Source organism: Perognathus longimembris, chromosome 10 (genome assembly GCF_023159225.1).
Source record: "Perognathus longimembris pacificus isolate PPM17 chromosome 10, ASM2315922v1, whole genome shotgun sequence".
Classification (NCBI taxonomy): domain Eukaryota; kingdom Metazoa; phylum Chordata; class Mammalia; order Rodentia; family Heteromyidae; genus Perognathus; species Perognathus longimembris.
The window spans coordinates 55,964,075-56,252,432 of record NC_063170.1 but is presented as its reverse complement, the minus strand read 5'-3'; the positions used below and the strand labels follow the sequence as shown (position 1 = coordinate 56,252,432).

At 37.9% G+C, this 288,358-nt stretch overlaps 1 protein-coding gene across 1 annotated transcript; it reads left to right on the top strand.

The window, feature by feature from the left end:
• The first annotated feature begins 46,296 nt into the window (after positions 1-46,296).
• Positions 46,297-285,416, top strand: Suclg2 (succinate-CoA ligase GDP-forming subunit beta). Its single transcript, XM_048356121.1, has 11 exons — positions 46,297-46,451; positions 99,154-99,295; positions 157,212-157,311; positions 158,153-158,243; positions 164,182-164,334; positions 166,271-166,360; positions 174,800-174,896; positions 183,319-183,480; positions 185,408-185,550; positions 263,109-263,229; positions 285,129-285,416. Exons 1-11 carry the CDS (start codon positions 46,368-46,370, stop codon positions 285,242-285,244), a joined length of 1,299 nt encoding a protein of 432 aa, XP_048212078.1. The 5' UTR covers positions 46,297-46,367; the 3' UTR covers positions 285,245-285,416.
• The last annotated feature ends 2,942 nt before the right edge of the window (positions 285,417-288,358 follow it).

The following is a 288,358-nucleotide window of genomic DNA, read 5'->3' as shown; positions in this document are numbered from 1 at the left end:
GGCTCTGGCTCCAAGTGAGCTGGTCATTTACATGTCAGCATTTGGACTCTTAATTAAGAGAGGCTGCCATGGAAGGGGCAGAGATGTTGCATCCTACCTAGCTTCAAGAGACTGGAGTTGGTCCATTTTCAGCAGGGAAAGAGAATGAAAGGTGACCAAAAACGTTCAAGTGAGTTCTTAAAGACAATGATTGCACTTGTCCATTAGAGCTAAGAGTGTGAAGTGGTGCCACATACTGGGTAGCCTGAATAACAGTTTATTTTCTCACTGCTCTAGAGGCTGAAAGTTGAAGATAGGGACAGAGTGGGTTCTGACGGCTCTAAGGAAAAATGTGTTCAATGCCTGTCCCGCAATCTCTCTATATCTCTATCTCTTGCTATTTCTCTCTGTATCTGTCTCTCTGCTTCTGTCTCTCCTTTTCTCTTTCTCACTCATTCTATCTATCTCTATCTCTGTCTTATTCTCACTTCTGGTAGTTTGATGACAACTTGCTGCACATTGTTTAGAGAAGCACCACCCTGCTCTCTGTTTTTCTGATCATGCGTGCACGAGTCCCTATCCAAACTTCTTTTTATAAGGACACAGTCATACAAAATTAGAATCCATCCTAATGATTACCTCTGCAACAGCCCTATTTCCAATTACAGTCACATCTTCTATTACACTATAGATTAGGACACTTCAACATGTGAATGGAAGGGGAACACACAACTCACCAATCACAGTTATGTCATCAGAAGTGTGATTTAGTTCTGTCTTGGACACCACCTCACAATATGCTGGAGGAGGGTCTTAAGCAGCTGCACCTTGGTTCAACTTCACTGACTGTGTGATTTCATTGGTCTGAGGTTAGGACCCTTCAGTGTATGTTTAAGTAGCATCTCAGGTGGCTCTAAATTAAGACCCACTCATTAAATGCCTTGTTCAAGAGGCAGTTTAATAAAGGAGAAACTTTAAAGTGCATCAGCTATTGTAGGCAGTATGTGGACAGGCTGGATCTGCATTGTTCGCAAATCTATCTATCCCCAGGGCTATACTATCTAAACATGGTATCTATACTGGACAGACTGCCTCATAAATACAAATATAAGGATGAAAGGATGCACACAGTTTAAGCCAACATGTATTCTCCGTGTGTGTGTGTGTGTGTGTGTGTGTGTGTGTGTGTGTGTGTGTGTGTGTTACTGAGGATTGAACTCAGGGCCTAGTATTTGTTTGGCAGATACTCTACCGTGAGAGTCACACCCAGCTCTTTTGTTTTCAGTCTCAAGATAACTTTATCCAGGCTTGTCTTGGACTGTGAGCCTTCTACCTCTGCCCCCTGAGTAGGTGAGATTACGATGTAGACTACCGGGCTTGTGGTTTTAAACAAGACAGAACATTGCTAAACTTGTTGGCCCTTGAGCCATAAGCTGCCTCCACCTTTCAAATGCTGAGATTACAGGTTTGAACTATACCTGGACAACATAACATTGTTTTTGTGTTAAGCATTATATTAGGCATTGGAGAAATAAATAATCATTTATCAAATGAATGAATGATATTATATTCCCTCCTGATCTACTGGCATTGTGTACTCAAGTGTTATAGGGTAAAATTTAATATGTTCAATGTACTAGAACAAATACATTCGTCAGTCATGGGGTTTGTACTCAGGGCCTAGGCACTGTCCCTGAGCTCCTTTTGTTCAATGTTAGTGTTCTACACTTTGAACCACAGCTCCACTGCTGGTTTTTTTGGTGGTTAATTTGAGATAAGAGTCTCATGAACTTTCCTGTCTGGGCTGGCTTTGAACTGTGATCTTCAGAGCTCAGTCTCCTGAGTAGCTAGGATTACAGGTGTGAGCCATTAGTGCCCTGCTCAAGAAAAACTAGTTTTAAACTTAGCAAATCACCTGAGTTTGCCTAAACGTTTTCATTATTTTATGTAATCATTTTTACATAGCTAAGACCTTAAGACTATCCTTTTTTTAAAGTCTGGAAGAGATTTACAGAACAGACCATGAACCATTTGTGGGCGAAGTTCAGTATGCAGACAGAATGTCCATGAGGTGCTGCCAATCTGTGAACAGAAAGATATGGAGTATAGTCAACACAAATGAAATACTTACATTCAACATAACACTATGTAGATGTCATTGCCAATAGAAATATCCAACCTAGGATGTCGATCGGAAGATGCCTTCACAGAGTCATATTGAAAAGCACAGACAGCAGTTCATTGGCTATGGAATTTGGTCTGTTTTGACAACTGAGCCAGGTGGTCTTCGTCTAGTAAACAGCTTAGCTTGCATCATTTTTTAAATTCTGCAATAGCTCCCAGTGATTAGAAGAAACTTCATTACTTGTTTGTTTATACATCTATCTAGTAAAATTTGTGTTATATATTAGCATGGAGTAAGCTTCTATGTAAATTTCAAAAAACAGAAGGGTTTTTTTTTTGGATTAGCTGATTACAAAACAGATACACCTTTCTTAAGAATGATGTAGGTCCACACCAAAATACTCACCATTTCTAGATGTAACTCGGGACTTTGCCCTTTCAGTCAGTGTCAATGTATACAATACTGACAACCACAGACAGCAGTCCTGTAGCCAACAAACATCAATGAGGCACCTACTACATGCACCAAGATGGTACTGATCCCTGAAATTTAAAAAAAAAAAATGAGCTATGGTCCTGTCCTTCATGAAGTCCCCAGTCTGCCTACGGAGAAACAAATATGCCAAATGAATACCCATAGGGTGATGTGAATGATGATGGCAAGAGTAAAATGCCTGAGAGGAGAGAGGCCAAGAAATGTTTTTGCAAGAAGGATGAGTAGGACTTTATCATACAGCAAAAGCCAACAAAACAGTCAATAGTGAAGGGCCAACATGCAGAGTCTGGTGTGGTCCCTGGAAGCAAAAAGTCCTGGAGACCAGGAGGAAGAACAAGGGGAAGAGCTCGGTAATTAGTCTGGCACTAGACAACTCAGATGAGCTAGCTTTTGATGAAAAAGGACCAAGTTAAGATGGGGAAATAAAATGTGGACAGCCAGGGTAATGTTAGGAAGCAAGCAGACAAAAGTGCTAAGGAATATTCTATTGACTAGCCATCTTTCACTGATAACTCCCATAATCATTTGGCCCCTGTTCTTGAGCTCATGTTATCTACATGGGTCATTTCTGCACATTAATTGACTTTCTGCAGACTGATTGACTTTCAAGTTCTCATACAGAGAAGCCACATTTTGAGAGGTCAATCAGGAGCCTTTATTAGGAAGCCAGTGACTGCAGATGGACACATAACACAGTTAGAAAATTGAGCCATGAGGATAATAAAGGAAAGAAAGAGCAGAAAAGCATTTCCAACAAACCAGATCAACTCCTAGTGTAGAGCTGAAGTGGGACCAGGGTGACCTGAGGAGAGCCAGGAGACACAGGCAAGGCACAAAATGGCAGCTGAAATAGTGGAGCCTAAATAAGGTCATGGTCAGGGGGCAAAGTCACAAGAAGCTTGAGAGTCTCCTGGGTTTATGGCACAAAACTGACAGGTCCAGTAACCCATCATCCAATTCTCTGCCCCTGCCTCTAGGAATTCAGGCATGCCCATTACCTGAGGGTGGGACTTCACCATCCGCCACCAAGAAGACAAGGTGGTGCCAGTTAAACCCAATTCCTTATCATCCACCATGGTGCCAAGATGTTACCAGTTAAACCAGTATCCTTATTTCAGTTATGCACCTCATGATGACGTTTCAGTTAGTGATAGACCATATACACAGCAGTGGTCCCATAAAATGGAGCTGTAAAAGTCCTACCATTTAGTGACATTGTGGCCTATGATATCATGTCACAGCACATGGATGACTTGCTGGTGGTGATATTCAGGTAAACAGACCTACCGCATAGCCAGTTTTAAGAAAATATGCCAGAATAATGTATAATGCACTACCTTTAAAGTAGTAAATTATAGCCTTATCTGTTTATCATACTATCTATTCCTATTTATAAAAATTAAGTTACTATGGTATGGTATTTATGTCTTATCATGTAACCTCATATACCTCATGTTTACACTTGATTGTACCATTCTTCTCTTGTGCTTGATTTAGTCTCATGTTTTGTTTATTCTGGACTCAGAACTATAGGCCATCATAGATCTATACATATGTATATTTGTCTACATGATGTACAGCGTGGGTTGTAGTGGGATATACTATATACATTTGCATAAATACACTCTGCTGGTTGCTTGATGACACTGCCTAATGATGCATTTTTCAGAATGCATCCCCATTGATAAGAGGCAGATACCATTTAAAATATGTATTCACTAAAGGGAAACTGAAGTATTAACCCCAATTGATCAAGCCAATTTTAGCTTTGTGTTTTAAAACTCAACGTACATGAAAATGTTCTAATATTATCTCACAAATAAAGAACTGAAACTATGTGGCTTCTCCATCAAGTACTAGTGGTGAATAAAGATGAAGTTAATTCCAGGGGTGGGACAGAGATAGCGTTGCCTTTGTCCTGAAGCCAGCAAATATTTTACAGTAGAACTGAAAGCACCGCTCTGAGTCTTTTCGATTATCACATTTTTACTCCCCAATTTGACCCCTGCCAGGAGTAAGAGGTTATAATAATTAACAAATTCCATTTATTGTCAATATTGATTTGGAATTATGTGGCATCATAACAATATGCGGCTGACCCATTTCTGTTCATTTCAAATTGGATGGCTTTGGGGGAAGACTGTCAGTATTTCTATGTTTGAGGTTTTCAGTTGTTTTTTGTTTTGTTTATTTGTCGTTGGTGCTTATGATTTCTGAGTGCCTTGAGGCCCTGTAAGTTCATACTCAGCTGAAATAACATGGAATCTAATTTGAAAAAAATCCAGTGGAGTTTCAATATATATTGTTCTGTTATACTCAAAGGCTAGAGGTCTATTAAATTGATCACATCAGCAATGCTTGGCTCTAATTGCATTAGGTTTCTTGACAATGTCCTAATATGCAACTTCTGCAGAGTGTTATATGAAAGATTATTTTTTGGAATGAATGGAGTCTTCAAACATTGAACCTGAAAAGAAGCTGAATTGTTTGAAAGTGTCACCATTGCATATATAGCCACATAAAATGCTCTCTCTGACTATGTATTGGATGTATATTGCTACAAGTGTGTGGACTGGAAAATTCTGAAAACCTGTCATTTTTTTCCATAATCTACCCTGTAGTCTGAAAACATTTTTTTACCATCTTTGGTGATCCTCTAAAGTAAATTAAGTAGGATCAATTCTTCATATCTCCAGCATTTGGCCTATGCCCAATACATGGTAGGTATTCAGAGATATTTAACCAATGACTGAATACTGTGGATGACACTCTTCCTGAATAGCAGACTGCATGCAAACTAATCCATGTACATTTCCCCATTGGTGTCCTGAGGATACTATGAACTCTTACAACTGTTGATTTTGCAGCTCAAAAACTGAACCTTGGTAAGTTTAACTTTGTGGCCAAAACAGATCAGCTGGGTGCTGGTGGCTCATATCTGTAATACTAGCTACTCAAGAAACTGAGATCTCTTATCTCCAATTAACTACCAAAAAGCCAGTAGTGGAACTGCGGCTCAGTGGTAGAGTGCTAGCCTTATGTGAAAAAGTTAAAGGATAAAGCTCTAATAATGACACAAAAACAAAAGTCAAACAAAATGATAACAAAGAAACAAACGGCAAAGATTTGGGCGTTCTAAATTCCCTGTTCTTCTGTGTTATACTAGGTGAGTGCATAGAATGTGTGAGCAAATAGTAATTGGCACAAGTAAATACTTGTCCAGCGTGGCCAGTGTCAATGCAGAAAGATGTACATACCCCACAACCCTAGGTTGTGATGAGAGGCTGCTAGTACAACTGATAATTGTTGTTAAAAGAAATCTAGGCTGGGATCAGACTAACTAGGTGTCATTATTCACAGAAGTAATAGGAAAGTCTGTGATTCTGAACCATCACATCCACTTTTTCTATTGAAGGCAAAAGTCATTCATCTATTCTATCCACTTAGAAAATAACCATGTCAAATTATGAGGGAGGGGTTCTAATATGCCTTATATTAAATAAGTATGGACTTCAAAAGACTTGAGTCAAATTTTCCTTGGCAATAGGTGGATGAACGTGCTAAATTATATTGAATTACCAAAATAAAATTGACTCAGTTGTTCCTTTTTCATAAATCAAAATCCTAGAATCTTATCTGTATAGAATTTAGTCTGTATAGTCACAAATTTTACAAATTGGGTACATATGGATATAGCTAACAGCATGCCCATGTCAGAAATTTTGACACTCTCTACAGACAGGAATTTGCCTTACTGATAATTTTGTCTATAAAACTGAGCAAAATAAAAAAGAATGCTCTAGCTTGCAAACAACCAAATCTTAATGGAAACTCTGGCTCTGCTACTCCTAGCTATATGTCTCCATGTCCCCTAAAGTCCCATTAAATCTCCATAGATGCATTAGTCACATTAATCCAAAGAGTGTAGTAAGCAGTGGTAATAAATAATAATAATAATAGTAATAATAAAAAAGTTTTGATAGCTTTCCATTGACGAGAAACTCACCCAATAAACAAATACATTTTTACCTCATCATCAGCGTAAGCTATTATTATAACTGTTTATGATAGGCAAATTCAGATTTATATCTCAAGCAAGTAACTAACTTACCTAAGATCACCCAGATGGTAAACAATTCAACTGGGATTAGAACTCATACTGTCACATCAACAAGTCAGCCTCTGAAAAAAATAATATTGGTTACATTAAGAAAGGTAGGAGGGAGAGAGCAAAAAAGAAAGAAAAAGGGAAGAATAAAGAAGAATGGACAAGGCAAAGGGAAGGTAAAACAAGAAGGAAAGGATGTGGGAAGAAGGACAAGGAGAAAATAAAAAAGATGAAAAAAGGTCGAGAAAGGAAGAGAGAAAACATTCCAGTGTTCTATGAGAACTAGATGAAATGTGAACATGAAACTGCTTGACAATCCATGAAGCAAGTTAAACACAAAAGGAAATACCACATAGTAGACACCAGTAAGCCTTAGAGACTAAATGTCAATATCAGTAAAAAAAAAAAAAAAAAAAAAAAAAAACTGCTGTAAATAAAGCATCAACAAAGCAAAACAAAATAGTAAGAACAACTTGCTAGAGTTCTAAGTGCATTGTCTTCTACAGAGTCCCTCAGCAGAACAGCAGTGACATCCTCCCCATCCGAAGGAATGTACAATGCGACCACTCTGTCATGAAGGGAAGTCTCCGTCCCCAGCTTCATTCTCAGCAGCTTCGGCGCTTCATGTGTGACAGCACTGAGGACCTTGCACCAGGTGGATCTTAACGTTCTAATGTCATCAATAGCCAAGGAAGATAGACACTCAGACAAGCTTACCACCAAGTCACTTTAACTTTGCATCACTGCAAGAGCCCTCTTCTTTCCTCTCTGCCATTCAGAAGAAGGAAAGAAACAGCTGAGTTTCAGTCACTTGGAGATACAGTAGATGTCTACAAGTGAATGAGTATATTTCACACAAAATGGTTTGCCACCCACAGCGCATATTCACTATGGAGGAGATGAGCCACTTGAAAGCAGTAATTAGTAACAAGAAAGGCAGCCTCAGAAGAACATGAGCAACTGGCTTAGTGCCCAGGGATCTAAACAAAATTCCAGAAGAGATCATGGAACTGGTTGGATTCACCAAAGCACCTTAAGTGCCTTGGAAGAAAGAATCTAAAAAAAAAAAAAAAAAAAAACCCTTTCATCCTTTAAACCATGACTTGAAAGCCATTTCATCAGAAGAGTCTTTTTTGATCTCTGACTGGGCTTGGTTTCCCAAAAGACACTCAGATCACTCTATTTTACAGTCCTTGAAATAATTTCAACCTGTTAAACTTTTGTTCTAGCAACTTTAAAAAGTACTCCACAACATTCTGCCATTCAACAATGAGATTCAACCATTATCCAATTTTCCCCACCTTTGTTTCATCTACCCTTCTTTCTCTTTCCTTTCTGATGTTAGTGAGATATTTGAAGCAAAACTCAGTCTCTCTCTCTCTCTCTCTCTCTCTCTCTCTCTCTCTCTCTCTCTCTCTCATATCAGTTATGGGGCTTGAACTCAGGGCCTGGGCACTTTCCCTAAGCTTTTTTGCTCAAGGCTAGCTTTCTCCCACTTTGAGCCACAGAGCCACTTCCAGTTTTCTTTTGTATACCTGCCTTTTAAAAGATCAGTTTCTTCCCTAAACATTGTCCCCCCCCCCTCCCCAAAGCAGAGTCTGAATAAGAGCTTGCATGTGGCTTATTCTGAGAAGCCATCCTAAGGAGTGGAGATAGGGCGGGGCCATGTGAAGCAGGAAAGGCCAAAGAGGTTCTCTAGGGATGTTTGCTGAACATCATCTGCCCTGTGGATAGCTGGGCTGGATTCTGCACTGGACCCGCCAGGAGCTCATAAGAAAATTCAGATTACGTATTAAGTGACCACGATGGGAAGAGTGTGTCTACTGGTTCCCATAGCCTATAATGATAATGGACCCATGGGGCATGTACTCTATTATGCAAAGATTTGCAATGGAATGTATCAGAAGGAAAAGAGTAGCTGTAGAGGTTTCCACTGATATCTGCCCTACAAGGTACAACAGCAGCAAAAATGAAATCTGTGGTACAGTTTGGGTGACACTTGTGCTTTATGCGGAGGGGATAGATTCCACCTGCACAATTTTAGATCCCACAGCAGTGGCTAGAGTGAAACAATGGCCCGAGGGAATGGGGCACAGGACATTGGAGGCACCTGATGCAACTTGTCTATTTTTTTAATCAAGAAAGAGTGAAATTACTTGAGGGAATATTTTTCCCCAGCCCTGAAGCAAAGAGGCAAAACCCTCAGAGACAGCATAAGGAACTCATTGTGAGGAGACCCAGGTTTGAAAGGCAGGGGGAGTCTCAGGACTACTTACAGGGTTCTTGGCCTGCTTTATTTCTCCAAAATACTCTTGTCCTAATGTTAGAGTGGGGGACGGATCTAGCAATCATCTAGTCAAACCCTTTTGAACTCTACAAATTCAAAGCAGCTACTATTACAAGAATAACAACAGTAGTAATAATCATCAGTATATACCAATCCCCAGGCTAACACATTCAACATGTCCAAAAACAAGCTTAGAAGTCTACACGGAAAACTCTGGGTAATTTGGACATAAATTGTATCCAACCTGGCTTGAAAAGTACTACTATTATAAGGCTGATATTTAGTAACAAAACTGTTAGGAAAACCTCTATAGGTCCCTGTTATGTTATAAAAATGAATTTAATCTAAAAGTACTGAAAGCCTGCTAAATTACAAGGGCTCCTTGAGAAACAGGGTATGCCACAGAATACATAAAATGGGAAGGTCTCTGTACTCATGGGTTAACATTGAGAGGGAAGCTGCACAGAATAAACAAAAATCTGAAAGTGAACAAACATGTACAGCACAATGGCACCTCATGCTGATTGTTGTGGTACACACCTGTAATCCCAACACTTAGGCTGAGTCAGGAAGACTGTGAGTGCCAATCTAAAGAAAGTGAACTCTTTCCCAAAAGAAAAAAATCTAGGCACGGGCTCATTTTTGTAACCTAACTTCTTGGAGGGGGAGATCAGGAGGATATCAGTCCAATATCAGTCTTGGAAAATAGGAAGACCCCATCTAAATCAATAAGCTGACTACCTACCTAGTAATTGTGAGTTCAAACCTCAGTAATGCCACCCCAAAAAACAAAGAAGCTACTCACGTTTTTCTTACAAATCTGAGGCTTCTTGTGAAAAGTTTCCAAAGATGTATGTTTTTTACAAGTCAATGGAGGTGCAAAAACATAAAATCGCCCAGTTTGCAAAGACCTTTGAATTCTGTCTCCACTTGAGTTCACCCTCACATGAAGGAAACTGGATAATTTGTATGGTTGGCTTTATTTCACCAGGTAGTGATACTTGGGAGGGCAAAATTACTACTAGGGTACAGGAGAAAGATACAAGAAACATCCACACAAATAGCCTTAGGTACATTATCTAGGAGACACAGCTGTTCCAATGGCCTGAGTGATAGCTGTTCCATGGAACTCAGACTTTCACATCTGCCTTTTGGAGGACTTGAACTAGATCAGTATGACCTAAAAACACTCTTCAAAATACTGCTCCAAGGAATTTGTCCCTATATCATCTTATTAAGAGAGATGACAGTACAGCCTAGGATGCAAATTTTTATGAATCACTGGATCCAAGGGTGTTCTTTTGTTTTTGTTTTTAGCACAAGCAATCAAAAATGAATGTTATAGGTAACTTAAGGTCAAAAATAAAATGTTTTGGGGGATTATATTGTGGCTCACAGGATCAAAGAAAATATTGAAAATTCAGGTCTTAAAAAAAAACAAACAAGAACTGAAATAATTCCAGAGGTGCAGGGAGTAAAACTTTCAAGATCATTTCTCCATAGGACATAGTCAGAGAGAACTGGTCCCTAGCGTTAGGCATGCCTGCATCACTTTATTAAAGATTACATTCCAAAGAAAAAGAGTACAACTATCCCAAATTGGGTTAGGGAAAATTTCTGAGCCACCTGTCTCTTTGAAACTGTAAATAAAAGCATGAGAAGGAGCTGGAAAGTCACAGGTCAACTTCCACTTTCTAGTTGATAATGGGCACAGCCAGGATTGAAAAACAATGGTTTAGCCAACCCCCAATTAGATACTTGAACTCTCCGTACAATAGACATACCACTGTACTTAAAACAGCCTTACTTGGATGGCTCAAAGTTTCATCTTCTTCTTTCTACATCCATTGCTTTTCCGAAAGAGTCTGTCCTTCCTGCTAGGGCTCATTCTGTCTGCATGAGACACCATTCTTCCAGAGCCCACATGCCTGTTCTCTCCCTTCCTTCATTCAGTTCTTTGCTTTAATGTCATCTATTTAAAAACCATCCTTACCTTCAGCCTCAGACCTCCCTCATCCTTTCCTCCTTGTTATTTCCTCTCCATCATTTATCACTTACATACCCTAAGTTTTCCTGATGTATTAAATGACAAGATCCTCTCTAGATTACAATATTCTAAAAGGCAAGAAGCTGTTGTGGTTTATTCACATCTGTATCCTCACCAGTGCCTAGCATAGTGTCCATGCTCAATAAATCTCTGATGAATAAAGGGGAGAAAAGCCATACGAATAAAGTCCACACAACACCTGTCTCAGGCCAGTTTTATGTCCCACCTCCCACAGGCTCAATGAAAACCTCCAGAAGTAGAGCCTAGGGATTTATTTGCATTCACAATCCTCCCAAGTGAAACTAACAAGCCCTAATGCTGGCAAATTGCTCCTTGAACATTCTCTAAAACTGGTTTATACTTTCTTCCTGAGTGTGGTACATTTGAGGCAATCTTTTTCTTCTTTATGTAAATTTTTTGGATGTGTTGAGGTTCAAAACCAGGATGTCATCTATGCTAGGTAAGTCTTCTACCAGTGGGCTACACCCCCAGCCTTCCATTGGAGGTTTAATCACCACCTTCTGCCATTCTCTTCTTCTCAGCATCCTCTGCATCTTCATTGTCTTAGACTAAACAGCTCCACTCCAATCTCAACCCTCCTTAAAGGGTTCTCACCACAATATCAGGTCACTTCTGCTCTGTAAATGCTTTTCCATTTCTTCTTCCATTTAGAGTGACCTGGGCTCCAACCATCAACTCTCTAGAGACCATATGGAGCTTTTGGAAAATTCATTCTTACACAAAAATGAAAATCTGCCCTTCTTTGACACAGTCCCATGGGAATGTGTTCAGAAAGACCATAAGGTCATGTTCTTCTGGTGTGATCTCAGACAGGAGAATGCACCCAGCTGTGTGCCTCTTTCCTGTGTGTTTTTGCTCTGTTATAGGGCAGATGGGGCACTTGTTACAAGCCTCTAACAACCCTGTGAACATTGATATGTGAGGAGAAACAAAGGAGTTTGTCAACTGAAAATAGAGGACATAAAGGAACAATGGTTGCAGTGTCTTTTGCATAAGAAACAAATATCAAAATAAATAATATATTTTAGGCCAGGCATGTTGGTACACACCTATAGACACCTATAATTTCAGTACTTAGGAGGCTGAGTCAGGAACATCTCAAGTTCAAAGCCAGCCTGGGCTACAAAGTAAGACCTTGTCTCAAAAGTCCAAAGCGGGGGGGGAAAAAGGTCTAGTACTAACACTGTGCATAGCATACAGTGTACACGAACCTGAGTGGGCTGAGTTTTGTTTCATTAAACCGCAAGGGGAAATGGCACACTGTGTATAAATATACATGTTCATTATAGAACTCCATTATGTGTATGATCAATGCTGCCTAACTGATTATGCTATGGTGTTTTCTTCCAATATTTTCAAAAATTCAAAAAAATGCAAAGTTAACAAAATCCCTGAGTTCAGCTCTGCTAAAATTAAAGTGTTTGCTGATTGGCTTGCAGGACCCGTGTGCTTAGCATACTAATAGCACCCTCTATTATTCACATTTTAACCCTCACAGTCTTGGATAAATTACAATGAAAAAGGCAAATGTAGTTAAATTAAGAACCTTAAAAAACGAAAAGAAGAAAAACTTAAAGGAGGAATAGAATATCTTGCATTACATGGTATGTTCAGTCTAATACCATTATTCTGTAAAAAACAAAACTCTTAGCTAGGTAGGCTAAAGTGGCTCACACCTATAATCTGTGCTGCACAAGAGACTAGAATTGCAATTCAAAGCCAGTCCGGGCAGAAAGGTCCATGGTATTTCATTGCCAACTAACTAGCAAAATGCTGGGCTGGAGATGTTTCTAGTAGTAACTACCAATATTTTTGGCGTCAACTTGTTGGAGAACTTTAATTTTTCTTCTTCAATACTTTTCCATATTTTCAGCATTTCTTCAATATACACTTACTTTTTTAGTGCTTTTATAATTATGAAAAAAATTATTTATTTGTATGTTTATTATCAATCTTGGAGCTTGAACTCGGGGCCTGGGAGCTGTCCCTAAGCATTTTTGTGCTCAAGGCTAGCACTCTACCACTTGAGCCACAGCACCACTTCTGGCTTTTTCTAAGTAGCTGATTGGAGAAAAGCAATACTTGCAAAACTATTCGGTGTAAACAACTGTACAACTCATGGGGGAGGTGTGGAGGAAAAGGGAAGGGGGAGGGGAGGAAGTGAGGGAGGAGAGGTAACAAGTTGGATAAGAAATGTACTCACTGCCTTACATATGAAACTGTAACCCTTCTGTACTTCACTTTGACAATAAATAAATAAATAAATAAATAAATAAATAAATAAATAAATAAATAAATAAATAAATAAATAAATGTCTCACGGGGTCTGGGAATGTGGCTTAGTGGTAGAGTGCTCACCTAGCATGCATCAAGCTCTGGGTTCAATTCCTCAGCGCCACATATACAGAAAAGATCAAAGGTAGCTCTGTGGCTCAAGAGGTAGAATGCTAGCCTTGAGCAAAAAGAAGCCAAGGACAGTGGTCAGGCCCTGAGTCCCAAGCCCCAGGACTGGTAACAAAAAAAAAAAAAGTCTCACGGACTTTCCTTCCTGGGCTGGCTTCAAACCTCGACCATGACCCTGTTATTTCAGCCTCCTGTGTAGCTATGATTTACAGAGAAGAGGAACGGGCACCCGGCTTGAAGGAATTTTTTTTTTTTTAATGAAGATTTACCAAGAGAAAATCTACAGGATTCAATACTACCATACCGTGTTTTTGTGTTGTTTGGGTTGATTTGTTGTAGTTGATGTGGGGGATGGGAGGGTTTTCGTTTCTTTGTGTGAGGCAGTGTCTCACTCTAGCCCTGGCTGGCCTAGAACTTGTTTTGTAACTTTGAACTCCTGATCCTTCTGAGTGCTGAAATTATGTGTGTGCCGTTCTATCTGGCTTCTACCAGATTTTCTGAACAAACAAATATCAAGGTGGTGATTGGGGTGGGGGGGGGGCAAAACAAAAACTTACAGATTAAAGAAGAATGAGGTGATAGTAATTAGTTGCAATTTATGGACCTCACTTAAGCCTCAAATCAAGCAAACTGTGAATTAATTAGTTAATTATGGTTATACATTGAAATGTCGTGAGACAATTAGAAACTTGAGTGCTGAACACGAACTGGATATTAATGAACTGTTGACTGAACTGGGGCATAAAAATGGCACTGAAGATTTTTTAAATGCCATTGACTCTTACGTCTACATGTGGAAATATTTATGGAAGAGGAAATTTTCACATGTAGGTCTGCAGTGGTGCTTTGGTATGCCTCTCAGCTGAGCCCACTTCCCTTCTGGGATTGAAGGACTCATTGTTCCTCCAGCTATGGGGGCATTGGTCACTGAGAGCACACAGCTCAGACCCCACTAGAAATCCTTTTCTAATCAGTTCTATTTCTTTCTCGTCCTTGTAAGCATTGATTCTAAGAACAGCTCCTAATAAATGTCTTGCATCCTAATTTTTCTAAATCTGTCTACCTGACAACCCAACCATCAACAATATCAGTAATGGCAATGTTAATAATAGCAAAAATGCTAAACAAATACTATAATCTGGGTTGGAGGGTATACCACAGGAGTTCCACATTGATTTCCAGTTTTCTTTTTGTAGTGCTGGAGTAGGGATGGTGGTTAAACCCACAGCCCCACACATGATAGGCAAACATACAAGTTTTCTTGCATTACTACATCTTTTTCTTTGGCCAGTCCTGGAGCTTGAACTAAGGCCTGAGCACTGTCCCTGGCTTCTTTTTGCTCGAGGCTAGCACTCTACCTCTTGAGCCACAGCACCCTTTCTGGCTTTTTCTGTATATGATATGTGGTGCTGAGGAATCAAATCCAGGGCTTCATGTATACTAGACAAACACTCTACCACTTGGCCATATTCCCAGCCTTACTAGATCACTTTTGACAGTAACTAATACCACCAAAGCAAAAGCTTTCAAGCCAAATTTCACATCTACTAGACTGGGAAAGGGTGTGGTTCAAGTGGTACAGGAAGCCCAGAGTTCAAACCCTAGTACCACGAAGCCAAACAAATCTTTTGACCTACAAAACTGGCATCCAAATTTATGACTGCAGTCAATGGTTTTTCTTTTTCTTTCTTTTTTGTCTTACTGAGAATATATGTGAATAGCAACCAGGCAGGGTCTTGTCTTTGAGGCTAGATATACTTAAAGCAACCATCACACAAGTGCTTGTGGAAGTCAACATCCAGCTCACCAGTCAGTGAACCCATATGGACATGGTCTTTATAGATGGCACATAATCCAGTGGAATTAGCATGACTAGGAACTTGATTAAAACTCCAATTCTCAGATCCTACACTTGCTCCATTGACTGGGATGTCCAGGAATGAGATCCACCCATGTGTTTTAACCACAGGTGACTTGGTTGCATGTGCAAGTTTGAGAAGCACTGAGCTAAATCAGAATGGTCTGTACTGGTTTTTTATTTATTTATTTATTTTTTTTTGGCCAGTCCTGGGCCTTGGACTCAGGGCCTGAGCACTGTCCCTGGCTTCTTCCCGCTCAAGGCTAGCACTCTGCCACTTGAGCCACAGCGCCGCTTCTGGCTGTTTTCTGTATATGTGGTGCTGGGGAATCGAACCTAGGGCCTCGTGTATCCGAGGCAGGCACTCTTGCCACTAGGCTATATCCCCAGCCCCTGTACTAGTTATTTTTTTGAACTCAGTATGAGAAATGTGGTAGTTCTAATGCACATGTTAGAAATATATCAACCATCTTGCTCTCCTATGCATTTATTTTTTAAATACTTCTAGTAGATCAAAAGTCATAATACATTGTAGAATACATATGTTGCATTGTGTATGCAGAACAGAGTTAGGCATGGTAGCAAGTGCTGAGGAAATGGAACCTTGTCAGTAAAAAGAACATGAACTTGTGGCATCATATCCATATATTCCAGAGACACAAATACCCTACACTACTCTTGTGAGCCATAGTTGACCTGTCGCAACTATTCAACTCTAGTATTGTCATACAGAAGCAGCATATTTATAAGCAATATGAAAATAACAGGGCATAACTATTGCAATTAAACTCAATAAGAATAGGTGGCAGGCTCAGGAGTTGCACCTCCTTGCCCCTGTCAATAATCATCACATGCTACATTCTATCACACATCACATGGTAGATGATGTCATCAGAGATTTCATTATTTAAACGTTTTACATAATTCTTATAATTTGTCCTATCTAATCACCTAACTTTGACCTTCAAAATCTCTACTACAAAAAGTGTTTAGAATGATGACCTTTGATGTAGATTCTTAGCCCCAATGAGCAAATATAATTCTCATATTTAGTATCACTTTCTTTTAGCTACTAGGTGCCAGTGTCTCATCCCTGTAATCCTAGCTACTCAGATGGCTGAGATCTGAGTATCTCTGAAGAGTCAATGCCAGGTAGGATAGAAAACTTTACTAGACACCCATCTCCAGAATAATCAGCAAACAGCAGAAAAGAAGTTCAAACTCAATTGTAGCGTGCTGTCTAACCAAGTTCAAGGCCCTGAGTTCAAACCTTGGTACCACAAAATAAAAAAAGCCCAAGGTTGATTTAACAGTCTTAGAAATGAGAAAGTAAGATTTTAAAGAAGTTAAACAGTTACTAAAGTTAATACAAAAAATTGGTTTTGGAGCCAGATCTCACCAACCCTTTTTCCATTTCCAATTGTTGCCATCCTGTACATCAAATAGCAGGCTGTGAGTTCAGGTGCAACATGGCACTCAAGTGGATTGGCGGTTTCTTTTATTAAGTCTGTTCTATAGCTATGATCCTAGTTTCAGAGCAATTAATATCTTAAGTTTCAAGGCAATTACACTGGGATTAAACATGGTTCATAACACAAAATCCTAAGTACACAACTAGTTAAGTAGTGCTAGGAAAAGGAAACATTGCTTCTTCACCTTGCTAACATGATATCCTTTACAACATGGTTGGAGAGTCTAGCTATGTGATCATTAGCAACCCTCTCCCTTCATTTACTTTTAGATTTTAATTTTCTCATCTGCAGCCAAAGATCGTGGTCTATATATTATCAACAAGACTATGTTTGGCTCCCAAGTTCTGGTTATATAACAATATGATATTCTTCCTCCAAGTTTTCCCTCTTGTATTTTCCATAGTTACAGAATGTATATTTCTGCTACTGATACATAAATTGAACCAAATGTCCAACTTCAAAGGATTTACACCTCCAAAGAATAAAAGAAAAGATCATTGTCAACAATGGAAGAGAAGTGAGTGCCTGAGGCCATTCTCATTTCTAAAGAAATCACAAACCAAACCAAAGATGATAATGTTTTCAGATAAATGTGTGCAGATGCTAACATAAGTGAATAAGCAGCCATGCATGTTTTCAGGTCTGATGGAAAGCCACTGAAAAATAGATCAGATAGCAATACAGCTACAAAAGACCAGACTACATTCATGGACAAGAAGGCTCACCATCATCCCATTATCTCAATAGAAAAGGATCCGGTACCTTAGTCATTCAGAAAATAAGAGGAGCCCAAAGGAGGAAAATATGACTTTGGAAAAACACATCAAGAAGGAAAGAGGTTCTAGCCTTTTTGGAGTGCTCATCAAGTCAACCAACACCTGCTGGGAAAGTGAAAAATAATAGCTTTTTGTGGAGCTTTACTTGTTCAATTTTAGAATTATTGTAGATGGTTATTGTTTAGATTGGTTTGATTTTTGTTGCTAAAAATCCTTTCTTTTTCAGAAATGATGTGAGTAAATGATAATGGCTTTGCTGTTTCCTTTATTTCCTTCCATTAAAAAATTAAAAGTTGGAAACTTACTCCCAATTCCTTAAAAAATACAACTTGAACTTATTTTGGCTCATGAAATCCTAAGTACTCAATATCCTGACTTATTGTGTAACACTTGGATCCTGTTACTTTGAGGGTTCTCAGGAGAGCTGTATTGTTGTGGGTATTTTACTTCTTTTCTTTGTCTTTCTTCATTTCTTCTTTTCTTTCTCTCTCTCTTTAATTTTTGCACTTTGCAACCTAACAAACCAAGCCTCCAACTTGAGATCAATCTGTTTCAAGCTCCTTAGTACTGAGATTATAGGTGGGTGCCAACACACCAGACTTGCTGCGGGTCTTCCAACTTAGTGTCTTGTGAGTATTACTGTTCCATTGGTTCACCCTATGTCCTATGTTTCACCAGTTTGTTATTCCTTGTCCCTTACCCAAACCAGATAAACCTATATGTAAGACACAGGGTACCAGAATCAAACACAGTGACTATAGGGATACACCAAAGGGGAAAAAAAAATTTTTAAGAAAGAATTTCATACAGTACATTAAAAACAACATCAATAGCAACAACAACAAAAAAAAATCCTCTTCTTTCTGTATCTTGGAGTTTATTTCGATTAGCATCATTTGGCCATGTGAACATAGCTATTGAGCTATTGTGATCCTCTGCTAGGACTATCCTACACATAGACTAATTGTTACAAGTGAGGGAAACCATGGAGCCTATGTTTCTTTGGGTCTGGCTTACTACATTTTTTTTTTCCAAGTCTTCTCATTTCCTTATGAATGGGGCAATGTCATTCTTCCTGATGGAAGCATTGAGTCCCATTGTGAATATATACCGAAAGCTTAGCACATCAAACAGCTATTAAAATGGCTGTTCTGGAAACTGTCCTTTTTCAAAAGAAATGCAGCCTCTGATACCTGATTGTGAATGACAGGAATCTTAACAGTGCTCATTAAAAATTAGCAAAACTCTCTCCTGACTCCAAAAGATCCACAATCTACATTCATCCTGACAGGCACTAAAATGTCAACATTTCCTAGAAACAATTTTTTAAAGAAAGAAAAAAAGTTGTAAGAAATGTTAAATGTTTATATATCTTAATATGACTCAATCTACCAGGATGCGAGGAAACATTTTTGGATATACTCCATTTTGGAAGAATTGGAAAAAATCAGTTGGCTGTGTTTTATGTGTTTTATTTTAATTGAGAAGGGGCCACTTGAGGTCTGCAATTAAAAAGAGGTTTGGTTTGGTTTTTATGAACTGACGTAACTCACAATTTAAAGTCACTTTGGGGGAAATAATAACAGTCACATTTGCCAAGGGGAAATGGAATGAATAACATATGGGAGTGTAAGAGATTGTGAATAGTACCACAAAATCTAGAGATGATCACTCACAATGCACAGTACTCTACAATGAACTCTAATCTGACACCTTATGAAAGAGAATGGAGCCTTCTCTTAGTAGTATTTTGATTCTTTTATTAGCATACATTAATTGTACTATATATATATATATATATATATATATATATATATATAATGTATACCAATCATCCCCTGTATTCTCTTATCCTCTTTATCCCTTACCCCACTCACCCCATTATTAAAACAATTTCCTCAGGCTTCATTGTTCTATTTTCATATACACAAACTACTTTGACTATATTCATTTTCATTTACCCTCTTCTATTAGCCCCCCATCTGCTAATACCTGCCCCCTAGCGGAGCTTGCTTTACTTTCCTGTCATTCACTTTTTTGTGTGTATCAATTGTACCAAGGTATTTTAGAAATGGTATTTCAGGGGCTGGGAATATTGTCTAGTGGCAAGAGTGCTTGCCTTGTATACATTAATCCCTGGGTTCAATTCCCCAGCACCACATATATAGAAAACAGCCAGAAGTGGCACTGTGACTCAAGTGGCAGAGTGCTAGCCTTGAGCAAAAAGAGGCCAGGGACAGTGCTCAGGCCCTGAGTCCAAGCCCAGGACTGGAAAAAAAAAAAAAGAAGAATGGTTTCAGATATGCCTATATTTTGATCAGAATAATCCTCTAGATTGCTTTTTCTTTCCTGTCCTCCAACCCCCTGCTAACCAACACCTTTCACTTAGATTCCTCCTGTCATCTTCACACATAATTGTAATGTATTTTGAAATTATTATCCTTCCACCTTTCTTTTTCTCTCTCTTATGTGTGTGTGATGTGTATATGTGCATGTCATACGTGTGTGTGTCTGTGTGTGTGTGTAGGATTAACCCAGAAAGCTTTGCTAATGATAGACTATCAACACTTCCAACTCACTAATAAGTTGAGTATTGAAAGAAGGAAAATTTGCAAGTAAATTGTTACAGGATATAAGCTGGAGTCCTAAAGGCAAGAAATATATGGAACTGTTCATCATTAAGGGAAATCCCCTCATTACATCCTTTTACTGGGAGGAAACATCTTAGAATACTTAATGTTTGAGATCTCAAATTCTGGGAAAATTGTAAATAGCTAGATTTACTCAAGGAGTTGTGCTGCGTTGGTAAAATTAATATTTACTTATTAAGTGATGGTTCAAGAAAGCCCACATTCTTGTGAGGCTCACTGAAACATCTGCTCTCTGAAGCATCCTCTCTACTCTTCAGAGTAATGAGACAGTAATGTAATGTGATTTTCTTCCATGCATCTGAGCCATGGAAAGGAGAATATGGTTGAAGGGTATTTCCCATGAGATGAACTGCAATTATAGCTCAATGTTTTAAATTTTTCATTTAATCAATAAATATATCTATGGAGAAATGATAGTTTGAAATATCAAACTGCATTTCATCTCTTGGAGGAAGTTGATTTCCCTGCCTTTGCAACCGTTCTGCCATGAAGATCAGGCCAAGCGGTGGAGGCCAGTTGCTCTGGGGAAGACAGAAATGATGGGAAGCTAAATCTTTCCAGACCAAAAAAAAAAAAAACAAACTGGAAACCTTGGGATCCTTGAAAGAGAAAAGGAAAAAGAAGACAATGTAATCCTGTGTTCTTCCCTCCATGAGTCCTAGATCCACTAGCCAACACTAGGTATTCAGATCATACTAGATGTGGGTGAAAGCAGCTGAAAGATGTTCTACTCCAATTACTAGAAGAACATAGGAGCCCCAAGGAGTTGCCCCCAAATGAAGGGCCAGAGAGAGGGGAAAAACAAAAAATCTAGAGTGGAAAAAAATGAGGGAGGGGGTAACAAGTTGGACAAAAAACATGCTCACTACCTAACATATATAACTGTAACCCCTCTGTACATAACCTTGACAATAAAAAAGAAAGAAATAGATATAATGGAAGCCACACACATAAAACATTTTGAGTGGCCACATTTATTTTGGTGTAAGTGATTACTAGGGCTTGAATTCAGGGTCTAGAACTCTCTCAACTTTCTTGCTCATGAGCCACTCCTCCAGTCTGGCATTTTGCTGGTTAATTGGAGATGGACCCCCACAAACCTCTTGGCCTCAACATTCTCAGTAGCTAGTTATAGGCATGAGCCACCACTACCTGAATTAAGTAGTCATAAACACACACACACACACACACACACACACACACACACACACACAACCACTGACAATAGCTGGGCCTAGGGCCTAGTGATACACAATTGTAATTGAGACTGAAGATCATGAATTTCAAGCCAGCCTGGGCTACATAGTGAGACTTTTTTTTTAAGCAAGAAAACAAAGTAAAAATAAACAAGTATTGAACGCAATATAATCAGAATATTGTTGTTTAAGTATGTGCTCAATCTAAGAGTGCAAATTAGATATTTTACATTTTTTTGAAATCTACTATATAATTTGTGGGATTTAATTTACAGTGTATCTCAATTTAGTGTGACCATATCTTAAGCATTAATAACCACATATATAGAAAAATTCTCATGACCATAGATCTAGAATAAATGGTTTTAATACTGGGGCATTTTAGTAAACCAAGATTTACCAAGCTAAGTCTGAAGATTGACAAACATGAATCTGAAGCAACTTTACAGAGAACCAAGAGGTCAATGTTTAAAAAAAGACGGGCATTATCAATTTATTTCAATTTATTCACTAAATTCTTCTGAATGAACATATAAAACATATAATCTTATATGTCATATCTTATAATCTTATATTGAGTATCTGGTTAGTAGGGAGCCCTGGATGGGGCTGCAAAAACAAAGTCCAATAGATGATGGAGAAGCAGAATACAAAATAAAATCAGAATACAAATGCATAGACATATCAATAGTTTGTATTAGAATGTAATGAGTTTGTAAATTATAGCATAAATGTTGGTCAATGCTGTTCTAAATAGTTTTACAGTGACCGATTTACTTGTTTTAATATTATTTTATTACTACTTTATTGTTATTATTTAACATCATTTACTTATTTTAATTCAATAAAAAGGTTATAAAATGCAAAGAAACCAAATATAACTAGATACCAAAACCAAAAACAAAACATCTTAGGAACCCAGAAAAGGCAATAGTTCATCTTTTTAGATTCTTGTAGAACCATATCTGTCATATGTGCTACTTTGTTAAGAGCACCTGGCTTAGGGCTAAATGCAAATCTATTCAGTGAATGAGTAAACAAGCAAATGATTGCTGGTAAGAGAAAAGCCTCACATTTGAAATGGTGCCTGATTTTGGTTTTTGAAGAACAAACTAGTTTTACCTAGGAAAGCTGGATATTCAAAGGCAAAACATCTGAATATTCTATAAAGTGAATCTTTAGGGCACATTCAGTCAATGATAAATGATCTCATGAGACAGGACTATACATGGGGACAAAAGATGGGCAAGGTAGGTTGGGGTCAGATGATAGGAAACATGGAAGGGTTTTTCAAGTTATCTGCGAGTTAAGTCTCTTCTAGCCACCTGCTGGTAGCACTGTAGTGTGGTATAATTCCCCACAAGGCTAAAATAGACTTTTGCAGATTATTGATCTCCTGTTTTTAGAGCTTTCAGAAAGCAATCAACCATCAGACAGCCAAATGGTGGTAAACGACAGTAGACGTTCTTTAAAGCCTACTCTACATTGCTATTGAATTTTCCCCATCTTACTTTCCCCGTTCACTGCTACAAAGAGCACAAAATCAGTAAATAAAATGAAAATTTCCTGGGTTATACTTTCCAAAAAATAATAGAGATTTTTTTTTAATGAGAAGTAGCAATCTTGGCTTACTATGATCATCAAATATCCCTTCAAGGATTTCCTATATGCTGAAATAATATCAAACACACCATCTAACTAGAGGTACTAATTCATAAATCCAAGGAATACATTTGAAAATATTTTGCCATGAAATGGAATGCTCCAGCCTAATATGGTACTTTACAAATTCAATGTACATACAACAGTAGGAAGCTTAGAGAGAGGCCATAAACAAGAAAAAAGAATGAGGGAGGGAAGATAATTTATGAAGCTTCCCCAGCATTTTAATAATTGGAAATTTGATTACAGCCAACACGATTTGAGTCTATGTTACAACAGGGATGGCTCAGTGTTACAATTAATAAAATGAATATTAGAGTTAAGCAAGCAAGTGTTCCTGTACCAGTTCCTTTTCTTACTAGTAAGTGACTTGCCTCTCTAATTCTTGTCCACTTCATCTGGAAAATGAGCTGATAATAATAGCCCTAACTGAGGAATTGTATGAACGAACATAAAGTGAAATACTAAATAAATACCTAACACATGGGAAGAGCTCACTCAGTGATAGCTATTAATTTTGTCCTTTGTTGATTGAACAATCATTGACCGTCTATCACATGATAGGTTTTACAAATCAGAGTCTGTATAATTTAACAAATATTTTCTATGAAAGTGTTCATCCTCACATAGCTTAGAACCTACGTTTTAAACCAGAATAGCAATGTCTTCCTCAGGCTGTTACACATAGCTCAAGACTGCATTTAGGGCTGGATAATTTTTGTTATAATGGTCAATCTTGTGCATAGTATGATAGTTAACCACATTGTTGTTCTCTTCCACCAAGAACCCCATAGCATACCCCTATGCAATAACCAAGACTATCTCCAGACATTGCTAAATGTCTCATCAGGCAGGTTATCATTGAGGAACACTGTCACATTCTGGTGGCAAACATATCCTGGTCTTTATAAATGCATTGGTGTCAACTGACAGAGCTGAACAGGGAAAATAGTTTATTATCGAGGTCACCATTTTTAATGTGCTGTTGCTCCCCCAAATCAGTTAGCACAGTGAAGATTTTTATGTACTTTCATGACCTCTGGTTGGTGATAGAATTGCCCAGGACTATAACAACCTCTGCGAGGTATCGGCCACTCTTTTCCAACAGTCTCTATTCTAATACAGTACCCCCACATCTCCAGAGCCATGGTGCAACTTGAACTCTCTTCCCTACAAACAGTAAGCAGGTTGATTTATCCAGTGCCACGCTCTGCCTAGAACTCCATCTTTCTTTGTCTCTCTTTATAAGCTGCCCTTTTCATCACTATGACAAGATTCCTGACCAGAACAACTTAAAAGGAGGAAAGATTTATTTGGGCTTGTAGTTTCTGGGATTTTAGTCCACAGTCTTTGGCTCTGCTGATTCAGGATGTGTGGGGAGGCAATGTGGCCCCGGCCATCTATCTCATGGAGGACAGAGCGAACATGGATGGTGACTCACACCTGTGATCTCAATATCCAGGAGGCTAAGGAAGAAGCATCATGAGTATCAGGTCAGCTTAGGCTACATAGTGAGACCTGATCTCAACATACAAGCAACAATGAAAAGGAAGTGGAGAGAATGAGACAGAATTCAGGTATAACCTTCAAAGGCACTCCCACATTGACCTATTTCCTCTAGCTAGGCCCATCCTCCTGAAGTTTCCACCACCTTCTGAAATAAAACCAGCAACGGCGGACCAAGTATTCATCACATGAGCCTATAAAGGGTGCTTCACACTCAGTCTATAACACCTTCCACGGGCACTGACAGAGTGGGCTGGACCACACCGTTTTGCTTGGGACATCTTCAGTTGTAGCATTTTAGTCCTGAAAGACCTGGAGAGCCCTAGGTTGGGAGGCTGACCACCAGCATCAAGTGAGTCCAATTAATTTCCAGATACCTTGTCTGCAAATCTCCATCAAGTACCTGGCAAGTCCAAATTATGAACCCCAAACTGAAGTGAGTGAAAAGTGCCCTTTCTTTATGTTTATTATTTTAGAAATGACGACTTAATTCTTGACCGATGCACTTTTTTTTTTCTAGAAGGGAAAGCAAATGCATCTTATACTGGGAACTCCCTGTTGTTTCCAGGGTACTGATACCAATGACTCAAGTTTGATGGAGGGGTTTTCCTGATCCTCAGTCAAGTGGAAGTCCTAGAAGGTAGCTAAAAAGCTACTCAGTTGCTTTCATGCTGTGTCTGCTCTACATGGCCAGTGTGCTGAATCCTTGTTACCACCCATAATGCCATGATGGGCATATTAAGGACCTTTCTAAATTGTTCCTTTGACCCCTTTCCTCCTAGTCCTCCTCAAGAGTAGTCTCCCTTGATCTTGATGGAGGGGTTATTATAATCCCCTCCCTACTTCTTTAACACATTTTGGCATGCTCAAACATTTCATGCCTTTTCATTTTCAGCTGCCTCCTTCATCAAATTCTTGGAAAATTGAGTCCATGAGCCATAATCAGGTGTCCTTGGGATGACTACAATCTACATATAAATTCTGGAAGGATTGCATTGTCCTGCGTTTCATTTTAAGCATGCTCTCCCCTTGGCCTCAAACACCACCACTCTCTGATTCTCCTGTATTCTGTCCACCAGGCCCGGTCACCACAGTTCCTGCCTGATTCTCCTGTATCCTGTCCACCAGGCCTGGTCACAGTTCCTGCCTGATCTTTGTAGGCAATGTGAGTTTTCAGCACCAGATTCATGATGGGAAAACAAAAACAGGCTCAGAACACAGAGAAAGCATCTGTTTGCACTGAGCTGCAAATAATACTGATTCATATCTATGACTAAAAATTACAAACATTCATACCTCAAGGTATTCTGTTAGCCATACATGAAAAGATAAAACAAGCCAAAAAAAAAAAAACCCAACCAAAGGACTTCAGGTAATTAACAGGTCTGATGTCCACAGCCCTCACAGCTGCCTTATCAAGTTTAAAAACAATGGGTCCGCTTAGCTGATACTGATTTTGATAGCATTCTAGACAGCTTTTCATATGACAACCACATCCTCTTTTAGACCTGTCTCCAACTCAGCCTCAGCCATCAAATTTATGCACCTTGCTCTTGCCTTTACTTGCCTTGCTCACCTTGTTATGAATGATTTAGCTCATTATCTTCCCTTCATTTTTGAATGTCCTTCCTGCTGATTTCTATAGTTGGAGCCTAATTATTCTTCAAGTAGGAGCTCAAACTCTATATTCTCATGCTTTTACAAAAGGCTCTTGACACTTCTTCAGGCTTGTCTTCCTCTATCAGCCCATTAGCTGAAGGAGTTCTTCCAAGATCCTAGTTCTTTTCAGTGTGGGCCCCTTCCTGGACAATTTCATTTGTGATCATAGGTTCAATAATGACTTTTATACAAGTGGATCACATTATGTCTGTGTCTAGCCCAAAGGCAACTACCTATTTAATTGCTCTTTTTTTGACAACTCCTTTTTAGATCACAAAGACATTTCAAATGCAATACAACTTAACTAATGATGTTTCTCTGTGAAACCTGAATTCTTTTCTCAGTGATGGACATCATCAATCCTGTTAGCAAGGCAGACATCTAGGAGTTATTTGGTGTGTGCCTTTCTCCTTTCTTTTTGGTATCTCCACTATAGATAGACATAGATAGATGGATGGATAGATATAGATATTATAACATACATATATACACATATATAGATATATACATATATACCTATGTGTATATATAGATACATGCATAGATAGTACATATATAATACACACACATATATACATATCTATGTATGTATGTGTGTATATGTATATACATAATATCTATGTATCTATCTGTCTGTCTGTCTATCTAGGCCATCATTAATAAGGCTTTTTATATGAGAAGATGGCCCAATCATATACACTAAAATGATCAGTCATCTGACATGTCATAAGTTGTTGGCATTTGGGTTTCTTCGTTTTTTTATAAGATGTCATTCATTGACTTTGGAATAGTGACAGAATTGTAGAATCAGTCAAGCTGAGAATGGAAGTGCCTTGGACTATAATGATTCTGTAATGATACTATAATGCCTCCTCAGTATAAATGTCACTGTGTAAAGATTGTCTGAGTACCCCACCTACTTCTTCAGGTCCCATGATCCCTACTACTCTTTTTTTTTTTTTTTTGGCCAGTCCTGGGGCTTGGACTCAGGGCCTGAGCACTGTCCCTGGCTTCTTTTTGCTCAAGGCTAGCACTCTGCTGCTTGAGCCACAGCGCCACTCCTGGCCATTTTCTGTATATGTGGTGCTGGGGAATCGAACCCAGGGCCTCACGTATATGAGGCGAGCGCTCTTGCCACTAGGCCATATCCCCAGCCCCCCCTACTACTCTTTGTCACTGGAAATTCAGCTCTCTGAAGTCTGGGTTCCGCTACAAAGAAATAGAGTTAAAACAAGAACACACTCACATATACATACATGCATGGAATATATATATATATATATATATATATATATATATTCATGTGATTATAACTGTTGCAAAATCCAACATCTACAGTCACAATGCTGAGAATGCTATAGATATATAACAGCCAATGCTATTGTTCTAATATAAGCCCAAGTCTACAGCAATACCACCCTGAACACGCCCGATCTAGTCTAATATAAGCCCAACTCCACAAAAAAGACTCACATTCCAGTTCAGAATCAGTCTGACAGAGAGAAAAAATTCTGTTTGGATGTTTGGTTGTTACAGCTTGCTAGGTCACCTAGGCTGATCTCAAACTCAAGGTTTGCCTGCCTATCACGTAACGGATTACAGGATTGTGCCCTCAAGTCGGGTGGAAAATTCTTTCTTGGGTCAATCTTTTGTCCTCCTTGGGATTTCAATAAATCGGGTAAGACTTGCACAATCAGATAGGCAATATGCTTTATTCAATTTACTAATTGAAATACACTCTCATACAGAATCACTCTTACAGACACTAAGGTACAATGTTGAGCTGAATGTCTAAGCACTATATAGCCTAGACTGGTTGACACATTAAATTAACCATCACACTGGTTGACCATTGCCATTTGCTTTTTTAAAGCCTGGTCTTGCCTTCTTAATCACCAGCTTTAGTCTTTATCTCACACCAAATATCCACCCACTAAAGGAGCATGCATCCAATTCTCCTGAACACAAGAAGATCTGTCCATTTCTGGCAACAAATGATATATCTGACAATTACCCCTATGTCTAATCAGTCATTATGTTCATCTCTTCTCTTACAGAGAGAAGAATGTCAGAAAAACAACAACAAACACAATGGGCATGATGGCACATACCTGTAACCCCAGTCACCAGGAAACTGCGGATCAGAAATTAAAGGAAAACAGTAGGTGCTTGTGGCTCATGCCTATAATACTAACTAATCAGGAAGCTGAGGTCTGAGGATTACAGTTTAGAGCCAACCTGAGCAGACAAATCTTTAAGATTCTTTTCTAGCAAAAAGCTAGAAATAGAAGCATGGCTCAAGTGGTAGAACACAAACCAAAAGGAAAAAAAGCCAAACAAGAGTATAAGGCCATAAGTTCAAGTCCTAGTACTAACACACACACACACACACACACACACACACACACACACACACACACACACAGAGCTAAAGCAAACCACCAAGAGCTCATGCTTGTAATCCTAGCAACTTGGAAGGCTGATATTGGGAGGATTACACTTAGAGATGAAACTGGACACAATAGTTCACAAGACTTCATCTCAACAAAGAGCTGGGCCTAGTGGTATTACACATGTAGTCCCAGCAATGATGGGAAGTCTAACATAGACAAACTGTGCTTAAGTGTGCACTGGTGAAAGAATTGAGATCCTATCTCAAAAACAACCAGTGAAAAACAGGAATAGAGGCATGACTCAGTGGTAAGACTGCCAGCCTTACAAATGTGGGACCCTGAGTTAAAAATCTCAGTCACATACACACACACAAAAATAAATCCAAAAGTTCTTTCTGTGGAACATCAGTGCCAAATAGTACTCTGAGATTAAGAGAATAAAGAAAAGATTTCTTGACCCTTCTATATGAGTTTTCTAACCTGCATATTATCAGAAACCTAGCAGTTAGTGACAGCACACCAATCCCATGGCTCAGGAGTTGAAGCTAGGTGATCTGCCTCCTCTTCACATACTCTCACAGGACAAATTCCTGGTGTTGGCTGTTCTTTTCTAAACTGCAGGGTCCCCTCCAAGTTTACCTGTTTGTTGACATACTTTTCTTTTAGCTACTGAACTGAGGACATTGGCAAGTGGAGGTGGCGTTCTCCATAGGTAATGGCATTCAGCTGACTGTTCTTCAAAGTCAGCAGGAAGAGCAGGATATTGAGTGGCTCATGCCTATAATCCTCGCTACTTAGGATTCTGAAACTAAAAGGTCAAGTTTCCAAGCCAGGCAGAAAAGTTTGAAAGACTTTAGCTCCAATTATCCAGTAAAAAATCATGGGTGGATGTATGGCTCAAGAGTTTAAAGCACCAGCTGAGAAAGGAAGGGAGGAAGGGCCCCGAGTTCAGCCCTTGGTACTAGAAAAAACAGATCAGCAAGAAGAATCTTGTCTAGCAAATAATGAGTTTTCATACGTAATTCAAGAATTTTCTTGAGCAATTGATTTGCAATCCATCATGCACTCAAGAGCTGGGGACTTATAAACTATTATTATTTTTACTATATAATGTAGCCTAATCATAAGTATGGTAGCTCATTGATGTTTGCAGATCCCATGCTTGCTTAAAGGAAGGAAATTATAGGATATATTAGAGCTTGGGACCTTGAAAGACTGCTACAATTCAGACTCAGTCTGTAAATTAAAATGCTAACTAAGGGCTCTGAGAAATCCTTTTTAAAGAAATCTGACTACCTTTTCTACCCCGTTTGTTTTCCCCCAGATTAATTTTCTACCTATGAATGCCTCCAGTCTGATACATGGAGTTACATAGTCCAGGACTCAATCTTTCTACTTTCTAGCAGCTTTAGCTTGGGAAATTTCTTTGACTTTGTAGAGTCTTGGTAAAAATAAAAATAAAAATTAGTTCGGAATTTCAAGACTGTTAGCACAATTGAATGAAAATTATTAGCATCTTAGACATGCTTAACACAGACTAGAAGTCCCACATGATAAAAATACATAAATAAGTATTGGCCCTCTGTAATCTTCTTGTTCATGTAGAGATTTATAGATAATTTTAAATGATTCTTGATTGATTTTCATATGAGTAGGCTTTCTAGATGTGAGACCTGAAACATCACAACATTCTTAAGCCAGACATTTTTAAGTTATAATTCTAAGGAAATGAGCCCTTGATAATTAATTGAAAGGTCTTTTCATTTGCAATATCAGAGCACAATAAATATAAAAATGAACCATCAGCATACATATGTGAATATTTTCTGTGCTTTTCTAAACCATCAGAACAAAAGCATGAACAACCAAAAGATATTGTTTATGTTGAATTGGCTGCTGTTAATTCAGATCTCACAATGTTAACGTGGCCTTTCTTTTAGTTCCAGTGAAGTAATACGGAAAGCTTTCAAAGACATAATATAAAGCTTAAATATAAAGAATCTGGGTTAACCTACAAGGCCAAGTCTATATATAGCAAGTCTAAATAGTCTTCACTAAAAAAGTATAAAAATTATAAAACTTATAAAAACTATAATAAACACTGTTATAATTGCATGACCTTCAGCAAAGTATCTATATTCTTTAAGCTTATTTCAAAATAAGAAAACAGCAACACCTCTATCATAGGACTATTTCAAAGATAAAAGTTAAAAATAGAGTATGTGCTATTTACTGAGCACAAAATTAGTTATCATACAGTTTAAGCTGCAATGACGATTTCAATTTTTGCTGTATATTGTGCTTTCAAATCCTTGAAGAAGCGGGGTCCCTCTCCTGAAATCCTAGCCCTGTGGGAAGCAGAGATCAAAGGATCTTGGTTTGTGACCAGCCCAGCTAGAAAAGTTTGTAAGACTCCAACTCATTCAGTGGTTGGGCATGGTAGTGTGTGCCTATTATTCCAACTAAGGGGAAAGCAAAGTAACAGGGGCCAGTGATGCTTGTCCGTCATTCTCAGGGACATATGGAAGCACAAGTAGAAGGATCACAGCCTAGGCTGACCTTGGCATAAATCAAACCCCATCCCCAAAATAATCAAGACAAAAATGGATTACTCTAACAAGAAGGCCCTGAATTTAATCCTTTACCACCTCAAAAAAAAAAAAAAGAAAAAAAAGAAAGTTCTTAGCCGGGAGCTAGTGGCTCACACCTATAATTCTAGCTACTCAGGAGGCTGACGTCTGAGGATTGTAGTTCAAAGCCAGCCCTGGCAGAAAAGTCCATGAGACTCTTATCTCCAATTAACCACCAGAAAACAGGGTAGAATTGTGTTTCAAAGTGGTAGAATGCTGGCCTTGAGCAAAAGAGCTTGGGGACAAGCTGCATGAACAACAGAGAAAGAAAAGAAAAAGAAAATCCTTGAAGAAAAAGTTAGTGCTGAATTTTGAAAAGCCCAGCGAACCTGACTAAAGTTTGCATTGGGTGGAGAAGTGATACAGTATGATTGTATTATATGTCATTAGCTATTCCCAGAGAGGAGAAAGGGGGCATAGAACATGTTACTCATAAACAAAGTTCTTTCTAAATGGAATATTTTGCAGTGTATCCCATGAGGCATCTGTAGGTCTTTAGGCATACAAACAATTCCTTGAAATGTCAGTGCAAATTGGAACTCGTATTTAGAGTCAGGCATTAAGAGTGTGCAGACCATTTCTGCATGATCCTCACTGATGGAAGGACACAGATTATATTTATTACACAAATGCTCCCTCAGTGATTAAATTTTTTCTCTCTGACATATGAATGCGGAAGGAATAAAAGCAAGTGAATAAGAAATGTAACTTGCTCTGATAGGTAAACTGCATATATTCACTAACAAGCAAAAGTGTGTGAGAGAGTTATTATATTAAAAAAATATATATTAGGAGCTGCTTGAATTTCCTTCTTCAATAACGAGAGGCCCAGAATAAGAACATTCACTTCCAGTAATTTTATCAGCATATCACCAGTGAGTTCAGAATGAATGGTAGATATTACTCTCTCTGAGACATGAATAGAGCATCATTTTGCTATTCTGCAAACACAGCTAGGAGAGCTAATGCTCATTTTAAATGGCATGTCGGGCTTTCACTAGAGTAACAACAAATAAAGAAAAAATCCTTGCAATTTTGCTAGTTTTTACTAGGAGCTACAGTATACCCACTCATTTCCTGAGGTCTATCAAAGGTACGAGAAAAAGATGTTGATACGCCTGAGCCCCACAAGGTGAGGCTGGGTTGAATGGGTACCCTGCAGCTCCAAGCATTTTGATCTTGTATAAAAGTATAACAGTGCTGGGGACACTTAAAGTTAGGAAAAACCTGACTCTTGCACTTAATATATAAATTCAAGAATGTTCTTTAATTTTCTCAAAAATTTCCAATTTCTTCACCTGTCAAATGGAAACAAAAGAAAGCGCTTGGGAATTGAGTGGGTTAATGTATCTGAGTTCTTTTTTTTTTTTTTTTTTTTTTGGCCAGTCCCGGGGCGTGGACTCTGGGCCTGAGCACTGTCCCTGGCTTCTTTTTGCTCAAGGCTAGCACTCTGCCACTTGAGCCACAGCGCCACTTCTGGCCATTTTCTGTATATGTCGTGCTGGGGAATCGAACCCAGGGCCTCATGTATATGAGGCAGGCACTCTTGCCACTAGGCCATATCCCCAGCCCTGAGTTCTTTAATTCAGAGCATCGTAGACAAGGAATGGCCAGTTGCTGTTGCTACTTTGCAAGTTAATGTCCCTTTACTTGGCTTCTCCGAACAGAACCACAAGACAATTTTTGGTGCCTGTATGTTTACTGGGGAAATGGTTCCAGAAACCTCAAGTAGAAAAGTTGGAAAAAAGAGACCTACAGTGGTGATTTATTGGATAGATAGCAACAATAGGGATCATTCCCACTGGGAGACTCGAACAACCTAAGTCCAGCTTAGAAACTTTTCTACCTAAGAAGCAAATGAGCTGAAGTATTAATACATCCCAATGCCAGTACTGCTTCTGGGAATTGACATCCCTGCACTTCTAGTCTGCCCTGTATGCTGACCAAACCTGGACCCACAGTCAGAAACAGAACCTGAAGGCAGACAGAAGCCAAGGGTGCTCAGGAAGCAGGTCTGCAGAGGGAAGCACTTAGAAGAGATAGGCAGACAGTAGACAGGATCTTCACAATCCACAGTTGACAAGCTTTCTCCTGACTCTCTTCTGCTCAGACTTCACTACTTAATTTGGCTTTTGTAATAGGTAAAAACTTCCCAACTCTATTCTTAGGCATATTTCCATGTGCAACCTTGAAGATTGACAAGGTTTGAATACATTCCTTCTGGATTGAGTGGATTTAGAATTTCAGCTTGGATACTCAGATTTAATATGAATTGGCTGAGGAAGATTGGATATGCATAAGTGTAATTTAGAAGTTTAGAAATTCAAAAGTGGGTACAGTAGAGTCAAGAGGTGAGAGAAAAAGTTTGGCCATTGTAAAAGCTCCTGAAATTCATAACATTTTTTGGTCTCAGGTGTACAATTGTATCTGGATACTTCAAAACATCTATAGAGTGCATACTGTTTTAAACTGTGAACACTTTGGTTTAATAATGAAATGGACAATGATTTGACTTAGTAGTGTAAAAATGGAGAAAAGTTGGGCCTGCTTCACAGTTCTTTGCAAACAAAACAGATATAGGTACAATATAGCATATAAAAACTTGGAGTTCATCAACAGGTAGACAAACCAACATGAATTAATATTGAAATCATTAGATAAGACATAAAAGAGTATGTAATTTAAGGTTCCATCTGAATGTAATTCTTTTTCTTTTTTTCAGTTTTAAAGAGTTTATTTAGTAAAGAGAAAGTGAAGGCCATTCAGAAGAGTGAGCACGCGGGCCTAGAAACCAGTTTTCCTGCCTTGTGGTCTGGGTCATTGCTTTATGTTGCCCCTATCCTCACCTTTCTCTTCTCCCTTCAGGCAATCTGTCTGATCATGACTGGTGTATTTGAAGCAGGCATACCTTCTCCAGGGCCGTGCCCACAGAATGGTGGGCTGGCCTGGGCTCATAATTGGTTTGTTTAAAACAGGCCAGATCCTCGGGTTTTGCTGGAGATATGGCAGGACTCACAGTTCTCCAGTGCATGGGAGCTTGTAAGAGGGCTGGCCTGGGTTATGGTAAGACCCCAGACCCTCCTTTGGGGTGGGGGAAGGGGAAAGCTGATTGACTCTATCTGCTGATGTCCCTCTCTCCCTCCCCTCTTGCCTCTTTCCTTCCCTTCCATCCTTCCTTCTTTTCTTCTTTCATACAAATTGTCCCCTCTCTTTTCAATATCTTTTTTTTTCCTCCCTGTCTAAAATTTCTTCTCTCGAACAATACTGCCACAGGGTCCAGGTAAGGGATTGTGAAGTTTCCCTCTAAAAGCAGAAACTCTTCACATAGGGTCTTTGACTCTGATTGCAGAATAAGAATTTCTGGACAAGTTACAATTATAAGAAAACTTGGAAGAGATTTATGGAGTAAGCAAGCAAGCAGGCAAGCAAAAAGGCAGAGGCACAGTAATAGGTAGACTGTGGGTGCTACACAGAGCTCTTTGACATGAAGAACATTTATATGGTAAAGGCAGGGTCTGGTTTAGAGTTGTGAAGAGCCTGAATGTAATTCTTAAAACACAACAAAATAATCTGTAGGGACATAAAATACCTGAGTGCTTCTTCAAAGACGGATTACAAATGATCACTAGCAATTCCTGGTGTATTGGAGTTGTTTATTATCTAGATTGTGGCAATAGTTTAAGGCATGTGCACGCGCGCGCGTGTGTGTGTGTGTGATCAAAGTTTATCAAATCATACACTTTATGTCCGAGATTACATGCCAATCATGCCTCAATAATTCTAACAACAAAAATCAGCTGTCAATAAATTGGCATGTTGAACTTAAATGCTTTCATCCAACTACTTAAAGATAGTTTTTTGAAAAACAAAAAATAATGAAGTTCTTTACTAAGATAGAGAAAACAATCCAAAAAATTCATATGGAACAAAAAACCTTGAATAGCCAAAGCAATTCTAGTAAAAAAAAAAAAAGTGCTGATGATACCACAATCCCAGATCTCAAGCTCTACTATAATAACAAAAGAAGCTTGACATTGACACAAAAATAGATTTGAAGATCAATGGAATAGACTAGATAACCCGGAAACAAAACCCTATATTTACAGTTATCTGTTATTTGATAAAGGAGCCAAAGATATACAATGGAAAAAAGATAGCCTCTTTAATAATTGAATGCTGTAAAAACTGGGCAAATATATGCAGAAAACTAAAAGTGGATCCCTGTTTGCCACCATACACAAATATCAACTCAAAGTGGATCAAAGATCTCAACATCAGACCTGAAACTTTGAAACAACTGCAAGAGTGAGTAGGAAAAACATGAGAACTCATAGGCATAGGCAGAAACTTTGAAAAGAGTCCCAAGGGCACAACAGATAGGAGACTTGACAAATGGCATTACATCAAAATAAATAGGTTCTGCACAGCAAAGAACATAGTTACTAAACTAGAAAGATTGGCAACAGACTGAGCTCTTTACCAGCAATACATCAGATAAAAGCCTAATACCCAAAATATACAAGGAACTCAAGAAATGAACCCCTTCCAAGGCTAATAAACCAATCATTAAATGGGCAAATGAGCTAAGGAGAGACTTCTCAGAAGTAAGGATGGCAAAGAAACACATGAAGAACTGCTCATCATCCCTAGCCATAAAGGAAATGCAAATCAAAACAACTCTGAGATTCCATCGCTCTCAGGTAGATTGACCAACATCATGAACTCAAACAACCACAAATGTGGGCAGAGATGTGGGGGAAAAGACCCCCTACTGCACTGTTGGTGAGAATGTAAACTAGTACAACCACTCTGGACAACCATCTTGAAGTTCCTCAAAAACTAAACATAGATCTTCCCTATGACCCAGCCAGACCACTCCTGGGCATCTACACAGGATACCATGAAAACACTTGCACATCCATGTTCATTGCTGCACTATTCACAATAGCCAAGTTGTGAAAACAGCCCAGATGACCTACAATAGATGAGTGGATCCAAAAAATGTGGTACCTATACACAAATGGAATTTTACTCAGCCATTAGAAAGAATATTATTATGTCATTTGCAGGGAAATGGATGGACCTAGGACAAATCATGTTAAGTTGAGATAAGCCAAGCTCAGAGACACAAACAGCACATGTTTTCTCTCATATGCAGAAGCTAGATCTAAAAGACACTGGGACATAGCAAGTTATATAGGTATCTAGGCATTCACACACAGTGAAATCAAAGGAGGATACTCTCAGGGAAGGAACAGAAAGGCCTATGTGCATCTGATCATACAAAATAATACTTACCAAACAAACTCCAGGAAATGGAAACCAGAGGTGCTTTCTATTTTGTAGTTTTTCTTTTCTTTTGGTTTTGTTTGTAAGTCTTTAGGAGTATAAGGGGAGGTAAAGAAATGGAGGGACATAGGGTGAACAAATGATCCTCACTGGACACTATGTTGAAAATGAACTATACAACTTGTGGGTGGTATGGGAAAAACTGGGAGAGAGTGAGGGAAGGGATGACATTATCCAAAAGGAAATGTATTCTTTGCCTGACTTATGTAAATGTAACCCCTCTGTTTTTAGCATTTTCAAATAGAAACTAAAAAAAAAAAAACCTACCCTCATAAGTAACCAATGTTAAGAAAAAATTGATTATCTCAGGTATTCTGTTACAGTATGGAACATTGAGCAAACACATCACCTTTATCTTGTTTCACCTATCCTGTTAACCATTTTCTGCTGGGAGAACTTCTTAAAAAAATGTGATTGCTGGGGTATAGTTCAGTGGTAGGGCACTTGCCTAGTATACATAAAGCCAGGGTTTGATTCCTGGCACTAAGCAAACAAATGAATAATGAATACATAAATCTGTGTGTACTTTAAACTGATCAAAAGCGGCAGAGACTAATACTGAGTGTATGAAAATAACTTCCTCAGAGTTGTCCAAGAATTAAACTGTGATTTTGGCTGGCTTCATAGGGTTTCTTAGACATTTTTAGGACCTGAGTTATACAATAGGGCTATCTTTCTTTCATTACTGTGGGTGTAAGTATGTGACATTGGAGTGTCCACTATCCAGGTTCCTCTTCATGTGAAAAGACTAATTTGAAAAAATAATCAAACTCAGGAAGTCCAGACAAGAGATGGAGAAAGAGAGAGAGAGAGAGAGAGAGAGAGAGAGAGAGAGAGAGAGAGAGAGAGAGAGAGAGAGAGAGAAGAGAGAGAGAGAGCACCCAGATGATATCTGGTTTTCTTAAGCAATTATCTTTTTCCAACTGTTTATGTTTACTAGTAAATATCCTTTTAGCTTCTGCATCCAATGGAACTAGGACTTTCTGTCCTTGCCATATGTAGCCAGATGTACAGGTAAGAACAAATTTAATCAAACAAATGATTCATTTTTATTCAAGTAGACCACAGGAAAGAGCTGATGTTAAATTTTGCCTTTTTCAGAATTAAAGGTAGATTTCATGTTTGATCTTTTTTTCCTGGCTCAGAAATACAACTTGTATTTTGATTTCATGTTTGTTCATTTGTTTTTCTGGCTTTGAAATACAACTTGTATTTTTGAGTTATACAAAAATATTTTCCAGACTCTTATGTTACTTATTTTTAATAAACTGAATTTCTTCTGAATATTAAAATTCTTCCCTTCCACATACTGGTGATATGAAAACACATAAGAGGAATCTGAAGGCTAATCTTAGATTGTTTCCATTAAAAACTATACTTTTCCCTCAGAAATAGTACAATCACATAAAACCTCATTTTATCAAGGAAAAAAAATGATCTTAATGGCACCGGCTAATGCTGATAGTATAAAAATGACTTCCTGTGAAAGTTTAGCTCACAAATGTTCTGAACCTTTACTAAGTCAAATAGATAGACTATTAACTGCTTGGAGAAATTTCAAGTTTATATTTTCCATTTCAGGCAGAATATTAGAATGGGCTTTTCCTGGCTTGGCTAAAATCAAACTAATGACATGAAAATTACTATTTAGATTCATTTAATGATTGCTTGATGACTTAAACTTTTTTGCTTCCTTTTTGTTATACATTTTCTAAAAAATTAAGCCATTGAACGATGAAGTATATAAAGATATAATATTTTATGCTATACTCTGTGGGTTTTTTGTTGACATTTTTGGCAGGGAAAGGAGATACATACAGGATAATTAAAGTTCAGAATTGTGGGGATGGCAAAACTGAGTGATAAAGAATTTTCTGTTTTAACAACTAATATTTTATATCACTGGTCCTTCAATAGGAGCAATTTTGTTCCTTTTCTTCATCCTGCCCCTACGGGACTGATTGTGTGTAGATAAGTAGAAACAGAGAACACATAGACAGATAGGCATGAAGGTGTAACTCAGTGGTGGTGTATGTGTTTAAAATATATATAAAGTCTGGAAAGATTTCTTGAAGACTATATAAGAAATTATTAACAGTGATTATTACCTTCAGAGTTTAAAAACTTACTCGTGCATATATTTCTTATTTATTTATGAGTGTGTGTGAGTGTGTGTGGGACTTGGTGCTAAGGATTGAATTCAGAACCTCATGTTCTTACTTGGCTTTTTTGCTCAAGGCTACTATTCTACCACTTGATCCACATCTCCACTCCCAGCTTTTTGCTGGTTAATTGGAGATAAGAACCTCCCAGATTTTTGTATTGGGGCTGGTTTTGAATGTCAATACCCAGATCTTAGATTCCCAATTAGCTAAAATTACAGAATGAACCAGTGGCTCCTGACTTACAGTTTCTTTTTATGGGAATTTAAGTTTTAGAATACATGTTTTGATGTAGTTCAAGCTTCTAGCATATCTTTCATTAATCATTCACTGGCTATGTGGTTCCCAAATTTTCATTATTAAGTGTATTTTACTGCAGTTAACATTATTAAATAAAAATTAAATATTTATTGAAAAATACCTCTAGAAATTAAATTATGGGGCTAGAAGATTTAAGCTCCTCAAGTTTCTGGATTCTTATTGCTAAATTATCCTCTATAACAATATGAAAAATTACATTTCCAACAAGTAGAAGAGTGCATTTCATCCACAGTTTTACCCATGTTAGACATGCTTTAAAATTCATTTTTAAATGTATTTATTTAAAATACATTAAACTTTATTTTTACTCATTTTCATATTTGGGAAAGGGTCATACTATGTAGCTCAGAGTGACCTCAAACCCTCAATTGTCCTGCTTTACTTCCTGAGTGCTGGGATTACACGTGTATGTCACAGTACCTATCTTACAATCAATATTAATAGATTATATTATCTTGTGTTTTATTTTGCATTTCTTCTATGCAATTAGTGAAACTGACAGTTCTTTCTCTTGGCCACTTTCATCTCTTTGACTCTGGATTGTTTATGTTTTTTTATGTTTCCTCCCTCCCCTCCCAACCTCCCACTCCCTGCATGTATGACCTGGAAGCCCTGGAGAATATGGCCCAAAGGCTGCCATTGCACATTATGTTTAAAAGGCCCAGGGTTCCGTCCCTAGCATCAAAAATGGGGGTGTACTTCAAAGAGCTCATGTTTAGCATGAGAAAGGCTCAGGTTTAATACCTCAGATACATTCTTTTTTTTTCTTTTACTATCAAAACAAAACTAAACTGAACCTATGTGCATGATAGAAATTGGAATGAGCCCTTTTATATTAGAATTTTAAAGGAGATAGTCTAGCACAGTGGGCTCATCCTGTAATCCTGGCTCTTCAAAAGGCTGAGATTCAGAGCATAGACACTGAGGCTAAGAGACTCAATCCAAAATAACTACCTAAAAGCAAGGCTGGAGGCATGGTTCAAATGGTAGAGCACCAGCCTAGCAAGGGGATAGGGCATGTGTTCAAGTCTCAATACAGCAATGTGAATGCAAGTATTTCACATCTCTTCAGGTATTATTTTTCTCTTGGAGTCCAAACTTTTCCACAGTGCTTAGAGGCAACACTGCATTCTGTTCTTTGTCCTTCTCCAGCTCCAGGCTCCCTGCCTCGATAGCATCATTATCTATTTCTATTATGTTAGCTTGCTTTCCACATTTAGTCTTTTCAACTGCTTTTGCTCTCTGCTCTTCTTGATTTCTGCTGGGCCTTCCCTAGGTTAATGATGTTCCTTGCTTTTCTTCCTGACTTTGACTGGCTGTTCTGAATTTTCTCCAGGATGCAGTAAGAATTTCTCTTGAGCACAGTACAGTTTGGGCAGAGGAGACACTTAGTTTTAGACCCTTTACTTCTTATAATTTAAAAGAAGCTATTGAGAAATACCATCACAATAAATCTTTTTTTCTCATAGTACTGAGGATGAAACCCAGGGGCCTCATGCATGCTAGGCAAGTGAGCTACCACTGAGCTAAATCCTCAACCCATAAAATTAGTCACTTTAATGCATTATTGAAGAGGGAAAAATAAGTTTAGTACAAAAGAAGCTCATTCTGTTTCACTGACAAACAACACAGGTGAAACCCTGGTTAGAAAGGTTGTCACTGGCAGTAACCGAGTATACTACCAATCTACATAACGAAGCCCCAAGTTTCTTTCCCTGTGAGGTCAAGAGATCTGCAATCCATCAAAAGAGAAATAACCAAATGAAATTTACAGATGTCTTTTGTTTCATCACCGTAAAAATAATCTTCATTTCCAACATGCAGTAGCAGCGATGCAAATATGTAATTTGTGAACATTTGAATTCTTTCTTTAGAAGTTTAATTCAGCTCTGCTGGTTATAAAACAAGCTTCTATTTGTCAAGTGGTTTTAATGCTTTAATGAAATGGTAATGATAAACAACAATGCAGCTGCGAGATTCACTATCCCTTTGCAAGCTTTCATGACATGCCTCTTTGGCAAAGCAGGCTCCTGGAGTAGTGTGGATCTGAAATGAGCATATGATTTCACTGATAATATGCACTGCTCAGAGGAAAGGAAAGGTATGTGGGTCTACTGATGCTTTTATTTTCCTTCTTAGAGCAGTTAACTGAGTAAGAAACCATGTAGGCAGGCTGTTCTCAATGTAAACTTGATCATGGGGTTTTGGAACATAATACTCCAAATGTGTGCAATGTTCATGAGAAGTGCTACATTGTGAGCTTCCAGTTCTGAGAAGATGCCTTCATTATACTAATGGGGAAACTGAGGCTCGGAGTTATTAAAAACAAACAAAAATAAACACACAAAACTGCTTTCTTAGTCAAGTACAGAAGGTGTGGGAGACTGCTGGGTTGCGAAATAGGTTCTAACATAATTCTTTCCCTCCCTCCCTCCCTCCCTCCCTCCCTCCCCTCCCTCCCTCCCTTTCTTCCTTCCAAAGAATTGAAGCTGTTCACTGATTTCCCAAGGTTATGAAGCTTTTAAACCACTGAGTGAAGATTTGAACTAATCCCTGCCCTTCCATCTGATCTAATCCATCAAATAGTACTAACATCTGTGGCTGCACTTGGCATGTTAATACTCTATAATTGCAATTTTGACAAAGAAAATGCCTGCCACTACTTTTACATCATCCTGAGCCACTGCTCCTGCCTTCATGGCTGATCTACAATACTGATACAAAGTAGGTTTTGTGTCATGTGTCACGCCTGTGTTAAAGCATCATTGAGTCTACTCCCTCATGCATGATTTGTCTGCTTTTTGCTCTACATTTAGGAATCCAAATGTGGGACACCAGAGGTACTTGTCTATATGAAAATGGAGTTTTAGACTCCAGTTCCAAACTCCTTGAGTTCTACGTGTCAGATCTGGCCACTCCTCCTACATGCCTATCCAAGAGGCATGGTGAAAGGCAGAGAAGGAGGGTGATTATGTGGCAGCCATGGAAGGATAATACTTCCACACATATTATGCCATGCTTTGGGTACAAACATGAGTTTCATGTATTGTGGACAAAGAACTAGAGGTGTGAATAGAGAGATACGCATGATTATTAAATAATGCTAGTCAAAGTATAGTCTAGTCAATTCTAATTTTAGTCCTTGTTTCCTAAGAGGTTCCAGAGAAGTTAATTGCTGCATTACTTGACAGAAATAAAAGACGTCACTGTTGCCTGGCAGGTCCTGAGGATATCCTAAGGATGCTCCTCTATTGTTATTTAAGGGAAGTTTTAGAACCTAGTTTTAAAAATGTGGTCAATCAGATCTGTCCTTTCTGGATTACAAGGTTATTGCAAAATTACTATTGAGAGTGATAGTTGCTTACAGCAAAGATACACATGAAATATAACAGGTATTCCAAATGTTTCTCTTACTTTTAGTGAATTCATGGGTTCATGCAAGTAGTCACTTTTGTTTTTCTTAAGCAAAAGCAGCTTTTAAATACTCCTTTCATTTGAACTCACCAACAAACTTCCTGAAAGAGTTCCCCAATATGAATAGCTTGGCTTTTTCAGTTCTCAAAAGAACTCCTTGAAATGGGCATTTGTATCCCAGCACTTGGGACGCAGGGGTAGGAGAATCAAAAGTTCAAAGCCAGCCTGGGCTATACTGTCATGACCTTAAAAACAAAATAAAACAAAACAAACTTCTTGAAAAGATTCTGTAAGAGCAGGCCCTGGTTCTTGTCCTAAGTAGCTCTGACTCAAGAGCTGTGCAGTTTGACCTTCTAAAACGAAGTAGAGGCTAGGAATGTGGATTAGTGGCAGACTGCTTTCTTTGCATGTTTGAAGCTCTGGGTTCAATTCCTCAGGATCACATAAACAGAAAAAGCTGGAAGTGGTGCTGTGGCTCAAGTGGTAGAGTGCTACCCTTCAGCACAGAGAGGCTCAGGAACAGAGCCCAGGCCCTGAGTTCACACCCTAGGATTGGCAAAAAAACCAAAATAAAACAAAGTAGAATGGCTCCTGACCACTCCCCTCTACCCTGTTTTAGGTAGAACCACTTTAAGTTTTTTTTTTTTTTTTTTTTTTTTTTGCCAGTCCTGGACCTTGGAATCAGGGCCTGAGCACTGCACTCTGCCACTTGAGCCACAGCGCCCCCTCTGGCCATTTTCCATATATGTGGTGTTGGGGAATCAAACCTAGAGCTTCACGTGTAGGAGGCAAGCACTCTTGCCACTAGGCCATACTCCCAGCCCCCCACTTTAAGTTTTTTAATACTTTTACCTGGCATTTATATTTCTCTAAAATTCTCCAGAGCAATAAGTTAAGTTACACAGTGTTAGGAACTTCAAATTCACATTTCAGTCTGGCTCTGAGATTTAAATACTTTCACATTTGATGTCAAACGAGTATTTAGAAATCCATCACAAAAAGACAAATAAAAATTATTAAGCCTTCATTTCTTGCAAAGTCTTTTCATACATCTTATTTACTAAGATAGAAAGACTAAATAACAATGATTTGTCTTAAGGATTTATTTCTATTTATTTACTTTCCCACGACTAGGCCTTGCTATGTAGCCTGTAGGTTTATTAAAGTAGGTAGCCAGTAAAGGAGAACACCACATGGTACTCAGGAAGTGTTGTAGAAGTAGAGCTGGCTCCATCTTGATTAGGGAAACATGGTAGCAAATGTTGGGGGGAGTAGAGCTGACTCCATCTTGATTAAGGAAACAGGGTAACAATTGTTAAAATGAAGTTAAACATTAGGTCAAAAAAATTCTGCTTCTGTAAATGGCTTGCTTAACTTGTTTGTTGCTTGCTCTACCCCTACATCAACCCCTTACATCTGTGCTACGCTTTTACCTTGATAAACCCCATTTCGAGGACTGTTAGGTGTCCCAGTTTCAACTCCTGAATGTGTGCTGCATGGGGTCAGTTCACTTTTTTGGGGGGGGGGAGGCCAATTATTATTTTATAATTTGATTACAACCAATTTTTTTGGCATTAAATTAGAAGCATTTTAAATTTGTGAAAAAATGGCTATACCAAACCCAGCAATTATGTTTGGTAAAAATGGGAATAGTTTTTCCAATAATTACAGATTAGATGGCAGAAATCAATTAAAGGAAACACACCTCATGTTCACAATAATTGTGCCACAAATTTAAACTTCAGTGGTGCATTAGTAAACTTCACATTTAGATTTTCACTTTGAGATTTGACTAAACCCATCTTTTTGCTTGAGACTGTCTGTGACTGATGTACTCTTGGAGGGATGTGGAATCTCCTCCCTCGAACTTGGTAACAAAAGGAGAGAAAAGTTTATTCCTGAACTGCTGGCCTGTGGGCAGAGATGATGCATGGCTGGAGGGAAGGGCTGAACCACTGGAGGGCCAGGCCTTATCTAGGGCAGGGGTGAGAGGTTTGAAAAGGTGGATTGGATGTAACCTCAGGGAAGAGGGAGGTAACTGCCTCCAGGTGTGCCAGTAACTGCTAGGTAACCTAGGTAACTGGGGGCAGACTTAAAGGAGGGTGGGGGATCTGCATGGAGCCTCCCAGGGGTGGATCTTACATAGCCCATAGCCCTAGCTGGCCTCTTACTAAAGATTCTTCTGCTTCTGCAACCCCCTACCTTCTAGGATTAGAGATGTGGCCACCATGTTCAGCCTACTTTAAGAATTTAACTTCATTTTTTTCAGTTGTAGAACCAAGCAACACTTCAATTCTGTAATATGGAATTTGTGTTTTGAGCAAAAGAGTTTTTTGTTTTTGTTTTTTTTGTCAGTCCTGGGCCTTGGACTCAGGGCCTGAGCACTATCCCTGGCTTCTTTTTACTCAAGGCTAGCACTCTGCCACTTGAGCAGCAGCGCCACTTCTGGCCATTTTCTGTATATGTGGTGCTGGGGAATTGAACCCAGGGCTTCATGTATACAAGGCAAGCACTCTTGCCACTAGGCCATATTCCCAGCCTCTCTCTTTCTTTCTTTCTTTCTTTCTTTCTTTCTTTCTTTCTTTCTTTCTTTCTTTCTTTTTCTTTCTTTCTTTCTTTCTTTCTTTCGTTCTTTCTTTCTTTCTTTCTTTCTTTCTCTTTCTTTCTTTCTTTCTTTCTTTCTTTCTTTCTTTCTTTCTTTCTTTCTTTCTTTCTTTCTTTCTTTCTTCCTTCCTCCCTCCCTTCCTTCCTTTCTTTCTTCTATTTTTTAATATAGAAGGGATAGGAAAGGCAGAAACAGGATGAAAAGCCAACTGGTTATTTCAATATTACTTTTTGGTAAGGTAAGGAGGAGATGGAAGATAGCTGTTGGATGGCATCAGGTTATTTCGGCTGCCCTTTTTGCATCAAGATTAAGATAAAACGTGATTTTCTTGTAATGCCACTTGAAACTAGTTTGAGAAAAATTGGCTATCTCTCCCTTCCCATTTCTCAAAGAATGAACTTATTTTTTGGTTTGGTGTTGTGGGATTTTGATTTCTAGTCTAGTCTTTTGGGGCCCAGTTCAAGGGGTCAATACAATCCTCTTCTATAAAATTAACATTTAACACTTTACCTGATTACAAGTTTTGTAAAGGAACTACCTGGGCTCCTATTGGTCACGTGATTAGCACAATCAAAGCATAGTTTGCTACTGCCTTTTCTGTTTCATGGGGGTAGAGTCCAATAAACTCCAAACATGGCTCTTCGGCTCATTAGCAGATTAACATCCTTCAACAGCTTCCTGTTGCTTCTAGGTTAATAAACAAGGGCACACACTTCACTTGGGCCTAAACTTCCCTAACACGTGGCCGTGGGATTGCAGGCTCTCAAGGGCCAGCCTCCTAATTCCTTCACTACACAGACCTCTGGACTCCAGCCCTAGACCACAGGTCTCTGGCTGGATGGCCTCAGCTTCCTGAGCCAATAAGGCTGCCATCATCAGGACAGCAAACACTCCCAGGGGATAGATGGCATGCCAAGACCACGAGGCAGCGCTGGTTTTGTAACTATTGGATTGGAACCCGAGATGATGACACAACGAGCCGGCCGCCAGGCTTACTAAAAGTGAAGCCGGGCGGGGCTCAGAGGTCTCCAGCACAACCCAGTGCCTCGGAGCAGGGAAATCAGCGCGCCACCACGTAACACGATCGGGGGCGTGGCCACCCAGAAGGCGTGGTTAACCAAAGCGGGGCTAGCTCGAGGGCGTGGCCATTGGGTAGGAGGCGTGTCCTTACGTCCCGCCTCCGCCCGCCCTCCGGCCCCTGTCGCCCCAGCCCGCGCGCCCCGCTCCCACCCCGGGTTCCTGGTTAAGATGGCGTCTCCCGCGACCGTGCAGGCCGGGAAACTTCTGCGAAGCCCAGCGCTCCAGCCCCGGTTCCTGGCCGCCAGGTCCCAGGTGAGCCGGAGCCTCGGGGAAGGCGCTGGCTTTGGCGGCTGCCTGCCCGGTTCACCTCGCCTTCCTACTCGGTTTTCCCTCCTGTTTTGGGGGCGCGGATGACGCCTGGCGCTGCGTCCCGGGACGCAGGTCTCGGGGAGGGGGGGATCCCCGGCTCTCCGTGGGGTAGGGTCCGGGACTGAGGAGGCCGCAGTCCGTGGTGCCCTGGAGCACGAGCGACCCCGGCCTCCGAATGGCCGGACCTCCCCTCCCACCCCCCCCACTGGAAGTGCCGGGGCCGGGACTGTCACCCGGCGCGGGACGCGAGTTTGAGAAAAGTTTCTCCACGCGGTGACGAGTCCCGAGGTGTTTTTACGTGTTGTGCCATCCTTGTGCTCGACCTTCCAGCCGTGAGGGGCTCCGGTGCTGAGGGGCTCGGGTCCTGAGTGACACCGGCCGGGACCATGTGGTCACTCACCTTGCCCCAAAGTCACCCTCTCCCCACCCCTAATCCCAATGCTGGTCAGAGACCTCCAGACCGTTTCCTGAAGACTAGGTTTGAGGTGCAACTGTAAAAGGCAGGGGTCAAAGACCCTCAGGGATCAATCAGTCTTGAAACGCAGATCTTTGGTCCCCGCGTACTTTCTCTCTGCTTTACGCAGACTGAAATCCTAGAGAGACGGGATTGAACACTTGAGAAGTTTATTCGAAGTTGTTCTGCAATGGAGTTTACCTTTCCCAGAGAGTCAGCCTCGCCCTGAGAGGCCTTTGGGGTGGGGTGGAAAATGAGTTCCTGAGGACTCTTGAAGAAATTATTCAACCAGTCCACTTCATTGGCCACCACCTCCACCTCCACCTCCACCTCCACCTCCTCCCCCACCCCTCCTCCCACTCCCCCCTCCCCACTCCCCCTCCTCCCTCCTCCTCCTCGGTGGGGGTGGGGGTGGGGTAGAAAATGAGTTCCTGAGGACTCTTGAAGAAGTTATTCAACCAGTCCACTTCCACCACCACCACCTCCTCCTCCCCCTCCTCCTCCCCCTTCTCCTCCTCCTCCCCCTTCTCCTCCTCCTCTTCCTCCCCCTCCTCCTTCTCCCCCTCCTCCCCCTCCTCCTTCTTCCCCTCCCCCTTCTCCCTATTCCCCCTCCTCCCTCTTCCCCCTCCTCCCTCCTCCCTCCTCCCTCCTCCTCCTCCCCTCCCCCTTCTCCCCCTCCCCCTTCTCCCCACTCCTCCTTCTCCCTCCTCCTCCCTCCCCCTCCTCCTCCTCCTCCTCCTCCTCCTCCTCCGTGGGGGTGGGGTTGGGGTGGAAAATGAGTTCCTGAGGACTCTTGAAGAAGTTATTCAACCAGTCCACTTCATTGATGACCTCCTCCTCCTCCTCCTCTTTCTCCTCCTCCTCCTCTTCCTCCTCCTCTTCCTCTTCCTCCTCCCCCTCCTCCCTCCTCCTCCCTTTAGTTGTGCAAAGGAGCCCCATCAGAGCCTGACCTTTTCCAGTCCCACCTTTTTTTAATTGATGAGAGGAAAAAATTGTCATGCAAATTTCACCAGGAGATGCCCACCACCATATATATATAACTAAAAAAAACAGATTACTAATGATTTTTTTTAAAAACTCAGCTTTGGTTAATTATGACACCTGCAATCTAACTGCCTCCCCCCTTTCTGGCATCGCATTTTCCTGATATTTTTAAGGTAAAATTAAAAGGTGCTAATGCTTATTACTTGTAAGAGTCTTAAAAGGCACTTGGCAGTATGGTGGGGTGGCAAAAGGAATGGCGGTTTTATCTAATTAAAATCACTAATAACTGCTGCAGTGGAGTAAGAAGAATACCTCGAGGTGATCAAGTCCTAGTCATTACTTAAGTGTTACAAGAAACAACTGTAGTACTAACTCTGAAGATAGACTTGAATTGATGAGAAACATCAGCCCACGGCAATGAAAACTCAAGAAAGGAAAGTAATTGTTAATCGAAACCTGAAATGGGAAGCATTTAGCTGTATTTTTAAGCAGCCTTCACCTATCCAAGAGATAGAAGCCTTATTACAACACTTGAGAGAGACTAGTTGGGTAACACATGATGTTGGTTTTAGCAAGAAGACTTCATTGCATCAGGCTACTTTAGTTTATGTCTCCTCTGAATGCAAGGCTTATTAGTATTATTCATTTAAGGCAAAAGTTTTATGAACATATGAAATGTCCAAGAACTAGAAATGAATTTTGCCAAGCATCTGGTCTAATTAGCTCTTTCATAGTTAGGAAGTTTGTTGAGTGACTTGTTCAACGTTACAATTTGTGACAGAGCTGGTGGCATAGGAAATGTTTATTACTTGTAGGCTTCCATTACACTAGTCTTCTGCCTGGTAGGTTCTCTCACAGTGACAGTTGGAGGTCAGTTTGCAAGCTAGTAGTGACTGTATCATCGAATTCACTGATGCTACCACTGGCTCGTTTTTTTTTTTTTTTTAATTTATAGAAGTAGATGAGTATAAGAAACCCGGTTTTCATATCTGTGGGTGCTGCTTCTTAGTATCTACTCCTAAATCTGACTTGGTAGTGTGCCTGCCTTGCTCTTTGCTCATAGCACTCATTACAACTGAACATGGCCTAGTTTTTTCCACCAAATATGTGTCCTCCCAAGTTTACAAGTCTGTTGGTCCAGACCTACTTTGTTCCAGGCCTTCTTAAAACCTATTGGGTATATAAAGATAAAAGACCTACTTTTCTACTTTTAGAAGTCACTTAACTGATTTTACAAAAAATATCCATAGAAAATAACACTCTACTCTCCCATAGTTAAATTTAGCATTCAACACATATTCCTGATACTTAATGTCACTGAATTTTCTTTTTTTATTATCACTTCTGCTTTGGGGTTTTTCTCTTAATTGATGTTACGTCTCTTATAGGGCCCCTTCTTGTAAAAAAAATTCAATTTCCTAGTTTTATATGCATTAAAAAAATCATTCATACCATCTGGTTAGGATTGTTCTAGGCCCTGGGAGTTGAGGGTGATGTATAAGGCAGGCAGAGTTTTTATTTATTTTAGCTGGTGGGTAAGGGTGAGGTTGTACACGTATATCCAATAGTGAAGGTGATTTGTCAGTGACTGATGCTATGAATAAAATCAAACAGGATCATAGGATGGAGCATGAATATAGCTTATCAGGAGGGTTGTTATATCTCTGGGAAAGCCTAGTCAACAAGATGGTTCCTTTTGTTATTGTTTAGGTTTAATTTTTTTAAATTGAAATAGGGCTGGGGATATAGCCTAGCGGCAAGAGTGCCTGCCTCGGATACACGAGGCCCTAGGTTCGATTCCCCAGCACCACATATACAGAAAACGGCCAGAAGCGGCGCTGTGGCTCAAGTGGCAGAGTGCTAGCCTTGAGCGGGAAGAAGCCAGGGACAGTGCTCAGGCCCTGAGTCCAAGGCCCAGGACTGGCAAAAAAAAAAAAAAAAAAAAAAATTGAAATACTAAACACTGAAGATACATAATTATAAGTGATTAGCTTATAATTATAAGTGATTAGCTTAAGTGATTGATAAATGTGCACAGACTACTCACTAGGCTCTAGATCTGTATCAGGGAAGTTATCTAACAGCAGCATGGTCCCCTGGTGTTCTTCTTGTCACTGCCTGTACCTAACAACAGGTAACAAGTCCCTGACTTATAGTACCATGTACCAGCTTTGTTCTTTATACTTTATGCAAATGGATTATGAAGTATATATTCACCTAGTCAACATTGCTCAATATTATGTTTATTAGATTTTAGAGATGACTTTTTGACACTTGAGCTGATTAATAAAAAAAGCAAGCCAGGTGAGACTGAGAAGGAAGAATGTATCAGGTAGGGCAGACATCAAGTACAAAGATCCTGAGGTGGAATGAGCTCTGCCTGTCTAATTAAAGAGGGAAGGTGGCATGGGATGAGTTCTGAAATCTGACAAGTAGACAGGAGCCAAATCACATGGAGACTTGTTGGGTCTACCAAGGAGTTTTTGTTTTGTTTTATATTTTGGCTTGTCCTGGGGCTTGAAGTCAATGCCTAGGCTCTATCCCTGAGCTTCCTTTGCTCAAGGTTAGCCCTCTAATCCTTGAGCTACAGCACCACTTCGGGGCTTTTCTGAATAGTTTATTGGGGACCAGAATCTCACCAATTTTCCTGCTCAGGCTGGCTTCGAATCATGATCCTCAGATCTCAGCCTCTTGAGTAGTTAGGATTACAGGTGTGAGCCACCAAGGCCTGGCTTGCCAAGGAGTTTTTAGGAATTAAGAGTGATTATGTGACTTGTACACAATAATGCAGGTAATTAGAAGAAAAAATCACTTGGTTTAAATCCCAGTCCTGATTGCTGAAGCGCAGGCATGTAATTACTTTGCTGTAGGTACTCCTATTACACATCTGAACTAGGCTGGCTTTGAAACTTATTTCATGGGAGTGGAGGTCAATGCCCTTCCATAAAAATCTCATAAATGTTACATGCTTTTCAGAACCCTGGTTTTGGCAGACAGGAGCCAGGTGCTGTGACCAGGTGAACAAGGTTCTTTGGTACTTGGCACCGCCTTTTTGGAGGCATGATGCCAGTGGAACCTTAGGGGAATTTTGGCTGCAGACATTTTAAAATCATTATTAGTAGTGCCAGGCACAGTACTGTTTCTTGTTAGGACATTTCCCCTCTGATTCTGACTAAGTAAAGTTCATGGCACTGCTATCTTAAGGGAAGCCAGTGCCTTTCAGGCTGTGAGCTTCTGAATCATTATTCTGTAGTACCCTGTGAAGCCCAAAGGAAATTTCTTATACCTCTGTACCCCTGTTGTTGGATCCTTTAAGAAGAATGACTGCAGCCTAATTTTCTACTTCTCCTGGAGGTGGGAGGGGAAAGATGGATGCATGGCTTTTAGAAGTGAAGGAGTAAAGGTTACAGGGGAGTTCTTAACACCTAAAAGAGGCTGTGGAGGCTACGTAGGAAGTTATGACTTACCTTTATCCGTTTATTTTCTAGAGAATAAGTATTTTTTAAAATAACATACAACTGCAATTTCTGCTATTAGTAAAAGGAATGCATCTCACATAATGTAGATGCTAAACTTTTGACCTTCTGTATAGGGAAGACCTTTAAGTGCTAGCTCATGTCCTGCATTGGTTTTGTGTACTGTAAATGAAGCATTTCTTTAATGGGTGTTGATTGAGTGCACAAGCCCACAGGACTGAGAAGGTTCTCCACCCTTATTCTCTGGCCCAGTTCTGTAGGCACAAAGCCCAGAAAGTCACTGAAATATGTTGTATTGAGCAGAGGAAATATATGACACGACTACTCTCATTTGTTTTTCAATATTGTTTTTACTACATCCGAAATTATTACTAGACCTAGTGTCTTCTGTCATTTGGTAGAAAAGTTTTGTCTGAAAAATGATTGATTTGTACACATTTGAATAAGTGTACAAGCAGTGCAGTCATCTGGAAATTAATATTGAGAGTTCTTGTGTAAAAGGTAGGGGTGGTGGAGACAGTCTTCCAGGTGGAAGTCATTGCAGTTGGCCTAAATGTGGAGAAGGCAGAGGAGAGAAGGAAAAGATAGCAGTGCCAAGTTGAGGGATGGTAACGGGCATGAGTGAGTAGTGGGGCTGCAAAAAGCACATAGCTTGGCAGGGGCATACAACTCCATCACTAAAAGATAGGTCAAGCAAATGTAATTTATTTAGCAAATATTTTCTGAATTCTTATGTATGTCCAGTATTAAGCACCTTAAAGGTAGAAAACTTAATTTGTTCTTCAGCATAAGTGGGAGGGCAGATAGATGCATTATAGATTCATGTTCCATTATTACAATATCCAACTTGTGGAATCAGTCAAGGTACCCAATAACTGATGAAAAGGTAAGGCATGTATATATGCATATATATACACACACATATGTACATATATACATACATATACACAAATACATATGGGTATCCAGCATAGAAATGAGATGCCATTTACAGGAAAATGAATGGTATTTGACGATCATCATATTGAGAGAGATAAGCCAAGGTTCAAAAGCCAAATAAGGCATGTTTTCACCCAGCTTTGGAATCTAGACCTAAAATGATCATGATGATGATTATGATGGTGAAGATGATGATGATGTTGATGTTGTTGATGATGTTGATGTTGAGCTATGTTCTCTGTCTTCTAAGACACTTTACTTCTTTCTGTGTAGGGTCCTTGCTATTCTCAGTGCCTGAAAGCACTCTGCCCTCTGCTCCCCTGGGAGGGAGTCAGCTTTCTGATTCAGGGTTAATTTTTCAGACAAGCCTTTTCCCATTACCTTACTGACCCTATTCTCTCCCCTTTACTACTTATTGCACTTTAAAACACTTGAGTCTACCTTTGTTATCTTTCTCCTATGGTATAAGGCTATGCCTTGACAGCAAAAACTTTCTTAGTCACTGCTGCTTTTCTGCTAGCCTGGCAAAGGTATTCAATATACAGAGTGATTTATAGGAAGGAGTGGGGTGAACAGAGGAAGGAGAGGCAGGTAAGGGCAGGAGGAGTTGGGAGGTGATATGCACAGTTTAGACAAGTGAGAGAGAAACAACGAGCTAATGATTGGGAAAAGGGCTTCTACAGTAAGAACTTTGAGGATGTGACTATAGTGTGATCAGTACATGACTTCTTTACCCCTTACAATGTCACCAGTGGGAAGACTGTATTGTTTTTTGTAAAGGATCAGAGGTATAAGAAGTCACAGGGCAACTTGGCTTGAAATCTTGATGCCAAGAAGGCATCTGGCTCTGGCTAATAAACCACTTAAGCTGTTAAATCATTAAGCTGTATCACCAAAATATCCAGTTTGGGCTGCACCATTCAGTTAAACTGAGTGCTTACATTTCTTCCATGTCTTTAGCTCTCCTCATTTGAACTTGGACTGTCCTGGCATACTGATTAACTCTACCCAGGGCCCTCTGAGCTTAAATCCAATCCCTTCTTTCTGTGGCACTGGGATCTTGAAAACAGCATAGCAAATTCAAATTCTAGATTACCAATGTTCTTGTTCTGTAGCCTAGAACAGTTGATTGATTGATTGTATGCCATTTGAACTCAGGGCCTTATACTTGCTTACTTGCCTCTACCACCTGAGTTAAGTTCCTACACATCTTTTTGCTGAGTATTTTGGAAATGTAATCTTACAGGCTTTTCTACTTAGGGTTGGCCTCAAAATATGATCCTTCAAATCTTAACCTCCAGAGGAGCTAGGCTTATTGTCATGGACCACTGTTTTCTGACTCCAATTATTATTTTTAAAGTTATTTTAATAGTTCATGTTAATTATAAAGAATAATGACTTTTATTGTAGCTTTCACTTGTATGTAGCATACTTTGTATTTGGAACAAATTTATTGAACTTGATTCTCTGGAAAGGGATTAGTTCTCACAGATGGTGACAAAGATTCAGTGAGGTGATATGTAAAACATTTGGCATGATAAGATCATGGGCTTACAGTGAAAATTTCTCTTGCAGTGAATTTGAAGCTAAATTTACTTGCTTCCTTTTTTTTTTTTTTTTTTAGATTTTATTGAGCTGGAGTAACTTTCTTTTCCCATGTTTCATAGACATTTTATCAAGTGCTGTCATCCCACAGTTCAACTTGGCTCCGGGCTGCCTTATATTTTATTTCATTTATTCCTTGCAACTGCTTTGTGAGTCATTTTTCCCAGTTTACACCTGGAAACTTGAGGCTTGGGAACATGGAGGTCTGCATCTGGACTCTGGTTAGCTTCAAGATTCCACAGATGGGAGAAAGATCTGGTGCAGTTCAAGGTAGTAGTGGGGGTGAGGGCCACTTGGAGAGAACCATTGCACAATCCTAGTTGTTGATCATTGTGAAAATGTTTGCACATTTCATTGTTGACTTAGTAGCCATAGCTCTGGACTTCGTATGTGTCAGCGAGTCTAGTGAACGGACTGTAATCAGAATCTGTAGTCTGTCTTGCACAAAGCACTTGCCTTAGGGGTTCAGCATGCTAGAGAAATGGTGACCATCCATTGCATTTGCAATGAGTGGACCTTGAGGAATGGTATAAGAGGATGGGATTTCTTTATCTTTTGATTGTAGACTTTGGTCATTTTGCTGGATAAATGGGTACTCTTCACTTTTTCTAGAAATGCTTGCAAAAGAATAGCACTTAGGCACTAGTTATAAAGGAACACATAGATTTCTAACACTTGTCTTTACCTAGTTTATTTTTAGGTTAAAATTAAAGGGATTTGATATTATATAAAATTAATACTGGAAATATGGCAAAACACAAGAAATGTCAATATCTGTTTGGATTGAATGGGAAGGGGTATGGGATCTGGATCCCTTTTTTTATCCCTATCTGTTTCTCTAAAGTCATGTTCCATTTCAGTTTTGGGACTGTGTTTGTCCCAGGTCTGCACTTGAAGGCACTAAGGAAGTTTGGGAGATAGGCTTTGTAGAGTTTGATGTAGTAGACAGTGAGAGACTAGACCAGACAAGTAAGAGAGGCAAAATTTGGATCTTTGTAAGCCTGGTGATAGAGTTAAGTTTGTTCTTGAGGGTGATGGGAAGCCTTGAAGATTTCTAGACAGTGTGCATCACAGTTTTGTGAGTGCTTGAGAGTATGCTTTCCAGGTACAGTGTGGGGAGGTTACAGGTAGGCAAGAATTAAGATCATCATGGAGAATGTTACACTGTTGGTGTCAGGAGATTCTGCCAGGACCACAAGCATAACCAGGACTGGAGCCAGGCTAGCTTTAAATATTGCCTTCAGCACTCATTAGCTTAGGATCTTGTAATGATTATGTACATATTCTATTATAACATATTTTTTCTTTTTCTCATGTTAGTACCAAATGTTGTCTTGTTACATGTATGTTATAGATTGATTGGCAAGGTCCCCCACATATAAAATACATGAAATAGAAGATGCTGAAGACATGCGCCAAAATTGGAGTGATTGCATACTTTATTACATTTGAGAATACCCTGTAATGGCATCTGGACAACGATGTCTAGTTACAGCAGCTGAAGTGGACTAGCTGGTGACAAAGCTGATAGGAGAGATTGTTGTTATTAAAGAAAGAGACTGGATGAAACCTTTATTCCTTGGGCAGGTCCCAATGTCCTTTCCTGTCCTGTCTTCTGCCTACAGGAGAAACATGATGAAGGGCTGAATATTGCTCTGAGCAGAGGATGCCAGGAGCTTCTCACCTCATAAAATATCTTGCTCACCTTTGCTCATAGAACTATCTCCCCTGTCCCTGTGCCTGAGTGTTCTCTGGACATGTTGTTAGGTCAGAAAAAAAACAAACACACATATAAAAGAAGAGAAATGTGCCACAATTACAAAATACAGGCAAGAGATTTTCCAAGTCCCAGGCCTACTTAACCAGCACCAGTGACTTAACCATCTCAACTGGGCTTGGTCATCTCCTTCACGCTGTGTCTGGTAGAGGATACAAGTGATTACTTAGGATTCTTTTGTTGAAAGTAGACCTTCTTAGACTTTGTCTCCAGGCATTTAAGGGGGATGTGTGGGTTCTCTGCCTTTTTCTGAGGTTAACTGGTCACATGTATGGTAATATTTCTTGTCACTTCTACCTGCAAAAACTTTGGCTTTTTATTCTGTTATCCTTTCTAGACCTTGTCCCCAATGTATCTTCCAGCTTCCACTTTCTCCCAGAGTTTCACAATTCAAATAATAATAGAATCTCATCAGTCTAGCTTATCCTTGTGCAGTGTTTGGGGTCATCAACCAGTGCAAAGATTGGCTGTTTTACCTAGGGTTACTCCCTCTTCTTACCCTTGTGACCAGGTTGGGAAGGGATGCTGAGAGGGTCTTCTCTAACCCTCCCAAGTGGTAGCTTTGAGTGCATTGCCAGTGAGAAAGCTGGGTCCAGGTGGGCATCATTGAATTTTCTGTGTTTTTGAAGTGCTACCAATCTTCATCTTTTCCCCAAGTTTTCATTTACCAAGTGCTTAAAGATTCTTCCTGTTCCCTTTCCGTTAAGTTATGGTTTGGTGATAATAAAGCACATTGTTTTATACTATTTTCTTATCACAATTCCAAGTAACTCTGGGAAGAATTAATAAGAAGAAATGAGATGTCACTGGAAGCTAGTTTATTCTTCCAAATGGTCCAGTGACCTTTTCTAAGGTAAGTGTAGACAGCTGGTACATACACATCCCTAACGTTGCTTGGAACAGTAGTCTGAGCTGACATAGCCCTACCATCTCTCGTTTATCTAGTTGATGCCTCCTAAGGAGGGGGATTTAGTTGGGTCCATTTGTCATCACTCAATAAAGAGCTTTCCCATTGTGTAGTGCTTCCTTTAGGTCACCTGCAGCTGACTCCCTGGGTTGTCTTGGCTAAACTGTCTGTCCCAGACTAAGATGTGTGAATAGGGAGATCCTCTCTTTTAACCTTAAAACAGATACATTTGAGAGTATCAGGGGACACATTAATAATCGTGCCAAGATAATAGATGTCATCCAGAACTGGAATCTACATGGCCTGGACTCAAATCTTGTTTTCAGTGCTTAGTAGATTTATGCTTTTATAAAAGTTACTTACATATCTTTAAGGTACTCTTTTTCACTTTACAACATTTGTGAAATGCAGATGTTTTACATGTCACATGATACATATATTGATTGATTTCTTTTCCCGGATGGCATATTGAAATGGTATACCATATAATTGTTACATCTTAAATTTAATGAAACAGTAAATTTCTTAGACTTTAGTTTCTCATCCATAAAATGGGGGAAAGTTCCAAGACTGTTCAGAGTTATGGTGAGAATTAAATGAGCCTCTTCATGTAAGACTTAAGTAAATGTTATGTACTGGTTTGAGTATGGTTATAAGCAAGTTAGCTAGAAAAGATACTTTTTTTTTATAGTCTTCTATGATATTGTCCTTGTCACCTCCTAAGTCCTTTGTACTCCAGGGAAATAAGCAATTGGAAGGATCAAGGCAGAAGTGACTTGGAAACGGAAGAGAGAGAACAAGAAAGAGGAGAAAAAAAGGGAGAGAGGAGGGGAAAGACTGATGGAAGTATCTTCACATTTTCCTAAGGAAACTATCACTGTCTTTTGCTTTCTGACACCCTCTTTGCCCATGCTCTCAGCCTGCTGTTGAGAAGTTCCATTTTGTTACATGGACTTGTTGGGGCTAACTTTCCTTTGAAAGGACAGGGAAAACCATGGTCTCATTTGAGTCCAGGAGGAGGAGTCACAAAGGCATTTAATAAGTTATACAAAGAAGGCTGGGAGTTATTTTTCACTAAGGGAATAAACTATTAATGATGAGTGTTTCTTTGTTGATTCAGAGCTCTTTTGAAAAGTGATATATTATTAAAGTGAAAACAATACAGGAAAAGCAAATAAATTTTTCATTTAGTATATCTTTGTATAATTGACAGGGAAAAATAAACTTACTATTTGGATAATTAGAAAAGGTGATGTTTGCAGTTAGAAGCTTAAAGTTTAAATATTTAAAAAATGATGCAGCTGGGATTGTATCACCCAGTGCCCTGCAGGGTAACTTGAAGAGACAGAAGGTTCTGGGAAGGCTGGCCTAAGAGTGCATTCAGAATTCCTGTGTCATTTATTCCCTATGAGGGACACCATAGAGTCCATGTTTCTTTGGGTCTGGCTCATTTCACTTATATAGTTTTTTCCAAGTCCTTCCATTTCCTTACAAATGGGGCAATGTCATTCTTTCTGATAGAGGCATAAAATTCCATTGTGTATATGTACCACATTTTCCTGATCTATTCATCTACTGAGGGGCATCTGGGTTGGTTCCATATTTTAGCTATGACAAATTGTGCTGCGATGAACATTGTTGTGCTGGTGGTTTTAGTGTGTTCTTGTTTGTGGTCTTTTGGGTAGATGCCCAAAAGTGGGGCTGCTGGGTCATAGGGGAGCTCTATGTTTAGCCTTCTGAGGAATCTCCATACTGCTTTCCAGAGTGGCTGAACCAGTTTACATTCCCACCAACAATGAAGTAGGGTTCCCTTTTGGCCGCATCCCCTCCAACATTTATTATTGTTAGTTTTCTTGATAAAGGACATTGTTCCTGAGGTGAGATGGAATCTCAATGTTGTTTTGATTTGCATTTCTTTTATGGCCAGTGATATAGAGCACTTTTTCATATGTCTCTTGGCCATTCTCATTTCCTCATCAGAGAAGTCTCTTTTTAAGTCTTTAGCCCACTTGTTGTGGGGGCTGTTGGTTCTTTGTGGTTTTGTTTTGGAGGAATTTAATTTTTTTTAGTTCTGCATATATTTTAGATAGGAGGCCTTTGTCCCTTGTATGGCCAGTCACAGCAGATGATCACAAGAGCCTAATAGCTATGCCCTTATGATGTTAAGTGAAATGAACTCCATGTTAGGGAAATGACTGTTATTATATCACTGTTGTAATTACTTTCAACATGCCATGTGAAATCGTAGCTTCTATTGTTGATGATCCTCTTGTATCCCCTTCCTGTGGTTGTACCCACACTATCACTGTATCTTATCTGAGTACATTGGAAACTGTATATACTGGTATTAGAACTAGGAAAGTGAAAGGGAATATTAAAATCGAGAGACAAAGGATCAAAAGACAAACGACTACAAAAGCAATATTTGCAAAACCACTTGGTATAAACCAACTGAACAACTCATGAGGGGAGAGGGATGGGGGGGGGGGGAAGGGGAATGAGGGAGGAGGTAACAAACAGTACAAGAAATGTACCCAAGGCCTAACGTATGAAACTGTAACGTCTCTGTACATCACTTTGACAATAAATAAGGGGGGGAGAAAAAAAAAGAATTCCTGTGTCAATTTCCAAACCTTGCTAATACTGGCTCCTTGCTTTTCTGTTTGAGTTTATTATGTATGATGATACTTCTTAGGGGTAGTATAGATTTTATGAATGTATTTTATAGAAAATATAATTTTAATTGAATTTTTAAAAAGCATTATATAAAGGTGAGAGGAAACTACTAAATATCCTTTCCACGAGGCCCTGGGTCAGCACTCCTCTGTTCGGTTATGTCTGTGTTGTCATAGTATGTCAGTAACCCTTCCTCTGAGCCTCATAGAAATTCCTTTCTTAAAGTGCTTGTGTTCTGTGCTTCAGGAGAAATTCCCATTTCTGGGTCAGAGAAGAATCCTTTCCGAGAACTGTAAGTTTTAAATAAGCAATGTGGTCATCATATCAATAAAATGAAATATGAACACAGAACAGTGTTTTGGTGATTGAATTTGGGTTATGGAGGGAGATTGCAAAGGAACTGTTTTTGGTTCAAAAATTAGAGTGGACAAATGCTTTCTGTGTCCTTGAAACCCTTATTTTGTTCCTCAAAGCTTGTAAGGGCACTAAAAATATGAACATGTCTTTTTATTTAAAAAATTTAAATTTGTTACTGCAAAATATACATAAAATTTTTACTGTTTTAACTGTTTTACCATTTTAACCGTTTTATGGCATTAAGCACATTTATTTATTTGTCTTAATGTGAAGCAAGAAAGTCTCTACTTTCAGTCTCTGTCTTGAGCCACAGCGTTGCTAATGGCTTTTTCTGTTTATGTGGTACTGAGGATTGAACCCAGGGCTTCACGCATGCTAGGCAAGCACTCTACCACTAAATCACATTCCCAGTCCAGTCTGTCATTTTGACTAGGAGCTTCATCTAAGAGGAACCCCAAAATATCTATGTCTATATCTATATGTACATATATACACATGTATATATGTACAAGGTGAGCACTTTACCACTAGGCCATATTCCCAGCCCCTATATGTATACATATATACCCACATATATGTATATATGTATGTGTGTATATGTATACTGGAACATATATATATCCTTTTATAACTGTCTTATTTCATTTAGTACAATATCTTTAAATTTTACCCATGTTGTTGTATCTCTAAAATCTTTCCCTTTAAGGCTGTGTATATGTGTGTGTGTATGTATATATGTATGTGTGTGTGTGTGTGTGTGTGTTTGTGTGTGTGGTTCAGAGACTTAACAAGACTTACATATTATCACAACTCTTGTCCCTCACAACTCATGAAGATTCACTCTCATTTGTTTGCCAAATGTGCTTATGTGGGTAGAATTGTGTCTCCCACAAAATCCTTGTCCCAACAGTTTGTCCGAATGTGACCTTTTGTGGAGATGAAGTCTTTACAAAGGAACTCAACATGAAGTCATTAGTGTCAGCCAATCTGTCTTTCTTTAGAAAATCGGAAACTTTAGATCCAGATAAATGTACCCAGAGACAAAGCCAGGTGAAGCTGCAGGCTGTAGGCACGGTGATGTTTCTGCAAGCCAGGAAGACCCAAACTTGCCTGCAAACCACCTTGAGCCAAGCAGAAGTGAGGAGTGGGTTCCCCTCCTCTTCAGTCCTGAGAAGGACTGCTTACCTCTGCTTTTTGGCCTCTAGAGCTGTGAGAGAATACATTTATTTTGTTAAAAAAAAACAACAGTCTCATAGCCCAGGGCTGGCCTTGACTTCATGACCCTCCCACCTCTGCCTGCCTCTACCTCCAGAGTGCTGGGATTATAGATGTGTACTACTATGCCTGACTACACTTCTGCTCTCTAACCATATAGTGAGGCACTTAATTATGGCAATCTCAAGAAACAGAAATGCAAATCAGTTAACTTTTAATACTCTGAACATGTGTGGAGGATCAGAGCTACAAAGGATACTCTGGTATTTTATAGGTAGTTTTTACTTCCCAGACCTCTGTCCATTGCATTGACAAAAAGAAAAAAAAAAGATGCTGTAATTACCTGTTTTTGCAGTAATGTAACCAGATGGGTCTTTGCTGGGTTCCAGAAACACTCGTGATATCTAAGCTTGTCTTCGAGGGGCACATGACCCTGTTTTTCTTCTCAAGCTGCTGCTAGTGCCAGTTCATGAACTACAACCATTGGTCTCATGCTTTATGCTTCAGCTATATGCTTTTTTTTTTTTTTACCTCAAAACATTGTCTCCTGCTAACTTGGTCCTGTTAGATTTGAAAAAGTCCAACCATAATGTCATTTGACACCAGGGTGCTGCAAGGAATTGGGGTACAGGTTTGATACTGTCTCCCAAGGAGAAGCCCCAGAAATGCTTTAGGCAGGAGGGAGAGACTGAATAAATGTACTCATTCAAATGTGTCAGTTCTGATACTTTTCATTTTGCTTTTAAACAAGAAAACAGCAAACCTCATTATTACTATTAAAAAAATCTCACCCTAAAAAGGACTCTCTTTCTTCAGAAAGCTCACCCAAGGTTAAACAAAAGCCTTAACATTTTTTACTACCTGTGTTACAGGTCTATAGAAAATAGTTACATAACCTAATCTGGCTGATTTTGTAATCAGAAGCATTACACCCAGCACTGTTTTTCTTTGGTAGTATTAAGTTGAAATTTAAGAATAATCATCATGCAATCAAAAGCTGATTATAAATGAACAATAATGAGCATAAAAGCAAAATCACTTCTGTGGGTTTTAATGAAAGAGAAAGGAGTAACAGCAGTAGTTAGAAAAGAAGACTGACAAAAAGTAAATGTGGTTTTGGGAACAGGCCAGCAGCCATGTTCCTGGAGTTCTCAAAAGTTTCAGGAAAAAGAGTCAGGGGAAGCCTTTGTTGCTCTAGATGAAGTCATGTAGGAAAAGTCATTGTGGGGTATAGGGCAGAATCACAACTTCAACCTTAGTCACCATTAAAAAAAACGTAATTGTTATTATTTTGTTGTACGGTGGTTTACAACTCTTTAAATCAAGTAATTAGTACAGTTCTTCTTGGACATTGCCACCTCTCTCTTTGCTTTCTTCCATTTTCCCCACTCCTGTCCCTACCCACAGTTGTACAGTTCATTTTCCACATAGTATATTGAATATCATGACTGCATTTTTCACCCTTCCCCCGTTTCCCCTTTTGTCCTCCTTAAAAAGACAAAACCCAAAACAAAAAAGAACAACACTAACAATAACACTATTCCCACTAACAACAACAACAAAAAGCTCATGTTTTCATTTCCTAGAATTGGTTTTGTTAAATAGTATTTTAGATGTTCAGAGAGCTCTTCCTTTGGGTTTCTTTCCTAAGAATATCTATCCTCCTTTAGTCTGACTCTGTGTGACTGCCTAGAGTCCTGTATAAGTTATCATGTCCAATTGTATTTTAGATCTAGCTTCTGCATATGAGAGAAAATGCCTTTTGTCTCTCTGAGCTTGGCTTACTTACCTTACTTAACTTGCTTTGTTCTAGGTCCTTCCATTTCCCTGGAAATGACATATTATACTTTCTAGTGGATGAGTAAAATTCTATTGCATATCTACTACCTTTTTCCATCTACTCATCTGTTGTAAGGCATCTGGGCTGTTTGTATAATTTGGTCTATTGTGAATAGTGCAACAATGAAGATGGATGTGCAAGTGTCTTTATAATATTCTGACTTGTAATGTTCTGGAAGACTTCCAAAAGCTGGGTCATAGAGAAGTTCTATGTTTAGTTTTTTGAGGAACCTCCAAACTACCAGTAGTTTATTAGTTTGTAGTTTACTAGTTTACATTCCCACCAACAGTACAATAGAGTTCCCTTTAACCTGCAGCATTTTCATGCCAGCATTTGTTGTTCTTTGAAGTCTCAGTGTTAGTCAATCTAACTGGGGTAAGATGGATGTTGTTCTTTTAAGTCTCAGTGTTAGTCAATCTAACTGGGGTAAGATGGAATCTTATTCTTGTTTTAATCTGCATTTCTTTGATGGTCAAGGGTGTTGAGCATTTGCTCATGTGATTCTTTGCTCTTATCTCTTTTGAGAGGTTTCTCTTTAGCTCCTTTGCCCCATTAGTGATTGGTTTATTGGGTCTGGGAGAAGTGATTTCTTGGGCTCTTTGTATATTTTGAATATTAGGCCTTTGTTGAAGGTATTGTTGATAAAGATCTTCTCCCAGTCAGTTGACTGTCTTTCTAGTTTAGTAACTATGTTCTTTGCTGAGCAAGCCCTTTTTATTTTGATGTAATAGCACTTTTTCATGCCTCTCATATTTGCTGTGCTCCTGAGACTCTTCAAAAAGTTTCTGCATAGCCTATAAGTTCTAATATTTCTCCTATTCCATCTTACAGTAGTCTCAGAGTTTCAGGTCCAACACGGAGGTCTTTGATCCACTTTGAGTTGATATTGGTACATGATGACAAACAAGGGTCCAATTTTAGTTTTCTACATATGTATCACCAGTTTTCCCAACACCAATTATTGAAGAGGCTTTTTCCACTGTATATTTTTTGATCCCTTGTCAAATATGAGAAAACTGTAAGTATATAGCTTTATTTCTGGGTCTTCAAGTAGATTCAGTTGATCTTAGGGCCTGCTTTTGTGCCAGTATCAAGCTGTTTTTGTTATTAAAACTCTGTAATAGAGTTTAAGGTCTGGAATTGTGATATGACCAGCATTGTTTCCCCCCCCCCCCCAAAAAATGTTTTGGGTATTTGAGGTCTTTTGTTATTCCATATGATTTTTAGATTGTTTTCTCTATCTTGGTGCACAGTCTCCTTTTTGAACCAAGTTTCAAGCTGATTGTACTTCTACAGTATATTCAAGAATTGCACTCCGTGCCGATAGATATGTGATTTTCCAAAGTGGCTATGGTGTAGTGATTCCCAGAATGGGGTGCAGACCCATGCCAGTCACAATAACAGGAGACAACACTAAAACATTGTGCAAGTCTTTGTCTTTGAAGCCATATGAGGATTTTTCAATTCAGTGTTAGTGCTTTTAGGATCACTAGAAGTATCACTAACTAACTAACTTACATTTAGTTTAGCTAGCCAGAATGAGCCCCTTTTATTTTTCAATTGTATTTATAAACATTACATTGTGTTTATACATGTATTATAAGTAGAGATGTGAAGATTGCTTTTGAAATAAATATATGCATGTTAAAACAAATATGAGGAAGTTGACAGTAGTACTAGAGTTAAAAGAAAACATTGAGTCTCAGATACAGATGTTTATATTTGTGGTGAGGTGGAGCTTCAGTAGGTAGGATAAACAGGAGGGCTCTTTCCAGATGGGTGAGATTGGTCCTATGAAAGACTCACACTAGCATGCTTGCTTCCTGTCCACCTTCCGCTGTGAAGGCTGTAAGGCCCTTAACCTAGCACCAGACCAGTACCTGATTGCAGAGTCTCCTCTTCTGGTCTTGGGAGAGATAAATTTATTTTTAGCCAGTTTGTGGTATTATAGCAGCATGAACATACTAAGGAATGGTGTGGTGCAACATTAAGGTAGACTTAGATAATTAATAATTGTTCCTGTGGTAAGCAGGTGTTGCAAAATTATGAAAGTTGGTATGTGGGTGAGATTATGTCTGGGAAGTGTTATAATAGCTACACCTCCTGACATGTAGCTCTATAATTTATGAGTCTCTATCCATTTAGCAAGTAATAGTTTAGGAGCAATTTTCATATGGTAGAGATAATAGAACAAAACTATTCTTTGTTATCTTTCCTTTCCTATTAGGAAGAATATAGATATTTTTAAGTGTCTGTTGTACAGATGATATGTCCTTTTTATTAACATACATTAATAGTACAAAGAAGTCTCTGTGTGATAGTCTTGTAGATGTGTACAGTATACTTTGAACAAGTTCATTCCTCCATTATATTCCCTTGCCCTCTTTCTCTCCTTTTTTCCAAACAGTATTGGTGGTTTTCACTATGTGTAAAGCATTTCAGTCCTCTTCACCCCTAGTTCTCCCTCACAATTTCCTCCCTTTGCTTTCCCACTGGTTCCCACCCAGTCATGTTTTTATACTATGTCGTATTTATTATTATGATGTTGATCATCATCATCATCATCATCATCATCATCATCATCATCATCATCATCTGCAGCATCATCTGCAGCATTAGATCTGGATTCCACGTATGAGTGAAAGTATGTGGTAGTTGCCTTTCTGAGCTTGGCTTATCTTGATCAACATGATGATCTTCAGTTCCGTCCATCTTCCTACAAGCAACGTACTTTCATTCTTCTGTATAGCTCAGTAATACTTCATTGTGTATGTACCTCACAGTTTTTTGTGTGTTTTTTTTGGTGTGTGTGTGTGTGTGTGTGTGTTGTGTGCATTCACTAGCTGTTGGGCACAGAGGCTGATTCCACAGGTTCACTCTATTTTGCACTGCTTCAAAAAACTTGGGTACATACTCAGGTGTCTCATTTGTATGTTGATTTATACTCATTCATATATAACTTATACTCGAGTGGTATAGCAAGGTAATCTCTTTTTTAGGGTATTTTAGGACTTTTTTTTTTTTGATGATACTCCATATGCTAGGTTGTATTCCTACCAACAGTGTGTGAGTATCTGTACTTCCTCCCTTTCCCTCCCTTTGCCCCAGTCTTCATCAACATTTGTTGTTTAGTTTCTTGATTGCTATTCTAGGGCAAGATGAAATTTCATTGTAGTTTTGACTTGCATTTCCTATAAAGAGGTTGAACATTTCTTCATTTGTATTTCTTTTAAGAATTGGGTTCAATTTATTTGTCCATTTATTAATTGAATTATTTGTTCTTATGGTGTTTAAGTTTATAATCTCTTTGTATATTCTGGCTATTAATCCTTTATCTGTTAAATAGCTGGCAAAGATTTTCTCCTGTTTTATGAGTTGTCTCTTGATTCTGGAATTAATTCCTTTGATGTGCAGAAGCTTTTTAATTTGAGGCAATCCCATTTGTCAATTCTTGTTCTGTGCCAACTTGAGTTTTCTTTAAAAAATAATTATGTAGGTTTATATCTTCCAGAATTTTCCCTGTATTTTCCTGTAGTAGATGCAGATTTTACATTTTCAAAAAGATCTTTAAAAATCTACTTTGATTTGGATTTGTACAGCATGTGACAAAGATGTAGTTTCAGTGTTGTAGTCTCCTACTGTTATTGTGTTGGGATCTGTCTATGCTTTTAAATCAGTAGTGCTTGTTTACTATAGTAGGTGTGCTAATGTTTCATGAATATATGTTAACTATTGTGATTTCTACTTCATGAATTGTCTTCTTCAGTAATATGAAATGACTTTCTTTGTGTCTTCTGACCAATTAAGTTTTGAAGTTTGTTTTATCAGGTGTGAGTATAGCAATGTGGAGACTTGGGCTTGCTCCTAGGTTCTCACCCCCCCCCCCTTTTTTTAGGTGAGGGCTCACTTTATTACCCAGAATGATTCTAAACTTCTAAACTTGGCAAATGATCTTTATGAGTAGCTGAGACTGCAGGAACACATATCACCTCCACACTTGACTTAATATATGCTATTAAAAAAACCAAATTGGGCTATCTAGGCATGTCCAAATGAAACCCCCTTGTACAACTAACAGATACTACTTTAAAAGAAAAATAAGCTAGGAAAAAAGGGATTGTAGCTCATGTATGCCCCTTGCATAGCTTTGATTACAGGTGTGTACCAGCATGCTTGGCTTACTTGTTGAGATAACATCTTCCTAACTTTTGTCCTGGCTGCCCTTGAGTAAGGTCCCTCCTTGTCTGTTTCTGAGTGGCTGGGATTACAGGCATTAGCCACTGTGACTAGCCTATACTTTGTCTAATCACTTATCTGCTGAAGGACATTTTGATTATTTCCAGTTTGGGGCCAGTAACAGTACAGTCCATGTCAGTCATATACAAGTTGTTGTCTTTTTTTTGGTAGATATATGTTTTTTATTTTTCTAGTATACATGCTCAAAGTCCATCTGCTAGATCATATTTGAAGTATGTGTTTATTTTATTTTTTAAAAAGATTTAACCCCCAAAGTCTTTCACAGTGGCTATTTAGTTCTTATTTCTAGCAATGTTGTGATTGAAATGGAGATTCAGTTTGCATTCGCAATAGCATTTGAAACTGTCCCTTACAGATCTTGATATCCTCCAAGGTGGGCATATTCATCTCCTTGTGGTCTTAGTTTCTGTGTCAGTCATGGTGGAAATGTAGAGTATCTTTTTGTATGCTCATTTCCATTTGCATATCTTCATTGGAAATTAATTTATGTGTTTTTCTTTTCCTTAGAACCCAGGTCTTATGCTTGCTTAGATAAGCATCTATCATTTGAGCTATTCCACAGCCCTAAAAGCTAACTTCTGCCTTTTGTTCGTTTTCGATTTCAGATTTATTTATTTCTTTGTTTATTTGTACTGGTCTACTTGGGCATTGTCTCTGAGCTATTGTGCTTAAGCCTAGCACTCTAACACTTGATGTGCAGCTCTACTTCTGGTTTTTAGTGGTTAATTGGAGATAAGAGTCTCATAGGTTTTCCTGCTCAGGCTAGCTTCAAACTCCAATCCTCAGATTTCAGCCTCCTGAGTAGCAAGAGTTACAGACATGAGCCACCCGTGCCTGGCTTAATTCAATTTTTAAATGTTGACTTTTGAATGTTCTTTTTATATATTCTGGATACTAGTCCTTTGTTAGATATATAGTGTGCGGATATTTTGTTTCTTGTCATGGATATGAAGATTAAGTTCAGGTTAATTTTTTGCTTGTGTTATTCATTCTCCACTGTCATTTGTGAAGGCTGTATACTTCCACTGATTTGACTTTACTTTGAAAGCTTTCAGTCCTCCTGATGGAATCCTAGAATTTAAAAGCTGTTAGGCAGTTGTACATCATCTTCCCATGATGAAGCGTCTGAATTGCTGTTTTTGATGTAGGCTCAGTGCTTTGGTGTAGTGTCTCTGTATAGCATTGCTTGGTTTTAATGATTTTTTTTTTTATGAATTAAGAATGGCTTCCTATGCCTGTGAATTCTTGGTTGTTAAAGCCTCTATCAATCTATATTAAAAGACATAACTTGGTATTTTGGTAAATCAGTTTATATTGTTTCTGTTTAGTAGCATTCTTCTTACAATTTCACTGTGTAATGGACCACAAGAACCTGGAGAATGTACCCATCAGTGATAATCTTGGGAACATTTGTAGCATGTTGATCAAATAAAAAATGATGAAATGGATTCAGATGGTTGGTTATAATGGGCTTGTTTCTCTCAGCTTCCTTTTTTGTGGGTCTCTTAGGCAGAGAACTGATAGAAGTAACAGTTTCTTTGACTCTTAAGAATCCCACATGGAGACTAGAGCTCTTCTCCCACAGTGGTTTACAGAATTTAAGGACTATGATGAAGTTTGGAAACGATTTAGTCTTAACTCACAAGCCGAGGCTGCTTATTATGGGCAGAGAAAGCTTGTATATGGTTACAGGGAATAGAAATATGTGCTTCCCCCTTTACTCCCCCCCTAAATTTGGCTATTATGCAGAATCAAGTTTGTTTTGTCATGATTTTGTTTTATTGGGCGTTAGGAACAAATACTGCAACTATTCAGTTTTTGAGTGAAGGCCACATACTCTCAAGGCAGATTCCTGTCAGCTTTTTCTGTTTATGTGGTGCTGAGGAATTGAACCCAGGGCTTTGTGCATATTAGGTGAGCACTCTACCACTAAGCCACATTCCCAGCCCTCAAGGCAGACTCTTGGCTCTAGTCCTGACTCTGTCCTACTTCCTCTATGTACCTATGGAGGTTGCTTCATTATACGGTTAGAGCTTCGTCTCTTGTGTGGGATCTGAGAAACATAAAAGAGGGTTCTGGAAATACTTAAGGAGCCAAGGACCACAAGGGTAGGTAGTTTTGGCAATAGTATTAGTCATACTCATTTTGCTAGTGATAATACAATATTTATTTATTTATTTATTTACTTACTTACTTATTTATTTATTTACTTACTTACTTATTTATTTATTTATTTATTTATTTATTTATTTATTTATTTATTTGCCAGTCCTGGGCCTTGGACTCAGGGCCTGAGCACTGGTCCCTGGCTTCTTTTTTTTTTTGCTCAAGGCTAGCACTCTGCCACTTGAGTCACAGCACCACTTCTGGCCATTTTCTGTATATGTGGTGCTGGGTAATTGAACCCAGGGCTTCATGTATACGAGGCAAGCGCTCTTGCCACTAGGCTATATCCCCAGCCCTATAATACATTTTTAATTTTTTTGGTAAATTGAACATGAATGTTTTTCTTAATATACATATGGCATGCTATAAGATTGAATTATGTGCTGTACTTTTTAAAAATAAAAAGCTAAATTACATGATGAATAACTGTCTTTCTTTCCATATATTATATATATATGTATACAAAATAAATTTTTATATATGCTTTTTTGGAGAAAGGATCTTACTGTATAAATCAGAATGGCCTCAAACTCCTGCCTCTGCATCCTGAGTGATAGAATTATATAGCACCACCTGCTCCCTTTCTGTGATATTCTCTCTGGAGGTGTGATATTCTGTGATAGCTATGATGTTCTCTCAGAGCAGTGTTTGTTTATTTATAATGCTGAGGATTCCATGTCAAATCCCAATCGGGTGTTTTACACTGACAGTAGTCTTGGTAGTCTGCATATACATAGCCTTCATGTCTTTTTTCCAGCTCATTCTGTTCATTTCCTTCTTTCCTGCTGTGGACTCAGGTGCACCCTCATCCATTATTACTATACAATCTGTGAAGCCTCTTCAAACACCAGGTTCCACCTTTTGCATGTACTTCTTATGTTCCTCTACTGAAAATGTCTTTGCATTTCTGGATTGTCTTCAAGATTCAGTATCATGTTGCTCTTAGCAGTGTTGGTCACAGGGCATTGGTAGTGGCTCTCCTCCTCCTCCTCCTCCTCCTCTTCTTCGTCATGCTCCTCCTCCTCTCTCTCCTTTATATGTTATGTACATTTATTATATGTGTTTCAGTGTGCTACAGCTTATTGTATAAATAGCAACATTGCAAATAAATGTGGATGTAGTGAAAGCCACTTGTTCTAATGTGAGATGTAAGGGCAAGTACATAGTGTTGTTTGGGCTCCTCATGCATGCTGTACACATGCCCGACCACTAAGCTACATCCTAGCCCTGAATTACTTTGTGAGTGTTGTTCTAGCCGTACCTCTCTGTTTTAGTTTCCAGAGTTTATCTGATAGCTTATGAGATTTTAATTTATTTCATAGTGTAAAATGAATGACTCAATAATATAAGAAACTATATGAGAAAAGAGAAGAGCCAAATTATATGTTTTTAAATAAGATTGTGTGTGTGTGTGACAGAGAGAGGGGGAGAGAGAGAAGAAAAGAGAGAGAAAGAGAGAAACAGTTATTTCAGGAAACCCTTTTGACTTTTGAAAACATCCTTATTTTGGTGTTATTTGGTTATTGTATGTCTATTTGCTATATAATTTGGGGCTTTTCTGTTACTAATCTTAAGGTTTTGTTGGCATTGAAACATAGAATGCCTTGTAGCAGTTGATTTTTTGTACTGAAACTTCAGTTTCTGTAAGAGAGAAAACAATGGTTTGAGTTGGGTGCTTGTTGCTCACTCTGTTAATATTAGCTACTCAGGAGGTTGAAGTCTGAGGATTGTGGTTCTAAGCCACTTTCCCAGCAGTAAAATCCACGAGACTTTTCTCAAATTAAGCACCCAAGAAAGCTGGAAGTGGAGCTGTGGCTCAAGTGATAGAGTGAAAAAGCAAAAAGCTCCCTTGAGCAAAAAAGCTCAGGGACAGCTCCCAGGCCCTGAGTTCATGACCTAGGACCAGCACCAAAACAGAATAAAATAAACCCCACTTACATGTTATGTTGAGGATCTGGTGTTGAGTGGTTTGAAAACAGTCTTGGAGAAATCTGTGGGTATCAAAATGCAGAAAAATATAAAAAGGTCACCTGTAATCATCTGTGCCCTAGAGAAAGCCATTTTGAACAAGAGTTTGGAACTTTTATGTTTCATACTTATATCCCATGTCTAGGCATATAACTTTAACCAAAAATTAGAGTCATACCAATTAATTGATTATTTCTCTCACATTTAATATTGAATCCAGACTATCTTCCTGCTAATTAAAAGTTTGTGCAAATATTTCTGATGCCAAAGAATTGGAGGAAAAGAGGGTGTATTCATGTGCCTTTATAGCTTATAGTATTTCTGACTTATTATTAGCGGTCATTGGTGTTGCTTTTAATGCTATAATGAATATGGTTGAACATCAGTTCTGTTTGCTAGTCACATACATTCTTTGATACATTCTGTCACACCATACTCCAGATGGTATAAATCTATTGTCTTACCTATGGTGTTTAAAACCAATAATAGTAGTAATGTCTACCATTTATTAACAGTGCTTATTCTAAGCTCTTTGTGTAGATGAGTTCATTCCTCACAAAACACTAGTCTCTTTTTAGAGATAAGGAAATGAATGTTGTATTCTATGAGACTGTGCTTCCTAGTACTCAGACCTATATAAAATATAATAATTAAAAGCTTTTCTAATTCATTACATGCAAAATCACCTCTTGCTTCAAATTTTATTGTTCTTATACCACACAGATTATACTTCTTGAAAATGAAGGCTGAAAGCAAACATTGTTATTATTTCTATTTAGGCAAGAATTTTATTCTGGAATGCTTCCTAGGGCTAATTCTAAATTCTTGTAAGTAAAAATTATAGTTAATTTCAGTAGAATATCATTGAATGAATGGCTGAACTCCAAAATATTAATTTATTCTAAACAACATTAAATCCTGGTAAAACAGGTGGAGTCCTCAGTAGTAAATCATCAGAAGACAACATAAGAAGTCAGTTCCTTCCATTACTTATCTCATAATACACCCATTACCTTTGCTGTGTTACAGTGTTCTTTTCTGGCTTCACATATAGCTCACTAAATATTGTATGTACCAAGTATTTGTTTGATATGCACTGTTTATGTAATTGAGGCTTAAATGGAAGACTTCTTTAAGAAAACCATGCCACCTTCTGAGGAAATCAATGAAAACAATGCAAGCGATATATGAGGTAATCAGCACCATGACTAGCAAGCCATGAGCTCACTTAGATTTTTATGTACAAATGAAAAGATAGTGCTTGTTTCATTTTTCAGCTTTCAGTTGCTCACAAGACATGAGATATCAAGGTATATATAAGTGCCATATAAGTCCAACTTGGTTTGGGCAATGAAATTTCTCATTATGTGGAATTTTGAAACTTGATGAGTGTGTCTTAAAGCCTTACTGGATTATTAATAATTCACATTGGTGAATGGAGCTGAAGTTTATTTCATGCTGTGTTGCCCGGTTAAGTATTTTAATTGAGTTTGTCCAGGGGAGGGTTTGGAGTAGAAAGCCATGCGAGTATATTTAGCTTTCTACAGATTACTTGGACTGCTGTGTGGAGAGTGGACATAGCCAGGTGGAAGTGAATGTGGTGAGAGCAGACAGCAGGCGGTTGGCAACTGACGTAGAAAGACCTATGTGGCACCATGCCAAGATGCCTGGGACCCTTGTTAACATGCAGCCTCCTGGGCTCTAAGATGTCATCTGTGGATGAACCTGGGAATGTGTAGTCCAAAGAATCCCTGAAAAGAACCTTCTTCATTTACATCGAGAACTACTGAACCAGTCATCTCAAGGTTCTATGTCAGTATAGTGTTGCAAATTATAAATCCTGACATATGGGTCTATTTATATGTTTTCCAATGAAAGACATATTTTAGTGGTTTTTGGAGAACTCACTTCAAGGGGGACTGTTTCTTGGATACTGTCTAGGTGATAAGACTGGTCCTAATCATGCTAGATAACTTTTATGTTGTTAAACTTGAATAGTAGCAGAGCACCAGTGGCTCACCCTTGTAATCTTAACTACTTAGGAGGCTGAGATCTGAGGATCGTGGTTCCAAGCCAGCCAGGACAGGAAAGTCTGTCTCCAGTTAGTCATCAGAAATCTGGAAGTGGTGCGGTGGCTCAAGTGATACTAGCCTTGAGCTGAAGAGCTCAGTGACAGTGCCCAGGCCCAGGGTTCAAGCCCCAAGACTGACAACAAAACAAAACAACTTGGGGTAGTAGTTTCTCCAGTTACCCTCTCGTCATGCTTCTGATGTCACTGGTGAAGGTCAGGTCATGTACTTCCTACAGAAGAGGTCATGGGCAGAGAGGTGGAAATACCCATCACTGGCTGGGCTTCTAGATGGTGTGGAGACCATACAGGGAATACACATTGCTGTTGAGTGGCATAGCTGGAGTTTGAACCCTCTGTCTGCCTATCAGACTCCACATACTCTGTGGTTCCTCCTAAGCCATCAGTTTCTAAGTGCTTAAAAGCTTCTGGGTGTTTTGGTTTCTTAGTGAGATTAGACTTTGGCTCTCTAATGGTACCAGATTTGCTAGCTTTCTTTTTTTTTTTTTTTGGCCAGTCCTGGGCCTTGAACTCAGGGCCTGAGCACTGTCCCTGGCTTCTTTTTGCTCAAGGCTAGCACTCTGCCACTTGAGCCACAGCGCCACTTCTGGCCATTTTCTGTATATGTGGTGCTGGGGAATCGAACCCTGGGCCTCATGTATACAAGGCAAGCACTCTTGCCACTAGGCCATATCCCCAGCCCCGCTAGCTTTCTTGATTAACAAAGTTCGCCTGGCTGTTAGCTGTGAGGGCATTCTAGCTAAGGTGGAAAGATTGTGCTTGTATTCACTGTGCTACCCTACAGCAGTTGCAACAGCTTTACACTGTCAGCCAAGAGGTAAAATGCCAAGTGCAGCTACAAGCTGGAAATGTGTGGTTGTGCATCTGTTTGGAAACAGTGCAGAGGGCAATATCTGAGCCATTGTGAGGAGAGCCCAGTCTAAGCAGGCTCCAAAACTGTATTTTCCCTTCAATAGTCAATAGTAACCCTGTGTACTGTGTGCTGTCATCATCATTATCTATCATTATCCTCATTTTACAAAACAGGAAACTGAAGCTTAGGGAGGTTAAATAGTTTGTCTAAACTCACCCAACTTGTAAATGATAGTCTAGATTTGGATTTTGAAGCTTTCACTTTTTTTAAAGCTGCTTAAAATTGTGAAATATAGAAGTAGATTCTGAAAAAAATCCATACATGTAGTTTCCAAATCCAAATCCAAAACATGTAGTTTCACATAGAGTAAGAATCACTCTCCAAGGGCCAAAATAGAAAGTTATCAACTTTCTAGACAACCTCTCTGCTCTTTTGGTTACTGATGTATAACCACATGATTACTTCTTGTGGTGCCCACATTTACCTTGCTTAGTTGTCCTCCTTAGCAAGCCATGGTATGGAATAGAGGACAGCTGTCAGGCATAGATGCTCCCCTCTGTACTATATTTATTGCAGACAAGTTATGACTCAAAAAAAAAAAAAGAACTGAGCTAAGGAACTACTAAAACCCTCAACTGTCATGATACAGAGAAAGACTTCTCTACCTGAACCATGCAGAACAAACAGATTGGAGAAAAGCCTTTGCTTGATTTTTTTTTTTTTGCCTTGTTAATCTAGTAGTTATAGTTATATAACCCTTTAATGATTTTAGTGACAGCCTTCACTCATTTTTAATAGCAAGTATTTTGTTCATTTTTGTAAGCCAGTAAATTGCCCTTACACCTTATTGATTAAAATGTCCTAGCTTTTGAAGGACTCACAAGCATAATATTCTCCAAGACAAACTGTAGTTTCGTTTTTTAAAACCCACTGTTGAGATCTGTGCATGATAAAGTGGAAGCAAGTGGTTATTAATTTTTTATTGAAATCTTCTGAATAAGTGTTTTCTCTTGGTTGGTTTCAAGCGGAGTCATATTCCTCAATCTAATTAGAAGCAGTTCATGTACTATGGACTTATTAAGATTCAAGGCACTTTTTTTTTACTTTAGCATGTCTGATATTTAATTTCACTTAAATTTGAATTACTCTAAACATCATCTGAGCATATTGAAGACACTCAGTAATATTAATAAGGATGATGGTGAATCTGTTTTATTTTCTTAAATTTCATAACTTTATTTCTGATTTTGGATTGTGAATGTTTAGGATTACACTATCTCTTTCTTTCTGTTGCAGACATCAGTAATCATTTGATGACATAGTTCTGGTGAACCTAGACAAAGTATTGGGGTCTTTTGTGCTGTACTTGAAGCAGCCATTCCCAGCCCTGGTTCTGATGCTGGGTCTGGACTTTTCCATTTCTTGAGGACCTCTAGGGAATGTTATATTATACATGTTTGTTATCAGCTGATTTTTGAATATTTTATTTTCCATTTTTCTACCACATTTTTCCTAAGATCTTCCTCTCTTCTAGGGCTCTCTGTTAGGTTCTCATGTGTTCTCAAATCTCTCAAGGTTTTTATTTGATTTTTGCATCTTAGGAAAACTATGAGCATTATTCTATGGTAGTCTTTTAATTTTTGGAGTTTCTGCTGTGAGGTTCTGAACTCACTTAATAAAATGAACTTTTTTTTCATTTCTTTATTGTCAAAGTGATGTACAGAGGGGTTATAGTTTCATCTGTAAGGGGCTAGGAATATGGCCTAGTGGTAGAGTGCTTGCCTCGTAAAATGAACTCTTGCTGGACAAGAACTATATCTCTTGAGCCACGACCTTTGTTCTTTTTTTCCTTCTTTCCTTTTTTTGTCAGTCATGGGGCTTGAACACAAGGCTTGTATGTTGTCTCTGAGCTCTTTTGCTCAAGGCTAGTGCTCTACCACTTTGAGCCACAGTGCCACTTGTGTTTTTTTGAGTAGTTAATTGGAGATCAGAGTCTCCTGGGAACTTTTCTGCTTGGGCTGGGATCCTCAGACCTCAGCCTCCTGGGCAGCTAGGATTACAGGTGTGAGCCACCGGCACCCAGCTGCTTCAGTTATTTTTGAGGGGAAAAAAATCTCACTTTAGTTTTTGGGCAGTGGGCTGAGGACTGATCCTCCTCCTACCCACAGCCTCCCATGTAGTTGGGATGACAGGCTCCTGTATCATGCCCAGCTTATTGATGGAAATATGGGGCTTGCTAACTTTTTGCCCTGGCTGGCCTCAAACTGTGATCTTCTCAGTCAATCTCAGTCCCCCTTGGGTAGCTGGAATTACAGGCATAGCCAACAATTCTGGCTAAGGTAAACTGCTCCCTGCTGTTTGGAATGGAAAAGCACATCTCTGCTCAAATTCTTCAGGAATGGGAATTATTACCCGGGTGCATTTTCATTATGGCCATGTAAGCTCTTAACAGACTGGTCTTTCCATGGCTAGTAGCTCACTACTCTGGGCAAAATCCAGGAAACAACCACCTGCAGACTACAGAAATTGATAGACAGCTGCTGAAGGAAAGTGAGATTGAAAGGAAAAAGTATGCTTTAGGTTTCTTATTTTGATAGCTGGCATTGATCTTGAAAAAAAGGGTTCAATTGTGAGTAAACTCCAAGTTAGTTATAGTCTTTCTGTCCTGAGGAACCCGAGGACATATATCAGGGCCACCCAACATATGCAAAGTGAGGTGATTCTCAGGAAAGAAAGTCAGAAGGGTGGGTCCTGTATTCTGTGTGTAATTGCCCAAATGAGAAGGTATTCCCTCAATGAAACATGCAGGAGGCTGACTGTAAGTGGCCTAGCTAAAGTAAAAAAGAACTAAACTAAGATTTGAGCTGCTGCCTAAGTGACAGAGTTTGCAGTTTGAGTCTGGATATGTGTCACCCATGAATCACTCTTTACTACGATCTCAGCTATTTTCACTTATGTCTGCTATGCAATGTGTAAATAGACTCTTTCTACTGTTCAGTTGCCTGTCTGCATTTGATAAGGTTAAGTCACAGTTATTGGGATTAGGAAGGTAGGCAGGCATTCTGAAATCTTTACACTAGGGCAGAGTCAGCCCAGGCAGGAATATGATCAGAGATTTTAAGCCACATGTATAGTCCCTACTCTTTTTGCACAATTACTAGTGAGTTATATGATTTTCTTCATGCATTTGAATGTCATGGGTTATTTTATGTTGCCTTGCTGGCACTTTAGAATGCTGCTTAAGCAGTGATGAATATTACACAAATCATACTAATAATGATAATAGTAAATGTATTCTACGTTTTCTTTGCATACAAAATACTATTGTAAGCACTTAATGTGTAATAACTTATTATTCTCATAGGAGCCCTACCTATCGTGTATTTTTTTATGGTTAAGGAAATAAATGCATGGAGGGGTTGAATATATACTAAGTGGTAAAGCCAGGAGTAAGCAGGAAGAGGGAAGATAGGTTAGTATGGTGTGTATGTACGTGGGTACACTGTCAAATAGGAGGTTAGAACTGAGAATTAGATGTTATCTGGACTGAAACTTAGTACCTTCCTGAGCAAGGTGAATATTAAAAATAAGACCATTTTTCTGCAGCTGTGTCCTATCACACTTGCTACCATACTTGGCAAACAAAGGTTAAGTGACACTAGTATAAACTTGAAGACGGAATGAACTCTGATTAAAGGGATAACTGAATGAATTGCTCCCAACTTCTTGGACAAATTAGATTCTGCAGAGGCAATTATTGATTGTAGTAGCTAAAATGTCGCTGAATTTTTCTTCCTGTTGGGGAACAAAGTACAGAAATTGCCTAAAAAATGGAATAAACTTTATTTACAAGAGCAATAATTCATTTTGTTTAGAATGGATACAATAAATAGATTTTTTTCTGTTACTGGGGTTTGAATTTTGGGATTTACTCTTGCTAGTTAGGTACTCTATCCTTTGAACCATGCCTCCAGTCCTTTTGCTTTATTTTTGAAGGTCTCTTTGCCTGGTCTGTACTGGACCATAATTCTCTTATGTATGCTTTTCATCATAGCTGGAATGACAGGTTGTACAACCACCATGCCTAGCTCTTTTTTTTTTTTTGAGATGGGAGTATCTTAAACTTCTTGGCTTGTTCTGAAACCAATCCTCCTGATGTCAGCTTTCTAATTAGCTAGGTTACACATGTGAATCAGTGTACCCAGTTTAGAATGGAAATTTTGAAGTCAGCTTTGAGTCCTCCAGGCTCTTGATAGTATACTGGTCATGTTCATGATCCTAGTCCAGAAGTGGTGGTAAAAAAAAAAAAAATTGCTGTTGGTGGTACATGGAGGTCTTTATATACACTGGACACTTGATGCCCTGATTTTGAAGTTACGTTGTGCAGTATCTGTTTGATACCAGAGGAAGATGATATAGCATTGGGCTTAGGTGGTATATGGAGCATGCCCAGGGTGGAGACTGGAAGTTTCAGCTCTGTTCTGTTATTCAGTTAACACAAATGCTATGCTTATAGAACAATTACTTTATTCCACTGAGGGAGTAGGTATTGTTGGTCTAATTGATAACAGATAAAACAATGATAACTTCTAGACAGACTTACAAATTATGAAAAATATTTGTAAAATGGTAAAATATTGGAAGGTATTAGAAAATAATTCAAATTAAGCAGAAATGGCAGAGGATTCTTGAAGGAAGGCATCAGCAGTGAAACAGGTCCATATTTGCAGGGCATTTCCTCTGAGGGTACTTCCCAGTCTTTAGGGTGGTGCAGACAATTGTCCTTTGAAATACAGTTTCTACCTAATATTTAGGCTTCATTGCCAGGTAAACTCACTGAACATAGACATTGATAGGAAACCCGATTCTTTAAATGTTCTCACTATAAGTATTTACTGGCATTTCAATTTTGGGTATTTATTTAACTATGTGGTCATGGGGAGCAAATTCTTTTTTTTTTTTGCCAGTCCTGGGGCTTGGACTCAGGGCCTGAGCACTGTCCCTGGCTTCTTTTTGCTCAAGGCTAGCACTCTGCCACTTGAGCCACAGCGCCAATTCTGGCCATTTTTTATATTTGTGGTGCTGGGGAATCGAACCCAGGGCTTCATAGTACTCTACCACTAGGCTGTATGCCCAGCCCCTGCAAATTCCTGAAATTATACTTGTGTTATTATTTTATACATTCCAAAACATGAGGAAATCAAACATCTTTTAGCTTTTGAAAATATGCAAAGTTTTATTGTTTTTTTCTGTATTTGATCTCCATATAAATGGCTTTAATGCAGAAACTTAATTTTTGGTATAATATAGTTTGTGGCTAATGAAATGAGAAATATTCAAAATTTCCTGGTAAATCCTCCATCTGACACAGAATTAGAGAAATCTCACCTGAATTGCTGAGTCAAACAGAAGAAATAATTGTGTCCATTTATAATTTCAAAAATGTTTTATTTTCACTGTGTACTTGTTCTTCTTGCATGAGCACTTAAATTTAAAACTGCTGCAGAAATTGTGTATCCATCCTTCCACACTTGAGGAAGGTGAAGAGCAAAACTGGAGCTCAGATTTAAATTTGAGCAGGAAAGATCATGAAATATCCTGGCCTACCTTAGTTAAATCTCAGAAAGATCAAATAAGTTATTTCCTTGACTGTTCAGTTGATTATGGTAACAAAATAGTTGTGATAATAAAAGCATTTTTGGAGTGTCTACTTTGTGTTCATTACTTACTGTGATACATGCTTCAAAGGCAGAATCCCATGAATTAAAAATGGTAAGCTAATTGTTACTATATTAGAGAAAGGAGAAAAAACTCTTATGGAATTGTCATGAAGTGACCTAGGAAAAAAAGTTTACATTTGGGCTCTCTTATGCTGAGGCCACCTTTGTAATATATTGGAGAAGAAACTATGATAGAGATCTTAATTAGGGAAGCTCATTGTGACAGTCTACTGAACACATGCTCAAAACTTGGGTTTGACAAAGTATGCTGCATAAAACATATATACATACATCATACATACATATATAATATGGGTAGCAAGATGAAACCCACCAAACATTGTTTTAAAAGGTGGGGTTTGAGGGGCTGGGGATATAGCCTAGCGGCAAGAGTGCCTGCCTCGGATACACGAGGCCCTAGGTTCGATTCCCCAGCACCACATATACAGAAAACGACCAGAAGCGGCGCTGTGGCTCAAGTGGCAGAGTGCTAGCCTTGAGCGGTAAGAAGCCAGGGACAGTGCTCAGGCCCTGAGTCCAAGGCCCAGGACTGGCAAAAAAAAAAAAAAAAAGGTGGGATTTGAGAAGTGGAGCTAAAGAAAGACAGTAGAGTTGTGAACTTGTTCAAAGTACACTGTACACATGTATGGAATCATCTGATCACAATGAAACATTATACTGTTAATGTGTGACAATAAAAACAGTAAATAAGCAAGCAAACTTGGATTCGATTGCTCTTGGTTGAACTTTTCATTCTGTATTTCCTGTCATAGAATTTCATGATGATTGGGAATTTGATAGGTAGTTTTGCTAATTTGGGAAATAACATATATTTTGGGAGATAACATAACCAGAATCATCCTTCTCTTGATCCATCCCTTTTGGTTCTGTACCCAATTTTACCATCTTCATCTGTGATCATCTGTGGTCTAGGCCACAGAGTTTTCTGATGAGTGAATCATAAGGCTGGTCAAAACCCATAGGCTGGCTTTATTAACTGAAGCAGAAGTCTTTGCATATGTGCCCCAGGAGGCTGCTTGGTGTATGTAGCTAGTGAGCTAGAAAGTGCTTCTTGGGATTCAGTGCTAGACTGCTGTTTCCTTAGACAGTCTGTATGTCCTATATAGACAATAGTTCTGTACACTTTCTATTAAAGGACTAGAGAGTAGATATTTTAGGTTTTTTGTTTATATATCACTGTGGGTAATACTCAACTTTTCCATTGTTGAGAAAGCAGCCACACCCAATATATAAGTGGGTATATGTAATTGTTACAATAGAATCTATTGATGTAGGACTCAGAAGATGTGATTGAGATAGTATTATAGGCATAATCTCTCCTGGTGTATCAAGTCCTGTTCATCTCCATGTGGAATAGCATGTAATGAGGATGCTGAGGCTGAGGTCATTCTTTGGAACAAAGGAGGAGATTGTTTAGTGATGTCTGACATGGTCAGACGGGGGGAACATGGCATAGTGCAGTGCATATTTTTTATGTTCACTGATATTCAGCTGAAGACCAGGCTATTTATTTTGGACTTTGATGTCTTTTCTGTAAAACTACATTTAAGCCAGCCATTTATACTACACAGGGAGTTTGTACTAAATGCTTACAGAATTAATGTAAATATCTTTTCAATTAACAGTTTTTCCAAAGAAAATAAATGTACTGCTTCCTATGGTTAATGATCTTGGCCATCAGTATTATATCTTTCTATATAATAGAACCACTAAAGTCTATAGTTTAAATGATTTTCTTTCATTCTGTTCTTAAGAGGTTTGTGATCAAGGGCTTTATATTTCTTACAAATAATATAACAAACTATAGAAATGATCCCTGAAAGTGTCTTTCTTACAAATAATATAAATAATACAGTGCAATTAGAATTTGTTTTAACACTTCTTTTGAAGAATGTAGAATGGTTAATTTAGGAATAATTTTTTTTCATGTGTGCTTCATAAAATCAATTTCATTTAGTAAATAGAGTAAGTACACTGCCTTATATACTTATAATACATACTCTTGGATCCTTTTTTTAATAAGTACAATGTGCATGCAGTACATAGCTGAATTATATGATCTTGTGTTTTTAGAGGTGCAAGACGAGAATGGGGCAGAGCAGGATAAGAGAATGCTGTAATTAATGCTTACTTTTCCACACATTATGTGTGGTACACATACATAAATATATATGTATGGCGTGTGTGTGTGTGTGTGTGTGTGTGTGTGTGTGTGTGTGTGTGTGTGTTTGAATCGGGTTTATAGCACAGACTTCCAAAAACCCTGGGCGTTTCCAGAATGACAGGGAATTTTTTTTTGTTATTTATTATGTGCCTTTTCAATTATATCTTAAATTTATGCTGATGAGGCTACTCTTGGTATACCTTCAGATATTTTCAAAATGGGTTCTGCTGTACTTAGGTTTGTTGGAACATTCAGGTTCCACCCCTTTCCCGTGGGTAGGGAAGACAGGCTGTTCCAGAAGGGTTGGCAGGATCTCTGCCCCAGAACTAAGTGCTTTTGGGAGCAACTGCTCCTGCCTGGGGGCCGAACTGTGGCATAGGCTCACATGAGGGACTGTCAGAAACACAGGAGCTCCATCACCAGCATTTCAGTCTCCCTGAAGTGGACAGATACTTAATGTGAAGTTAGATGACAAAGGAGAACATAATTTTTAGAGTTTATCTACAGAGAAATGAGCATCTGTGGAACTTAGGAAAAAGAGTTTAATAAGTGACATCATTGGTAAGGCCTAGGTTTGACCCTCTTCATCTTTCTTTTGATCAAATGCATTGAATACCAAAGAGATTGTATAGATCAAATGAGAAAGTAAGCATGAAATAGCCAAATAAACAGAACCCTTTCATGCAAGAGTGAAACATTTCCTATTTGTTCCATATAGTTTTACAGTTAGTCATGTACTTAACTTTTTGCACTCTGTGTCATTTCTTGGGTACCCTCCCATCCCTTTCTTGACCCTGTTTGAACTCAGGGCATTGTGATTGCTATACAGGAGCTTTGACACCTAACCCATACCTCCAACAGTTTATGACATTCCTTAAACATCCCATAGGGGATTATTGTGGGAATATGAAGTATGTTAATGAAGTATGTCTTTAAAGGTTGCATGCACTACTCAGAACCTTTAGTAAGTGTCTTTGAAAACCTCTAAATGAATATAATAAAACTTGATTTCCCCATACTGTATTATTTCCCAAATACTTGACCATGAACCTCTGTTTTTTCCAATTTCTGGCTGACTCATTTGTTTTCTGGTTATATTACTTCTGTGTTCAGTCTCTTTGTTTTTTGTGTTTTTTTTCTTCCAACATATAGTTTTAAAGTTTTTGTTTTTTTCTGGTAAAGATTTTGTTTTCTCCAATAAATAGAGTATTATTTCACATTTCTCTGATTATATTATACTTAGAAAAAATGTTCCATGCTGTGTCTTCCATGAACTTCTTCTACTTGGTGCTGGTTTTCTGTTTCTCTTGCACATGCTGCTGGAGCTCCGTTGTTCACCATTCTACCATCAGTGACTGGTGGAGGCTCAGCTCCTGGTTAGTGGTCTAGCTGCATGGTGAGTAGTAAACACTGGCCTTTTTCCTAGGCATCAGTTGTCCTCCAGGACACTGTTTCATCTCTTGTGCATACTTTCCTTGCATCCTCTGCCTTTCTGTGGTTCCTAGGTACCCAACCCTAAAATATAACCCAAACCACTTCTTATCCTCTTGGCTGAGGATAGCCTCATTCTAATTATTCTCCATCTCTCTGTCTCTGTCTTTGTCTCTGTCTCTGTCTCTGTCTCTGTTTCTGTTTCCCTCCCTCCCTCCTTCTCTCTCTCTCTCCCTCTCTCTCTCCCTCTCCCTCTTCCTCCTCCCTCTTCCCCTCTCCCCTCTCCCCTCTCTCTCTCTTATGTTCTGGGGATTGAACTGAGGCCCTTGCAGCAGCCACCAGTGGGTTGGTAACTGCCCACTTTCACTAAAAATCTCAACACAAGTTCCAGGATGATAAAGCATTTTCAGACGATAGCACCTCCCAAAGCCCATTTCTCAGAAACTAAACTCCATGATATCTCTAGTCACTATGTCATATTTTTCTCTTTTATAGCTCTCATTCTCTCTTTGCTTTTATTTAGAATCAGTTGTTGAGTTGTAATAATGCTACATAGCACTTCATTCATTTTTTTTCCTGAAATGAAATCATTAGAGTTAAACTTTCGTGTTATTTCTTAGGTTTTTTTTGTACACTTTATCTCCTTTCCACCCCAACTTAAGAGGAAAATCATATGATTAGACTGCCGGTTCTTTTGCTGCCTAGAAGTTAAGTACCAGATGTTAAGTACTCAGGTTGTTTTTTCTGTGTATACTTTTCTGAGGTATCTGTCCTCATAGTGATCTGTCAAGCACACAGCAGCTTTCTTTCACGTCTTCTGGAGGAAAACACATGCCATGTGTTCTACACTATAAAATAGTTTCTTTTCAGGGAATACTTTGAAATTTTCTTTTCATATTAGCTAACTTTCTGAAAGCTTGGTTGGAATTTGCCTTTTATAGTTTCACTTATGGATAAAGATTTAGGTTATTCTTTCTCTGCGCTCACTGGCTAAGGAAACTAAAATTACTATGCCAAGATGGGATGGATAATGTGAATTGAAAGATTGAGTATATGGTTTTCTTTCATAGCTAGTATAGTTGATGTGGAATATTGGGGAGAATAATGGAATTTATTCCCTGAGATTGTAATTTCTCTTATAAATTGGGATCTCACATAAACATTGGAAAAAAGTATTCTCTATAACATTGTAATTTTTCTTTAAAAAAGAAAATAATCATATCAGTTTTCAGTTGCAGTAATATGTTATTCATTAACAAGACTGAAATATCTTTCTAAACATAACTAGTGGACTTTAGACCTCAGAGACACCAATTACTATTCTGCCCAGGGAACATTCAAAATGTCAGAGAGATGATCTCAGGAATTTCCCCAGCAAAGGTCGCTCATTTACTCCTCTCCAAGTCATTTCTCTGCATGCCAGTGTGGCAGGTGGAGCCTTTGAGATTGAGTTAGTGAGGTCAGCCAAAACTGCTGCTATAAAGAAGCTATGAGAAGTCTATTGCTATCAGGTAAATCTTATTAAACTCAAATGTACCCTAAACCATTAAGCACTATTAGATTGTTAGAAGGAGCAGGAGTGGGAAGATTGAAATAAAGTCTGCACCTTGCAAGCTTGGAGCAGAATTTATTTGAAAGGACTTTAGGGAGTCATCTAGGACTAGCAGATTGGGAACTGAAGGAGATGAAGGAAGGAAGCAGAGCTTTGTGAAGGAGCAGTGTCTGAAGCACAGAGATCTTGATGTGATGTAGAGTGTGCATTAGGTACTTCCAGACTTCAAATATATTTACATCTTTCCAGCAACCTGGAAGGTTGGGTGTTCTCTTGCACTAATATAAGCAGACACTTCATTAGATGCCAGAAGCTCATTGGAGATAGAAATCTTAAAAAACATTCTGCTGGTCATACACTGGTATGCTCAGGAAGTATGGTTAAAGAAACATACCTAATAATGATCTGCTGTGATGCAAAACGTAAATGTTTCATCTGGTCAGTTGGAGTTAGCTGGGCAATTAATGACTGCATAAGATCTTGCACCACTTTGTACATTAAAGAGTGAACCTATAGCTGTTGTGTCACTGCAGAGTTATGGATTTGTAAACACTTTACATAGAGCTGATTCTTGGAAGACAGACTCCCTTAGACTCCCTTGAGTGTGGAAAATGATATGGACACAGATGTGCAGATAAGTATATATGTATGTGTATATACACATATATACTTTTTTTTTGCCAGTCCTGGGGCTTGAACTCAGGGCCTCAGCATTGTCCCTGGCTTCTTTTTGCTCAAGGATAGCACTCTACCACTTGAGCCACAGTGTTGCTTCCGGCTCGTTTCTATATATGTGGTACCAAGGAATTGAACCCAGGGCTTCATGTATATGAGGCCAGCACTTTACCACTTGGCCGTATTCCCAGCCCACATATATACACTTGTAAGATGGTTTAATAAAATATTCCTTCATCTGAAATGTCCATGTTATTATGTATTTATTTCTTCTGCCATGTTTTGTTTTCCCTCTATAAGTTTTACTCAGGAAAAATATGTCTGAAGTGACACATTTGAAGAGCAGTTTCACTCATTTGAATCACTTTACACTGTTATGCTATATCATATTGATCCTTAGTTTATATTTTTTCTGTTTTGTTATTTCTACAAGTTGTCTTTTAATTCAAAGGAAGACTTCTGTTTTCTCTGGAGGGAGAAGCTCAGACAGGCCTCTGTAGCCAGATGATGCTATAGAGGGAAGTTTGCTATTGCCTGCTGAGATTAAATAAATAATGGAAGAAGGTTATAAGATCAAAGACCCAGCAGCTCTGATGTGGTGGGATGATGTCCAGGAATGTCAATAATTAAGTATAATACAAAGGCCAGTTTGGGCAAAAAAAACCTTAAGATTTTATTTCTAAAGATATGAATTTTTATGACTAGCAAACACATAAAATTTACCACATCCACACAAACTAACATTGTCAAGTATTTGTGTGTATCTGTCTAATCATCTGTACTCTGCACACATTTCTATGCTTGTTATTATCTTTCTCTAATTTGGAGCCTCTTCGTCTCATCTCTATGAGCTGTGGAACATGATATCAGCCTCTTACGTTTTTGTCTTTGCAGCGTCTTCATGTATCTACCACCCTTCTTTCCTTAGGTCTTGGCATGGAGGAAATGACAGTTTGAAGTTGGTGCATGTAATTTGTCGTGTATATTCTGTTTCCTGTGTAGCACTTCTCACTCTCTGTAATTATACTCACCATTTATGTGCTCCTGTCTTTCTTCCCAGTCTTTCCTCCTGGGCCAGTGATGGTAGAGAACGGATTTATCTGATGTCTCCCACATGAGAGCATAGGAACTCTGCAGTCTCAAGCAGTTTAGGGCATCACATGGTGAGAATGCTCTATCCAAGAGACAGAACCACACTGGCATTTACAGCAGTGCCACTCTAGAGATAACCTACTAATCCACTGATCCATGAGTGGATTAATCCATTTAGTAATTAATCACTTCTTAAAGGTCCTGCCTGGTCTATCTCTTAATACTTCAGAATGGGATTAAACTTCCCCAAGATTTTTGGTGGTGACATTAAAACTATAGCAGAGTTAAATGCTATGTTGCCTTAACTTTTATTTTATTTTAATTAATTAATTTATTTATTTTTAGTCTACAAACCAGTCTACTCCATTTCTGTTGACAGTGTAAAATTTACGTGATTTTCTTTTGCTTCGTGGTCAAACTGACACTTTCCAGTAAGGAGCAGGCAGGCATTTTGAAAGGATGCTGCTCAGTAATTTTAGAACCTTCTACACATTTGTTCTGCTCTTGTGCTAATATGCTGTTGTTTGTCAAGCTTGCTTTTTTTTTTTTTTTTTTTTTTTTGGCCTTGGACTCAGGGCCTGAGCACTGTCCCTGGCTTCTTCCCGCTCAAGGCTAGCACTCTGCCACCTGAGCCACAGCGCCGCTTCTGGCCGTTTTTTCTGTATATGTGGTGCTGGGGAATCGAACCTAGGGCCTCGTGTATTCGAGGCAGGCACTCTTGCCACTAGGCTATATCCCCAGCCCCAAGCTTGCATTTTTTTCCCCCTCCTTTTCTTGCTTTAGCAGAACATCAGCATGGAGTTAGGGAGTGAACACTCCTTTGGGCATTTATTTTTACTACAAAGAGTTTTACCTTTTCTCTGTTGTTTAAATATATATACACATCTATTTATTTGTATATTATAAAAATGTTATATAAATTTAATTTATATATTTATAAATATTATAATTATGTATATTATATATGCTGCTTTTCTGCTGAACCTAGGATGAAGAGCCAGGCATAGTCTTTGGGAATCTTAATTTTTTTTGACTTAGTGAAACCTGTGTTGCAGCCCCTTTCATCGAGAGTTCTGTTTTCTTCCCATCCTTATATTCAGTATAGCTCTTTGCCATCCTGCAGTGAAATCTCTACATCAGGGCCTCTTCCGCCTTATACTTTTCCTCCTGCCCAGTTGTCTTCAAGGCTCAGGACCTGGCTGTTCACCATCACTCTCTCATTGAAGGACACAGGCTCTGTAGTCAAATGTATTTCATTTGAAATATGACTCTCCCTCTAACCAGTCACTTAGCCTTTCCAGCCTTGATTAGTTCATCTGTTAAATGGTCAGCATAACCCTTTGTTGGTAGAATTAAATGAGATAGTGTTCTAATGTGTAGCTGACTTTCTGGAACTTTATGGTACTCAGGAATGTTCATTAGCACTTGGTTTCTTAAAAATAATGTAATACTTTGTCAAGGAACTAGAAAAAGAAGAAATATAAAATAGGAACTTGCTATGATCTATTTTCTGAGTTTTCTGATAGCTCAGCTTTAAGTTCTTTTCTCACTGGACTGACAGTCTTATTATTTTGTTAAGTAGATGTTGCTGACCTCCTCAGGCTCCCTGTGTAGTCAAGATTTCATTGTAAACTGAGTGAAACTGGCCTGGGGCTCTGATCCTATCTCCTTTCCTAAAAAGAAGAGCTTTGTGCTCTTGACAGGAAACTTTAAAGCCTTTTCTTCTCTGGTCACCTACTCTAATAAAAATGTCCCATTCCATCAATACCTTGATTAATGATTAATTCCAATTTGTCTACTGCTTCAGTTTCTGTCTTTTAATGGAAAACAGTGTTGTTAGGTCATATATGTATATCTATACCCTGTTGTATAGAAAGAGTTTTTAGAGGGCTGTGTTCAAAACTTGATTCTCATTTAACTAGTGGAGCAGTCTTTGAACAAGTTAGGTAACCTCTTTGGCTTTAAAACTTCCTCTGTGACATAGAAATCCTAGCTCAGATGAGTTGAAAAGTGAATTTACTCAGCACAAGTAGTATATTTTAAGATGCTAACTGAATGTGAGATTTTTCTGGTTCTTCCTATTGTAAATTACTGTTCTGTCTCTTTTCGTGATTGTTGAGTGATTCAGGTATAAAGATTCCACAATTAGAGTTTAAAAATACCTTCCCACATGCATTTAGAACGAACACCAGGGCACCGTAGGTTTTTTTCTTTTTATCATTTATGCATTCACCTATGATTTTTTTATTCTGATGATTACCAGCATGTCTACTTGTCATACTTCTCTTCCATTATATTTCTCTATAATAGCTAAATAACTAACACAGCTAACATATCTGGGTATTTATCTTAGGTACTGCTCTGATTGATTTACACATAATAACTCAGTTAATCCTCACATCTTTGAGGTTGGGCCTGTTAGTATCCATTTTTCTTGTCCCTCCAGTAGGTAGGATCCCTCTGTACCTTTCCTACAGTTTAAAGACCTAGTCACATGGGACTAATTAATTGGTTAATTAGTTTCCTCACACCATGCAAAGCAGGGATATAAATGAAAGTAATGGCCAGCACCACCATTCTATACAAAATACTTGATTTATTTTCTTAAATGACTCGAAGTAAAGACTCTGCACTTTATACTGAACTTAGTGAAATATACTATGGTTCCATATTCTTTTTACTCTTTCTTCTCTATCTGGCATTGTTTCTTTCCTTTTGAAAGCTTGGACTTGTAATTGCCATGGCTGCTTTTCTACCTCTTTAGCATGTTTTCATGCTGCAGGAGAAGATGACATGCTGCATCATTACATTAAACCCTAAACTGAATAGTACTCTTATTATTCCTCTTACAATCAGGATCCACTTAATCTCTTTTATTGGACAGCACAGTTAAAGTGGCTCCTTCATCAGTGCCTGTTTGAGGCAAGCAGGCCTTTTATTTTACAATGCTCATATTGAGACACATTGAGTTGTATCTGTCTTTTCATTGACACCAACATATTTATTTAAAGCCTCATCTAGGTGATGTGACCTCAGTAGATTTATGGGCACTCATCTGCATACAGAACAACATTGGCAAAAATTAAAGTATCACAGACATATCTTAACTTTGCCCTGCTATAGCCCACTGAGCATCTGCCTTCCTTACCATGCCTGTAACAAGAAGGAAATATATTTTCCTGTGTGTTTACAGCTAATTCCTTGTTTGTATTCCACTGTGGTCATTGCTGTTGAGAGCTGGAAATGAGGTTTAAGAGCCTCTTCATATATAACAGCGTGTGTTTATGTGATCATTGGTGCTTCTGTGAGACAGGAAATGCAGTCCCTGCCCCTCCCCCACCCTCCCTTCCCAATCTGCATTCAAGGACCCTGTCACTTATAAGTAATGGTGCAGGCCCTTTATTTTCTAGGCATGTTTGGAGAGACTTAGTTGGGTCAAATGCTAGGTTTTATTACTTCCTCTTAAACTTGTCTTAAGGTAGATTGGTTGTTGTTGCTCAAATAATGAATTAATTCGTTATTTAAAGACATTTAAAATTACAGATTAAGTTAAAATCATTTTTTTAAGATTGACTCCTCCTTCATGTGTATTGGTATTAGTGTAGTGAATGTAATCTAGACCTCAGACAAATTAAGGAGTCTCAATTCTTCCTAAGGGGCAGGAGACAGACACTGTTGAACACTGTTAATGTCATTGAAGATGATGTTTTAAAACTTGTGAACACTTTCTGCAAGCACCCTTTGATGTTTTCTTCCAGGGAAATTATTGGAGCAGGCTCCTTAACAGACCCCTCCCTCCCTACCTTGAGTAGAGAACTGTTACAGGGACACTTTATTTAACCCCAGGCTGTTGAAGATATAACTCCTGCTTCCACTCACAGACTGCCTCAGTGTGGGAAACCTTCACTCCAGCCAGGCAAGACAGGTTTCTTTGAACTTGAGATGAGCCCTTCTTATAGCTTCCTAGGGAGCCCAGCCTCAGGACCTTGTGAGGCTGTCTTTAGTCAGGTATGAAGGAGGAATACTTCCCTTTAGTGAATCATCAAAATGTCTTGTGATTGACAGATGGAAGGATTGTACTTACATTTGACTGTGATTGGTGTTGAAACTGAAGTTATTCTCTGATTGGTGCAAAGTGCAGTCATCACATTTGCATGCCGCAGTCATACCACACCCTCTTCTGGCCATTATTAGGCCATTTTTCACATATTTGGAGTTAGGGGTGAGATACTCTCTTGTACTCACTGGCATGGCAATATTAGGACCAACCAAATAAAAGGCTTGTTTACTGTGGGTAAAGTAGGCTGAGTGGCAGCAGTGGTGTGGCAGTGAGATGTCTTAAAGTTCCAGAAAGGAAGGAACAGAGACAGTTCAGTGAATGGCAGGTGAGAGGAGGTGCCCAGCCCAGAGTGGAAGGCAGAAGTGCTGAAGATGGGCTGTCTGTGGAAGAGTTCTGGCGAGCTACTAAGTCTAAGGACTGAGAATTCTTATACCCATTACCCAACAATAGTCACAGCAGCTGCTATTCAGAATTGAGAGTCCCAAGGTTTGAGAACAACCAGTGTTCATCCCTAGCTGCTACTGAGTCATGGATTGCTGGTTGCCACTGACCATCAAGGCCCAGAGTTCTCTGTTCTGAACTGCCTAGAGCTCTAAGTCTCTGGCTCCTAGAGCTTGAAGCTATAAGCATCTGTTTCTTTTTTTTGGCCAGTCCTGGGCCTTGGACTCAGGGCCTGAGCACTGTCCCTGGCTTCTTCCTGCTCAAGGCTAGCACTCTGCCACTTGAGCCACAGCGCCGCTTCTGGCCGTTTTCTGTATATGTGGTGCTGGGGAATCGAACCTAGGGCCTCGTGTATTCGAGGCAGGCACTCTTGCCACTAGGCTATATCCTCAGCCCCAGCATCTGTTTCTTAGGATCCAGAGTTGTAAGCCTGTTGGTCTGGTAGTCCAGCCTACAAGCCCTCAGTAAAGGGCCTAAATCTGACAAAAAGCCCTACCCCCAAAATTTATACTACCCATTATCTACTCTCAGTTTCCATCTGTTAAGAGCAGAAGAACTCCAGCCAGCTTATTGGTAATAGAACTTTTCTTGCTTACACACAGGTGGACAGACAAATCCTGAGGAGATAAAGAATGCTACTTTGTGTGTGGATATATGTCTGAAAAGCAAATGTTATTTTGTGGATATGTTGTTCCTGTGTTAATGCTGGTTTCTCTTAGAAATTTTAGAGGATATGTTTAGAGAATAATTACTGGTAGTATGTTTACACTTAACAAATTAAGGAGAACTATATGTATGTAACAAGTTATTCCTAAGATCTCACTATTTTATACATCAGAAATTTATTTTGGGACTGACTGTGCTGGCTTATGTCTGTAATCCCAGCAAATCAGGAGGCAGAGAGAGAAGATCGTGGTTCATCCTAGCCTGGCAGAAAGTTAGCAAGATGTCCCATATGAACAAATGACCTGGGTGTGGTTATCTGTGATCCCAGACACTAGGAAGATGGAGGTGTAGATAGGAGGATTGAAGCCTGGGCAAGAATGCCAAGATCCTAGCTGAAAAATAACCAAGGCAAAAAGGGCTGGAGCTCAAATCTGGGAGTGCTTACCGAGCAAGTCTGAGGTTCTGAGTTGGAATTCCAACAATACACAAAAAACTCAATTCAGACAAGGTGACTTCTAGGAGATTGTATTAACTAAATAATTGAACTCCCTTCCACTTTTTGATTTCATCATCTCCACGTGAGACTTCAGTTTGCCAGCAGAAAGGATTCTTGAGTGTTGTGCATGTTCTTTTAGAGTTCTGTCATGCTAGCTACAGAGCATTTAGAAATGTGGGGGAACACATGGGTACTGGGTGATCCTGTGCTGTCACAGATGTTTTAAATTCTTCCTTTACAGATGCTTCTTGACTTACGATGGAGTCACGTCCCAATACATTTACCATAAAATGGAAGTATCAGAAACCCTAGCTTAATGTAGTTTACCTTAAACATACTTCAACCACATGTTAACCTATGTAAGTTCATTTATTTTAACACAAAGCAATTTTATAAGAAAGTAGTATCATATGATTAGTTGACTACTATACTACCAGTGGAAAAATAAGGTTTTTGTTGTTATTGTTTTACCATATTCAAGCTGAGAATTCATTGAGTGAAATCATTGTAACTCTGGGACTATCTGTAATTTGAACATATTATGGATTATGTAGCCACTGTCCTAATGTAGTGGGCATTTTGATCATTGCCAGTGTTGCTGATTTGTTACTAACAGCATTATACAGGGTTCTTCATAAAATTGGCACTTTTTTTTTTTGTGAGGGAGACACATGGAGAAGTGAACTTTCCAGGTCTTTTCATAAATGTTACTAAATCAGTGTTTTCCTTTTAGAGAGACAGGCTTCTATCTGGGTTCTAACTCATGATCTCTCTGCTTCAGTCTTCCTAGTGCTGGGATTATAGGCATGAGCTACCATGTTTAGCTGTTAATTTACTCTTGAAGGTGTTAATGTGAGTATTTTCTGTGGCTGGGCAAGTGTATGAAACAGCACCAATCACCATAACTTTCACAGTGATGGTATCATAACTCCATTTCCCCCACCCAATAGTGTTTCTATTGCTTTTGACATAATGGCCCTTCTGTTTGTTGGTTTTTCTAATTTCCTTATTTCTAAAACTGCCTTCCAGTCAGGACTTCTGGGCCAAGGCCTGCTGAAGATACTAGGTGCAGAGTAGGTGGGGAAATGCCCACATATTTTCCCTTTGTGGGGTGCCTGGCTCAATGGCATATCTTTTTCTATACTGCCTTTATTGATTCCATGCCCCCCTTCTTCCTCTATGGTGCTATTTCAGTCATTTCTAGACTTGTAATTTTAAAACTATGGAGTGAAGAATAATTTCTAGACCCTGTCATATTTTTCTGTATAGCTTCTAATTTTGTGCTTTGAATTTCCTTGTGGATGTTTGCTCACTTAGTCATTGTCCTTTTTAATCTCTTGGTTCTTTGTTTTTCCCCCTATTTTTCATTCTTTTTCTTCTGTCTCTGCTCCTGAGTTCCGATAGGCTCTGAAATTCTTATATGCTGCTTTTAGTTGTGTTTTTCTTTTCCCATCTATCTGGAAATGCTTGCTCAATCAAACAAAGTCAGAAGGGGAGAGAACAAGGGCCCAGGTAACTCTGCAAGTGTAAAGGGAGCTAAGTCTAGGTGCCTACCTACCTGAAACCAATATAATATAAAGGAGGACAAAAAATAGGAATCATTTCTGTTTCAGCTTCCCTCTACTGCTTACATGATGCTGGCCAAGTCACTTCCCCTCTTTCACAAGGTTTCTGGGTTTAGGGTGAGGAGGTTAGATTCCAGTGCAGTTTTTATACCTGGCTGGGAAACTTCTCTCTTCAGTATCCCAAACTCTCCCTAGTAAAAGTGGAGACTTGGCAGTTCTCCTACCCCCATTAGGCTATGTAAATCATTGTGTATATTAGGATACAATCAGGGAGATTCACTTTCTACCAGATCATTTAATAGATTTTAACAAGGGGAAATTTTACTAACATATTGTTAGAGCTGTTGTACAGTGAGGTGTTGGGGAGGCTATATAGACTGACACCAGCACCTATCTTCTCTGAGTCCTAGGAAAGGTAGGAGACCAGGCCAGCTGATGGGAATGGAGTCATGGCAAAAGAGACAAGTAGATCGAATGAGAGAAAGAAAGCTCTTCTGGAGGGACCTGAAGCTTCAGAGGAGGTATGATCATTGCTGGAGATGATGTTCTAGATGCTTCCTCAGAAAGAGGAAGTCAGAGTCCGGTGTCGTCTTCCCAATGCCTGATGATCTCTTAACAGTCTCAGAGATACAGAGAGATGTTTGGTAAAGGAGCATGGGGAATGGATTTAAGGGCAAACAGGCAAATGATGGGACTAACAAACTTTTCCTGTCCATTTTTACTTTATGCAGTTACCTATAGTCCAAAACTATGAAATGAAAAAGTCTAGATAAAGCTCACAGCCTGGAACAATTACATTTTTTTATTACAGTGCTATGCTTAGGTTCCATGCAAGTTCTATTCCCGGTAGACTTTCGTCTTTTGAAGACAGGGATGCTGTCTTGCTCATCTCCACCCCAGTCTGTATCTCCAATTCTGGGAATGTGGGACCAGTGTAGAAACACAGGAAATCAACAGCGGATTCATAAGTTTTGTCTGAGAAGGTTTGTTTTTTTGTAGCTTGTGGTTTTGACCAAGTGATTTAACTTTCTGCTGCGTTTTCTTACCTGTAAGGTGATTTTGTTTATCAGGATAGACTTGTGTTCTGAAGCTAAGCTATGTTCTATTAAGAATGTGGATTACCTGGCTGAAAGTCTACAGAGTTAGCTTTTTACTGCACATTCCTTTTGAACCACCTGGGATACATTTTTCTTTCTTGTAGCCCCTGGCTGGTAAATCATGTGCCATCTTGAATATTAATTACAATTCCCCCTTTCAACAAAAAGAGTACTTGGATAGGGTGGAAGAGATGGCAGTTTAATGTTTGCAGCAACTAGCTGTGCGGTGGCCTAATTTAGTTTCAGCTAAGGCAAAGAAATATCTAGAAGGAGCAAGTTTGGGAATAGTTGTTGATTTGCACTAATGACAGCTAGAGAGAATATTTGATTTTTCAAGATTGTTTTCACATTAGAATTTTTTTCACATGAGCACTCAGTATAGTATCCAGCACAGTGTAAATGCTTAGTTGCAGATGAAATTATTATTATTAATACTCAGAAATTTGTAATACCCATTTGCTTAATAAATGTCTTATTAATTTTCTTCTTACCAGACCATATTCAATTGCTCCTCTCTGGACTCAGTACAAATTCTTCTTTTTCTTTGTTTTTTATTTATTTTTATTGTAAAGGTGATGTACAGTCAGGTAATGAATATATCTCTTTGAACAGTATCACCTTTTCCCTCATTTTCTCCTAGTTTTTTTCCCTCCCAACCCTTTGTCCCCACAAGTTGTATAGTTTTCTTTTCTTTTTCTTTTTGCCAGTCCTGGGGCTTTGACTGAGGGCCTGAGCACTGTCCCTGGCTTCTTTTTGCTCAAGGCTAGCACTCTACCACTTGAGCCACAGCGCCACTTCTGGCCTTTTCTGTTTATGTGGTGCCGAGGAATCGAACCCAGGGCTTCACGCATGCAAGGGGAGCACTCTAGCACTAAGCCATATTCCCAGCCCTAGTTCCTTTTCAACATAGTATCTAGTAAGTATCACTGCTGCATTAGTTTATGCTTTGTCCTACCATTTCTCTGCTCCTCCTCTCATGGTCCTCCAGATAAACTAACATACAAGACAAAGGTACAGAAATAAAAAACAACAACAAAGGAAAAAAGTAACAACCAAAACAAAAACGAAAAACAAAATAACAAAAAGCCTTGTTTCCATTTCTTGGTTCTCACTTGATAAACATCATATACCCATATACCATAGTTGTTGAGCCTTTGTGATCCTCCCCTAAAGAATATCCTCCTTTGGTCTTACCATGTAAATGTTTAGAGTCCTGTTTAATTTATCATGTCCAAGTGTAATTTTTTGTCTTTTACCATCCATTGTGTTTATTTGTAGAAACTATGCAACTTATTTTTCTTTGGATGTGGCTTGCTGCGTTTAATATAATTGTTTCCAGGTCTTTCCATTTCTTTACAAATGTTTCAATATCATTCTTTCTGATGGAAGTATAGAATTCTATGTGTATATACACCACATTTTCTTGATCTATTTGTCCACTGAGGGGCATCTTGGCTGATTCCATATCTTTGTTATAGTAAAAAATTCAGCACAAATGCTTACTAAGTAGCGTTGACTTAATGAAGTTTAGACCTAGCTCACTTTCCTTTTTTGCTGTTTTCTCTTCCAAGTTTTAGATTGAGCACAAATAGGTGATGATTCTATGAGAAGATTATGTTGTAGGATCATTGGTTGGATATCAGCACTGGCTTTGGAATGAGGTTCCATTGTCTTGGTTTTCAATTTAAGAGCAGCAGTCTCTATGCTGACTTTAATTTGAGTCAATGTAGAAACAGTCAATACGTATTATATGTCTATGAAGCTGGTCTGTGGATCAATTGCAATTAGTTTGCAGCAGATTGCATTAACATATCTAAAATTAATACAGCGAGTGCTCTAATGAAAAGGAATTGACCATGACCACACGGGTGGCTGTGTTTAGTCTCTCTCAAATGTGTTTTTCAAACTATATTTTTTTCTTTGGTTAATGGCTTTGAATTGGTATATCAACACCAACATGATGTATTGATCCTCCTCGTTTGCCATTTTAAAAGTGATCTCATATAATAGCATATATGTAACCTGTAATGTTTTCTTTCACTAGAGGATTTTTTAAATTAACACTGTAAACTTCTATTTTTCTGGAATGTTGTTTGGCATGCTACTTACATCATTAAGCCTATAAGTGTTCATTTGTTAAATTTAGTTTTTCAACTTACTAATGTTGCATTAAGACTAAAAAGTTAGAAGAGTAACAATAACATCAAAACCCAGCTGACAACACTGTAATGTGAGCATTGTTTGTCTTGTACTTTACTAATGACCTTTTGTGTCTAAAAAAAACTACAGACAACTTTTATATTAAAAGCACCATCACATATAAACAAACATCTATATACACACATATTACATATGTATGTATATACACACATGTATATACATATATGTGTATATATATACGTGTGTGTGCATGGAGGATCTATATAGGCCTGTTCATGTAAAGATTCAGTTTTTATAAGTATGCACAAATTATGTGTTTCAAATATATGGGTTGAGTTGTGCTATTCTATTTTTAGAGGAAGTCATTTTCTGGGACTGCAAACTTGCCTTTATTAGGTAACAAAATATAGGACTTATTCATTTGTCATCTTACATTATTTTCTCTATGCTAAATAAAATATTTGCTTAAAAATACAAAAAATTACTTAGTTTATTTGTATGGTTCTGCTTCTTTGATCCCTTGTTCAAAAGTGCTCATGAGTACATTGTAGTATGAAGATTTGAAAAGAAGGTACATGTTAGAGGTCCTAAAAGCTCATGTCCCATTTGGTAATGCCCTGAGGTCTCAGTGCTATATATGGTGTACCTGGTATTGCCATTGAATACATAGAGAACATTCATGAAGCTGCTGGGTGGGTACACGGTGACTTCCCATGGTCTTGTAACCTAGTTATGTGGTCTGAAGTTTTAGTGTGCTTTAATGGTACCATTACCCTATCCCTTGCAAGTTCCTTTGCATCATGATTCATGGATGGAAGCAAGTGTAACAGTGTATTCACTTTTTTCCTGTCATTAAAAATTGTTTGTAGATTTGTTTGGAAATGTTGGTAACATTATCAGATAGAGCAAAAACAGCAATTATTTTCTTATGTAGTCCTGTATTTTGGCTATTCTTTTAGCAGAAACTAAAAAGTGATTGATAGTGCATATTGGAAAACTGCCTCTACTGAAACCAGATTACTGGTAATATGCAAGTTTAAGAATTAGTTAAATTGCCAGAGAATCTTTCTGATCATTTTATTAACCTTTGGTGCAGTAAAGAGATAATGTCATTAGACTCAAAATGAGTATGTCCACTCTTTATATTAAAATCTATGGTAAAGAAGTGAATTTAGCTGAAGCCCAGACCTAAGAAAGTTATAATGGGTTTTTAGAGATACTTTTCAGTGATTAATAGTGTGGACACAGTGATTAAAGTAATGCTGTGTGGTTTAACTATTTGGGGTCTGGGAGGAGGCATAGGTTTTTTTAATAAGGTCTTTAAAATTTTTCAAAATAACTTCTGGTTTAGAAATGGAGACTCATAGACAGTTGAAATAAATTTATAACAGTCACATGTACCACTCTGCATCTTGGACATAGTTAAAATTATATAGTTATAATTCTAGTACAGCATTAAAACCAGGATATTTGCACTAGTGTGTTCCTGTTGACTATAGACCTTATTCTATTTTCACTAGTTTTTTAAAAAAATACATTATTTTGTATATGCATGGTTGTTTTAATATATATATATATATATTTTTTGGCCAGTCCTAGGTGGTGAACTCAGGGCCTGAGCACTGTCCCTGGCTTCTTTTTTGCTCAAGGCTAGCTCTCTGCCACTTGAGCCACAGCGCCACTTCTGGCCATTTTCTGTATATGTGGTGCTGAGGAATCAAACCCAGGGCCTCATGTATACGAGGCAAGCACTCTTGCCACTAGGCCATATTCCCAGCCCACTGTTTTAATATTTTTGATTAAAATAATTGTGAAGAATTTATCAAGATACTTTTGGTATATAACCTGTATTTTTCATTGCCCACTGATAGTACCTATAAGGTAGGCCATATAGATTGATTGTTACTTTTCTTGTTATTAATAAGTACCTTTGCCTCTCTAGGCAATTCAGTTAACCTCCAGAAGATGGCTGAATCTTCAGGAATACCAGAGCAAGAAGTTGATGTCTGAGCATGGAGTGAGAGTTCAAAGATTCTTTGTAGCAAACACTGCAAATGAAGCTCTGGAGGCTGCTAAAAGACTAAGTAAGCTAACTCTTAACAGCTGAAACCCACTTGCTCCAATGAATAAGTTCATAACCAATGTTTTTCTACTAAGTTCCTGTTGTTATAATTTATATTGACAGAGGTGAGAAGCTTGAATTGCAAAAGCAAAAATGTCCATGCAGAAAAAGTTGATTCTTTCTACTTGAGCTAAATAAGTTTTTCCTCTGGTAATTGCACTGAGATTTCTATCTCTCTTGCATCCTCTTCTCTCAGTTATGATTTAGTGGCCAGGAGAAGTAGGTCAGAGGGAATGCAGAAGCCCACTGCAGGCAGTGTTAGACATCGTAGTTGGTCACCTTTTATAAACCTTTTAGAAATTGGATAGAGTTCCTTTGAGAGACTGGAGGAGAGAAAGAGTTTGTTCATGTGTTTTAGAGTCCCCCTGACTCAGTTTTGCCTTCCCATTATCAGTTCTAACTTGGCATGAGTGTTTTCCCCTTTCTCAGCCTCTATTCCTAATCTAGAGATCAAAAGAGCAACACGATTGTGTTGCTCTCTCAGTCCTATTTGATGGACCCATTCATTGTGGTGGTAGATAATCTATTCAATTTACTCAGTACGAATGAAAGCCTTGAAAATCAGGTCCTGCTTTTGGCTAAAATTTACAGTGGCTGTTCCATATATTTGCATTATATATTCTCTTATTGTTAATCTGGATTACCACTATCCAAATGTGAGCCACAGTATTTTAAAATTTCTGTAGGGACATTTAGAAAAGCAAAAGAAAATAGTTGGTATTAACTTTAATAAGTTGCAATTATTGTAATATATCCAAATAATATAATTCAACACATAATTAATACTAAGAAATCACCATTTTTTTTTTTTTTTTTTTGCCAGTCCTGGGCCTTGGACTCAGGGCCTGAGCACTGTCCCTGGCTTCTTCCCGCTCAAGGCTAGCACTCTGCCACCTGAGCCACAGCGCCGCTTCTGGCCGTTTTCTGTATATGTGGTGCTGGGGAATCGAACCTAGGGCCTCGTGTATCCGAGGCTGGCACTCTTGCCACTAGGCTATATCCCCAGCCCAGAAATCACCATTTTTTGTCCTAATCTTTTTTATTTAATTTTTTGTGGTTCCTTCCCCCCACCCCCCACCCTAGTACTGGGATTGCACTCAGCCTTGTGCTTGCTAGTTAGGTGTTCTGTCGCTGAGCCATGTCTCCAGCTCCTTTTGCATTTGGCTGTTTTTAGATTAGGGTTTTACTTTATGCCCAAACTACCCTGGGCTGTGATCTTTTTATGCCCAGCCTTGAATTGTGATTGTCCGAAATCTGCCTTACAAACAGCTAGGATTATGTGTGTGAGAAAATGTTCCTAGCTATCTTTGACCTAATCTTTATAAACCTGGTTTGTAGATCATACCTACAGCACATTTCTCACTTGTTCTATTCCAGTTGCTCAATAGATATATGTGGCAGTGACTGCTGTCTTGGACCATGCAAGTCTGGACACTAGAAGCTGAACATGCATCCTCGGTGTACAACCTTGGGGAGTAGTTTTTTCATGCCCAAACCAAAAATGAACCTGTGCTCATTGACCCTGTCCAAATTTATGTATGCAAGATACAGGCAGGCTTTATAGTTCAATGTTCTAATTTGTTTTCTCTCCCTCTGCATTTCTTAAAAAAATGTCAAAATTAAGTTTTATGGTGAAAAACCTTACTAACTTTAGACTTAGGCCTGGAGGATTGTTCCTCAGTAAATTGTGCTAGGTCCAGTAAAAGGGTGGTGTTTTCCTGTGAAAACTTTACAAGAAAGGATTTTAAAAAAATTTTAATACTCCTGTAGTTGTGGGAAGAGGAGATTGAGCTTTCAGAATGAAGAAATGTAGATTTCAAGTTGATCTTCAATCTTCATTGTCTTTGTTTTGTTACACACACTGAAGCACTAGAATTTAGGCCTTAGGATCCTTTTTGAGGATGTTCTGAAAGGTAAGTTATTGCTAGGAGCACAATTTAGGCATAGCTGAGCTGAAGTTTTGTGTCATCATGGATGTGTTATAAAAGAATCTATCTAGGCAGCACTTTGGTGACTATATGCCATGCTTTTTAGGCAGTTTTTGCTCTTGGGGAGTTAGCAAGGTGGCATGTACATGCAGGAACTGGAACATGGAAGGGGAAAATGATTATGAAATAAGTTTAAGTAAAACAAAATTTAATAATGACATACTCTTTCATGAAAGCTCAGTTTGGCTCTTGAATGATTTCAAGAAATTCAAACTGAATGGAACAATTGAGAATGATGAAGTGAGTGAGAAAGTGCAAGTGCAAGTACAAGTGGGTGAGGGGAAGTAAGAAGGAAGGATGCAGCCTAAGTTCACACTCTGTTCTTTACTCTTTGACCTGTGTACACTTGTGATGTTCTAGGATGCATGGCCAGCCAAGAGTCCCCCTGTGAGTCTCCTTAGAGCCAAAAGGAATGCCCAGAAGCCATCTGAGAAGCTCACTTGGTGAATGACCTCTTTCTTGTACTCCATTTGTAGATCTCTTGTGGCTTCTGTTGTTGAATAGTTTCAATCTCGTCCACATATCAGTGGACGAGAAGATGCTACTCATTCCAATTGGATGATAGCGAAAAGAGTTAATAGTAAATATGAAAGGAAGTGTGTACATCACTTAGTGAGATTGCCTAGAGAAAGCAAAGCTAGGAGAGTCTGGCACAAACTTCATAGTGTTTATGTTCTTGTCACTGCAAGACTGGTTAAAAGCCCAGGCACAAAAGGAATTTCAACAAATAGATTTGAGATGAAAAGTAAAGCTGGAGAACTCACATATCTTTCTGATTTTCCTGAAAATAGGATCTTTTCCTTAAAGATTATGATATTATCAGAGGAGAATTGTATAGAATGTTAATATTTCTAACATGCAGAATGTGTTATATAGGATTTGATCATCACCCTCATAATCATCATCATCATCATCATTATCCTTGGGATCTAATTCAGATAGTTTATTACTGCCATCTTTCAAATTTGCTGACAGATGAGAGACATGATAAGCAGTATTCGGTCAGTTGTGTTAGGAGAGCTCATATTTTAACTGACAAAGTTCACAAATGACTGAAATGTGATTTCCTTTTTGATTTTTTTATATATAGATGTATTTTGAACTAAGTATTTTATAAAATGTATTGAAAACAATGTTGATATTAGCCATACTAATTTTTAGTTCAATCTCTGTGGATTATTTTATGTCTTTTGTCTGAACCCACATCTTTGGTTGTCCATTGTCCATCTGTGTCTCTGGTCTTCTGGCCCAAATGGAACTTGTCATCTCCTGGTTGCTCCAATCCTTTTTCCCCTTTCTCTCCATTTTCTTATGCAGAATAGATGGCTCTTGATTGTCTGTAATTTCTCTCTTGTCATTGTATTTCCTTAGTTACCAAGTCCTGACATTGTAGTGTAGTAGTCTTGCTTTATAAGCAAGGAAGCAGGCAAGATAAGGTTAAATAAAAGTTGCCAAGCTTGTAAAGGTACTAATCAACAAAGATTGGATTTGAATCCAACTAGATTAGATTTAAAACCACCCCAATGCATTTTCTTCTTTGCTAACTTGATGAGGATATACTTAGGAGATAGTTTTGTGTGTGTCAGCATTTTTAAGATGGAAAATGCATATTAATAAAATTAGAGGATTCAATTAAAACTAGTTTTGGCAGGTTTTAAGATACAATTTATAGAAGCTGTAATTTGTAGATATTTTTCTTAATAATTCATTTTGTTGTATCTCTTTGGGCAATAGAACCTTTCCCCATGTAATTATGCAAAGCTTGCTAATTTGAACATTAGTTTAAAATGAATAGTAAAAGCGTTTGTTTTTAAAACACAATTCATGTGATAATATTGTGTGAGAGCCTTATTTCCTTATGTAGAAAATGGAGTTATATCTGATTGAGGGTAAATTTAGTCTGGTAAATTAAAATCTTAACATATTTATTGTATTTACTTCTGCGGCAGTTTATAGAACTACCTATTAGAGCATGATTTAAGAATGCACTTGTTTCCCTTACATCCATTTGTCTTTAGAAAGCTTATTAGTTACGTAGTTTTTCCATTTATGAAAATAATCAAGATAATTACAGAAGACCTACTATGTGAAGGACTAATATTTATGCTGACATTTCACCTTTTTTTTTTTTTGGCCAGTCCTGGGCCTTGGACTCAGGGCCTGAGCACTGCCCCTGGCTTCTTCCTGCTCAAGGCTAGCACTCTGCCACTTGAGCCACAGCGCCGCTTCTGGCCGTTTTCCGTATATGTGGTGCTGGGGAATCGAACCTTGGGCCTCGTGTATCCGAGGCAGGCACTCTTGCCACTAGGCTATATCCCCAGCCCACATTTCACCTTTTTTAAAAGAGAACAGATTAATGTAGGATTGTGTTTCTGTAATTTCAAAGGCCTGTTTCTTTGTTTTTGTTTTTCTTTTTTGTCTTGTACAGAGGGGTTACAGTTTCATACGTAAGGCAGTGAGTACATTTCTTATCCAACTTGTTACCTCCTCCCTCATTTTTCTCCCGCCTCCCCCCTTTCCTCTCCCCACCATGAGTTGTACAGTTGGTTTACACCATGTAGTTTTGTAAGTATTGCTGTTGCATTGGTTTGTCTTTTTATCCTTTGTCTCTTGATTTTGGTATTCTCTTTTCCTTCCCTAGTTCCAATACATGTTTACACGATATCCAGGGTACAGTGGTATCAGGGGTAAAACCACGGGAAGAAAATACCAAAAAAAGTAAATAGCATAGTTTCACATGGCATGTTGAAAATAGCAACATTGATATACCACTTGTTTCCATAACTTGAAGTTCATTTTGCTTATCATCATCTTATGTGTTCATATGGGCATAGCTATTGAGCTACATTTCTTTCACACAAAAAAATTGGTGGAACTAGGATTTAAACTCAGGACCTTGATTTTGGTAGGAAAGTATTCAATCACTGGAACCATGCCTCCAGTTCTTATTTGCTTTAGTTCCTTTTTAGATAAGGTCTCACACATTTCCTGTAGCTGACATTGAACAGCAGATGTATACCTTCCACATTGTTTAGGGGTTAGAAGCATTCTGCACCTTGTTTGAGACAGGCAAGAGGTTTTGCTAACTTTTTCTGGACTGTTTTTTGTTTGTTTGTTTTTTCAGTCCTGGGGCTTGAACTCAGGGGCCTGGGCGTTGTCTCTGAGCTTTTTTCTTCAAATGTTTTTCCCTTCTCTTTTTGAATTACTGTAGATTCATTCAAGCGCTCTATCACTTTGAGCCACAGCATCACTTCTGGTTTTCTAGTGGTTAATTGGAGAAGAGTCTCATGGACTTTCCTGCCTGGGCTGGATTTGAACTGTGATCCTCAGGTCTCAACTTCCTGAGTGGTGAGGATTACAGGCCTGTGCAGGCACTGTCCAGCTTTGAACTGATTTTTTTTTTTTTTGGCCAGTCCTAGGCCTTGGACTCAGGGCCTGAGCACTGTCCCTGGCTTCTTCCCGCTCAAGGCTAGCACTCTGCCACTTGAGCCACAGCGCCGCTTCTGACCGTTTTCTGTATATGTGGTGCTGGGGAATCGAACCTAGGGCCTCGTGTATTCGAGGCAGGCACTCTTGCCACTAGGCTATATCCCCAGCCCCTTGAACTGATTTTTTATGGAGCTTCTCCTGATCTCCTCTGGAGTAGCTGGCATTACAGTTGTGAACAACCACATCTCTTCCAAAATACCTTTCTTTTTTTTTATTTTTTTCAAATTTTTATTATCAAACTGATGTACAGAGAGGTTACAGTTTCATACATTAGGCATTGGATACATTTCTTGTACTGCTTGTTATCTTGTCCCTCATACCCCCCAAAATACCTTTCTTAAAGACTATTTGCACATAAATAAACACAGATGACACTTAACTTGGACTATTACCTTTCTGTTTTTAGAAACAATAATTATAAATAATTATAAATAATTTATAGCTTGTAAATTATTCTCTTTCTGTTGACGGGAGACTTAACATTTAAGCAAGCAACAGAAAGAATATTTCCAAAATTCCACAGTTTTATTTTTTTCTGGGAAGAGAATTAAAATATAGAATGGAGAAATTTATCTTCTGTGAGCTAATGACATACATCCTGAAATGGAGATAAGGGGCTTTTATTGAATTTGGCTAGCTTTGGATTGCATTCAGCTACAACGTGTTTTTCCATTCATCAATACAATAACTTACTCTTTTCATTTTATATAATCACATCCCAAACCCTGGTGAATTATTTAAACCATTAGGAATTGTACTTTATGTACAAAGGGGTCTGCTTTCCATTGACTGCTGATTGTGTGCACTATTAGTCCTGCAGGCAATTAAATACATTGACAGTTCTTTGACTGTTGTGGTTTTGTTATATCCTATTATGTGGTAGTATCTTGCAAAAGGATCTTTGTGTGGAGATGATGGTCATTTTTATCTTAAATGGTAGGCAAGAAACCCTTTGATGTCTATAAAGTAGATCTTCATTTTACCAGTATATCAGCTACATATTTATTTGAATCTGGAGTTAGTAATAACATTTGGGTAATAACATTGGTGTTCCTTCTGAGCTTAAGAAGTGCCTGCTTTCCTGCTACTGTTGGCCTCTTTGTTTCATCTTGAGCTTTCTTAGTGATTTTGTGAGCTCCTCAGAATCATTTTCATGATTTAGTTTTTGCTTGTTTCAGATCCGTTTAATTTCTGCTACTTATTGCTAGGAGCTCTGACTTATCTAAGTACAATACTCATTGTGGGGCTTGAACTCAGGGCCTGGGTGCTGTCTCTGAGCTTTTTCAGTCAAGGTTAGCACTCTACCACTTTGAGCCACAACACCACTTCCATTTTTATACTAGTTAATTGGAGATAAGAGTCTCACAGGACTTTTCTGCCCCGGCTGGCTTTGAACTGTGATCCTCAGATCTCAGCCTTCTGAGTAGCTGAGGTTTACAGGAGTTGCCTAGCTCATCATAGGTCTTAAGATACACAAAGTATGCCATGCTGTACATAGTTTTGTTTACCAGAAAAGTTTTACTTACTAATATTTACTTGGAAATTCTCTTAAAAAAGTACTGGGGCTGTGTACCTGTGGCTACCTCTAATCCTAGCTGCTTGGGAGGTTGAGGCATGAAGGCCTGTAGTGTAAAAAGCCAGCCTGGGTAGATAAGTTCACAAAACTACATCTCCAGTTAGCCAAGGAAAATCCGAGATGGAGGTGTGGCTCAAGTAGTAGAGTACCAGCTGAGGAAGCAAGTCCAATGAGAATAAGAAGCCTCGAGTTAAAACCCTAGTACAGGCACCCTCCCCTCCAGACAAAAAGATAAAGGACCTGAATTGAAATATAATGATTTGTCCAGACTAGTTATAAAGCAAATTTTATTCAGCAAGTTGTGGCCCTTCATAACATTTCCTACTTGGTAAAATTTTGCAAAGAAATTATGTTTTTTTTTTGTTGTTGTTTTTTTTTTTTTGCCAGTCCTGGACCTTGACTCAGGGCCTGAGCACTGTCCCTGGCTTCCTTTTGCTCAAGGGCACTCTGCCACTTGAGCCACAGCGCCACTTCTGGCCATTTTCTATATATGTGGTGCTGGGGAATCGAACCCAGGGCTTCATGTATACGAGACAAGCGCTCTTGCCACCAGGCCATATTCCCAGCCCCAGAAATTATGTTTTAAAATGTTCTTTTTACTAAGTCTTCAGATATAGATGGGCATCTCATCTTAGAATTTCTCCAAGCTAGAATATCTTTTCACTAATTGAATTGCCTGGCGATGTTGACTGAATAGAAGCTGCAGGAGAGCTACAGAGGAAGGGGCCGGATCAAGGCACTTTGTGGCAGGCAAGATTTAGGAGAGTACACACTTAGCTTCTTTCAGTTTCCTTAGAAACCAGTGGGAACAATGCTTACAAGTGCTTCATCTTTAGGAATGATCAATTCTTATATTTGAACCAATAAAAATTTGAATTCTGGCATTTAGCTTCTGGGCCCTTACCTTGTACCTGGGATCCTGCCAAGATTTGACAAATATTCTCACATGTAATCCTTTTTTGAACCAAAGACAAATACTTTTTTTTTTATTAATTGGACATAAATTTTTTTACAAGGTGTTGTGCAAAGAGGGTGCAGTTACATAGTAGGGCAGTGTGTACATTTCTTGTGATATCTTACGACCTGTTTTTCTATCCCTTGTCTAGGTCAGGTTGACATATATGCAATATACAATGTATCAAGAACATATACAGTATTCACAGACTTGGTCTCTACTGTCTCTCCGTCTCCTTTTGTTAACAGTCATATATCAGGGAGATCATGCCCCTTTGTTTTCTGTGTTCTAGGCTTGTCTCACTCAACATTATTTGTTCAAGTTCTGACCATTTCCCTGTGAATAACAGTAACAAATGCTTTTCTTTAAAGACTGGTTCTGATTTATTACTAGATTTCTGTGTGGCCATGATTGGACCATTGATGGAGTTATGCATTAATTTGTTAAAAGTTCATTGCAAGCACAGCACCTGTCACTCATGCTTGTAATCTTAGCTACTCAAGAGGCTGAAATCTGAACAGCATGGTTCAAAGCTAGCAGAAAAGTCTGTGAGGCTGTTATCTACAATTATCCACCAAAAACAGGCCAGAAGTAGAGCTGTGGCTCAAATGGTAAAGTACTAACCTTGTACACAAAAGCTAAGGGACAGGGTCTAGCCTTTGAGTACAAGTCCCAGGATTGGCATATGCATATGAGTGCGTGCACGTGTGTGTGTGTGCATGTGTGCAGAATTCATTGTATTTGAACAAGGAATTTATGTTGGTTGTGCCTCCCCACATTTTTCTGTGAATTATTTTCTCTGGGGTCTTTGACCCACTTCATTTTATAGATTGGTACTTCTCAATGTCTATAGGGTACATGGGAGCTGAAAATGCAGAAAGATATTGCCTGGGATAAGTGGCCTAGGAGTTCACTCCTTATGTCTCCTCTGTGGATACTTTGGCTTTTAAAAGAAAACCTTAAGTGCATAAAATCTCTTCTGTCACAGGAATAATCTCATTATTTTAATCTTGGAAAATATGGTAGAGTTTTGCATTAAGAATTAAAATGAACATGTGCCATATAGTCTGAATAGTATTTTTCCTGCTTTCCCATGTCTGATTACTCCAACCATGCTTCAGTTGACCTTAAAATTGGGAATTGAAATACATACTTCAGTCGGGTACCACGGGTTCATGCCTATAATCCTCGTTACCAAGGAGGATGACATCTGAGGATCACTGTTTGAAGCCAGCCAGGGCAGGAAAATTCATGAGACTTCTCTCTAAATAATTGCTCAAAAAAGCCATAAGTGGCTCTGTGGCTTAAGTGGTAGAGTGCTCACCTTGAGCAAAAGAAGCTCAGGAATAGTGCCCAGGCCTAGAGTTCAATCCCCAAGACCAGTTTAAAAATAAACAAAAGTCTTGAAAGAGTGATTTGAATAAGTAAAACAGAGAAGCATCACACATGCTTCATAAGAATTAGGTTTTCTTCCTTATATTTATTCGTTTCTAGACTGACACGAACCAGTGTTGTTTTTGTAAATTAATTAATTTATTGTCAAATTGATGTACAGAAGGCTTATAGTTTCATACATAAGGCAGTGAGTACATTTCTTATCAAACTTGTTACATCCTCCCTCATTTTCCTCCCACCTTTTTCCCTCCCCAATTCCCTTCCCTCCCATGGAGTTGTACAGTTGGTTTACAGCCTGTTGCCTTGTGAATATTTTGCTGTTGCATTGTTGAACCAGTATTTTGAGCCTTTATTGATGTTTTTAATAATATTGATCATCAATAGCTGATAAAAATAAAAAATTCAATGCCATTCTATTAACACACGAGTGTTAAATTATATATATATATATCATACAGCTTGTCAGATTACTTGATAATGAGTTATATTCATATTGTACTGGTTGATATTTTTAGGACGATGGTATATAAAGTGAAAAGTTACATGTTTTGAAAGAAAATCATAGTTTATTTACATTGTAATAGAATAAATATTACCTAAGAAATTATGTTTTTAAGATGCTATATTATTCCCTAAGGCAGTTGTTACAGATATTGGCAGTGTTCAGCAGATATTTCTAAATAGTACTAAGGCTCAACCTGAGGTTTTTAGGTTATCTACAAAGATGTCAAGAAATGCATTTAGAAAGTTTAGGGCTGGGGGCTGGGGATATGGCCTAGTGGCAAGAGAGCTTGCCTCGTATACTTGAGGCCCTGGGTTCGATTCCCTAGCACCACATATACAGAAAACGGCCAGAAGTGGCACTGTGGCTCAAGTGGCAGAGTGCTAGCCTTGAGCAAAAGGAAGCCAGGGACAGTGCTCAGGCCCTGAGTCCAAGGCCCAGGACTGGCCAAAAAAAAAAAAAAAAAAAAGAAAGAAAGTTTAGGGCTGGGAATATGGCCTAGTGGCAAGAGTGCTTGCCTCCTACACATGAAGCTCTCAGTTTGATTCCCCAGCACCACATATATGGAAAACGGCCAGAAGGGGCGCTGTGGCTCAGGTGGCAGAGTGCTAGCCTTGAGCTGGAAGAGGCCAGGGGCAGTGCTCAGGCCCTGAGTCCAAGGCCCAGGACTGGCCAAAAAAAAGAAAAAAGAAATGCATTTAGAAAGTTTAAAAGAATTACATTGCTTTATCTACCTTTGAAAGAAAATCATATGGGTAAACAGCCTAGTTCAATTAGTATTTTCCTCTCTTTCATTCAGTTTGAGTGAATAAATCAGATATTTCAGTATGTGGAAAAGGAAACTGATAGGTTATGTATATCAAGGGAAAACCTATCGAATGGGAGTAATAAGCAAACAAATATACCAAGGATCTCTCCATTTAGGTTCAAAGTTGCCACACATGACTTCGCTGATGTGCATAGTAAGTGGGACTTGTGGGTCTTGGCCTTTATCTTCCTTTAAGGCAGAGTGCCATACTCAGGCAACAGCAGCCCTATAGTGTTGGTGGGAAATGTACTTGCCCTCAGCTTTGTGGTGGATTTCTTTGGTTCAGGGTTTTCCTCAGGCTGGTCTTCGTGTCTAATAATACACAACAGCCTTGGTCAAAGTGTGGTGTTGTTGGTAAGATTAGGTATTTCCAGAAATAATCCTCTTATACAGAACCAGCTTTACCTTCCATCTGAGCCTCTTTGAGTTCTATCTGGTTGTGTTAACACATGTGTCTTGGTTTGTAGGTGCTTTTTTTTCTATTTACATTGATGAGCTCTGCTCTGAGTTATACTAAGTTGTAGTATCTTTGGCTGTGTGCTCATTTTAGTTGAAAGGTGCCCCAGATAGGCTCATTTCAGTGGCATTTTTATTCCTACTTCTCCTGAAAAATATTAACATTCTGTGATACTAGATTTCGATCCTAATCAGAGTATTGCATATTCTGTTTATTACAACAGATGGGATAAAAGGAAACCATGGGAGAGCTCAAAACCATGGTCTGAAAGATTAGAACACCACGTTGACAGTACTAGGAACACTGAGAAAGTTTAAGCCTTGGAAAGTTTAAAATAGCCGGCTTGGGAGAAGGTTGGGAGGCTGGAATGTCACCCCCTTCCGTAGTGCTGGAAGGGCTGAGAGCTGGACCTTGAAAGTTAGACAAAAGTGGAAGACATGCTAGAATTATACCTGGGTTGCAGTCTTCACTCTCAAAATAATAAGGGAACCAGTTATTTACACAAAATCTGTATTGTCTCTGTGATTGGAATAACAGTGTAGATGCCTTGTTTTGTGTATATACCCATGGTATCTTTCTCTAATAAATTACCTAATAAATAATCTTGCTTATGGAAACTTGGGGTTCAGGAGCTGGTAAGCCTTGAGTCCCCTGGTCCCCGTTGCTTCTCTCTTTCTATGTATTTTTCTGATTTCTTCGTCTTCTATATCCCAGCACTCTGACTCCAGTTGCATTTTGCCACAATTGACCAAGAAGCATCGTACTCACCCTTGACTTACGGAATTGTAACAACTCCTTTTACAACTACTTAATAACAACAATAATAGAAAACAAAAGAACTCTTTGAAACAACAGAGAAGATTGTTGGTACTTCCAAAATAGTCACTTCTTAGTAGAGAAACTGGTATATAATAACTCTATGGGAATATTAGAAGGACAAAGGTAGAGCAGGTTATGGTCATACAGAGGGCTATTTCCTTGTGTATGTTGGACAGAAGGTCAGGGAATCTTCCAGGAGGAGGTAGGTAAAACCTGTAGTTCTGTTCTGATTTGTTATTGAACTAATTGCTTTAATGAACAGGACTGTAGGATAAAAACATTGACCTTTTCCCATTCATTTGGAGTTTTATGAAAATGGCTATTTTAGAATGATTGAAGAAATTGGTAATATTTGCTTTGGACAGAGAAGGCATAACTGAACATTTTACTGCTTGTGGCTAAAGCTTGTTACTTTTGTTAAGGATGGTGAGAAGTTTTGCCTTATGTAGGAGACAGATCTGAGTGTAACTCCTCATGTGATACTATGAATAAATTGAAAAGTACTCCTTGCCTTTGTAGATCAAGAAATTTATGAGTCCTCACTAAGAAGGAGTTCAACAGGAAGGTGATTGGTTATTCACCAACCAAACATGAGAATGCTTCATACACATAGAATGTTATATACAGTAAACATTGACCTTTTATATACATACCAGTCTCATGTTATACACATGTATATGATATATACATGTTACTCTCATATAATATATGCATGTATATGATGTATGTACATCAATCTCATGCCTAGAATTTAGTGAACACATTTATAAAATGAATTTGTTTTCTCCTGACTGTAATGTTTATATCTTACAAGATAAACTCATCTGTTTTACCCATTTTTCTTCCCATTTTAAGCAGAAGATGTGTTTTAATGGAAGACAGGACTTTAATTGATTCATACATTCATCAAATATTTATTGGCTGTGTGCTAGGGTGGGAAACACAATGGAACATGTGTTGAAACTTGTTGTTTAGAGCTGGGAGTATGGCCTAGTGGCAAGAGTACTTGCCTCCTACACATGAAGCTCTCAGTTCGATTCCCCAGCACCACATATATGGAAAACGGCCAGAGGGGGCGCTGTGGCTCAAGTGGCAGAGTGCTAGCCTTGAGCAAGAAGAGGCCAAGGACAGTGCTCACGCCCTGAGTCCAAGGCCCAGGACTGGCAAAAAAAAAAAAAAAAAAAAAGAAAAGAAACTTGTTGTTTATTTAATAACCAGTTTTTGTTGTGTCTATTTTATCTCAGTGAATCCTCCTGAGATTCTTCTGAGATAAACCATCATTTAGGGAACCATAGTTTCTAGTTTCTAGAACTATGCTCTTGAGTTTGCTTACCTTTACCCACAAAGCCAATCCATCTGTTTTTATTTTCTCCCTTGACTCCAAGCTTAGTTCAGAATGCCATAGACAAGTTGCATTACCACTAAGGCCCTTTCTTTATATATACAGCTTGTCTGTCATTCCATGCCTTCCCATCTTGTATTTGATTTTATTAACCCAAACTCTCAGGAGTCCTGATACCTTCCTATCTATCTCCTGCCATGAATTTTGTAAGTAGCACCCATTAGCTGAACAAGAAACTGGGTCTGTTATGTTTCATATTACAAAGGTATCCTCAATATAGAAACATACCCACTATCACAATTCAGTACCTTTACACTTCACAGTAGTTGGAGTTTAAAAGGTTTTTTTTTTTTTTGTGACATTGAAGTATCTGAAGAAGGTGGATAACTAAAATTTTCCACTTGGCTGGTAACTAGTGTGAAAAAGAGAGATTTCTGTCACTGTTTCTGTTTTAACTTCTTTAGAAAAAGGCATGCAGTTTCATACCAATCCGAACAACTTTCATTTGCTTAGCTTTCTTTGACTTCAGCATAGCCATCCCCCACCTTTTTTTTTTTTTTTTTTAAAGGGGATAGTGATAGTGTTGATGTCTAATAAATACCAAGGGACTATTCCAGGGACTATTTTATCTGGAAAGTTTGATACAATCAAAAGTTTGTCATAGTTCTCGGGAGTTGTAAAAATAGGTCGATACCATTTTCTCATTAGAGCTTTTAAATGTATAACTACAAATGATTAAAAAGTTCAGACAAAATTATAACTAAAACTATAAACTTTATAGTTTAGACAAGAAGGAAACCAGGTTATAAGATCTTTTGACCAATTGATTATCATTCAATTGATGTTCAGCAACTTACTCAGATTTGGTTTTTGGTGTTTTTTTTTTTTTTTGCCAGTCCTGGGCCTTGGCCTCAGGGCTTAAGTACTGTCCCTGGCTTCTTTTTTTTTTTGTTCAAGGATAGCACTCTACCACTTGAGCCACAGCGCCACTTCTGGCCATTTTTTTTTTCATGCAAGGAGAGAAAGTTCATTACCGACCTGCTGGCCTGTGGCCGAGGTGATCCATGGCTGGAGAGAAGGTAGAGAAGGAGAGAGGGAGAGACCCCCACCTCTGGCCATTTTCTACATATGTGGTGCTGGGGAATCGAACCCAGGGCTTCATGTATACAAGGCAAGGACTCTACCACTAGGCCATATCCCCAGCCCCTTTTGGTGTTTTTTTTAATTATTATTTTTTAGACATATCTCATTACAAAGTCTAAGTTGGCCTGAAACTTACTATGTCGCTTAGACTGATCTGAAACATGTGACCTCCTCCCTCAAGTTCCTGAGTTTTGGGATTACAGATATGCACTGTCATGAAATTAAATAAGCAGAAACTTGACTGCTTCTAAGAAATATCCAACAAATAAATATGTCTCATTATCTTTCATGTAGTCAAATAACTCATCTCTTAGGAGGTGATTATAAAGATAAGAAGGAGCCAGTCTTGAGAAGAGGTGGGAGAAATGCCTTTCAGGTAGAGGTAGCAGGAGGAGCCAACAACCTGAATTGAAAACAACTTACCAGTTTGAGAACCAGAGTGGAATTTGGGGAGACTGAACATTTGAGGAAATCAGTATAGTGAAATCTAAAATGTATGGGAGTGTCTAGATCATGTAGAGCTAGGTAAGTATTTTTTTTATTGTAAGTGAAATGGAAGGTATTGAAAAGTTTTGATAAAACAGCTTATCAATTAGATATTGCTTTAACAATGCTAGACCCACAAGGCATCCTGAAACTCACATGTCCCTGCTCTGAGGCCTGCATACTGGCAGGTCTACGTTGGCTTTGACGGGCTTGGTTGCAAGCTGCAGGTTGGATATATAGATCTGTTCCTTCTGGACCAGAGGTGTATTCTTTACAGGGAATTGGTTAAAGAATACTTATTCTTTAACCAAATATATTCTCTATTCTAGATATATCAATGTGGTATTTCTCTTAGAAACTGCACTAAAATAAATCTGTAAAATAAATGTGGAGGTTGCTGTATATGGATCCAGACCCACCATGTAACCAATTTTAACACAAAAATAGTTGTTGCTAACAAAGTAAACTTTGTAAATAGACTGGATTGGCTCCCTTGCTTACCATAGTAATTTGCTTCTGTAGTGAGGGGGGAAAAGCCATAGGTTCTGTGTTACTTATTCATTCTGATTTGTCAAAGGGCTGAACCCATTAAGCTTTACATTTTGCATTTATGTTGTGAATTTTCTATACCGCATCTTGGTAACAGTGTGTGTACATGATGTGATGGGAAAGAAGGTGTGGATTTGGAATGTGACTCAATATGTTTATAAATTCTTTTGGGGATAATGGCTGCATATGATTCTGGTTAGATTTTATAGGGTCTTTTCCTGTTAATGTGTAGTTGATGCTTTGAATAAGCAGACCTGTTTGTCACAAACCTATTCCTCACATCATTTGTGGGTGGTGAACAATACCAGTGAACACTTTGACTTTGAATAACAAGCATCTGGAGTTCAGTCTTTTCTTTTTCCTTTTTGAACTGAGATAACAATTCCAGGACAGTGTGAGGAGATCTCCTAAGAGAGATGGAATATGAAGCTATTCCATCTAAGGGTCTTATCAGTAAGTTCTCTTTCTTTTCCACCAGAACAGTGAGTTTCCTGGCCTAGATTTGTATTAGTTTCACTTTTGTCATCTCTTGTGTCTGTCCCCTTGTATGAGCAAGTAATGAACACATACCAACCCTAAAGGCATGGCTGATAGAGTGTCAGGTTGCTGACTGCTTTTCACTCTGCCACTTACCTTTGTGGAGGTAACACTGTGTCTGTTTAACTGGACTGCCAACTAAACCCATTTCTTTTACTTTTCTAGCCTGAGGTCTCAGGGAAGTTGTTTCTGTGCCTTAGTTTCCCTAGTTACATAAGTTGTCAATGATACATCTTACATCACAGAGTTGTTGTAAATGTTTTTGTTATTTATCATAGCTCATTGTGCTAACACAATTAGATACATGAAAAAATGGTGAATTGATCAATATTTAATATTCAGAATGTTAGCTGCTTTATTTTTATTGCTGTTATTATTTACAGATAGAGTAGATTTTCTGCTGTATGCTCTTGATTTGCAGGCCTGAAAAGCAGGGAAGAAGTATTTGATTATGTAGAGAAATGAGAATTCTATGTCATGATAAACTATGAAAGTCATTTTGCTATAGATTCCTCTTCAGTTTTTTGATGATTTGAATGTTTTTGGCTGGAACTACTGTACCCTACTTGTTAAATGTAATGCACCATGGAAAAGGGTTTGGTCATCTGAAATGCAATTATTTTGGAATCTTAATCCATTAAAATCTCATTTGGTTTTCTTTTGTCCTTATTGTTCACAGAGTCTATTTTCTGTGTTACAGCTTCCCTTTCTGCTCTGCTTTATATTTTTGGCTTTTTACATGCTTAGCCTCTTGTATATTGTTTTTGTACTCTTGATTTATTAAATCTCTGACATCATCCTTTCTCTAGGATGGTATAAAAGGCTTCTGAACAGACAGCCTGGGAGATCTATACCTATAGGTATACTTCTTGTTCCATTCTTTCCAGCAACTGATTAGAGATCAATAAATGCTCAGCCCTGGTGTGTATTATGTACTTTTCATGGGAAAGAGGTATGTATTTAATGGACTAAATAAGTACAACAGGCATTTTTTTTCAGTTGATAAACTTCTACAACTATAAATTATTCTAGAAGTTCTTTTTTTTTTAAAGGAAGCTCATGGCTAGGAATATAACTTTGTCGTATAGTATTTGCCTAGGTACTTGTAGGTACTAAGTTCAATCCTCAGCCCTGCAAAAAGGAGGAAGAGGGAGGGAGAGAACTTTTTCTCTTTTAATGTGTAAAATGCTTTTCTGGTAAAGGATGTGAAACTTTCTAGAATGGAGAAATAGCTTAAAAACGCAACAGTATGAGAACACACAATGAATCTAAGTTTCTCCACGTTCATAGCTCATAGCTGCCTTAAGATTGGTCATGGAAACTGTCTTGGCTCTTATTTTCTGAAGCACTTAGAGAGGTATGTGGAAAAGAACACAATAGAAATATCTTTGAATCATGCTCCTTATTGGTTTTATGAATAGTCTCATTTGTTGTGCATATAATAATATGAGGTATAGATTAGAGAGAAATTCTTTTCCTCCTCAAATGAGAAAGAATACTCAGTACACTTATAGGATATGATCAAGGTATTACAGTAGTAGCTGTGTCCTCTAACACTGTATGACCTGGGACAGAAGTACAAATAGAAGCTCAAGTACCACTATGTATAAAATACAAAGTTTTATATATAAATGAAGCTAACAGTCTTCATAGTACACTAAACTATATCACAACTGAAGCAACTTAGAAGACTGCTTTGAATTTTACATTCATCCCACATACAACATAAGGATCACCTACCTTTCCCTGTCACTTTTCTTTTTACTCTCAGCCGCCTCCTGTCTTGTGAGGCATCTCACCTGAGTTTTGAAGCCACCTTCCTTTCCTTTTCTGCACATAGCTTCTCCTTGACTCTAGGAGTGTACTTAGGTTCCAAATTTATTCATTGGAAAGCCACTTCTTGACGGGAGACCTACATGGAAGCATTTGTGCAGACCTCCTGGGGATGTGCCTGGTAGGACATTCTTAGGTAATCTGCTTGACTTTGAGGACTTCTTGCTCCATCCCATGGTTAAAGCTGATTATAGGGCTAGTAGTGAGGTATAGTGAGGTCAAAGGACATTATTAACTAGTTTATTTCAAAACCAAGTTAGTTCCTTCATTCTGTATGTATTAGGGGTGGGTACATGTTGTTGGTGAATGTCACTGATATAACCATATCTTGGGAGAGGCTTTAGAGTCTAGTGAAAGGTGACAGAACAAGTATATGAAAAGTTATCACATGATGACCTAAGCTGACAGTGCTATGAGGCAATTAAAGAGTGGTGAGATATTGGTGGAAGGTAGGGAGGGACTGGTGCTGGGTGATGCCTGTGGAAATGGCATATGTCATGAGGTATGTACAGATGTTGGTCTGAGGAAAGAGCTGCAGGCAGCTGGAAGGCCCAGGCAGTGAGCTTAGTGCTTCATGGGACAGGAAGGTGACTATGGAAGCTAAGGGACCAGTGTCCAGAACATGGAAAGAATTGAGAATGTAGAAGTAGACAGGTTCTTAGATGACATGTAAACAGTTGGGGTTTTGTTCCAGTGGTAACTATTAAAAATTTGAACAGTGGGAAGATATTAAAACTTCCTCATAGAATTCACTAGTTTACTTAAAGAAGCTAGTTCATTTGTTACAGTTGTTAGTAATTTGGCCAATATTAAATGAATCTTCTTGTCATACATTAATCTTCCATTTCTACTACATTCGAATGTCACAGATAAGTTTTTGTGGTCATTTTGAAGACTTAAACATTGGTACTCCTGACAAATAGTGTGAAAAAAGTAGCCATATATCTAACTTTCCAGTTTCATGTCTTTTGCTAAAAATATGGAACCAAGAGAGCTCTGAGCATAAATACAGGCCTGCTCTTTGTGTTGGTTATTTCCTAACTATTCTGAGGTCGCAATGTCTTCATCTTCCCATGATTTATAGTAATGTAAGTAATAATGTGTTGGAGACTAACAAATCAAAATCTCATTTTGGATATGTGACACTAATGTTGTGTTGACTTACTGTTTCATGTGTTGGATTTCTGATAAAACTACTAAGACACCTTCTTGAAAGGTATAGCAGGAAGGAACAGTTGTGGCATTACATATTCAATTGGCAATGTGCACTTTCTTACAGATAGGAATTCACTGTTCTTAATTGTGTTAAATAGCATAACGGAGTTCCTCAGTTTAGAAGTTTTTGTAATAGAGAACTTAGAAGTAGCATGGTACTTAAGAAAAAATAGAGGCCAATTTTAGTTTTTATTTATTATAATGGTATGTTTTGCTATTAAAGATCCTATAATAACCAGATGCGTAACAGAAGCGGCTACATGAAATTTTCATTTTTATGCATACTACTGGAAATCTTAGACAAGGTTTATTGTATGTTACAGAAAAGGAAATGGCCTTTTTCTAGCTGAACAGCTGTGTAGAACAGAATGATAACATCATCTCCTGTCTCCAAGTGACCATCTGTTTTTATAGGATTTGACAGGTAATTTATTAATTATAAGAGGTTGATTTTAGTGTAATTTTGGCATTTTGTATATAACATCATTGTTTTGGAAAGTACACTAGAAATTTGGCCTTTCTAAAAGTCTGATAGAATCTTTAGGAATTCTTTTTGAAAAGATGTTTCAAAAGGGATAAAAGCAATTTGGTCATGAATGATAGAATAGGAATTGGATGGTAGCTATCAGTGGCATATTTGAAAAGCATTCGTTTTGGTCAGATTTTAGAATATTAACTCTGTAAATAAGAAACAGTTTTCCTCATCTTTTTGCTTTGAGCATCATCTCAAGCCATTTCTGTGGTCTTTTTTTAATTAGAAAAAGTAAAATATAAGTGAGAAACCATTTGTTCTCCTCAGCCCTTCTTTCCAGCTGTCACTGCACTTTACTAGGTTCTTCTGGCCTTTTCTCACTTCTTAAAAGAAATGTCAGCTCTTTTTCACATTCATTTGTCACTTTTAAGGTTTCACTGAATTACCCAGCCTGAATGCGGAGCGGAAAGACACGCCATGGTTATTATGCTGACTGCAGACCCAGTGTGGGAATTCTTTATGATAGGCCCTTACTCATGTCTTAATACCTTATTTATTCCAGTGTGCTTAGTAAGCCAGTGTGGCCTTGTTTTTCTCCAGGTGGATCAGATGGCTAAAACAGTCTTCCTTATTTTCATTTGGGAAACTTAAATATTTTTAAGATGAGTGATCATTCTGGGTACAGAGCATCACCCGTCATCACTTTTGTCTGCCTCTCAGTCACCAAGTGATGCTAGGAGACTTAGTAATTTTTAGCTGAGTTTGCCAATGTGTAAAACACGGTTTATGGCATTTTCATCCTCACTTAACTGGAATAGCAGTAGAAAATGAATAAATGTGGCTGTTTATTGGATAGTGTTTGCTGAGTGTGATTTTTCAGAATTTTAAGACTCAATAAATTAAAAAGTTGTAATTACTGTCTTTTGTGGTTCTCTGATTGTGCTCAAGAGGAAGAGGGAGGAGGATAACAGTCATGGTGGCAATGGAAGAACAGAAGTAATGCTAAGAGAAGGGGCCCTCAAGAGGAAATGAGTTCACTGGTCCTAGAGTCAGGTTGTCCTGGTTCAGATCCCTTCCATGTCACCTATTACTTCTGTGCCTTTGGGCATGTTACTGAGATCTAGGAACTTATTAAATGTCAAATTTGGACATAGAACCCATGCCAGTCAACACATTCCTAAGTACCACACACTATACTGCCTGCAGCCCCAAAACCTAAAGTATGTTACAGATGCCTGTGGAAAGCTCAGCTAACAAAACGCAATGAATAGAAGGCAGAAACATCCTTTTCTTCTCTACCTAAAGTACAAAAGAAAGAGTGTGTGTGTGTGTGTGTGTGTGTGTGTGTGTGTGTGTCTGTGTGTGTGTGTTTATATTGAGGGTACAGCTCAGTGGCAGAGAGTTCCTTATGTTCAATCCTCAACATTGGCAGGGGTCTGGGGGGTGGGGAGACCAAACCCACAGCAACAAAAACAGAGGGGTCATTAACAGCAGACCACTTGAGAAGGGTAGATTAATTATCTGCCTGAGGACTGAAATTGGCATATTAGACTTGTCTATTTCTGATCTCTCAAATTCAATGAATCTGATTAATAGCAATCTGTCTTTTTCCCTCCTCACCTTCCTCTCTTTGGATAAAGAGTTTTACCTCACTCATTCTAGGTCATTGTAGGGTCTTATTGAGAAAATGTGCAGCAGCTCTCTGTGGTGCATCCCCATTTCATTTGGGGGCCATTTACAAAGTTTGACTCCGGTAAGGAAAGAGCCTCTCTTGATCCTGGCTGCAGCTTCTGTGGAACTCGTTGAGAATTATAAGTAGGTTTTTTTTTTTTTTTTTTTTTTGTCATTAGAAACAAAGAAAACATGCTAGTTAAAAAAGCAGAAATACCAAAGATTTTGTTTGTTTGTTTTTGTGGTTTTATTTCTACTTTAAGTATAGGTTGGTTGTTATTAGCATTATTTTGAAAATTCAAAGGAAAATCTGTTACAGAATAACTGAAATAAAGCAAAACTCTTAGTATATAGGGAAACAAAAGTGACTGCAGGGACAACTCCTTTCCAATGTGGTAGTCATTCCTGTATTCCTCCTGTGGCTATATCTTAACATTCCTGTTCTACATAGGCATCCAGTGGCAGCTAGAAGCAGATGGTGGAGTATTCCTGTTCTAAAGAATGTCCTTTGCCTGCTCCTAAGCATCACAGTGTTTGGTTGAATTGGTTCTTACAGTGTGATCATTTACATTATCCATTCCCTTGTCCTGTCAGACAGCAAAAAAGATAAGAGGAGAGTATCGAGTGTCTTCAATTTGTTCATTTCATGGTCAAGACCAGGCTGATTTAGAACTAACTCCAAAGAGAGTTGAAGTCAAAGCAATGCTAACTTCATTTAAAGAGTGGCTTGGTGGTACATATTTGAAACATAAAAGGCAGTAATCTGCCTGGAGTTGACAAGTGACAGTAAGAGATCTGCCTTACAGGAACAGGCTAAGTAGGAACTGAGCAAGTGAGCTAGCTGTAGGAAAGAGATTAGGCTGGTGTATGTGGAATAGAAATTGTTTAGAGCTTTGCCTGCAATGAGATTCCCTTTAAATTTCCATGAAAGGGCAAACCATTTCAAATAGTTCAATGATAAGAGTTAGTAAAACCTATCTATTTCAAATAGTTCAATGATTTTTAGTAAAATTGCCAAGATAAACAGTTATTGTTACAGTCTGATTTTAAGATCTTATTCTCTAATAAAGATCTTCTTGTCAATAGCTGGAGTTTATTCTGTTGAGACCCTTAAGCAGAGAATCCAGTCACTTTATGTCCAAGTTGCGACTTGCAAGTGTAGTGAGATAATGAACTTTTACTTAAAGCCATTAAGTCTGTGGTATTTCTATTATAACAGAAGAAGAGCAGTACAGATAGATTTCTAGCAGCATAATTGTTTATGTCCATTTTAAGCAACTTTGTAGTGGTTTTGAGCAGAAGAAAGACACGATATTTTAAAAGGAATGTCTAGCTCTTCTGAGCTGAGGAGGAGCCTGTAAGGAGCACAGGTCAGAAGCAGGGCAACCGGCAAGCAGGGAGGACAGGGGCTGTATGCTGGCTCTGCCCAATGTCACTCTTTCCAAGTTATAATCAGAACAGAGCCATGGGTGACAGGAGCATGTGGAGCAGGTATTATTCCACATGGTTACAGGGAGGTAACACAGTGGGAAAATAATACTATGATATAATAGAAGGTGGGTTTAGAGGTTAGAGAATGTCATTCTGCAGAAATGTATGATTTAGAGATCTGATTTGTTGGTATGCCAGGGATACAGCAAAAAATCTCTGGTATAAACTGTGAAAGGTTTTATTTTTTGAATGAGTTTTTTATTTAGTAAGTGCTTTTTGTTATCCAAATGAAAAAAATATATAGGTAAAATAAAATATTGGTAGACATACTCATGACTCAATTTTTTTTTTTTTTTTTTTTTTTTTTTTTTTTTTTTTTTTTTGCCAGTCCTGGGCCCTGGACTGAGGGCCTGAGCACCATCCCTGGCTTCTTCCCGCTCAAGGCTAGCACTCTGCCACTTGAGCCACAGCGCCCCTTCCGGCCGTTTTCCATATATGTGGCGCTGGGGAATCGAACTGAGAGCTTCATGTGTAGGAGGCAAGCACTCTTGCCATTAGGCCATATTCCCAGCCCTCAAGACTCAAATTTTAAAGGAGAGTAATATCTGTCATGTTGTATGTCCTTCTCTTTCAAAAAATACTACTATTTTTCAAGCTTTTGGAGAAAGTCACTTGTCATTGACAGATCATCAAATCCATACAATTGAGTAGGAGAGAGTATGTTATACTGACTACAGATGTAGATGTACAGATGACCTACCAAGATAGGTCACCAAAGTAATTCTGGACTGGCCTTACACTCAAGATCCTCCTAGCTTCGCTTTCTGAGTAGCTGGGATTACAAGCATGTACCAACAGACATGGCTTCTGTCTTCTTAATTTGGCTGAATTTTTGGAACTGACTTGAGAAATGACTACCAAGAGAACTTCTGAAAAGGTGCTTCTAGCATTGGTAATATGTCTTAATTCTTGCTGAGTCTGAAATATGTTTATTGGAAGTGAGTAAATATGCGAGTATCTAAAGGATAAAATGCTCTTAAAGTGAAGTTTACATGCAGTACTGTACAGATTTCATGAAGGTGGGGAAAGCTTTGATTTCAGTGCCTCAAATTCAACCAAATGTAGGTTGTGGTTGCAGAGGGTCTTGCCCAGGCTTCCTATAAGTTCTTGCAAACAATTCAATTTTATTTGACATTTATTGAGTTATACTTGACATTTCCAAGTGCAATAGGCATTTTTACTTCCTGACAACTCAGTTGTGAAATTTTGATTGACACTCTATAATCTTCAGCTCAACTAGGTTCAGAACTGGCCAGTGATTTTAGAAGAGAACTAGCTCCAAACTTTGTGACCCATGGATAACAGTTTCACCATGAAAGTAGAGATAACAGTTAATCAAAAGATGGTTTCTGCTGGTTGTCTGAGGTCAGACTTGATTTCTGGATGCATCTTTGGTCTGTGTTTCTCACAGTGCTTTAAGGAGGTATTGGTCAAACATTGGTTGGAAAAATAAATATAGCCACTGTGAACTTGTGCTTTCCTCTAACTATATCTTTTTAGTGCTTATTTTCTTCAATTCACACAAAACAAAAACAAAACAGTTGCAAAGGTTTGTAAAACATAAGATATATAAAAGAACAACTGGAATTGTCCCTCCCAAAAGCAGTCACTGTTGTCAGTTTCCTTTATGGCCTCCAGACTTAGGTGGGAATGTATAAATACAGCTACAAAATAAGATCACAATGTATTTGATTACCCATTTCACTTAAGATGGCTACTTTACAAGGAGTAGAAGTTTGCATCATTTATATGTTCAAAATCATTATTAGCTTCACTTTATGCAACCAGTTTTAGTTGCTTAAAAGTTTATTATTATTGTATTTTTCTTATTATAAACAACAGTGAATATCCTTACCCATTCCCATTCCTGTCCCTGTCCCTGTCCCTATCCCTATTCCTATCCCTATCCCAATACCTATACCTACACTTATCCCTATGCCCATACCTATGTCTATAGTACTACCTACACTTATATCTATACCAGTACTACACCTACTCCTACCTACACCTACACTGATCCCTATACTTACACCTATACCTCCCTGTTCACATAGGTGACTGTGCTGTAGGAGTGGATTGCTGGTTGCCTAGCATAGATCTTTTATAAGTCTTCTGGTTCTGTACCAGTGCATACTCTTGATCACAATCAGTGACGGAGTGCTCTTAGTCATGTATTCCTGCTTCTCCACATCCTTTCTGAAGTTATGTATTATTACTGATTCGCAGTTTTTACCAGCATACACACTATCTTTTAGATGCCAGTATGATTGTAAGTAACATCCTTTACAACTTTACAAGTTTTAGAGAAATTATAAAATTTATTTTAGAGTGGGGAATTGAATCCAGTGCCTCATTAATGTTAAGTGTGCACTATTAAGCTATACTCCAGCCCATTGTAACTCTTCACATTGTACCTAGATGTTCATGTCAGTTCCTTGAGGACTTGGGTAGATTCCTTAGTATTGTACCCAGAAAACAAAGCAATAGGTGTCTAATGGATTTTTCAATGAAAGAAATTGTCACAATTTGTATTGCTTGTGAATGTCCCCATTCTCTATGTATGAATATTTTCCCAATGTGTGTTTTAACCACAAGGCATTATCAGTCCCTTACATTATTCTGCTTATTTCTTCTTGCTTTTCTACTTGACGTTTTGTCCTTTATGTAATGAAATCTTCCCCATCTCCCTATCATTAGCCAGTGTATCTTTTGCTGTTTTGAAGAATTCATTCTTCCTAAGACTTTTCATCTTTGAGGATTTAAAGGTAATTCATGAGTATAGACACTTAATAGATTTTATTTAAAAAATTAGTGCATGATATAGTTGAAAACAAAAACAATGGGTTCAGTATTGATAGCCACAAATTTTGTTTTATCTGTTTCATTTAGGAAAAGCCCATTAACTTTCAAGCTCTTTACTCTCAAGTAAAATTAGTAAAAAAAAAAAAAAGTTTTTCTTCATAATATATGAGGAAAATAAAACAAAATTTCATGTATATAAAAACTTTTTAAGCTATAAACTGATGGAAACTACAAGGATGCTTTGCATTTCACAGTAAAAAAAACAAGATCCATTTAAGCTGTGGAGCGAATGATTGAATTTGGACACAAAATTAGGCAATAATTAATGGAGAAGATTTATAGGCTATAAAGGACTAGGAATGAGTAGGAAAAGATGAGGTGGTGGCCTTGTGGTCAGGAAGAGGACCCAGCCAAACATACTTGCTGTATTCTCTCCTAGGAAATGTGGGTCTTCTTTGCCCCACTAGTTTGGAAACACACTGTATTGAAGTACATGGTTAGGCGAAGGGTGGTGGCAATAGAAGGAAAGCTCACTTTTACTATGGTGCTTCACCAGGGCTGGACAACTAAATGCCTTCATGAATATCTTTGCATTCATGAAGTCTGATAAGCACATTTTGGAGATAGGCATACTGGCATACTTTTCTAGGTCTACTGTAGCACATTACCATGAACTGAGTGACTTCAAACAACTGAAACTGATTCCCTCACTTTTCTGGAGCCCAAAGCTTGAAATAAATGTGTTGACCTGCCTGGTTCCTTCTGTAGGTTCTGAGGGAAAATGAGTTCGTAGCTTCTAGCCACTAGCCAGCTCTGGTATTCCTTGATTTGTAGGTGTATCAGTCTAATCTCTGCTTCTGTCCTCACATCATTTTCACCCCGTTTGTCTGTATTTCAAACCTCCCTCTTGCCCCTGCCCCTTGCTAGTCCTAGGGTTTGAACTCAGGGCCTGAGCACTATCCCTGGCTTCTTTTTGCTCAAGGCTAGCACTCTACCACTTGAGCCACAGCCCTGCTTCTGGCTTTTTCTGTTTATGTGGTGCTGAGGAATTGAACCCAGGGCTTCATGCATGCTAGGCAAGCACTATCACTAAGCCACATTCCCAGCCCCTTGCCCTTCTCTTATAAGGACACACTGGAGTCAGGGTCTGTTGGTATCCTCAGGGTGATCTTATCTGGAGATACTTAGTACTAAGACTAGTCACTGGTTCTTGTTAAACATATATTTTGGGGAATCACCCATTCGTCCTATTCAGAGAATGACTACAAGTAAATTGCCTGATAATTTGCAGATTTAGAATTTAAGCCTTAGCTTTTAGGTAGACTGAGATCTTTTCTACCCCGGAGGGAAAGATGTTACATCAGATTTTCTTGCCTGTGACTGAAATGAGCAAAGCATAATGATCATCCTTCCTACTTGCCACCTGCTGTACTGGTTTTTGTTTGTTTTTACTTTGTTTTTGAGATATTATTGCTTTGTAGCCTATAGCTTCACACTGGATTCTCAGTCTTCTTGCTTCTGCCTCCTGGGTGCTGTTACTGAATTTCTTAGGTTTGTTGTGTCTTTTAATCCTTACCGCAGCCCTGCGCAGTGAATTTTTCAAAACAGGTTCCACAACACTTATTTTACAAATGGAGAAAAAGAAGAGTTTGACCAAGACTGTATATCTAGAAATTGTAAATAGAAGATAGTTTTCTTGGATGACAGACTTAACTAGTACAATAGGTAGAATATGAGCATAATGATCCTCTGAGGGAAGCTTCCCATACTGTCCAGGTTCAGGCTTCCTTCTATCTGCTGGTGATATAATGCAATGTGGATAACAAGGTAGACAGTAGTGGCATGCATTTTTCTGTGTCACTTACCCTGAGTAGGCTGGCAAAATACAAAGAGAGCAGGAATTCTTAATTTGTGTTCTTTATTCTATGAGGTTTGACTTAAATATATAATGTAGTCACAGAATTAAAAAATAAAGATGGACAAAGTTATGAAATACCAATTTATTGACATCTACTTGAGTATATTCTAGGTTGATGGTTCTCTCTCCTCCCTCCTCTCTTTCTCTTTCTCTCTCTCTCTCTCTTCCTCCCTCTGTCTTTCTTCCCTTCCTTCTTCCTTCTCCTTCCCTTTTCCCCTCCTTCTCATTCTTCTTCCCTTTTTTGGCAGTTCTTTTTTCCTCACCAATTGTTAGATTGTTAAGTCTTCTGGAGTTGTGCTGGATGACACTTGTGAATGAAATATTTGCACTATGTCTTTCCACTTATTTTTCACTGACTCATAAGCACCATGTTATTTGACAACTCAATGCCATGTGATCTGTGGTAAAGACATTTTGAAGTTTTGTTCTTAAGTATATCAATATTGTCTTAGCGGAAGACACTCTAATCTGGTTGACATTTGGCCATTTTTTATTTGCTCTTCCCTTGCTCAAAGTATTGTTTTCCCCTAACATCACCCAACTTGTCAAAGAGCCTAATTGAAAGAAATTAGTCTCCTGTGTGTTACATAGTCTTTCCTGTCAGGAAGGAAGAGAAGCCAGACATTTGGAAGTTTCTTGGTTTGTTATTTAATGATAGTAAGTTTATTTCATTTTATATCTATTTTTATAGTTTTTTCTTTATTGTCAAAGTGTGGTACAGAGGGGTTACAGATTCATGTGGAAGGCAGTGAGTACATTTCTTGTTCTACTTGTTAGCTCCTCCCTCATTTCCCCCCTCGCCTCCCACCTCCTCCTTCCCCTTACCTCCCAAGAGTTGTGCAGTTGTTTACACTAAATGGTCTTGTAAGTGTTGCTTTTTGAATGGTTTGTCTTTTTTTTGGTCTAAATTTTGGTATTCCCTCAATTTTGGTATTCCCTCTCCCTTCCCCAGTTCTAATCCCTATATAAACAGTATCCAGGGTACTCAGAAGTGATACAGTGGTAGCGAGGGTTGTGAGGCTTGAACTCAAGGCCTGGGTGCCATCTCTGAGCCTCTTTGTGCTCAAGGCTAGTGCTCTATCACTTGAGCCACAGCATCACTTCTGGTTTTTGTAGATAAGAGTTTCACAGAAATTTTTCTGCCTGGGCTGACTTTGAACCATAATCCTCAAATCTCAGCCTCCCTACTAGCTAGGATTACAGGCATGAGCCATGGGCGCCTGGTCCTAATTTTATTTCGTGTGCAGAAGAATGATATGATTTTTTAAAAATGATAAGAAATAGCACTTGTAGTTCTGAAGGGCAAATTGCTAGACCTTGATTACTGTGCAAGTCTTACCCAATTTCAAGTTCCATCTCAGCAAAACAAAGTTCCACCTGTTCTTAGCATTAATTAAATTTGATATAAGGAAGTTATTCACTTAAATTAATGCCACCTGACATTCTAAATTCTTCTCTTAAACTCGTAATTGCCTCATTTTGCTGTGATTTATAAATTGTGAACTTAGCCCTTGTAACTTAACTGAAAACTCAATTGTAAATGAATCTATTAAGGAGCAAGGAAAATTTTCATTAGAAAGTGAAACAATTTTATTTTCTGCCTTATTTTATTATGAATTCTGCTATTACTCATAACATACTCAAGATTGCAATTCCTTTCTCTTTGAGGAAAGTTTAGGATTTCAAAAGGTAATTTGAGTCTTTCAGATATATATATATATCTAATTCTTGAAAATACTTTGAAGCTCATTTGAGGCCAGGCCAGGGCTGGATGATCCCAGAGAGCTACAGCAGGTTGTGCAACGTCTGCTTCCATTTCTCCAGCCATCCCCTACATTGCTGGCCTGTGCAGGCGCCCTTTGTCTCCCTGAGGGCCAAGCCCAGCTGCACCAGACTCTGAGTCTTACGCCATTCCCACTATTTTTTTTGACAAACTTAGACCAGAGAGAGAGAAAACAGAGAAGGCCTGCAGATAAATTCTTTGCCCTGACTGCCCTCTCCATCATCTCCGTTCTTCCTCGCTAATGTTTGCCCTAGACACATTGGAGCTTCATAATGGCCTCTCTGGAGAAGTCCCATACCATCACCAAACAGCCAGGTCTTCGCTCTGGTGGATTGCCGTTACCTTGGCAACTTACACATTGCATCCTTTACTTCCTCCAGAGCCCCATTGTCTTGCCTCCTCTCATCTTGGCTTTCCTGAAGTTCTACCCTAAAATAAAGAACTGTCCTACACATTTTTATGTGCTTTTTGTTGTTTAGGTAAGCTAATAGAAGACATATTGAAAATATAAAATTTTATCATTATTTTCACCTTTTTTTGGCTAACTGCATCACTTTCTCCAGCGTATGCTTACTCTTGAAGTGTCATCATTTCTTTACATTGTAGACACAGAGATAACTTCTTAAATGATTCATAATATTTAGATCATTATGCATTTATTGTTACTGAATTTGTTCTTTTTATTCATTATGCAACTTATAATCAGTCATCTTAGCCCAAAATAGACATGCTTTTGAAATGATAGGAATTAATAATGTTACTTGACCAAGTTATAAATAAAATCACAGAGACAAGGTAAATAAAAACTCAAGTCTTCCTCCCCTCACCCCATCCGATCCTCTCTATCTAACCTCACTTTGATTGTTCCATGATAGTTCTTAAAAATACAAATTTGTTTTTGACATTTTCCTTCCTTTTGTTGCTCCTAGGGAAGAAATCCTTTATTATGTTGGCCTTTATCTCTTTGGGCAGATGGAGATTTGATTCCATTGTTAAGGTAAAATTGAATGGAAAGCGTGGTTACAGTATCTAGCACAAGGGCTGGCCACCCTGCAATACAGATCTGCTTCAGACCACCCTGGTGTGTATCACTTTATGAGACATTGAATAGCTCCTTGCTTTTTTGCCTTTCCCATCCTGTCCTGGAGGAGAGGATGGATCAGAGACAGAGGCTTGTGATACAGCTTTTTTTGTTACCATATTTTACCCTGAGCATTCAAAATCTCCGTTAGGTCAACACAGGTTATAATGCCACTAGATTAGGAACCTCTGCTCTTTGACTAGCCAGGAGTCTTTTATTTAACATTTAGTAAAGATGAAAAAGAAATGTTTAAATCAAAATTTGTCTTTTTTTTTTAAAAAAACTTTAATTTACTTTTATTGTAAAGGTGATATACTAGAGGGGTTACAGTTATGTAAGTAAGGTAATGAGTACATTTCTTATGGAACAGTGTTACCCCCCTTCCTCATTTTCTCCCACTCCCCCACCCCCTGCAACTCTCCACTCTCCCAAGTTGTAATGTCTTTTGTTAAAGGTCATGAACATAGGGATTACAGTTACATAAGTCAGGTATTAAGCGCATTTCTTTTTGAACAGTGTCACTCCTCTTCCTCCCAGTTTTTCCCTCCGTATTGCCCCCTCCCCCAACAATTTCTCTAGTTCATTTTCAACATAGTGTCTAGTATCACTGCTGCATTTTCCCCCCTTTGTCTCACCATAACTGTGCTCCTCCCTTGCCTTCCCCCAAACAGATAAACTTACATATAAGACAAAAGGTACATAAAACAAAAGGAGATAAAAAACAAAATAACAAAAACCTCTTGTTTCCATTTCTTAAGAGTTCTTTTTGATAAATTTCAGTTTATATGATCATATGCACATAGTGATCGAGCCTTTGTAATATTCTCCTAAGAATATCATCTTTGGTCTCATTGTGTGAATGTCTAGAGTCCTGTATATTTTATCATGTCCAAGTGTTTTTGTGTCTTTTACCATCCAGTGTGTTTAGTCGTAGTTTTATAGGCACATTCTATTATAACAAGTGAGGGAAACCATGCAATCTTTGTTTCTTTGGGTCTGGTTTACTTCACTTAATAATAAAAATTTTCCAAGTCTTTCCATTTTCTTACAAATATCATTTTTTTCTGATGGAAGTATAGAACTCCACTTTTTTTTTTTTTATCCATTTGTCCACTGAAGGACATCTGGGTTGATTCCCTTGAACAAGTTTACATTCCCACCAGTAGCATAGTAGTTGTTTCCTTTTGGCCACATCCCTGCCACCATCTGTTATTGTTAGCTTTCTCCATAATGGCTGATATTACTGGAGTGAATCTTTCCCCTTCATCCAATTTTACTTTTGTAGGTTTTGATTTTACTTACATCACACTTGGCCCTGAGTTTTAAATATTTCTGTAGCACAGTATACCTTGTTTTTGTTTTGAGACAAAGTCTCATTCTGTAGCCTGGACTGGCCTCAAACTCACTGTCTTCTTGCTGTGAATCCAGACACATACACTTGGCTGCAAGACCTCATCTGATTCACTTGAAGTTGAAAATTCAGTATATAAAATTTGAGGAAGGCACTTAATTAGCAGATTTCATCTAAGTCAACCATAGGCAGATTCTATGTTCGATTCATCATGTCCTGTAAATTCCTCTTAGTTGTGAAACCTGTGGAACTAGACAAGTTATCTGCTTCCCATGTAAACAAAGCAAGCATAGGATAGACATTGCCATTCCTAAAAAGAGAAATTGGAAAGAAGAAAGTCAGAGATCCCAAGTAGGGCACAAACTTAGCAGGTTAAATTTCATTAGATTTTAAGGTTCAAGAATTATCCTTCACATTTCTTTGGTGCTTTGTCTTGTGGGCCCATTGAGGCTTAAGTCGAGCCTTCTGTTACCAGTGGGACAGCAGCTACCCTCTCCTCCTGAGGATCTGGTTGTCAGGAGCCTCTCTCAAAACTGTTAATGAGAGAAATGATTTGTTTTTGAGAAAGAGCAATATGAAATTCTGCTCATATATCCCATATGTTTAAAGATTTTAGTCTACATTGGGTAGATAAGCATCTACAAAAACAGTTGTAATGAACTAATAAGAAATTCTGTGAGAGCTATAAAGATTATGTTCTAAGAGATTAGCAATTTTGCTTTGTGATATCCTCAGGGATATTCTGTGATTTTTCTTGGCCTCATCTCTTTAAGAAATTACTGAATTAATGAATCACAGAATGAGAGAATTAATATATTTTATTTTTGTAAGCTTGAGATAGAAGGCATTTGGGAATCTTAATTGAAAAGTTCAACGATCTTATCTTTTCTAAATATGTTGCTAATGCAGTTTAACAATGATAATCTTAGTTCGGATGTAGGAATTATTTCCTTTACAGCATAAAATATGTTTTTATTACCTGCAGTATTTTTTTTTTTTTGGTTTGGTTTTGTTTTTGTTGCCAGTCCTGGGGCTTGAACTCAGGGGCTGAGCACTGTCCCAGGCTTCCTTTTGCTTAAGGCTAGCACTCTGCCACTTGAGCCACAGTGCCACTTCCGGTTTTTTCTATATATGTGGTCCTGAGGAATCGAACCCAGGGCTTCATGTATATGAGGCGAACACTTTACCACTAGGCCATATTCCCAGCCTACCTGCAGTATTTTTAAAGGTGTCAGTCTAAGAATGAAATAAGATATCTTCAGCCATTCAGATTTTGTGTTCAAAACATATTTGCACTTTTCTGGTATAGCACTTGTCCAGCCAAGCACAAAGCCCTTAGTTCAAACCCTAGGAATTTTAAAAACAAAAATAAAACTGGTAGCTTTTAAGTCATTTAGGACCAGAATGGAAAGTATTTATTAACTTACATTTTTTTCACTCCGTGTTGCTGTTGAATCTCAGGCTTACATAGGATAAAAGAATCAAATTACCTTTTAGTATTTTATTGTAGTTTTTTTCATCCTTTCATTACTTTGCTCCTTTGAAATTTACCAGAGGCTGTTTCTTCAGAATTGTGGCTCTCTGCTTCACATGTTTGCTGAAATCCTTACTCCTCACTCAGCTTCATTCTGGGTTCATCCAGATTCCCCTGTCCTGTTGCCTTTTGTGTAGCATGAATACCCCTTTCATTAGGACATTTAAGCCCAATGATGAACTTTTTCTTAAATCTTAACAAGTTCTGACTTGAAAGTACAGTTCTTTTTTGCTGTTGTATGTCTCTCTTGCAACAAAAGTCACTGAAGATAGATCTCCAAGATGCCCTTGTTTTACATTTTGGTGTAATTTGTGCAGCTCTTCCTGAGAGAGTTGCTCAGAAGGTGAATAGGGTTATCATCATAATCATTTCTAGCTTTCTCTTTTCAGAGTTAACTACAATTGAATTAACTTTCCAGAGTGATGGTTTTTGGAAACATTTTCACAGGAACAAAAAGGCAGTTTTTCTTTGTGTATAAATAAAGAAGATTGTTTATCCTGAAGAATGAAGGATCATTAAGTAAAAACAGTGTTTCCTACTTTGATTCAAGGTAAAATCAATTTTAGGTTCTTCAAGTGCAAAAAAGGACGAAGGGGAAAATTGGTGGTCTAAACACAGCAAGGTGTGTCATTTGACCTGCCCCATTGCTCTTGTGGTTTAAAGTAACTATTTCCAAATAGAATGAACTAAAAAGAGACTAAAATTGTTTTTTCTTTCCCCTCATGGAAGTGGAATTAACAGTGAGTTGCATATAAATGTTTTCAAATTACTATTTTTTATTCGACTTTAAACTTTTGGATAGTTCTGTCATTAGATATACGCTATTCCAGGTCTTTCCATTTCCTTACGAATGGGGCAGTGTCATTCCTTCTGATGGAGGCATAGAATTCCATTGTGTATATGTACCACATTTTCCTGATCCACTCATCTACTGAGGGGCATCTAGTTTGGTTCCGTGTTTTAGCAATGACAAGTTGTGCTGCGATGAACATAGTTGTGCTGGTGGCTTTGGTGTGGTCTTTCTTGTAGTCTTTTGGGTAGATGCCCAAAAGTGCGGCTGCTGGGTCATAGGGGAGCTCTATGTTTAGCCTTCTTAGGATCCTCCACACTGCTTTCCAGAGGGGTTGAACAAGTTTGCATTCCCACCAACAATGACTCAGACCCAAAGAAACATAAACCCTATGGTGTCCCTCATAGGGAATAGCTAGTACATGATTAGGCTAGTCATGGTAGAAGATGAAAATACCCCAGTAGCTACACCCATATGATCACATAAGATGATGCCAAGTGAAATGAACTCGACATTACGGAAACAAGAGTTATACCACTGTTGTAGTTATTATTATCAACATGCCATGTGAAACCGTACCTTTTGTATTAAAAATTTTTTTTCTTGTTTGTTTGTTTAGTTTAGTTTTGTTTCTCTGTATTCCCTTCCTGTGGTTGTACCCCTGCTACCACTATATCTCATCCGAATACCCTGGATACTGTTTATAGTATGGTATTAGAACTGGGGAAGGGAAAGGGAATATCAAAATTGAGAGACAAAAGACAAAAAGACAAACCATTCCAAAAGCAATACTTACAAAATCATTTGGTGTAAATCAACTGCACAACTCTTGGGGGGAGAGGGTAAAGGGGAGAGAGGAGGTGGGGGAAAGATGAGTGAGGAGGTAACAAGTTGAACAAGAAATGTACTCACTGCCTTACATATGAATCTGTAGCCCCTCTGTACCACACTTTGACAGTAAAGTAAAAAGTTTAATAAAAAAGATACACGCTATTATATTTAAAGGTAATTCATTAAATTCTATTGATATTTACCCTCTCTTTCAAAAGAAGTTAATTGAACATATTGCACTTAAGAGGCATAAAAACTTACAGGGGAAGAATCTGTATTTATAAAGGTAACTAAAGAAGTACACATTCATGGTAGAGTATATGTTAGAACCAGAGAAAGAAAGTAAAACTCATCGATTTGTTCTAGAAAGATAATATTACATGTCTTTTTAAAAGTTATTTTTCTAGTTGTTAAAATGTATGTATATGTGCCAGGCATCAGTGGCTCATGCCTGTAAACTTAGCTACTCAGGAGGTGAGTCTGAGGATGACAGAACAAAGCCCACCTGAGCAGGAAAGTATATGAGATTCATATTTCCAGTTAACCACCAAAAAGCCAGAAATGGAGTGTGGCTCAAGTGGTAGAGCATCAACCTTAAAGCAAAAAAGCTAAGTAATAGCCCAGTAGTGGTACACAAAAAACAAAAGTATGCATATGCAACTAATTTCATAGAATTATTTCACAAGGTAGAGATCCCACTAGGTTCTTTTTCACATTAGCATCTTATATAAGAATTTTCCCATGTTCTTAAATATGCCCTCAAGTGTAATGTAATGATTATATTGAGTTTTATCATTGATGAATTTGAACTTATTTAACCCTTTTCCTCTGGTAACAGAGTAGTAAAGACATAATAACTTGTTATTTGAGCTGAAAGACAACTGGGGCAGGACTAAAGGGTATTATCAAGGCTCATCAGCTGTCTGATGCTTCAGTACCTTAGTGCAAGTGCTTGCCTTCAACTGTAAATTTTTTTCTTAAATGGATAGGTATTCCTTGAACTGTTCTGTACCATCTGATTGATCCTGGGTTATTACTGCAGTCCCTGAATATAGTGTGCCTTGGCAAATCAAAGCTACAAGAAGAAGAAATGATTTTCAGATATGGGCAGCTGAGATGAATGGGAATTTTAAAACATTTTAAATTTGAGTATATACCTCATAGAACTGAAATACTGAGTGACACTTGTTGGGTAGCAATGAGTTTGCTGTTAGTCACAGGTGTGTTAGTACAACAGTATGCTAATGGCTGCAGTGTTCTGGGTTCTGTGGAAGGCTCTGGAAGCCCAGTGTGAATGAGCCGTGGGGCTTGCACAGAAGCTCACAGGTTATGGGGAACAAGTTAGTACAATGTGATAAACACCCTAGTGCCAATCTTCATGAATTATGATAGGAATAAGAGAGACTTCAAACTGTATCAGTGGACTCAAGAAGGCCTCACAGGCACAGGCATTTCTCATTCTGACAAGTGAATGTATTTGTTTGTATTCTAGTGTTAAATGGTTTGGACATGAGACAATGACCAGTGAAATCTGTTACTTTATTTTTGGTGAAGCATGAAGCATGGTGTGTTTGTATTCTGGTAGCTAATACTGATTTACACATTAGGGTGAAACTGAACTAATAAAGGAGGTATCCTATAATACTATGGTACTGCTATTAAAAAGAAAATACACTGTATTCAGCAGAGTTTTTATCACTATTAACTTCATAAATCAGGAACCATATACAGGATATAAGAAGATATCAAAAAGTTTATAAAATTATTATGGAATGGTTTTCCCCTTTAAACTTAAGCCCAGCAAAACCAAAGATTCTCTTTATTTCCTTCTGTATTCTCAGCATTTAGCACAGTGATTGGCACATAGAATTAGTTTAATAAATGTTCATGCCAGAATCCTTGACTGATACCATTAGGGACCAGAGAATGATTCAACACTTTGACTTTCAAATGCCATAGTTCAAAAACCTAACACATGCTAACCTACAAAAAATAACAAAATAATAGAAGTGTTATAGTAGAAGCTGTAAGGTTACAAAAACCAGAATGTACTTATATGATTATTATTTTTTAAAGCAAATTTGTTATGTCTTTGTACTAGGATTCCAAATGCACTTTTGTTAAAATAACTCTTTTCTAGCATGGTGAAAATAGAGATTATAATTGGGGTAAATGTCTGCTTCACTAATAGAGGGAGCTATACCCACCTATTTCCTTTCTAGTTTGAGTAGACTGTGTTGTTGCACATATAAATCATTTCCAATTATTAACTAGATACCAGAATGTGTACTAGCAAGTTGAGGTAGGAGTGAGGATAGAACTGAAGCTAGCAAGTCATGCAGGCCAGTTCTACCAGGTGTGTAACCTGAAATCCAATACTTTGGAGATGATGTTAAAAGGGAAAAGCTTCCCAATAGAGAGACTGTTTTCTTCTGATGCTGACAGCATGCTCTGCTTAAAAAGGCAGCGTGTTAAATAGGTCAGTTGCTGTTCCAGGTACATTTGATTTTTCTAAAGGAAGAATTTTAACAATCTTGAAGACTTTCTCTATATTTATATTTTCTACTCTTGTCCCTTCACAGATGCTGAATTGGCAGTGGAGAACTTCATGGATAACCAGTGCTTTTTCTTCTTTGCTAACTTCTGTTCTTAGTTCAAATGCAGGCCTATAAAGAACTTTCCCTGAGAAATGACCCCCTTAGCATTCTCTTCTGTTCCCTTCTGGCACTGATGTCAATACTTAATGAGCTTCATTTCTTCACACAGTCCACAGTTTATATAAACATTTCCCCACTGTTCTTATTAAAGGTCCCATTTCCCCACTGTTCTTATTAAAGGTCGAAAATACTATTCTTAGGTCACTTGGGACTTGAAAGCCAGGAAGAGTAGAACATCTCACAAGCATGAGACTTCGCTCGAAGTCAGAACCAGTGGCTTGTTTCTCCTTAGGACGCCACACTCTTCTACCTGGTTCACAGTCATTAGAGTTTCCAAAACTGTTCTCTTAGTGAGTTGATCTGGGCTAGGAGAACTACGTGTTTTTAGTAGTAACACAAAAGTTTTAGAAAGTACTTTTTAACAAAATTTATTTACTAATTAAAATTGTACTTTGTAATAAATATAAATCACTAAAAATACATAAATTATAGCTAGATACCTGTAATCCTAGCTACCCAGGACGCTGAAATCTGGAGGATCATGGTTTGAAGCCAACCTGGGCAGAAAAGTTCATCAGATTCTATGTCCAACTAATCAGAAAAAAGCTGGAATGGAGGCATGGTTCAGGTGGTAGAGTACCAGCTGTGAACAGGAAAGCTGAGTCATCAAAAGGCACTGAGATCAAGCCCCAGTACTGGCAAAAATAAGAGATTGATGTGTGTATATTACAATTTATATATGCTGTTCTTTTATTAACAAGATAATTTACAAATTGCATATTATATGTTTTAGAGTCTATGGTATGATAAACTTTTGAATGTGTTTGTAACACATGTGACTCATACATCTTTGCATGACTTTTCAGCCTTAATAAGGAAACTATTAGCAGTACTAGAAAGAGCAACATCTACTGAGGACTTGCAATATGCCAGGTGGTATATTCACACAGTTTATAAAAATCAAGTCATCTTCACTCTTCTGCAGCCTTATGAGATGACAGATGTTGTCTGCTTACAAGAAAATTGATGTTGAAATTTATGCAGCTTGCCATGTTCTTGACCATTAACTATGATGTTGGCTTCTCTACTACATAAAATTGGCAGAATGTTTTGCCAAATAGAATCTAAACTGAGGAGCTTGGACGCTTAGGGTGTAGTCAGAGTGTTCATGAGGAAGAATTTTCAGGGAACATTAAGGAGGCTGAGAATATCAGATGGTGGCCTTCAATATATGTGAAGTGGAGCTTCCTGTTACTATTTAGGTTCCAGTTAGGTCCTACCTCCTAGTAGTCTGTTCAGCTATGAAGTCATCATTGGGTTAATCCATTGAAGTTTGGCCTCATGCTCTAGTCACCTCTCAGTAGCATCAAGCTTTCTACACATGAGCTCTTCGGGGGCACTTCATATTTGAAGGAGGGTGTATGACCATCAACAGGATAGTTCTTCTTATAGTACTTTTCTTCAGTGAAGTTTGTTGAAGTCACTAAAACAAGCTGAAAGTAGCCACAGGCTACCTAATAAAGTACTCAGTGACTTAGGCTGTTTTAAATTATCAATGAGTCTTTGTTGTTGTTTTTTTTTTCTCTAAGCATCCCATCAGGTCAAAAGCCTAACCTTCCACATAAGCAAAATACACATTCTTGTTACTGTTAACCAGCTGAACTTGTGCTTGTGCTGCTTTTCTTTTCAGGGTGAGAGTGTTGGTGAGGGAGGAAAAAAATATTAGAGCTGAGCTTGTCTGGCTGTTGATTAGGGCAGAGACTCCCATGTGTGGCTGTTTTGTAATTTGAGAGAGAAGACTTTGTCATTGCAGAGATATGGCAGCAGAACCACATTTGGTATGTGGGTGCTTCCAGGAGGAGGTGGGGAAATGGCCCAAGATCTTTGCACACCTGCAAAGGCCAAGATTGCCCTTGGGGTGGAGTGTATAGGAAAACTTCAGAAATCATACACTTAACCTGCAGACTGACACTTGAGCACCATGCTTCATGGGCTTTATCTAATTTAACCTCACCTCAATCTGACTAGTATGTTATAACATATTAGGAAATCCAAATGAGAGGAATCTTTTGCTCATGGTGGCATAGAGCTTAGGAGGCAGAGTCAGGCCTTGAGCCCAGACTTCACATCTCTATCTGATTGACGACCATATTCCTTTCTTAGGGCTTTGTAACCAAGTACCACAAACCAAGTGACATGAACAATAGACATATAGTGCCTTGTGTTTTGGAGCTTGACCAAGACCTGGTGTTGAACCTTCTGAGGGCTGTGAGAGAATGGTTCCTGTTCTCTCCTGGTGATGGTGGTTTCCTCACAGTCTTGGACTTCCAAAGACTTTGTTACTTTGATCTCTATCTTTGTCTTCATATAGTGTTCCTGTCCAGATTTATTTAAATGTCATCATGTTCCATTAAAGCCTGCCTTAATGACCCAATTTTAATTAACTATCTTCCATGATACAGTGGAAAAATAAAGTCAGATTTTTGGTTCTGAGGTTTAGGACTTCATTTTTGGAAAACTTATTTAGGAAGGAGGGTCATAGTTCTGCCAATCACTCTGTCTTTTTTTAAGGATATATGTACAGTATACATCTTTAAAACAGTTAACTATGTTTTTTATTTTGATATTACTGGATTTGAACTAGGCTTTGCACGTTCTAGGAAGGTTTTCTGCCATTTGAACTGCGCCCCTAGTCCTTTTTGCTTTAGTTATTCGGTGAATGGTATCTTATGTTGATGCCCTGACAAACCTGGACTGCTGTGTGTCCTTCCTGTGGCTGCTGGGATGACTGGTGCTTGCCACCAAACCCAGCTTTTATTTTTGAGATGTGATTGTCTGTATTATGTCATGCGGATCTTTTGTACTTGTCAAACTCCTTGAAATGTACAGCACTGAGAGTGAACCCTGGGCACTGTGAGCTTTGAAGGTAATGTGTGATTGTGGGTTTATGAATGATAGTACATGCACTGCCAAGGCTTGGTGTCTAAATAGTGCAGGGGTCTATGCATTTCTCCTAAACCTACTCTGTGTGTGTGTGTGTGTGTGTGTGTGTGTGTGTGTGTGTGCATGTGTGTGCATGCACATGCGCGTGCACTGGTACTGGAGCTTGAACTCTGAGCCTCATTCTCACTTTGCTTTTACTGCTTAACACGGGCATTCTTTCTTCACTTGAGCTGGTGATAACGTGGAAATAAGATTTACAGGGATATTTCTGTTTACACTGGCTTAGAACTGTGATCTTTAGATCTCAGCTTTCTGAGTAGCTAGGATTACAGGCACCACTAGTGCCCAGCATAAAATCTTTTTTTATTTTTGTGTCTTGAGATATGCCCTTGCCATGTAGCTCTGAAACTTGTGATCCTGACTCCCCTTCCAAGTGTTGAGATAGAGGTGCGTACTCCCATGCATGGCTAAAATCTGTTATTTAAAACTAAAAGAGAGAATGAACTCCACTTACAGGTGACTTTCTCACTCATTCCCACCAGAATCTGAAGACACCTCTGCCCTCTGTTCCACCTGCTCAGAGTTCCATCTGCCTTCTCTGCCTGACCCTCTGCCTACATATAGTGACTAGAGAGTAGCTGTATCATAAAAGATGAAATAGTGAGGTTGAGTCATGTTTTAGCAACGTGGTTACGGCATTCTTTAGAGTAAATAGTAATATTATTTACTCCTACATAAAACTTATTAATGACTTTAGAATTAACAATTGTGAAAAACTAATAAAGTCAAGGATTTTTTTTTCTGTCATAATGCTTATCTTGAATAAGGTTTTATAGATCAGACAAAAATGGACTCTTGGGAACTGACAAAATTATTCCCTGTGATAAGTGTTAAGGTTTATCCATTCTGGTACACGTTGGCCTAGATTTCCAGAGGGAGCAACTCTTGCCCCAGCTCAGAACCATTACAGCTATGGCTTGATAAACACCCTTGCTTGTAGTGGGCCTACATGTTTTCTTCTGCATGGACAGATTACCCTCCTTCTAGACATTACTCTTGAAAATGAGATTGTAAGGAAGTTCTATTACCAGAAATCCCTGGATTTCAAGCAAAAACCGAACCAAAACAAAACTTTTCTACAGGAGAAGAGAAGAAGACTAATACTTCCTCAGGCCTGCTTTGAGACATTCCCAGGCTAAGAGCAGCGAAGAACCCAATATGGTTAAAACTTGGAAGGACTACGTCTTTGCCTAGCCACAGTCAAGCAGGAGTAGGAGAGTGAACACCCACACTACAGTTGTGGAAAGTGGGACATCATCTTTCAAGAGAGCTACAGATGCTGTTGAAGTTTCAATTTTCTCTGTGGCATTTAAACCGTATGATTTTTTTTTTAGTATCAAAGAATAGAAAATTAGTTTTAATTGTTACTTATGAGGTACCATATGGCTACTCTATAATTTTGGCATCCCATGGAGCTGCATGTGCATATGGAAAATGAAATTAATTGGAAATCACACCCAGAAATCTATTATTAAGTTAATATAGCTAACAGCTTGTAGGGTGTCCTTACACTCAGCATGATGTAATTGAACATAATAACAAGTAACTATAAACTCAGAGGAGATGAGCTTGGATAAACAGGTCAAAGGGACAGGCATTAGAAAGGAAAAGCATTAAAAATGGATGCCATAGCAAACACTTGGCTTCCCCACTGTCCACAAGCCAGGGTGTTTGGAGGGAGCAGTTTAATCATATTAAAATGAATTAATCAGCATTCTGGAGAATTTCACACCAAAAGGACTGGCTTGTATTTTGCAAACCAGCAATGTAGCCAGCAAAGGTCATTCTTGATAGAATTAGTGACATTTAGCTAAGTCAGGTGTTCCCAAACATAGCTGTGCCTCAGAATGTACTGTGGAACTTTTAAAAGACTGAACTCTGAATCCAGTGCCTGAAATTTGATTTGTTAGTTCTGGATCTCTTAGTTCCTGAGACACACCAGTGGTTATTCTGATACTGCTTGGCTGTGAACCCTGGAAATCAAGGATTTGACTCATATGTCACACCTGGCTGTTTAAATTTAAATGAAGCCTACAATGTGGTTCTCTTTCCCTAGCTTGATTCCTTACTTTAAAATAGGATAAAATAAGTTTAAGCAAAAATATGACACATATAACTTTATTTGATAAATGAAACAGACAAACAATTTGAGGTCTACTATGCCATTTAGGAAATTTGTTATTTTATGGATCTGTCTCCTTGGACTTGTGGGGCACTGGCTGCTTCATTCATCTTGGTGGCCAGGATGGAGTGGATTTACTAATAGTCCAATGTAGATTTGTGAAAAAAAGCAAAAGTATTAATTTGTATATATTATCTTTATTGGGAGCATCATATTGTAACCATTCATCATAAAATGTAACAATTGTGTTATAAGTGACCATAGGACTTCGCAATGTTAATTGTTCTTAAAGTGTCCAACAAGGACAGAATTGTACAGATGGTAATAGAAGAGATTCTTCTAGCCCTGTTCTTCCAGTGAAGATGTCTGCAAACATAGCACCTGTGAGAACCACGTGCAGTTTTTGTGGGGAGATTCATTGAACAAACTTTTGGGATAAATACCACAACAGGCAGTGTTTGTGCCAGTTGTGACGGGTGTGTCTATGAAACCTGCTCTCATTTCTGTTTTCTCTATTACAGCTATGCTGTCTCATGCTCCCCATGTGGCTCAACATTTGTTCTCCAGTTTCCAAGAGTGTGTGACAAATACTATCCCATTACTGTTCAATTGCTGCTTTAGGGCAGAATTTGTGTCAGAAGCTCTTATAGGCTGTGTACTGTTGAAGCCATGTTGCATTTAGTAACCCGCCTGGTCTGTATATAATACAGGCTAGGATAAAAGAAATAATGGTGTTATTGGCAACAACTGAGACAGAGATGGTGGGAGGAATGTTGTGACTATGTAGGTGATCAGAGCCGAGAAAGACATGCATATTTTGTAGGTTAATGTGTGGCCAAGAACAGCAGAGACCACTAGCTATCACTCAGTACCAAAACTTTCTTCCTTAAGTGATATAGCTCTTGTTTTCTTTTGAAATTTAATACCTTATTTTGAAATAACTTCCAGCTGAGGGAAGAGTTCTAAGTTCAGACAAGCAACTTCCATTTGACTTTTTACCTGATTTCCCAATGGCAGCCAGTTTGATCATGAAGCACAAGCTGTATGCTGAAGGACAGTGATGGTGATAGATTAGAGTCACATGTCCTGGGACTTTGTGTGAGAAGAAAATAAACTTCTCTATCAGATCTTCAAATTATTGTTTATATTTTTTTGTTCCATAGGAACTGAACTTAATTAAAGAGGCTATCGGGGCTGGGGATATAGCCTAGTGGCAAGAGCGCTTGCCTCGTATACATGAAGCCCTGGGTTCGATTCCCCAGCACCACATATACAGAAAATGGCCAGAAGTGACTCAAGTGGCAGAGTGCTAGCCTTGAGCAAAAAGAAGCCAGGGACAGTGCTCAGGCCCTGAGTCCAAGGCCCAGGACTGGCAAAAAAAAAAAAAAAAAAAAAGAGGCTATCACCAACTTGGTTGATGTTACAGGTAAGATACCAGTAAGTCTTTTCTCCTTGACTCAAATACAATTATAGAAATGTAAAAACCTGTAAGATAATATAAAGTGTCATAAGTACTGGCATTAATATTTTACATGAGAAGTCAGCAACTTAAATTCCTAAAGAAGTTTTTTTTTTTTTAAAAAACAAACAAACAAACAGAAAAACCAAAATACCATGCATCCAATGAGTTCAGGAAATAGTTGCCGTTTTGAAGATGGTGGTTGAAGTCTATCTAGTAAAATCAGGTAGAATACAGCAGCTATAGATAGTGTAAGCCAGAGTCAATTGGGAAATGCCATCTCTGAGACAATTCTGTGTATGTGCAAGTTTCCCATTTGTCTTGGCAGTTGTTAAAAATAGTCCTAATTTTTCTGTCAGGGCTAATGCAAAAGGTCACTCATATCCTGGCTGAGAGAATGACCTTAGATTCTTGGAGTCAGGACCTTGGCCATGACATGACATGAGTTGATAAGAATTTATTTAGGTAAGGAGGTAGAGCTTCATTGTGGAACATTTGCTTGGCATGTCCCTGGCTTTGTAGCATGTATAAGCCCCTAGGTTGGATCCCAGCACCACAGAATAAAAAGTGTTTTGTTTTGTTTTGTTGTTTTTTTAGTGGTTCTAGTGCTTTGAACTCTAGGAAAGTTGAGAATTTTGCAAATAAATGCTAAATGATAAGATTTCTGAAATCCATGTGATTAATTTTCATCATTGATTAATTACCTAATACCTTGTATAATTGGTATATTTATACTATTTACTAAAGTTCTATCAGAGTAGACATAGATTCTCTTTCTTTGAAGATTCTCTTTTCTATATTTTGTTGAGTAATTGACATGACTTTTGCAATTTTTATGTGGAAGATAAAGTTTTTGACAAAGAGTGCAAATAGTACGTCAGTGCTTTTAAAGTTCATCAAATCTTTTATTTTAATTTGTTGGGGAATTACCAGTGCAGTTTAGTACTTGAGAAGGCATTACTTGTCAGGTCAGATCATTGAAGTACTTAAAAGAAAAATAAATGTGCTAAGTGTATGACTTTGTAGTTCAAGATGTTTAAGAAAAATTAAATTTGTCAATGATACTGATGTTGAAGGGAGTTCAGCGTGTCCAACTTGAATTGTTGAAACCTTAATAAAAACCTTCTTTAAAATGAATTTTACTCATAAGTAAAATGCTAAGATGTATAAAATAAATTCAAAGGCTTATGAAAAATGAAACTTTTGCGTATAAGTTGAGTGTCTACCTACAGGGTACGCATTGGCTTTGGGCTTCGTGCAAAGGCATAGGGCTTTTTTAATTTTACATTTAGTTTCAGTAACACTTCTAGAAGGTATTCAACATCCCTCTTGTCAATTGCATTCTTTTTATATATTTGGCCCTAATGATACACTTGGGATAAGTTCTCAAAATTAAGAATGCCTTTCTTGATATGAGGTGGAGTCATCTAGGCAAACAGATTGAATGATATGCTTCAGATTACTTTAAATTTACAAACGCAGAATACCAAACTCTTCTTGATGATATGCTGAAGAGTTTAAAAGCAATTATCTTGATATGTGCAGTTTACTTTGAAGTAAATAATAAACATGTTGGGCTGTGCTGGATGGAGAGATATGTCAAAAAAGAAATACAGCATAATGGTTGTAGTTGTAGAATCTAAGTGGTGATGATATGGTATATTATAGTAGTAGTTCGGTATTTCCATGTGATGGGAAATTTTAATAATGAAATTTTGGTGAGAAGATTTCCAGTAATGGGAGGATTAAAGTACATTTTTTGAATATTCTTTGTAGCTTAAAAATCTTGCGTTTTGTTTGTTAGTTGTTTGACTTGGGGAAATTCACTTCAGTTGGGCTATTTGTAAAGTGGAGATAATGGATACACTCAGCATAGATCTTACTTTCTGGTAATCTAACACACTGTGATTATGATTTTACAGTACAAAGGAAGTGCTGAGTATGAACTACCGCTCAGAGGGTCTACTCTGTGCCTAGTACTCCCATTTTCAGTACAGTGAGGCAATCTTATCGTGCCTTGTGCTGTGTCTGCCCTTCAATACAAATGCCTCCACAAGAAGAGAGAGACACAGTGAACAGAACTGGACAGCGGCTTGATTAAGCTTGACAGAACCCTTCCCTAACTCTCTGCATCCTCATTGATGTAGTGTCTCCTTTGAACTTGGAGGGCCTTCACTGGAGAGGTGGCATTTGCTTTGTTAGACTTGATAGCATTCCTAAGTCAGTGTTACAGTAGAGGATTTGTGAAGATTGTAGCCTGTGCAGAAGGATAGGACATTTCCTTTTTGAAGGTTCTCTAAAGCCTTTAGGACAGGTGTCCTGGGAAATATTTTTGGGCAGTTCTCTTCCCACAGTCAAATCATGTTTATGCATTATGATAGCTCATACTGTGATACAGAGACAAAGGGTCAGGGATTTGGAAGATGCTGCAGCTGGTTTTAAGGACATCAGCAAGGGGTGGGAGGAAGATATTTCAGGTAGTTTTGTGGATGTATTTAGTTTTTTTTGGCCAGTCCTGGGGCTTGAACTCAGGGCCTGAGCACTGTCCTTGAGCTTCTTTTGCTCAAGGCTAGCACTCTACATCTTGAGCCACAGCACCACTTCTGGCTTTTTCTGTTCATGTGGTGCCGAGGAATCGAACCCAGGGCTTCATACATGCTAGGCAAGGACTCTACCTCTAAGCCACATTCCCAGCCCCTACTATTTACTTTTGAATGTCCATACCATGTTGGTGAAATGAAGGTGGAAAACAAAGTAACAAGATCAATTTACTAGAGAACTATCCCTATCAGGCTGGATATGGTGGTGTGTGCATTTGTAGCTATTTGGGATGCAGATATAAATGGATTATAGTCTGAGGTCTACTCTGAACCAAGTTAGTGTGGAACAATCAGAAAAACAAATGGAAAGCAAAAGGACTGAGACATAATTCAAGTGGTACAGTGCTTATCTTGCAAGGTCCTGATTTCAGCCCCTCATACCACAAAAATAACTCAACACACACACACACACACACACACACACACACACACAGTATCTCAGTTTATTTAGGCTGATATGGCAAAATCTTATAAAAAACATATAATTATTGGTCACAGTTCTAGATGCTGGAAGTCCAAAATCAAAACAGATTCAGTCCCTGGCAAAGATTTACTTTCTGGTTCATAGGGTAATCCTTTTTGCTGTTTCATCAATTTGGTGGACCGGGAGAGAGGGTCATCTGCAACCTCTTTCATAGGGCCACTCAGCCCATTCACGAGGGCTCTGCTCCCATGATCAACCTTTTAATGCTCCCTCTTCCAAGTGCCATTGTCTTAGAGGCTAGGCTTTCAATATGATTGTGGAGTCCACAGACATTAAGGGCCTGGTTAAAAAATGTAGGTATTTATTAGCCATATTTTGAAAGACCAGGGAAGTTGTATGTGAATCAGAGTCCATTTATGTGTAGCTTTTCAGATGTACTAGGATACATTGTTGGTAATAATAGAAATCTCAAGGTGTCTTCCTGAAAGGCTGAGTCATCAGGTATGAAATAGGACATGGTTTCTCTGCCAAAGTAATACCACTGGAAAATTTCTTTAAAGCTACTAACTAACTAACTTGTTCATACCTCTCCTTTCTTTTATTTGAACCAAAAACATCATTTTCTTTGAGCATTTTTCTCCAAGTTTTCTTTTCACCATATCTGCTCATTGATTTTCTGATTTTTCATTTATAATTTAGCCTAAATGAAAAATTCATTTAGCCTGGTCTCTTCCTGTACAAGTTCTAGTTCAACAGGCATTGAAAAATAAGATTCAGAAGATACCATTTTAGCTTAGATGTTCTAAGATAATCTGAAAAGTTGTTGGGAGAACAATCCAAGAAAGTAGGTGCATGTTCATGGTTATGAGGTGAGGCATAATGGTTTGATAATGAGTGCTTCAATCTACAGAGACCTGAATGGAAAGGTTTGTATTTGGGAGTGGTTCTGAGGGAGAGAATAAAAGAGGGTAGTGTATGATGTGAGTGCTGATTTTCCTCGTTGTCAAAAATGAAATTAATTATAGAGTAGAATATGCAAATTGGATAACTTGCATAACAGGAAAAGGAAAGAAGGTGAAGTGTGGAAGGAATAACAGGAAGGAAAGAAGAGAAACCAAGAAAGTGGGCTAAAGAGAAAAGGAAATAGCAACTATTTCTTTGACCTTCACGGGCTTTGAAAGCCAAAATCTCAGTATTTCTAGCTCACCAATATTGCATGGGTGCATCTCGCAGGACATAATCTAAAGTTTCTACTGCTACTGTGTTTAATATTCAAGCAATATTCAGATTTTAAACACAAAGAATGAGCTCCAGAATGTTATCAACCACTGTACAAACTTCAAAATGGAAAAAAAAAACACATCCTGGGCTTGTTTTTATGGCAACATCACCAAGCTGTGGTTTGAAATTCTCTGTCTCCATCCGACATTTGATTTATAGCATGTTTTATATCTGGCATATATGATGGTTTGTGGCATGGTTCCCCAGTCAGAGGACCATGGACTCCAGAATGATGGCAGTCAATTGACAGTGGATCCTGGCAGTTAGTGAGACTGCTATGATTGTAAGCTGCTCTCAGTCAGTGGTTTATCTGAATCTTACAGACCCTTGTGGAACCTCCCTACAGGTTCTGTTTCATAGTTTTACTTACTAGATTGGGGGCTGTTTTAAGTAAAATTATTAGAAAGTTTAAAAGCATTTCAAGTATAATAGCTAAATTTAACAATAAACTGTTTTTTTTTATTTACATTCTGTAAAATGTACAGGTTCTGATATATTAAGTTTGAATGATGTGAAGTATTTATCCTGGCATGACTTACTGGCTTATTTGAAGTGCTGTAGTAACTTATTTCATTTTTAATTTTTATTTTTTTCCAGTCCTGGGGCTTGAATTCGGGGCCTGAACACTGTCCCTGGCTTCTTTTTGCTCAAGGCTAGCACTCTACCACTTGAGCCACAGCACCACTTCAGGCTCTCTCTCTCTCTCTCTCTCTCTATGTATATATATATATATATGTATATATATGTATATGTATATATATGTATATATATATGTATATATACATATATATATATATACATATATATATAGTGCCGAGGAATTGAACCCAGGGCTTCATGTATACAAGGCCAGCATTCTACCACTAGGCTATATTTCCAGCCCCCTATAGTGACTTTTAATTTAAGTAGATCACTAAAAGGTGGAACACATATAAACTATAAGGCACAGTAGCCTTTCTTAGTTATTTATCCCTTCTGGTTTGTGCTTCTCTGCCTGGTCTTCCTAGAACACTTTTTGATGCCCATTGAGCACTTTTCTACATACAGCTCCATTCCCACTCCTTCCCTGTGCTGCTTGACTTGACATCTTATCCTCTGCCCACTTTGCTTTATAAGACTACATATAATAGCATGTTGCACATTGGAAGATCTGAGAGAGAATCTGATTTTAAATAGGAGAAATAGAGAAAACAGAATTAAAAGACATTCCTTTGGTCAGGATTTTTATGCTACTCAATGTCTTTTCAGAGCTTTTCATTCTCTACTTGCAACAGTTGTCGGTATCAAATGACTTTATGGTTTTATGGTGATTTATACTGTGTCCCCTTGGTAAATTTAGAATACATTTTCCAGAATTCCTTTCCTTGGGTAATTTTGGAGAGGGAATTGACCAGAAAAGGAATTTTCACAGAATAGTGAATGTAGCTACTGTGCTCCGAACTTTTTTTTACTTAGTTGTAGAGACATAGAGATAGAGATGGTGACAGCTTGTCTGCTCTTACTCTGCTCTGTATCCAGTTCTTTCTCCAGTTGCATACCTTTTAAAAAAAAAAAACCAAAGTGGAGACATGTATCTGTCCTTTTCCTCAGTTTCTCTTTTGTTCTCTACCCCTTCTACTCTGGCATGCTGGTTTATGCTTAGCTGGTTGGAGAACCCAGTTCTCCTTTATACTCCCATTTTCTAGTCTTCCCTTTCTCACGGTTGTATATGCTTTCACTCCTGTAGTAAGTCCCTCAACCATAACTCAGCTTGGTTCTGCTTCTCTAATTTGACTCTGACTAATTCGTGCTTTTCTTTGAAAATCATCTGGAAAAAAATGATTTTCTATACCTAGTTTTACTTTCCTTCAAATGTAACATAAAACATAATGGAAATGCTTCTGGTGTTCATAAATGCTTATCACCTCTCATGATTATTTCTGTAGGTGTTGGACTTACAAAAGTTACACAGGTGCCCTTTTTTGTTCATGTTTATCATCCTATGATTAATCTGTCCTCTAATCTGTATAAAACATATTAGCAGTTTGTTCCTCTAAAGAAATGTCCTTCTGGAGGATTATTTGATTTGCAAAAGATTTGCTTAATGTCCTTTGCTTGCAGTCGTATGGTATTAGACATATTTTGCTTAGCTACAGGTGGTCAAATAAGGTTGCATAGCATTTTGTTTCCCATCAATGGCAGGATATTCTGTCCTTAAGCTCTTTTGTAGAAGCATATCTTCAAATCTAGTTATAGAACAATTTTAAAATTGTATCTTTTACTGAACAAGATTAGATCTTTTGTGGAAAAGTTAAGTTATTGCAACTGAGTTAATTTTCATCTATGTTTAAAATTTTTATCACCAATAAAGTGTATTAATAGTTTTAGAAAAAATAAATAACAAAACATCAGTGATAAGAGCAGAAGAGTAGACTAATTTATTATCATAGGTTTGAATGAAGTCTGTAATATTGTAGCAATAAATATGTAATATGTAAGAGTATTGAAATATGCAAAACAACAATATAATGTGGGAAGTTTTATGGGAATGAAAATTATCCTCTTAACCACTATCATATTCTGTCTTAAGATAATATTATCTTTGTAATCAATAAATTGTTCAAAGTGGCATTAGTGTGACCTATATTACCTGAATAAAATGTTTTTTGATAATGTTGGAAGTAATTGGATGCTATATGCAGTAGCGATTTTTACATATAAAATTTACATAAGAGATTTATTTTGTTGTGGGGGAAAAAAACTTTTATTACTCTGTTCATGGGAATGTAATCTAATGCAAGCACTTTGGAAGGCAGTTTGGAGATTCCTCAAAATCTAAACATAGAATTATCTTATAATTCAGTGATGAGACTCCTTGGTATTTATCCAAAAGATTTCAAACCAGGTTACAATACTTTTGCACACTCATAATCACTGCTGCACAATTCACCATAGCCAAGTTACATAAGAGATTTATTAGTAAAATATTTCTACATGTCAAGTAATGTCTCCCTAGACAACTTGTCTTTGCATCATAAAATCCTTGTTCTAAAACCCCAAGTCAATCTACAACGGAGATTCTGTTTATCCATGTTTATCATTGCACTGTATATAATAGCTAAATTAAGAATTCGCCTAGTTGCCTAACAGTTGATAAATATATTGATAAAGAAAACATGGTGTGTACATAATTGAGTATTACTTTGTTATAAGAATGAATGAAATCATATTTGTCTCAGGAAATAGATGAAAATAGAGATCATTACATTCAGCAAAATACTCAAGCAAGTACCACATGTTTTCTCTCATTTGTTAGGGAAGAAGAGGGTTAATATGGAGATGAATATGATCCTAGTACTTTGTATATGTGTTAAATGTCACAATGAAACCTATTACTTTGTACAATTAATATTTAGTAATAATAACAACAGCAGCACAAAAAGAACTCCCTTCTTAGATATAATCTGGTTTCTATCTCTTACATATATTTGAAAATGGCTATTTTAGGTAAGTGTAATTTAAGTCTGTGATGAGTAACCGTTTGATGGGAAGTCAAGCATCTTCAGTCTCATTTAATCAAGCTATTTGGCCATTGGTGAAATAGTTTATTCTGATATCCTGGGTGCTTAAAATTATCTGTTCCGAGACTGTGCTATGCATATTGAAAGTTGGGAATCATTGTTTCTATCTCTGAGCTACCATTGGTCATATATGAAGAAGTTAGCACAGCATCACCTCATCCCTAGCAACCCAGTGATAGCCTGAGGAAATAAATATCAGCCTTTGGAAGACGTTACAGTAATGATGGAAGATTGTTAATTCTCCATTTTTAGGCTTGGTATTTGTAGTCAAAAGGGAAATAAGGAAGTTAATGCATTTCTCTTATAAATGTGGCACTTTGGCCTCTAATTTATCTCCATATAATTTTATGTTCTTTATGAAGTTTTTCTTTCCATAATATTTTTCAACTCTTTTTTTGCCCTCTACCTTCCCTTTTCCCTTACTTCTGATAACAGATAAGTCTGAAATACTGAAATATATTTTGACAGTCTCAGGAGTCTATCAAACCTGATGAAAGGTGATCACCATGCTAGAAATCACACAGTGCAATTGTACTGAAACTGGATATTCCAGTCTTGCTTCAGTCAATGGGTCATAGAAATTATACTTTCCTCCACAAGGTGATATAGTTCATCTTACAGTAGTATTGTGTACACATGAAACAGAATAGAAGATGCACTTCATTTTGCCGCAGTCCATGTACACATGACTTGGAATAGATTATGTGATTTATCTTCTCATAGTATTTGTGTACACATGACTTGGAATAGATGATTCTATGCTGTTTATTTCACAGTAGTACCATGACTCAGAGTCACATGACTTGGAGTGGATGATGCAGTTCATCTTATCACGTCTTTATGCATATGACTCGGAATGGATGGTGCAGTTCATTTCACTGCACTACCGTGTGCACATAAACTTGAAGTAGAAAAGTACAAGTGTCTTGTTACAGTATCGCGTACATATGACTCCTAATAGAAGATATAGAGCCATCTCATTTTGCAGTACTGTGTACTTGAGATGTGGAATAGATGGTGCAGTTCATTTTTTGCAGTATCTTGTACATATGACTCTTAATAGAAGATGTAGCCGTCAACTCATTGCAGTACTGTGTCTACAGTGTTGCATTTTGTATATGGGAAGGTTATATTTGTGAAGAGAGAAATACTGAATAAAAATCCACTCAGTTGTGCAATACTTCTCAGTAGACTATTTTTGAAAGATAGTTGAAAATAGCATTGGCATTCTGTATTAACTTTTTTTGGCAATTTTCTTCATTCTCTGTTGTGGTTCTGAACTATGTGCAATGAATATTATTTTGTATTAATAAGTTTCAGGAAATACCATATATTAAAAATAAATCACTTTTGCAAAGATTTCCCAATTAAATACATTTCTTGTTTTATTGAGATTGTACATTTCTTAATGAATTAAACTCATTTTTCCCTTAGATTTAACAATCCAAGAATATTTTTTATCCAGCATGAGACTTAGGAGGCTACAAAATTGGTGTGAAACTGTGTTACAATTAAAATAACGCTTGTGGCAAAGAAGGGGAGGAAAACATTTGCATAATGCATTATTTTAATGTAGCAAGTAGAATACAACAAGACCTTGAGATGAGATTTTGTGTAAGCTTTCTAAATGTCTTAAGGTAACAGTATTGCATCTTCAATTAGATTACAATTTATTGGTTTATCATAAACTTCGAAGAGATACTGTAACATTGTATATTTGCTTTTTAGAAAATAAGTCTACTAAATTACATAGGGCTTCAGAATGTTCATATATTTTATTATGAAATTATTTTAAAGATCACATTATTGTTTCATATCAGGCTCACAGAGAAGTCTTTTGAAGTATTGGGAAGGTTTCAAGTTTATGAATGAGAGACAAGTGTGCCAAATTTTAGGCTTTCACTTGAATCTTACATACATTTTGAATTTATCAAATATGTCATTCAGCCCTTTTTCTCCTAATATTTATAAAAATTAGAGTCAACTCTTTCCTGGCAAACTGACTTAACAATCTATACATGAGTACACACTATTCATTGTTAGAAACTCACCAGGAAATGAGTCCGTTACAGAGAAGAAATTACAGATTTCGGATACTTCACATAAAAAAAAAGGACTTTGGAGTTACATTAGCTATTAGTCCATATCGTTATTAATGAATAGGCACAATCAGTTTCGGTAGAAAATACATTAGACTATCCTCCACTGCCTCCTCCTCCCAGTCCAGGTTGTTATCAAAAGTATGGCTACATCATCTTACTCATTCAAAAGATAAACTTCCTATATGAGGATTATTTGTAATTGGTAATAAAATGAATTTGTGTGGATTTTTTTTTTGAGAAATTGAATGCTTAAATGAAAAAGGGATATTCACTGGAATCAATTTGTAGTAACCTGAATGAAGACACTGGTTACTGAGGACTAGAATTGGGTCACTTTCCTTGATTTTCAGCACTTGTAGTAAATAACTACTGAATTAAACTTCACAAGAGTTTCCCTCAGGAGGAGAAAAACTTGCTTTCTTTTGGATTGTTAATTTAGTGCAGTACTTGCAATTAATTTAGTGACCTTAATTTTTGACTGAGGTATGAGTTACAGAATATATGCCAAAGTTTCTGTTTGGCCTGAGATGCAGTCTGGTGTGTATATTTGTGGTAGGGCACTTGCCTAACATGCACTAGCTCCTGGGTTTGATCCCCAACACTGTAAACAAACGAACACCTGCAGCCCCCATTTGTGGTTCAGTCTCCACAGTGGATGCTTGGTTTACCACTTGTACCTGAGGAATTACTGTTGAACATGAGGTCAGACGGGACAAGTGTTACTGACAACACTAGATTGAAACTATACCATTTCTGTGTCTTGAAAGCTTGTGACAAAAGCTGATATAATCAGCCTGTGTAGTGCCAATTAAGAGTGGCCAATTGGGTGTGCTGTCTGGCTGGCTTTCCACTTGTACTGCTCAAAAGCTTGGAGAAGATGTATCTCGCTCGTGGATGACAAGGGCATGAAAAATGATAATGGCAATGCAGTGCTGGTTAGCCTTTTAAGAATTTAAACTGATCATAATTAAACATTTAAGTAGACAGCAAAAAGTACTTTTTCCACTTGGTGTCTTCAAAAGATGAATAGGAAATGTCTTCCTACACACCATTTTTTTTTGATAATTGCTAAATGATCATTTTAATGATAGTAGCTACCATATTTAGTTTTTGAAATGTGCCATGAGTTGAGATAAACACATTTCTTATATTCCTCATGTGATAATAAAACTATAGATTCCTTTATGACCTATAGACAGATATGATACGTATCTCTTCTGAAACTCAACCTCCTTTTCTGTTCAAAGAAAATTATAGGTAGAATTGAGAGGGAATTTTGTTATTTGTTTTCTGGTGCTAGAGATGGAACCCAGCACTATATGAGTCATAGCCAAAAATTTCATCATTGAACTCCAAATCCCAGCCCTAGAGTCAGTTTTTAACCCAGGTCTCTTTAACTCTATGACCCTTACTTGTACAGGCAGTAGCTCAAATATGCAGTAAATTTATTTTGCTGGTTTCATTTTCTGGAATTCCCTATAGTGATCATAACTTGTCTTCTGCTCAACTTGTTGAACACCACCAGCAAATTTGACTGATGATGTAATAGTTTGTATCTAGAGCTGAAGCTATGGTGAAAGGATAGAGAACCTCATTATTCTAAGATGAAATAGTGTTTGCTCCCGAGTGGAAGGTGAGCTCTGGCATTTTGAGTAAAGCACATATAAAAAGAAGGGAGTCTAAGACAGTGAATGAGCCTTTATGCTGGAACAGCATTAACTGTGGTGACATTCTCATGGTTTGAGAATGTAAAATGTTTTACCTTCATGATAAAGCTGTTGTTCTTTTGGTTCAAACCTTTGCCTGCTTAACTATGAGTAATAATGACAATGACAGTATTAGTTGTAGTAGCTTATATGGCAAGAGTGATGACAGATGCCAACAGATGTTACTTTTTTTAAAGCAATTTAAGAAATTAACCTTTTTATTTTTTATAATATACTAAGGTAGAAAGGTAAACTTAACTCATGAAGGAAATAACATTAATCAGGTTAGTTCTCAGGCTTTGAGGTTAAGCGTTCTCATACATTATCTACTTTCATTCTTAAAACAACCTTCATCTTCTTTTTACTCAGTTAACTGAGTCTCAGAGATATTTATTTTCCATGTATCACACAATGATGTGAGTGGCAGGATGGAACTGGATCTGCAGATTCTGAATCTGATTAGAAAACCATGGCAGTTTTGTAGAAGATAGTCTGATTTGGTTTTCTGTTTTAAGGAAAGATGACTTATAAGGGAATATTTCTGAAACCTTTATGCTAACAAATTTGAGAATCTGGAAGAAGTAGACGAATTTCTAGCAAATATTGATATGCCCAAACTAAGATTTAAACCAACTAAATAGACCCATATCAAGTCATGAAACAAAAATGGCAATAAGAGACCTCCCAAGAAAAACCCAGGACCAAATGGATTTTCAGCTGAATTCTATAAGGCCTTCAAAGCAGAACTCACACCAATATTCCTCAAATTCTACAATGAAATTGAAAGTGAGAGTTCACTACTGAATTAATTCTATGAAGCCATCATCCCAAAACCAGATAGGCACTTATAAAAGAAAGAGAGCTATAGGCCCATTTCTTTGATGAACATTGATGCAAAACTTCTTAACAAAAGTCTGACCATTCAACTTCAATAACTCCTCAAAAAAATTATACACTATGATCAAACAGGATTTATTCCAGGGATGCAAAGCTGGTTAAATACAGGCAAGTCAATTCATCACATCAATTGGAGCAAGGACATGAACCACATGATCTTTTCCAGAGATGCAGAAAAAGCATTTGACAAGATCCAACAGCTATTTATGATGAAAGCTCTGGAGAAACTAGGAATCCATGGGAAATTCCTGAATATAATAAAGGCTGTGTATAACAAACCTGCAATTAGCATTATACTTAATGGCAAAAATTTTCCTTGAAAATCAGGAGTGAGACAAGGATGTCTACTCTCTCCACTTCTTTTCATTATAGAACTAGAAATCCTAGCTAGAGCAATAAGGCAAGAGGCAAATATGAAAGGAATCCATATAGGGAAAGATGAAGTAAACTCTCTCTCTTTGCAGATGACATGATCCTGTATTTAAAGAATACCATTGACTCTACTCCCAAGTCAACCAACTTGCTTTTGCCAGGCCATGAAAGAAAACTTTTGTTTTGTTACTCTAGTCCAAAAGGTCAAGCATAAAAAATTCCCTCTTTCTCTGAGTGTGCTAAGAGACAAATAGTCTATAAGCATTTGACTCCAAGTTTTCTTTTCAACTTGCCAGTATTTAAAGAATATTGCTTGCTTATATTTTTAATCCACTTCTCCCTTTACCCAGCTCTGTCAATATATGGAGTAGCTGCTCAGAAACTGTTAGTTTCCAAGAATATAGTTATTAAATTTGGCCTTTGTGTCTTTTCTATAAATTCTTCCCCCCATCTAATACAGTCTTCCCTTTGACATTGGGAGAGCTGACAGGTAGTTAACTCCTTTGACTGGCAGATTGGTGCCTCTGTTTCATGAGTGTCATTACCCAGTAGAATTAGTACTGCTAAGCTGGGTGTTGTTTTTTTTTAACACCTCTGACAGACTCAAGAGCAAGGGAACAAATACCTTGCTTTCTAGCTTTCTCCTGGGATGCTCTACCATTAGCTGATTGAACTGGTGGGATGCATTTGAGTATTCTCGGTAAACAAAGTTTGTGTTTGGGCACAGTAATGTTTTTGGAAGTTCTTTATTGCTTCATTTTTCAAATTTGACTTGAGTGCTTTTACTAGTCACTTGGAATGTCATTATTGCTTTCCTTGCTTCTATAAAAAGAAAATGAATTTAAAATCAACTACAAACTGAATTTTTCTTTTTCAGATGCCAAAGAAATTGTATTAAAAGCCCAGATCTTAGCTGGAGGAAGAGGAAAAGGTGTCTTCAGTAGTGGTTTGAAAGGAGGTGTTCATTTAACTAAAGAGTAAGTCTGAAAGTTTTTAGTTCTTTGGTTTTAGACTAAGCAATTATAACTGAACACATGCTGAGAGGGATGGTAGAATGGGGTTGGGAGCAGGTGAAAGCAAGTAGAAGAAACAGAAATTATGGGTACAAGGCTCCAGAAGTATCCCAGGTTTCTATCTACTAGTCTGTGAATGTTTTCCTTCCTGAATTGATGAACGCTTTGTATTTCTTTCATAAACAGTGAGTCATTATAAATGTAGGAGACAATACCACTTCCTAGTGGAAAGCCTTTGTTGAAATGCCACTCCATCTCCCTCATTCCCCCATTTAACCCTCCCCCCCCAATCAGTGGTTCCCATGACCAGTGGCATTGTGTAACTGAATAGTCTATGACACTGTCCTTTCAGTGTTCTCTCCCAGTTCTGAGCACTTGGCTTTTTTCCTGATCTTGTTGCATGCTTCTTCATTGTTTACATCCTCTATGATTCCTGTCATTGTTCTTCTCAGATTATCCACTATCAAGATTCTATTCAACTTAACCTAAAATCACACATGTCAGCATTGTCTGTGACTGTAACTTATTTGGAGGGAGAAGGTATTAGAGATTAAGAGCATCATTCATTAGTTCATTCATTCTTTGCACATTTAATGTTAGTAAGCCTCTGTTACAGCACTAGGTCTGTTGTGTTTGAACGGGAGGACTCATACCTTCTGTGAGTGGGGGTGGACCCTGTGCATTGCACATACAAGGATGGGCTCTGATCTAAAATTACCTTGTTTTTTATTACCTTATTTCTAAAATTATCTTGTTTTTTATTATCTTGTTTTCTCTTTTTTTTTCTTTTTCTCCTCCCTCTTAGCCCTAAAGTTGTGGGACAGCTGGCTAAACAGATGATTGGGTATAATCTAGCAACGAAACAAACTCCAAAAGAAGGTGTGAAAGTTAACAAGGTAATGTAGATGCTTTCGGTCATTTTCTCTGTAGGTGTTATTTAAAAAAAAAATCATGCTTCATATTTGACAGACTTAACAAAGCACCACTCTTCGGCAATGTGCCATTTTTGTTTTAAGCATTGTATAATTCGTTGAAGAACTGGAGAAATAAAAGTCTTACAATGTAAAAAAAAATTACTTACATGTTTAGCAAGCACCAATGGAAAAAAGTGACTGAAGCAGCAGTTTTTCCCACTCAGAATACATACATTCTGTTCATAGCTGAAACAGGCTTGACAGTACTGCCTTGCACTCGGAGGGACTCTGTCTTCCCCTATACAGCCCTGTGGGCTCAGTCTTACGTAGCAGAATTTCCAGTTACAATTGTTTTTCTTAAAAGTACTCATGAACCATAATCTGAGATTACTACCGTTTTGTTTTACCCTTATTGCTTGGAGTGTATTATCTTAGGGAAGATTTGTAAGGCACCGAAATGTGCACAGTAGAGGTAGGGGGTGGATGGAGAATGCAGCAAGCCCAGGGAAAAGTGGCCTGGCTCAACCAGGAAACTATGAGTGGCAAAGCTAAGAGTAGAACCAAATCTTAACTAACATCTGCCTGTTTTCATTTTGCTATCTCCTTGTATGTAGATGCACAAAAATAAAAATGTGGGAACCTGTCTTTAAATTTCACAACAGATATAGTAGAAAATGAGTTTTGGAGCAGGACTGCTCTGGGCATCATATGTGGTAGCTTTGGGGAATACCCATAGCTGGACATTTCCATCCTACCATTGTATATAGCTCTTCCTCTTGGGGCAGGTGGTGTCTATGGGGAGGAGTACTTTCTGTTGACATAGGATCATAGTTAGATACTATGGCTCATTGTTCTATGCTTGTGGACACTAAGTTCATAGTCTATTCTGTTATATTTTTCAGAGAGAGTTTTTGAAAAATTCTCAGCAGGATCTAAAAACATAACCACTAGCTAATGCTTAAATGTGTCATGTGAAAGTCTGTGCTAGCCAAGATTAGGATACTGAGCTGGAAAGACGCTGGAATATTGGCAGTCATCCTGCTAAAGGCACTGAGCTTTTTTACATGTTAAAGGAGTGAAGTTCAAAGCTGACTGTGTCATTTTGCATTTATTAGTGCTCCTGGGATGCAAGAATTGTTTGAAATGCTTAGATGTGCTTTATTTGGTTGATTTGTCAGCCTGGAATTTACTTCTAGTTCCCTTTTAAGTCTGATTGTGAACCTTTACCTCTGTAGCTTATGTAAACTTTGTCTTCAGAGGGCATCATTATTATTTGTAAGAATTCATTGTTTTATTTGAACACATGGTAGTTTAGATTAGAGTTTGTGATGCTCTTAAAATGCATGCACAAAACAGATTCACACTATATACTAATGGAATTCTGTATAAAATTAGTTCGTAGAACAAATTCTTGAAATCCTGGAGGTAAGTATGTTCTTGTAAATTGAATCATTTGCCAGGAAAATACCACAAGATTTATTTTTAAGTTTTTTAAAAAATAACATATGTAAAACAATTCCAGTAGCACAGAAATAGAAGAATTAGAATTAAAGGTTATGTTCCTACTACCCAGAAATAGTTTTCTTGCATTGTGTTTGTCCTTTTTTATATACTTTATAAACTATCACATCTCTATAACAACAACTTATTACATTCAGCTTCTGTGACCTTGCATTTCTGTTTTTATTATGGATTCTTTCCATGTCAGTATATTTGGTTCCAACTTCGTTGTTGTTGAAGTCATATAGTGTTCCAGTGAGTAGGTTAAATTAGTATTAATATTGTATTCACTTAAAAGTAAAGCCAGAGTTATTAATGTAGTATCACCAAATATAATAGTAAAAGGAAAAAATAATATCTGTTTGAAAAATATTTTCATATCATGGGATCCAGCACTGTATCTACTACATAAAAGAAAAAGAGCTAAATACATGCTACTTAGTCACAAACCAAATCCATTCAGATTCTAACATTTATGACAACAGTAAATCATGATTTATTTGGCGATGGTTATTATTATATTTGTTGATGGTTTTACCTTTTTTTTTTCTTTTTGCCAGGCCTGGGGACTGGGACTCAGGGCCTGAGCACTGTCCCTGGCTTCTTTTTGCTAAGGCTAGCACTCTACCACTTGAGCCACAGTGCCACTTCCAGTTTTTTCTGTGTATGTGGTGCTGAAGAATCAAACCCAGGACTTCATGCATGCTAGGCAAGCACTCTACCACTAAGCCACATTCCAAGCCCCTGGTTTTACTTTTAAATGAATACAGTATTGCTATCATGCTAGGTAGAAAGAATCAGTACATATTAAGTAATGACACATGCCTATGGACTTAATACAGGAACCATTTGATTCCTGTGCCTTCCTTTTTGCAGGATGTATGTAACAGAGTACCCAGTCTAGGTGGCATATAAACAACTGAAATTTATTTCTCATCGGAGGCTAGGAAGTCCATGAAAAAGGCACCATCAAATTTGGTGTTGGGTGAGGATCCAATTATGGTATTCTACCATTGAATTGCCTTTACATGTTTGGAAAAAGTCCACTGAGTTTTATTTGTATGGTTCTGTTTTGAGTTTTTTTTTTATTTGTTTGTTTTGTTTTACCATGGATCTATGTGTCTGTTCTTACACCATTATCACACAGTCTTTAATTACTGTAGCTGCATCATGGGTTTTGAAGTGATGGAGACCGATTATTCTCATTTAGTTCTTTTTGAAGTCTGTTTAACATTGGTTTGTTTGTTTGCATTCCTGTCTACACACAGCTTGAGATAATCTTGTCTTTATGAAAAGTCTAGCTATTTTGATAGGAATTGTATTAAACTTGGTATTAGTTGAGAGAATTGATAACTTTGCTATATCTTCATTCTTATAGTCCACTGATATGTCTTTCCATTGCACTTTGATCTACTTGGACTTCTATAAACATTGTATTGATTTCAGCATATGTTGGAATATGTTTTGATAGATTTGCATCTAATTGTTTCTTTTTCTTTTCTTTTCTTTTTTTTTTTTTCTGGCCCTGCGGCTTAAACTCAAGGTCTTTGAGCTCTCTAGGCTTGTTGGTGCTCTACCATACAAGCCTTGTTTGTTATACTTGCTTTTTGTTAGTTAATTGGAGGTGGATATTTCTGCCTAGGCTGGTTTTGGCTTTAAGCTATGATTCTGTAGATCTCAGCTTCCTGAATAGCTAGGATTGTAGGTGTTAGCCTCCGGTCCCCAGCTTCTTTTCTCTTTTCAATAGCAATCATTAGTAGCAGCAAAATCTTAATTTCACTACCCAGCATGTCCCTTGATAGTTGTTATTAATTATTTTCTAACTGCTTGGTAGTTTGATATACTCGTCTAGTGTGTCTGGAAATTTCTTTAACTGCTGGCATTTCTAGGTTTGCCAGCACTCCCAGCATCTAGCCTGAGATTTATGAGGCAAAACTCAGAGCAGAACAGAAGACAGGACTATATTCACTATATTCATGCACTAGCTTTGACTTTCAAATTATATAATGTCCCAAAGTTTTATTTGTACTTAGAAGATGAATAGGCAAAAGTGTATCTGATTGAGCAGATATTGCTGAGATTGTTGTTGTTTTTTATTTCTAAGTTTGAGATGCTATTTAAATACACACATGCATTTGTACAAAAACAACTACTTGTTGAATATGTGTCTGTGTTGCTTGGCATGGGACAGGAATGAGTGTGAGGTAGTGCCATTTATCAGGTGGTCCGGGAATCACTGTCAGTACTATGTATTACTTATTGTGTAGGAATTTTTGTTTTCTCCTCCTGTCCTGGGGCTTGAACTCAAGGCTTGGACATTGTCTCTGAACTTCTTTTGCTCAAGGCTAGCACTCTGCCATTTGAGCCACAAACTACTTCTGACTTTTTCCGAGTAGTTTATTGGCATGTTGCACCCTTTGCTGCCCCTGCTGGCTTCTAACCTCAATCTTCAGATCTCAGCTTCCTGAGTAGCTAGGATTGATTACAGGCCAGAGCCACCAATGCCTGGCAACACTGATGTTTGTAAATCTTATCTCTGCACATTCTGTTTCAACTATTTTGTACACTAACTCTCATCTGCAGACCACAGTTTAATAGCAGGGTATTAAAAAAAGCAGCAGTTTGATGGTAAAATATGAGAAAGAAAGTTAAAAAGCCATTAATACTGGGGATACTCTTTGTTACCTCTCAGAAAAAGCTCTTTTGAAATGAATCTCCTTGAGCTTCTCCTGAGAAAAGTGTCGGCAAGCCCATTAGATGTTTTGTAACAATCCCTAAAACATTCTGCCATCCTGAGTCTTAGGGATGTCATTGCTTAATAGTGTTTAAGAACTGGTCTTTCTATGAAACTTTTTGAGTTTTCTCTTGGAAATACTCGTTTTTCTGAGGACAATTTCTTAAGAAGTGATACATTATTTTTGGCAAGCAGGGGCTGTTGGAGACAGCAATTGGTCTTTGCAAACAGAAATTTGATGGAATACAGCATGCATCTGTCAACGCTTTAGAAGATGAAGAATAGGACTTTTGAATGACACTTAGCCTAAAGACCCTCTAAGAATACTGACAGCTATTTAGTGTCTCATTAGGCTCACTTCATATTAGAAAGTGAGCAGTATTAAGGCTATTGTACCTAAAAAAACTTAAAATCTTGATTATGCATTTCTGCTTATTCCATTTATTTCTTAAAATGGTTCTATCTCCATCTGGAGAAACCTTTCGAGAGATGAGTATCTTCATTTCGCAAACTATATTAGTATTGATGCTCATGCGAGAAATTTAATGTTATTTCTATTAATTTTGTATTGATGTTGTATTTGATAAGGAAAAAACAGAGCTAAATATTTTTGCTTCCAGTGTCTTCCACTCTTCACTCAGAGATCCTAAGAATTGACACAGGCAATCTAAAATCTAAGAGGAGGATTGCATGGTTTGACTTTCACTGACTGACATTTTTTTGAAAGAACAACTTGAAATTGAAATGGTTCTGTGATTACCCTAACTCCCACCAACCACTGTGTGCTAAGAAATAAGAAATAATCACTTAAGATACATATTTTTATGTGAAGAATTGAATCCTGCGCCTAAGTACATGCTGTACCACTGCTGTTTATGCACTTTTTGTATCTTTGCACCATTGTCGTTGTCATCATCTTCCTCCTCCTCATTTTCCTCATCACTGGAGATTGAATCTATGGCCTTGTGCATGTTATGTCTGTACTATCACTGTTTTGTGCACATTTTTTTACCATCTTTTGTATACTTTCTGTCATCGACTCCATCATCACAATCATCTTGATCAGTGCTGGGGAATGAGCTCAAGTCCTCATATGCACAAAGCATGTCCTCTGCCTCTGAGCTAAGCTTTCAGCCCTGCATTCATTTTGTACAACCTAGGATTATATTTGTAAATTAAGAGAAAATATAAAATGGGATAAAACACAGTGATCCAAGATTAAAAAGTAAGTATATAAATGTAGCAAAAAGCATCAGACATAAAATAATCCTTCTTTGGGTACAAACCTGGTTTTCCACCAGTGAAATCCAAGAATAATTGGTGTAGTAATAGATATGTTCTGTCAGTGTGCCAAATTAAAGTAACAGCTCATTCCCTGGAGTTTTTCTTATGTGATGCAGTTTTTCAAAGAAGAATAAAAAAGGAAAAGAAAAAGATTAAAGTGGAAAGGTTCCTTGAGGGAGACTAAATACCTCTCACTTGAACAAGTTAACAGGATCAATTAAGGAGGTGAAAATGGGCATTTTGCTCCAACAGAACAGAAGCCTTGAGTCTTGTGTTACTAAATCACTGGTTTGAGGACCTTGAAAATGAAGCTCTCTGATTTGTGAAGTGACTTTGTTTAGATTTCCAAGTGAAAATCTGCTCGATACTGAATTAAATTTGACTTTCCCACTAATGTGGTAGGTGATGGTTGCTGAAGCCCTGGACATTTCCAGAGAAACCTACTTGGCCATTCTGATGGACAGGTCCTATAGTGGCCCTGTGCTGGTGGGCAGTCCCAAGGGCGGTGTTGATATTGAAGAGGTGGCAACTTCCAATCCAGAACTTATCTTTAAGGTATGATCAAATACTTTGCTACTTTTTGTTAACTGTTACTGTAGAGCTCTTACACATCTAATGTGGAGTCAGAAGCTAGGAGCAATACATTGGTTTCTGGATTTAAGGTATGAAAATGTCGTATCCTTTTTCTTAATGGAAATCCAGTTCACACAAGGTAGGATCAAAGTATCCAGTGTTAAGTTGCTTTTCTTCTTGGCTTTTCTTTTTTTGTTGGTTGTGGGGCTTGAACTCAAGGCCTGTGTGCTGTCACTGAGCAGCCTTGCTCAAGGCTATCGCTCTACCACCACTTGGAGCCACAGCTCTATTCCTCTTTCTTTTAAAAAATTTTTATTGTAAAGATAATGTACAGAGGGGTTACAGTTGCATAAGTCAGGTTATAATTACATATCTTTTTGAATTGTGTCACCCCCACCCCTCGTTTTTCTTGGCTTTTGTCTTTCCTTCTCTTTTATGTCCCCCTTTTCCTTCTTCCATCTTTTCTTTTTATCTATCCCACCTTAAGAGATACCCAGTGAGAGCACTGTCATGTTTTAGTTTCCTCTGGGTTAACTCCACTTTGTTTTGTATCGTGTATGATCCACAAATTCTGTCCAAGGAGACTGGAACTAGATGTGAACTAGAGATTGTCTTAAGTAAAAGGACTTTCTCTAAGGGCCAGATTCTGTTACTTTGTTTCAGCCCTTGAAATCATGTCCCTTTTATTGAAAAAAAAAATTAGTTTCAATCACAGAAATTTGTAGTCAATTCTGAGTAGCAGTTTCTCACCAAGCCGCCTTTGTTTTATTCCTTTGTGCTGTTTTTGGGGCCCTGAACTCAGAGTCTGGGTGTTGTCCCTGAGGTTTTTGCTCAAGGCTAGGGCTCTGTCAACTTGAACCAGAGCTCTTCTTCCAGCTTTTTGGTGGTTAATTGGAAGTAAGAGTCTCATAGATTTTCCCAGGCTAGCTTTGAACCACAGTCCTCATTTATCAGACTCCTGAGAAACTAGGATTGTAAGTGTGAGCCACCAGTGCTCAGCTCTAAGGTTCAGTTTTTGAGCAGGTAAAATGGAAATGGTATGATTTCACCCCATAGAAGTATGAAGTGCCTGTAGTTAATTGCTTTTACCTTATAAGAAAAAAAAAGTCTTTAATACTATAATTATAAATTGTGTTTTTTAATCTGGATTCTTATTAGGAAAATAACATTAAGAATTTCTAGCAACATTATTTTTTTAGGAAATGATTTTTCTTACGTTTGGAAATAGGTGGGGGATGTATATGTCATTTTTGTTAAAAAAAATCTCTTTGTCATACAGTACATCTTCTTTGACAACTGGTTTTAAGATATTATTAAGTGTTACCTTGGAAAGTTAAGTGAGACTTTATCCACAGCATTACCCATAACACCTAGTCAGTTTCAAAATTAATATAATCTAGAACAAATCCATGATCTAAAACAAAGACATGAAATGATGTACATGACTTAGTGTTTTTGAGAAAATGGCACTTTGCAGAATTTTGGTATAATCAATAATTTTCATCATCAATAAAGTATTTCAATTGTAAGATAATAGTTAACCTATATACAACTACTCAACTTATTAGGCAGGCAAACCTTTCTTTGGAAGCCTTCCAAAAGATGTCATAAAAATTAACTGACTAAATATTCATCAGTGCCATCTGTATAGTAATTAAAAGTGAAAACTGGCATTAGCGCATCTTGTCAGTATGCCACCTTGAAGAATTATATAGCTTTTAGAAGGGCTGTTTCATAGATGGTCTGCTAATTAAAACATACCCTATAGGCAGCTGCAGTAGCCCTGCTCAGAGCTCTCTGGAAAGGTGCCACACTTTAATTACTCATTTGCAAATAAATACTGAGCATTCTTCTTGAGGTTGTAAATCTTCTCACTTGACTGTCTGATTTTTGTTCGTGTGATATATTTTTTTACTAGGAGCAGATTGACATTTTTGAAGGGATAAAGGACAGTCAGGCTCAGCGGATGGCAGAAAATCTGGGCTTCCTTGGGCCTTTGAAAAACCAGGTATGTCTGACTTGTGTATAAAAAAATGTTTGGGAATTTAATTCCCTCTAATATTTGTGACTAGTAGGAATCTGGGTGTTTTGTTTTAATTTTCCTTCTAGTTGTTTATGATGAAGAATAATATATCTTGGGTGGTCCAAAGGAGAATGTTTGTGACATCTGTATATGGAGGCATAGATGTGTGTGAGTGTGTGTGTATGTGTATGTGTAAATGTTGCACACAATCACATACCCTTTCTGATGTATAGTGACTTTTTTTTTCTGTAGCGTTATGGTGCTGTCATCTGGCACATACATGATTCAGTCCATCTAAAATTGAATTTTATTATGTGTAAATTGGGGATAATGGCTACTGACTAAATGGTGTATTGAAATGAAGTAGAATGATACATGAAAGCACTTATTATAGTACTTTAGAGTAATGAGTTTGGGGCCTGGGGATACAGTTGAGTAATAGAACACTTAACACATTCAGGGCCTTGTATTCAATAATCAGCACTACAAATAAAGATCAAATATTATTGTTGTTAGTAATGTGCAATAGTTGACTTATGACTGATCATTCATAGGTATTTTAAAATGTATGTTGATAGTATAATGGCAGTATTTCAATAGGAGTGGCCAAAAATATGCTAGTCTAGTAATGATATCCCCTGGCTTCAAGGACAGAAAAAAATCATCCTTAATGTCATTGAGATAAAGAATCAGTTATGAGTATTCTTGCTCTGCCCTGCCCTGCCATTGCTCAAACCCAAGGTAGTGATGTGATGATATGTCTAAGCAGGCAAACTTCTTTGTCTCACAGATAAGTCAGAAGATATTACTGGCTACCTTTTCTTTTCTCCACTACTCTGAGTATTCATCTTAATAATTTCCTGTGTGTGTGTATGTGTGTGTACGTGTGCACACATGCACACATAGATGCTTGCACATACATTCTCTAGACTGGTCTTCATACTGGTTACAGAGTATAGTTACCCAATTATGTTTGTGGAAGGCTGGTTCCAGACCCCTAACAATATCAAATTTAGTTCATACTCAAGGTTCATATATAAAATGGCAGAATATTTTCATTTAAATGGCACAAATCCTCCCATACACTTTAAGTCCTCTCCAAATTACTGATAATACCTCATACAATGTAAATGACATATAAATAGTTGTTAGACTCTATTATTTAGGAAACAAGGATAAGGAAAAAAAGATCTGTGTATGTCTAATACAGATACAGTGTTTATTTATAATATTCCCATGGTTAGTTGAATCCACAAACATAAAGACTGAATGTCATTTCCTTTAGTTAACCAACACTATTCTCGTAGTTGCCTTTTCCTATTGTCTTTATTCTGTCTAGAAGTCTGATGACATAGGAAAGTCAAATAAAGGATAAAGTGATATATATATATACACATACATATGTTTATCTCTATATATAGATATAGATAGATAGATAGATAGATCTATATAGATATAGATATATCTGTATATTATATATTATATTTATTATATATAGATTATTTATATATCTATATATATATACAGAGAGAGAGAGAGAGAGATAGCTAAGTTGGTAGAAGTGCATAGGTACAGAACTGGAACTGAATATCAGCAGGAGAGAAAGAAGGCCAAGATTTAATAAACAAGCAATTGTGCTTTTTAAGACAAAAAAGAGATGGTAGGAGGGAAGTGATCTCTTGAAAGGAAGATGCCAGGTGATTTCTGGATGTGGAGTGTACTGGTTGGATTTAAGGAGCCTTGGGTACGGGGCTGGTGGTCTCTGAAAACCATGGTGTTCTTGATAGCCTCATTCTCAGCTACAAAGCTCCTCACTGTGCTCCTCTGCATTTCGGATTAGTTGTACTCATCTTTGCTACACTGTAACCTTACCATCTCAGGCACTTTTTTTGGTTCTCTGTGAAGTTGCTAGCAACCTGTGCTTGGTACATAAAATAGATGGCCAAGAAGCATTTGTCATGTGCTGGAATCAGGAAACAAGTCATCTGGGTTTTCCACAGTAATCCAGGCAGCAATAAGAGGCTTTCTTTACATGACAAAAAAGAACTCTTGGTGTTAAAGCTTAAGAGGTGAATACTACAGAGTTGTAGAGGAAATACTGATAGTATTAAGTACAACCTAAGATATCTCTGCCTATACATATTATAAGGAGAAAAATTAAACATTTATAGTTCTCAAAATGACATAGTGTTTGCCCAGTGCCTGAAACACTAGTTTGAAATTAATTATCTAAAGATGAACTTCCAGGTAGTCAGGGGACATTAGGTGGTGCACTTTCTCTCTCTCTCTCTTTCTCTATCTATCTATATAGTATATATATATATATATATATACATATTATATATAATGTTATATAAATTATATGTTATATCTATTATTATTTTTGATATATTCTCTATATAATATATATGAGCTTTTTTGTTCAAGGTTAATGCTCTACCACTTGAGCCACAGGCTCAACCACACTTCAATCTGCTTCTGGTGTTTTGGTTCACTGGAGATAATCCCACAATTTTTCCTACTTGGGCTGTCTTCAAACCATGATCCTCAGAACTCAGCCACTTTAGTAACTAGAATTACAGGTACAATGTGGAAAGACTTTAAGCTTTTATGTGCTTAGCTGCTTAGAGTGTATACTAGATGTTACTTACTTGCTGGACCCTGGGAAATACAGATAATGAGAGCTGTTTTTCTCTAGAGGCTCACAGGCCAGTGAGGTCAGCCTACTGGCTAAAATACAGAAAGTGAGGACAATGGGAGAGAAACAGAAAGATGGACAGAAGTTGATCTCAGTTGTAGAATTTTATTTATCTAGGGACCCCATGTGTTTGTACTGTAGGAAGGATATGTCACCCAGGAGGCCACGAAGTATGCTTGCAGCACTTGTAGAAATGGGAATCTTTGTTTCATGCTACCTGGAGGTTGGTGAAATGTTCTGGCAGGCAAAGTACAGGCAGAAGAGGCATATCAGAAGAAAATAAGGGATTTTCAGTCACTCACTGAATCCTTTGTATATAAGTGGTATCTTAAGCTAGGCATCAGTGGCTCACACCTATAATTATGAGGAGGATTTGAGGATCATTATTTGAAGCTACTCTGTACAGAAAAGTCCATGAGACTCTTCATTTCCATTTAACCAGTGAAAAAGCTGAATTGGAGGCATGGCTCAAGTAGTAGAAAGCCAGCTTTGAGCAGAAAAGCCAAAGGAGAATGCAAGCCCTAGAGTTTACACACATAAAACACACAACATGCACATAAAATTAATACATTCAAAAAAAGAAGTGATATTTTATATGATCGTGAGGTTCAATGTGACTTGCAGAGTTACTTAAATTTCATTGAAGCTGTAGCATGAATTTTTGGAAATAGTTCTTTCCTGGACGAACAATGTTAAATGATTGTGGTTTAAAATAATTAATGTTTTTCCTGTGACTACTCATGTCTCTGATCTGACATTTCACCATACATAAAAGCTATCAAGTTGTTATTATTGTCAGTAATCCTAATCCAAGAGGTACAATTCCCAGATCCTCTGTGGGTTCTTGAAACCGAGGTTAGTGCTGAATAATATATACTGGTTTTTGTTCTACAGTTACGTGTCCCTATTAAAATTATATTTATAAATCATATATAGGAAGAGATTAACAACAAAAATACAAAAGAATAATTATAATAATATAATAGAGGTTATGTTAATCTGGGTATAGTATATTATGTGGTATTTTTCGACTAGGGTTGACTTGGAGTAACTGGAACCATGGTGGCTAAGTGAAGGATAAGGTGAGGCTACTTTATACTCTTACTTTTTCAAACAACAAATGCCTCTACTATTTGGGCATATGACTTGATATGATGGACTAGGGATAGGTTGGTACAGGATTAACTCACATGTCTAGACGCGCCTTGTATCTTTGGCTTTGAGAACCATATGTGAATGTTGGTATTTTCTAAAATGCAAAAAAAAGCACTTGAAAATTTGTAACTTGCTAAATAAATTTTGAAGTTACTTTTAAACTTGTCAAGGTTTTGCATACATATATATATACATATTTGGTTTTAAGGATTTACATTGTAAATTGCTGTACAAACCTTAAAATAACATTAATTAGCAGTAGGAAAGAAAGATACTCTGTGTATGTAGTTAGGAGGAACTGAGTAAGTAGGTTACAGTAGTTAATAGCTGGCTGTGAGGTGATCATTGTTTCCTTTCACCAGTGTCTAGTTTGTTTGCAACATGAACACAGTGATGAAGAAATAGAACAACTCTTAATGTGGCACAGGGCCCTGATTTCCATCTTACTGCACTAGTCATATGTACACATTCTGTTGCCAGTCATTTCCAGCCATTTGGGTGTGATCTCTGGAGTAAAGTATCTTACAAGGGTTTGCTTTGGTAGAGTTTATCACACAGAACTAACACTTCAACCTGCTTACAAAATGGTTATAATCTGTCTTTGCCTCAATAGTGAAATAGCCAAACAGCCCTCAAAATGTTGTGGCAAAGTATAATGGCAGTGGACTTAATGTGCAGGCTATTCAAGCTTCATGTTAAGTTAATACAGGCTTAAGACATTTCGATGAGACCCACATGTACATCTATGGATGAAGAGTTTATATACAATAACTTTGATTAGCTTTCAAATGGAAGTTACTGAAGTATCTAAAGCCACCAGTATTCACCCATGGAAGTCAGCTCCACTGTGACATTTTGAGGGGCCAAGACATTTTAACCATGGACGTCTTCCCGTGAATGTGGTGTTTCTGGGGAAAAATGCAAAAAAACTGTGGAGAGAAGTTACACAGTAGCGTGAATATACTTCCTGTGCTCTTTAGAAACTGTTGTGAATTTTATGTTCTTGGTATTTTACCACAGTTATCCACTAAGATACTTTTGAAATGGTTGGGATAGATTTAGATATTTATTTAATCAGAGTTATTTCTATTAGTCTCCCTTATTATTGATTAACTCATTAATTCAGCAAGTATTTATTCAATGTGAACTCTGGGAAGATGCTATGTAAATATAGTAAATATCATGGTGTCAGGAATGACAGAGTACCTCTCTCTAAGGCTGTTTTTACAGGAGATATCCTAGGGTTTACCCCCTCCCATACAAAAAAATATAAGCTGAGCATGCAGGCCATCCCAGCTACTCATAGACTGAGATAGGTGGATTGATTGAGACTAACCAGGGCCATATAGTAAACTCCCAAAAAAACACAACGCAAAAAAACCCCAGATGTTTAACAGTTACTTGTTGATTACCTTTATGCTTCTGACAAATTTTACTTATATTAAAAAAGATCAACATTGGGAATGTGGCTTAGTGATAGAGTGCTTGACTAGCATGCATGAAGCCCTGGGTTTGATTCCTAAGCGCCGTATAAACAAAAAGCCAGAAGTGCTGCTGTGGCTCAAGTGGTAGAGTGCTATCCTTGAGCAAAAAGAAGCCAGGGACGGTGCTCAGGCCCTGAGTCCAAACCCCAGGACAGGCAAAAATAAATAAATAATTAAAAAGACCAACATTAAAGGTAATCCTAAATTAGCTAGAAAAAATAATGGGAAAATTAAAAATAGTCTCAGAATGAGATGGCTTCTATTGATAGTATGACATAAAGCCAGAAGCCATCAAAGAATAGTTAGTAACATGAGCCCTATTAGATTTGCATTTGGCAAAAGTAAGATATGACTGAAAGACATGAAAGGAAAAAATATTTTCAATTTACATGAAGTATTAGGAATGGTCTCTTCACATACAAATACTTCTTTTGAGATATTTCTTTAACAAAAAGATCAACATCTCAACAGGATAATGGGTAAAATTTATGTTAAAGACAATATATTTTTAAGAGCATAGAATAAGGTTCAGATTCATCTGAAGTAAAAGAGATTCTCCTCAAAACCGTATGCAATACCTGTTTTCACCCACCACACTGGACAAGTTCCAGATGTGATTGGAAAAAGTCTCTCTCACACTTGTTTGTGGGAGGAGAATTTAGGGATAGCTTATACCAAGAGCAGTTTAATAGAATTTTTTGATATTTAAAATATTTTTTGGGGTAAACTTATGTAACTAACTCCATTGTACATCACCTTTACAATAAAATTAAATTTAAAATATTTTGGCTCTATTCTGATATTTTCCCTATAAATAACAATCACACATATGATTTACCTACAGAGACAAACAAGGCAGTACTGATAAGTAATGCCAACATTTTGGAAACAAACAAAAGGCTATAGTTAAGTGACACTTCAAATAAATTGTGGTATAGCATAAGACAGGATGCAGACAAAAGAATAAGCAATTTTGCTGACAATGAAGGGACTCCAGATTTTCCTAAGAATATGTAGAATCAAGTTTGGAAGAGGTGCAACTGTGGCTCAAGTGGTATCAAGGCCCCATGTTCAAACCATAGTACCACTAAACAATAATAACAAAAAGAACCAAGTTTTCTTTTTTTTTTTTTTGGCCAGTCCTGGGCCTTGGACTCAGGGCCTGAGCACCATCCCTGGCTTTTTCCCCCTCAAGGCTAGCACTCTGCCACCTGAGCCACAGCACCCCTTCTGGCCGTTTCCCATATATGTGGTGCTGGGGAATCGAACAGAGAGCTTCATGTGTAGGAGGCAAGCACTCTTGCCACTAGGCCATATTCCCAGCCCCCAAGTTTTCTTAAATGATGAATGGGATAGAATAGTAGAATGGGATAATAGAAGAGCTTTTTGGGGGAACTAGGAGATGCATGATAGAGAGGTAAAACCACAGAAAAACCCTGTGTATTTAGAGTCATGAATTGTATACATGTGTTATATAAGGATAACATATTGAATATTGAAAGTATTTAGTCTTATTTATTTCTTGGATATTTTTTATATCCACTCGGCTTCAAACTAAGGTTGAAAGAAATGTATAGAATTTCTTTATTCAAGGGATGGGAATATGGCCTAGTGGCAAGAGTGCTCGCCTCGTATACATGAAGCCCTGGGTTTGATTCCCCAGCATCACATATGTAGAAAATGGCCAGAAGTGACGCTGTAGCTCAGGTGGCAGAGTGCTAGCCTTGAGCAAAAAAGAAGCCATGGACAGTACTCAGGCCTTGAGTTTAAGGGCCAGGACTGGCAAAAACAAAACAAAATTAAAAAACCAGAATTTCTTTATTCAAAACTGGAACCACTTTCAGTATTGACCCTAGAGGAAAGTTTATTACATAGATATGGCACCAGCTGAGAATCTTAAGGCTAAACAAAGGCACAGAGCTAAAAAGCAACAGGAAATTGTCACTATCCATGTGCTCTGAAAAAGTTGAGGCAGTGGTTTGACCTGACTTTGGGATTCAGTAGCTAGAGCATGAGGGCGCCCTCTGGTGGAAGGTACAGCTAGAAAAGCGTCTGCGGAAAACAGACTGGCTTTTCCCTTCCTCCTACTCTCAGTCTCTACCCATGGCTTTTTGTTGGTTAAAAGGAGTTGGAAGTCAACTGAGCACTAACCTTGAAAACTCAGAATGTAGGAGTCAGCTCCTCTGGTGTCAGAGTAAAAATGGGAAAGGGCCCAGATTGATGTAATGGCAAATACTGCAGTGTTAGCACAGTAAACAGAAAAGGTTTGGTAATGAGTGCTTGAAAATAAGATAGAACTGAGAGTGAGACTGATACCCTTTATTTATCTGTGGTTCACATGCCACCCCAGGCCTCAGTCCACACAGTATGATCCTGCTGTGACAGGCAGTGAATAACTGAATTAAGAAGGATGAAGGAATGATCTGTAAGCATCCTGAAAAGAACCAAGTCAGGGACATAGCAGTAGGCAAACCTTGGATATTCCTGCCCTTTGTAGTATATGCCCTTGAGACAAACTATTTTCAACTGGAACTGTGCTATTCTGAAAATACACTATGTGGGAGACTTTCATCTTCTTGCCTTGCAACTTTTCCTATTAGATACTTTGTAATTGTTGTTTCACAGATTTGGGGCTCCAGTTGATGAATATAATAACTGTTTTATTCCAGCATAATAAGGAGAGCCTAGTCATTATAAGCTCTCAAAATCATGTTTATCTTTTACTTAAATGGAGCTTGTTGTATTAATGATTGTAGCTTGTATTGTGTTCCAACTTGACTAATAGGGACATGATAATTTACAAAAAGATTAATCACGTTTTTAAGCTGTACTGAAAATATTTTGTTTGCTTGATAATGGTCTTTTCTAGTGTCTGGAGGAAAGTTGAGCAATTCCTTCTAATGAATAGCAGTGGAAATTAAAATAATTATGCTTTTCTGCTTCAACTAAGGGAAGACTTTTTTCCCCCCCAGAAAACCTAACTGAAAATAAAGACATAATATGCTATTTTTAAGGTTTCATTAATTGGGCAACATAAATTTTCTTTTAGTACTTTGGCATAATTGTATTTCACTTGATCACATTTAGGCTGCCGATCAAATTAAGAAGCTGTATAATCTCTTCCTGAAAGTTGATGCTACTCAGGTGGAAGTGAATCCCTTTGGTGAAACTCCAGAAGGACAAGGTAAAAAAATCAGAAAAACAAATGAGTATGTTACAATTATTTATGCAAACTATAAATTAAATTGCACAATAGACTGTAGGGGCAGCTTTGTATTAATTTCTTTCAGTAATTTAATCTCTGCCACAGTTTCAAATGCTCTCATGATGTGACTGAGCATTTTAGCAGTTGCATTTGTTTATAGGTAAATGCCAAACCTCAAAGGAAGATAACTTAAAGTTTTTATATACCCCTCATTTGCCCTTTGTTTTTTCAAGTCTGTCTCTGCTACCTGTAATACAGAGATTTGCAGTGGTGGGGATGAGGGGGGCATTGTACTTCATTGTAATTAGTGCATCTGTGTTTATCAGAACTTTTCAAAGTTTTTTTTTTTTTTTTTTTTTTTTTTTTTGGCCAGTTCTGGGCCTTGGACTCAGGGCCTGAGCACTGTCCCTGGCTTCTTCCCGCTCAAGGCTAGCACTCTGCCACTTGAGCCACAGCGCCGCTTCTGGCCGTTTTCTGTATATGTGGTGCTGGGGAATCGAACCTAGGGCCTCCTGTATCCGAGGCAGGCATTCTTGCCACTAGGCTATATCCCCAGCCCCCAAAGTTTTTGATTCTTCTAAATTTGTCTATAAAATTATTTTTGCCATGTTCCTCTTAGTGTGCTTCATCTTAGTCGCACAACATTTACAGTTGAACTCTCTCACTTACTTGGTTGGTAGGTTCTTCTTCAAGTAGGAGGAGTGGGTATTTTTATGTGGAAGATTTCTGTAATCCATGAAGAACTGGTTATGGAAAGTGGAATTAGAACCCATGTCTCTGAGTTCAATGTGTATGTGATTCTTCTTTGCAGACTGATCTAGGAGGAGATGACTTCACTTCTATTTTTTCTCTTTTAAATTCCTATTTTGCTTTTATCAAAATATCCCAGAAATAGTCTCCAGTTTGCTATACCAGTCAAAATTCATGCTGCATTTAGTGTACGATAATGTAACCTGAAAATGAAAGAGTTCAGTATAAAAGTTTTTAAAGGTCATATGTATTATATGAGCTTTCAAACTAGTATGTATGAGCAACCTGGTTATTTCATCTTTTTTTTTTTCTTTTTAAAGGAAAAAATCCAGCAACTGAGTGGGATAACAATCAGGTTTTAAGACTATTTTTATCCAACTCTTTGGGAGATAACCATAAGCTCTTGTCTGGCAGCAAGAATCAGGGTACAAGAACCTTTTCATAGGGAGTATTTACAATTCTTGTGAAGCCTGAATTTGTTTTTTAATTATGAAGAGAGGAAAAAGTTGAGCTATTTTGAAGGAATCATCACTGAAAACACATTCTGTATATACAGTTCATTAAAGCAAAAGTCTTACATGATATTTTAAGAGCAAAATTATATTTAGCTATTAATTCGTTCATTGTACCATAAAAGTTTGGCTATTGAATTATAATCACAATTAAATAAGAGTGTTAGTTTATAACTCTAATGAGCAGTAGTCAAATTAAACCCAATTAGGAAATAGTGATTAATGACCAAATGTACAAATTGATTTCCATCATTGTTACCACCCCCTAAAGCAATCCTTTATCTAGGAGTTATAAATGCAGTCACTTATATCTTAGCAATATTGATCTTCCTAATATTTATAATTTTACCATTTATATCTGGTTAGATCTGTAGTAACAGACACTTTTGCATCAGAACCTTGATTGAATAATTATTCTTACAATTTTGGTGTTAAATTTCTACTGCATACCAAACATTTTGACTTAAAGATACTCACAACTTCATCTCTTTGTAGAATTGTTCTCAATTGTTCATTACTTCAATAAGTAACATTTTTTAAAACCCATTTTATTTTATATTTCCATAATACTCAGTTGAAAGAAGAGCAATGGCCTTGCTAATATTTTTAAGTCAGAGTCATTATGGGGAACATTTGACAACAGAGAAATAACTATAGTCTTAAGAAGTTTTTTTCTCCAGTGTGATTTTGTTCAAAGCACATAATTTGAGCCTATTAATTTTGGTGTATTTTAGTGACTCTTAGTTATAAAAGTTGCTAGTGATCTACAAAACCTAACCTTGGCTTAATTTTTGCTTGAAAGTGGGGAGGGGGCTTATTTTACTTGTATAATGTCAAGTGTAAGGTATGGGTCCTACTTAGGACCTGAAAAGAAGGGAGGAATTCTCCCAATTCTCTACTCTGTTCTCGAAGTATTCATTTGTGGACTCCAGATCCATTTACTAAGCGAATGGGAGGCTCAACCCTGCTTGCATCTGGATTGTTTTTCCCAAGATAGAATCTGCAGTTGCTGGCAAAGATGGTCACCAGTGATCATCTCTCTTCACTAGCAATCATAGAAATGCCTCAAGGGATTCTGATTAGCTCTGCTTGGGTCATATATCCAATCCAGGCCTTCACTAAGCAGGGATCCCATAATATTGAAGAAATGCCCATTTCCCAATGGCAAAAGGGACAAATGGCACAAAAACATGTCTACCTGAATGATCCAGCCTTTCCTGAAACAACAGTAAACTGCTTCTGAAATAATCAACCGGAAATGGTATTTTTATTGCTTATCCAACTGCCATTCCTAATTTATTGAGAAAATCTGTGGCCAACTAAGAGCCATGTTTAATTATTCTTTTTACTTACCTACTTGCTTTATTCATATATTTATTTTGTAAGCCACTGGGATTTTTATGTCATACTTTCCTTCCCCTACTTTTAGCTAGCTCTGATTGCATGCAGGCTTCTTTCATGGGTATATTTAAAGCAAATGGTACTCAGGTGTCCTAGATATTTTGTCCCTCAGGGGACATTTGGCAATGTGTGGGCATCTATAGTTGTCACAACCTCAGTGGTACTGTTGGTACTAAGTAGAGGCCAGAAGGATGTTGCTAAACATCCTTCATTGCACAATGATGCCACACAATGTATATGTCGTCTAGATATTTAAGAATTCTTGCTGAAATATCTTCATCTATGGCAGACAAGTACATTCATTGAACTTAAGGAGACCTAATTTGAAACTGGACTGTGTGGCCAAGATTCTCTGAGAATTAAGTCTTGGTAACCAACATTATCTGGCATATCAAAATCCTTTCTTTCTTCTGATTGATTTCCATAAATAACCACCTTGTTGCTTCATGCTAGCAAGTGCCCATGTTGTTGGTGGGTGTTCCTCTGTTTCTCTCTTTATACACAAGACTATTTTCGAGAACATTTTCAGTTCTCTACCTCCCCCCCCTCGCTGCCCCATGTCTATTTTTTCTTTTCACAGCAACTCAAGAAAAGTTCTAAAAAGTATACAACTTTTGAAACATCAATATTTAATGGAAAGTGCAACTAATTTTTAAGTATCAGCATTTTAAGGCCATCTTGGCAAAGCCCATTTCAGTGGCACATTATGGTTATTTATCACAAATCAAATACAGCACATTGCTTGAAGACAGATTATTTTCCAAACTAATTATGACAGTCTTACTTCCTGCTGTTTTTATGTTTCTTTTATGTGTAAGGCTCCCCTCTGAAATGTACTTTTCTTTTGTTTAACTCTGTGGTACATTCTTCTGTTGAAACTCTGGGGTCAGAGGCCTCTAACTGCCATTCATGGTCTCCGTCAAGGTGGTTGAATTAGCAGGTTGCAGAATCTCACACCACTAAACAAAGCAACAAAAACACCCTATGAATATAAGTACCACAGCTTTCTTTGATATTTGTTCGGAAGGAAAATTCATTTGTATAATCTATCAAGCATGTAACAATGTGCTTTTGATGGTGAAAATTGTTTTATAAATATTAATAGGTATGTTTTTTCTTCCCACTTTGTACAAAGAATGGCCTTTGTTCAAGATGAATTTTCTGTAGAATTGAGGTTTCATTAATTTGACATTGAAAATATTAATGCCTGATCTAGACTCAGCACCTCCCAAAGTACATTTTATCATAGTTGTTTGCTATCTTTTTGAGTAAGAAAGCTACTGTCTGAGCAAGCAAGTTTATTTTATTGCCCCATTGTTGACATAGACACCAGTCCATCTTTAACAGATCAGTTTTTCAAGTGCATTTGGAAGTGTGTTATGGGGGGAAAACATGCAAGATTTCGTCAGTATTCAGTGATTTTTCTACACTATTGTGCAGCTTTTGTTTGCTATATTTATTCTCCTACACTTATATAGCATAAAAAATACACCACCTGAGGCCATGTCCTGTATCAGTTGACTACTGTAGGATTTAGATGTGGTGAGAAATGTCTTAGGGGTTGGCAAACATTTTGTGTAAAATGCCAGTTGGAAAATATTTAGAAATTGTTTGCCTCATGATCTCGCTGTACTGCAGATATTTACCTCTGTTGTTGTCTTGGGAAGACAGCTTTGGTTGCTAACAATGTAGCTATTTTATTAGGTTCAGAAACAATCCAGGAGTTTACCTGAGGGACATACCTTGAGACCTTTGGCTCAGAGCCTCATGAGGTGCCTTTAAAAAATACCAGTTTTTAGCAATTGTAGCCTTGTACAAAAGTGTGGTATGATTTTAAAGTCATCAAAGTCCCCTTTTACCCTTCTATGGTAGTCAAAATTCTCCTCTGTCAGTTATGATGCTGAAACTGTCAGTCATTAAAATTCTTCCTTTGGGAAAATTTTTATGTGTTCAGAAAATGGCTTTTATTGAATATTATTGATAGCCTATACATACGTAAACTCCAGTAGACATTGATTTATATTGACTCTAAAAGACATCTGGGATTATTTGGGGAATGGACAAATGACAGGTAAGTTTTAGTGATAGGATTAAAAGGAGAGTTCAGTAGAAGGGGCTGTAAGTGTGAATATCAGTACTATGGTTAAGAAGGTTAGTGTTGGTAATAGTGCCGCCCCCCCCTCCCTGCCTTGAGTGTCTGCTCTCTGAAAAGGAAAGTACTTGGCATATAGTCTCTTACAATAACACCATGCAATACTAATCACTCTGAGCCCCATTTTATATGCAAGATCATTAGGCTTAAGAAAAGTTATATGCCCAAGGCTCTGTGGCCAAGAAGTACCCTAGTACCCTAATGATTACCCTAGTAATTCATGCTTTTTTTCATGTATTTTTGATGCCAGAGTCTATTCTGACTGTTCAAGTAAAGACATTTAAGTGACATTTATTGGGCTAGTAAAGCAAAGAGTATTTTTTGTGCTTAGCTTGTGTGTAATATTAAGGAAGAAGCTGTCACCAACCTGAATACCTCTGGAACCCATTGTATGAGATTTTCCTACACTTTCTCTGATACCAGCTAATGTCTTGTGGTTCAATTGAGTTCTAACACTGCCTGTACTGATATCAGATCTCATACGTTAAGGGATCGGTCTCATAAGACTTTTCCCCATTTCTCTTGCCATTCACAAGCCTGAGTCTAGTTCTCCTGACTAACTACTTATAAATTGGCATTCTCACAGTCCTCTCATCAAGTTCTGTTGCTTGCTACAGTGGCTCACAGAACTCAGAGAATACTTTATGTACTACCAGTTTCTTGCAAAGGATATTTCAGAGGATATAAATACCTCCCAGGGCATTCAAGGGATTAGGAGCTCAGTGTTAGACACAGTATCAGAGACCAAATACTAGATTGAAATATCCACTTAGTAGCCCTGTTGTTCAAAAATTACAACTTTCAGAATCTCTATGCCAAGAATTGGGGATAAAGACCAAAATAGATTATTTTCTTTTAAGTTGCAGTATCATTGACTGAAATTATTAAGAACATATAATAAATATGTATCCAGAGAGTCCCTAATACCACTTTAAAGCCCACCCTCCCTTCCCCCCAAATAGATTTAGACCTTTAGGGTAGCTATTTAGTTTTGGAGTCCCTTTTCGTTGATTTACTTGCCCGTCTCCATCCTGAAAGCTCCCTGTTTCAATCACTTGTGTGTGTCCTGTACTTCAATGCCCAGCTCTGAATCCCATTTCTCAAATCCTAATCTCCTTAGTTACCTTCACACTTATGTGATATCTTTAATTTATGTATATTGGATCTATGTATATTGATACACTTAGCTGTTTAGTTTTTCCTAGAGAATAAACACTCGATAATGGGCCATTGGACACACACACCTTTCATCCCAAAGCCCTTACTTTATGCTCTGGGTTAGCTCTAGGATTCTTTATGATGTCCACCAAATAGTGAACTCATTTCTATACCTGGCATTTGTATCACCTCACTGGAAAGTATCTCTTAAAAATTAGCTTTGCAGACATTTGGTTGGGGCTGCTTCTGAACCTTGCATACATATCCATTAATTATCCTTTCTCTCTAGCAGCTTGTAAGTGTAGTATTTATAAGGGGCAAAGATTAGCTTGGAACTATTTTGATTTACTGGTTTATCGATCTTGACCAAGAATTCTTTTATTCAAAACTCTTTACTTAGAAAGTCAATTTGATAGCCTTTGCCCATTCATTTTGAAGGTGTCAGTTACAAGTAGACTTGCCAGTGAATTATGGAGGAGCTAAAATTACTAATAAATTAATTAGAATGTATTTATAAACCCACTGGAAAGCCAATGAAGTAGCTTTCCTATTGATTACTATGCTGGTCATTAACTGCTGAGAAAATGCCATTGTAGCAAGCAGAGTACATTGGCCAATTCCTTTGGTAATTGTAAGATTTCATCATTATGATTTCTGTGTTCTGGGGAGTAGTTACTCAGCCACTCCATGAATTCTCTGTGTGGGGGCAAGTGCTTAGGCATTTTGTGGCAATCCAAAGGACTTGAACAGGCATTAACTTCTATAGAAGATACTCTGCTATTAGCTTTCCTTTAAATTTGTGGTCTGGATTTATATTTATATATAGAATTCCTAGATGTTAGTATGTCATTTCCAAACAGGTTTGCATCCAAATAGTTGAATTTTGTAGTAGGAAAAAGTTGAGGAGAAGAGGTAACATCTGTAAATGCTTAGGTGAAGATTCCTGGCTGTCAATATCTTAAGTAAAAGAAGGTTATGGTGACATGGCATCACAGATGACAAGTTTCTACTCTAAAGCAGATAAAAAGCATTGGAACCCACATTGTAAACATGGTGCCTTTCCACCTGCCTGATTGTACTACAGAAGTTATCAGTAAATCTGTGCTCCATCTCTGTCACCAGATGAGTTTTTCTGTATCCTGGGCTCTTCAATAAGATGTGCAAAGTTCTACCTATAGCAGAGGATATTTACTGTGGTACGGGTGCGCCTCACACTGTAGCAGACCAATCTTGGTCTCTTACTGTTTTAGATCTTGAATCTGTGAAGTCCTAAGTTTGCTCTGCACAAATTGAGGGCGTAGCTGTAGTTTTAGCAGCCTAAAATGCAAATAATTGATTACACTAGTGATTATTTTCTTCAATTTCTCAAATTAAAAAATGCCTTAAAAAGAATTAGGTTATTTTTTACTCACTGTTACTGAGGTAGTAAAGGTTTTAAAGGTTGCTAAAACACTAGATTTCAAGTTCAAGTTCTTTTCACTCAAAAAACTGAGGGTGAAAATTAGGTAATTTATTCCCTGTAGTAATTATTTCAAAATGTATTTATATATCAGAGCATTATGTTATATACCTTAGCTATAATTAATTTTTAAGGTTAATTTAATAAAAGTTTGAGTTATTTAAATATCAATTAAAATGCCTTCTGGCTCAGCATTCTTTAAGCCTTTGGGAATATTATGAAGATATTCATAAAATAAAAATATTACTTTGCATTGTCAGAAAACAAAAAGGTTAGTGTATTATTTATTTTGCATAGTATGTAAAGGTGATAATTAGCAAATAATGAAAATAAATAATGAAATAAGAATGAGAAAATAATAAAAAAAGGAAGAATGAATAATAAATAAGAAAATAATGAAAAAATTAAAAATAAGAAATAATGAAAATAAGACAAAGGATAAAGAGCAAACCAATGCAACAGCGAAACTCACAAGACAATATGTTGGTAATTAACTGTACAATACAAGGGGGGTCGTTGTGAGGAAGGGAAAATGGGAGAAAAATGAGGGTCAGGGTAACAACTTTGACAAGAAGTGTAATCACTCCTGTACGTATGTAACTGTAGCCCCTCTGTACATCACCTTGACAATAAAATTAAAGAAATAAAACAAAAATGATGAATTAGGGCTGTATTTTTCAATTTGAGTTTTAACAGGTGATTTTATTTTGTTATTGTATTGGCCATAGACCAGCATACATAAATTACTTCACTCATCACTAGAATGTAAGAATAAGTCTTTGTCATATTTGTGTCTGTAGTCCTAAATGTTGAGGGTCAAGAAAACCACAATAGCTTCTTCTGCATGTAGCTTGAGAAAGAATTATAATATCTGACCTACTTGCTTTCTTCTGTGCCTTCTAGCTTACAGTATTTAATTTATAGATCCTTCAGAGAGATTTAGGCATGTTGCTTTTTTTCTTTATTTAGTTGTCTGTTTTGATGCAAAGATAAACTTTGATGATAATGCTGAATTCCGACAAAAGGACATATTTGCTATGGACGACAAATCTGAGAATGAGCCCATTGAAAATGAAGCTGCCAAGTATGATCTAAAATACATAGGACTGGATGGCAACATTGCTTGCTTTGGTAAGAAGCATTTATGTAAAGAGATTTTCTGAATTTTTGTAGAGTTTACTAAACCCTATATTTTTGAAATGTTAACCAGTAGCTAATAATTGCATTTGTTTTGTTTTGCTTTGTTTTTAGCTGAAAAGTCTACACTCTAAAGTTTCACTTTGATCCACAGTCACTAATTTAAGTGGTTTCTCCACTCTGGCACCGTTAAGATAGGGGGTAGAATAGTAAGAGACAGTTCTGGGTGTTATGTTCAGCAATATTCATGCTGTTTCCCCAATTGTGAAAACAAACCCAGTGAGAAAAGTTTCCCAACATTTCCATACATCTGTGGAATCTTGTCTTGTTTGAACTGATAAAGCCTTTTCTATGCTAGGTAGTGTTCACTTGATAGGATTCGTTTTGGGTTTGAAACAAAATCGCTTTTTTAGAAGAAGACATAAATTGTAGTAATTTTTCTAACCTTTAGGTTCTGTGTTGGCTAAATGACAAAATACTTCATTCATCATGACAACTTACTAATAAAACAATATTCTCCATCATACTCATCTTAATTTGTAAAATAGCTCATGCAGCAAAGCAAAAGAGTGTTTATAGAAGTAATACAATTTCAGTTATTGTCCACAGCTTATGGTACTTAGATTTATACACTTCCAACTTAATTGCACAAGATTGTGCTTCTGGTAGAAACAATTCATTGCACTAGAAACTTAGGTTTTCATCTTAATGGAATTAAAATAAAAAAGATTTGTTGCTCATTAAACCAACAGTATTGTTATGTTCAGAGCTGAAAAGATCTCATCTGAGAGTTTGCAGAGAAAATGGCATCCAATTACAAGTGATACCAAAACCCTTGCGTTGTATTGGATTAATATCGGTAATATAGCAGATCACCCACATTATTCTGATCCTGATAAGCTAAGTGGTCTCAATATTTGTAGGCATTTGAGGAGTATTCTGTAGGAGTATTCATGATTTGATCAAGCCTCAAATGCTATCATCAACACATTTCAAATTGCTTTAAGAATTTCTATTTTAGATGCCTCAGGCTTAATTAAATTAGTTACTCTTCATAGACTATCTGGGGATTTCCAGGATCTGCAAAAAGGGTATTTTTCTGGAGATTTTTGCTGTGTTTGTAAAATTTTTCTCCCTTGGAACCTAAGGAAAGTCATTATATATAATTAAGCATAAGAAAGGAAATGAAGGAAAATGATCTATGGATTTCATCTCTGAAAATAAGAATTTCAGTGTTCAAACTCCTTACTTAATTTCTTAAAAGCTCCTAAGATGTTTGCAAATAAGACTTTACAGGGCTGTAGTTTCAATCATGGGGTTGCCAATGAGCATTTCTTATGCTAAAGCAGAGTAAAATGATAGTAATATTGGCAGTGGTGCTATCATTTTTTTCTCAGTACATTGGGACAACATCTCTAAATATATCTGATGTCATTATGTATAAAAAGGTATGAACCCCTATTGAAGTTGTGATCCTATAGTTAATCCAGACTCAAATTTATTTTCAGTAAGCAAAAATGTAAAAGGATTCTACTTTTTACTCCAGTCCTTTAAATTCCTAACAACTTCTAATGGCCTTTTCATCATTCTGCCAATTCTGTGACCTTAGGTTTTCCAGAACATAAAACTTGCTCTTTATCATTAGCCCCAATTGGTTACTTATCTTAACTCTTCCGTTGTTTCCTAGTTTAATAACTTTTTAATATATCTTTTCCCCATTCTCATCTTTTAACTTTTCCTTGATATCCGTTTTCTCATTGTTTATATAAAACTATAGGAATTCATATGGTCAAACAAAATTCTCAAAAGGGAACCAACTGCTTTGGAATGATAATAAGGGCAGTACAGGGAGAGGAAAAATTTCTGGACCCTATAGTGTTTTTCAACCTACTCTGTCTCATGCAGTATTTGCATTTTACAGTGAATGGTGCAGGACTGGCTATGGCAACTTGTGACATCATTTTCCTCAATGGTGGGAAGCCAGCCAACTTCTTGGACCTTGGAGGTGGTGTAAAAGAAGCTCAAGTATATCATGCATTCAAGTTGCTCACATCTGATCCTAAGGTAACTGCTTTCTTAGTAGGGATCTTACCACTAAGAGCTGCTGAGAATGAAAACCAACACATGAGTTTTGCAGCATCAGGGAGAAATTTTGTCACGTGTTCATTGCAGATGAGGTGATTTAACTTTCTTCTGGGTCAAGGGCTTATAAGGAGCCCCACGCTCTCATTTCAGAAGCTTTGCTGGTAAAGCCCTTGAAAAAGACCTAGTATTTTAAATATTGAAACAGTGGTGGTCCCTGAACAGTTTTTGAGTAATTGACACCAAACCTTTAGTCCTGTGCTTATATGACTTAAAGAAATTGGTCTCCTGTTTCTTTGGTGAAAATGCTGCAGGCTCTACCATGATATCTAAAATTTATAGGTTTATAGGATGACATCACTATGCAGAATTTACAAGGAAAATAATGGTCTCTCAATGAGGGTCTGAATTTTTCCTTTTTGACTATGACAATTTGTAACATGTACTAAGATAGTAATTATTTATAGTCTCATGGTTTCTTTTTAATTATAATGTAACCAAAATACCTATGTTTTGTTCTTCTTAACTAGACTATAATACCTATGCTGTCTACATACTGGGCACTCAATTTATTATTTAATGAATTAGCTTTATAACCAATTTAAATAGCAATTTGCTTTGTTAGTGACAATATGGTTCAGTTATCAGTGACAAGGTTTACTTGGATGCTTGTTACATAGACAGAAGGTGTAATATACATGTTAACATTTAATTCAAGTCTGTGAGGTAGGTATATGCCACAACCATTAGATATTAAAGTTTATTTTAGAGTCATTTTCTTAATGTAATTAGTTTGCCTACTGAATTTTATTAGTTACCAAAGTAGCTGAAGAGATGGGAAATCTGAATTGTCACTCAGAAAATCATGAATGAAAGCAATGACATGTGTTGTCTTGTTTATACAGAAGTTTCTTACTAGTAATTTTATTGGAAGTAGCCTGTATTGGTTCACATGATTAAAATTTTTTCCATATTAGTAATAAATGTGCCTTTTTTATTCCTTAGATAATTTTTGCTGTCAAAATAATTGCCAAATGTTATTGCTAACTACCTCTTCAAAATAAATGGTATTCTTAGCTACTTTTCTTCAATGTCAGTGATGTTCCTGAGTAATAAAGTTATAAAAGACCAGAGTCACCCAGCAATGAAATTAGGATTTTCCAAAAGAGAGAGTTTTCTGCTTACATAAGTGTGTTTCATTGGTGAGGTGGTAACATTATCAGTGACTCTCATACTATTTCACTTGTCCCTTTCCCATACTTGTCTGCAGGAATAATTTTTCCCCCAGAGGTTCCCAAATCAATTGAAGTACTGTAAATAAAACAAACATCTCACATAGTTCTTCTGGCTGTTGAACCACCAAGTATCCAGAGGACAAATGACTATAATAGAATTTTGAAATTTTAGCATCTATTGAATTTCAGTTGGAGCTAGTAATAGAGCAGTCCATCCAGGGATTAAATCTACAGGGCAAGCATAGAGTTTTCTTTGACAACTGTTAGAATAGATTAGACTTTGTCAGAAAACCATGCAGACATCCAGGTACAAAGAACAAAGGACCCCTTCTCAAGAGAGAAGTGACAAGTGCCAGCTATTGTGTCCCACAATCTTTATAACCTACTGGGGCTAGGAGGGACTAGGAGGTAGAGACTCCTGGTGTGGACCAGGAGATTCATCATGGTAGGCCAGGATTTGTGGCTGCTGCCCAAGTAGTAGATAAGGGGTCTTGCAGCTGCTCAGACCTGAAGGTCACTCTAAGGGGATCTTGTATCCTTATATGGTTATAATTGCCCCAAAGGAGTACCATCTCAAGGTAAAGGGTGTGGGGCCTGATTATTTACTGCCCTTATTAAATGAGCCTGGTGTTACCAAGGAAAGGAGCATGCTAAGGTAAGCTATGAGAGGAGGCTACTGAGCCTACAAAAACTATCGTTTCTTACTGGCTGATTCTGAATTTTGAGTTTATAAAAGTATGGATGAAGAGGGATGAAGAATGTTTACAGATCCATATTTTGTTGTTGTGGGTCAAACATGTCCTTAAAAAATTGATTTTACCTTATGAAAGATTTTTAAGTGCTTGGAGTACTTAAACTTTTTTGTCATTGACTGTCATCTTGTGTAGATAAAGGTATGTGGGAGTTTTCATTTTCTCATGCTATATCAGGAAAATGAATGCATAGTTCATCTCACAGTGCATTTTCCAAATCATAAAATTATAAAGGCAATTGAAAAGCATGGAAATGTAAGGGGTATTTTCAGTCCTGGCATTGTTTCACACAATTCAGAGAACAGAGTCTAAAAAACAGTACAGATGAGTTGATTTTTCAAAGAGACTGGTTATAGTTCTAACAGTAATTATTTCAAGTAAAGAAAGCCTTATCTACCTGCCTTGAGGTTCCCAAGAGCCCAAATCTAATTATTTCAAAGGCATTGATTTTCTTGTTAGATATAAGAATTAGTCAGTTGAATACACTGATACTCAGAATTACAAAAGGTCTGTTGGTATTAAAGTTAAGTCAAATCAATTGATACTAACTACTCCTTGCTTGTCATGTACATAACGTAATTATATTGATTAAGTATTGTTTCAGAAAAATCTTCCAAATTGACATGTATTTCCAGAATAATGCTGAAACTTATCTTTCTTTTGCTTGCCTATAAAGCCCAAATGCTGGTTTTCACCAAGACTTCACATGTATCTTTATAACTAATATTTCTTATTTTTTTGAGAATGTATTAAAACAGAATTCCTCTACCAGACTGCCTCAAACAAGTCTTTTTAAGATAGCCACTTACTCGATTCACATGAAGTACCTCATTAAATATCTTATTTTTCTCTTATTTTCTTTGTCATTATTTTTGAGGTGTTATTTTAGAGAAGCTTGGTGTAAGAATCACTAGCGTCACTAGATTTGCAAGCAAGTTACTAGATAATTGAGCAGTATAAGGTTAAAAAATCTTTGGCTTCTACTTTTCTTTTTTTTTTTTTTTTTTGGCCAGTCCTGGGCCTTGGACTCAGGGCCTGAGCACTGTCCCTGGCTTCTTCCCGCTCAAGGCTAGCACTCTGCCACTTGAGCCACAGCGCCGCTTCTGGCCGTTTTCTGTATATGTGGTGCTGGGGAATCGAACCTAGGGCCTCGTGTATCCGAGGCAGGCACTCTTGCCACTAGGCTATATCCCTAGCCCGGCTTCTACTTTTCTTATCTCAGATCTCTGTTTCTCTCTGAGTGCAGGGAAGAGCAGAGGAATTGGGAGACCAAAGATATTGTACGTCTTCTTCTTGTATGCTACTCCTTTCCACTAACAAAGAATTAGGAATTAGGAAAGATTGTCTCATTCTGAAATGAACAACATGTCCATTTGGGCCTGCTTGAGAAATTGGTTTCTCACAGTGGTTTGCTAGTCATTTGTCTTCGTTTTAGGGTATGTGTCCCTTCTTCTATAATTATTAGGAAAATACACAGAAAAGTACAAAAATGAGTCAAGTTATACAAATGCACATTTAAAAATACATAATTTTGACAAAGCAGTCTATTCTTTTTTGTGTACATTGTTGTCCATCTTGCATAGTTCTCCAACATTTTCAGTAGATACACCATGCAGATATGCCAGTTTATTTAGTAGTAGTTGGTATTTTGAGTGCTTCCAATTTTATGCTGCTGTGTTCTGGTACTCATAACTTTACATGCAGCTTTATGTAAGACAAGCTTCTAGAAGGCAAGGGTCAAAATAAATTCAGATTTTAAGGTTTTCATGCTACTGACAAATCGTCTTAATTCTAGCCAAAGGAATAGTGGGCTCCCCCTAACAAAAGGGGGCCCATTTCTCCCCATCTTCCCATTGTTGTTATTCTTCATGTCCTTCTTTTATTCAGCTTCCCCTGTCCTTTGGCTTTCTTTATGACCCTCATATTCATGCTTTATGTCCATTTAGGAGCGAAAAGTATTGCTTTGTCAGTCTTGTACATAGTGACTTAGCACAGGGGTATGTGTTTGTGATTGAGGTTAGTAGGCCCTTTAATGTATGCTGTCACTTCCCATCCTCCCTCTCTCCCTCCCTACCTCCTTCCCTCCTTCCCTCCTTCCCTCCTTCCCTCCTTCCCTCTTTCCCTCCCTCCCTCCCTTTCCCCCCTCTCTATTTATACAAATTTTAATACCTTATTAACTTAGAGCATGTACATCTGAAATACTGTAATGTAGCATGCACTGAGACCACGCATATTATTTCTTACTATTACTTAGTTTATCATGAAACTATTATTAAAGAGTTTTTAAATTGGCTATTTTGTGAATCAATATGAAACAGTGTCAAGTTGAATCTGGTAAGAAGCAAGATGAATATTCAAAATTGAAATGACGTTCCTCTGGTTTTTGTTAAGATTCATAATTATGTCCAAGGAATGTTTTAGAAGTATTGAATTGATTACATTGTAATCCAATAGGGTTATTTTCTTCTCCTAGTGTTCTTAGGACAGTTGGTCCTCATTAATTGCTAATTCTGTGTTTAGAAATTTGCTTATAGGCTAAAATTTATTAGTAATGCCAAAAGTTATTTGTGATTCCACAGCACTTTCAAAGTCATTAGGAGGTTTGCAGAGTGGCAAAAAGTTGTGGTCTTCAGTGCACATATACCCAGCAGAGGTCGAACCTGCCAATCTGCAGACTTTGTGTTTTTCTTTTGTACCATAAACAGATACCCTTCTTATGTTATTAATAATGCCATGTTTTTTCACTTTTTTCTCCTATGTGTATGATTTTATTTTTGGCTTGTAAACAATAGTCAAATTGGTTCCAGTTATTAAATCCAGTTATTAAATCCCAAAATGTTGTGATAGCCCTCAATGAGAAAACATAGGTGCTTAATACACTTTTCAAGCATAAAGTATAGTGCTGTTGGTCATGAGTTCAATGTCAATTAGTAAACACATGTAAGGTATGTGCGCCTTTATTGACAAATATGTTGTAACCAGATGCTCATAGAAACCTACTCTCTATCTTTCCCTAGGAGCAATGGATCAGTGTGCACTCATTCACTGTGGTAGTGTAGACTGAACCTCTGTGAATAAGGAGCAATGTCTGTGCAAATGTTTTGGATAAATATGAGTAGCCTCTGAAAATGATATGATAGAGATAATCCACTTTATCTTTTCAAGTAAGGATAGTGAAGAATCCTTAGCCAATGTGAAAAATCTTTTTGTTTTATGATTTGTATTTATTTGTTTCCCTAAAGAAAAAAATTAATTATTAGAAAATTCAAAATGTGTCATTAATGTTTTTCTAGACATTTTGACTTTATTGCCTATGGATTAAGTAAGTAAAGTTTGAGGAAACTTTAATTCATCTCTCACTTTGCAGTTAACAATGATATTCTTACCAATTTAGATCTCTTCATTTTATGTGTTTTGCCAGCTTTTTACATACACACAAACATATACGTACACACACATATATAAATTAGTGTTTCACATTTTAAATTTATACTGCATACTGAAAGTTTGAGATTAAAAAATTTTTTCTTCCTATGACACAGCCACTATTATAAGTGTGTTGAATTGTCTTCTAGTCTTTTTATTTCTCTGACTATAATTTTTATTAGCAGTGTAAACATTCACCAGCTTTACATTGTAATTGTTAATATAGCAGACTATTTAAAGAAATTTGATATCAATGGGGGTGGAGGAGAAGGAATAGGAAAGGTAGAGGTGTATGACAGAAGAGGTGACTGATTAAGATGTTAAGATTCCCTAGACACATAAGTGACATGTTAAATGGTAACCACCTTGTACATATTTGAAGATTAAGTAAAAAAGCTTAGTATGTATACCATTTCTTAGAGGAGTAGAGTTACCAATCAGTTGCAAAATAACTTTTAAAGCATGGTGGTATCTAACAACAGTCTTTTCAAATAACAGCTTAAAAAAACGAAACCATTTTGTTCTATACCAAGCGAAGTACTTCTTGAGTATTTTAGACATTGCGTTTAACCCCAGTGGACTAGTGATGTGGATTAATTTTGATTCAGTTTCATGATGAGACTTGTTCTGGGCTTGATGGCATTCTGCAGTCTCAGCTACTTGGAAGGTAGAGGCAGGAGTTAAGGGGCAAGTCTTTACAAAGTTAGGAAGAACCTATCTCAAAAACAAAACAGCTAGGAGTATGGCTCTTATAGTAGAGAGCTTGCCTGGTAAGCATAAGATTTGCTACAGGGAGCAAAAGACATTTGGCTTTATTTTTCAATGTTCCTTCTTGCAAAGATTCTCATATGATATGGTTTACTAAGGAACCTCATAAGAGTAAATTGATTTTTCTATGCATACTCATTAAGCACCCTGTGTTTGTAAAGCAGCAACACATTCCAGATGAACTTCTGAAATAAGTGTCTTTTTAATCTTTGTACTTCCCATTAAAAGTCACTTCAGTGATAATTTGTGCGTCTCCCTTTCCTTTTCTCTGTGATATTTGTAATTTGAAATCCTCACCACTTAATTATCTCCTTCATGTACTCAGCTGTGTTTTTAATTCTGTGATTTTGCCTAGAAATACTCCTGTTTGCCCCCTTCTCTGTCTCCTTTTTTCTCAATAGACTTCTATTTGGTCCATATTCTTTAGAATTAACTAGATGCATAGATGTTTCTTGATTTTTTTTTTGTCCCCTTATCCATGCTTTGTTATATCCATACTTCCTTATCTTTTGTCTCTATACTCATAAATGGAAGATGATAAATTCCCCCAAATGTCTTTTTAGAACATTTATATTGTTTGCCCATATTTCTTTATTACTTTGTCAGTTATCTAGCTAGATATTCTCAACCTGAATGAAAAGCATCATAATTTTATTAATTGTCCTTCTGAAGCAATTCACGTGCCAAGCTGGAAACCAGTCATGTGTCTGGCAAGGACAGGCTGATAGAAATCATCATCTAGAACTAGCTTTATCCATCAGAGCCAAGCAAGCAAAGGAGAGAAGAATGCCTTTACATGGGGCCAAATGAGGTCTCATTCGAAAACCAGAGTCAGTGTTCACAGATAATGCTTATACAAAGAGACTTGGAAAAGTAACAAGGGGGCCTTATCTTTCAGCAGTTTCCAAACAGCACTTAAGAAATTTTCTTAACAAGCAGACAGTGCCATCCAGGCCATAGTTTGGGGGCCAAACTCATACCCGTGTAGAAACTTGGTTCTTGAATTCTGTAGTGCCAGGCAGGTAACTAAAGCAGGAACTCAGCTAACAACTATGAGGTAAGGCTTTGTACAGTGAGGATGACCCTCAAGCATGTTGGGGGCAGCTCCTTAGAGACCCCAGTGAAGATCAGGACTGGTCTTCCAGACTGCAGAAGGGTCACAATGGATGGAAAGCCCCTCTGAACCATGAGGAACGCATGGAGTAGGTATTTATGTCTGACACTCTGCTGGGCCCTTGAAGATGAAGGCATGAATAGAGACCTGTCTTCCTGGAACTGCCACTTCAGAAAGGGAAGATAAACAGTAAAGCTAATGACTAAATACAGGTGAGATAGTTGCCAAATACTGTGTATGAGTTGGTGGTGCTTGTTAGGCTGAAAAATAAAAATGGAAGGGCCCTAAGAATTTCAGAGATTTGTTATCTTGGATGGGATAGCAAAAATCTCCAACCCTCTGAATAGCTTACCCTGGACAAAAACTTTTGTAAGTCTTACCTATTTGGATTTGGAGTTGTGGTTCTTGACATGAATTCTAGTGAGAGTACTCTGTCTTTTACTCCCCTTTGTCTATTACTCATTCTTTGCTAAAGTATTCTAAGCATTGGGGTATGCTCTATGTAGATCATTAGGGATAAAAGGTTTTGTACAGTGGAATATTTTACACTGCAACTTTTTATTCTAATTCAGTTATACCTCTCTTGCAGTAGAGGACTTTTTTGAACATGCATGGATGTTTTATCTGCATAACTAGTGTCCTCTCTTGAGGATGTTCTCTTACCACCTTTGATGAAATGGAGCACATCGAACACACATATTAGTATTCCTAAGGGCCAGCTGGCATAAATCCGAGTTAATTATTTTTCTTCGCGCTTATCTGTGGTTTTTTTCATTAATCGTTATCTGTAAGCATTCTTGACACATCCTTTTTTGCAATTAGAACTCAGTAGTTTTTGTGAGCAAACATTTAGATGTCTTTTCTGATACTCTGGAGCATAAGAACTTCCACAGTGAACAGATACTTGGAGCTATTTGGAGCTTAAACCTTTGACCTAAGTTTTACTTGCTTTCTTTAATCTCAAGACATACATTTTCTCTAAGACAATAATGACTCAGAAACTTCGATATGTAATTGTGACCCTAGAATGTTGGAGTTTGGATAAAAGAGTGTAGCCAGCAGTCATCAAGTATTTCCCAATTACCTCTGTGTTTCCACACTAGTTGAGGAAATAAAGAGCCACCAGTATTTGATGTTATTGGTTCCCATAGAGTTCTCGTTATTACTTTTTTAGTATAATCATCCCTTTAAAGCAGCAGAAGGTGTGTACCTGATAGTCTTTTTTGCAGTCTTTGTAAAGATCAATGAAGACCCCTGGTATAAAGTGCCTGTTATTTTCAAGGTCATCCCATTGTTTGAGTTCAAGGAGAATCAGAGAAACAGCTATAGAACCTGATACTCTAAATGTGGATCATGAGCTATCAATATTGATATTGACTTTAAAGCTGTTAAAAATGAAGATTATATGTCTTCTCAAGACCTCAAAACAAGTGTGTGTATATATATATATATATATATATATATATACATATATACATCAGTTTTCGAAACCCTCATATAGAGCAGGATCGGCAAATTAAGATCTCTGGCCAAATCTTTGCCCACTACCTGTTTTTGAAATAGTATTTTATTAATACACAGCTTTGTTAATTCATTTTTTCCTCCTGGCTCCAAGGGTAGTATTCCTCAAAACACTCTAAGGATATTGTACTCCAGTGCCTGTTTATAAACCCATAAGAGTCCATGAGCTATTTGTTTTAGGTTTGTGATACATATAGAAACCAAGAATAAGCATTTTTTGTTATAAATTGCCATTACCATGTTATATAAGTGGAAGATGATGAATTTCCTGGTAAGTCATATGACTGCTTTTTATAGAGATTACTTTATGACTTTTAATGAATAAAACAAAAGTGATCCTCACCACCAATTATGAGTAGCGCTGCCCTCTAAGTATAGATAAATTATTTGTTTGTAAATGATGTTGGCACAGAGGATGTGATTAAACATCTGATTGGAAGAGTGAATTTAGTTATGCCCATGATAATCATTTTGTTCTATTGTTATTTTCCCACTACACTTTCTCATAGCTCCTTCTAATGCTTATGCTATTTATTATCTTTACATCATTCTACAAAAGAGTTGCCATTTAACTACTTAGGATGTATTAAAGGCCATACATCTTCAACACGGCCACGTCTTTCAACATTCACACCCACCCCTTCCCTTTCTTTCTAAAATTTTGTAATATATACATTAAATTCTTGCCTAAGTTCTCCTCACCCCTTTTCTTCTTACTCGTTTAACTCTTCCTTGTCAGCAGCCCTCCATGTGCAAGTACCTGTTCCCTGGAAATATTCTTGGACATTTCTCCCCCACATATGTTGTCCACAAAGTAAGCATATCCCAAGTGAGGCCAATTGCTTTAGTGTATTCTGGGCATATTGCTGGGTACCACATATCTGTCAGGTAAGCTAGAGATCTCCTAAAGATTTTTTTTTTGAAGCTATTGAAAAGGACAATGTGGCCCAGGAGGCTGTATTCCCAAAGACCTGGGAGGAAGCTCTATGATATCTGGAAGATGGAAGATATAAACTGTAAGTTGGAATCTCATTTGGTCATAGGGCTCACTCCCTATAACCTAGGTATGGATGCTGTGATTTCCCAAAATGTAGGTGGCCCATTCACCAGCAGCATTGCCATCACCTGGAATCTTCTTGTAAATACCCATTTGCGGTTTTCATTCTGGCCCACAGAATCCATAACTCATGGGCAGGGCCCTACAGTCTGTTTTAATGATCTTTCCAGAGGATCCTTCTGTTTGCTTAGTTTGAGGTGACAGCTTTAGCTCTATGCCTCTTTACTTCTGCCTCATTCCCAGCAGTAGGATAGCTCATTCTGTTTGTTTGTTTGCCAGTCCTGGGACTTTAACACAGGGCCTGGGCTCTGTCCCTAAGTCTCTCTGTGTTCAGGCTAGCACTCTACCACTTGAGCCACAGCACCACTGACTTTTTCCATAGTTTATTAGAAATAAAAGTGTCACAGACTTTCCTGCTTGGGCTGTCTTTGAACTGCCATCCTCATATCTCAGCTTCCTGAGTAGATAGGATTATAGGCATGAGCCACCAGCTCCTGAATCCCATTCCATTTTTCCAATCTAACTTAGAGTTCTGTTTCTGTTATTGGCAGCCTAGCAAGACCTGCTCCCTATGCCATTCTAAAGAAATTGAGAGTCTACAGCATACTCTTGTGCCATAATATAGACCTAGATTCAATTCTGCCAACAGGTCTGTTTGCTCTATCACACTCTTAGGTTTTAAGGTATTTTCTTTGTCTAAGAATCTCTCCATGAATCTCAGGAGTCATAATTATTATAAAATGACTTCTATCCAAATGAGAATTAGGGATAACTTTTTGTTTAATAAAGTTCATCAATAGGGCTTGTAAATGCATTTTTTTGATCAGCTCCTTCAGAACTTTTATTTTCTTTGTCTCTAAAGGTAGACTACAACAATGGGTTGAATCATTTTCAAATGATTTTATACATACTTTATGAAATTACCTCATCTTGCACTCAGATGCTGAAGTACATTGTACTCATTTTGTCTCCATTAAGTTACCATCAACTGCTTCTTTTCACAAGAGATTTCTTTCCTATTACTGTTCTTAGGACATTTAATCTCTCTCTGTGCTTTCTTTTTACCTCTTGATTTGTAAGTGTTTTGCTGTGATGTAGTCTCCTGTCTATTCTTGTTACAAAGTACAACCTTCATTTGTTATCTGGATACTTTTTGCTATTTGGGGAAAGGGAAGTGGTCAGATCTTTCAATATTTGACAAGTGTCATAATAATAAAGGGTTTTAAGATGGAGATGATGAATCAACTTTTGTGTTTAGTCAAGAAAATTGATTGATAGTACTATGTGGCATAAGGTCTTTGCTGAATTTTTCTTTGCTTTCTGAGAAATGAAAAATTGCAGTTTTGAAGCTACAATTTAATGTTTCTTTACCTTCATGGGTACTACTCCATACTTCTTTAGAGAATCAGCATATGACCTTCTAGAGATACTGTACACATTTCCTTTCTGTCAGCTACCATTTGAAAATTGGAATTTGCATGCTATTTGCTTCTATTTTTATAGTCAAAATGAGATGACACCTTGGTGTTTCTTTGTCCACCTCTTGAGTTCTACCGTATTAATGGGCGTTCATATCTAAGCTTACAGGGTGAGCCAGAGAAGAAACAGGGTGTGATCTAATGGGGTATGTTTCAGTTGTGGGGACTACTGAGGACAAAATCTCAGGAATGCTATGACATGTAAGAATTGCGAATGACTTGGTCATATGCATGGCCATCACAAACCAAACACCCAAATTCACTAAAGATGCATTGAAGGAAGGTTACATCTAGCTAGTAAAGAATGTGTTTAAATCTATGTTTAAGTGGAGCTTCTTAAAGAACTATTTAAAATCCTTATATACAGCAGCTTTTTAGAATTGGGTGAGACCTTCTAAGTATGATGGAAAGAAATATTGTAAGACAAGTTAAATTTGAGCAAATACAGGAAGAGTTGGCATGTATTCTGAAATGGGGCCAAGCCCTTTATAATTACCAATCAAACCAAGTCTTATCTCTGTAACTAAGTCTTATCTCTGTCAGCTACTCATTATAGCCACAGAAATCTGCAGAATGAGACTGGTAGAAATGTAGCAAATAAGCCTCATTTAGGACCATTTTAACAGTAATATTTAACTCCTTAATAGACGAAATGTAAATTGTGGAAGATTTTACTGTGTCCATACTTCCTGTGAATCTGTCATGATTTGTGGTAGGAAGGATACTAGAAGAGGGGGATGACACTGGCATTTTCCATCACTGTGGGGAAGAGCAAGGCAGCCTTGACCAGATACTGCAAGAAGCTATCAGTCACTTGCTCTGGTTCCATTTACTTAAGGGAAATGGTTTTAATCAAACTCAGCTTACATCTTTATCACTGCCCTTGGTATTCACTTATATATTATCTGTAGAAAGTAGCCCTTGTCTTTTCCATACAAAATCTAATTTTTAAAATGAAACTGGGGTAATGTACTATATGAAGTTATTTCTTTTTTCTTTTGCCCCATGCCCCCATGGTTATCCCCTGTTGTCACTGTCATTTGATTTTGGTACCCTGGGTATCTGAATTAGGGAAGGGAAGGGGTGAGGCAAAGGACAAAGGGTGAACCAATACAACAGAAATACTCACAAAACAATATGATGTTGAAAATGAACTGAACTTGGGAGGGGAGGAATGGAGGGAAAAGGGAAAGTGGGAGAAAAACGAGAGAAGGGGTAACAAGTTTGACAAGAAATGTACCTGCTACCCCTATACATCACTTTGACCATAAAATTTTTAAAAATGAAGCTGGTCAAGATTCAATAAAAATGTAGCCTAAGTAAAGTGTGCAATTCATATTCTCACTTGTACCTTGTAGTCAAAAGATGCTTAGTGATCACCTGGGAGTGTGGGAACATACTCTTTAACATATTGTTTCTGGAACTCAAAGATTCTAGGCATCATCACTATTTTTTTTAAATCACAAATTTTAGAATTACTAATCTATCACATATGTTTCATTTCCTAAATAATTCAATTTTATAATGTAATACATTGTTATTACAGAGGAGTTGGAGCACAGAAAAGCACACAGAATGAAATAAAATTACTCATAATTTCATAGCTCAGATACAATTATTAAAATTGCGTTTCAGTTTTCAGTATTTTCTTTTTATTTTTATATAAATACATATGTATTTTGAATTCAATTTGGATCACAATTTTTTTCATGTAACAGTATACTGAAACCATTCATTTCATTATTAAGCTTTTCTATACAAGGTTAGCTATTACCTCTTCTATTATATACACTATATTCTTATATTGCTTGTTGCTTCTCCATGGTCATGTTATTTAGCTGGCTTCCTGTCACCATAATATCATCTTTGATACCTTTTTAATGTAAGTTTATAAGTAGAATTAAAAGTGTGAGGGGCTGGGGATATAGCCTAGTGGCAAGAGTGCCTGCCTCGGATACACGAGGCCCTAGGTTCGATTCCCCAGCACCACATATACAGAAAACGGCCAGAAGCGGCGCTGTGGCTCAAGTGGCAGAGTGCTAGCCTTGAGCAAAAGAGAAGCCAGGGACAGTGCTCAGGCCCTGAGTCCAAGGCCCAGGACTGGCAAAAAAAAAAAAAAAAAAGTGTGAAATCTTTATTCCTTCCCCTCCTTTGCAGACAGATCTATATTATGTGTTTCCTTTTTACCTTTTATATATAATTTGGAAGAATTTTATTTCCCTCCCTGAAATGTTCTCTACTGACTAACAAATTGAGGTTGGTTGGCTTTTGTCATTTCCTAAGTGAGTAAAACCTATTAAATACTTGATATAAATAGATCTCTCTCTCTCTCTCTCTCTCTCTCTCTCTCTCTCTCTGTGTGTGTGTGTGTGTGTGTGTGTGTGTGTGTGTGTGTGTGTGTGTGTGTCTTGAACTCAAGACCTGGGCACTGTTCCTGAGCTCTTTTGTTCAAGGCTAGTATTCTACCATATGAGTCACAGCTCCACTTCTGGGCTATTTTTTTCCGAATAATTACTTATTTATTGTCAAAGTGATGTACCAGAGAGGTTGCAGTTTCATACATATGTCAGTGGGTACATTTCTTGTACAATTTGTTACCTTTTTTTAGTAGTTAATTGCAGATAAGAGTCTCCTGGGACTTTTCACCCTGCCTGGTTTTGAACCATGATCCTCACATCTTAGCCTGATGAGTAGCTAGAATTATAGGCGTGAGCCATTGAAGCTGGGCTTAACAGATGTCTTTAGGGGTTCTGTATAGGGTTCTGTATATAACATGTGTTTGTGTGTGTATGTGGATGTATATATATGTATATATATGTGTGTGTTATCTTTCATATGTGACAGTTTCACAGTGACAGTTTTGTCAGATACCTCAGTAAACATAATTTGTGATGAAATATAAAAATTATGCATCTTATTATGACGAATCTATGATTAGCAGATATTGAATTTGGAACTAAAACATGACATTGTGGTTGTTTGAATACAGCACGAATTGAAATACAACCTTTTAAAAAGTCTTTTTTTTTTTAAGCCAGGAGACAGTGGCTCACTTCTATCTATAATCCTAGCTACTCAGGAGGCTGAGATCTGAGGATCATGGGTCAAAGTCAGTCCAGGCAGGAAAGTCTGTGAGATTCTTATCTCCAATGAACTACCAGATAACCAGGAGTGGCACTGTGGCTCCAGTGGTAGAGCACTAGCCTTGAGCCAAAGAGCTCAGAGACAGCACTCAGGACCACAGTTCAAACCCCATGACCGACAAAAACAAAAACAAAAGTCATTTTTAAAAAATTTATGTCAGCAGTGAAATGTGTACATCTTAGGCCAAAATAAGAAAAATTTTGGCGTTTTTAAATTAAACACTGAAAAATATTGTAAGTTAAGTATTTATGAGTGTTTAGCATAGTTTCTTTCATCATTTTGTAGTGGTAGGAAAAGTTTTTTTTTGTGGTGGGGCCTGGAGGTGGGGGTCATGGGGCTTGAACTCAGAGCCTGGGCACTGTCCCTAAGCTATTTCACTCAAAGCTAGCACTCTGTCACTTTGAGCCACAGTGTCACTTCTGGTTTGCTGATGTTAATTGGAGATGAAAATCTCATGGATTTTCCTGCCCGGGCTGGTTCAAACCACAATTCTTGATTCTCAGACCTTAACCTCCTGAGTAACTAGGATTACAAGTATGACCCACTGGTACCTGGCACATTTGTCCTGATCTCTTCCTTAGCTGCTACAAGGAGGAGGGCATGGCTGTCCATGTGGTTGTATTAAAGTGCATTTAGTTGGCCTTGGTGAATGGAGGTGCCAGGTTTCATTAGCAAATTAGAGCACAAGTGTATTATAGTCCTTTTTCAGGTCTTGGGTGAGAATATCAGGGACCAACATTCTCCCTTTACCCCAACCACCTCACTTTGCTTCCTCATTGTCATCATCTCCCTTAGTTCCCTTCCTTGTCCTATTTCTTTGTATCCTGGCCCAGAGAAGGCCAAGGCTGGCCTATACAGACCAACTATAGGCTTATGTGGCCTGAATAACTATTGATTTTGTCTCTCTCATGATCTGGCTCTTTTACTGTGACTGTAGAAGTGATTCTCAATGGAAGTCTAATTTAAGAGACCTGGATTTAGGGGTTTGGAGTTGGGAGTCAAAAGAACAATTATGATGTTCTAAGGACTATAACCTAATTTGGCTGAGGCAGCCCTCGATACAGCTCTTCTGTTCTGGTGCAGTCTGGTAGTTCTCAGATCAGCTCATAAGAGAGGGTGTCTTGCCTCACCCCCTTAAAGTAGCTGGCATATTGGTTTCCCATAGTGGCCTCCTCATCATGACTGAGTACTTCAGATTTCCCTAGCTACTCAGACCAAAAGTTGTTTGAATACCATCTTAATGATGCATTGGTACTATGATTTTTTAAATAATTACTGTTCAAGTAATTCTTGCCTATCTTAAAATACATAAAAGCAAACAAAGCTGGAATGAGAACCATGATCCCTCACCGAGGGCAGCACGCTATTCTCCTCACAAGATGGCTGTGTTTTTTGCCTCTGGCAGCACAGTGTCCCTTTTTGCTGCACTGCAGGCCGCAGTCCTGCTTTCATACTGGGGTAGAATGTTTCAGATCTGCAGCAGCTCTTCTAATTCTGCTGCATTTAGTGTAGAGGGTGAAAACAGGCCAGCCTAACAAAGAACATTTTATCCTCTGAGTGGTGCTTTTTGAAAATACCTAGATGCTGTACAGTAAGCCCAATTGTAAACAAAGTTAGAAGATTAGGTACAGACTCAACAGAAGCAGAAAGAAGCAGCATATTATGTGCTCAGTGTTGGCTAACTTGGCCAGAACAAATCATGTGAAACGTGAAAAACCCATTTTTTTTCTTGTTCAAATGGTATCATCCTTTTTGTTTCATTTGCTTTCATTTATTAAACTTAACTGTATTCCACTCCCTGATTTAGTTCGGATTTACCTATGGACTGTGAAGTTAAACTCATTATGTTAGCCATAAAATTGAATTGAGTAATTCCCTGCACTGTACTCATTTCTTAAAAGGGTACTTTTAGCAAAGAATCTTCTTTTTAGCCTACATAAAGGTTGAGCTTCACTTCAGGGTATACTGCACTTGAATCTCTAAAACCTTATGTCCATTCATATTCCCCAGTAGCTTTTCTGACAATCCATACCTGCCACTCTTCTAGCTTAGTTCCTCTTGTTAGGACGCAGTTGAGAATGCTAGCAGTGACTTCTGAGACTCTAGCCTAGGCCCTGCTCAACTCTTCAGCCTGTCCATCTCATCCATTTGTTTCAATTTTACACTGATCTTCCCTCTCATCCTGGAATGTGTCAGCATATTTCCACATTGTGTTTTGCCTAGGCTGTATTTTGTCCCAAAGTGCCTCCACAGATTGCCTTCATTGCTTTTATGCTTCAGATCTCAGCCTAAATGTACTTATGCAGAGCCTTTCATTAATCTCTTAGACCTATGGAAGGCCAAGGTTTGTTTTTTGTTGCTTATTTTGATTTCTCAATTTACACTACCTCTTGTTTAGTTATATAGATAATTTTGCTTTCATTCTGTTTCTATTATCCATTGTTTCCTGGGCAAATCACTTCAAACCTTTGTGGCTTAACACATCCATCTGTTCCTCTCTCTGGAGTTCTGTTGCTCTCAGAGGTCACCTGGTCCTCACATGGAGTCCATCTTTCAGGTACAGCCATTGGTGGATGTTTCATCAGTTTCCTGACACCTCATTGTTCCTTACCTTCTTTTTCTCTCTTCACATCCCATCTCATCTCTACCAGTAGTTTTGTCTGTTTGGAACTTGGTGGTCTTAGGGTGATCACATATAATGCATGGCTTCCTAATAGAGGTCTGCAAACTAGACCAAAACGTACTGTGTCCCTTCTTCCATGTATTGTGAGTCAGGGCAGCCACTGAGCCTCCCCAGATTCCAGGAGCATGTGTGTAGAGGGATAGACCCCATCTCTTACTGTAGGAATGACAGTATCACATTGCAAAAGAGCAGATATGGTGGGAAATACTGCATGACCATTTTTGAAAGCCTCCTAGTGGACAGTAGCCTTCATGAAGTTAGGGACCATGCCAACACTGTATTTGCATATAGTATTTACTGATAATAAAATTTTCAGTAAATAAATAACTGGGGGAACAGTCTTGGACAAATATAGCATGGAGTCAGGAATCCTGTGTAGTCAGCTGGGTCTCTTACCTTCTTTTTTTTTTTTTTTTTAATAAACCTCTTCTCTGCTTACCCCATCCCCATATCTGTGTTTGTGTACTACTTACTCAGCTGAATAACTGTATTGTAGTTATTTCTTCTCTCTCGGGTTTCTCCAGATATAGTTTCTTGAAGGCATATATATTCTTCAGGGTATTTCATTCAATATTGGACTGTCTAGTGAGGAGTTAAAATTGTAAGCCAGTGCTCATACTGGTAGTTCACATCTGTAACACTAGCTATTCAGGAGGCTCAGCTCTGAGGGTTACGATTTGAAGGTAGCCCAGGAAGCAAGTTTGTGAGACTCTTGTATCTCCAATAAACTACTCAGAACACAGAAGTGGAACTGTGCTTCAAGTGGTAGAATGCTAGCCTTATACATAAAAAAACAGCTCATAGGTGCTCAGGCCCTTAGTTCAACACATAAAAAATTATAAGCAGGCTCACAGGTCAAATGTACTTTGAAATCCCAGCTCTGTTTCCTTCTAAGAGAAAATAAAGTAGGTAATTTTTCATACTCATTTTTCATGATAGTATGTGTAGTGTATTAGTAGAATTGTTATGGTCATTAAGTGACATAAGACACATAAATCTAGTAATTTTTCATTTGTTTTTATTACTAGTAACATATACATTGAAATTTAAATATGAATGTGTTGGTTGGTAAAGAAACATTTCCAGTTCTCAAGTATTTCCCATAAAGAAGTTCTAACCTGTACTTGTTTTGGGCAAAATTGAAGTTTTAAGTTTCCAAAAGCATTATCCTTTTCCTAAGCCCTATTTGAAAAATTCTATCATCCCTTCTATTTCATCTTTTTCCATGCCATAGAAAAACAGTGGAGTAGCTTTTTTTCTCCCTTTACCTGTCAAAATTATGCTTAACCAGGTATGCTGTGCACTTTGACTAACCTCTGCATTTGGTAAGAGAAATTGTGAGAAAATGAATGTCCTATTCTTTAATTTTTATAATTCAGTTTTTGAGAGTTGTTTTTGCATATAAGATATTCTGCCTACTACAGTAAGAACTTACATTTGATTGCGCAATTACTATATAGTTAAATGTACTTAAACTGTCAACTATAAGAGGCAGGAAAGAAAAAGCAAAGTTGTGGAGAATGTCTAGAAATTCTGCAAATAATTTTCTAAGCCAGAGGTTACCAATTAGTAAGAAAGGTCCTGGTTTTTAAGTTTATATCATCATGGAAGTTACCTTTCTCAAAAGTTCTTCATTAACATTACTGCTTGTCAGACTCCGAGCTAGTATATAAATGTTCTAGTAGACCAGATAAAATATACTTCTGTCCCCGGGGAAAACTGGTTGAGGATTTAAGTGAGAAAGGAAGCTTTCTTCCACAACCCTTGTTTGTAAGCAGTAAAATGTGTTTTTCCTGTGTCCCTTGGATGCTGGGCTGCATACATTTCCTTCCTCACCTCTACAGTGTGTGTCCCATTTGTCATTGTCATACTTGCTTCCACTGAGGCTGAAGAGTGCCAGGTCACCAAAATTGTAACATTGGTGCCTGGAGATCAGAGTACTTGATCTAAAAGGAGAATAGGAATTAGGTTTGCCACATAGAAATCGATAGTGACAAACTTCAGTGCCGTTTCATCTTACCAGATGCCATCTTGATAGTGTGACTGCTTTTCCACGTTAGTAATGGCAGAACATCAGATTATACTTCCCTCACCAGAGAGGGATATAAACCACCAAGTTTATTTTTACTGCCTCTAAAACTACAAGCCAGTTAGATACATGAGGCAGTCAGACATGATCTAATCAGTATTCTAGAAATTTCTTCATTTTCCTGGTACCTTAATAAGGCCCATCATATGAAATTTAGTTCTAAAAATCGGAGTGTTTAAGCAGAGATATAGCCTAAGTGCTGTGTATTACTAAGAGTGCTGATTGCCAAGAAACTAAACTGAAGATGGGGAAGGCTCAGCCTGCATTTTCACTATGATTGTAATTAGCTATGTACTATTATACTACTGTTTCTCAGTGTTGGGCATAGCCAAGAACCTCCCAGAGGGCTTGGCATGATACAGATTGCCAGTTGCCACTCCAGGTAATTTTCTTTGTGCTAAGAAGACAGAATAAAATAGGTGTAGATATAGTAGCTAAAGCTCCAAGGCAGGATTAAGTGTGGAAAGTTTTAACTAGGGAAACCCCTTTCAGGAAAATGTGGAAAAAGCTGGGAGAAGCTGATTGTGAGACATGTCTAGCCTTGAGAAAAGGAGAGAGGGAAGCAGGTATGGAGTGGAAATGTTCCAAACTGGCCTGAAGGCTGAGAAAGGTTTGGCAAACTGTTGGGGGTCCTTGAGCCAAAGTCGGTAGATGAAATGTCCTATGCCTACTAGGAATGAACTTTTTTTTCTTAGTAACTCTCTGTGCAGTTCAAGGGATGTATGGCCTCAGCTTCAACATGTCCTGTCTGGCTTGCTGGTAGCTCAAGAAGGATTTGTCTTCTCATGGCCTTATCAAGAGCCAGATGTTCCTGTAGGGGGAGTCACCAAGGAGGACTGCTGTGCCTTGGTGACACAGTAAGCTAAAACCCCAGGGATTTAAAGGTGATCTTTACAGGAAAATAAAGCTTGGTGATCTGGAGCTAAGCAGAAATTTCAGGCAGCGGGGGAAGTGTGAAGGCTAGAAGGCAGGCAACAGGACAGAGCAAGTTAGGAGAACCAAAGAAAGTCTCAGTTAAGCTGTGCCAACTCAAAAAGGGCTGGCAGGCCAAAGGAAGAAGCATGAATTTTATTCTAAATCAAAGGAGAAGCTTCAGAAAGGCTTTCAGCTTTCATATTGTGGGAACAAGCATTGCTCGGGAAACTAGTTGGTATTACTTTAGGTATCCCTAAATTATCTTCTCTTAAATTACTTGCATTTCACCAAGCCTCCAAGCTACTGAAGATATGGTGTATCCTCTGAGAAAATCAATCCCAGATGTCTTACTTCTTTTTCCTAGGATATTTCAGAGAGTTATTTTGTTGAATTCTTTTTCCCATATGCCAAATTTACTCTTACTTATCATATAGCCCAAGTCCATATGCCACACTCTCCTTGGTTTTCAACACTGTACTATGAGTGTAGCTACATGTTTTAAGACTGCTTCCTAGACCATTATATCTTAACCATTTGAAAGACTGGTCAATCTCATATTTTTTCCTATCTATTGTCCCAGAAATTAAATACAACCTGATTTCTAAGGGCAAGATAAAAGAACAATGTATTAATATATAGAAGTATTTATAGATAAAATCAAATGCATGGGACTGTTCTTATAATATAAGTCATAGCAGAAGATCACAATAGCCCAATAGCCATGCCCGTATGAACACATAAGATGATGCTAAGTGAAATGAACTCCACTTTATGGGAACAAGTGGTATATCATTGTTGTAATTATTTTCAACATGCCATGTGAAACAGTCCCCTTTTATTCTCTTTTTTTTCCTCATATTCCCTTCCCATGGTTTTACCCCTGCGATCACTGTATCTGATCTTAGTACCCTGGATACTGTATATACGTGTATTAGAACTAGGGAAGGGAAAGGGAATATCAAAATTGAGAGACAAAGGATAAAAAGAAAAACTATTCCAAAAGCAAGACTTAACAAAACCATTTGGTGTAAACCAACTGTACAAACTCGGGGTCGGGGGGAGGAAAGGAGAGCAGGGGGGGCAGGGGAAAAATGAGGGAAGAGGTAACAAGTTGGAAAAGAAATGTACTCACTGCCTTACATATGAAACTGTCACCCCTCTGTACTTCACTTTGACAATAAAGAAAAAATGTTGTGGCAGTTCGTGAAACATCCTCTCCCCTTCACAGAAACCCAGCATCTAAGAAAGTGAAATACAAGTTTGGATTGGTTGGAAGAGGTCACCTTCATCCCTAAGCACTGGGCTATACTGTCAAGAAGGTCATGACTTTATGTACTGCTTTTGATTGCGTTTTCAGCAAGTGTGTACTCCATCTTTGACATGACGGTTGACATTTTGAAGTATGCCTCATGGGATTTGGGATGTCCTTATCTTGAAGGGACACTCAACAGAAGCACTAGTATTAAGGAATATGCACCACAGTCTTTTAAAGTTGCAGGCCCAGGAAGACGTCTCCCCTTCTTAAGAGCCTTGTATCTCATGTTCTTGAGCACAGGCAGGCTCTAACTGTCCAGGCAGGGCTGGTGCTCTTGCTGTAAGTAAGCCACTGGTTGATTGCCTGTCAGTCATAGCATGCAAGAACCAGGAACTTCTGCAATTGATGCTTGACAGAATAATTAGAACAGTGTCACTTGCAGTAACTATTCAAGCACTTCCAAAAGGGATGGGCTGGGGCCTGGTCTCTGCTGTCTAAATCCTGAGGTTAAATGATCAAGAAGACAAAACATAGTGTGTCACAGAAGAAAATTGCCTCAAACACAGAGGAAGGGATGGCCTTCCAACTCCTAAACAATGACACCTATTGTCTGGGGCTGGAACATATGCTTCCCTGTCCCTTGCCCCTGATGTTTTAATTCCCTGGAGTTATTTCATTGTCTCCAGGTTACCTCGGAAAGATATTTACAACTAGCTGCCAAGGCACCTTGGTCCTTGGCCTGAACTTGATTCATTTTTCAATCTGGAACCCTAGCAGGACAAAGGTGGTCTCCTAAACCAATTAATTGCTTTTTAAGGAGAGATGTTTATTTGAGTGCTTAACTTTATTTTACAGGGAAAAATATTAGGGATTATGAACATTTATAACCAGATGTGTGTTTGAAAGAAAGCTTTGTCTTGTTCAACATCTTTTGTCATAAATTGTTCCCTTTTGAAAGATAAATTTTGGAAAAAATGATGGTCTTTCTGTGCACATATGTGGGACAAGCTGACAAATGCTGGCCTTCTTTGGTAAGCTTAGCAAGAGTAATGATTAACTAGAGTCAACATGGAAAACTCCTGTGTGTTAACTAATTACAAACTGTTTCTCTTTGTGAAAATAATTTTGGTTTTAAAAGTCAGAAAATGTTCCGTGGTGTTTAACCCGTTTGTTCTGTAGATACTTTCAGAGAGGGTTTATAATTACTTTGTCCTGTATTTGTCTTTAATTAAAGCAGTCACAGTAGCAATATCCCAGCTGTCCTATTAGACTTTGTGTGTGTTCTCAGTTGTAGCTCACAAACTGGCACTGTCCCATTTCTACACACTACATCCTAAACTCCTGAAACAGAGATTAGGACACATGAGTCATTTAACCCTTTTGCTAGCATAGATGCTACTTACTGTCCCAGGGACCCTTGTCACAGAATGTTCTTTCTCTCATCCCTCTGTTCCTGCTTCGAAACAGTCTCTTTGGAAATCTTCTGAGGCTCAGGAAACTGGAAGGGATCTATTAGATCACTGGATCTCAAATGAAACATTTGAAAGTGACATTTGGAAGTATCTGGAGACCTGTTTGGATGTCACTTTGGGGTGACATCTTGGGAAGAAGTCATGGATACTGCTGAACAGAACACAGGACAGCTCATCACACAAAGAAATTATCTTGCCTAAAGTGACAGTGGTACAGAAGTAGATGAAAGCCATCCCAGAAGATTGTTTTGCTGATTGACCTCTGTCTTCCTATTGCTTGATACATACTATGAGTGTACAAGCATTCTCCGAAATACTATCTTACTTTGTGTTTCTCTTGTTGCAGTTATGTAGAACCCAAGTATATTTTCCATTTTTACTTGCCAGAATTCCAGAGTTACTTAAATATATAATCTCTACTTAAAATCTGAAGCAGATTTATAGAGTTGGCAGAAGAAAATGAAAAATGAATTAACTTTAATGCATTGTTAATGTTAACAGTCCTTTGTCCTGTTTGGAATATTACACTTATGTACAGTGTGGCTAATTTGTTAATGGTCATAATTTAGCTTCCTTCATCTTGATTCTTAGAAGGGAAACATAAAAAGACATTGTCATAAAAGGCATTAAAAGAAAGGGCAATTTCTTTGTCACAGATTTTAAGTTGTATGCATATGGCATTTTCTCAACACTGTAGATACGTTCTTACATTGTCAGTGTACTGCATCAGAGAAGGTTCTGTGGACGTGTCAAAGTGAACCAGAGTCCAAGTTGTCCAGCATAAAGTCTCTTCTTCTTCCTTTTCCTCTCAAGTGCTAGGATTACAGGTGTATCTTACTACTATTACTACTTGAGCCACAGCTCCACTTCCAGCTTTTTGCTGGTTTGTTGGCAATAGGAGCCTCAGGGTTTTTCCTGTGTGGGCTGGCTCTGAACCATGATCCTCAGTTCTCACTCAGATTCCTAAGTAGCTAGGGTTACATGAATGAACCACTGGCACTGGGTTATTATCATCACTTTTCTTCTTATATGAACACCAGATAGTAATTTGTACTTTCAAGTTCTTCCAGTTTAAGACATTAATACCATTTTTACCTATGCTTCTACCACTGGAAATCAGAAGTGGTTTGCCACTGAGACATTAATTTAATGTATGGGATTTCCAACATCAGTTCTTCTTACCTAGTAGCAGACTCTCAACTGGATACCATTCTGTGATAATTTTCAACTTCCCTTTCCCATAGATGGAGATATATATATATATATATATCTGCCTTCTGGCCAGTGGTATGCACACAAAACTATGGTGTAGACTTCTGGCAAGGCTGTTTTCAAGAAGCAGAAGCAGCTGAGACTGGGGCTCTTCTGCCTGTCCTTCCTTTCTTCCTTTCCCTGTTATTCTTGTAGCTGGGAATACCTTTCTAATTGAAGGAGCTATAGCAGCTTTCTTAACCTGAACTTTTGTAACAGAAAAGAAAAGTTAAACTGATCTGAATTTCTGGTTGAGTTTGGGGAGTGTCAGACCAATCTTGGCCTATTCAAATAATCTCTTTTAGTTAAGAAAGTTATTTCTTGTATTTTTAAGTCTATATTTCTTTGTTCCTAGCATCCAAAATACCATTCTTGACTAGTCTAAAGGTGGCACCACTATTTCCTCAATATCCAAAATACCATTCTTGACTAGTCTAAAGGTGGCACCACTATTTCCTCAAATATGTTGTCATTTTTTTTGTTTATAAACTCCATTTGGATTTTCATACACATTAAGAAGAGAATGGCCAAAGAAAATATGTTTTTATTCCAGAGCACCAAGTGTGCTAAATATTTTTCCATCCACCTTAGATATACTTCTTCAAGCAGGCCATGTAAGCTCAAATGGAAAAAAGAAAAAAAAATCTGTATAATGTAACAGTGAATTCATGCTAAAACATGGACCCACAAAACAACTACCCTTTAAGTGGTTCACAGATCACCAAGATTAGGTGGAGTCTGAATTAAGAGTTTTTGCATAATTAACCTTCTGTGTGAATAAATTAGAATAGAATTGATTTGCTTGACCACAAAACAATTTAAATCATTTCTTTAAGAAGCTTTTCCTCTTTCCAAGCTGCTTTATTATGCTGGGTCTCAAAGATTATGAACTGTGCATTGTTTTTGTAGGAAGGCTTTTCTAAACACAAATTAGCACACTAAATAGAAGATGATAATATTTACATGTGCTGTTCTTTATTGATTGAAGAGCCCAGGGACTCTGTGAGAACAACTCTATGTATTTTGCCCTTCTAACAACTCATTATGTATTTAGTCCTCCCTTACTACCCAATAGATTGGATTGTTCCTTTGTTTCTTTTTTTTGTTTGTTTCTGATCACCTCATTTGAGATTGGATATCTCTAGATGTGCCATTTGTCTTCTGACCTCAGCTAGATAGCAGGCACTTATCTCTCTCTCTCTCTGTGTGTGTGTGTGTGTGTGTGTGTGTGTGTGTGTGTGTTGAGGGGTTAGAGAGAGTGAGAGCCTCACTGCTGTGCTGAAGACTGTGAGAAAACAATTGGCTTTATGGTGAAGTATTTTATATACATGCATGAAAATTGAACAATGAAACCCGTTAATTATAAATGTTGAATGAGATAAGCCCAGGCTCATAAACAAGCACCACATGTTTTTACTCATATGGAAGTGAGACCTAAAAAACAGACAGATGACATATATACACATTTAGAACATGATTCTAATTATGGTGCTGTTTGGGGCATAAGCAGAAGGGAAGAAAAAGAGATTTAGGGTGAATAATTTCGACATTGCATCTGTCAGGTAAATGGCATAAGGAATCTCAATGAAGGCTATTGATCAAGGGTGGTTGGGAAAGCTAAGGGAAAAGTAAGCAGTGGAGAGGCCATGCTGATCAGAATATGATATATGTATATCAGAAATACCATGGTGAAACCTCTTTGTACAATTAATATGCATTTTTAGAAAGCAGAATGAATGAATGAATGAATGAATGAAACATAAATTAAGCTCTCCAGGAGTTAGACACTACTGGAAGGGGAGAAGGCTAATGAGAGTGAATGAAGATTAATGTGGTCATGTAGTAGTTTATTTGGAAGTATGAAAATAGAGCAATGAAACATATTGTTTTAGACAGGGGGTCAGATAAAGGAGAAGGGTCAGATAACTGTCATAGTGACATCCCCCTTGAACAACTAATGTATGCTAATAAAGATTTTTAAGGGAGGTAAGAAAGAGACTATAGGGATCAAATTTGATAAGAGTATATTACATGCACATGCAAAAATGTAATGACTTTTCTTTGCACAATTAATACACATTAATAAAAGGAGAACAAAACTGGCATAAACTACTCATTAAGCAGTTTTGGAATTGTAGAGCTAAAAAGAATCATAGTTACTTGGTAGATTGGTTCTCTTTCTTTAGAAAGTGGGGGCAGGGCTGGGGATATGGCCTAGTGGCAAGAGTACTTGCCTCGTATACATGAGGCCCTGGGTTCAATTCCCCAGCACCACATATACAGAAAATGGCCAGAAGTGGCGCTGTGGCTCAAGTGGCAGAGTGTTAGCCTTGAGCAAGAAGAAGCCAGGGACAGTGCTCAGGCCCTGAGTCCAAGCCCCAGGACTGGCAAAAAAAAAAAAAAAAGAAAGTGGGAGGCATTAGTAAATGCCCTGCCTTAACACTGAACTTATGTGTATTGGATTGTGTACAGAATAGTTACTACACAGTGCATCCTTTGGCCCACACTTGCTCATTTGTATTATATCCCTCTTTTGAAAGGACATGTGGGTGCCTAATTCTTAGGGCTTTTGAGACAGGAAATAAAACACATACCTATAAAATACTGTTTTGGTAATAATTTTTTCAAACTACTCTAAATTTGATCAGTGTTAAAACAGTGCCTATTTTAAAATTGTTGAAACTGTTTTAGAGAAAGTAATAAAGGATGGGGTGAATTTGATCAAGATATATTATGTACATCTATGGGAATGTCCAAATAAGACCTCTCCTTGAACACCTAATATACTCTAATATAATTGTAAGGGAGATGAAGGGAGGAAAGTAGAGGAGGAGAAGAAAACCATAATTCCTTTTTTGTTGCTGTTGTTGGTTGTGAACTCAGGGCTTGGATGCTGTTCCTGAGCTCTTTTGCTCAAGTCTAGCACTCTACCACTTTGAGCCACAGTATCACATCCAGTTTTCCAGTGGCTAGTTGCAGATAAGAGTCTCATGGGAACTTTTCTGCCCAGGCTGGCTTTGAACTGCAATCCTCAGTTCTCAGCCTCTTGAGTAGCTAGGATTACAGGCGTGAGCCAACAATGCACAGCAACATTTCTTGTGTTCTTATAATTTATCAGTCTGGGCTGGGATCACTGGGCAATTCTATCCCTGTCCTTGTTTCCCAGTGCTACTATTGAATTAAGCCACCATTCTGGCTGAAGACTGGACTCGTTCCTCATATTATGAGCTCTCTCCCTCTCTGTGCGACCTAGCCACAGGCTGCCTTCTTGGCCATTTGAGAAGAATAACTAGATCTCTTATTTAGAACCCAAGCCTTCCCAGAGAGCAAAAGCAGAACACCAGGAATTAAGGCTGTGACCAGAAACAAATGGCTACAGCATCTCCTCTGCTACATTCTGAGGGCTAAGTAGCAATAGTTGAAGAGAGGGACATAAGGACATTCATAATTATATGATTCAGCTTGACGCCGGTGGTTCATGCCTGTCATCCTAGCTACTCAGGAGGCTGAGATCTGAGGATCATGCCAGCATGGGCAGAAAAGTCCCCCTGAGACTCTTATCTCCAATTAAACACTCAAAAACTGGAACTGAAACTGTGGCTCAAAGTGGTAGAGTGCTAGCCTTGAGCAAAAGACATCAAGGACAGCTCCCAGTCCCTTAGTTCAAGCCCCATGACCAACAGAAATAAAAAATAAGTGTTTGATTAAAATGTTGACTGAACTAACACAGTAACCTGTGGTAAAGATCCAGTCATTGTTAATTGTTCTCGTCCATGTTGTAGTAGTACTAGTAGTAATGACAGCTGAGTTTATTGTCTTACTATTGTTATAAGTAGACATGCATAATAAATAGGTCACAAGAGTTTTTAAATATTAAATTTTATTTTTATATCTGTTCCTTTTTATAATATCACTATCATAGAAGTTTTTGTTTTTGTTTTTTGTGGCTACCTGCTGTAAATAGGACAATTCCCTGAGTTAGTAATTCCCCGGTAAATTCCCCAGATCTCCATTTCAAGCAGGTCTGAGTTGGGACCAGAGATTTTACATTTTATGTAAATGTAACACTGAGAATCATGAAATTAAGTTGGTTCAATTTAGAAACTGAAATTTTGCATATTCTCCTCCACTGAAAATGTTTTACATTTCTAACATCTATCACTTTAGAACATGACATTTTTTTAGGAGATAAGATGTAAAAATCAGTTCTTTTCCTCTGATCTGATCTCTCACCTGTTGCTGAGTATCTTTTCTGGTGCTAATCGGAAGAGTCACACCTGAAGAACAAGGCTCTCATCTACCACTTAGTAGCACTGATCACAGCCATTAGCACCATCACAAAGTAGAATTAGTAAATGTCATCACTCTTGCATTAAGAGGATGTCATTAGATTGTTTGGGGGAGGAATACTTAGGAAAAGGTGGCTTTGATATGACTTACATTTCTAATTTTCAAAAGGTGATATTGTATGAGTCTTGATCATTTTCTATTTTATAAATTCTGTCTTTATAATTACTAAAATTACATATTTACAATTTTCAAACACTATGTAATGGTACAATGAAGAAGAAAGGGAAAATAACCTGGGGCTGTTTATCTCTGCATTCATAGTTCTGTGTGGATCAGTCCAGAATTTTCATCTTACTGTTTTCCATCAAAATATTTTTTTTCTTCTCTGGCAATCAAATAAATGAATTTACTTTTAAGATGCTCAGAATCGAGTATCTTCACAAAACTCTCAAGTTAGCTTTTTGCTTGAGATTCCATAATGTATTTGTTCTAATATGCCTTAATCTTTGTACTATTTATAGTTTCTCTGAAGATACTTGAAATTAAAATTTCTTTCCTCAACAGTTTTGATGCTTTTCTATTTGGCTTACAATTGATTTCATCTCCCTGTGTTTCTAAAGAGGCCTGAAATTTCCATACACCTGTATGAGTTTGGTGTAGTTTTTTTCCTATATCTTTGTATACCATGGACAATGCAGAAACTGTCTTCTGGCTATCATTTACCTGTTTCCCACTATCTATATTAAATTCAATGTTTCATGGCTTATAAATGAGAGTTTATACTGGGATTCTGTAGTTAAACATCTTGCTTAATAACATTTAAGGAGCATTAATTTTCTCCACATAGGAGACTGTTTTCCAGGTGGCTTTGCTGAAGTTTCTGAGGACTTGGCCTGAATTGTGACTATAAATCCTTGATCCAATTACTGTTGATTTAGTAAGAAAGGAAGAGCTTGGTGCTTTTCAATTTAAGAAAAGACTAAGGCTTGATTCTAGAAGACCTCTGCTCAGCAACCACATATTCCAGGGTTAAATGGATATTGAAAATTTCACCAAATTGACATGCTTCTGGTACTCTGTGGCTAAAGAAGAAAAGAGAAATTAACCTTGGTAGCCTTATCCTTAAATTCCAAGTCATGTCCTTTGAATTGATCATCTTGGTGTAGGTCTTATTACTTCTGATGGTAGATTGACAGTGAAATGTAATAGCATTGGAAATAGCACCTTAAATTTGAGGAGCACTGGGAACAACAGGGTACCTACCACACATGTGGCCAAGGCAATGTATGGGAGGCACAGTGAGGACCTATGATCTTGTAATGTTTTCAGTTGGGTTGAAATAGTCAGTAGTAGAAAAAACTGCAAAGAAAGGCCCACCTTCTCAAGTAGAAACTTGTATTTGAAAATCTTAATTTACACACAAACACACACACACACACTCACTCTCTCTCTCTCTCTCTCTTTTTTTTTTTTTTTTCTTTTGCCAGTCCTGAGCCTTGGACTCAGGGCCTGAGCACTGTCCCTGGCTTCTTTTTGCTCAAGGCTAGCACTCTGCCACTTGAGCCATAACGCCACTTCTGGCCATTTTATATGTGGTGTTGGGGAATTGAACCCATGGCTTCATGTATAGGAGGCAAACACATTTGCCACTAGGCCATATCCCAGCCCCCACCCCCACCCCTCGCCCATGCTCTTTTTTTGCCTCATTCTCTGCTAAGAACTCTTTCTCATCTTTATTTTCCTCCACCTAATACCTAGAGCACAGTATAGTGTAGTGTCTTTTAAGTATAGTGATGGTCTGACATTGGGAGTTGTAAAGTTGAAATTGTTCAAGTTAGAAAACATCTGCATATTTTACATTATATAATATATAATATATGTGCATGTTATATATACTACATATATAAAATATGTATGTAATATAAAAATACTTGGAGCATTCTATTTTTAAGAGTAGAAAAGAAGTTAAAATCTTTTTTCCACCAATCCAGTTTTGGAAGCAGGCCTTCATTTTTATCAGGGGATTTAAACCAAATCTGTTAGACAAACACAAAAGACAGAGCTATTTGTGGCCCAAATCAAAAGTGCTTCCCAGGAGTGAAATAGTGCTTGCCCTGGAAGAGGATGAGCAAGACAATACCTTTGCACCTAGAGGGTGGGTACAATGGGCCAGAAATTTCTACATTGTCTTTTTGGCCTTAATCCACAAAGCTCAGGAGCAAACTAGGAATTTTAAATACCTTCAGAGTCAAATGGCCTAATATATGTATGGAAATAGAAAACTTGAAGTAAGACAGAACCTTAAGTAAGACAGAACATTGTGAAATAGATGTTTAACTAGTGAACACATAGGGTTTCAAGGGGCAGTGCCTTCTTGGAAGCCTCAGGGCAGCAGTGACTTCTCTATGAAGGAATATCAAGTTTTCTACTACCTGAAAATAATTCCATTACAAAGTTATTTTCCTACTTCTTAATTCATTAAATAGATAACCAGAAAAAAGATTTTTAAATGGGGGGGCGGGCAGAAAGGGGGAAAGAAATCTGTCCCACTGAGTGATTTTACTGCTGTCTATAGATGTTTGGGGGCCATTTCCCACATGATAATCTTCATGATGATGGTAGGAAGTGGTGCCTTTGAAGGTGACTAGCTCACTAAGTTTGAACATTCATGACAAACACAGCCTGAAATACCAAGATCATCCAAAAAGGAGCCTCAGTAGGCAGTAAGTCTGCTTTGTCTTGACTCTACACTTCTGTCTTCATTAACTGTGAGATATGCATTTCTCTTCTTAGTTAGCCACTCAGTTTACAGTATTTTGTTACAATATTCTGAGTTGACTCAGTTTTCTTCATTCTATTCTTTAATAAGAAAATATAAGCATCATAGTATTGGAATTTCAGTATTGGCTTCCTTACCAATCATCTGCAAAGTAAAGATGCATTCTGAAAATGAAGAGAAACAGAAAAAAATGCATGATAGATTTCTGGCTTATATAAATTTCAAGAATTAAAGTACCTTAAGAACTGAAAGGGGATTAGGAAGGCCTACTGGAGACCTTCCCATTGAAAAGGAAATGATATTAGAGGCTTTCTTTAAAACACACTAGATTATACAATTGCAAAATGCAACTGAGTTAATTAGAAGACTCTTACATATATCTATAAGATCTGCAAAGGTAATATGGCATTCATGTCTTGTACACAGAGATTCTAATTGAACTCTAAATTTATAATAGAACTTGGGTTACAATATGACAATTGGATGAACTTATTTATATCATCTCTGCTGGTGAGGAGTGTCTTAGCTTGGATTTAGTTTGTGCTTGGGAAAAACTCTGTAATTAATTGACTGCCAGAGGAAATCCAGAAAAGAATAATACAAGAAGGAGGGAAGTGAGCTAAATTGTGTAGATTAGTCACTCAATTAAATAAAATGGTAATTTGGACTTCTAATTGAAAATTATCTCATTTTAATATATAAGAAAGGGTCTAGGGCTGGGGATATAGCCTAGTGGCAAGAGTGCCTGCCTCGGATACACAAGGCCCTAGGTTCGATTCCCCAGCACCACATATACAGAAAACGGCCAGAAGCGGCGCTGTGGCTCAAGTGGCAGAGTGCTAACCTTGAGCGGGAAGAAGCCAGGGACAGTGCTCAGGCCCTGAGTCCAAGGCCCAGGACTTGCCAAAAAAAAAAAAAGAAAGGGTCTGATAAAGTAATAAAAACAGGTTTTTAGTGTGTTATAAGAACTAATTGCCACCAGCACCTTAGGTAATACAGAAGCACCCATTTATGTAAAAGTAATGCACAAATTACATGTCAATCTCATCCTCACAAAAACAGGCCCAAAAGTTTAGAAAAATCCAATATGTATATGCTTAGTATGTAGTCTTTAAAAGTACTGTAATAATTTGTGCTAATGTATATTTAGTATGCAATCTTTAAAATTCATATAATTCGTACTTTTTAATAATATAGGTTGTATTTCTTTCCCCTTGTTAATATAAAGAATTAAAAATTTCATTTCAGACAACTAAAAATTGTAAGAAAAAATTACAAGAGTTCTTTTTTTAATATATGTATTTTTATTATCAAACTGAATTACAGAGATGTTCAATTTCTTACATTAGGCATTGGATACATTTCTCATACTGTTTGTTACCTCCTCCCTCATTCCCCATCCTCCCTCCCCCTTTCCCTTCCCCCTTCCCCCTTCCCCTCATGACTTGTTCAGTTGTTCAGTTCATTTTCACCAGACAGTTTGTAAGAATTGCTTTTGTAGTTGTATGTCTATTTTCACCCTGTGTCTCTTGATTTTGGTATTCCCTTCCGATTTCCTGGTTCTAATACCAGTATACCCGGTTTCCAGTGTACTCAGATAAGATACAGAGATAGTGTAGGTACAACCACAGGAAGGTGATACAGGAATATCATCAATAATAGAGGCTACAGTTACATATGGCACGTTGAAAGTAGTTGCAACTGTGATATAAGAATAGTTTCCATAACATGGAGTTCATTTCACTTAGTATTATCTTATGTGTTCATAAGGGTATAGCTGTTGGGCTCCTGTGATCCTCTGCTGTGACTAGCCTAAACCTGTGCTAATTATTCCCTATAAGGGAGACCATATAGTCTATGTTTCTTTGGGTCTGGCTCACTTCACTTAGTATAACTTTTCCAAGTCCTTCCATTTCCTTACAAATGGGGCAATGTCATTCTTTCTGATAGAGGCATAAAATTCCATTGTGTATATGTACCACATTTTCCTGATCCACTCATCTACTGAGGGGCATCTGGGTTGGTTCCAGATTCTCGCTATGACAAATTGCGCTGCAATGAACATTGTTGTGCTGGTGGCTTTAGTGTGATTATGTTTGTGGTCTTTTGGATAGATACCCAAAAGTGGGGCTCCTGGGTCATAGGGGAGCTCTATGTTTAGCCTTCTGAGGAATCTCCATACCGCTTGACAGAGTGGCTGAACCAGTTTACATTCCCACCAACAATGAAGTAGGGTTCCCTTTTGGTCACATCCCCTCCAACAGTTGTTATTGTTAGTTTATTTTGATACAGGACATTCTTACTGGGGTGAGATGGAATCCCAATGTTGTTTTGATTTGCATTTCTTTCATGGCCAGTGATGTAGAGCATATTTTCATATGTCTCTTGGCCATAATCAGTTCCTCATCAGAGAAGTCTCTTTATAAGTCTTTAGCCCACTTGATGAGGGGGCTATTGGTTCTATGTGGTTTTGTTTTGGCAGAAGGTAATTTTTTTAGTTCTGCATATATTTTAGATATGAGGCCTTTGTCTGTTGAATGGCCGGTAAAGATCTTCTCCCAATCTATGGGCTTTCTACTTAGCTTGTGAGCTATGTCCTTTGCCCTGCAGAAGCTCTGTAGTTTTATGTAGTCCCATTTGTCCAACCTTTCTTTGATTTGTAGCCTTTCTGGGTCTTTGTTAAGGAAGTTCCATCCTGTGCCAAGGAGCCCAAGTGTTTCTCCTACTCCTTCCTTTAGTGTTTGCAGGGTGTCTGTTTTGATTTCGAGGTCTTTGATCCATTTGGAATTGATTTTGGTGCATGGTGATATATAAGTTCTGTGGGTTCATTTCTGGGTCTTCAATTCTGTTCCATTGGTCTTCAGGCCTGTTCCGATGCCAATACCAAGCTATTTTTATTACTATAACTTTATAATACAGCTTGAAGTTGGGTATTGTGATTCCTCCAGCACCGTTCTTTCTGCTTAGGATTGTTTTGCTATTCTAGGTCTTTCATTGTTCCATATGAATTTCAGGATTTCTTCCTCTATTTCATTAAAAAATGGTGTTGGGATATTAATGGGTATTGCATTGAATTTGTTGATCGCCTTTGGCAATATAGCCATTTTGATTATATTAATCCTCCCAATCCAGGAGCATGGGAGGTTTTTCCATTTCCTTAGTTCTGCCTTAATTTCATTTTTCATGTTTTTAAAGTTCTCATCGTAGATGTCTTTCACTTCTTTGGTTAAGGTTATTCCTAGGTATTTTATGTTTTTGGGGGGCTATTGCAAAAGGAGTTGCTTTCCTGATTTCAACCTCGGTCTTCGGGTCATTAGCATAGAGAAAGGCCGTTGATTCTTGAGGGTTTATTTTATATCCTGCAACTTTGCCAAAGTTTTGGATCAGCTCTAGTAGCTTCAGGTTAGCTATGGGGTTCTTTAGGTATAGGATCATGTCATCTGCAAAGAGAGAAAGTTTAACTTCATCTTTTCCTATTTGGATCCCTTTTATATTTTCTTCTTGCCTAATTGCTCTGGCTAGGAATTCTAGTACTATGTTGAAGAGAAGGGGAGAGAGTGGACATCCCTGTCTTGTTCCTGATTTTAAAGGGAATGGCTTTAGTTTTTCACCATTTATAGTTAGGCTTTCTGTTGGTTTGTCATAAACTGCCTTGATTATATTCAGGAATGTTCCCTGGAATCCCAGTTTTTCCAGGACTTTTAGCATAAATGGGTGCTGGATTTTATCAAACGCTTTGGATATAACCATGTAGTTCTTTACCTTGCTCTGGTTGATGTGGTGGATTCCATTAATTGACTTGCATATATTGAACCAACTTTGCCTCCCTGGGATGAATCCACTTTGATCGTGATGTATGATTTTTTTGATGACCCGTTGAAGTCGATTGGCCAGAATTTTGTGGAGAATTTTTGAGTCTATATTCATGGGGGAAATCGGTCTGTAGTCCTCTTTCCGTGATGAGCCCCTGCCTGGTTTTGGGATGAGGGTTATAGTGGCTTCATAGAACGTGTCTGGTAATGAATGTTCTCTTTCAATTTCATTGAAGAGTTTGAGAAATATTGGTGTGAGTTCTGTTTTGAATGCCTTGTAGAATTCTGCTCTGAATCCGTCTGGACCTGGGCTTTTCTTGGCTGGGAGATCACTTATTGCCTTTTCTATTTCAATACTGGATATGCGTCTGTTTAGAAGGTTTAAGTCTTCATGGTTGAGTTTGGGAATATGAATTTTTTCTAGGAAATCATCCATTTCTTCCATGTTCTCGAATTTGTTGGCATAAAGGTTGGCAAAATAGTCCCTTATTATGGTCTGAATTTTGGTTGTTTCTGTGACGATGTTACCTGTTTCATCTCTTATCTTATTTATTTGAGTGTGCTGCCTTCGTTTTTGGGTCAGGTTTGCTAGGGGTCTGTCTATCTTGTTGATTTTTTCAAAGAACCAACTCTTTGTTTTGTTGATTTTTTCGATGTTTTTTTTTGTCTCTAAGTGATTTAATTCTGATTTCATTTTAATTATTTGCTTCCGTCTATTGACTTGGGGTTTAGATTGTTGTTCTCTTTCAAGGAAATTAAGGTGCTTCCTTCAATTATTGAGTTGCTGTTTCTACAGTTTGTTGGTGTATGCATTCAGAGATATAAATTTTCCTCTGAGTACTGCCTTTGCTGTGTCCCAAAGAGCTGGTACTTTGTGTCCTCATCTAGGTTGAGTTCCATAAACATTTGAATTTCTGATTTAATTTCTTCAGTGACCCACTCATGGTTCAGCAGTGTGTTGTTTAGTCTCCATGAACTGTAGGATTTTCTGTGGTGGCTGTTTGAGTTGAGCTCTAATTTTATTCCATTGTGGTCTGAGAGAATGCAGGGAATGGTTTTGATACTTCTGAATTTGTACAGATTTTCTTTGTGCCCTAAGATGTGATCTATTTTGGAGAATGTTCCATGTGCCGCTGAGAAGAATGTGTAGTCTGTTGTTGCAGGGTGGAATTTTTTGTAGATGTTGATTAAGTCTAGTTGATCTATGCAGTTGTTTAGTTCTGTGGTTTCTTTGGCGTGTTGATCTGTCCAGAGGTGATAGTGGAGTATTTAAGTCCCCAACTATCAAAGTGTTTGGGCTATGAGTGTTTTTAGAGACAGTAGTGTTTGTTTGATGAAGTTGGGTGCTACTGCATTTGGTGTGTAGATATTTAGGATGGTTATATCTTCCTGTAGGAGAGATTCCTTTATTAGTATGTAGTAACCTTCTTTGTCTTTTCTTACCTTTTTAAATTTGAAGTCAATTTTGTCTGATAACTACTAGGATTGCAACTCCGGCCTGCTTATGGGGGCCACTTGCCTGATAGGTTTGATTCTAGCCTTTCCCTTTTAGAAGATGTTTACTTTTGCTGGATAGATGTGTCTCTTGGAGGCAGCAGAAAGATGGATCTTGATTTTTGATCCAACTTATGAGCCTATGTTGTTTGATTGGCGAATTAAGTCCATTAATGTTGAGAGGTAGGATTGAGAGCTGGTCATTTGTTCCTTTCATTATCCCTATCTTGTTAAAGGCTGAGTCTTCCCATTTGTTGATGTTATTCTGGTTTACTATTTAGGGTTCATTTCTCTGTCTTCATTGGGAATCTTGATTATTTTCTCTGTATACTACATCTTTGAGTATTTTTTGTAAAGCTGGTTTGGTGGAGATATATTGTTGCAGTTTTTCCTTACTGTGGGAGACTTTTATTTGATCTTTGGCTATGAATGAGAGTTTAGCTGGGTACACTATTCTTGGTTGGTAGTTATTTTTATATAGGGTTTGGCATACCTCATTCCAGGCTCTCCTTGCTTTCATGGTCTCTGCTGAGAAGTCTGAGATAAATCTTATTGCTTTGCCTTTATATGTGATTGTTCTCTTCTTCCTAACAGCTTTAAGGATTCTTTCCTTGGACTCTACTGATCCTGTTTTATCACAATGTGTCGGGGGGATGTCCTATTCTGGTCTGGTTGGTTTGGGGTTCTAAATGTTTCTTGTATCTGTATAGGCCTTTTCTTCTGGATATTTGGGAAGTTCTCAGCTAATATTCTGTTAAATAGGTTGCCTATTCCATTAACTTCCTTCTCCAGGTTTTCCTCAATACCTATTATCCTTAAATTGGGCTTTCTGATTGTATCTTGAATCTCCTGGAGCGATCTGTTTTGTCAATTGGATTGGTTTTGTATTAATTTTTTATCTTTCTCCATAGATTCTAGGGAATCTTCAGCTCCTAAGATTCGATCCTCTGCTTCAGTTAGTCGGGACTGTAGTCTAGCTACTTGATTTCAAATCTCCTTTTCTTCTGACTGGTCTTTCCTGATGATTTCCATGTCATCTCTTAGGTCCTGCATGGGCTTCTTTACTTCATTAACTTCATTAATTTGGTTTTGAGTGTTGTCTCTCAAACTTTTAGCTGGGTAGCTATCTTTTCATTTGACTCTTGAAGTTCATTTATCTTTCTATTTGTGGAGGCCATGAAATTCTCCATTAATTTTTGCTTTGCCTCCTCATGCTCTAGAATAATTGACTGAAGAGATTCAAACTTTTCATTTATCATTTTATCAGTAGACTTTGTAGAGCATTTTGGGGGTTCTCTTCTATGTCTTTGATTGACTGCTCTGCTTCCTGCTTGTTTTGAGTGGGAGATAATACTCCATTGTTTGCCATCTTTCTGTGTTTCTTCTGCCCATTTGGATTGGGAATGCCAATCTATAAGCACCTGTGAGCACCGTTTAAGACCCAAAGCAGACCTTACCAAGCACTATTGTGTAAATCTTAGAAGTTCCCAATTATATACAGATACCTTTTATACCTGAGTATAAAATTAGATTTGATGTTCCTAAAGAACACAATTTCAATATAAACAACCATTCCTGAGCCCTGTATTCAGTAGTTACTTATTTACTGTTACAACCCTATGAGCAATTCTTGTCCTTATATTAAGTTCCTTTTGGACTGGCTTTCTCTATGAACCCCTTTGTTTCACTCGGATTAAGCAGGGATACCCTCTATCCAATAACCAGGAGTCAATGGGATCTGGAGGACCTAGAAGTATGTCAGGAGGGTAAGTTAGAGGTAGTCAAGAAACTAGAGTAAAATGTAGGGGGGGGTGATTATTTTGGTTTAGTTTCAGTGATGTGGAAATGTGGAGGAGAGTAGAATCAGTAGAAACAACGAGGTTAAATGATAGACAGTGGAGAGTTAGCAGTAAAGAGTGGAGGTGTTACTCATAGGAAAGTAATTTTTAAAGAAAGAGAATACAAAGAGAGAAATAAAGAAAGAATACTGGAAGACAGATGCACATAACAGAGAAAAATTATTTAAAAATAAAAAGGAAAAAATAATACCAGAAAAAGAAAAAAGAAAAAAAAAACCGACAAAAAACTTGATAGAATCAACAGGTGAAAATAGAAAACAAAAACAAACTAATGACGTTTCAGAAATGAAAATATAAGAATAAAAATAAAAATGAAAGCTTAAAAAACTTTTGAGACAAAACAAACAAACAAAAGTCTTCCTTGTTTGGGTGGGCTTTTTACAGTCTCTGGTTTCCTTGCGATGGTCTGCAGTCTATTCTGCTGCTTGGCTAGTTTGACTTGCTTTCAGTTTGCAGGGGGTGGATCTGCTCTGGCCCTCCCTCCCTGTTAGTGAAATCCTGGGCTCTGTGATTCCCACAGCTTGCAGGCAAGACTTGGGCGTCCTCTGTAGGTGGCGGACGTGAACAGTCTTGGGAACCTTGGCTCCTCCGTCTGCTGTGTGGCCGCTGCCTTTAATGCCTGGCTCTGAATAGGTTGTGGACTCAGCAGGGTGGGCCGCCTCTGGCCTTGTTTACCTGGCTGAGAGACACTTGCCTGGTGTGGGGGGGTTCCTCCCTCCTGAGCAGGGCGGCCTTCTTGGCAGAGCTGGGTATGGAATTCAGCTCCATTTTGGCTGAGAATTGGGCTTCTAAACGGGACCGTTTATATGTCTCAGGAAGTTTCTTCTTCTGTGTGGCTGTTCCATGCCGCCGATAGGTGTTCGCCGTTTTCGCTTTTAATTTAGGAATTCTGGTGGGCAGGGTGGGCACCTCTAGCCGTGCTGAGGCCCAGGATGAGCCCCCCGCCTGGGCAAGGGTTGATTTCCTGGGCAGAGCTGGCTCTCACTGGTTGGTCCCTCTTGCCCTTCTCAAAGATGGCTTTAGCTCCAGTCTGGTCTGACCCTTTGCCAGTGTCAAAGATAGCCCTTTGCTCTGGCGGTTGGGGAAGGGCTACCTTCAAGGAGCTGCTCTGTGGGCACAAGTGAGGATGTCTTTCGTGGGAGTACTCATGCTGTCTCTGCGATTTCAGCCCTTCCGTGCTCAGCCTGCGATCCGTGTCTGTACGGTTCCTTCTGGAGGATTTCTCCCTGGTCTCCGTTGAGCTGCATGGAGTGTGCAGCACTGTGCCAGCGCAGGTACTGGCATGGAGGCGGGGCACTGCCCGGAGCTCAAATCTGTGTTTTCAGACCAGCAAAGCCGATTTTTCCTTCCTGGCCAGAATCCCTGTACTGTTATAACTTATTTGGGCAATCTGTCTAGGGGTAAAAGTTTCTCTGGGGTGGGAAAACTGCGATGTTGGAGGGAGCTCAGCTAGGGCTCTGCTGCTCCTCCGCCATCCCAACCCCTCCCGAGAGTTCTTGAATTTGGTTATAGTAGAAATTATATTTAATACCATATGTCTAAGTTATAGTCCAATTATCAGTTTTGTTCACTCTGTGTGAATATCATCTTAATCTTAGAGAATTTTTTATTTCTTATTTTTCTTTGCACCTAGGGACTAATATTTGGAGGTTAGTGAGACTAGAGAAAATATTTTTTTCCAGTTCATAAACTATGTCAGGCAATTGAGAATAACTAGATCAGATTAAGAGTTAATTTTCCTGGCTTCTAAAACAGATACTTCTTTTTTTTTTTAACCAATTCAGTTATTTTGTCTGGTCCACAGAGTTTTCATCCTTTTGTTGAAGGGATTTGGCTGTACCAGTAATATAAAATATTTACGCTTTTGGTAAACCAATTGTTGAACAATTTGGCCAGAGTAGAAGTACTACCACTGTGATAATTGGTGAGCGCTATAAATCAGTACCCCTCCCTACTTGCTCAGTTAATCAGCACATCATAGACTATACTATATTGAAACTCCTTTCAAACTTTACTAGTATGAATATGTGATCTGTTGCTTCAAAAATGGTGTTATATTAAAGAAATTTTGAGAAATTTAGCCATCAGCTAAAATTAATTTCATCATATATTGCCCCACAGAAACAAAGAATGTTAGGAGGAAGAAGGAAACGTGTACTTATCAAATTAGTTATTTAGTAGAATATTCTCCTGATGAGGATTGAGTCAAAGAATTGAAGAATACCAGAAAGGCAATGGCTGCTAGGAAAACATAATGTGAAATTGTTGGTCCTACCCTGTATTAGGTATATGGTAGATTTTTAGTGTGTCATTTCTTTCTCATAATTATGATAACTGTTTTCATTGTGACATAACATCTTACCAACAAAAGTAGTGATTTTTGTATTTCTTGATATGCCTTGATGTTTGATAGAGTTATATACCGATAAACTGTGAGTTGAAAATATTGTAAGTCAACGTGAAGTTAATATACACCTCGAATGTCATAAGTTAACAATATACCACCCTGTAGAGAAATAGTTGTTTTCCTGGATGATATTGGAATTCTGACTCATTTATTGGGCCCAGGCTCTCAAGAGGCTAGATTTCATACTGCATATTCTCAGAAACCAGATCAAAATTCAAACTCTGAAGTAAGATACACCATTGTAGCATCTCTCTGTCTCCTTCCTGTCTGTCTGTTGGCTGGTCTGTCTGTCTATCTGTCTGTCTGTCTGTCTGTCTGTCTATCTACCTACCTTCCTACCTACCTACAAGCTAAAGCTTGTCATGGTGGCACATGCTTGTGGTCATAGTTACTTGAGAGGAATTAATGTAGGACCCTATCTGAAAAACAAAATTAAAAGCAAAAAGGGGTATGGCTCATCAGCCAGGAACCTTCTCTATGGATTGCTTTCTTTAATTCTTACTTGTTAAAATATGTGACTGTTTCTCAGAGGAGATGACATTTATGTCAGGAATAAACAAATGAGATTTGGATAAAAGAAATGCTAGATATATTTAAGCATAAAACACTTGAAATGTGTTAGAAACATACATGAACTAAATAAACTTCATAAGAAAATGTGCCAGTTCATTGTTGAGTGGTTCCAGGTAGGATTTTGAATCTTGACAGCTTTTGGCCAATATCACATTTTTTTCTATCACATTTTTAATCTATAAAGTGAGAATAACCTGAAGGCCTTCCTTCTAGAGCTGTTTTTAGTATTAAGACAGGTGAAATTCTTAAGACAAGTGAAATTCTCAAATTCTTAGATACTTGAGTAAGCGCACTAGACAAAAGCAGTGAATTAGGACCAGAGTGTGCATACACTTCACACTAAGCTGAAGTTTTTATGCACAGAACTGTAAGTAATGAAGATGGTAAGTGATTAGTTTTGCACTTGTGTACTAGTTAGCGATAAGGAGGAAAAATAGTCATGGTCCAGGTCTATTAGTAAGCCTTTCTATTTGGGTAGAGGAGTTTGGAAATAATTACATCATCTTTCTTTAAGAACAGCATTTGGGGAATTGTGGATTGGGACCTGGTAATTCTTGAGAGAACTCTTTGTAGGTGGGAGTACTTAAGAGTGTAAAGTAACCTTGAATCTGAGGTAGAGGACAGGTATCAGAATAGACAGGTGATGAAGCACATATTGTTAATGCCAGCTGCTGGAATCTAGAAACATGGGTATATGAGTAGTCCCTGTTCAGCTCTTTCAACTTCTCTTTAAGCCTGAATTCTTTTTTTTTAACTGTACAATCCTGAAACTTTTAAAAGGAAAGTTTATCTTTTCTTTAATTCCTTTTTAGTTCTTGAAAAATCTATACAAAATTTCTTGTTGTTAAAAGAGCTTTAATCTCTTGCTTTGACTCGGCTCCTATGGCAGACTCTATGTAGGTAGAATTTTATGGAACTGTTGTGTTCCTTGTATTTAAGTTCTGGGAATTAACACAACTGAGGATCAAAACACTGGTTAAAAAAGTAGTCTCCTTACTAAACATATTCATACTTTTTTCTCATTATTATTCCCTAAATAGTGAAATATAGTAACTATGTATATAGCAGCTACATTATATCAGGAATCATAAGAAATTTAGAGATAGTTTGAAGCATGCTGGAAAATATGTAAGTTATATGCAAATACTGTGCTGTTTTATATCAATGACTTAAGTTGAAACTTTTAGTATCCAAGTGGTCTCATAATTAGTCCCCCATAAATAACCAAGAGAGGACTTGATCTTCATCTTGTTTCCAAGTACCAAGTAGAACTAGGGTTTAAGTAAATTTTATATCTCCTTAGAAGTGTTTACATGCATGTATGTGTGATGCATGCACATATCTTAATTGATTTTGATAATAAATGGACACATCTCATATATATTCTTCTGTGACTTGCCTTTTTGTCTAATAACAAATCTTAGATGTATTTTATGTTAGTATGAATGAAACTACTTCATTATTTTTCCATGGCTGGATAGCAATTATAAAATGATTGTTATGGTTAGTATAACTCCTATCTTGGTAAACATAAGGTTATTCATAGTTTTATGTTTTTCTTCTTTTTCTTTTTCTGCCTTTAGTGACCATCATTAACTATATGTCTTTGTGAGCTTTAGTATGTATTTCTGAGTACCTTGTTCAGTTTTATGAACTTTATTCATTAGTGACCTATTTTTCTTGTGGTTGGAGACAGAGTTCCCCCAGATGGGACCTTGGTCATAGCTCCTCCTCTCTGTGCACATTGCATTATACTTCTAGTTCTTTCTACTTCCCCACCCCAGGTCATGAGCACATTCAGACAGACCAAAGAGTTTTTGTAACGAGCTTTTGTCTCCTTCCTGCCACATAGTAATTGCTCAATGAATATTGAAAAGATGAAGCTACTAGAATAAAGCTGACTCCCACATACTTATGAAGTCATAATTTTTATATTCAAACAGTTGCTTTTTATAATGATTTGATAACATGTGTTCTCATTGTTAGGGTTCTCTTTGAAGTGAATTTTGTATTTAATTGCTGTATTTTATGCTACTTGTAGTATTATTACATTTGGGAAATGAGGTAGAAATCCTCAGGCAAGTAAGTAAAATGATTTTTTAAAAAATTAACTCCGTTTTATCGACCCTGAATTTTAGCATGTTATCCAGTTGAGAGTGATTCCTGCTAACATCCTCATCTTGAGCATACACATTAAATATATCCAATGAACCAGGCAGTAATGTATTTTCATGAGTTAATTGCCAGTTATGATTGTTTTTAACCTGTTTCCAAAAAATACTAATAATGCTAGGCCTTTGATTTTAACCATTGTTTTTAAATTTGAAATTTTACATCTTATTTTAAGATCTATTAATGGAGTTTGCAATTAATAGATAACCTGGATTTAATAACTTCTCATTGAAAATTCTTATGATGAATAATAATTGTCTCAATTATATTTATACTTGAAAGTTAAATGCCCTTCTTATGACTAGCATACTTCCAACTATCTGCTACTGTTTTGCCTTAAAAGACCTGCACATATGTAGAGACCTTATAGCCCTAATTATTATTTATATGTGTGTCTTATAATGGAGAGGGTATACACTCTTGGTGTTTATTTTTGTTTGAATTAGGACTGGGAAATGATTAATTACAGGGCAGTATTTCTTGTCAAGTTGTGAATAAGCATGTTTAGAATTGGTATGGCTGTTTACAAACAAGAAAAACAATAATGCTTGCCAAAAAGTTGATTAGAAACTGCATTCAATTCATCACAAAGTCTCTGTAGGAAAGATCTTTATATGTGTATGGGTTGGCATTTGGTAATTAAATGTTTCTAAACATTTTAATTAGGCTGAAGGCCACCAAAAGCCCTTACTCTCTTGTAGAAAATACTTTGAGATATCAGTGGGCACTAATCTATGGAGCAGTGCTGTGGTTTGTACTCTAGAACTGTGTACCTATAACTGTCCTTTCACTCAAAAACCTGTCCGAACAGATTTGAGCAGAAGCTTAGTGGGGACCCAAGTTGTATGTTTCCACCAGCTCCAGCCTCATGAAGCTGCTGCTGGCCCTGGTACCAAACTTTGGGAACCACTACCCTATAGAATTCAGTTGTAATTTGAAGCTAGGCAATTTGCTAGGTCTCACCTACTGTTTGTTTATTTTGATCAAGTAAAAAGACTAATTTAACCAGTATTTCAGCTCTTTTATGACAAGGTACAATTGAGAAGTGACAAAGTGCTTTTATATGAGTTGGGAGAAGAGTTTAAAAGCAACAAGGTTTGCTCCTTTATTTCTGTCTCCATTGACAGCAGAGGGATCCAGTACCAAAGTTGTTTGTCTTAGTTGTTTCATGTCTACTTCATCTTTCCTAACAAAGTACACTGAAGTGGCTGAGACCTTCAGTTCTCCCATTTCTATCATAATGCCATTACTTTATATGTCAATTGTCTTTTTCTGTATCTGCAATTTAGCAACATAAGACATTTATTATAAGGGTAATAATGCAGGAACATCTTAACTATGTTGTTCTGAAGGGATTTCTCATGAGGTTGCAGTCATTGGACTTCAGTCTCTGCAGTACTGTTTCAAAGGTCACATGTGTGCATATTCTTTGCTATGAGCCTATCCATGAGACTACTGATGCCAGGACAGCAGGGTCACACACAAAGTAGAAATCACTATCTTTTTAAAAAACATATTCTCAGAAGGGACCATGCAATAATTATGCAAATTCTATTCACTAGAAGTGAATCCCCAAGTCCTAAGAGGTGGAAAAATAAGTGCCATCTCTTAAAGGCAATATCAAGGTATTTTTGCACCAACCTTAAAACCATCACACTATATTAGCTTCACTGCCCTCATCCACAAATGTGAAAGTCAGATTTGTTAGAGAATAGTAGTGGTAGCTGCCAATTTACTGTGGTAAAGATAAAAATCTTTGACCAGGATGATCACTATCCCTTAACTTTACACTTACCCAGATTTTCTCATTCATGACACTTCCCACCAAAATTTGTAATTTATAAAACTGTCACATATGTAGCATTTTGCACATCTTTTTTAAATGAAGGAAATATTGCTTGATATTAAGACTAGACTGTGTATACCTAAAATAAGTTATAGAGTGATAGGAGAATGATTTGTTATTATATAGGATTCAGTAATTATCAAGACTTATCCCTATATACAGTATATGCCCATAATACACAAAGATAGTGACAGTCAACTTCTTTAAAATGTTACTAGACATTTAGTCTTGTAATTCTTCTCTGAGGTGAATTTTAAAAAATAAGGCCAGCATTTCTGATGCACAAAAATATTTGTGCAATGTATTATTTATGGTCACTATAAGATGATCCTCCTCTAGCTGTGGGCTGGATCTAGTGCCTTATTTCTAGCAAGCAATTCCATAGCTTCAGGTCTAGGCCACAACCTCAGTGCCAGCAGTCCTATGTGCCAGGTTCAACCACTTGCCCCAATATGTCAAATAAAGAGGCAAGTGAGTACTTTTTCAGAGCAGAGAAATACATTATACAGCAAGTATACACTATATGAAGAGTCAAAGTAAGCACTTCAGCAAATTTTGGCAGTACGGACATGAGTTTTAGGTTTAAATACAGGAAGAATTTGAGCAAAAGATATGCATAAATAGTCTCCAGCAATGTATGACCTGGTTAGTCATTATATTAGTTCTGGTTCTTTCAAAGTATTCCAGAGAAGTTGTTATCAATGTCATCACTGGATGTACTCGAGTTCCCATGATATGAGTACTCCTCCCAAGTACAGCCTCATCATTACCAATGTTATCACCGGACTTGTCATTTCTGGAACCCAAGGTGATTACACATAAGAGACCTCAGAATAAAGGAGACAGATACAAAATAGAGGCCAGAAGTCAAGCTTTTATCTTTTTGTTAGTAAAGTTAATTCATGGGCCCAAGTAAGGATGCAGCACTTTTTAACAAAAGATGTTTCTAAGTACTTGTTATAGAGATAAAGGATTAAGTCATAAAAAGACTGGGTTCTCTTGCTGGGCTACTGACTGCACTCCTCTGATACACAGTAGATATTTTTCTTTATACGTGGCAGAAACGTCTCTTTTTTTTAAATCAAATTTTATTGACAAGGTATTGTGCAAAGGGGGTACAGTTACATAATAAGGCAGTGAATACATTTCTTGTAATATCTTACACCCTCATTTTTCTTTCCCTTTCCTAGATCAGGTAAGCATATATACAATATCTAGTGTACCAAAATCATATACAGTAACCACATATGGTACCACAAGAAATTGATCTTTGACCAGAGAAACAGAAGGAAATATGCAAGGTGATGGCATTTTTCAATAGAAAAACATCTGAAAGGAAACAAATGAAAGATCAGAAAGACCAAAGCAAAGAGCAAAGTATATGTAGGTGTTTAAATATATGTAGCATTTGAGGACTAATCGATTAATTAGGGAGGAAAATGTTGCAACTGTGCATTTATAATTAAACATAAGGAAAATATGTAATTTAGATTCAAGATTATGTAAATGTTAAAATTTAATTAGTGGTCGTGTCACAACTTTTTAAAATATTGACATGTTCAAACAAAAATGCTAGTAAATTTTTGCCTAGCACTTGCAGATAAAACATACTGTATATATTACCCATGCTGATGTTAATGGTGATCATTTAGTGACAATTCAGTAAAATTTCGTTAGTACTTTAGGCAACAGAGTTTACTAGCACAGCATTGCTAGTACATTCACCCCCAAATCTGAATGCTCAACCAGTGAAGTTTTACCTTGTTGGTCTTTGGTGATAGCTTACTGGAAAACCAGAACTAATATTATCTGGTTCTCCTCTCAGAGTGCTCTGGATCACTGTCATGTGACTATCTCATAAAGGACTGTTAGTAGGAACATTTAAATTATTGCACACTATTTGAGAGCAGATAATTTCTCCCTGCAAGAACTGGAATAAAATAAGGTTTTATTCATTTGCACATTCCTTTGTTTTAGCAACAATATCGTATTTAGAAAGAGGTCACTTTTCCACGTCAGGCCTTTTGTTTTTAGAATTATCTAAAGCACTTTGCTAAGATGAGATCATTGCCTGAATTTCTGTGATGATCACAACCAAGGTTTGTTCTTTTTACTTATTCTTTTTTAGAATTGGTCATATTCACTACTAAAATGTAGTATCTCTCAGCAATTTTAGGGGATACTTTTGGGGATACTGTTTTCATACATAATGTTAGGACTTATTAAATAGCTCTTACAAACTGCATTTTTGTGCACATTTATTTGCAAATTATGTTATGTGAGGACAAACAAGCCCAAGTTGAGAAATGTTTTATATTTCCTTGTTTTGGTTTTAAAAGAGAAATTAGTCATAGTCAGGGATTAGTTGCCTATGCCTGTAATCCTAGCTATTCAAGAGGCTGAAGTCTGAAGATCAAGTTTGAAACCAGTCCAGGCAACAAAGTCCATGACACTCTTATTTCCAATTAAACTGTAAAAAACAGCAAGTGGAGTTGCAGAATGCTAACCTAGAATGAGAATTGGGACAGCACCCAGGGTCTGAATTCAAGCTCCAGAACTGACACACACAAAAAATAGTCACTTTTAGGATTCATTTTTTTCCTTTTATAAAAATGAATCACATCATAACAGAATGTTGACTTTGGCTAGCTCTCCCATTTGTACAAACCAAGAGCACACAGGTATGGACATGACGTGACATGGGATTGGATTGCAGTGGGGAGTATTCTTTTTAATCTACAAGATAATGCATGCACTCTCCCACGAAGCCTTAGGAGGTGCTGCAGTTTGAACTGTGCGTTCATTTTGCATTTTCATTTTCTCCAGCTTAGCTAATGTCTATAAATAAAAGCCACAGCTTACTTTAATAATAAAAAATCCATTATCGCCGTGTGGTGGAGATAACATATTATCATTACTACCATTAACAACTGTTGGTGTTAATAATACATATTTTCTCCTCCATCTCAGAGCAACTTGGATTTGAAGCAGAGGATTTAGGAATGTAACCTTTTAAGCTTATTCTTTTTATATTATGTTCAAAAGGAAAATAATTGTTAAAAGATTCTGGAAGCTCACTGTTTGGGTCTAGGTTGGTATTACAAGGCAGGAAATGGCTGTCATACCAGTGTACTTAGGATTCCATGAACATTAGAACAGTGGTCCTTTGCCAGCTGTAGCCATTCCACCAAGCCAGAGAGATGTAGCTCCACTCATTCCAACAGATTGGTGGAAATTCAAATGGCTCAGAAAAGCCATTACCAGGTCAAACCTGAGCTTTTTCCACTTTGTTTAGAAACACAGGTAAATTATTCACAGATTATCTCTGGGGTTTTTTGTTGTTGTTTTATTTTTATTTTTTTGAAGTTGAATAGTGCCCTGGAATTCTTGATCCTCCTGCCTTTGCCTCATAAGTGCTAGCTTAGCATGAGCTACCATATTGGTCCATATTTATGTATTGAACTCTATCAACTATTTAAGAATTACCCATGCATCAACTGACATGGAAAGAATACACATATGAAAACTAACATAATATAATAGTGTGAAGTTAGACTTCAGCCAGTACCTCTTTCATGTAGTTCTGTTACCCACTTATTTGGATTGATAAAAGGAATAACTTTCTCTTCTCTCATCCTGCATGTGACACACATGCTCACGCATATACAAAACTGATAAATGTAGGAGGAAAATAATGGGTTCAGTGAAGCATAGGCTTTTTATTTAGATTTAATGATTATCCCCTTCTCTAGCCAGTATAAAAATCATCTTCTCCAAATTTATTTTGGCTTTATCTCATTTCTCAAGTCCATAAGACAGCAATAATATGTATTATGTTTTACATGTATCTGTGTATGTGTATATTTACTTTGCTTTTCAAAGAAATTTTTATGTGATTCTTTAATTTGCTCAGCATTATGTACTCATACTTTAAAGACTACATAGTAAGTTTATTACTCTTGAGAACTATTTCTTCCCACAGCCTTTGTCACTTTCTGGATGTGTATCTCAGATTTGCCCTTTGACTTAACTAGAAAGCCTTCTTCACTATTTTTTTGCATCAGAAATTAAGCTATTATAACTAGTACACACATGGTTTAAAACTCAGTTTTATAAATGCTTTGACAGTGTTGGAATATTTGATGTCTCTTTGCACATAAGTTCCCTGTCTCCAAATCCTCATCTTCACAGTGGTCAAGACCATGAGGTGATCTTCAAACTGTAAGTGTCATTCACCCTTCTCAGGATGTATTACTAATTCTATCAGAAACTTTCCCCTTGGATATTTGAGCAGTTTGTTTAATCTGATAATTCAGTAAGCTCATTTTGCCTGGACACTCAGGTTTTGCTTATTCCTATCCTTTTTCTCTGACACAACAGCTTAAAAAGAGAAAAGTCACTCGAAAGCTTGGGCCTACACTGCTCTCTCATCCCTTTTACAACTGAAAACTGTTTCATGTCAATACCTCTAGTCTTTATGTCACCACCTCTTATCTTGCTTCCCATTAAATTTACCTAAATAACATTCTTTTCATTCAATTTCAACTACAAATTAAGTCACCACTGGAAAATGGAATGAGAAAATAAACTCCAAGAAATATTATGCTAAATATTTTAGAACTCTGAATAAGATTGGGGTAGTCATATGGAGTGGTTTCTCTTGGAGAATTTTTAATATGGAAATAGATAGTATTTTGTATAGATAACTATAGTAGTGCTGTTATGAACTTGGCTGGAGAATATGGCTATAGTAGCTCCCCCTTTCCCATGAAGTGCAGGAAAGGTTAGATTGTTGGAGAAACACTCCTGTGACTTAGGGTAGAATGTTTCAGCTTAACAGATTCCACCTCAATTGTATTTCTTAATCTTTTGTGGGATTTTAAGAAAATAAGAAAAAGATTTTCACCATTCCATCAATTTAATTCATTTTAACAAATGTATCCAGACCTCCTTTCCTATTTAAAAAATATTTTATTGGTATTATAAAGGTGATGCATAGATGGGTTACAATTACATAAGTCAGGTAAACAGTACATTTCTTTTGTGGACAATGTCATGCCTTCTTCCACTTTCTTCCATTTTTCCCTCCCATCCCCACCCACTATTGGATAGTTCATTTTCAACATAGTGTCTAGTGAGTACCATTGCTATATTTGTTCATCCTTTATTCCTCCATTTCTGTACCTCCTCTTACATTCCCAAAGACATATAAATGAGCAAATAGAACAAAAAGGAAAGCAAATCCAAACAACAAAAAAGAACCTGTTTTCATTTTCTAGAGTTCATTTTGATAAATATTATTTTGTATGATTAAATGCACATAGGCATGATGCCTTTCTGTCCCTCTCCTGGAGTTTCCATCTTTGATCTCACTGTGTGTGAATGCCTGTAGTCCTGTATAATTTCTTATGTATCGTTTATTATTTATAATATGTCATTTTGTGGGGATTCTTGCATTGGAAACTTTTTTCATTTTTAAATTATCTTAAATAGTTGTATAAAAGGAGTTTACATTTAACAGAGCAGTTTATGAATACAACGTATCTTGATCAATGTCATCCCTTTCAACATTACACTGTTTTGAGCATGCTAAATATGTACTCTCTCACTGAGCTTTGCACATAGCCTCTTCTGTTCCCTTTAAAACTAACTTTGGTGATGTGTAAAGGACTTTCTAGGTGAAGAGTTCTATTTCTGCCCTCAGGAAATTCAAAAGCTAAGAATGTTGTGTAATATGATTATTTGATAACTTTCTATATATATTCTGATGGGAGAGCTAGAGGGATAAAAGAGACAGAAGGATAAGTGGGTGGAACATTGCAAACTGGAGACTTAGAACCTAGCATAGAGAGGTCAACATGTTTGGGTAATTATACCCCAGGAGGTCACAAGAGGACTCTTGAGTCCACATCTCCACCCCCCCCCTTTTTTTGGTCAGTCCTGGGTGTAAACTGTGAGACTGGGCTCTGTCTCTGAGCTCTTCAGCTCAAGGGTAGTGCTCTGCCAGTTGAGCCATAGGGCACCACCTCTGGTTTTCTGGTGGTTAATTGGAGATAAGAGTTTCTTGGACTTTCTTGTCCTGGCTGGCTTTGAACTGAAGATCCTTAGATCTCAGCCTTCTGAGTAGCTAGGATTACAGGCATGAGCCACTGACACCCAGCTTCTTGAAGCTTTTAAACAAAAGCTGTCACCTGGTATAAAGAGGAAGGTCACTGTACACATAAGGGTGGGTATGTGATAGAAAAGTAAATGATACATCGGTAATGGATGAGTAATAATGTCTGTCTGGAACATTTATAGCTGAACACAAAAAGTGGTCAGCTATTTGTTCAGTATTTCACCATTGCATAGGAGTTTGTCTCGAAAGTTAGGTCTCACTGATCATTAAATTAATATAACATTGTCTTAGCATCCTGGATATATTTTTTCAGACCAATCGCTGTCCAAAAGGAGCTCTGAATCTAGCATACACTGCAGCCAGTTATTAATTTCTTGTTGACTAAAATAATTTAAAAGATCCACAAAACAGCACAGTGTACCCATTATTCATAGTTTTGAAATTAAATATGCTTATTGGCCTTTGACAGAGGTATGCTTGAATAAGTATTTAGCTTCCAAATGAGCTTCTATTGCTAACTTTGGCCCCACTGTAGCAGCTTTGACAAGTGAAAAATGCAGTGGAGAGGAAGAAAATCTGCACAAACCTTCCATCATTCCCTTCTGGTGTTCTTGAATACAGTCTCCCTCCATGTGCTGTCCTCTATGTGATTATTATTTATGTTTAATTATGATTGGAAAGTTGAACTGACTGTTCTTATTAGCTATTCTGGACTCTGATTTGTCCATAGAAGTAGTATTAGCCATTAGCTCTGATAACAGTGTCCTACTAAAACCAAGCATCTTGTCTGTGAACAAGGAATCCTGGGTCTTGAGCTGGTGACCTGATTTCTAAACCCACTTGCCAAAGTCCTCTCCTGTTATTTTAAAACCTGATCTTGTGACAATAGATTCACTTTCACATGAGGATTAATGGGTTACTTTTAAGGAAAAGTAAGCTTTGCTGAAAAGAGAGTACTGTAATAGCATAGAATATGTATATATGATTGTTTTAGGAGACTAAAACTGTTGCCACTAATCAGAGTATTATTTAGAGAAAAACTGTCTTGTCTAACTGATAATACATAAAATCTTTATTCACTCTTATAATAAGGTCACTGAACAGAAAGAGATCCTATTATGAATTGAATTCTTAATGTCATCTTATTATTTTTATGTATTTAAAGTAGGCAGAGGATGCGTCATCAAGATGTCTTTTGCCACCTATTCTAATTAAATATTTATAACTATTTATAAAGGAGATGTTTCTATATTGGAAAAAATTTTGTTTCTTTAAATATACTAAGTATGTTCTTCATGATGTTACTCTTCTTTTTTACTCAGCAAAATCCTTTTGCTTTTTTTTTTTTAGGTAAGGCAAAGTGAATTTCAGTAAACTTGACTCCCATTTTGAACAAAAGGAATTTAAAATGAGTTTAGCTGTTTGTGCAAAGAGGTATTAGTATTTTGAGAAACAATTAGTAGGTTTTAATCCAACATGTCCTTACTCTTATTTTGTTGGCAATATTTTTTAGTAATTGTACAAACTGGTATTGAAAACACTAAGTTCTTATATGATATAGGAAAAGGTTGATCAGCATAGTGGCTCACAGTATCTTATGGAACCTGAGAAGTCCCACAGACTGCCATCTGTGAGGTAAAGACCCCAGAAGGCTGATGATGCAGCTTGAAGGCCTGAAAGCCAAAGAGCTAGTAGCATAACTTCCATATCTAAAGGGCTGAGAGCCAGAAGTGCCAAGGAGGAACTCATATAGCCTAGATGAATAATCAGGCAGGGAGCCAGTGTTTCCTACCTTTGCCTTTTTGTTCTTTTCAGGTTCCAAATGAGCGGGTGGTGCTCACTCATGCTGCTGAGGGTACTTTTCCTTTACTCAGACTGCTAGCTCAAATGCTAATCTCTTCCAAAAAAGACCTTCCCAGATACCCTAGAAACCACGTTGTATCAGATACCCAGTCAGCCTTTTATCTATCACATTGACACAGTTATAACAAAATTTAACAAGAAGACTTTCAAATAGCCCTAATACTAATTTTAGGGATAATTCACCCACGTAAAACATAGACGTGAGTCAGTGCACCAACACTAGATTTTACTTTGTGTTCCCAGAGCAATGCGAAGTACAAGAGGTAATACCAAACATAAACAGGCAACTCTTTGCCCTGTGATTTGAAAGACAAAGTCAATTCATGAATCATTCAGGAGCCATATGTCCTACTAATCTTACAACATTGAAATTGAAACTAGAAGAGTAGTCAAACAGATGCAAAATTACTCTGTGAGTAAAGTGAAGGAGATGGAGAAGCTGTTGTGGGTGAAGACCTTAGGAAGCACAATGAGCAGAGATCTGAAGAGAGATGCATTAAGAAGGAAGGAGTGTGGCTTTTTAGGATAGTGATCCAGCAGTACACCCCACTAACAAGATGGTTCAGATTACGGGGAAATAGTGCTTTGGTAAGCAAGAATTTAGCTAAATACAAAAGAGCTAAATACAGTAGAGGTCAAGGAAAGCTTCTGTCCTTTCTGTATTTGCTCTTATCTTCAGGCAGTTTGGTTACTCATCAGACAGTAATACTGGTAATGGTGTGGTGATAGTATTAGTAATAACCAGTTACTAGGCTCTGATATGCCAAGCTGTGACTGGTTCTTGTACTTGATTGCTCTTTAAGGCAGAATTGTTATCTATTTAACAGTAAAGGAAAGGAGGCAGAGATGAGTTTCATAACTTATCAGTGGTAATAGGTCAAGTGTGTGGTCAAGCTAGCATGTTGAACACAGGCACTATTTAACCTTATTTCACACACATCCTGAAACACTTCCCTATATTATCCCAGGACAGTTTTAGTCAAGCACTATGGAAAGTAGCAGTTCCCAGGCCATGGTCCTGGTTTTTAGGAAGGACAGTGCTAATTGGATTCCATCCCCAGGGTGATAATTGGGACAGAAAAAAAAAAAAAAAAGAAATGAAATGAAATGAAAAAAGAAAAAAAAATTCTGTGAACAGAAATAGAGACATCAACAATATAATCAGGTTTGTGAGAGGAAGAGATATATTAAGTTTTATCTACCCATTTTGCCTACTCTCTGCTAGCCCTTGTGGGATGAATTTTCTTATACTATATCACAACGAAGACACAGAAATATTTAAGCAAATTATAGGATTGTTTCAGGTAGATGCACCTCTTTGAAAGTGATGAGAATTCCTTAGAGAGGTCATTCACTGGTCTGTTTTGAATGAGACATCATTTGCTTTTATGTTCTACTAAAGCAATCTTTAAAGATTCAGTACACAGAAAACAAATTTTTACAGTTGAATTTTTCTCCAAACATGAGATCCTTTTAGAGGCTGCATGAGAGTAAAAAGAGGAGGAAGAGAAACAGGATGTGCTGAGTATTGGTATTAGTTTTGTTAACATTAAGTAGGTTCTACATGATAGAAATGCACTATTCTAATAAAGGTATTCTGGGAACAAAACCCATTTTAGTAAAGAAATACATCCATCCCCAGACAGAATATGATATGGAAAAATATTAAAATGCCTTTTTAAAAATATCACAAAAGGGCTGGGGATATGGCCTAGTGGCAAGAGAGCTTGCCTCGTATACATGAGGCCTTGGGTTCGATTCCCCAGCACCACATATACAGAAAATGGCCAGAAGTGGCGCTGTGGCTCAAGTGGCAGAGTGCTAGCCTTGAGCAAAAAGGAAGCCAGGGACAGTGCTCAGGCCCTGAGTCCAAGGCCCAGGACTGGCCAAAAAAAAAAAAATCACAAAATAGAACAAATTAAAAGTTTATCCCCAGTCTGATGGAGAGGGCAATGGTAAGGAAAAAAAATTACACAAATATTAGCAAAAGAAAAATGATCTGTGGATATTTCGTTTCTAAGAGGCAAAAAGGAGGAAGATATAATCAAAGGCCAAATAAAAAAAGGGCCAAATTGAAGTCAGTGAATAATTAATAGAGGAAGAATTTCTTGTGTCTGCATATATTGCTTTATCCCTTTGGGGGAGGCCATGTGAGATTATTTATATTGTATATCTATTAACCATCCTCAGAAAAGGCTGTATCACCCTTGGCTGGCAGATCAAGGAACCTACCTCTTTCAACATGATAAACATATCTCCAATGGCACTGGCACCATGGCTTTGCCTCTCATCCTTAGAACTGGAAACCTGATGCTGTTGGTTTTCAGTCCTCACAGGCTTTAGTCACTGCCCATCCCTTATGGAGTAGATGAAGAAGCTTATTCAATGTTAACACCATACATACTGTCAAACTGCTTACCCTTTCATAAGATAATAGGGACTGAAAAGTCCATAGCCATCTCCCAATGGACATTATTGAAAACAGGTAGAAAAGTAGCTGTTAAGGTAGTGTTTTGCTGTGTTATGTCCTTGATTTCCCTTTTTCCTCTGCTCTCTAAATCAAGCACACCACTGGATTAGAAATTAGTTAATGTAGTGACTGAGTTTTTGACCCCTAACTTTCTTTTTTTTTTTGTGGCCAGTCCTGGGCCTTGGACTCAGGGCCTGAGCACCATGCCTGGCTTCTTCCCGCTCAAGGCTAGCACTCTGCCACCTGAGCCACAGCGCCCCTTCTGGCCATTTTCCATATATGTGGTGCTGGGGAATCGAACCGAGAACTTCATGTGTAGGAGGCAAGCACTCTTGCCACTAGGCCATATTCCCAGCCCCGACCCCTAACTTTCTTTGTCTCCCTACCTCATCATGCGGCTACACATATTGTAGGATCTTAGTAAAATTTTATTAATATTATTTTCTTAAATATCCTTGTTGTACTTAATTGTTCCTGAAAGCCATTTATGGTTAGAAAACGAAAATTTTGAATCTTAGTCTCTTAAAGAGTCAGGTAAAGCTGATAGTTTCCCATTCCTGTTTTGAATCTACTTGCTTCACTCAGGCAAATTTCTCCCTAACTTGAAAAAAAGCTTACATATATTCAGTCTGATGAATGTGCAGATCTTTATTGCTTTTATTCTAAGAATTAGAAATATTTCTCATGGAAATAACTCCTTAGCATAATCCAAAGTAGGCTTTTAAGTAGATAACTTTAATAATTTTTCTAGTCCAGTTGACGTCAAAAAATGTCATTCAGTTTTCTTATAGCACCTTTATATTCTAATTAAACTCTTCTAATTTGTGTTTTTTTCTATCATCATTTATCCATAACAGTCACCTTTAACCTCCATATGTAGCAGTAGGCAACAAAACATTACATTTCTGAGCCCTATTTCCCCAGTAAGTGTTACTCTATCATCTTTTTCTTTTTGTACTAGAAAGTTCACAGGAACAGCTTATACAAGCAGTAGTCTGGTGCTGTTGATTTTCAGTATGATTGATACATGTTCATGATGTACATTTAGTTTATATGGATAACACATTTTCTCCAGGAATTCCTGAACAGGTATGAAACTGAAGTCATGCAAGATAAAAGTTTGCTTCCATGGTTCTATATTCTTATGTGTTAGAGCCAACTACAGGCTAGAACTTAAGCCCACGTGTGGAACTCAGAGGTAGACATACCTAGCATGTATGAGCCTTCAGGTCAATCTCCAGCACCTTCCCCAAAAAAGTAAAATCCAAATCCAGTTTTTTTTTCCTCTTCATTTCTCTTTCCTTTTTTCCTTCTTTCTTTCTTAAGTAGGATTATTTTGGGAACTATAAAAAGGACTCTCTTTAGCATGTGTCTAGGATTCTGTTGGACTCCAGCATTATATCTGGGGGTTCCTCTTTCTACCAGCACACTAGGTCTCTAGTTTAGTGGGAGGTTTGCCATGCTGGGCAGTAGTTTGAGCTCATATAGTCAAGTAGATTTGAATTAAAGTTCCTACTTGGACAATGGCATCTTTCTTTCTTCTGTGCTCTCTGGAGACAATACCAGAACTTCTTATATAGATATAAAACATATATTGTATTTAATGTAATACTTGATAAAGATTAAAAAATCACCCTAGGAACATGTCAACTATTCTTAGACCTTACATGTTTATCCGAGTTACAGGTATTGTCATAGAGTATGTGCCTTATGCAGGGATCATAATTAGTACAGTGGAAAAGGAAAAATTTGGTTGTCATAATTCTTCTTAGGTTTAAGTGGAATACAATAAGCACCTTCCTTGCAGTTAATATGTTTATCTATGTATGAATACAGTATATACACTTATGCTATATGCATGTATCTGTTCTGTATCATGCTGTCCAAAGGAGGATTGTTTCTGGAAATCTGAAGACAGAAAGGACTCTCTCACACATGTCTAGCTTATACTGTAGGGTCATAGTAGAAGTTAGGATAGTAACTTCATGTTTCTCCTTGTTGGTAAAGAGGAAATTAACTGAAAGGTCTGTAGTTTGGGTTTGGGGAGGGGTGATTGGTTATATTTGGCCCTCTTTAAAATAGTTTCAGGATATAGTTTGTTCTCTTCCCCATTCTTCCCTTGTTCCAAATAACATCTCGATTACTTCCTTCTCCAGTCATTCCATTGCCTCTCTTGATGTTTTGACTTGCAATATATGGTCAGCTTATGGTCAAATTTGTGTTTGGAAGCCATATTTCTAGAATTCTGTCTTTCCACCACTAAAGCACATTCTACTGGTATAGAAAAAAATCACAAACAATATTTATAGTATCTATTATCTTATGATTTTTAGATTAGATCCCACATTGTGGTACATATTTGACCTTATATTAATTATAAGTCACCTCAAACTAAATTCTACTTTTTTCTTTTTCTAGCACCTGCCCTCCCCTACTTTTTTTTTCATTTTTCTTTTGAATTTAGGATGTCATATTCTGGATTTCCACATAGATTAATTTCTGCAGTGTTTGTTAATAATATTTAGAGATTATTTACTGTGTCAAAGCATACATCTTTCCCACAAGCCCCAAAACTTTCCAGTCAGTTATCTTTATGAAACAATCAAACCATCCTTGCCATCTAGTACTATCTTGATGTTTCCCTCAACCTATTCTTAAATAGCTTAGAGAATCATTTTGCCTCTAAAAAATAATTGTGCTTTGACACTCGATCTACCTCATATGATCATACAATTTTGTATTGTAATTTTTTTCACCGTTTACCCCATTTTCTTTTTGTACTTTTGATTTGTATCAATTAAAATTTAAAATCATTGTAAATTATTCTGATTCTTATTTGGAGAGACTTTGGTATTTTTGTTTTCTTCTGTTTTGATATGTAGACTAGACTGCCACTCACGAGCCTCCTGCCTCTATCCACTGAGTGCAAGCATATAGCTCCTATTGGTCCTATAGTCTCCCTGCTACTCATAGGTGTTTCTCTTTTTAAATCTAGATTTTACATATGAGATAAATCACTTGTCTTTCTCAGTCTGGTTTATTTTACTTAATGTAATGATCTGAATTCTATCCATTTTTCCTCAAAAGACATGATTTTTTTTTCTTTTGCCTGTCTGGGGACTTTGAACTCAGGGCTGAAGCATTACCCTTGGCTTCTTTTTGCTCAAGGCTAGGGCTCTACCACTATCTAGCCTTTTCTATATATGTGGGACTGAGGAATCAAACCCAGGGCTTCATGTATACGAGGCAAGCACTCTACCACTAGGCCATATTCCCAGCCCCATTGATTTTGTTCTTCTTTATGAATTTATTCCTGTGCATGTATCCTACATTTAAAAAAATTCCATTCCTCTCTTGGTAGGTACATACACTGACTGCATAACTTGCAAAGGAGGAAGTTCTTCTTCTGAAAAATGTTACACAGTGATGTCTGCAGTCTATGCAGTGCTAAGATTTATTCTCAGTGCTCGAGAAGAAGAGAATTCATACACATTTGTGGGTCCTATGTTTAATTGTTAAGCCTCTGCTCTTTCAAAATAAATTGCACTCAGGATCTTACCAGATATTATTAACTCAGCCTTAATACAGAATCAACTTGTTTTCCACCCACCCCCCCAGCACTACAAGATGGTGGGGGTAGAAGGAAAACAGAAGTAATAAGAAGAGGAAGTGAAGAAAGATCAGATCTTCCAGCTTTCTATTTTCAGTTTTGAATAAGCTAATTCAGTTTTTTTTTAAAAAAAAACACAAAACCACAAGCATCATGCCACACCATTATTAAGAAATGTATTTTGTAGCATGTATGTAGTGGTAGGTGAATTTCTATGAGTTATTCTGTATTTGAGAAAGAACCATTTGATACTTGTTATGAACAAAACTATTTCAGGAAAGGAAATTGCAAATGTACAGTTTTCATCTTCCTTTTCAAAACCCCTAGAATTGTCTGGACAAGCAGCAGAGGTGACTGGTGTAAAATGAGATTACTGCAGCATACTTTCTAGGTATTCTAGATCTTTAGTTTCTGATACATTGTCAAATTTCAAATGAGTTTCTTATTATACCAAGTATCTTGAAATTTTGTGCTAACATTGGTGAAACATCAAACAGTATATGGTAGTACTATTTTTTTAAGGCAAGGATTCTCTTTGCTCCTGTTTTTCATGACTCATTCTTTCTTAACTTATTTCTTATCCATTGAAACTTCAGAGAATAAAAAAAGCTTTCTTCATCATTTTTCCCCCAGCAATTCACAATGGCTTCACTTTTAAGTAAGAGAAATAATGTTGGGTTTTCCATGGGGATTGATTATAACTTTCTTCTCTGATTTACACTGGCCTCTAGTGGATACCTGTCACAATTATGTTTCATATTGATATTGTCTTAACTCACTTATGGTAATACTGTACCAGATATTTTAATAATTTTTGAAAATCTATTAAATATTTCAATCAGCATTGTCAGAGGTTTGAAGAAGAGTTCATTGTGAAGTTAAACTTTATGCAGATAGTTCTATATTTTCTTGTCAATGTACTTAACAACTTTAGATCATTTCCTGCAGTTTTCAGAGTTGAAATTGTGATGCTAATCTCACATTACTCATGTAACACATGCTTGAAAACACAAGGCATATGTAGCAGATCTTTTTAGAAATTCTTTCAGGTTACTCTTCTCAGATAAATAAGGTTTTAATAGGACACCAAATTCTCTTGTGTTTCCTATATATGATTGTCATTAAAAAGAAAACTACTGGGGCTGGGGATATGGCCTAGTGGCAAGAGTGCCTGACTCATATACATGAGGCCCTGGGTTCGATTCCCCAGCACCACATATACAGAAAATGGCCAGAAGTGGTGCTGTGGCTCAAGTGGCAGAGTGCTGGCCTTGAGCAAAAAGAAGTCAGGGACAGTGCTCAGACCCAGAGTCCATTCCCCAGGACTGGCCCCCCCCCCAAAAAAGAAAACTACCATGTTCAAAGTATCATCAAATGGAATTCTTTCACATTTAAAATTTAAGAAAACATTCTGTTACAAAGTGTAAATTTATATCACTCCTTAGTGCTTCCATTTTAGAATATATCAATATGACAAAAGATTAGTTCTAATTTAGATACACAGTAGTAAAACATAAATGTGACTCCATGGGTTTGTTTGGTGTTTTTTTGTTTTTGTTTTTTTGCCATCTGTAATTTCAAGTGCTAACTATTCTGTTGAAAGAGTTACCTAAACTCTTTTAATACAAAGCATTTTATTCAACATATCTTGAATTGTATGACAAATGAACTCTGACTTTGTTTTATAGGTTGGTTATGCTTAGGGTCTTAGGAGGTTTCAATCAAGTAGTAAGCCTAGTTAACTGTCATTTGAAGACCTCGTTTATTGAGGCACAAGGATTCATTTCTAGGATGGCTTACGTGGCACTGGAAGAAGTGTCAGTTCCTGCCTAAATAGAACTCTTCTGCATCTTTTTTAATAAGGCAGTTATCTTTCCCCAGGGTGTGAGCCATTGCAAAAGTGCATAAAGCTCCAGAGCCTATGTACCTATCCTCAGAATGGTACATCATCTCTTTGACTATATCCTGCTCTTGAGAAATGAATCAATAAATTGACTCTGTGCTCTAAACGAGGAAAATTAAACTCTGCATCTTGAAAGGAGGGCCATTAGGAATTTGTGGATAAGTATAAAAGTACCACAAAAGGAGCTCTTCACAGGAAAATGTGCCCTAGGTTTAAAGATTTGAATGGATTAAAGGGACATTTTATGCTATGCCAATGACCAGAGCCACATTACTCCACTGGGATGACTAAAAGTGGTTAATAATGAAGGAACATAGTCCAAGACACTATAGTTTGGTTGCTCTGGAACATGGCTAGGGTCTACTATTAGAAAATGTAACTGTGATGGTTGGGAAAATGGCCTAGTGGTAGAATGCTTGCCTCGCATACATGAAGCCCTGGGTTAAATTCCTGAGCACCACATGTATAGAGAAAAAGCCAGAAGTGGCACTGTGGCCCATGTGGTAGAGTGCTAGCCTTGATCAAAAAAATGCCAGGGACAGTGCTCAGGCCCTGAATCCAAGCCCCAGGACTGGGAAAGGAAGGAAGGAAGGAAGGGAGGGAGGGAGGAAAGGAGGGTAACTGTGAGGAATTCACTTAATGTCTCTGTAGTGTATACTATCTAATATTATTGTTACTATATGTGGAATCATATTCTATAACTTGTTTTTGTTTTCTTCTTTTGCCCAAGAAATCTTATTTGGATCTTCTTAAGTTTGATTGGTTTTTTTTTCTATCTTTGTAGCCCATTTCACATTCCTTCATTCTCATGTGCAGTTGTTTTCCACGAGATATTTCTATTTCATTCCATGCAGAGATTTTCAAATAACTTGATGCAGAAATAAATTGGAATAGTGGAGAGGGAGTTAGCAGCATTAGGACAGACAGCTTGGAAGATGATTTTCAAGAGGTCGATACCTTTGATGAGAATAAGAGTCAAAGACATTAAGCCTGGTGACAGCTGTGGCTCTCAGGAATGTTTTACCTAGTAAATTCAGTGCTTAAATAATCCAAATTTCTGGTTTTGAAAAAAAAGGAAAGATTTGGCATACAAGGTCCATATTCCCATGGCAAAATTGGATGGCTTATAATAGCAGCTGCTTCTTTGAAAAAGGGAAATTCTCTCTTGCTTGGCAGTTTATTGTCTTGGTCCAAGACCTCTTTACCTATTTATTTATCTCCATGGTCCTGGAGAGAACTGAGTTTGAAGCCCTACTTTGATTAAAGATAAGCAGTATGCAATTCAGTTAGTCAGTGTAATCTCCCATAAAAAGAGCCAAATGTGTACATAGCTGTTGAGCTGTCATCCTCTGCTAGGACTATCTTAGACATATTAGACTAATTGTTAGACTAATTATTACCAGTGAGGGAAACTATACAGTCTATGTTTCTTTGGGTCCAGCTTACTTCATTCATAATTTTTTCCAAGTCTTTCCATTTCCTTACGAATGGGGTGACGATGTTATTCTTTCTGATGGAAACATAGAATTCCATTGTGTATATATACCACATTTTCTTGATCCATTCATCTGCTGAGAGGCATCTGGGTTGGTTCCATATTTTAGCTATGATAAATAATGCTGCAATGAACATGGTTGTGCTGGTAGCTTTAGAATTGCCTTGTTTGTGATCCTTTGAATAAGTGCCCAGAAGTGGGGCTGCTGGGTCGTAGGGAAGCTCTTATGCTCTCAGATCTAGCTAGGCAGAAGTGACAGTTCTCCCAGATTGCTAACTAGAACTTTAGTGTGCAGCTGGATGGCACAGTATGAAAAAACAAATCTACCAGTTACACTGGATGTCAGAAATGGGCATCACAGGAATTGTTACCTACTTCAGGGCAAACAGGATTGGAGATGATGTCTGCTTTCCCTAAGCAATGCAGAATGCTTTCCCAAAGTTTCTGGAGTAGAAAATTGCACATGATATTCAGGATAATCTTAAAAATAAAAAATTAGAAGGGGAACGTAAAGGCATTTATAAAAAAGAAGATCAATATCAATCCAGTGAACTTCTGTTTTGCCAAGACACAAAACAGACATGAAATAGAATCAAGAATGCCTTTAGATCTAGCATGTATGTAAGAAAATAAAGTTCATGAGAAGGTCCATGCTGCGGGACATGTATGATGATGAGTTTAGGGTGAGGTAGGCTTCTGTAAACATGGATTTTATTGTTGTTGTTGAAATATTTCAGAGAATAAGGGCGGGGAAGAGAAAAGGAACCTCCAACATAACAGAGAACAAATGCTTTTGTGTTGGTTCATGCACAGTCACTAATACAGAGTAATTGGGGCTGGGTGAGTTTTGAAGAATAGTGTTGTGCCATGGCTCCTGGTTCTGGAGGTGAGAAAATCCAGGAACATGATGCTATGATGCCAGCACTTACCTTCTAGTCTTTTTGTGTTAAAGAGCATCACAGCAAGACAGAGCAAAATAGAGTTTACTTCCATAACCAAATATTCCCTCCATCTTGTGTTAATCTGTATGAAAAGTGTTACATTCATTAAGCAGAGCTCTCATGACCCAGTCACCACTTCCCAGATTCCAGCATGAGTTTCTGAGGGGACAAACTATATTGAAACCATAGAACTTGTGCTGTAAATACTGATCTGTCTTTACCAGGTGTCATTCATTTCTTTCAAAAGCCACATGGAAGGATTAGAATGTAAGAGCCTCTGTTTCCTTTCCTATGGTTTACTCATGAAACATCCTATAAATATTCCCTTTAAATATATTTTATAATTGAATAATAAAAGCTTTCAAACTGACATTTATTTGAAACCCTTCTAACAACTTTAAAATAATAAAAATGGAAAGCAAGAGCTCAATGACATAGCTTATTTAATAAAACAATAACTTGACTCTTTATGAATAATTATTTATTGTCAAAATGATGTACAGAGGGCTTACAGTGTCATACGTAAGGCAGTGGGTACATTTCTTGTATAATTTGTTAACTCCTCCCTCATTTCCCCCCTTTCCCCTCCCCTTTTCTCTCTTCCCCCCATGAGTTGTTCAGTTGGTTTACACCAAATGGTTTTGTAAGTATTGCTTTTGGAGTTGTTTGTCTTTTTATCTTTTGTGTCTCGATTTTGATATTCCCTTTCTTAGTTCTAATACAATTATATACAGTATCCAGGGTACTCAGATGAGATACAGTGATAGCATGGGGACAACCACAGGAAGGGGAGAAAAGAGGATTAACAACAATATAAAAAAATGCTATGGTTTCACGTGGCATGTTGAAAATAATTACAACAGTGATATAACACTCATTTCCATAACATGGAGTTCATTTTACTTAGCATCATCTTATGTGTTCATAAGGGCATAGTTATTGGGCTCTTGTGATCTTCTGCTGTGACTAGCCTAAACCTGTACTAATTATTCCCTATGAGGGAGACCATAGAGTCCATGTTGCTTTGGGTCTGGCTCACTTCACTTAGTATAACTTTATCCAAGTCCTTCCATTTCCTTATGAATAGGGCAATGTCATTCTTTCTGATAGAAGCATAAAATTCCATTGTGTATATGTACCACATTTTCCTGATCCACTAATCTACTGAGGGGCATCTGGGTTGGTTCCCTATTTTAGCAATGACAAATTTTACTTCAGTGAACATTGTTGTGCTGGTGGCTTTAGTGTGTTCTTATTTGTAGTCTTTTGGGTAGATGCCCAAGAGTGGGGCTGCTGGGTCATAGGGGAGCTCTATGTTTAGCCTTCTGAGGAATCTCCATCCTGCTTTCCAGAGTGGCTGAACAAATTTACATTCCTACCAACAATGTAGTAGGGTTCCCTTTAGGTCACATCCCCTCCAGCATTTGTTATTGTTAGTTTTTCTTGATAATGCACATTCTTACTGGGGTGAGGTGGAATCTCAATGTTGTTTTGATTTGCCTTTCTTTTTATGGCTAGTGATGTAGAGCACTTGTTCATGTGTCTCTTGGCCATTCTCATTTCCTCTTCAGAGAAGTCTCTTTTTAGTTCTTTAGCCCACTTGTTGAGGGGGCTGTTGATTCTTTGAGGATTTGGTTTGGAGGAATTTAACTTTTTTAGTTCTGCACATATTTAGATCTGAGGCCTTTGTCTGTTGTAAAGATGTTTTCCCAATCTGTGGGCTTTCTGTTTATCTTGCAAGCTATGTCCTTGTAACATGGCTTTTGAGAAAAATGTGAAGTGATGACTTTCAGCTCAATCAATGGAATTTAAACATCATTTTTTGTCCACACTTTTACTTAGTAATCTTCTCAGGTTTTTCTTAGCCATGTTACCTGTGATTCTTCTGTAAACAGACTGGAAAGGCACACAGGGATTCGGTCTTAGTGAGCCCATCTTTCACTGCGCTGAAATAAGGATTGTCAAGTCACCTTCCAGATGAGCCTTTGATAGTTTTTGTTTGCAGCTCATAAGCCAAATGAAGCCATTTCAGTGCTAGAAAGCTCATTTTCACCTGACAGGCTATCATCTGTCCTTTATAATGGACACGATCCGAGATAATAAAGCATTTGGCTTGTTTTCCTTCTTCTGTCTTTACCACAGGTATATATCCGGACAGTTAATGAGCAGTAATTTCAGATGGTTAGATATTAGCCTTATCCCACAAAGAACTACAGAAAGAGGTACTTGAGAAAGCTCATTTAATTAATGGCTTGTGCCCAGAATTTTCAGACTTTGTTTTATTGTGTGACTCATAACCCTGGCTATGTTATGGAGAGAGTAAAACTAAACAAAAATCAATCCTCTAGTTACGGAAGGTTTAGCCTTCATAAATGAATGGATTTCCCCAAATTCAAGGTAGAAAAATATGTTACCATTTAGTCTCAATGGGAAATAAAGACTCATTCAACTCTTGGTATATGGAAGAGAGTTCGTATAAGAAGAAATTGATGATGGTGTGAGTGAAGAAATCTAGAGCTAAACTGGTAGGGATCTCTTAACACCCCTGAGCAAAACCGAGAAGAGGTGAGTTACTGGGTTACTTGGCCAGAAGAGAAAGTCCCATAATGAAGATGCTCACATATATTCTGTGGAAGGGCCCAACCTTCACTGGAGCTTCACTGGAAGAAGTTATGGGATAAAGTCCATGACTTCACTCTCCTTCAGATACCAAGTAGCAAAGGAGACTTAACTGATCTCTATAGCCAGCCCTTTAAGTCCAAGACCATTATAGCAAAAAGTGGAAAAGACCTACAAAGGGACCAAACAAACAAAATCTACAGCAATGTAAAGCCCCCAGCATTTACCTTTTGATGACTGGTTGAGCATGTGCTGAAGGGAATAGAATACTCCTAAAAGTACTTGAATGGAGAACTCTACTGAAGCCTGTAATAGTTTGACCAACCATTGGTAGGAGAAGATGTGGTAAGTCAGTGACTGAGACACTTTGAGGTAGAAGGATTTCTCTTAAATTTCATTCATGGCAGGCTATGAAGAGTGTTTGCCCCTGATTTGTAATTCACATCAGACATGCTATACTGACATTTGCTAAACAGCTAAGTAAATAAATCATACTTCCACATATTAGATTATAACATGGTCAAACAGGATATCACTAGTTTTAGAATATTGTCCAGAGCTGAGGATTGTAGGTGGTAACAGTGATATCTGATGCCACTAACAAATGTATAATGAATTCTATGGATTTCTTTCTTCCTGATATTAAATACTAGCAACTGCCACTTTCTTACTCAGGCATTTCAGAGATGCTCTAATTCATATGGGATGTTGATCTTTGTAATTACAAATGCTTTTATAGGTCACATTCCTTACATGTTGTTTGCTGTTTGATTTTTCTCTTAATTTTTCTGAATTTGTATTTGTGGTAATAAATAATAACAACAGTGAAAGTTTCAGAATTTAAGATTCTGTGTGTGTGGGTTGGCCTTGGAGGTCATTTTTCTGGAATGAAAACTGGGAGGGATTTTAGGAAATGAACTGGGAACTCCACCAAGAAATCTATTATTGAGGTAATCTTCACCAGTGTACTAGTGTGGGTTATTATAAATTGACAAGTATTTGCTTTTAAAATTATTTTACTGGAAACACTCTTTAACTTGAATTTTATCTGTAAGAAATAGCCTGTAAGTTGCTGAGATCTATATTTTTGCTTTCCTCACATGTAGTTTGTCTTCTGGGGTTTTGATATGAATCTATCTCCCAGAAACGTAATGATTAAATAGGTTTATTTGAACAGATGCATGAAGAGTCACAGAATCACTATATTCCACCTTCATTTTAGATTAACTTGTTATTTACAGAAACAGTGGGTTTTGCTATTAACTAAATTTGTCTTCATTTCTTGGTGGTGTGAAGTATGAATCTGTGTGGTCCTAAGTTTTGGCTCTGTCTTAGCTAACTTTGTTAATGGGTGTCAGTTATGAATAAAAGGAGAACACACCCACAGAAGCATTTTTCCCCTTCTTGTAGGAGCAGTTACCCTGTGGAAACCATTATGCTTCAGAAATAGACAGATAGACATCCTGTTTATAGATTAATAAATGGATCTTTCACCAAGTTGCCAATTTTATGGGTGTTCTCTACATTAACTCTCCAACTAATGATGATGAAGTACACATATTCACATTCATCAAGATGACATAACTTTGTGATGATTGGACAAAATACTGCTTATAAAGAATGTGCCAATAAATATCCTTAATCTACACCAGTGTCATTTCCATTACAAGTAATGCATAGACACTGCAGTCTGAACAATGAATATCCTGCCTTGAAAACAATGGTCTCTTACAACTGGGAAGGCGGTTTGTTAACCAAAACAGTTCTCAACAGCCAATTCTAATAGCTCATATCCTAAGTAAGAATTGTATGTCTGTTTTTGTAAAGCACTACAATGCTTACTGATGGAAGTTTGTAACCAAACTCTCTGTAAAATAAAATAAAAAGCTTCAGATGGCCCTTATGGCAAAATTATACATCGTGGTAGTTTTTTTAAGAGCTACTTAAGCACATGACATTCCAATAAGTACTTAGAATGTGCTATTCCAAATATACAATTGGCTTTTATCATCATGGAAATAGTTCTGATTCTGTTTAAATAAATATGGGATGTTTCTGTAAAAGATAGGAAAATGTGTTTATGTTGTACCCTTAGATCTTGTCCTTTGTCTATTCCATTCCTTGTCTTTTGTAAACACTTTAAATTCAACCAATATTTCTATTCAGACTTTGTCCTTTTCATGGAAAGTACTGTTTGTAGCCAATTTAACCACTTTGCTGACAACTGGAGAATTACTTGTGTCCTTCCCTCTGTCTAGCCAAGTCACTTGCCATGAAAGCCTTCACTTTTGCAGATAGTGCAAATTTGACCTACATAGTGAAGTGGCTTCTCTGTAGAGAGGACTGTAGATCCCTGAGCCACATAACCAAAAATACACTAGCTCCTGAATACTTTTCATAACAACTCTGTGGAGATCAGATTTCCAACTTGTTGACTCGTTTGCACAAAATGACTAAATTAGAGTGTTGCAAGTTAAAATACAGATGGTCTGCTAAAGCCCACAGAAGATATTATTCAAATTACTTGACCATAGATATTTTCTTCAGAGAGCATTTCTTAAGCCTAATGCTTCTTAGAACACACTTTGAAATGCTTTGACTTCAAAGAAACTGGTACTTATTTAGAGAAAAAGTATTAAAATTTATATGGAGTATATACACAGGTATTTTTAACCTATTAAAGTAAAAATAAGCCATCAGCAGGAAGTTGCATAGGTCATACAGTGCTGAGATTCTGCATTCAAACCTTTTTGTTTATATGTACCTACACTTTCACAGTTGATGAGTTTGGTGATTGTGACAGCTATGAAATTAATTTATGTATTGCCAAGTATTTCTTTGTAAAAGTCAATAAAGGAAAGATGGTAGTGACAGACTAAATCTTAATTTCTAAGTATCTATATATGTGTATGTCACTCCAAAGTGAGGGGAACACACACACAATTCATTTTGTCAATAAATAGGGAACATTTGGGGTTATAGCCCACTGAATTTATCTTTTACTTTATCAGTTTTAGTTAAGCAACGAAATTTGGAAGCAGACGGATTTCGCTGCCAGAAATTAGGATTTAGGACTGTGTTCTTGAACCATGGAAATAGGACTAAAATAGAGTGGCTGGTCTTGACTAATTGTGGGAACAGTTAGTTCCAGAGAAAGAGCAAGAGGGGGTATAAAAAGCACGGGGATGGTGAACTAAGGCCAACTTGCTTCAAAATTCACTTTGTTATCAGTAGCTTTATCACCTCAAACAAGTTAGGTAAGAATTTTGAGTTCCAGTTTGTAGGTTTTGGTGCCTAAATGAGCAGTGTCTCTTAGACTGTTTTTTAAGGCAGGCATTCTATTTCTGACTTTCCTACTCAAGCTGGCCTGGATCCTCAGATCACAGTCTCTTAAGTAGCTAGACTTGCAAACATGAGCCTCCAGCATCCAGATTCAGTTTCTTTATTGTTGTACATGCTTCCTAGCACCTAGGAAAACCAACACTTAGTAAATGGGGTGTGTGTGTGTGTGTGTGTGTGTGTGTGTGTGTGTGTGTGTGTGTGTGTGTGTGTGTTAAGAAAGCTGAGAGGAGAAAATTGAATTCAGGGCTTTGTACTTGCTAGTCAGATATTCTACCACTTGAGCCACTCCTCCAACACATCATTCAATAAATCTTAATCCTCTATGGGATCTTACTTATTCCTATGAGAAAATAAGTAATAAATACTAAAAGAGAATAGATAAATCAAAGACAAATTTGAATCATTTCCCGAAGTTCACCCTGTCCATTCTCAGGAGTCAAGCTGAATGGACATTTGGCTGTTTGTCAAAATATTGTTCCTAGAAGATTCATCCATCAGATGTCATTTCCATGCTATTACTGACAAAGGTAGAATAAAATGGTTGGGCTTACTCTGATTGATGAACGTGTAACACCAAATGTTGTTTGGTAATAAGGGTGGTATTTAAGGTATTTCATTTTCACTCTGAGATTATCAGGTTGGATTGTAAACGCAATAGAAAAAGAACTGTTAAGAGGAAATTTAAATGGCAAAGGAAGAAGATTTTGAATGTTTGAGAAATATTTTTGTATGACATCAATAGTTGTTTTTTGGACCACATCAGTTGCTTTATCCAAAGAATCCTAGCACTTGAATTTGTACTAAATAAATAAATAATACTTACATACATACATATACATGCACTATGAAAGTTACTTATCTGTGAATTGAATACAGACTTTTTTCCTTACTTTTTGTTCCTAAACAACATAGTATGGTAACTATGTACATGACATTTGCAGTGAATGAAGGATTTTAGGTAATCTAGAGATGATTTAAAATGTATAAGAGGATATGAATAGGTTATTTGCAAGCATTCCATCTTAATATCTATGACTCAAACATCTGTGGAGTTTGATATCTGCCCAAGGGTTATGGGGACGAGCCTGAAACCAATCCCCCATGATATGAAAGGATGGCTGTACTTGCAGGCTTCAAGTGCAACCCAAAGAGAGAAAAGCAAACCCAAGCAGCACCTCCAGATTTCAGCAAAAGGCAAATCTAGTCCCAATTGAACTGATTTGTCTATTTATTTGTAAGATTACAACAAAGCCTGAGATTTGATTCCTCACCTGAATCACTTCCTTATTGACTGAATCCGTTCAAACTTCTCTCTAATTTAGCAGAGTATTTTTCAGAGTATTTTTTATTAAAGCCATGCATACAAACATCAATTATCTAAGCTACATCTAATTTCCTTCACCATTTGTTTTCTTTCGTTGGTTGCCAATAGATTAAAAGAGATGATTAAAATTCAGCAGGAAAATAAAAACAACAACAAAAGAGAGAAAACAGATGTTTAAACAAGAGCAACAGTGTTCAGAATTAAAATAACTTGTGGTTAAAAAAAAAGAAAAAAAAAACAGTAGCAGTCCTTATCTTGACTAATGCAAACATGCTTGATTGATTTTTATCAGCCTGATGCTTACTGCAGTGGGACTAAATTAGCATGCTAAATTGGAATATGCAGAGACAAACTCATCACTGCCTTGCTGTGCTGCATGTATATGTTATAGTATAGTTAATGAGACATAGTATGTAACCATTTGTGTAACCATAGTAAAATGGATGTTCTCTGGCAGGGTCTCTGTTACTTTACTTCTAGTGTCAGAGATGCAATGAAAATGAAGCAAAGGTGTTGTGAATGTATAAAAGGTACAGGCTTTTTTTTTTTCTTTTGAAGACCAGCATTAGAGTTGGGATTGGTATATTTATGTAACAAGCCAACACTTTAGCTTGTATGCCTAAATGTTATCAATGAGAATAGGAAAAGGATGAAGCAAAGACAACTGAGGGTCTGAAGAGTACGGTGGCAGAACTATTAAATTTGGGAAGGAAGGAGTGATGGTAGTGCTTTTACAGTGAACTTAAGGGTAGCAAAACCAAATCATACCTATCTCAGGAGGTAGCCAATCTGTGGACCAAATTGTCTTCCTGGTCGTTTTTGTAAATACGGGGTTTTTTTTGTTTTGTTTTTTAAACATACCTACACTCCTACATTGACATAGTGTCTGAGACTACAATTGGTACTACAACAAAAAATGTTATGTTGTGACAGCCTGATTCACAAAGTCCTGAAGATTTACTGACTGGCTCTTAACAGAAAGGCAACAAATCTAGTATACATTACTACTTGCCTCCCCTAAGACTGTCCCCCTGTTCCAGACTTCCTCACACATGGCTCTTATGGTAAAGCAGACATTGGTTTGAGCTGTAACTAAATTTCAGTGTTGGCAAACTCTCTGAATGTCTTTCTTTAAAGTGGAGGCATTATGCTTATCTTACATGGTTAATGTAACTATACTATAAATGATAAATAGAAGTTAAGTCCTCACCTGGCTTCTCTGAAGTCTGTGTAGGGTTTTGCAGACACAGTCCTCTCAAAGCTCTTCTCGTGCCCCAAGCTGGCATTACTTGGACCCTGGGGAGCCCTTTTCACACTACTTCTCATACCCAGCATTTGTTAGGACAGGTTTTCTGACATTCAGCACTGTCGGTCCCTTGGCCTTTTACCTTGAGTCTTGAGATTCTCTTCCCCACCTCTTAATCTGTGTGGCCTCTTCCTCTCCCCAACTGTTCTTCAGACCTTTACTTTACTGGCTAAGATCTTGTGCAGACTATCACTTAAATGTCTCTGCATACAAGATACCCACCCTAACCACCCAGTCTAATGTGAGTCTCGTGCTGTGGATTTAATTAGTATCCAGTCTTTCCCTCATCTTCATAACTTGTTTGCCATATCAGATGCAGATGTAAAACACTTTTTGCCAGTTTTACCATCTTTCCTACTGCCCTAGATACAGCGTGTATTCAGTGGTTCGGTGTGCCTAGCTAAGAGTAGAGCAGTCTGACAGTGTTTGCATTTAATGAAAAGGAATTGACAATATTAAAGAAAAATAATTAAAATTTTGAACCTGACAACAGCTGTCTGCATAATTTGATACAAGTTGTGTTTTGTTTTAGTTATTTGTTTACTTGAGTCTCAGCCACCAAATGGGATTGGGATCATGTACCTTGTATGCTTAAGGATAAATGGGCTATAGTGATAAATGAGATCATACAAGTACACCCAGAATTGTAGGGCCTCTGTTGATTTACTGTTCTAAAGAATATTTGATGGTAGCTAAGCTGACACCTTTTCTTATGTTTAGTAACCTCACTTTCCTTATTTGCTAATTGTGGATGATAATGGTACCAATCTCATGTGATACTCATGTCAATACACATATAACAATACTACTAGAATACATACTGCCTACCAACTGAGAGAACTACTATATATACATACATACATGTAACAGTTGTTTTGTGATTGTTACTTTATTGATTCTTATTTGTAGCTATTTTCCTGAAAAACTACATATTCAAACTAAATTTATACATAGGTGTAACAAATTTTTGGTCCCTGGAAACTCAAGCTCCTATGTGCATGTGCTATAGGCTACAACTTTTCTTGCCTTGACTCTGTCTTTCTGGTGGAACTCACCTAACATTAACCCACATTATGTGCATGAATTTATCTGACTGGGGCCCTTGTATTCATCAGATATGTGAAAGGATCTGTGCTGCAACAAAAGGGTTTTTAGTATTGATTTTTGTTGCTTTGTTTGTTTATTTGGGATTGAGCTTGACAAATAGCAAAAGCTATAGCTTTATTCCTTTTGAAGTTCATTCTTTACTCTTAATTATGGACTAAAATCTGGAACCAACGTATGTTTTACAAAGCCAAACATGTAGGAACATTTGAGAAACTTGTGTTTGGACAGCCTGACCACCTGCACAGCTATCATGGGTTGCCACAGATTCAGTGCGGAAGCAGCTGTCTGGGACTTGGGGACCTGGCTCTGAATCTGGCACCTTAACTGCCCCATTAGATGATCTTTACTTTTGTGAAACAGCAAATAGCAACCCTTATAATTCTCGCCTGAGAAATCGAAAAAGCCTCTGTCTTAAAAGCACTCAGGGAGCTTCTGGGCTCTGAGCACTTACACAGATAAAGCACTGCTCCCCTTTCGTTCTCCATACCAGGGAAAAACAAAACAAAACAACAATTAAAAGTTGCTCTTGGTATGAGAAGGGAACAGCAGTTAGTGGTTTTAAAATGACTGACCATGTGAGACATACACTGAATATCTGACATGCTTTATAAATGCTAAATAATAATGATGATGATGTCACAAGGCTTTTATTTTTAAACTGTCTTAATTTTATTCTCAGTTTGAGATTGAAAATGATAATAGTTAATTATAGAAATTGGCCCAGAGTGAAGCCTTAAATCAGATTTTCATTAAAGTGCATGCTTTCAGCAAATTACTTTCTAGTAGGAGATGAAGCAGGTGGCAGCCTCTCAGATAAGGAGTTTCTCACCACTCCAGAGGTGTTTTTCCTGTCACTGTGGGGTAAGGCACTGTGTGCCTGGAACAGTCCCACCTCCTTGACCAAGCAGCCTGTGTTGCTCTTATTTGTTGATTTGTTTTGTTTTTGTTGCCAGTCCTGGGGCTTGGACTTAGGGCCTGAGCACTGTCCCTGGCTTCTTTTTGCTCAAGGCTAGCACTCTACCTCTTGAGCCACAGCGCCACTTCCGGCTTTTTTCTATATATGTGGTGCTGAGGAATCAAACCCAGGGCTTCGTGTATACGAGGCGAGCACTTACCACTAGGCCTTATTTCTAGCCCCTGTGTTGCTCTTATAAGAGACTGCCTTGCTAGTCCCTTCTCAAAGCCTGTTTTCTTTGCTATCACATTTACATTTTTCTTCTCTATCTTTCTCCTTCTCTTTCCCTCTCTTTCCTTCTTAATTTTTGTCCTTCCATTTTGTTGGACACAGGGTCTCACAGTATAGTCCAGACTGAATTCAAACTTATGATCCAAATTGCTTGGATTACAGGTGTGTACCACTACACTCTACACTTGTCTGTCTTTCTGTCACTGTCTCTATCTATGTGTCTCTCTCTCATGTTTGCATATGGTTACTCTATTTTTCTCACTCATTTTCACATACACTCTTCTCTTTGTCCCTATATCACTGTCCTGACATGCACACACTACTTCTCATGGAAATTACTGTCAAATCTTGCCTTTACCCAGCTCTGGAAATGGAAAGAATAAGCTAAAAGTGCCACCTTCTCATCCCTGGCCTCTGGCACATGCCACTTCCTGCCTCACCTCAGATTACTTTCTCCTTCAACTGTAGTTCCTCTGAGTTATGGTTGGTGATAGTTGTGCTGTCCTTCTGATTGCTCCCTTCTCCCTGAGATCTGTGAATTTACCACCAGCTGAAGTGGTTAACTGACCTTTAGGTACAAGTTGTTGTATGAAGAACATCTGTTTTTAATGTTGGGGTTTCATTAAACACAGTGATATATTGTGTTTAATATCTCAGAGAAAGAGCCTCCCTACGGAGGCTCATGGGAAGCTAACACCCATGAGGCAATTCCAGAACCGCAGGTTGTATTTGATGATTCCCCAGGAAACTCACCCTGAGAGCAGAATTCAGTCCCAGGGTCCCAGGCATGTTCATTATCCTCTCCCACCCACCCCCAGTTAGTTATATTCACATGTCTGTATATCTACTCTATAGAGCAATCACAATTTTAGATAGATTAAGCATTGTAACTCCTAACTCCTTGTAATTTAATGAGACAGGAAAGTATCCATCAGAAGTTGACATCTGAACTTGCCCTTAAAGAATGTGTACTTGGAACAATGTAGAGGCATAGAGGTGCCAGTGAGGGCTTTCTGGAAAGCCTAATTCTCTTTCACAACCTTAGTTAGCCTCAGTATTCTCCTGTTTCTATCCGAGACCCTGTGGAGTCATTATTACTGTGTTTTTTTCTTCAATTGTTCTGGCAAGTTCCCCTCTGCCTAACTGTTACTTGGAAACTACTGCTGTACTGAACCTCAGTACTAACAGCATTTAATAGCTGCCATTAGGAAGCAAACTTCTGCTTACCAGTTGGCCTGCTGTTAATGGTATTGGGAGATTTCTTCTTTGAGAGTAGCCCCAATTCCTAATTGGTTTGAAAAATATTGCTCATTTTGTTTATTTGTAATACCTTGCCTTTTTATTAACGATAGTATGTTTGTGTTTCTGTTATATTCTAGTTCATCATGGTTACAGTTTTCTGGAAGAGGTTTTCTTCCTAGCTACCACTCTCCTCACTACCCACTCAATAAATTCACATGGATATAAACAATAATATAAATATAATAATAATAAATATAATAATGGATAAAATATCCACTAAGTACATTTAAGTTCACACAGTAAACATTTTACTTGTATCATCTTAGGCCTTTTTAGTGCCTTCTGTGCTAGGGACAGTTTCTCATTTGCACATGAGAAACCATGTTGAAGAAAGATCACAGAGCAAACCAGGATCCTGGCTTAGCAGCCAATAAGCAAGGATAAACAATCAGTAGACAGAGAGCTCACCACTGCTACATGTTGGCTGTGTGTGTTCCCAAAGGCTTTATCCATGACAGGACCAGACACACTTGACTGAAAAAATAGGATTTGGGGAGGGGTCAGAAGAAAGAATGAAAATATATGTAATAGCATTTCTAAACAATTAAGTGCTCTACAAATCTAACTATTTCTCATGCTGTGTGTAGTTATTTTAGCACATTGAAACAACACTATCTAAAAATGGCATGCAGCATATACATATATACTTTGCAATTAGTGTAACGTAGTTTAATTGTGATTCTATTGTTGAAACTTTGATGCCTTGAGCTTGATGAATAGCTATTTTCTGTGGGTGTTATCAATTAATCTAGGTAATGAATTGTCTTCATTATCTTATTCTTCATGTTAATTATACAGGATTTTCTTATACCTATTTATCAAGTCAAGACAAGTACAAGTTTTTTTTGCTCACATGGTTTTGAATATGGAATATGTACAAACAAGTTAACATGCTGGTTTTAAATTTACACTTCTGACAAATTTCAGTCAGTAACTTGACTATCTTTATATCATTACTGTGGTATGAACTATGTCTTTTTATTTGGGGATGTTGCTTTTAATCAAATAGGTTCTTGTCTAAGATAATTAAATTACCTCTGGTTTTTGAGGTTGTACCCTAGCATATCAAGGAACTACTATAGAAGCATGGAAAAGTTGCTATCCTAACCTGTTTATGCAGAGAAACAAATGATAATTTTTAATTTTGAGCTATTGCATCAGGAACTCTAACAAGTAAAGAAATTTAACACTATGGACCAGAGAGACATAGTGCATCAAATTTTAACACTATTCACAATAAACAAATAAGCACTAGTTCCATATAACAATATTTTTAAAATACAGAAGGCAGCATGTATTAGATAAATGAACAGTGATTGAGTTTATTTTTCATTCCAAGAAATCATAACCCATACAGTATGAGTTCCTATGCAATGTCATATATTGTTATTTATTAATTACTAAATTGTAACTTTCCTAACATTCCTTTATCTTTATTGTTTTATGTTCTGTGTAAAACTACAAACAAGAAGTCTTTAATTGTCTCATTTATTGCTTTCAGTTATCTTTCAGACTCTTAGCTGCCAATACTCTGATGGATAACTTCCTATTGTTGATTTCAGGTTGAAGCCATCCTTGTCAATATTTTTGGTGGTATTGTCAATTGTGCCATCGTTGCCAATGGGATCACTAAGGCCTGCCGGGAGCTAGAACTCAAAGTGCCCCTTGTGGTACGCCTTGAAGGTAAGTCTCAGTGAACTTCCAGTAGCCAATGTCCCTTCTGTAGGGTCGTATGGCCAGCGTATTACATTCACAAACTTTCTGAGGTAGCATGGGAAACACTGACTATAGAGTATGTACAGCTGTTAGATTTAGAGGTCTCTGAGCTCCTAGCAGGCTTGTAGGGACTGTAAGTGTTTGGGAATGACAGCCAATGTAATTCTCGACATTTTTAAACTTACTCCAACATGGATCCTCTTCTATAATGAATCACTTTGTGAGATATGTATTCTTAAAGGTAGAAGAAACACTCAAAGAAATGTTGCTCCACAAGCTTTTCTTGGTAAATCAACCTTAAACTTTTTGTTCTTCACACCTCTTGAAGTGGATCACCCTAAAGGACTTTCATTTATTTTGAGTGATAGCATTAAAAAATAATGGCTTGATTAATTTGGTAACATATGACTTGGAATTTGAAAATCCATTTATGAATTCATCTTTATATGGTAAAGTTTTATTTTCCATATTTCATGACTTTTTAAAAAATTTTATTGTCCAGTTGATGAACAGAGGGATTACAGTTATATACGTAAGGTAGTGAGTACATACAAATCTTACGTATTTGGTAGTTCCCTTCTAGGCATGGGGATATATTCCAGCATTGAAGTCACAGATATAAATACCTCCTAGATATACTGTTTTTTCTACATATATGTACTTAAGATAAAGTTTAATTTATAAAGTATACACAGTAAGAGATTAACACTAACATCTAGAAACAAAAATAGAACAATTAAAACATTATAAAGCGTGAACATTATATGAATGTGATCTCTTTCTCTCAAAATAATTAACAGTATATTTAGGGCTGAGAATGTGGCTTAGGGTAGAGTACTTGTATAGCATGCATGAAGCCCTGGGTTACATTCCCCAGTACCACATAAACAGAAAAGCTGGAAGTGGCATTGTGGAGTACTAGCCTTTAGCAAAAGAAGCTCAGGGACAATGCCTAAGCCCTGTGTTCAAGCTCCAGGATTTCCCCCTTCTCCCCTACCACCCCCACCACCAAAAAAACAAAAAACAAAAAACCCACAGCATATTTAGAATATGTTGGACTACAGGTCAAACTGATACTGTAGAAAAGAGAAATCACAGATGAGAGATTACAGTATTATATGTCTCATACTACTTCTTTTAAATTTTAGTAAAAATCATGTTCTTTTTTATGCTTTTGCAAATTCTTTTCCTGTCTAGCTTAATACCTGTTTTGTATTAAGTCTATTTTAAAATATTGCTTTGGTTAAAGGTCCATGCAGTAAGTCTAGTCACACAGAGATATGTGTATTTGGAAATGAAAGGTGTGTTGACGTTGTGTTTTTTGAGGCAGAGTCTCAGTTTGTACAGTCCATACTAGCTTTGAATTTGATTAGTAGCTCAGGCTAACCTAGAACTTTCGATGTTCTTGCCTCAGACTTCTCAGTGCTGTAATTACAGGTGAGCACCATCACACCAACTAGAAGGAATTCTTAGTAAACTTTTCATATAGTTATGAATTTTTTGGTACTACAATAAAAGCATAAACTGAAGTAAACATCTACAGATAATAATCTGGGCATTAACAGTTTGTTTCAGTGTAGAATCTGAAATCTCATGAACTTTTCATATTCTATTGTGTTAAATCCCATTGTTCTTAAACATTAAATGGATTTTACTAATGCATGATTCATAATATCATATTTTTTCAATTCCAATTATGTAGATCTTCAAAAGTTTGACATATTTAAAATAGAAAAGCAAAAATATAGATATTTGTTAATATCATGATTTTCACCAGAAAATTCTTTTCTATAAATATCAGGAAGCTGTTAGGTCCATAGTGGCAGATGCCAGTTTTCAAGAACTTGAGCTTAATGTGTAAATTTTATCTTGAGCCACACTGTCCTTGGAGTGACAGACTCATTGCACTCATTTTTTGTGAAAATACTCAGTGGATAATGTAGTCTGAACAGGTATCGCATGTTAGTTGTTTCTCCAAATAAACTGAGTTTCCTTGGGAAATTGGCTCATACTCCCAACAGGTGCATTGACACGTCTCAACAACAACCGTCATTCATACAGGTAGTACCATCTACAGGTAGAGGTACTACCTGTAGCCTTGCCATTTGCTTATGGAATGCAGTTGAAAATATATAAGGATGGTCTAATAAAATTAATATTCTCACCATTCATCACTTTCAACTGGAAGCTTTTTCATTGAGAATATGTGGTGGTGGTGAAAAGTACAGTAATTACTATATAATTGGTCTGGTGTTTTGGCTTTAGATCCTCGGTTACAAATAGCACTTTTGCCTACTGTAACTTTTTGTCCCATGAATACAAATGCCAACACAATAGTAATTATTGCAGAAGTCATATTTAATAATTACAGTAATTATTATTAAATTACTATTACTACCATTCCTGTGAAAATTGTCTTTACCATTGGGACCCCTCACATGAAAAGAAACAGAAAGAGTTGATTTAGCATGAAAATGATGCAAAAGTCTTACCCACATTGCCACCAAAACCAGATTACAGTAGTCACGCAGCCTCAGTGAGAACTGAATTTTCAGTATCCTATTAAAGAAATCTCACTTTTTAATTTTTCTTTAAAAATTGACAAAGAAAGGTACTGCTTCTGTTTTCACAGTATGTTTAGTGTTTCAGAAGTACCAAATGATCCCTCTAATTCCTGGGGGGTACATACAATAAAGTATGAAGGAAAATACATCCAAGATTATCTTCCTCAGTAATCTCTGCTAGTGGTGTCAGAAGTCTGTCTGAGATACTGAAAAAAAATGCTTTGAAGTATCTAAGCTTGTTAGGCAGTCAGAATTGCATCTTTGAAGTAAATGCTCTTCCAAGGTATATGTCTTATGTTTTTCTTAATTAAGTAATATATTAATAAATACTACATGCAGGTCACTAAGGTTTAGACATCAAGGAAGCTGAACAGAAATATAAAATATTAGCTTGAGAAATGAGTCAAAAAATTGACTGCACAGCCTATAAAACATTTATAAATGCTTGTTTCAGGAGAACTGATTCTGTCTTTGTTGTGATGCCATTGGGGATCCCAGGCAGCTACCATCAGCCTTGTTTGATGAGGAAATAGATCCTGTGTTCTGGAGAAGCAATATTTACATATATCATGCCATAATCATAATGCTCTTCTAGGGTCTACTCAATACTGAGTTGTGTCATTATTGTAGATTTTTAAATTAAGTTTCCACGTTTATAATGGATAAGTAAGCTGTGAATAATTGAAAGGAGTGAGAAAGAAATTAGTTGGTAGGGGATTACATGAAGGCCATCCTCTATACCTAGAAGCAGCAACTTTTAGGGCCAGGAAAATGGTAAGACTGAAACACAGGACCTAAGATAGATTAAAAGGCTGAGCTAGAGAGGGTCATGTCTGCAGCAATGTGTATGGCTGCAAGAGCAAAGTAGAATTGAGTTGTTGGTTGGGTCTACAAAAGCAAGTCGAATCTAATACCCACATAAAGATTAAAGAATTGCCACAGAGAGGTTAAAGTGGAAGAAGAGCGAATAGAGAGAAAGGAGTTGAAAGAAAAAGGAGACTTGCAAATTTTAAATCTAAAGGCCAAAATTTGACAGCACTGTTGTTGGGCATAGGAACTGAATGGAATGAGTGAGAAAACTATCATGGGATGTGGTGTTCCCAGCAGCACTAGTTAATGAGGTATGTTAGAAAAACTCCGCCAGAGTTTGAATTAATCAGCCCTGACTGCTACCAACACTGATTAAGTGCTTTCTAAGTTTCAGATACACCACTACATGTCGGTAGAGTCTGAACAACTGTGTCATTTTTAACCATCAAGGTAACAAACATTTCCAAAGCCAGATGGCATGTCTGGTTAGTAGTGTCTATTTCCTATAAATGAAGAAAATGGCCCCACTTGTTTGTTCCCTGACCATGTGGAAAACCCAGCCTCCTGGCTTAAGTCTAATCCGTTCACCAGCCAAATTTTAAAGACTATGGTGCACACATACAATGTATCAGAAATGTCCTGGTGACAAAAGTTTTAGACAGAAAGTCATGCTTAATTTGATGGGACTTGGTGGGCCAAGTTATTATTCTCCTCTCTATAATAAAGGCAAGCTGTTTTTACCAGCGGATAAGAAAGGATTATTCTCTTTTTTGAAGACTTTAACTTCATAATTACTTGCATTTACTTGCCTTGTCAGAATAGAACACCAGCTGACACACAGGATTTGGCTTCTGTGTGAACAACCACATGTTTGGGGAAAAATTTAGCTCTTATGGAAAGTTCTTTCTCAAGAACAAATTGCCTAGAAAGAGATGTTTTCTTGAAATGTATATAATTCTTCCTGATACTGTTGAAAAGTTTGTGTATAATTATTTACAACTTTGTATAGACAATATGAACATGTGTTCTAGCCAAAGCTTTAGATTTTATCCAGGTGCTTTTTTAGTTCAGTATAAGAATCTGCCAGCATCTGCAGATTTATGTTTTAGAACTTATTTTTTTCCTATTTTTATCCCACTTAATTCTGTAGCAAATTTGTCCATCTCTAATATGCTTGAGGAGGAATTTGTTGTTCTCTCAGGTGTTCATTATGATTCCAAGTTGAGCTCATAAAAAATAATAACAATGATAAACCTAGATAGTTTGTACAAAGAGTCATGCCTACCTCGTTAGAATGCATACGGTCTCTAAGAACGTGAGTGTGTTGTGTCTTCTACTTCACTGGCAAGATTCTAGCTCCTCTCTCAGTGGACACTTCTGTACCCTTACTCTCTGAAACATTTACACACTGGAGCCACAACTAGGAATGCAAATCAGTTGTGCTTCTTAGCATGGACATAGTGAGATTGCTACATGGTACTTCAGTCTGCTGAAAGAGAGAAAGAAACTCATGAATATTAAATCTCCAAGAAGCGACCCTGGAGCTTTGAGCTGTGTCTGTCCTCTTGGCAGCAGTCCCTTCTGCAAGCCTCCAGTCACACCAGGGTATGAGACCACAGATAAGAGCAAAATGATGCTTTTGTCTCCCATCAAAAAGGCAGCATGGTAGATGAACTGCAGCTAAGTAGCTTGAAAACATTTTTAAGCCCAGTGTTGAAGCCCCATGTTTGTTCCTGAAACCTGGGATAAACAAAAGACAGTACTCTTCAGCACGTGGGGGGAATGGACCCATGCAGAGTAAACCCAGATATATAGCACAGTGGGGCCCTGTTGTGTGTCTGGTGTGTGAGTGTCCATTGTTTGTTTGCTATATGTGCTTTGTACCATCTTGCATTGTCATCTTTTCTTCCTCCTAAGCCCTGTCCCCTGTGCAGCAGCACCCCTGGTCTGAGTGCATTTTCCCTTTTCTCCACCTTTCATTTATGGTACTGTTGTACACTGCTCCTGTCATTGCCCGTACACTGCTCCCATCTTTCCCTGCACATGTTTGATTCTCATTCTCCTTTTTCTTGCCATTCTCTGTCTGTTTCCTGTATATGTTGCTCATCACTTTGCTGTCTATCTCACTCCCATCCTTTTTCTTCCCTTCATCTCCTGCCTCCTTCAGTACTCTGCATGGATGTGTCCTGCCAGGGACCTGTTCCATTGCCTAGTAACATCTCATGCCTCCTCCCATTAATCCCTAGTAATCTCCCCTCTTCTCCCTATGGTCGTCCTTCACATCCTCCTAGTGCTTACTTCTTCATCAGCTGAAACCAAACTAAATGAGACTTTGCCTCTCCCTTGTCTGCTGAAAGAGAGAAACTGATTAAAAAAAAAAAATCTTACTGGTTGAACTTTGCCAGCCATCATCTTCAGACCAGGCTTTACAGTCCCTAACATTTAGCCTGGAGAAAGCTTTTGTAGGTCAAAATTTTAGTTTGATAGCTACTCAGGAGGCAGCGATCTGAGGACTACAATTTGAAGCCATCCTGGTAGTAAAGTCCATGAGACTCTTATCTCCAGAAAACTGGAAGTGGTGCTGTAGCTCAGAGTGGTAGAGTGCTAGCCTTGAATGAACAAGTTCAGCACTCAAGCCCTGAATTGAAGCCCCATGACCAACATACACACACACAATTAATTTGTAGGATGAACAACCTGTTAGGCACTTTGTATTATCATTTCACCTTTAGATAGATTGAAATTTCTACCACGTTGGCTATCTGTTGCCTATGTAGACATGGCTTTCTAATTCACCTTATGAAGGTAGTTGCTATATGGTTAGGATTCGTATAAGGACAATACCTTCTGTCTAATGAAGTTTTTTATATTTTTTGCGGGGGGGGGGAGTATGAGGGGGGTGGGAAGGGTGATGGACTGTAGGCAGGATGTAATGAATAATCTGACCCTTTGAGACCACTGTCACATAAAGGAGGTTTATTACAAAGATCTGATAGGATTAAGCCTAGAAGTCTCCTAGCTTTTCTCTTCCCTTAACACTCTTTCTTGATGCATCTGCCTCTTTATCCTAAAGATAAAGAAAGCCTAGCTTCTCTTTGGTAGTGGCCAGTTTACACTTCTGTTGTCCTCAGCTTGTCTAACCAGGCTGTGTTGATAGGACCCTGTAGGGTGCCCAACAGATTATTATCCACCAGAGCTCTGATCCTAATGAGAAGTTAAACAAAAGATTGAACAAATCAAAATGACACCTTTGTTACTGATCACAAAGTTCAAGGATATAGCTCTCTCAAGTGTCAACAGAGAGCTTCTTTACTGTGAACCAACACCACTTCCACACCCACACACTTCATTGAACCTCCTACCCTCTGAAAAGAGCCCAGAGAGTGGGTGACCCAGTTGTTCACTGCACAACATGGCTTTAAAAGGAAAGGGCTGAGCTCTCCATGCCAAGTGTCTCTAGATGCTCTGGTTAGATGTCATCCACTACCACCTTTCCCAAGTTGGGCCAATGCCAACAGTAGGCCAAGAATATAACAGGAATGTGTAGCTAAGTCATGATGGCCCCTCTGGATGGGAGGAAGCACCTATACTCCTGCAATGCCCTTGGTCAGTGCCACCCTAGTCAAGGCAATGGGCATTCATTCATACCTGTGCTGATTCCTTGAGTAGCAGCTGTGGGTACGGCTCTTTTATTACAGTGCTCTAGAACATCAAAGGTATGAGGATTTGCCTGTCCCACACCATGTCTTTAAACACTGGAACTCTACTGTCTGCCCTCTGGGTATTGTCTGAGTGACCAGGCAGTTCATATCTTCAAGTCTCAGTTTCCTCATGAAACACTCAAATGTGGTATTTGATTAATCCTCAGAAAAAGAGACCACCTTGCTGTCAGGGAAGAGACATACAGGTAGATTTAGTCTGTAGTATTTTATAGGTGATAAGTATGTCTTGCCAATTAGACTTTTCCAGAGCATGCCACTTTGAAGCTGTCTGTAATCAACTATTTGAGTAAAAAGACTGATAATGTTTTGGAACCTAGAAATCAAATAGCTTTTATCACATGCTACCTTTCAAGTTTATTGGCAATAGTTGCCTAACATGCTTTGCCAACAGCAATTGTGAAAGAATATCCTAGCTCAATAGAAGGGAGTTCCAGGAAGGGAAGATGGTGCCCTCACGATAGGGAGGCACTCCAACTTGCTCCAACGGAATAGTGACCTGGGAACTCCAGCACCCAACACCCCATCAAGAATCCAGCAAACCCAGCAACCAGAAGCAACAGAGAAACACAGGAAACAAAAAAGAACAAATAAAGAAGAGCCTATAACCTGCATGGAGCCGGAAAATCTCTGGGGTACTCCCCCACACACACCCGCTGGCCCTGGCCTTAACAGGGCCAGGCTGGGAAAGGGGCCCCGGCGTCAGCAAACCAAAAGTCAAAAAGTCACGCCAGGAGCGCAGAGTCCAGACATCACTAGCTCCACAGACCCCAGATGGAGTGCAGACCAACTGAGACAGATGGCGGCGAGGGACCGGAGCTGCGGGACCGAACAGCCGGGATCAGACATAAGCAGCAGGGGACCCTGCAGTGCAGACAGGGATAGCCGGGGCCACCACCACCAAATGACCGATCGCCACACCCCAGCACCACAGCCCCGAAAAGCCCACAGCAGTGCGGGACACACACACAACCCAGGACCAGTAAGTTCCCCATTACCCCCCTCCCCCCCCAACGGGAGACCAGCTTTAGCAGAGACCCAAAACCTGCAAAGAAGCCAGAGCTCCCTCCCTATCCTGAGGGAATAAAGCAGCCCATATCTGGTGGTGCTAAGACCTCTAGGAGGACACGGGAACTAATAGAGGCGGAGCAGCACCGAGGTATCCCCCCCAAAGCCCCAACAGAGGATCCTGAACCTGGCCACACTGGCCCCACCCCCTCCCCTGCAGGGGCCCAGGGACTAGTAGGCATTGGAAGCCCCACCTGAGGCGCCCTGGTCCTCACAGACTTTTTGAACAACAGTCACAGGTTCACTGGTGTGCAACACCAGCACAGCAGGGACACCTGGGCCCGAACACACACCCCCCTCACAGCGGAGGCGCAGAGTCTGTGGGCACAAACCCGCGCCCAGACACTTGAACTTGACCCCCTACAGCAGACTCGCAGAGGGCACAAGCACCCTCCAACAACTCGGGGCAGCATGTCCCCAAAGGAAGCACTAGAGTGCACACGCACGCGCCCCCCGGAGGGCCAGTGTAGGCCAGCGTGCTGACCCTCCACCAGGAGGATCACCTGCCCAACCCTCCACGGGAGCGCACAAGCGGGCAAGCTGCAACACCCACTCTGACAGGGGCACCCCGCACAGGTGGGCAGGCCCCCCAGCGGCAATGCCACTCTGATAGGCGCACTCTGCACAGGTGGGCAGGGCCCCCCAGCAGCAACGCCCGTGCTGATAGGCACACTATGCACAGGTTGTCGGGCCACCCCTCAACAGCAACAGCTGCTCCGACAGGAGCAATCCACACAGGTGGGCAAGCCGCCTCTCATCAGCAAATCTCAATCTGAGAGGTGAGCTCCTCTGACCAAAGTACCAAGTGGAAAAAAGAACCAAAGAAGAGAAAAGCCTCCACGCCACGCTGAATCAGCAACCCACAAACGCCAACCAGGGGCACACTAGGGTCAGCACAACACAGCAGCAGGAAACTATCCTGCAGAGAAAGACACAGAACCTACCCCCCAAGTGCAGTGAGGGTGACCACCCCAGCCACAACCGAGACGGTCACGCTCACCCATTGGGCAGTAAGGTTCAACAGCCAAACTCAAACCCAGAGCCAGGACACAAACAAGTCTCCCACTGAAGGACCAGCGGGAACCAGCACAAAGCCAACCCAAGGAAGCCACCTACAGATCTCTAGATGCGCAAATCACAAAGAAATATTACAAATTACATGAAAGGGCAAGCCAGCTCGCCAGTTCCAAAAAGCAGTACGACCAAAGAGGAGGTGGAGAATGAAAAAGCAACTGAGGCCATGTTAGCAGAAATGGTGGAAAGCCTCAGGAATGAAATCAGAAAACAATTCCAGAAGTTTAGAATGGAAGTCTCGAAGGACCTTCACGAAGCCATGAAAGAAATGGAAACAAAAATGTATATAGTGCAAACCTCCGTTAAAGAAGACCTTAACATCCTGAAAAGCGAAATGCACGAAAAAATGGATTTAAAATACAACTCTTTAAAGGAAGAAATTTCCACAATCAGAGCTGATCTGGCAACCATAAATAGATCTCTGACATCCATAAACTCCACACTTGAATCCACAGCACAAAGAATTGATCATATTGAATCCAGAATCTCTCTCTTGGAGGATGATGCAGCCGATATGGACCAGAAAATCACCACACTCCAAGAAATGTTAAAGCTCCAGGGCAGACTAATCCAGGAGCTAGTGGACAAAGACAAGAGTTATAATCTGCGCATAATTGGAATAGAAGGAGCCGAATACCAGAGCAGAGGGCTTCAACATATTTTCAGTAAAGTGATTGCAGAAAACTTCCCCAATCTCACAAGCGACCTCACCCAGGTAACTGAAGCCTATTGGACAACTGGCAGACCAGACACTAGAAAATCCTCACCCAGGCACATAATAATCAAGACTTCAGATCTCAAGAATAAAGAGCAAATTTTGAATGCAGCCAAAGCGAAGAAAGAAACTTATTACAATTGGAAAAGGATCTGAATAACAGCAGACCTCTCCACACAAACCTACCACGCTTGAAGAGAATGGAAGAACACCATCCAAGTCCTACAGGCCAACAATTGCCAACCGAGAATAAGATATCCAGCGAAGCTAGACTTCATGTTCGAGGGAAAAACCAGATCTTTCCATAGCAAAGAAGATCCTAAAGGAGTATGTGAATAAAAAACCAGCCCTACAGCGGGTTCTTAGAGGGGAACCCCACCCAACAGAAATCGTACAGGACACACAGACAGAAACAGAAAGAAAGTGCAATTGCCAGAGCCCAACAGAAAGAACAGCTCACTAAAGACAAGAAAAAAAGAGGAAAAACAGCCAAATAGGAAAATGGAAGGGGAAAAAACACTATTATTCTTGATCTCTTTGAATATAAACAGTATAAACTCTCCGGTAAAGAGGAGCAGACTGGCAGAATGGATCTGCAAACAAAAAGTTGCCATCTGTTGTCTACAAGAGACCCACCTTACAGCAAGGGATAAAAACAGGCTCCAAATGAAAGGATGGAGCAAGATCTTCCAACCAAAGGCACCTACCAAAATGGCAGGAGTAGCCATCCTGATATCAGACAAGCTGGACTTCTCATTAAAATCAACTCAAAAAGACAAAGAACGTCACTACATTTTAATACAAGGAAAAAAATCCAGAATCAAGACATCATGGTGATAAATGTATACTCACCGAACAAAAGAGGCCCTACATATGTCAAGCAAATTCTCACAGAACTACAGAACAAGATAGACCCAAACACAATCATAGTGGGTGACTTTAATACCCCACTCTCTCCAAGAGACAGATCCAACACCCAGAGGATTAGCAAGGGAGCTGAGGATCTAAATAACACCATATCCCAAGTGGATCTGACAGATCTATACAGAATCTTCCACCCTACAGAGACCCAATACACCTTCTTCTCAGCAGCCCATGGATCATACTCCAAAATAGACCATGTCATAGCCCACACAAAGAACCTCAGCAAATACAAAAGTGTTGACGTCATCCCATGTATTATATCTGACCACAGTGGATTAAAGGTAACCCTCAATAACAATGGTTACCACAGAGGCTATACACATTCTTGGAGGCTAAGCCCCACACTGTTATCCAACACTTGGGCCACAGACCAAATTAAAGATAAAATCAACGAATTCATAAGCCACAATGACAATGAAAATACATCACAAAGAAACCTATGGGACACAGCTAAGGCAGTACTGAGGGGCAAGATCATTGCCCTCAGCACTCACATTAAAAGAGTGGAAGCAGAGCAGGTGAATGACCTCACGATGAAACTAAAGCAACTGGAGAAAAAAAGAAATGATCAAACCTAAAATGACTAGGAGGAGAGAGATCACAAAGATTAAAGAAGAGATAAATCTGATTGACAATAGAAAGACCATTCAACAAATAAATAAGACTAAAAGCTGGTTCTTTGAGAAAATAAATAAAATTGGCAGACCCCTCGCAAGACTTACAAAAAAAAGAAGAGAAGAGATTCATATACGTAAAATCAGGGACTCCACCGGAAAAATTACAAGTACACACATTATTCAAACAATAATAAGGAACTATTTCCAGAACCTCTACTCACTAAAAAACAATAATTTTACAGAAATGGATCAATTCTTGGAGAAGTATAAACTGCTCAAACTGAACCAAGAAGAAATAAATCAACTAAATAAACCAATAACTTACAGCAAGATACAGGGGGTAATCAAGAGCCTCCCAACAAAGAAAAGCTCAGGCCCACATGGATTCACCAATGAATTCTATAAAACCTTTAGTGAGGAGCTAATACCAATACTCCTCAAACTCTTCTGCGAAATAGAAACAGAGGGAGAAATCCCAAACTCATTCTATGAAGCTAATATCATACTCATCCCCAAACCAGGCAAAGACCCAACAAAAAAAGAGATCTACAGACCAATATCACTAATGAACACAGACACAAAGCTCCTCAATAAAATATTAGCTAACAGGATCCAGAAACTGATCAAGAAAATTATACATGATGACCAAGTAGACTTCATCCCACAGTCACAAGGATGGTTCAACATCCATAAAACAATCAATGTAATTCACCACATCAACAGAACTAAAATCAAGAATCACATTGTTATCTCAGTCAATGCCCCAAAAGCCTTTGACAAAATACAACATCCATACTTATTAAAAGCTCTGGAGAGAACAGGAATAGATGGAACAATCCTCAAAACAATAAAAGCCATATACAACAGACCAACTGCTAACATCGTATGAAATGGAGAGAAACTAAAATCATTCCCCCTGAACTCGGGAACAACACAAGGACGCCCACTCTCCCCACTTCTTTTCAATATAGTGCTGGAATCCCTAGTCATAGCAATAAGACAAGAGGAGGACACCAAAGGGATCCACATCAGCAAGGAAGAAATCAAGCTATCCCTATTTGCAGATGACATGAACGTATATCTGAAGGACCCAAAAAACTCAATCCCCAAACTCCTACACCTAATAAACCATTTTGGCAAAGTAGCAGGATAGAAAATCAATCCACAAAAGTCAGCAGCTTTTCTGTACACTAGCAATATATAAGCAGAAAAGGAAATGATGGAAATAATTCTGTTTACAGTAGCCAAAAAAAAAGAATAAAGTACCTAGGGATCAACCTAACCAAAGATGTGACGGACCTATTTAATGAGAACTATAAAAATCTAATAAAGGAAATCAAAGAAGACACAAGGAGATGGAAAGACCTCCCATGCTCATGGGTAGGCAGAATCAATATACTGAAAATGGCCATATTGCCCAAATTGTTATACAAATTCAATGCAATCCCCATCAAAATCCCAGCTACATTCTTCACTGAAATAGAGAAAGCAACCCATAAATTCATATGGAACAGCAAAAGACCTCGAATAGCCAAAGCAATTCTAGGCAAAAAAAGCAGTGCAGGAGGTATCACAATACCAGATTTTAAGCTCTACTATAGGGCCATCATAACAAAAACAGCCTGGTATTGGTATAAAAACAGACCTGAAGATCAATGGATTAGAATTGAAGATCCAGAAATAAAACCACACTCTTACAGTCAGCTGATATTCGACAAAGGAGCTAAAGACATTCAATGGAATAAACAGAACCTCTTCAATTACTGGTGCTGGGAAAACTGGGCCGCCATATGCAGAAAACTCAAAGTGGACCCTAGCCTATCACCATGCACCAAGATCAACTCAAAATGGATCAAGGACCTCAGCATCAGACCTGAATCCTTGGAACTACTGAAAGACAGAGTAGGAAAGACGCTAGAACTTATAGGCACAGGAAGGGGCTTCCTGAATATCAGAGTCCCAGGGGCACAACAGTTAGGGGAGAGGCTCAACAAATGGGACTACTACAAAATAAAAAGTTTCTGCACAGCTAAGGACATAGCCACCAAACTAGAAAGACAGCCAACCATATGGGAAAGGATCTTTACCAGCACAGCCACAAAGGCCTAATATCTGTCATCTACAGAGAACTCAAAAAACTAAGCCCCTCCAAGCCCAGTAAACCAATTAGAAAATGGGCAAAGGAGCTAAAGAGAGACTTCACAAGAGAAGAGATAAAAAAGGCAAAGAAACATATGAGGAAATGTTCAACATCCCTGGCAGTAAAGGAAATACAAATAAAAACAACCCTGAGATACCACCTCACTCCAGTTAGAATGGCCTATACTCTGAACTCAGGCTACAACAAATGCTGGAGGGGATGTGGGAAAGAGGAACCCTTCTCCATTGTTGGTGGGAGTGCAAATTAGTACAACCACTTTGGAGAACAGTATGGAGGTTTCTCAAAAAGCTCAACATAGACCTACCCTATGACCCAGCCATACCACTCCTAGGCATCTATCCTGAACAGCAGGTCCCAAGATATCAAAAAGACATTTGCACTTCCATGTTTATCGCAGCACAATTCACAATAGCCAAAATATGGAAACAACCCAGATGCCCCTCCACTGATGAATGGATCAAAAAAATATGGTACCTATACACAATGGAATATACCACATAGCGATTAGAAATGGTGAAATATTGGTATTCGCAGTCTGCTCTTTGAAATGGCTTCCTGTGACTAAACCTGGTGACTTGTGCAGTGATCGTATTAGCAGTCACCCCTCTGATTCGTTGGATGCTGGAATCTTCTTACAATGGGAAAAGAAATTAAGGAGGATCTTGTGGACATGGCGCAGCCCCGTGCTCTAATTTTCCTAAAATTCAGGGATTGCAAGACATGTAGGTAATATACTCATCCAAGAACAGAACCTCGAAACTACAATGGCTTTCTCAGGTTATTTAGCTATCTGAAGCAATAGCCTAGTATGAAATTTCCACTTCATAAATAGAAATATAGCAAAATCATAGTCATTATAAGGAGCAAATGAGTTTTAAGTAACAAAGAACCGTCCTAGTCTTCATAACATTAGTTACCATTATTGTCATTTGAACTCTAGTGAATTTGACCAAGACACTGAGCATGGCCTCTTTTGGCTGCCAAGCAAGATGCTAGATATTAGAGGCACATCATCTCCAAGTAGACAGGGCTGCCAGCACAACTGGAGTTACACCTGTCTTAGCAGGTTATCCAATTCTAACAGGATAATAAAACAAAAGATACGTGGAAGTTATCTGAATGTCCTCAAGAAACCAAATACCCCATATCTGATTACTGCCTGGAAGAACAAGTGGGGAGGGGCAAGGACACAGGACATTTGAAGAGTGACTAGGTACTTTATAAAACTTGATTTGTTTCCACTCTGAGGAGAATAAAAATCCTGAATTACTTCGAGCAAGGCTTAATTATTTTAGGCTCTATAGGCCCATACTGTCTATGTCACAGCTCTGAGCTCTGCCATGGCAGAGCACAAGCTGCCATCAACAATCTGTAAATGAATCAGTTTGGCTGTGTTCCACAAGAACTTTATTTATGGACACTGAAATTTGAATTTCATGTAAATTTCGTGTATCACAAAATATTATTCTGATTTTCCCCTGACTGTTTAAAAATGTAAAAACTATTCCTAGCTCAAAAATGATACAAAAAGAGGGTAGATTTGGCTTAAAAACCATAGTTTGCAAGCCTTGACTTAGAACACAATAATGAGTCAGACTTGGGATTGTTCACTGGTCGCTTGACCTGAACAAGTTCTCTAGCATCTCTGAACCTCAGTTTCCTATGTTTACAAGAGATTTATTCTAAAGAATCCCTAGGTTTCTTCTTTCACCTAAGGCCAGGCTGCATGGCTGTTGTGTGACTGTCAGCAGGGAGACAAACCTAGGCCAATTCATTTCTGTCTCAGGAAAGGGTATAAGCCCCATTGGTGAGCCTCCCTTCCAGTTCCTCCCATGCTTCCTTTAAGGAGAAGTAAAACAATGTCAGTTTTCGTGCTGAGAAGTACTGTTCCTGATCCTTCCCATCATAACTTATGTCTGAGGAACATTTATTAAACCGAACATGTGCTCAATTATGCATTATGTTTTTAAAACAACCCTCATTTCCTAAATAGCAGTTCCAAAAATATAGTTTCTACATACTTTGCTAGTAGAGTTATTTTCTTTGCAGCCTTGCATAAAAGGAGGGGCTGGAGGAAGGGGTTTGGCTGCACCTTTTTGCCAAAATCTTGTCCTGCTCACCACCATTATCTTCTCACATGATGAAAGCAAAGAACAGACTTTGATCAATGTGCCTTGCATGTCTTTTCACAGCTCTCTTCCTCCACCCAGTGGCAGAAAGTCATTTGTAAAACATCACAAAGAGATGTAGAATTTTAAAGTTTTTAATAATTATTATTATTCATTGTGTCCTCTAGCAAAGGAGCAAATTTCATCTTAAGCTAATTCCCCTTTGATTCCCTCTGTCTTGTAATTTCTAAGGCCTGCAAGTAGGTAGATAACCATTTAGCTGTGCCATTCTCACCTAGAGGTATTAAGAAGTTCCAGAATGGGAAGAGGTGGGTTGGGAGGGATGGGTAAAAATACTGAAAGGGGTGACATTGATCAAGATTCATTATATTCATAAACTGCTTTGTTAAATGGCAACTCTTTTGTACAACTGCTTAAAGATAATCTCTAAAAAGGAGACACATGGGAAAAGAGAAAAAGAAGAAAGGAGGGAGGGTGGGAGGGAGGGAGGGAGGGAGGGAGGAAGGAAGGAAGGAAGGAAGGAAGGAAGGAAGGAAGGAAGGAAGGAAGGAAGGAAGGAAGGAAGGAAGGACGAGCTGCCAGAACCAGAACAGTGAGTTAGTTGATCATTCATCTGTCACATGGTTATTGAAAGTGTTGTCCTGCAGTCTCATTAAAAAGCAATGCAGCATTTAATAAATATTGGAACATGTCAGTGGCACCATTTAAATGTGGGAAAGGGATCAATTTCCTTTGTAATTGTGTGCATAGGCATAAAAACTGTCTTTGGAACACTTATTCCATGTCAGAGTTTAAAGCGGCTATGATGATTTTTATTCAGAAATAAAGTCAGGGAAAGGAATGAATTTAGATGTCAGCCACTGGGTGAAGAAACTAACCTCAAACACTCAAGTATGTTCTTCAACAAAAGGAATCTACAAACCAGCAAGCATTTGTCCACCACTTCCTCTCTTTCCTCTGGCAGTGACCTGATTTTCTTTGTAACCCTTCTCAGTGTCAGGGAAGAGGAAGCAGGTAGAAATTACTGGCCTGAGTAGTCATACTGTGGCCAGAAATGTCCAATAAGAAAACAGAATGTGCACAATAGATGGTGACATAGTCAAAGAAGGGGCTGTTGTGGTGGCCACTTGTCTTTGCAACCTCCATTTGTCAATGTATTTATTCCTTTCTCTTTACATATATCTGTTTTCCTCTGCATTTTTCCCATCTCTCTCTCCCTCTCTCTTTTCTCTTTTTCCTACTTCCTTTTCTTCCTCCCTCCCTTTCTCTCTTATCTCCTTTCCCCCTCTAAACTCTTCTTCTTCCTTCTCCTCTCAATTTCTCCTTTTTCTCCTTCTCATCTCTTCACTCTTCCTCTACCCTTCCTCTTCTTCTTTCACTGGTTCTCTTGTCTATCTACATTTCCACCATCCCTTTGATCTTTCCATCTTGCCTGGCTTTGGGTCTGTCTGGTCTCTCTTTTCACTGTGTCTCTTCTGTTTTAACTATCCTGCCTTAATCTATGACTTCCCTTCTCTCTCTCCACCTTAGTCACCCCACCTTCCATGTCTCTTGTCTCCCTTTGCCTGCCTCTGTACATGGGCATCTCTCTTACTGTGTGTCTGTCTCTCCTACAAGGCTGATTTCCATCTGTCACAGTATCTCTATTTCTGGTCCATTTCTCTTCGCAGTCCTATGCCTGAGCTTTATATTCAACTGTTAGCATCCTTTTATGTACTGCTTCATTCTAAGCATGCTAGTGTATGCTTAATAATTAAGGCTGTAATTAAAGTGTAACAGCAAGTATAATTAAAATTCACTTTAGTGAATCCTAGAATTATGAAGCAATTAGGCATTTTGACACAGCACTGGAGAAGCTACTTAGAGGAGAGAAGGACATGTGTTTCTCGTGCACTGCTCCCTCTTTCTCTTCTCCTGGCCCTGCCACTGTCCTAGTCTTAGATGAAGGCCTCTCTTGCCTGAGGCACATGAACTGCAGGGCTGGAGAGTGGGAGAGCCCGGAATCCTCACTGGAGGGCAGCCAGGGCACAGCCAGCTGCTCAGGGTGCTTGTCAGTGACAAAAGGGCCCTGAGCAAGGCCTCTGGAAACCTCCTTATGTCACCTCAGGCAATTTGAAGTTTCAATTTCAACCCTGTAAGAAAGGCTGAGTAGGGTTGTTGGCCCAGTGCAGTGATGAGAGGGCCCGTTCACACCTATCCTCAGGCACATTTGTATGTGAACTCCACTCTGTCTACTTAATCTGTCAGCAAGTATGTGGCAGAGCTGTACAGCATCCCAGTGAGAAAGCCTAACTAAGTAAACCAAAGGTTTGGTGGGGATGAAGGCAAGTTTATTAAACCAATCCAACATGTCACCATCTGTGGCATTATTGGCATGATTTTAGATTTTAGAAGAGGAACTCTGAAGGTCACCTTAAAAGCTTGTGTTAGTTGGGACACCATGAGGCAGAGCCATCGAAGGCATTCCCAGTGCCATGTAACTAACACACTACTGCTCAAGAACAGTTAGGGCCAGCCCAGCAGAGAGGACAGCTGGATTCTGAGTGCAGTCTACACCATGGGCCAAGGTCCAGTGAGACATTCATGAAGCCCAGGTCATCCTTTCTTCTTTGCCCTCATAAATACTGGTGCTAAATGGGTGCTGCAGGGTGTATTAGAAAAGGAACTCAATTATTATGCTTCTGGTTTCAGGAAACACAGCCTGTTTAAGCTATTTCACACTTACACATGGAAAGAAATTCAGGTAAAATGGAATGGACATTTCTCAGAATTGGTGGAACCATAAGATACAACTCAGCCCCAGGAAGAGTAGTGTGTGAGTGTGAGTGTGTGTATGAGAGAGAGAGAGAGAGAGAGAGAGAGAGAATGAGTGTGTCTGTCTGTCTGTCTGTCTGTCTGTATATATGTATGTCTGCATCTGGTGGGGGAAGGCTGTGTTCCTGCAATCCAGCAGTGCTGAGGAGGTCTTGAGAGCTGTGTGTTGAAGGGCATCAAGGAAGAGGGAGAAGAGCCTTTTGTATCTTCACTTAGATCTCTTCCCAGGCACCCTCCAGGACAGATGGAAGAGATTTCTAGACCATGTCTCTGCTGAGGGAAATAGACATTTACACATTTACCTTTCATTCACCTTCTGGTCTAGAGACCAATTCACTTCTGTGTCAGTCAGGGTTTTTGTTTCACACTCTGTCATTACTTTGTGAAAGTCATGCCTACAGATTAATGTCTAAATTCCTTAGCCTCCTATCTAACACCTGCCACAGTCTAGTTCCCTCTCCTGCTTTTCAAGCTCTGAGACTGGCTAAAACCTCACCAAATGAATCAAATGCACATCAAGGTTATATTGATGAAATAATAAACTTTTAGCATCTGTGTTGGTTTTCTATTAGTTTGTAACAAATGATCCCAAAGCTTGACAGCAGAGCAGAAGGAACACTAGTGTCTCCAAGATCTGTGATCAGGAATTTGAGTGTGGTTTATTTAGCTGGGTCCTCTCCTTCAAGATTGCTCACAAGGCTGTGTTCTAGGGCTGCCCAGCAGTGCCATGGATGTCTCTGTGCTGGCCCATGGGAGAGTTCACTTCTAAGCACACACACATGATTGTTGGCAGATGCCTTTCCCCAGTGCCTCACTTCTCAGTAGCTGCTGGCCAGAGGCTGTCCTGAGATCCTTGCCAGGTGGGCTTCTCCATAGGACAGCTCACAGAATGGCAGTTTGCCAGAGTAAACAAATGAAGAGTCAAAGTGAGCAACATGGAATCTATAGTATTGTCCCTAGTCTGCAAAGTGACATTCCATCACTACTCATCAGAAGGTGGCACTGGGCAACACTGAAAAAGGAAATATCATCTAAGGATATGTGTACCTGAAGGTAGACCCATCAATTAATCATTTGAGAGCCATTTTAGAAGCTATATACCATGACATTTACAAGGTAACATGTTGCTCAAAATCATACCATTCAATGAACAATAGAGCAATGCTGAAAGGCCAGCAATACCACTAGAGAAAACTTTTTCATTCTTGTAACGTCTTGGAGATGAGTTGAAGGGGTGCTCTGCTCAACATGTATTCAAGGATCAGGCTAAAGGAGTCATTGCCATCTTCAAAAAGATGCCTTTCAGGGTTAGTCTAGCTGACAGCATTTTAGAAGGCAGACAGTAAAAAGAGTATAGAGACTCACTGAACCATGTTTGTGGACATGTGTTTTCTATCCATTCATATCCTATTGGCTGGAACTATTGATCCTGTTTAGATGAAAAGAGGATCTGGGGACATAGTTTCTGCCTGGGCAGCAATTTCTCAGCAGCAGTACTGTACTGTGCAAAAGTAACAGGAATCTTTGGGGTTAGCAGCCAAGTCTGCTGCAGATACTTGGCCATTGATATAAACACTGTCTTACGAATTGTTCCATTTCTCATCACAGCCTGTACTTCATCTATACTGTCTTCATCTCACAAACAGGAAGGAAAACTAGCATATGTCTCAGAACACATGGGGTTTTGTATTACAGAAAATAGTTCAAGTCCAGGCTCTGCCCTAATCACCTCTCTGCATCAGTTACCCCACCTGTAAAATAAGGACAATGGAGCCTACCCACAGTTCTTGTATGTAAATTGCATAGGTTCGCTGCATATAAGTTACTTAGCCTTATGCCTGGCATGTATTATCATGCAGATGATTCTGAGAATGATGGACATGACAGTGTAGAGATTAAAAAAAAAAAAGTTGAGGCTTGGGCACACTAATGATTTACCAAACACTGCACAGTGGATGCACAGCAGAAGGTGTGGGCACCTTGCCCACATTTGGGGGTTTGCTTTCTATTCCTGTGTAAAGTAGCATGAGTAAGATGTATTAGAAGACATAGTGCCCAGCATCCCTTCTTGGCTGTTCTGGTGTACTTAGAGTTTCAGAAGAATCAGGGATACCTTCCTTCTACAGTCCAGCTGCTTCTGTTTGACCCAGCCATTGTGTCTATGTATGTAACATACTGACCAAATGCCTGTTTCTGTTTGTATTCTGTGCAGTAAGGCAGGCTCCACAAACTGTATTTCCAAGCCTTTGTTTATAAATAAATTCTGTCTTGCCAACTGGATAAAAACACAGGAAATAAGTTAAAGGGAGGTTTTGATTAGGCACTTAAATCACATATTTCCCTCTGAAAGAATCAAAAGGACCGATCTTAAACAGGTAATGCAGAAGTACCTTTGGGCTTGGCTGGCAGTTACTACAAATCCACTGAGAATGGCTAAGAGATATCACAGGCTGCATTACTCCTTTTCAATGCCTCTGCCCACTACATAGAGAGAAGAGAATAATTGAAAGTTACTAGAGCCTCCAAAGCAGTGGATTCCTGCACATGAATGTGAAGATTTTCAAAACTTCAATTATCTGATCAGGTTATGACTTAGAATTCTGCCTACCACAAGGTCTTTGCAGCATGTCACTCTGGATTGGACTAATCCTACATTAAGTCAGCTTCTTTGTGCATGATAACACAGAAGCTATCTTGGTTTCCCTCAGTAAAAGCCCACTTTCCTCACACAGTACTTTCATCTTGTTTAGTTGGACCACAGTTTGAGGTAGACATTGTCACATAGTCTTCTCATCAGTGACCTGGATTAGAACCTGTGTTTACTTCAACTCCTGGTGAAAACTGTATGTGGCAACTGAGTTGCATGATCCTTGTGGTACTCCAGTATCCACTCCATGCCTGCCTATACCTGGTTGTGACATTCTCCTCAGGATTTTTTTACTTTCTGCATGTTTTCTTTCAGTTCTACACAGATGAGTACTTCCCTAGTGTACAAATCCAGTTCAGAAGAGTTTTCTTCTCTAATCATTGAACAAGTAGTTGTTAATCTCTTTTTTGCATAACATTAATGTATAAGTGCCATAGAAAATACAGGCAAGAGGCTTTATAATGTCACTTAGTAGAAGTAAGAAGAAAAATGTCAGCTCTGGATCACAAAAAGCTGAAACTGTTGCTGTTAAGTTGTGCTAGTGTCAGGATTTCAATTGTGCAACTTGACTCAGTGCCACCTGCTGCACCATTACTCAGTGATGGTCCTTGTCCCCTTTTCCAGGAACCAATGTCAAGGAGGCCCAGCGCATCCTCAGCAACAGTGGACTCCCCATAACTTCAGCCGTGGATCTGGAGGATGCAGCAAAGAAGGCAGTGGCCAGTGTAACAAGGAAGTGATGACCTCATTCTGAGCCCCAGGAGAAGGGATGATTCTCTCTTTAAATGGCTTTTTCTCGGGAAAGAGTATGGAGATGAGCAAGAATCACTGTATGAAAAAATCTGAAATCTGACTTTTCTCAACTAAGATATATAGGATGTCTGAATCTGAATTTACTTATGTAGTCCTTATTAAAAAAACAATGTCGTACCGTTTCATACTTTAGTCATGATTAGCCTGCTCAGTGAGCAGGATTTGCCAACTTTGGAAGCAGTCTGTGTGGCCAAATAATGTATGTACAGGATGAGAAGCCAGATCTGGGCTCATTCACAAGAACTTTGCTGCCATTTAATCCTCTAAAATAGAAAACCACAGCCCATAAAAAAAAAATCTCAGGATTATATTTAACATATTAACTATCAAAAGCCAAGGTATTTGAGCAAATAGCTTTTGAACACTTCAATAGTTTTTATAAGTTCCTATTTATAGCACACTTAGAAAATCCATAACTATTCTAAAATATATCTTAAAATGTAAGTTCCACATTAATATATTGTGCATATATTTTACCATTTGCCTTAATATTGAAAATACTGTTTACCTCACATTAAAATTAAAGCCTGAAGCCTTACACAGTTGTGACTTTACAGTAATAGATTTTAATGTCAGAACTGAGGACTGCTGGCTGATGTGAAAAAGTCTCTGTACTTAAGTCATTTCGTGAAGACACAGCCCTGAAGATCACACTGTGTTCACCGTCAGAGCCTTTGCTCTCATCTTCTAAAGCCCAGTGTCTACCAACTTGTGGCCGGACATTAAGAAAATATAACTTAGGAGAATACAGCTTCTTTCCATAATGTCCATTCTGTGGTGGGAAATTTATGTTAGACTTTTCTTTAAATTTTGGTTAATTTTTATCTATATCCAACTTTAAATAAAATTATGTTTTATAAGCTCTAAGATGTGACTGTGTGTAGTTTTCAATCAGTTTTAGTCTCAAACTAAGTTTTCTCTAGTTAGACCTTTGTGCCTTAGGCATAGCTCTAAAATTAGAAAATCTAAGTTGTGCTGGGATTATTCTATTTCCCCTTGAAACATTTTTATGGCAAGAGACGATTCAGTAAAAGAATAAACATTTGACATAATGCAGAAACCTAAGTAAACTAGCTCAGGTGTCTTACAGGTAAGTGTGATGTCTGTGAGTCTGTGTAGTACCCAAGGAAGTACACTGGAGCTTATGCTCCTCCCATTTAAAAAGCTAAGTTGCCACCATTAGTAATTTTCCTTTCAGTGCATCAGCATGTACAAGCAATATTTGTTAGTTAATTTGTTATTGACTTACATTGTTCTCATAAATTTCACATTGCCTTCCCCACTTCCAAAGTCATGACCACACATAAGACAGCGGCATAGGGACAGAGGTGCTAGTGATAAATAGTTTTATTTATTTAATGTTCCCATCAATAGTACACTGCCTCACAGAAGGAGATTGAATCATTCTTGCTTAAATTCAGAGAGATGGAAGACTGACCTCATATAAGAGATCATAGGGAGTTTGCACACAGAGTATCTAGAATGATCATCAATGAGATAAAGATGAAGCATCTTGGCATATGTGCTACAAAATAATTGGAAGGGAGTAAAGACACAAAGATAGAAAAATAAAAAACAGTACACATAAGAGACACATGATTCCTTTTGAACAAGCACATAAAAAATTAAAGCTCTTTAGATATACTTTGTGGTATAGAATGTAAAAAAAGGATATTGATTTCAGTTAAGGAAGAATGTGATCACACACATAAAACAAGAAGAAAAGGGAGCTAACAACCAACTCAAGACCATGGAGAAAAATTAATACTGAATAACTAATCAAGTCACAAAGACAGGAATCCTGAATATATTATAATGCACAAAAGATCAACTACCAGTGAATAATTTTCTACCCTGAAATACCAATTGTTTTAGATTTAAAAGTCCTAATTTAACTACACTTACTAAGGCCCTATAATAAGCAGGCTCAGTTCCTTATTAATGTGAAAACTGGAAAATAAGCACTGGAAAAATGAAGGATAATATGATTTGTGAATGAAGAATGAGAAATGAAGAAATTAAAGGATTCAGAAAAATAGAGAACAAAGATGATCCAACATGAGAATAATTGGTGTCCTTTATGTGGGAAGTGAACAACTGAGAAATCAGTTGTCTTAAAGATACAAAGAAATTTTCTCTAAGAGAAAAGAATTCTGTATTCCAGGAAATACCAATTCATTGATATTTTAAGCACAGCATTTCTCAGCTTTAAAGATAAAGCAATAACTCCAGGTATCCTGGTTCAGCATGCCAATAAGATTGTAAAACAGCTATCAATATCTGATCTACCCTTCTCAGCCACTTCTAGTAACACAGATAATGAAGGAAATCTATAAAGTCATTAATGAAAGAAAATATTTCCCAAGATTATCAAACCAAATGAACACTTTTGTCCCATTACTGTCTTTGAGAGCATAAAAATGGGAACTTAAATATCCCAACATAATTTGAATAATTATATTCCATGCAATCTATTATATGGAAAGAATATCATGTGTACATATTATATATGACATCTATGTTATATAAAAATATATGAAATTATGTATATTATGTGAGTAACATATGATGGTGATATATGCTTATTGTGGAAAAGTATTCATAATATAAGCTGCACATATCAGTAACAGAGCTATATGTCTAGTCATTTAAAAAACGTATTCATGTGATTCATACATACCAAAAGAGTGAACTGATTATAAAGATGTAAACTAAAAGTATGGGGGAAGGGAATGGGTAATTTTTCTCTTTATTTTACATAAAGGTTCTCAACTGAGGGCAGTTTTACTCCTATAGGCCATTTGTCAATATCTGGAAACATTTGTGATGGTCAAGGCTATAGGGATGTTCTTCACATCTAGAAGGGAGAAGATAGGAACTGCTGGACACCCTGCCACAGGATACTCTTCCCCCTCAAAAGAAGTGCTCATCCCAGATATTAAAAGCATTGAAGTCTGAAAACTCATATTTATTTGCATTTAATTTACTATATTAACAGAGAATCACTGCATAATGAAAGAGAAGTTACAAAGAAAAAACAC

What these genes read in the sequence shown, in the direction of transcription:
- Suclg2 (XM_048356121.1), top strand. Translation starts at nt 46,368, where the DNA reads ATGGCGTCTCCCGCGACCGTGCAGGCCGGGAAACTTCTGCGAAGCCCA. An exon ending in GGAGGCTGCTAAAAGACTAA is followed by an intron (nt 99,296 to 157,211) that starts GTAAGCTAACTC and finishes TTTCTTTTTCAG; the next exon opens with ATGCCAAAGAAATTGTATTA. An exon ending in AAGGTGTGAAAGTTAACAAG is followed by an intron (nt 158,244 to 164,181) that starts GTAATGTAGATG and finishes CTAATGTGGTAG; the next exon opens with GTGATGGTTGCTGAAGCCCT.